The following is a 256,729-nucleotide window of genomic DNA, read 5'->3' as shown; positions in this document are numbered from 1 at the left end:
TTGGTATTTTACATTTTTGTTTTTACTGCCTGAATATGTCATGAATGTAATTTTAGTGCAGATTTTCAGTATTTCTTTTCTTTATTTTTTTTTTCCCAGTTCACAACTCCTCATATATATTCACAGTGCTCAAATGAGAATAACGGAACATACTGGCGATTTGTTATGCATTCCGTTAAGCTTGTGCCTTGCTAAGAACATCCATCTGTCTTCTGTGCTGCTTTATGCGGTTCGGGGCGGCGGTGAGCTGAAGCCAATCCCGGCCGACACACTCACAACCACAAGTACGTTCAAATAAGAGTCACCATTAATCTCAAGTGCATATTGGAGGAAACTGTAGGGGGGGGAAAAAAAACTCCCAAAGCCAGTGTGTGGCGTAGAACATGATACACTGTATAAACTGTATGTTTGTGTTTAATCAAAGGAGAGAAGAAAGGACATGAATCCCTGGGCTCATCAACACCCATCGAAAGCAATTGTAATGTGAAATCTCTATATTATGTTGAGTTTGCAGGAAAACTCTGATCTTTAGATATCCTGTGTTGCATCTTATTTCACCACTTGTTGTGAGCAACGGGTCTGGGAATATTTTCTGTTGTATTCTTGATTCTCCCCTGGACAATAACAGTGAATGGTTAATGTTGTAGTAATTCCACCCCGGGTTCGTAGCAGAGCAGGCATTGTTCTGCAGGGTGGGTCGTCTGTCGTCACAGGAGAAACGGGCCGTTTCATCTTCATTTCCCCACAGTAAATCTGAACACTTCCACTTACCATCGCCCACCGCTTGAAACCTGATGATATAGATGGAAACATGTCTTTGTCACTGCGGCAGGTGTGTGTGAAGCCTTACGTCCGCCTATTGTTCAGTGTATCGACTCAAAACGTCACCAGAATTGATTTCTGAATGCCCTGAGGTCTGTTTGTCATTCCTTTAGTTGAAACAGAGATGAAGGAAGAGTCTTCCCAGAAACCACTCAGAGCAGACGTCTTTGTAATTATTAAGTAGAGGCCGTTTTCCTCTCAGGTTCTCCTGGAAAACCCAAAAGTTTTTTACCCATAATTACCCTTGTCCAATAAAATGTTATTCATTTGTGGTGAAGTGTATCATCAACCACTTATTATTTCTGCCTATTTAAACCTTGAATTTGACCTTTAAAATAGCTCAGTTTGCAGAAGAGCCTTTTGTATTGTCGAATTTAATCTCCTTTAACGAAATTTAAGTTTATGGTTTATTGTCAGCTACTTTAAAGAAGTAAAACCAGGAAGCAGTAGGGCTAAAACTCACACCGCTTCACTGGATTATTGGAAAAAGTCTACCTTCAGCATGTTCTTTTATCCATCCTATTGCCTTCATTTTAAATGTTCTGTTGAATTGGTTGATATTTATTTGGTTCAAATATACAGTTTCATGTTTCACATCCAGACCATCGTCCTACTTTTCACCCTGGATATAATCAATAACAATCCAGGTCGTATTCAAAGATCTCAGGCATGTTAGAGTGTAAAGGTCCCACTCTTACACTGTCAATATTTCAGACAAAAAAAGAGAAGAGATTGCTCATATTTGTTGTAAACTGAAATGTTTGTTTTATTAGAATAAAAGGACACAAACAGAAAGTGATACATATTCTATTAAAAAACATGACCACAAACATGAACGATTTACATTGTTTAAATTAATATCAGCAAAATAATTAAACTTTTACACTCAATTAATATCCAGCAGGTGCAACATTGAAATCTGAAAGTATTAGAAAAAAAATGCTTCAAACTTTTTACCATTGAATAAGATCACATTCTTCATTTTAAAACATTTTCTTCTTTGAAAAGCTGATAATCACAACATTAAAGTCATTTTTTTTTTTTTTTAATGGCACAATATACATTAAAGAAGTGTGTTTGGCACTGATGGCAGAGAGATTTCTTTTTGTACACCACCTCTCAGCTTTTCATAGTAATAAAGCTGTTTTGTATTTCAGGTGTTTTGAACAGGCAGTACTGATCTAATGTGTGAAATTCGGTATTATATTTCACTTAAAATATGCACAGAAAATCTCAGTTCTTTTCTTATTTGCCAGTGGTTTTGTGCACAGATGTTTATTGCAGCTGTGAGAGAAGAGCTCTGCAGTCTCCGGCTCTGTCCAGCTCCTCCACCACCTCCATCAGCTCTTCAACCCGCTCCGGGGGAAGCACCGCGCCGGCGTTGTGCCGGAATTTCCTCCTCAGGCTCTCGCTGGTCAGCGGGTTTCGCCAGTGGCCGTAGAAAGTGTCGCAGCGCCCCGTCACGACGTCCCCCCCGTTCAGCACCACCCGGACTTCGCCGTACATGAGGCTGAAGTTGGCGGGGTTGTCGTGGGGGTGCTCCACCCGGACGCGGCTCAGCAGAGCCAGCAGGTCGGGCCGGCTCATGGCGGCCGGAGCGAAGGACCCCGCGGTCACCTCGCCGTCCAGGAGAGCGCTGCAGGCGTTGAACTGGAAGGAGTGGCGGGCCTCGTGCTCGGACGCGGGGAGAGGCCTGTCGATGTACTTCGATCTGGGCACTCTGAGCAGGATGTCCTTGACTTCGCCCGGGGAAACACTTCCAGGACCGACTCCCACCAGGACCTTGTGCACCGAGGCTGCGGCATCTGCCACCCAGTGCATCCCCAGATGGGCCGGGAAGCGCTTAAAGGCCACGTCTTGCTCTTCTAGCAGAAACATATGGCCGCCGTCGCCGGGGGGGTGTAACGGCTGCGGCAAGTAGTCCTCATAAAAAGCACTGAGGCCTGCCACCCCAGTGACGGCGTCCAGGACCACATGACTGGCTTTCAGGCCCCGGGAGGCCAGCAGGGCGGCTTCCAGCCCCAGGCGTGACGCGTTGCCGACGTGGAGGGGTTTTGACTGAGTGGCGGCATTCGCCATCGGGGCGCCAGCGAGGGAGGCGGCAATCGCCAAGGCGTGACTGCACTGGGAGGGGTCCAGAGACAGGAGGCGAGCACAGGCTGCTGCACTTCCCAGAGTCCCCACCACACTGGGAGGATGGAATCTGAGGAGAAAGTCACCAAGGAGAAAACACACCGGCACATTAATTCATCTATGGTTTAACTATTTACTACACTACTAATGTGAAACTGTAAACATGGAAAAGGATTTACATCCATGGCGTAATCAACCTAATTCAAAACATGATGAAAGAATCATATGATGATGAAACTGGCCCACAAATTGTACACTATATATAAGTAGTCGTCCTACTTGACTCCTGCTCTGAGTCAGTCACCTCTTGGGAATGTCGTGGGCCTTATTAGAGAACCTCATTAGCTGGCCCTGAATCTCGATGCCGATGTTGAAGGCCAACAAGAGGTCCAGGCCGCTGAGTTTCCTGTGAGCGGGCATCATGTCTGCGAGCGCCAGCACGGCGGGGAGCACGGCTCCAGAGGGATGAGTGGCAGGATGCCACGTATCATCAAAGTCCATCGAGTGAGTCTGCAACAGCAACAAATAAAAAAAAAGAAGAAGAAAGCTTTTCACGGTCATGTCACTGTTCATCCCGGCACAGCAGGTGTTTGGAATGGAAAGAAGCCGCACGGCGAGTACTAAGTTAACATCGCTTTGCTTCTGGAAGCGACGCAGTGGCAGGTTGTCGCTCCTGTGTCTGTGTTTGTGTGGTGTCGTTTCACTCTGCTCCCGCCCGCTTCCTGCAACCTGTGGCCGGTGGGATTTAACTGAAACGAATTCCTTTAATTATCATAATGAGATTCAACCTCAGGAGGCAGATCCAGGCCGCAGCAGCAATGAGCCCCATTGCTGTTTGTTTTTTGGAGAGGGGGGGGGGTGGTTTGGTGGGAAATGACAACAGGCCAAGCAATTTATGCACATGTAATGATGGAGATTTCTGGGGTTAATTCATTTTGTGCTATTTATTTTTTCACTCAGGACTCCGGCAGCAGATAGCTTTGTGGGTAGGCCTGGCGGTGTAATGAGTTTATGGGTTGGTGCTGGTGAAATTGCCTGGTGAGCAGCAGACAATGGCGACACGGCGGCTCCACTTATTAATACTCACAGCCACGCCGTTGACAAAGGCTGCCAGCGTGGGGGAGAGCCTTGTGCCCTTGCGACCGTAGACAGAGCTGATATCATCGGGAGCGTACACGTGCTGAGGGGAAACAATGGAGGCTGGTCAGCGCAGGTCACTGGATGAACAGCGTCAGCCTGAAATAGCTTTTGGAAATCACTCTGCAGATGATGACGTCTGAATGGATTTCTTTGAAAGTCAAGCGCAAAAATAAAAGGTCATCAAACAAATGATTTTCCTTTCTAGAGGCTGTTCCAGGGATTCCCCCTGTCTTTGTCTCATCTGTCCGCGCACAGAATTTGCTTTCAGGACTTCAGTTTAGACAGTAAAAGGTCAGAAATTGTCTGTCAGGTGTCCAGTTCTGTCAGATAAGATGTTAATAAAAAGTTATTTTCATCCCTTTCCCACCCTCACCTGGCAGTGCTGCAAAGCCAGCTCAAACACATCTGTTGTACTTCCAACCAGACCAACGCCGATGCTGTCCAGCACCATCCGTTTACTGCGGTGGAGAGTGACGGGAGACAAATGCTGAGGCTTCATTTCACTGATGAACCTCCCAAAGCTGGCCGTGACCGTCTCCTCAGGGGGGGGACACTTCAGGACTACAGGGGACACTGAGGGAAGAGTCAGGAGAAAGAAAATTCGGGGTAATTAAGGATGAAAAGATCATTTCTTTGAATAAATAAAATTCCTCCCAGCAACAACTCAACCTGAGAGGAAAGCTGGGTTTTAAAAAAAGCTTTCAGTTTACCTTCCAATGCAGACTGATGCAGTCCCCGGGCAGCCCAGGCTGGTCTGACCGCTTTCTGAAGGACAAACAATTCATAATATCTTTAAAACAACGACATTCAATTGCATTTTTTAAAAGCCTGATCTATTTTTACAATATATTATTACCCTATCACAGCCTGTTGTAGCACAGTGATTTTCCACTTTGTCTTCATCACATTCAGAGTGAACGTTTGGCTTTCATCTATTGAAAATTACTCAGCCTGTTTGCCTTTTTTTAAGAGCTGTTGTGCTGTGAGATGATACTGTAACAGGTGTATAGCACGAATAATACCTGATACCTCATTAAATCACCATTTAACATTCTCACAGAATATTCACATGCTCATGTTATCTGATGGCTTCAGAGTTTATAGCTTCTCACTTTACTTCAGCGAGACAGTTTTCTGTCCTTTAATCCAGTCTTGGATACACAGATCAGAGAAAGTTTGTTTTAATTACCTGTAGTGTGGAGATCATGGCTTCAGTCCGCTGGCTCTCTTGACTTTTCTCCTTCTTTCTCTTTCACACAATAGGTTTACTCTCAGCTATTAGTAAAGTTAGAAGTGCACTCCCTTATATAGTCCATGGCTTACAATGCCAACAAGTGGAACAAAAAAAAAAAGAAAAAAGGAGGAATTTCCTTAGTGGTCGTCACCATCCTTGTCATTGCCTGTATCCTGGTGGGATGAGGAGGAAGGAGCAGTACTTTATTGTTCAAGGTGCAAAGTCATGATCTCACCTCTCAGGTTGCAAAGTGTAGAATGGGGAATTTTTTTTCCAACTCCTCCTACACATCAGGAAACCTTACTTATAAGAAAGGTTTTTCTTTCTTCAGCACAACTTCATCGGTTCATCGGTCTAGACTCTTCCTCAGGTATGGCTTTGTTTAACTTACTTTATTTCTGACTAACACTGAATGTTTTTTTTGTTTTTTTTAGTTTGTGGCACATAGGTGGGGATTGATTTGTGTACTAATGCCTGCAGCGAGTTGAAGGAAGAAAATGTTTCAAATGGAAGTGTTCAGAAAAATTTCACTGACATGAATTAAATCAAACAATATATACAACAAAATCTGCATTACATCAGTGCTTGTTTGGAAGTGTGAATGGATCCGTAAATCAGTCTGTGGATGAGATGTTATTTATCTGGACTCTTGTCTCTTGTCAGTCATCAGACCGTGAAGCTGAATGTGTCTTGTTCTCTGTATTTTTTCCTTCTGACACGCTGCAGCAGGGTGAACCTGCTCACGACTGAGCCTGGTTGTGAACTCTCAGGTTTCTGTGACTAGTGAGACCAGAAACACCTGAAAGCAAAGGGTTTTATTTATGTTTAGTCTCCATCCATATGGAACTTTTCTTTATGTTTTAGTTTTTCTGCACAAACTTTGCATCCTCCATTAAACACAATCTTAGCAGCTAAAAACTTCAGTTTTAAAGATTCTCTATAAATAAATGAAGATTTTGACAGTATGTTAAAATACTCTCAGTGTGTGGAGTGGTTAGTTGAGCTCTATCATCACACAGCAAGTGTGTGAAGGAGCTGATTCCTCTCGGGAACCAGACAAAAATGTGTGCGTGCGTGTGTGTGTGTGTGTGTTTCTCTAAACTCTCCCACTCCAATGTCATGCTTGTTGGATTATCGAGCTGACAATGTGTCCAATAGATTAAATGAGACTCTGGCCTCTGCAGTGTGTCCTTTAATACTTAGCACAGACTCCAACCCCAAACCACCCAAGTCTGGTTATCATCCAAATCTGGATAGATACATGACTTGTGCATTTACTTTACATTTTACAGTTTATCCTTGACAATTCAGATGTAATATTTAGAATATTTCAGTAAAAAGAAGCTCTGTCTTTTGTTTTGTTGTTACACATTTTTAGCTTTTCAACAAATTGCATCCGATGGCATCAGAAGGGTTTCCTGCCAGTTTCTACGGGGAACCTGGAGTACTCGGCATGCTGTCCAACGGGATCAGTGCATTCCTTGTACTTCTGCAGAACTTCAGTACAGCTCACACTGGAGCGAAGCCTGCAGGAGTGGAGAACATACTTGCAGGTAACGCTGTTTGAAACACTGCTACAATAGTATGATGACTGAAAGATTTGAACTGGTTGAGTAATTTCAGATTTGTTTTGCAGGTGTTCACCTCATCCTGATTGGTGGTTTATGCCAATTATTGGCTGGACTGCTGTCCTTCAGGAAGTATGATCACCTGAGTGGCACTGCCTTCATTGGCTATGCTGCCCTTTGGGCGAGTTATGGTGCTACCAGAATCTACTTCGGTGCCTCACTTGAAAATCAAAACTCAACCAGCAATTTCTCTTCTAACACGACGGTCAATATGTCTCTGGAGGCCTCCACAGAGATCACAGAGTCCAATTTAGTCACGTCAGCAATCGCCGGTCTGGTCCCTTATATCATCCTGTCCTTCCTCTTAGCGTTTTGCTCGGCCACAGTCAACTACATCATGCCTTTCGTTTTCGGGGCCATCACAGCCACCTTGGTGTTCGAGGCAGCGGGACTCACAGCAGGTCCCTGGGCTCTCGTGGTGTCTGGCATTCTAGAGTCTCTGATTTTAATCTGTGCTATCTATGGCTCCGCTGCATTGCTCACCAAAGGTCTGACTCAGCGCCTCCTCCTCAAAGGGTTTGGGACTCCTCTCTTTAATGTCCTCCTATTAGGCACCGCCAACTCCTCAAGGGCCCAAAGCATCGGCCAAGAGAAGAAAAAAAACACCAAATACGCCGAGCCCATGGCTTTAGGTTTCTTCTGTGACTCGGTCGCTCCCTTCATATTTGCTTTCTACAGCTTCGGTTTCATCGACTCTTTTGGTCTGGGAGCTGTGTGGGTCTCGATCGTCTCCGTGGCCCAACTGTTCTCCAGCTACTACGCCCATCTCCGTCAGGATTGCTACCACACCACAAAGTTTGGATTCCATGCAACGTACTGGCTGGTGAAGGCTTGGGATGAGTTTGTGGTGTCTGCTCTGCTTGTGAATGACAGAACAGTTATCTCTGGAAGGGAAGCGATGGTTGGAAACTGGTTCTTTGTGGTGGCAGCTGTGGTGATCAGCATGGGAAGCCTCAACATGGATGTGCTGGAGCTCATCCACAACCTCCTCTTTGTTCTGCTCACCGTCTCAACAATCCCACAGATACAAACTCCCTACATCTTCTTTGGCGTGGCTTGTTCCCTGTTCGCTGTAGCTTCGATTTATGGCACCTTCTCACGTCTCATCAATACAATCGCAGAAAAATCCCTCATCCCCGTTGGACCACAGCCCGTTTCCTCAGGACAGCTGAAGAAGGTTTTGGAGAGCAGACGGTCTAAACAGGCGGGCCAAGAGGAGGAACGCCAAACTGACCAACCCTCAGACGCTCTGTTTTACCTGGCAAATGGGATTGCATCTTTATCAGCGCTTCATTCACACACGTCCAGCGAGAACCTGACCCTCCTCCACATGACAGTGCCTTGGGTCCTCGTCTCTGGGACTATCCTACAGGCCTACGTCAGCAGGCTGCAGTTCACCGGAGATCGCCGGTTTGGATCAGTCATCTCATCGGTCTATGCGGTCGTATGGGCAGTTTGGACCTGGTTCAGGTTTGCAGGTATGTCAGTGTAGACAAGCGACTAATCAAACACTTTGTTTGTGGATTTACCTCAAAATTTCACTGATTATTAATTGTTTTTTTTTCCAGGTAACCTGCTTCACCTCTCCAAGGAGACGACTTCTGGTTTTGCAGCAGGAGCGATTGCTCTCCTCATCATCAATGCTTTCCTCACGCTGATTGGTAAGATTTAGCTCATTTCTCTTTAAATCTTAATCTGTAACAATCTTTTTTAATTTTTTTTTATATATATTACTCCAGCTGCTCACAGGAACCTGGTTCTTCTGTTACTGACGGCTGTCATGGAGGTTGCTCTGGCCTGCTTCTTGCTCTCCACCCTGCAGCGGCTGCCATACGAACTAGAAAGTAATAATAATAAAGCCATGCCAACTAGAAATGGAACTAAGCAACATATTTGGGTAATCTTACCAAAACAAGACTTTATTCTGCTTCATTTGCAGTGGCCATGCTTGCACTGGTTTCAATCATTTGTGTCTATGGAGTATTAGCATCACTTGCCAACTGCATCTTCTCACAAAGATTGCTTCCTGTGGGCCCCGCCTTGATAAAGGTAACCAGTTCTTTGCCAAGCCAGTTGCAGTGTATCTTGTTCATTTTACAATAATGTTCCTCTGTGTTTTTAGGAGGGTGTGAAGCAGGAGACTCCTCCAGAACTTCCCTGTCCTGTTGCAAACTCCAGACTCACCAGTGGTCTCCTGAAGATCGCCGGTCTTCTGGAGGAAGGAGGAGTTTGTGGCATTCCCACAGACACAGTATATGCCCTGGCTGCCTCCTGCAAGAATCCTCAAGCAATAGAGAAAATCTACAACATTAAAGTGAGAATGTGAATACTCTCATTTAAATATAACAAATCAGTTACTGTCTTATCTACATCTGGTCTGTGCCTTGTGATCTGTGGCAGGACAGGCCAGCAGAGAAACCCATCTGCATTTGCATCTCTCGTGTGGAGCAGCTGGAAGCAGCCGATCCTCCCTTCAGCCCTCTGCTCTGGGAGTTCATGAGAAACGTGTATCCTGGAGGAATCAGCTGCATTGTGAGCAAAGGAGACTGGCTGTTCAAACTAGGTACACAAATTTATTAGAAAAAGATTTATTTTTTTTTTTTTTAAAGATAAACATAAATGTGTAGCCTTCATCTAAACGCTCTCTTGTTTCCTCTGGGGCAGGAGTTGGACCTGCATACGATCGTGTTGGAACCAAGGATAGCATCATGATCCGAGTGCCTGACCACACCGTGACAGGTCACCTCTGCGATATGACGGGACCCCTTGCCATAACTTCAGCCAATCCCAGTGGAGAGCCAGACAGCACCCATCACAGCATGGTTATCGAGTGAGAATACAAACTGCAGAGTGTTGATGCTCTGTTGTTTAGAAAATATGTGATTCACTGTGCATCTATACGTAGCATCGCTAACGGCACAGAAAATGACTTTCTCTTTCTATTCTTTTGTTCCGCCACAGTCGACTGGGGCACAAAATCCAAGGAGTTCTCTGTGACGGGAGCTCCAATGAAGTTGTTGCTTCCACTGTGGTCAACTGCCTGAAGATTGAGGAAGGTAAAAAGCTGAAATCCCCCCGACTTCTGTCTGTTAACAGTCATATTGTAACCGAGGTCTGTTTAACTTCCATTTCAGGAGCCATCACCATTCTGCGAGAGGGATGCATCCCTGCAGCTAAAGTCCAGCAGATCTTCAACAGAGTGAAAAACACGATGGCCTGACCGTTTCATGCCTCATTTCTTTCCTTTCACAGACACTCTTCATGCTCGGTTGAGTCCTGCTTCCACAGCTCACTTTCAATTCTTCCAAATTTCAGGGATACTTTAATGAAAGGGACTGAGAAGGAAGTAGAGTCTTGCTGTTGATACAGTTGTAACTGTGGTCGTCTGAACAAATTCTACTAAAACATCACTATCAGATTTATTTGTGGGACTTAAGACAAGCAGTTTGTTGAAGATATTTTTTGTCTGCTACCTCTTAAAACTGCCAGAATGTAGGTTTTAATCACAAAGAATGTTAATTTAGATATTGAACAATTGTATGCAATGGAAATTATGTTAATTTTTGTTCATGCATTTATACATGAAATTATACAGTGAAATGTAATTACAGTTTTTGTCATTTGTCATTACTGATGCTGATATTCTTCTGTTCATTCACAGAATGTTCTGTTGAAATAAAGAAAGATCTGAACCACAAGGAATGTCTGTGCATTAAAAGGATGTTACTAATATTAACAAATAAATCACCATAAGAGAACTGTCAGGGATTCTGAGAGAGATGCAGCGATTGTAATTCACAGAGTTGTCTTTTTAGAATAAAGGTTAAAGGTTATTGTTGTACCTTGAAAGATTTATCACCTCGTTTTCTGCTCTGTTTGGATTTGTACAAGTTTTCATCTTGGAAGTGAAAAGTTAAATTTTTCTTCAACTGAAGTGTATTTTAGCTTTCAGTTATATAAACATTTGTGTGACTCTCACGATTCCTGTGTAAAACATCTCCCAACTCCATAAGTATTTATTTTCTTGCTGAATCTTGGCCTTTGTTTTGAAATCTGACTTCTGTGAATAAGAAACAATAAATCTATCATTATTTAAAAAAAAAAAAGACTGAGTGCCACATTATTTTTTGTGCTTTTTCCCCAAATCAAGATGCTTCACCAACAGATCGGATTAAAGTATTCAGATAAATATCTTTAAAAAAAAAAAGCAGAGTCGACACCTCTCATGCATTCAGAGTGAAGCTGTTTATATGTGAATATACTGACGGTGCACATGTTTTCCTCATTTTCCAAGTAAAAAGTAGAAGCTGACCTGAAAACATGAAAACATAAAGCTTTGAAATTCAACGAAATTAAAATGAGTTTACTTATTGCTCTTTAATCCAGGTTGTCATTTTCCCACCAATCGCACACTGTATGTGTCCCCGTCTAGAGTCTGTCTAGAGCTCAGAAGCATACAAACTAGTATGATATAATTCAAATCTGTCAAATCTGTACCTTTACTTCGCTAAAAACAAACAAACAAACAAACAAACAAACAAACAAACAAACAAAATTCCATGCAGTTGCCAAAGCACACAAAGCAAAAGGCTTCCCCAGAGATGTTTTTCTTATAAGGTCAAGTTTAAAAAAACACAACCTGAATGTATCAGTTAAAATACCCTGACATACGTCACAACAGCACGATTCACACTGTAAAGACAACTTATTTAAAAATGTCTGACAGCTCCTTCAAGCTGAATTTTACCGTGAATGAAACTTTTTGCAGTGTTGACTCAAAAAGCAAACTGACAATGGCTGAATGCATGTAGCTTCTCTAAAATTCTCTTTGTTCGCACACTTACAGGTACCTCATGACAAAAGCTGCTGCTCAATAAAGTGTGATGCTCTTCCACACAATTAAGCCTTACGTGTCAAGGTTCAGCCCAGGTGCTGCAGTTGATTGTACTTTGAGATGTATTATTTTTAGGTGTATCGCTTTTATGTGTTCCATGGTGGAAACAGTGCTTTTGTACAAGCTCAAGTTTCAGAGTGGATTGAATTACATTCATCACTTTTCCTCTTTTTGTCCCCTGAACTGGTGAAACCCAGCGGGCCGTCTGCAACTTGATCTGCTGGAGTTTCCACACAGGCTTTTTTTAGAATAAACACTGAATGAAAAATGTCATTGAACAGACGAGAAGTACGTCTGCTCTAAAGAAATCTCTCTCCACAAGTTAGAATAAACATGTTTCTCTGGAATTACTTTCTTGAAAGTGGTGACAGACAGGAAGTGGTGGTTCTGGGTTGTACAGTCCGATTTCTAGTGAATAAATTCTTGTTGGGTAAATCGTCTCTCCTCAAAAAATATACGCAGCAGATTCCCCCAACACACTCTTTCTGTTTTGTCATTTTAAGCACTCAGATGAAAACAAATGTAAACAGATGGAATGAAAAGACTGGTGAAAATAGTTCATTGGTACTTACATTGCGTGTATGTGTTAAAAACATGAATATTTTCAGACATTTGCACAATACATAAAACCATATTCAGAATAAAACATAATACATACCACAATTCTAATGATCTTTTTAAATTTTTTTGTCTAGAAGTAGGCTATAAACATACACTCTCATTCAAACAAAAGTAGTCCTTTTGTCAAGTTTTTTCTTTCTTTAATCAAGTAACTCTGTGACGTCTATCAAACAAACGCTTTTAGGCTGAAAGGTTATATTGAAATTTTCCCAGAATCAATATTAACATTTGAATGAGAATGTTTCCGTCTGTCTTGAAGGAAGTTGACTCTGAAACACAAAAGACAGAGCAGAGGAACTTGTGTGACCAATAAAATACACACAAATGTTGAAATAGCCTAAGCAAACACACACACACACACACACACACACACACACACGAAGCAGAGCTTGACAGCACCATTTACCATCAGAAAATAAAAAAGTTATTAAACTGGTTATATGCAGGGTGTTGTGGTTCACAGACGTTTGGGGTTTGCGTTTGTGTGTGGAGTTTCAGTGCTATCGTTGTGAGGATGTGGATTTTGGCTGGGTCGTCTGGCTTGTTGCCACCATTCCCAAAATGAATCTGATTTTAGTTTGATCCCAAATTGCCGTCATTCATTCATTGTTAGCAGGGCTCACCTCCAGTCACCACAGATAAAGCGGTATAAAACGTGGAGTGACGCACTTCAAGCTGGACTGAGGTTATCTGATGAACAATGAAAGGCTATTCATATAAATTCTATCAATATTAGATTGGTTAGAAAAAACTGACATCAGTCTAACAGTTTGCAGACCTGAAAATAAAAAGTAATAATTAAACATCGACATTTGAACTTCATCGAATGCAACTGAGTTATTCTTTTTACAATAGGTCACTGATTCCAGCCAAGGCGTGTTACTTTCTGATGCATCATTTACAGCCTTTTGTTAGAAACTACAATTTTAATGATGTTTCGTTAAATGGCAGTTCTGGGTTTCGTTAAATGGCAGTTCTGGGTTGTACAGTCCGATATCTCTGAGATAAATCATTGGGTAAATTGTCTCTCCTCAAAAAAATACGCAGCATGCTGTTGTGAGATTCAGCCCAATCCCAAATGTAGGAAGTATTTACAGTGCATGTATGTGCTGAAAACACTAATATTTTCAAACAATTAAAAAATAGTAAAGACATATTCAGCAAAAAACAGAACACATCGCCCACTTATATTTATCTGTTGAGGTTTCCTGTCTTGAAGAATAAACACACGCACTCATGAAAACAAAAGATCTGCTTTTTTAATTAACTCCTTGACATTTAAACAAGTACTTCAAAACCATGTTATATGTGACAAACTTTCTCTGTTTTATCTTTTTTAATCATTGTGTTATCATAATGATATAAAGCTGGTTTGGTTTCTTTGACAACAAAAATGACTGTTTATGACCAATTGCAGATGAAGAGGACTGTAACTTTAAACGGCACTGACATTTTTTTCAAGTCTCATACAAATATCCAAAGTACTTCCTGATTAATTTGTCAGAAGTTAAACGCTGTATGATTTTTCTCCTCTTAACACCACTAAAAGGAAACAGCTGAGATTAGTCACACTTAATGATCAAATCTAATCTATTTTGGAGAATTATTCACCAGAGGAAATTACCTGCTGAAATGCAAAAGCCCCCTCCTGATGAGAATCTGGGTAGTTTCCTCACTGCCAGTAACTTTATTGAAACTTCCTGGATCTCATTCTCAGTGTTGATCATTCACCTTGTTGTGTTTCCAGGAATGTTCCTGGACAAACTTCCTCTTGTAGGAACCGTCAGGAGTCAGCAGGCTGTTCGATGACTCCAAAACAAAGCATCCAAACTAATAGCAACATCCGGACAGATATCAGTTTGACTGTGACTGATCGACATGTAGAAACATATATCATTCTGATAGAGACTCCAGAGAACATGGGTGAAATGTCCCACTCAAGCAGCAGTGAGGAGGGTGGGAGGAAGAAGACCGGTCAGCCTTGGCCGAACCTGGAAGAATTTAATGAAATGGTTTGATCCAATAACAACTCATTTCCAATGTGCTGCAAGCCCTGCGTACCCAATCCCAGCGAGCCAGTGGCTTTCCAAATATAGCATTATAACATTATATTCATGATGGTGTTCAGAAGAATGTTGGCTTTGTTGGAAGGTGGGCTGGTGAACTCTGGGCCCCTCTGGCCTCAGCTGGTTTTGTCCTTAATGGCATTTTCTCCCTTTTATATTACTTTGTCATTTTGAAGCCAGTACTCTTACAGTACTTCTACTTTTTGCTTTTCCCTTATCGACCCTGAAGTCCTCTGGCAGCAGCCTACTGTGGGTCCCAAAAGCCAGAACCAAGACCCACAGTGAGGCGGAGCAGCCTGCCAGAGAACCTCAGGACCGCAGAGACTGTCGATATTTTTAAAGGAAGATTAAAAACACTCCTTTTTGATGAGGATTTTAACTGACCTCTTCCATTTTCTTACATACTTATTCATTTTATTATGTAAGTGTTTTTTTTAACTTATAAAATTCATTTTATTGATCCAACTTCAAGCATTTTATTCTATCTTACATTTCTATCTTATATTTTAAAGTTTTAGTTTTTTTAACTCCAGTTTTTGCTTCACACTGAGGACTGCTTCTGGCTTGCTGCAGGCGGTGCTGTTCACGGGTCCCTTTGGCCCCGGCCAGTTGCGGGACGCCCCACGTTGACGTGGGCTGACCCCTGTCTGTCAGGGTGGGGGGCCGGGTACCGGTGCAGCATGAAATATGGACCCCCTGGAATATGGACCCGGGGTCCACATTCCTGGTCTGGCGTGTTTCCAGATCCATACTGCCATGCTATCTTTTCAAATGCTGTAAAGCACTTTGTGTTGCTTTTATTGTATGAAAGGTGCTTTTTAAATAACGATTGATTTGACTTCAATGAAAAGCTTTAGCTGGCTTTAACTTCCACAAAAGTATTTTTAATATTTTTAAGCACATTTATGTTTCTAAACTCCAACTCCAAATCATCTCCAACTATGAACATGAAATGTTCACTGACCTTTTCCAGCTGAATGTGAGAGGGCCAAGGGGCATGGAGACACAGCTGTTAGAGGATCGAATTATAGAGGTATAAAGGGTAAATGTTGCTTAACTGTTAGTAACTGAGCTGTGCAAAAATAAATAAGCATGGATCCATATTCAGGTGCAACAAAGATAATATCTATGTTTCTGATGAACGTGCAATAAATGAATATTACTTTTAGTTTTGTATGTTCAGGGTTAGGGTGAGTTACTTCACATGTTCATATTGATAAGATTTCTTTTTACTTTGTCAAATATGGTTATGACGTCCTCCATTGTTCATAACAATAATGCAGGAGACCAAGTCCTTGCTTTGCTATACTGTTATCCCTGCGTTTGAGAAAAACATCATCAATGAATTTACAAAATAATAATAATAATAATTTTCCATTTTCCGGGATCCTTCACATCTTGGAAAAATCCAGTCAACACGATGAGACGTTCCTCTCATGACAGACAATTAATTAAGCAGTGAACATTCTTAAAAATAATTTATTGTCAACACATTGTCTCAGGAAGTATTTATGTATTTACAATGCATTTATATGTTGAAAACACAATATTTTCAGACAGTTGAAAAAACACATTCAGCCTAAAACAAATTAGGTTACTTATACAACAAGTGAGTGAAATAAAGTCTGTTCACACATAATATACAGCTGAAGAACTTGCAAATGAGGTTTTGTTTTCAGTTTGAAGTGACAGATAATAAATACTGTTTCTTGTGAGCTGACGTGAAAGTGATCAGATTTCATGTTTCAACAGGATTTTTACGCAGTACTACACAAAAACTATGAACCTTCTTCGAGAACCAGACTTGCTCAGGTGAAACAGTGATGGTGTTCAGTCTCCACTTCCTCCTTACAGTCTTGCTGTATTGTCCTCTCCTGAGGTTCTGTCATTCCCCATGTCTGGTAGAAATAAATCATATTCAAACCCATGGTTGATACGCCCTTGACTGTGCCGCTTCTGAACCTCCTCAAAGATCTCAAGAACCTTGAAAGAGAACAAACGAGATTAGCAAACGTGAGTGTTCACAGGGAATCAGGAGTGATTCTACTCTTCTCCCATTCTACTTATAGAAAATACAGCAGGAGGCAGTCATTACAGCCATCAGACGGTAATCATCCAAGACATTACTTGCAGAAATAGCTTTATTTCATCTTGGAAATATGATCTTTATTGTTAAAAACTATTTGATGAAGCCCATCATTTGGGAAGACTCGGGTCACCCTGGACTTGTTCTAGTTAAGCAGCTACAGGTTTAGACTTGACAGATCACCTGTGAGAGTCTCTCCTTTCCTCACTCTGGATACATTAACATGTCAAAATGGCATGTCACTGACGTTTGTATTTCTACTGTCATCTGTAGATCCTGTATTTTCCTGTAGAATCTCTGTCCATGGTGCTGGAAATTCATGATCTCGTCCTCCTCTCACTATTAAGTCTACAATAACTGGATTTGTTTGTTGTATAAGAACAAACTGTTTGTTGCACCTTGTCTCTGTCCTAAACTTTTATTCCAATTGAGTTTTTCTAAAACTTTCACTTCTGCTAGCTTATGAGGGAGTGAGTTTGTTTATTGTTTTTTTTTAAATGCCATGAAATGGTTGCAGGATCCACATGAATAAACTGTACTGAATTGAATGTATGGTGACAATCACACCTTAGATTTAGGAATGAGGCCCACTCTGAAGAAACCAATATGTCCGCTTTCTATCTTGGTACAGTCAACCACAGTTGACGCAATGTTCTCTGGAGAGGGTCCATCACATAACACTCCATCCACCTAAGGAGCAAAATACACAGGAATCAGTAAACACTAAATAATTGCCATTAACATAATTACTGTGATCGTGTGCCATTGTTATTACCTTTTCTCCCAGTTTGGCATAAACCTGGTTATGGTGAGTTGTGTCTGCTTCGCCTGTAGGGTTGGCTGATGTTACTGCGATGGGCCCAACCTGAAAGGAATTTTTTTTTAGGATTTGTATTTGCTGAAGGGTCTGCTAGCTGATTAGCACTAACTAATCTAAGACATGGCGTGATCAGTATTCAGGGCCCTTACTAGATTAATGAGATGCGTGGCCACAGAACAGTCTGGGTTTCTGATTGCAATGCTTTGTGGGGTCCCTATGTATTTGGCAGCGTCTCCCAAACCAAAGGTTTCCATCCATGGTCCTGAGTGAGACAAGAAATCAATAAGATCCTCATAAAAACCCATGATGTAAAAGACACCAGACACTACTCAAACACAATCTAATACGTGCATATAGGCTACAGAAGCACCGACCTCTGGGTACAACCATGCTGATAGAAGACGGCCATGCAGCCTCCATGAAGTCCAGGAGCAGAGGGCTCAGCAGGTGTCTCACTGGCTCTAACTGCTTGATCGAGGAGATCCACAGGGACATGGGTCGGTCCTCCGCCTGCTTTTTCACCCTGAAACCGAACACAGCAGTTAGAAAGTAATAGGGATTTAAAAATAGAAAATAAGTACAGACAAAGAAAAAAAAAAAAATGATTCAAGAGAAACTCACTTGTATGCTTTGATAACTGCATCTGGCCTGTTGCAGGCTGCCACCAGCACATAGACCGTATCAGTAGGCATTCCACATATGCCTCCATTTTTCATAATTTCTGCATGACAAAAAGCGAGAAAAACAATATTTCCACACAGGTTAGCGTTACAAAAAAAAAAAAAAAAAAAAAAAAGCTATTCATTTCAGAAGTATAAATGTCTCTGATAAATCTTACCGGAAATTTGTTGGACCGATCTTGAGCTACGAGCTGGCACATGCGGACAGATACCCGCCCCTCCCCCAACCCCACTCAGCCTGGCGAGAGGTTTCCCCAGGGGGATGTGTGGCGTCTGGAACGTGCTGTTGAATATATTTGCCAGGAAGCAATAAAAACTGACAAGGCCAAAGATGACGGTGGCCCCGATGTCGTAGCCATACGGCAGCGCACCGACGGCATCCAGCATGAAGCTAATGAGGATGAGCTGGAAGGAGAGCGAGTAGGCAAACCACGCCACGTTGACAAACAGTGCTGCAGCTGTCACCAAACAGTTAAACAGCATGAAGCTAATGATCCCGACGGCTATATTGAAGCCTCTGGTTTCACCGTACAGGCCGCCGTATCGCGTCAGCCCCCACACCGTCCACATGTTCCCGTAGAGAATAAAAACTGTACTCTCGAAGGTTTTACCCCTCGCGAAGGCTACCGAACCACACAGCAGCTGCAGCGCCCCGCCAGCCATCACCACCCACGGCAGAACCAGCACAGTCAAAGGATTTCTGTCCCCGACTGTGGCCGTGGTAGCAAAAGCTGCCAGCACACTGCAAGCGTGGCCCAACACCTCGGCATCTGCATATTTAGAGTAGCCCAAATGCGGTGCATGCAGCACTGTATCGTTTGCTCTTAGCGAAAGGCACTGCATCCTCGCTACAAAAGCTTGAAAATAATTCCTCCCTGTGGGAATCATCTTATTGGAGACCATGTTAAATGTGGTAATTAAAAGCATGCCAGCTGAAGCTACAAATATCGCTGCCTGAACACCCTGAGTGCCTCCTTGGACGAAACCTTGAGGCTGAGCTGCAATTGAAATACAATAGGCTGCAAAGAAGAATTGGTAGAGCCCATCCAGCAAGCTTTTCTGACAGCTGAACAGAGCCAGGATGAAGAAAAGCACAGAGAAGACGGCGGGGAAGGGCACAGGCGAGACGGGCTGAATGGAGTAAACCGACAATAAAGCACAGTAACCTTCTGCAAATTTCAACACGGCCGTGAAACCACAGAAAGTAGCCGCCAGGGTGTCCATCGCACGATAAATGAGGATACATACGCCCAACTGGAAGAATCCAGCTGTCCACAGCCAGGGGACATGTCCAACAGACAGCCGAGGGACCACACTTAAAAGGGGACAAGCTAATACAGACGCAGACAATAAGTTCATCACCAAACCTACTGAAAAGGCATCGTCACATCCCCGGCTCTGCTCGGGTTTCATCTCAGCTTTTGTCTTCAAATTTGTTCCTGGAGGCTCCACTTTACCAGCAGTGATCACGGAAATCAGGTGTCCTACGCCAAAGTAAACACACACCAGAGAGACAAGAAGGTAGCTGGCAGCAGCTGCAGACTGGCCAAAGCTCAGAGCCGACAGACCAGCGATTTGATGGGCACAGGCCAAGGATATGCCCACAGCTATAAGACACAGCACAGCCGTCTTTGCTACGAGTGCCACAATGCCGAGGATGAACAGCGCTAAGGTGAAAGCTGCGAGGCCAGGAACCAGAGAAGATCTCATCTCTGTCAGCTGCAGGACCTCCTGTCCAACCAGGACATACACCAGACCTGAGCCGCACCACAGTGCAGAAATAGTCAGACAAAGAGTGGAAAACAGCCGGGCATGGGGCTGACCATGGCTGGTACCTACGAGAGAGAAACACAAATTAATACCAAGACTAGAAAACTGGAAAAATAAGATGCACAGCTGCAGTGATAGGATTAAAGCGAATCAGACCTGCATAAGCTAAGATCGCTGCAACGAAAAGGAGCAAAATCCCCAGTGCAGTGTGGGGGATGAAGTCGCTTTCAGGGGAGCCGGCATAGTTATTCACCAAAAGCAGAAGAGAACCTGTGGAGTAAAACAAAGCCAGGATACTGAGCTGCTGCTGGTTCTGAACCAAAACGGTAAAAACTGTTTTAATTCATTCACGCCTGTTGTATTTGTCCACATAGTCACTTTTTATGTATTTTTTTCATTCCAGACACACCACATCATAGTACAACAAGCAAAAGGAAAATAAAGAAATCTATTAATTAATGCTGATATGAATCTATCTATACACACATGCACACACAGACAAAATCCTTGTAAATAATCAATACAAATAAATAAATAACATTTTTTTATGATTAGAAATATCAAATAAATAAATAAATAGCCAATGTACACACAAATATCTACACATATACTTATATTTGCATTCTTTCAGCAGTGCACTTTAAAAGCCTTATTAAGCCTTTCCTATTAAAACAAATGTAAACTAGAAGTCTAAAATTTTAAAAAGTCTAAAAAAGTTTCTATCACTTTGAAAAAATGATCAAAAACAGTACCTGTATTACAAAAATCACTATTGTGACATGATAATTGAACTGTTTCAAATCAATAATGGGCAGTCAGTCAGCCGCTAGTGGTTAGGAAAAAAAGATAAGAATTAAATAAAAAGTGGAAAAAACAAAACAAAACAAAACCAAAACAAATTACACCTACCTCCGAAGATGCCCAGGATGCCCAGAGACATGTTGAGGGAGCCTGACTCTGACAGGACAGGCGCGTGAGTCCTGACTGAAGACCAGACGACGGCTTTTATGCCGCCGCGTGTGACGTCACCACGCAGGTGACACCTGAGCCAACCTGACGTAACTCACCGGGAAAGAACAGCAGGCAATATCAAGAGCGATAGATAGATAGATAGATAGATAGATAGATAGATAGATAGATAGATTTAATTTAATGGTCTCAATGACTTTCTGCTGTAGAAATCTATTTTTTTAAAGACTCCATTGTCTCCACGCTGCAGAGTGATCACAGTAACTCTACACTAATATACTTTTTCTCTAATTAATTTATTTGTTTTACTACTCTGAGTGAATTATAATTTTGTAAGCTTTTTAATTAGACCTCAGAACTGCTGCTGAGAGGAATGACTCAGCATTTCATGCCATGAAAGACATTCCTGGTTGCTTTCAGTGTGCATGATGGCAACAGTGTGTGGGAGGAGACTGTAAAGACTATAAAGAGTCAGCTTCACGTTTCAGTCATCACACTTCTCCTGCAGAGCTCACACCTGTACACCCAGGCAAGCCTCAACTATACCTGCTCAAGGTGAGAAACCTGGTTTATACTGTATTCACGCCTTTCTATATATTTCATGAAAAGTTCATTGCTTGTTTGAGGTTGTTGTTATAAGTTAAAGTTATTTTGTTCTTGCTGTCAAATTATTACAGCACGTAGTGTTAAAAAGCAGGTGGAGCGTTTTAGTGTTCATTGGTGTCAACATTGCTGCCTGGCAGCAGCAGCTCCTCTGAGACTCACCTGGCTTTATAATTTTTTAATGTTACCATGCAACAGGTGGCAGCAGTGCTCAGATATTCAGTTGTTTTTCAAAATAAAAGAACAAAAACAAACATACACTCTCAAATCAATGGTGTGAAGTAAAGGTTTATCGTTCGTGGTGTTTTTAAATAATCGTGTATTTGTTTCATAGGCAGCATGGCAAAGCGAGTTGCAGTCATTCTGTCAGGCTGTGGAGTCTATGACGGGACCGAGGTCAACGAGGCCTCGGCCATCCTCGTCCATCTGAGCCGCGCTGGAGCAAAAGTAAGGACTGGTGTTTATCAGAGTATGCTACTGTGCATTCAAGCCCATCACAGGCCGAACACACTGACACAGAGACAAACCAATACATAGTCACAGGAAAAAAAAACCCAAAACATGATGACACAGGGACAACATGCAAACCCAACAATGAAAGGGTCTAAATACTAACCAGTCGACCACACATTCTTCAGAAGAGAATACCAGTGTTTGCATCACATTATATATTCTAGGTTTATGTTGTGTCTGAGATGATATATACTGTATGAAACGTGGCAATGTCTGATTTCAGGTGCAGATGTTTGCTCCAAACGCAGATCAGATGCATGTAGTCAATCACTGTGACGGCAAGCCTGCAGAGGGGAAGAGAAACATCCTACAGGAAAGTGCTCGTATCGGCAGGGGAGAGGTCACCGATCTGGCCAAGTTAGACGACACCCAGTTCGACGCCGTCATCCTTCCAGGTGAGGCTATAAAATGTCTGTTTGTCTCGACACCTCGACTTTTTGTGACATTAGAAATAAATCCAGCTGTGTTCCTTCAGGAGGATTCGGTGTGGGTAAAAATCTGAGTGACTGGGCTGTGAAGAGCAAAGGCTTCAGCGTCCAGCCACAAGTAGAGAAGCTCATCAAGGCCTTCCACCGAGCTGGGAAGCCGCTGGGGATGTGCTGCATCGCCCCCATCCTGGCTGCCAAACTGCTGCCTGGCTGCGAGGTCACCATGGGGCACGACCAGCAGTGTGACAAGTGTGTGACGTTTTTTTTATCAGCTTCAGTTGTTTAAAAGTGAAGTATTTGGATCGGTGGCTCAAAAGTTTTTTTGGTTTTTTTTGTCGCCTTTCTGTCTCCAGGTGGCCGTACGCTCAGTCCACAGGTATTGTGAAGGAGATGGGAGGAAAGCACGTCAACAAAGAGGTGGAGGAGGTTCACGTTGATGCCAAAAATAAAATCGTGACCACCTGTGCTTTCATGTGCAACGCTCCCATTCATAAAGTCTTTGATGGGATCGGCCTCATGGTTCAAGAAACACTGAAACTGGCTTGAGTTGGAATTGTTCACTTACATAAAACATCTTCATTCCTTTCTGAATTAAATCTGATGCTACATTGCGAATGATTCATATTCTCAATAAAAGCTACTGCGTAATTTACAATTGTCTCTCTTTTTTCAGTAATATCTCATTAAAAACCTAAATAAATGATCTATATGTTTAATATGAAGGAGACAGTTTCAGAGATGAACTGAAGATCCACTGATAATAAATCTTTAAGAAAAAAGTGGAGCTGAAAATAAATACATTTTATATATCAGTGTACCTCATGAAACAATTAGAGTCAAACTAATAATTCAAATTTTGACAGTTTCATCTGTATTTTTAATTTTTAATTTTCAATTTTTAACTACATCAGCTAAGTTCAACGACAGGACGCCTGCAGAGACTCTGCTGCTCGAGGGACTATTTAAACTTTTACTCTCTGTTTTAAGACAAATAGAACAAACAGTTCCTATTCAAAAAAAGAAGGGAAAAAAAAAGGATTTTATGACTGAAAACAGTGTCTGTAAAGCCCTGAGGAAAATAGCTTTTAAATACGAGGGGAAGCTGGAAGTGGAGCGGAGCTCTGGGTGAAAAGTGACACATTTATAAAGTCGGGCTTCGAAGGGATTTATGACAGTTTGGTGTGTTTTGTGTGTCTCCTGCTCGTCATATTATCGGCATGACGGGTTTGGTTTATGCAACCGCAGCAGTTGGGGGTTAAATCTTTTATTTATTTAAAAAAAAAAAATCACATTAAACTTAATCTCCATTGCAGGACTTCTTATTTGTATTATTTGTATGTTCAAACATTGAACATAACACCAAGAACAAAGCACCAAAAAGGCATTTAGTAACACAGAAAGATTGACACTTTATGAGAAAAAGCAGGAAATGATGCAAACCATAAATATTAATAATAGCTATATTTATTTAAAGCTCAGTGATTCAGTTCATCTTTACATGCTACAGTTTGCTGCAACGTTTTAATTATTCACAATCTTGTCACAGCTGAGATATTTTTCAAATCATTTTAATCACATTTAACAAGCAGTTATGCTTATTTCAGATACATGTTATTTAAATGTAATTACAAAATGAACAGTCCAAAAATATTCCCATAACAGTAACCATTGCTGTAGGATGGGCGTTGCCATTACAGGTTGGAGAAGTGACTGAAGTGGTCTGTTCCACATGCCAGCAGGGTCGCAGTGAATTTCCGGGGCCGATCAGGATCCTAGCAGCAAAAAACAAACCAAATACGTTTCCTCCAGGTGCAAGTCGGCGCTCAGACATGAGTATTATTCACATATGGAAGAGCTCTGCCTTACCTGCGTGGGGTAAGCTGTGGTCGGGACGTAACGGATCACGAAGCCGCAGCGCCTCCTCTGTGAGGTGTTGGCATCACTTGCATGGACAAGGAGTCCATCATGAATCTATGAAGGAATTCAGAGTTATTTCTCATGACTCATATGCTCACAGCGACACGTTAAAACAAGAGAGCAGACTCACAGACATCTGTCCGGCTAGCAGAGGGCAGAACACAGACGGCTCCGCTGGCAGCAGCTCCTCGGGGATCTCCTGGTTGACGGAGAGCATGTTTCCAGAGCGGGCGGCTTGTCGATGGGGCAGCATGCCAGAGCCGTGGCTCCCTGCCGTGTTAATTTCATAAAGTGCACATAAAATGCATTACATTCAGCGAATCATGATAGGAGTCAAGAGAAAGTCACTTAGAGAACGCTGAGGCATGGAGAGTGGATAAAAACAGCGTGGCTACCTGGGATGACCTGAAGAGCTCCGTTCTCTTTCAGGGAGTCGTCCAGAGCCAGCCACACCGACAGAACTGGCCCCCCAGCAATCCCCCAATACCTAGGAGCAACAATTCAAGTCAGACAAAATGAAACAAACCACAACAATCCCGTATCTGTCAGAAACTAGGATTTACCTCATGTCCTGGTGCCAGGCCACATATGGAAGATCGCTTCCTCCAGCTGCTCTCTGCTTGTCGTCGTTCTCCTGGACGCTCCCTGGTTTCAGTGTCGGGTATTTACAGATGAAGCGGGAGTCCAGCAGGATGACATCGGGCCCCAGCAGAGCTTTGACCACCTGCAGGATGTGCGGGTGCTTGGTCAGGTCCAGCACCCAGGGGTACTGAAGGTGAACATTATGAAGGCTGTACTGACAATACGCTTCACCTGGAAATGCAAAAAAAAAAAAAAACCAAAAAGGAAGTACAAGATTATTGTATCTTTTCGTACCTTTTCAGAAATGAAAAGAGGAATCGGCAGAAAATCATTCTTTGTAAAACATAATGCACATTCTGAAATTTGAACAGTTCTCCACCGTCCCTCCCTCCTCTGACAGGTTTTACTTCATTTTCCTCTTCGTGTCCAGACCCCCGCCGGCTCCTCACCGAATTCCTCCTCCAGCGCAGAAAAGGCTCGCCTGACCTCCCTCAGCTCCGTCTCATCGAGCACGGGCAGGCCTGAGAGGAAGCCCTGCTGCTGGTAGCTCTCCCGCAGCGCCGCCACGGATGCAGCCATCGTCTGTTAGATTGTTTCACTTGTGGCGCCTCAGGCTTTCTGAATCCAGAACACATGCAGCAGAGATGGTTCGTTGGGGTGATGGATGTAGTGCGACGTCTTCGTAACAGACAGACACGGCTGGGTTTTCATGTGGTGAGAAATTCAACACGGGGATGAGACTTCTGTCATGTTTTCTACTGAGCTTTCAGGACAATTTGAGGCTGTTCCAAGAGGCATAAAAATAAACAATGCACTCCTAATCTGAAGAGAAAAAGGCTTGAAATGACTAATAGTATTGACTAAAAATGACATTTTCCATACCTGCAGTCTGTAGTTTGGTCTTCTGGTGGTCTCTCTGTGAGTCCAAACCTATTTCCGAACCCCTCTGAGTGAGAGGTTATATACCGACCAGAGAACCTGTCAGCGTCTTGTAATTTGCGTTGTAATTTCACGTCAGAGCCGATGTGGAAAAACCCACACATGATGCATTCATTGTTCTCTGTTCCAGGTGTGACGCCTTTCAGAGGTCCTCATGTAACACGAGAACTGTCTTTCTTATGGAAAGCAAATGCTACTTTCATTCTCGAGAACAACATCTTCACATTTTACCATCAGGAAGCAGAAACTGGGATTGATACTCAGGGAATTCCTGGAGCTTTTCTTTACTCTGAAATCAGCCCGATGGGCCGACGCGTCTTGAGTTCACAGCTAGTCATTACTTTATCGGGAAGACTTTCCCAGTCATCAGCCTTGAATTGAATTTTCCTGTTCCGTGTCAGGAATTAAGAAAGCAAAGAACCGATGATTGACTACAGGACAAAGACTTTTCTTTAAAGACTGGTCTAATGGGAGTGAGAGGAGAGCTGGGTGACGGATGAGCGAGGGCGATGAAGAGCGGCCCAGTTTCACACTAATGAAGGAAGCTTTCTTCATATCACAGTATTTTAATATCTGTTACTTGTTCTCGCTTCATATTTCAGTTCTTCTGATTAAATCAAATGTTTTGACACTTAAATAATAATAAGTGAAAATAATAAGTTGGAGGATGTTTAAGAGAATACGTCTGTCACACAATTCAATACAAACGCAGAAAAATGAATGTTTCAACTTGTTACTTGAAGTGTTTAATGATTTTTAACAAATGATTAACAGGGGAAAATCCCTGATGGACCACAGCCATGCATGTCTGTAAGTAAAGTCTATCTGAAGGTAAGATAGGAGGAAATGGAAACTCTTAATCTGGTAAAAGTGGGACGTTTAAAGCAGAAAAAAAACCCTCATCAATAATCTGCAACTTGATTTTGGGAAGACATCCTGGTTCAGGGACCTCATCTGACTTTCTATGGATCCAAGCTCAACCACACAGGTCAAAGGGCAAACTATTAACCGCTGAGAGACCCGGAAGAGCTGCAGCCTCACTGCCAGAGAGGGAAGGGTGACTGAAGAGCTTTCCCAGAAGGAAACATGACTTCAAATCTAATGAATGTCTTAGATTAAGTTTTAAAATCAATACACATATGTAAGCAGATTTCAGCTTCCACCTACTGCCGGTGCAATCAGCTGACGTGCACGAGGCAAAACGTGTCTTCAACAAAATAGAAATCCAGCATTTGATTCCAGCTGCAGCCGTTTTTGAAGTGAAGCTTGAGTTAAGTTGAGCAGAAATACAGAAAATACAAAGTGAGATCGCTGATGTTCAGAGCTGATGTTCAGATGTGATCAAACTGACCGTCCTTATCTCATCACCTTCGCAGTCAATTATTTAGGGTATTTCTTTTCTCTGCTGGTTGTCTGGGATAAAATATTCTCTGCAAAATCCTTCAAAGACTTCAAAATGAAAAAAAAAAAAAAATCTCAAAAAATAAATGCACATGTATTAACTAAACTGACATCAACTGAGGGCGCTACTTTCTGACACAGAGCTGTTTGATGGTTTATTCATGAAATCTGGATTTCGAAAAAAAATAAGAGTAAAAAAGGATGCCTGGGACGCTACATGGAGGCTGTCTCTTACTCCAAGACCAAGACAGACACTGAACATATTTATATAGTGCTACATAATATACAGATATAGGAAAAAATCAGATTCACAATAACAATTTAGGAACACATGCACTGAAGCAATCCAATAAAGTGAGCAAGTCTTAAGAAAATAGCAAAACTTGTGAGAAAATATGCAACATAAAGTAGAAGTCGACCACTTTTTTATTTTTATTGTTTGCAAAATAAAGAGTTTCTGCAGTTTTAACAAGTATACACCTGCAACACATCCGGGAACCGATCATCCAGCAGGTGAACTAATCACATTGTGGTAACTATCAAATGTGTATTTCATCAGTGTTACATCCTTCTGGATGCCAATGTCAACTTTGTTGATATAGCACATTTAAAAAGAGGCCTATGGCCTGACAAAGTGCTTCACAGTACATTATAAAACCATCAAAACAGAGCAGCAGCATCTGGTCAGCTGATCTAAGGGCTCTGGAGGCTCGATTCACCTTCACAAGGTCAGATCACTATTCTGGGGCCAGTCCAATCAGACACCGAAAGAATCTTAAAATCAATCCTGCATTTAACCGTAAGCCAGTGAAATGAGGAAAACAGTATTAAAAAATCTCCAAATGCAAAAGCTGTCATACCATAGATATGATATAGATATATGATATTTAAATTTAAATGTCTCTTTGAACAACTTTGGCTCTTCTCGATTTTGATTTTTTTTAAAAAGTCAATATGTAGAGATTTGGAAAACTGTAATGCTGTTTCAGCATAGGTCTTTCAACCAATATTGTTAATATTAACAAAGGTGTAAAATTTCAACTGGATTTAAAAAAAACAAACTACAAGTTCACCATCAGCAAGAATTTCTGTTGCAGTGCTAAAGTTGCATTGCTTTGATTCTTCTCCTTTGTAATGATTCTGCTGAGATTTGCATGGAAATATGAGGATAATACCATCCACCTGTTTTCAGCTGAGTTAATTTTGCAGTGAGGGAATGAATTCATGAATTCCCCGCAGCGATAAAAGAATGGATCATTCATATGGAAAAAATACATTTTCTGAGTAAAGCAGATTTGGTAACTCTCTTCTGGTCAAAGTGCAACTCACATAATTCATTTTGAACTTCTGAAAAATCTGTGATAATTTTTGGTGAAATTACAGGCTTCTTGTACTTTTCCAGTAATGTATATTGATGTGATTAAAAAAAAAAAAAAAAATCTAATTTGTTAATGCTGAAGTGTGTTATTAATGTACATCTAGAAGTACAATTTTATTTGAAATTTATTGTGTATTCAGTTTTGAAGACCCGAAGAACGACATCTGTGCGTGTGTGTGTGTGTGTGCCTGTGTGTGTGTGTGTGTGTCTAGCTTCCTCTCGGCCTGAGCTCAGCGGGACTCCTTGTCCCTGTTGGGGTGTTTGGAGCAGAGCGGATGGTGCTGCTTCCTCTTCTCGGCGCCCGCTGTCCTCCTGTCTCCCTCTAGCAGCTGCTGCTGGTTATTGCAGCGGTGGATCAGCACCGGGTCCTTGTTCGGAGGCGTTTTCTGCAGCAGCAGTCTCTGCAGCACCTGTTTGTCAGACCGCTCCCTCCTGAAGTCGTCTTCATAAATCTTTAGCTGCAGCGACAGCACAACGGCACACAGTGGAATCAGAATAATGCATGAAAAGCAACACTTTCCTAAATATTCAGGGAACAACAAATGAGAAGCTGTATCTGCTAAAGAGTTTTCTTTAATTCAGGATTCAGGGCATATTTTAGTTAAGTATACTGCTGATGAAAACATGCAGGAATTCATTTGCATTAGTAAAGATGTTTGAAGCTCCGGGTGTGATTCAAGCCGGGTTTAGGAATTGTCATTTCTTTTTGTTAGAAAAGGTTAATGGATTTCACTTATTTCATTCATTCATTCCCACTCCAGTAGAGGCAGCCGCCGTGCAAGACACTCAGTCCAATCCAGGGTTTAGTGTCTTGCTGGAAATCAAACCGGCAACCTTCCGACTGTGGGACAACTTGCTCTATCAATTGATCCACAGCTACAGAGTCAAATTCAGAGTCACCAATTCACCAAATGTATGATTTTGGACTGTGAGAGTAAACTGGAGAACCCAGGGGGGTCCCATCTCCACAGAGGGAGAACATGCAAACTCCACACTGAAGGCTCAGCGGGTGCCTGAACCCGACTCTTGAGCAGTACCTGTTCCTGCAGCAGTGCCACCTGCTGGCGCATCTCCTCCCTCTTCTTCCTCAGCCGCCGGTTCTCCTGCTGCGTGTGCTTGTGGTCGTTGTGCTCCGTCTGATATTCAGCCTCGTAAATCTCGGTCTGCTCACAAAAGACACCGACATGGCAGTGAGCCAGCAGTGAACCCCGCGCACACGCTGCTTTCTGAGCGGCACAGCCGCCACTTGGTGGCACCGTTCGCCATGCGATTGAAGTCTGGGAGCTAAAGCAAACCTTTCCCCGGCAACAGCGGCTCCACATCGGTCCTGTACTCATCAGATTACAGACAGGAACATGCTTCCCTCCCTTTCATTCCTGACGCTGCTCTGAAAGCCCACCTGACACCTCAGCGCCTCCAGCTGCTCCTTTAAAGCCTGCACTTCTTGCTGGGAGTCTCCCGGTGCTCCCAGTGGGGGGCCGCCGCTCTGGCCTTTTCCCTGCCACCCTGCCTCTGGGCAGGGAGACGCTGAGAGGAACGGGGACGAGGGGATGTAGCCAGACACGTCGCCGTGTGACAGGTTGGGGCTTCCAGCAGTCGTGCGGCCGGGACAGGGTGTAGGGCTGCGTGCCACAGCGCTGTACTTGTCCTGTGCAGGAAGTAATGACAGATAATTCAATCATACAGCAGACAGCCTCGCAATAGGTGAGACATTTTCACAGAGGCTTACAGCCGTACCTGTTTGGCAGGTGGGCAGTCTCTCTCCGGTTGATTCATCCTGTTCTCGAGCAACCTGATGTACTCTTGCAGCTCCTGGTTCTTCTTCAACTCCTGCATCAACGCCTGTTCATAATAATCCTTTGCACTCTGCAACCACAAAAACACTAAACTTGATATTTATGCAAACCACACAGATACAAAACAAAACCTCCACATTGTACCTGCAGCTTTCCATACATGTGCAACAAAGTCAGTGTTGTGTGTGTGTGTGTGTGTGTGTGTGTGTGTGCTCAAAAGCTGAGTGTTTACTTGTTGGTGTTTGGCTTTGAGGAGCAGTCGGCTGTTCAGCAGTTTGATGGCGTTGTTCTCCAGCTCCACGGCCTCCAGCCGCTGCTGCAGACCCAGCGTGGCACTGCGGTACACCTGGTCCCAGTCCTCATTCAGCTTCATCAGCTATGACAACATCGTCACCATCACCATCACCATCACCATCATCATCATCATCATCATCATCGTCGTCGTCACTGATAAGGCCTCCTCTGCAGTAATCGATAGTGTCACTTGTTTCGTCATTAGTGGCATCATTCTCAGTCCTGGCACCCAGAAGTGAGGTAAGACGTTTCGCTCTTCTTCTGCGTTATCTAATCTCCATCAGCTCAGGAAGCCATCCTCACTCTCCTTCTTTTTCATTTAAGCAGAATCTAATTGAAATAAGACCGCAAAGGTGGTGAAAATGTGTGTTAAATAATCATTCCTCACAGCTTTGCAGCAGTTTTCACACGACGCCCACAGTCCGCCTCTGGTTTTCAGAGAACTAGTTGTAATTGCCAACATCAGCAATAAAGCGGTGGACCTGTGGAGAGTCTGCACCGGATTCAATGTGATGTCTCACCTCTTTGTTGACTCGACGGAGCTCGGTGTTTTTATTGAGCAGCAGCAGCTTCTCCTGGTCGTTGGAGGTGACTGTCAAACTCTCGGTGATCAGGGTGACCTGCTCCTCCGTGGACATCAGTCTGTCTCCCACGGGGCCCACATTCTCTGTCCTGCAACACAGGAAAACGGACACGACATGCCGAGAGGACATGCGCCATAAATAAAATCGTAATGAAGGAAGATTTCCATCAATAAGCAAACACGTGGACGGGCAAAATACTGTCAGAGCACTTTTGAACACCCACTCACGCAGAGTGCACTTACAGAGAATCGAATAGGCGCTATTATGCACACCCACGCTCACACACACATACACACATGCACAGTCACATTATGCACTCAAGATAGGCAGACACATGCACACTCATTGTAATGCATTTCTCTGCACAGGCCTGTTAAAGTCTCTGTTTACTACCTGATGTATCTGAGTATTGAGAGCCGCTGGAAACAGTGTGGGAGATCGTCTCAAAAAAGAAAACAAAAAAAAAATGGAGCGACTTGAAGGAAGGGAAATGTTTGCAGGTTTAATTAGTCAAACTAGTTTCCTTTCCGCTGGCTGTGTTGCGTTGTTAGGCCTGGTCTGACAGGGAGAGACCCAGGGGGATTCTGCTCAGGGAGGTACGCACAGCTCTGCCTGTAGCCCCCAGGGCTTCTTCACACACACACACACACACACACACGCACACACACACACACACACACACACACACACTGCTGGACTGCAATAACCTCGCCAGGCTGAGAACAACAAAGAATCACAAACCGCGATCACCTCTCATCCCCCTGAAGGCTGAACTCCTCCGCAAACACACGCTTTCAACCACTTATGAACAGTGTCCTGCTGCTGTTACACAATGTTAGTGAGCAGTATTGACAGGTCAAAGCAATGCAAAAAGAAATATGTAAATCTAGTTAATACCACCAATAGAACTCAAGTTTTTTTTTCCCTTTTTGTAAAAAATTCATCCCTGACAAAACTTCATGCCCAGTACCAAACATATTCCCCCCTTCCCAAAAAAACATGCATGATATTAATAATAACATTGTGCTGTTTAGTTCAGTAGCCTTTGAAACATGGAGTCTAAACAGGCGATAAAACATTGTGTCCTCAAGGTTGTAAAATGGTTTGACATTGTAAGAAGAGCTCAGTCACCTTCTTGTGAAAATGACAGGAGTGACGTCGCCCTGAAACAAGAGTGGCATCAATCTTCTGAGCTGACTTCCGCTAATGGCCACTCTAATCATATAATAGTTTCCCAGAATGTCTAACTACTGTATATTTTCAGGACAACCTTTTCAGACTCATGTGAAGGAAGCATTGTTAATACAGCTCCAACAAGGTCTGTTTCCCTTTTTCTGAAAAGGTGACATTTTCATGAAATACACCCAAGAGCAACCCTCCACAGTAAAAATGTTTTTTTATTTTTCAAAAACACGCTCAGTAACTTGTGTGAAATCCGCATGGCCAAATCAGATCATCAGGAATTGTTGCTACATAAAAGCAGAGCTTACCTCCATTCCAAATATTTGTCTAAATCTCGACTAAGGGCCATCTGTCATCCCTCTGGGTTCAACAAGGCATGAAAAAGCTTTGGTGAAGGCTGTTTATGGCCACTAATAGGTGAATCATCCATAAATAACCATCGGCTCTGCAGCTTGGGCATGAGGGGAAAAAGCAGAAATGAAGCAAAATGAACTGAAACAGAGCCTGATGTCAGTGGCCAGCCTGGACCCAGGTCCAACGCCCCGTCCTGGCAGCGCAGCACTGTGTAATCAGCCATCATGTTGGGAACAAGCTCCATGTCTCCCTCCACAGTTCCTCCCCTTTCAGTTTGACAGCTACTATGAATTCTGTGACCCAGTTTCACTAAGTTTTCATTTGAACGCCGGATTGAAAGGACACCGAAATGCCACAGTGTTTTTTTTTCCCAGCAGTATGGTAATTCACTGTCAGGGCGTGTGATGAAGAGGCAGATTATATCTCTTCTTCTTCTTCTTCTTCTTGCTGCTGGAAACCCTGACGAATATCACTCTAGAAAAGTCCGTCTGAGTAGGCGATCGATGGCCAGAGCTGAGTCCCCTGACGGAGGAAAGGCTGTGGGATTTCACTATTGCAATCTGAGTATTTTGGGAATGTCCCCACATTAGGAACTGTTCTTTTAACAACGCCGCAACTGTTGTGAAACAGCGAACTGAAGCCCACAGATTTATGACCTCAGTGGAAACTCCACAGTCACTTTTCATTCCTCCTCTTACCGGCACTGACCTCTCCCACAAGAGCTGAATAAAGGCTTAACCCAGATTAACGCAGAATATCATCAATAACCATTAATGACCAAATTACATCCATTTTTGATATCAATGTTTTCAAACTGAGGGGCAAAGAAAGTATTCAACCTGGACACACACACACACATATACACACACTCATCGTCAGGGTACAATTAAGAGTTAACAATCAACCTCAAATGTTTGTTTTTGGACTGTAGGAGGAAAAAAAAATGCTTAAAACCAGAGAATTTCTAGCTATGAGACAAGAAACATTGAAGCAGATCGTCTTCCGCCTGGATACGGTGTGTATCAATAGATTTACTGTGTTAATGTAAGAATGTAGCACACACACATACCATAATCCTCCAGATGGTTTGGGTTCCTCATGGTTCGTGGGGAGGCTGCTTTCACTTTGTGGTGTTGAATTTTCTGGTGTTCCTGCTGACAGCTCTGCTGCTGATGAGGATGACAGAGAAGACGACAGAGAAACCAGATCTCCATCCATCCTTAAATCTTCATAAAGCCTATTAGAAAACTACAAAAAGAGCGTCTACTTCACGAAGTCCACCCTGGGCATGTGAGAGAAAATAAATAGAGGTGTCAGTATTGATACGTAACAAAAGAGGAAGTTGCTGAGACCAAGAGACACATGACGCGAGGAATAGGAAGTGACACCGACGAGCCGCTGCAGCTTTATGTTAAAGAGGGCCCGTCCCTCTGCGGTTCGTCGGTTCTAGTTGTTTCTCAGACGCTGTGACCACAAGATGCTCAGCAAAATGCTGCGTTGGTTCGACATCGTGGAGACATCACAAAGCTGATGTGATGTTGAGGAAAATTCTTCCCTGTTCGCCGAGCTGCGGTCTTGTACTTTTAAATGAGCAATTCCAAAATAGGCCAATCCGCGGAGGGTGAATAGATATGCATAATTTCTGCATGATTATACAGTATATTGCGGGACATGTAATTGATAATAATGGTAATGCATACATTTATTCATGACTCATAATAATAGGGTCAGGCTGATTGCGTTCACCAGTCTGCTCATTACTGGGACTGAATGAAGTGGGTCGCAACAGGTTAATTAGTAAATCACATGTTCATCCAAGGGACAATCAAGTAAATTAAAGGATTTTTGTTAATTATGTTCCTCTTAGTCTGGCTAAGCTGGCTTTTATTAACACTAAGGAAATTAATTTGCCACTCTGATTCAGGCCGCGCTTTCCTCCAACAGTTCTGTCCAAGAGATTCGAGTCCACTTGTGCTGGAGAGCGTCTGAGAGCCAGGCACCGAGCTGCAAAGACACAGCGGCGGTGCGGCGGCGGCTCGCATGAGATCAACACAGGAGAAGCATCGCAGTACGTCTGCACTGCCCGGCGGCTCCGGCTTGCTCCAGTGATTCCATTCACATGTCCGTGCCATCTATCATGGACGCCAGTCAGAGTATTGCTGTGCCAAGCAGAGGCTTTGCTGGGAGGCCCAGCCGAGGAAAAGTGATGCAGTGCCTTTATTGACCCGAACCTCTGACAAAGCCAAGGACAAATGGGCTGATACTCCACGACGGGATTGATTTTTAGTCTAACAAGAGATCGTGGAGGGGAATAGAGAGTGTTTCCAAAGAGCGGGGATGACTAAGAAGTGGACGGTTCTCCTGGTTTACACCGCCTGCATGTGTCTGAAGTGAGTTCTTCATCGCCCAAGAGGAAAATGTCTGGGTTTTAAAAATGGATTGGGACAAATTAGACTATTTACCACTGTGTGTCCCAACAGATCAACTCTGTAGCTGCGGCTTTAACCCGTTTAGTGCAGCGGCCTGATCGAGTCAAGCAGGGTCAATGAGTGAATCCGACCAAGACTTCCAGGTTCAATGACGTGTGTACAGCCACATCTCGGCAGATAAATGAGCCCTGGCATGTGTGTGTGTGTGTGTGTGTGTGTGTGTGTGTGTGTGTGTGTGTGTGTGTGTGTGTGTGTGTGTGTGTGTGTGTGTGTGTGCGTGCGTGTGAGTTGCATGCCAGGGCAAGTGGTGTTAGTCCTGAAGAATTTGTTCCACCCTTTCATCGTGCATTAGCCCCTCTGAATTACAAGTTGGTGACACACAGGGCACTCAACATGCGGGCTAGCATCAGCTCAGACACACACACACACACACACACACACACACACACACTGTACAGCGGCACCACCGGTGCAATGGGACCGGCACAAATCCTCTGAGAAATGAATGAAACATTGGGAGCAAATCTTTAAAGAGCAATTCTATACGACAAAACGGCATCGTAGGCACGACATAACGTCAAATAAAATATATTCTAAACATTAACCATCAAGTTCCTTCTTCATCGCATTAGAAACGGAGAGCTGAGGCATTAATCATTTGTATCCTCCAAAGAATGAAGTTGTGTTAGCATGCAGAGTGACGCAGTTTAAGAGCAGGAGCTGTCAGTAATACAAAAGGCCCTTTAATTAAATATGAGGCGGCGTGCTTAGCCTTCTGCAGTTGATGAAATGAATATGGAAAGGAAGGTTTACGCATGCAAAAGAAGCTGCTACTTCTTAATGCCTGTTCCTCCTTTGAGCTGCTCCTGTGTACGGTCAGGACATCTCAGCTCTTCATCACAGATACTCTGCATCACCACAAAGAAAACAAACAGGGGGGGTTTACGAAGGGGGCAGGGCCATCGGTATGGATCACACAAAATGACTCACCTTCTTCTGTAACAGGGAAAGACACAATCACACATGAGAAAAAGATGCAGCAACGTTTGAAGAGTTAGAAACCAAATTTTGTTCCCTGTTTGATCTCAGTAGAAGAAGGATCATCTGATTTATGAATCAATAGTATTGACAGAAGAAAGTAGAATCAATTGGGAAAATTCAAAGATTCTTTTTTAACACAGAAAAATCATAATGATCCTGTTGGTATGGATGTGTGGGATTTAGTTTTTTTCCCCTTTGAACTTGAAAGGAATTCTGCTCTTTAGTTTGTCAGTCATCAGCATGACTGTAGCTCAGATTCTCAGTTAGTTTTGAATTTACAGTTATAATTTGAATCACTCTCTAACCAAATGGGCTTCTGTTTATTAAAACAAAGCTTTCATTAGGCTGATTCGAGAGTCTGTGAATCCACTAATTCAGATTTCTTTCATTTGAGTGGGCTTTATTTTCTGTTCTGTAAAGGGCATTTTCATTATTCCTGCAACCAGAAACGGTGAATTACAAAGCATCCTGTGCTTTAGTCAAAATATTCTGAGTAACTGAGTTATGATTTCATGTTGTCAGCATTAAGTAATACGTTGGTTGATCATATCAGTATCAGCAGCATTTTGTTTTCAAATATCTCAACTGTCGATGACACATGAGCAGGGGAAGACTGGGTATTGAACCCGCAACCTTGCGATTTAAAGACAACCTGGTTCCCCTAAATGAGTCACGGTGCTATATTATCTCACCGGTTCATCCCAACTGAGGTGGAACTAAAATGAGTTGACAATTACAGTAAAGTTTCTTCTTTTATCGGAATCTAGACATGATGTTTTAACAAGAAACTGGAATAAACTTTAAAAAAAAAAAAAAGGTAAAACAAAACATTCATGTATGGAGGATTCAGTATTTCCAAAAATGAAATGATTAATAAGTTAGAAGCTGTGAAGGAACATCAAGTCGTGGCTCTTTTACTGGATTAGACTTGTGATATTTTGTGTTTTTCGAGTCGACACACCCAGAGAAAAGTACAGAACTGAATTGGATCCCGCTAACAAGATTCAGCCAGTGTCGCCTGAGCCTGTCAATTCCTCCGAGGTTCATACGACCATTGATGTTGGAAACATCACTGAGCTTTGTGTTCGGTGGGGTTTCAGTATTTTCTGTGTGAAATGCAGTCACGCATCGTCATGCGGCTGTAAACATCCACTCATGTGCAATAATCCCCAGCTAAAAATGGATCCCAACAAATGCAGTTTCTTGTCATGAAAAGTGAAGAACAGATATGAGCTCCTTTTATTTACAGAACAATCGGCTCGGAGCTGAGCCACAAACAACACAGAGGAACTGGAAGGTATGGAGAAGCAGACGTTGAAGAGTTGCAGCCTTTATTGTGTCTGAGTTTTCATTTTCTCTCTACGGATTCAGAATCCGTCTCACCGCGTCAGAACGGCGCTGCCAAGCAGAGAGGCAGACATCCCGAGTTCAGCAAGTTTTAATGTGACACTCGCTATTAATTTGGACAGTTAATCACAAATGCTCACTATTCTCCATTAACTAAGCTTTTAATGTTCCTATTAAGAATTAATGTCATCCTACTTTACTCTTCAACATGGGCGAGCTCATTAGAGACGAGGCTCCACTCTGCCCGGCCGCCACACAATACATCAAATCCCCGCTTCACTGTCGAGATTATATTGTTGGGGAGTGAATCTAATCTGGCCCATTTAAGTCTGCAGTCCAGTCAGATCCATCTTTATCATCCAGTGTAATCTCGGTCTTCTTGTCCTTTTCTCGTGCACTCTCTTCACATTAGTTTGTCCTTTCTCCGTCCTCTTTGTTTACTCTGGTAACAGAACAGAAGGACAACGGCCGAACAATCTGCATGTTTGGCCTCCGCCGGGCAGTTACGACCCCTATTTATCAGCCGCAGGAATTATGACAGGTGACAAAAAGATAGCGCAGCCGAGCGTTCTCTGGCTGCGTACCCTGTGAATCACAATCACAAAGTGTGATGCGGCGAGTAATAGTGAAATGCTGCCTGGATCTCTTTTCTTTTAATTAAAAACGGTGCCGAGCTGAGCTGAAGGGGTTCTGCCTATCACTGTGATTCACAGGAGAGGAGCTAAAGGGCCCACAATCACAAAATAAATCCAGGGTGTGTGTGTGTGTGTGTGTGTGTGTGTGTGTGTGTGTGTGTGTGTGTGTGTGCATGTAATGAATAGTGTGTATGTGCGCGTGCTGCAGGAGTTTGAAATACCACAGCCGGCTGCTCCCAAACGGTTTCTGTTCCTACATCTTCCTGCAGCCTAATCTGAGCGCTGGCTTAGATCTGCAGAGGAGCTGAGGGGAGAGGAGAGGCTTGTGTGGAGCACACTGGAAGGATGTCAGCTGAAAAAAATCAGCCAAAACTGATTTTTGTTAACGTGGAATTAATGCACCGGAGGCCGAATTTCACCCCATTACCCCTTCGGGTGCTAAACTCATCTCCCACAGTTTACATAAATGTATTAAAGTCGCCCCTTCAGTTTAATTTGTGAAGTTTGAGACGTGTTGATCATGGGAGGGTTTTATCCTGACCTTATTAGCCAAGTATTGATTTTCAGCTGCACTCATCATCCTGGGCCTGACGATAAGCCAGCTCATAACTCCGTGGCTGCACTGCAGCTGCTTCTGCAGCACGCTGGGTTCATGTGAAGCGCCGTATTTCCCGGCCAGCCTCTTATTGCCTTGCATTTGCTCCGTCACATGAATGAGCACACAGCATGCAATAGTTGCTGAAGCAGCAGAACTACCTGTTTTTCTTTATTTCATACAGTATGGGGTCATTATGAGGCAGAAGTAAAGCAAACAGGAGTTCCATCACCTGTGAAATAAGTATTTGTATGCTGCCTTTCTCTTATGAGTTTGTTTGTGAGAGGCAGTGCAAGCATTATGACCTGAGATGGAAATGTGCGCTGAAGGGGGCGGAGTGGCACCGAGCCCATCGGCTCTGGATCAGCCTGACAGAATCAATGGGGTCAGTTAACACTGGACCCAAATGAAAGCAAACACCATATCAAATCCATTTGTAATCTACTGTGTGTTTGTGGGTGCTTTATCAGCGACGTGAAAGCTGAGCGAATCAGCCTTGGATTAAAACAAAAAAACAAAAAAGATCATGGCGACAAGACTGCTTTAGTTTTAGCAGCAATCACACCTGAAAACATGGCTGTAATAAATATGTAAAACAATCAGTGCATTTCAGGGACCATTGGACATGCTTATTAAACTCAATCAGCCCTTCACTTAATCACGAAATGAAGTCTGCGTTCCTCTCCCAGTGATTAAAAATACTTCACCGCCAGACAAACAAAACAAATCAAATGAAGAGATTTAAGAATCCACAGAAAGCAGAGCTGCCAAGCATCGAGAGTGAAAATCACGCCATCAGCTCTGAGATTACATGCAGCATGTATTTAGTCTCACACTGAGAGGAAACATTTGCTTGATGCTCGGCTTCTTAATGAAGGCCTCAGTAAAAGCTTTAGTAGTTGGGATAAAAAAAAAAAAAAACATTGATAAAGGTGTGTTATGAGGAGCCTTTTACAAGAATATACAGATGGAATCATGAGTTATGCCTTTGTGGAATATGTGGAAAAAATTATATTCTCACTTGAATGAAAAAAAAAAATGTTGGTTTTAATTCCACTTTTTCCTTCCTTAGAATGTGATTTATTACAAAACTTTAATAAACACTTCCACTCAGGATTGGACTGCTAGAAAGGGAGGACTAAACAGGAAGTATCTGAATAGATGAAAATAGGCATCGAGGCAAATCCTGTCAAATGTGAAATTAAAGAAGGAGGGAATTTACATTATAGATTACTACCTCCTTGGCAGTTCTACTTGTGACAACTGATATAAGAAGTACAATATATAAAGCTCACATTTTTTTCATTTTTGCCTCATAAACAGGCAGTTGGAAAAGTAACCTGAAACAAATCCTCACCAAGGTGAACGGCTGCTGTGTTGAAGTAATTTCTGTGAAAAATTGAAAAAGAAGAGGGTTAAATATATGAACAATGGCTGCAAATTACTGATTATTTCTTTAAGAGATACTGTAAAAATGTTCTTACAGTGTATGAATACACTATCCTCAAATAATATTTAATTTCACTGAGTTTACAGACAAATCATGGGCTTGATGGACAACCGATCAGACTGATCTCTAGACTCTGCACACGGATCAATCTGCTCATTGAAGATAGAATACTTAACTAAAGGAAGAAAAAAAAATACTCAGAATACATTTTTCGGCACAGAGGGTTTGTTGTTGCTGGTGATCAACTTTGTGGAAACTTGACGGAGAAAACAAACCATTAAAAACGGAGTCTTCACATCTGTACAGAGCAGCACTCCTGTGTTCAGGCTCTATAATGGTTCACGTCTGTTGTGTTGAGCTCCAAAAACACTGACTCCACCACTTTGCTCGTCTTGGCCCATTTTAACCTGAGGCGCTTGAGACTGTTTGAAACATTTATGTGTTTCTCTGCTCAGAGCTTGACTTTATCTTTCTTTCTGCAGATCACAATGCACATTTCTTTGAAAAACTGGTGTCACAAATAAAATCTGACGATGCGGCTTGAACAGTGTTTGCGTTGCAATGGGTTGTAATTGTTTAATTTCTTTTCCGTCTTTCAGAATTTACAAGCTTCGGCTCATTTGTTCTGTTCTGTAAATCTAAAGCAGCACCATTTTCTTCTTCTTCTTCAAGGACATGACATAAGTCCTCCTGAGGGTATAATACAACTGGTTTCACACCTGAAAAAGGGTCCTCTGTGATGATTAAATTCACTATAAAATTGCCAGATTGCCTCCTGAAAAAGAAAAGAAAAGAAAAAAAAAAAAATCAGCCCTGGGTCTACCTGCAGTTAGCTTATCCAATGGGCCCAGATGAGCTGAATCAATAACACCCTCCAGCGAGTCATGTGCGAGAAAAGACGAAAATAGCCACTTAGCGTAGATCCACTTTCACCGCAACAACAGTTTTGAAGAAAATCTACTTTTCCCTCCCAGAAGGCTCGCAGCCGTACAGTATGTGGAGGGGGTATCAACCCTCTTGGGTTCCCGTTAATTCTGCCTTCGCCTTTTTCTCATTTACTCAAAGCCAATATGACTATTTATGTGGGCGGCGGGAAATGATGAATTATAGTATGCCGGCTAATAAATATGAAATCCCCGGATCATTAGCTGGATTAGACTTGAGGGGAAAAGTGCACAATCAGCCAATAGATACGGTGGAGTCGGCCGGACTTCAATATCGTCGTTTGAGCTCAACCGAGAAGGCCGAGCAAGTCGGAGACAGAGTGGGAAATTAAGAGAGAGAGAGAGAGAGAGAGAGAGAGTGGTCTAAAAGGATTTATTCAATAATAGACAAAGAGAAGGGTAAAGCAATTATAGAATACGACCGTCTATTCAGCATTCAGATTCGGACTGCAGTAACCATGGATTCACTGAGGCCTTGAAGAGAAGAAGGATTGAAAACCCAAAGACAAACGTCTCCTGTCAGTGATATCGCGCCACACCGAGATGAGCGACAACAGTGGAGATGAAGACCTGCTCCTTCATGTTAGTGAAATCACAGCGCTGCCGTTGCCTTCCATCCGGCGTGGTGTTTACGCCCTGGTCTGAGGCGGAGCGCCGAGGCTGGAGGGAGGAGAAGCCGCGGCAGACGCTGCTGCAGTGGGCCATCCCTCTAGCCCGCTGACAGGCCAGTCGATGTGTTTAATCAACCAAAGACGCGCCGCGAGGAAACAGGCTCTGCATCAAAGAAGTGCTGACACATTGATTCGCCTCATCTCCAGCCATAACAGCCCGCCTGCCGAGCCCGGGTGGCCGCGTGCCCTCTGACCCCCGCAGTCATGATAGAGACGGAGACAACGTGATGAGAGAGATATTCGGGATTACAAGGAGGAAGAGTGGTGCAAGAAAATCAATATGGTTCCAAAGCAGTGCTGTGTTCTAATCCGACCTTTTGTTCTCTGACTTTTAAAAATAATTTCTCTTCAGATGTAAGAGTCACCATCAAACATGCATTCGTTTTGAATGCGTAAAACTTTTCAGCCAGGCAGCAATGCTGACTCTGCTGACTGCTCAGGCCCGTCCAGGATTGAAATCATAAAGATGAGGTAATATCTCTCCGATGGGTGAACTCCGTCTCACTTCCTCTGTATCCCCGTGGCTCATAAAAAATGAGCGATAGAAAATGTCTGTGTCTTTCATGGAACAGTAACTTTTCCCAAGCAGCTTTCTTTGAGCACGGAAAGTATTGAAAAGTTTGAAGTATGAGGCTGCACTACACTCTGTGTGAGACACACACACACACACACACACACACACACACACACACACACACACACACACACATACACAGACGGTGCAATTTGCTCGGAGAGCTGGGAGGGATCCACCACCCCCCCTCCGGTTAACACATCCTATATTCTGCTGAAGTATTTTTATTGCAGGAGATAAAATCTCCTTTTTACAGTTATTACACACCGGACAAAAACTTCAAGCTGTATTTTAAAATTCAAGTGAAACAGTAATGCTGTTAACTCCAGTGATCACGTACTTTGTCTCCCGCTAAGTAGAAAGTTTTGGTTGAAGCCAGAGAGGACTTTCACAATAAGAGAAGTTGTTAAAGCGCATTGTGATCCATAGGCAATCAGAGTATAATCTCTAAGGGAAGTCAGGTGGATCGGTGCTTATCGCCGTGCAAATGTTCAGAATTGTTGCTTGTAAGATTGATTACTTTAAATTAAATGACAATTTTTTTTTTTTTTTTAAATCCAGGGCTGGTGGAAGCAGCACTGCTGCAGCCGTCCAGATTTCTTTATTCCTCCCTCTGCCCCTCACCCCGGCCCGGCATCGTTAGCTCGCCGCAGGCCTAATTGGGCTGTGTCTAATAACAGCAGTCCCCAGGGTGTGCTCTAATGAATAGAGAATATAATTAATGCCATGGTGACGGATATTGGCCCACGGCCCTCAGGCTCAGCGTTCCACTCCTTCACCGACTCATCTCCCTCCATCTCCCCCTCCACTGGCGGTCGGAGCTTCATCACCGACCCGCCAGTGTGTCGCCCGGTGGGCTCCGCTCCAGACTGACGCCTGCCCCGGAGACGCCACAGATCCAAGATGTGCGACTGAGCGAAGGCCCCGTTGATGTTAAACATATCGTAAACATCGCCGTGGCTCTTTGCCCCGTTGATTAGTAACCTCTCTCCCTTTATTTCGCTTTACTTACTGTGAATTTCTAATAGAGCTGTGTCATTAGCTGAGGATGGCGGCGTGCTTGAGCGTGTGTGTGTGTGTGTATGTGTGTGTGTGTGTGGTGGTACTGAAGAGCCAGCTGCTCCGCCACTCCGTCGGCTCACCTACAGGCATCCATCTAGCTGTCCGGGCGCTCTGTCACGCCTCACAGGAAGACGCTGATGGATTCACCCTCGCTCCTGCCCTTTCTCCCCTCTCGCAGAGTCTCTCCTCTCTGCACTCCCACCTCCATCTGTCCACCATCTGCTCCGTCCCTGCAGCCCCCCCCCCCTGCTCCCATGTTGCCTCCCGTACAGTTTGATTCCGCTCCTCTCACTTGGCCTCTTCACTCTCCCTGTCACTCCTGTTTGTGCTGTCTGGTTTCACTTGGCGGGCATTTTGAGAAAGAAGGTTCACAGTGTTGGGATAGAAAGACACGCTTTGTGACACACTACCTCCCCTCAGTGGCAGCTCCCCGTTACTGCACCTCGTCTGGACGAGGACACTGGCAAACCTCTCTGGCATCCAGGGGAAGCTCCTAATGAGAGCCAAACAAGAATGAGATGATAAAGTGTCGAGCACAGGAATGAGCTGGAAGGAGGGAGGGAAAGCAATAAAAAAGGAGAGAAGCTGGCAGGATGGTAAGCTGCTGTGACTGAGGGTCAGAAAAGAAAGTTATAACAAAGTGTCGCTGTGTCGCTTCAGTGGGCTACAACTTAAGCTACGCTTGTTTTTAGGATTAATGAAAGAAAATCTGCAGACTGAGGAACGCAATGCTAATGCAGGTTTTCACTTCCAGAAAAAAAGAAAATGCTGAATTGATACCCAGAGTTAACTTAAAGGTGCCTTATAATTAGAATATACTGTACATACCTACTCTATAAGGGAGGGGAAGAATAACATCTCTCTACAACCAACGACACAAAAACAGATCACCTCACTTCAACAATCAATGATAGAAAAATTACTTAAAAAGCCTTTTTTTTTTTTAAAGAAAATCACAATACAACAGTATAAATAATAGCCCAGTTTTAATGGCGAACAGTAAAATGAAACTATTTTGCAGTTTTTTTTTAGTCTAATGATGTAAAAAAAGACTTCTTAAAAAAACGAGCTTAAACTCTTGTGAGCAGATTAGAGGCAGTGCGGCTCCCTCTGTGTGTAGCAGGTCGAAATGTGTGTGTGGGTGTGCGTAAATTGCATTACTTCCAATAAGGTCCTACGGTATTGTGCAAAGCATCATCCATTATATATCATGTTTAATAGTTAATTGGAAAAACAATGAAAATCATATATTTTCTGACAGGTAGAAGGCTGTGCTGATGGCCACGCTCAAATATCCTCGTTTGCTTCTATATGTGTGTACGAGTGTGTTTGACCGCATATCTTTGTTTGTGGTCGCTGTGATGCGGCTTCCCTTTGACTGACAGGTCATTAATGCACTGCAAATCTCACACATTTATCAGTTCTGACAGTGTAAAACCAAACAATTATGTTAAAACTATTAGGGGGAGGCAGCATCCATGATATTTATGGCTTTCATGGCTGTTGACTGAAATTGCCATGAGTGGATTAATTGAAATACATGCGCACATGCTGACTGACAGAGCGAAAGCTGGCACTGCATCTATGGTTTCAGGGAAAGGTTGAGGCCTCAGCCACATATTGCTGTGGGTATTATATTGCACTGTCAGAACGAGAGAGGCTGCCTCGCCGCTGTGTGCATGTGCGTGCATGCGCAAACAAAAATAATGACACCATAAAAGCATCCATTCAACATCTTAACATTACGGCACACTAAGCTCCGCTGCGCTGACCTTGGCTGTAATTGCAGGAGGACCTTTTCTTTTATGCATTGGTCACCAGGATAGAGAAATTAAATGTCAACCAAGCCTGAGGGGGAGAGAAGCAAGGCACTGCACTGTATCGGACTGGAGGACTTCCAAAAAGGTTCACTTTCACTCCACTCTCTGCTCCACTCACAAACATGAAACAGTCAAATACTCAGCTGAGAAGAATGCTGTTGGAGTTCTGCGTGAGTTTTTCCCCAAATATTTCCATACAAGATTACATATGAAAATACACAATCGCATACACAAAACACGCAGCCACTTGCTAAGTGATAGAGAAGACAGGGGGATTGAGAGTATTCACATTTGGAGGGGAAATAGAGCATGTGGTGACAGCAGAGTGGTGGGAGCGTCCAGAGGGAGTCTGAGATGTGCAGCGGAGAGAAACAGCTTTGAGTCAAGGTTTCGAAGAGTCACAGGGGGTTGAGCACGACACTCGGCTTTCTAAAATGCTTTTTTTTTTTCCTGTTAAAAAAAAGTATATATATTTATACAATCCCTTTTTGGTTGGTGCAGGTACTTGAAACCGATTCCAGACTGAAACCTACTCATCCATAGTAAATGTTGTTGTCTGTCTTTATCTGTGCTATCCACGCCGTCCCTGCAGGCCTCAACTACTGCATCAGAATCATTTGTTTGATATGACTGTTGGGTTTGAAATACACCTGAAAAAAACATTTTTTTTAATCAGATGGAAAGCAAAAACTGATGAGCATCTTGCTTAAAGGTGCTGTAGGCAGGATTTTGCTAGTCAGTGCTAATTTTTCTGTGTTTTCTTTGGATTAAATGTCAGAGTATTCATTGATAATCCTTTAGGAGTGTAGCATAATTGCTCTACCGCGAGGGCGCAGCGTTTTCATCTCTCTCTGTTCTAAGCTGAAAAGGAATCTCGACAGCTCCAGGTATCTTTGACCAATCAGAAGAGCCCATGAGGCTCTAACCGTGATTGGTTGAGGGGCGTTCGTCACATGTTCTTGTGGGAGGGGCTTAACTTGCGTAAGGGCGTGATGTCAGAGAAAACAGGACAGGATTGGCTGTGCTGGGTTTCAAATCACCATCTTAGATGGGTCAAATCGCCATCTTGCTTAGGTAACCCTAACCCTAAGCAAGGTAACCCTAAGCAAGATGGCGGAGATGCGGAATCCTGCCTACAGCACCTTTAAAGGATTATACTGAAATTTTGAAGTGAGGCAGATGAATAAAGCTTCTAGTTTAATAAACATTCATAAATATTTTTAACATGCAAACTCAAATCTTCGCCTCTTTCCACACAATACGCGTTACCAACTGCTCTGTTCAGTCCTGCTGCAGTATAAATGTGTGTATTTACAACTTTTAAAGTGAAGTACCTAATTTAGATAGGAACTGTTCAAATTTTTAAGAATCCAATTCCATTTTTGATTCTTTTTGATGAATCTGTGTTTCGTTAGGTTAGGTGAAATGCATGAAGAGGCATTAATTGTTGTTATTCTGCAATCCGCCATGTTGTTTGTACATGTGCATTTGTGTTTGATAAAGTTGATAGAGAAAATTGTAAAAGAAGAATTTGGGTTGTGGCAAGATGGCCGCCAACATCTGTACCATCTGAAAAAACTACATAAACCTTTATGAAGACTGATTAACAGACAATTTAATCTCACTCAGCGATATAGTCAGTAGGGAATAGTTTGCACAATTTTGGTTTTCGATACCCGTCTCTACCGAAATGGGTCCTGAGTTACACAGACCAAATAACACATGAGATATCGATCAGCAGAAATGTTTCCTATTACTCAGAAGTCCTTATGAGGCGCCAAACAGAGCTCCGCCGCAGGCAGCTGAATATCTGGGCCTATATTAGTTTTTTTCCACTTACTTCAGGAGTCAGAGGTTTGAGCCATTTCTCATCACAACAGTGATGGAAGCTGGTGTGGATCGCTGCATATTCAGGTTCTTCCTCTTTTCTTCTGTCTACCTTTGGGGTACATGGGCAAACTGGAGAACCAGTATCTTAGATAAAGGACTGAACCCTTGCTTCTGACAAGCCCAGATCGTAATTACTCCAACACCACAGATAAGCACTACAAGCAGGTTTACATCAGGGCCTATCGAGGTTCTCCCACATTTCTTTAAATGACTTACCCATATAGTACCGTACCTGCTGCAAAATAGATAAGACGCTGATGGAAAAGGATTTCAACTCGTCTTCCAACGCCATCCTTGAAATCAGAGCGAGTTGTCTTCTCCACTCTACACAGCGGTTTTTACAGCGGAAATGAATAAAATGCTATTCTTGTTCTGATATTTCATTTGTTTAGAGTTCTTTACGGCGGACATTTCCCAGTTAACTACAGGGAACATGAAGCCCCTGTTCCCATTAACTGCCTTTCCAGCAGCATATTTTAACCACTTGAAAATATTGTCATGTTCTCAGTGAGGTTGGGATTGTATGGTGTCTCAATTATGTTTCTCTTTTTGTGTGTGTGTGTGTGTGTGTGTGTGTGTGAACAACTGCAGCATTTTGAGACATTTTTTTTTTTCGAAACTGCCCAGGACATAACATCACAGTGAATATAATAGATGTCATAAATCATTTGACTACTCACAGAAAAGATTGGTGTTCAACAGAGTAGCTACAGTTTCAGCAAAATAAGGAAACACTTGTTATTGTATTGTAAAAATAAAACCAAACCAAACCAAGAAGCTTCAGATTTTTAGATTTATGTGGAGCTCTCTACACAATCTTTGATTTAGAACAAAATACACATTGCTGCAAATGTGGAAAGTCACAGGCAGAGTCGCTGACTTACTGTGCTTTCAAACTTTGTGTTGAACTAGTTGAGTTTTACGACCAGGAACAGTGTGAACCAGTCACTCACATTCTGATCCACACCGAGCCCAGCTTTAAGTAGGGTTTACCACAGTGTGCAATGCACTTGGAAAAAAAGCAGCTGTGAAACTGAACTATATATAAGTAACCATGGGAAAACAATACTCATGTCAAATGCTTTATCTGGTGTGAAAAAAAATTATAATATATGAAATATAGGTCTTGGTACACACCATATATGCCTCTTGTTTCACACACACACACACACACACACACACACACACGGAAATAAAACAATTTTAGAAAGAAAGATGAAACCACAACTCTAGTGTAGACTGAGATTTAAAAACACACAACAGGACTTATCTCTACCACATACAGGCGGAAACAAGGCAAACATTCAGGTGTGGTACATGAGGGATGGAGCAAGCAGACACTTTTAGATTAGGGGACCGATATCGCACGTAAATGCAGAAATCACTCTCAACATGAAAAACATATGCTTCACTAAACCACGACTCGACCCAACACAATATAATTCTCCACCAGTATCTCAAAGGATGAGGCAACAGGATCACAGGACATGAAATATGAGAAAAACACACGTCTCACTCTCTTTTCTCATTTATACTTCTCACAGCTTTATCTGTCTATTGTTATATTGTAGATGTGATTTATGTTTAGGGTAGATATTATGCTGATGTTTAGAGAAACATGTTATTCTTTCCACTGTAGATAAAAAAAGGCCTAAATCCAGTTGGCTGAATTGGTTTCGATAGCAGCTATACATAAGCAGTGATTTGTCATATAAAAACGATATAATGCACTGTATGTACAGGAGATTTATGAAGGTGAGAGAAAATCAGTGTGGGATTGGAGGATTAGGAAGCAGTGGTCTGCTGCGAAATGAGTCACGAGCTCTTATTGAGTACCTGACAGTCCTGACTCAGTTATAAACTGCACTGATAAACACTGAATACTTGAAAACAAGACTGGATTACTGATGAGGGGAAGGGACTATGTGTGGCCATGTGCATCCAGGCATTTACAGGAGCTGTACTTTACCTAAGTAGCACTGAAGGCCACTGAACAACTTTGAAAAGGAGGGACAAAGCAATAGGTTTTTTTGTTTTCTATTTTTTATTTTAAACTAAAGGTTAGGTTGTGCTATGACGACATTTATTTAATGTCAGTTAACCTGGTCAACCATGTCCTCCACACAAACATCTTAGTTCAACCTGAAACCTTGAACAGATGTTTTCAATATTCAAGGAGGATGTGTCTAAAAATCTTTATCGTATCCATTTTTGACAGATCGCATGTTTTCAGAGAAAGGCAGTGAGGTGAATGATCATTGGGACTCGTGCGTCACAGTGGAAGCATCCCTGGTTGGAGGCCAGGCGCTGGTTCTCACAGTGCGAGAGCTGAGTTTTCTCTATACTAGTTTCCTCCCTCAGTCACAAAACTTTCCTTTGAGTTTACAAGATGTTCTCAGAGGCATTGGGCAAAGTGAAAGATGCAATATATTTCTTTAAAGAACTTTAAGAAAAAGGAAAAAAAAAAAATCCATAGTACAGACATTTCTTGAATGCTTGAAATCTCCAGATCGCAGGATGGAAGGCTTGTAACACGACCAGGGACGGCTGGTATAAATGGACTAGCAGGGCTGAGCCCTCCAAGCACAAAAAGACAGCTAACACAAAAAAGATGAGAAAATTATTTTTTAAATAACTTGCAACAGATTGTTTAAAGTTTAGATAAAACCATAGGTAGCAACAGCACCAATCAGTCGAAAGGAAAACAGAATATCTCTAAATGGGCTGATTTTTTTACAGCCCCAGTAGATACATTCATTTCGTTCTTGTAAGTGATTGACAGGCGTCATGTCCCGCCCCCCGTGGTTTACTGAGCATTTTGGGCTAACTTCAGTTAGCCCACAGCACTGACTTTTAACCAATAGCAGCGATTTAAGGCAGCGGTGCTGCTATTGGTGCCAAAGTTGGGAAGGAGGGAGAAAAAGTTCAGCTATGGCCGCATTAGCATGAACGAGGTGAACTATTTGCTTTGGATAATCCAATTATTTGGACCGATTGAATACACTTCGAGATGGACTTCATCCAAAAATTACCAGACTGCTCGGCTCCATGCCGATGTTTCGAATTAACTGGTGCCCGTGTTAACTTGTGACCAATAGATGACTGAAACATGTAGTCGATCTGGCGAACGTCGGTTATCGACAGTTACGGTGTGTTTCCACCTGACGCGATTAACGCGACTGCATTCGCGCGACAAATGACACAGCGCCGCGCTAGACGCACGAGTTTTATCGCTGGTGTGTGAATTCATTCGCGCGACGCGTCACGCTGGTACAAATATGCAACACAGAACATCCTGCAGAAGCATCACAGCCCTCCTCATCACCGTCTCCTGCACAGCAGCAGTGGACAGGATTCTTCTGTTTGTCCCACAGTCCTGTGTGCACCCGGCTGTCCTCTGTGTGGTGTGTGTGTGTGTGTGTTCCATTGCTTAAACCTCTGATAAAGCGGTCAATACGGTGTTTCAAATTAACTGGTGTCCTTGTTAACTGGTGACTGACTTCCTTTAGCATTTCCTGCTGCTGCTGCTGCTACTGACAGCAGATGTTGAAATTAGACTCATAAAAGGTTGGACACGGCTTTTTGTCTGGTTTTTAACATCTATCAGCAACAAGGGACGTGAAAGAACCCCAGTCGCCAATAGGGAAACCAGTTTTTCCAAAACACCGGCTCCTCTCCGGGTTCTACGCGCCTCTCCTCCGCTAGTTAGCTGCTGCGTTCAGGTGACTGGAGCTGCTGCAGAAAACTGAAACTCGGTCGTTTACATGAAAGCAGCGGTGACAGCTGGACTCGGAGACACTCAGGAGACACGTGAAGGAAGCGTGGACAATTTGCACAAAGGAACGGCTCTCAGACAGCTGTGAACCGGCTCTCGTCGTTCACTTAAAAGAACGCGTTCATTGAACGTCACAGCACGTCACAGCACTACTGCAGGAGCTGCGCCTGGACGACACCGGCTCCAGCGCTACTTCAGGCTGACGCTGTGTTTCCACCAGAAGCGGTGGACAAATGAGATCGTGCATGCCGCTCTCCCCAAGCCGCTCGCCGTTCGCCTTGGCATCATGCCAACTGTTCTGCGTGGTCGGAGCCCTGCATGCCCTACGTCAGCACATCTGTGAAGACCTCCACGCTGATAGGCTGTCCTGGCGCGACTTCGCTTGAAAAGTTCAATTATTTCAACTCGTTCGACAGGCGTGGAGCGGTGAAGCGGCGGGCTTTGGGCGGCGAGCGGTGGGCGGGGCCGACTGGCAGTGCAAGTCAACGGGCGCGCAGATTTTTCGCTGGAAACGCTCGCCGCTGGCCGCCCGCCACGTCATCGCCATCCGCCGCTCAAGATTGAGCGACAATTGCGTCAATTTAAAACGTAAATTGCGGCAGGGCCGTATTCGTGCAGGCTCCGGTAGGTGGCGCTCCCTTTAGAAAGTGGTATAAACTTGCCGGAAGTGTAGGGTCATATTCGTGCGACAACATCCGGCTGCAGCCATACCTTCTCAGAGAGAGAGAGAGAGAGAGAGAGAGAGAGCTGAGAGCACTGAAGAAGTATAGTGTACCTGTAATTGATATAACTGTGTATCATAGGTGATGTTGCTTTTGCAACTCTGTTAACTATTTAATCTGTATTATGCAAGCATTTGTCAGCCTCCCCAACAAATTTCACCGCCAGCCACCACTGAACACGACTGTGTGTCCTCAGTGCGAAAAGAGCACCTGAAGTTGAGCTCATTGCTATTTCAGATCAGCAGAACAGAGTCTGATGATTACAGAGATGCACTACATGCACACACACACACGCAGTAGCTTTTCTTTTTCTGCTTTTATTGGTGTTTTTTATTGCTGGAGAAGGAAGGTACATGATTAGGAAGACCATATGCTTTTTGGTAAAAGTGAAGTTCCGCTGCCAGCAGCTCTCTTATACGCTGCCCCCATCGCTTTAGCGCGTAATCAAACATTTTTACAAAGTGCTCCCTCAAGGTTGGAACATTACTTTGTCGCAAAACATTACTCTGAGCTGGTTTGAGTTTTTAGTTTACACAGAGCAGCAAGGTATTTCAGTTTCTACATCAGGAGAAGGAAAGAGGAAGTTGACTCCTGACCATGTTTGTGAGGGAGTGGGGGTGGGGCAGAAGGGAGACGGGAACCGGCGAGTGCAAAGGAGCAGCAAATATACATTATCAGCTGCAGTAATGGGCGAATGCATGCTCTGATAACACAAATCCCAAGACAAGTTCCATGCCTGAGTGAGAATGCTAATGGGGTTAGCTTTAAAGATTGAATTTTCAGTTGGAATCAGGAGGCCTTTAATCAGTCATATATTTCAGGGGTGTGGGCACAGCTATGAGTTTTAGGAGGTTGACATGGTCCAAAAGCACTTCATCACAAGCTCCAGGCTTCGCCCTGTTTGCCGAGTCAGCTAAACACAGCTAGCCTGAACGTAAGATCACCTTCGGAAATGTAATGGAAGATAAAATCTTGGTTGGTAGTCATAAAAAGAAAAAGAAAGCTCATATATCTGATACTACCAACAGTACGACGCATATAAATACGCATGGCAAATCCAATATTGCACCTAATTTCTGTCTGGAAAAACGTTTGAAGTCTATTACAGTCTTTGCATATCCGTTGTCTGTGTTCAGGGTGACAGGATGCTGGAGCCAATCCCAGCTGGCTATGAGCAAGGCGGGATATAACCCGGAGAGGCGGCCAGTCCATCACAGGAAACACAGGTACAGATAACCACTCTGTTATCTATTGATCAACTTCAAATACATGTTTTTGAATTGTGGAACTCAGAGTACCAGGAGAAAACACACACATGCATATTTCTCTCTTAAAAAAAAATCAATATATGAATGTTATTGTTCTAATGTTACTTGTTTATTAATGTGAATGTGACGCTCCAAACCTTATATTAATGAAGTTCACCAGACTTATATATTCCTAATGCTGGGTCATATTGAAACCCTCTCCGTTTCCCTCTCTCCACCCTGGGTCAATACCCTCCTCTGGAGTGTGGCCTGGGATTGAAGTGCTCATTAAAGGCAGATTTGCTGAAGGTGTTTGCCTCAACAGGAAAAGTCACAGACATACCGACATGTTCGGAGGTCCTGCGCTCCACTGACACAGAGAACCTCCACTGGAGGCCAGCGCCGTGTGCGGGGGGAGGACGGAGGAGGATGGGGGAGGCGGCAACGTCATGCGCCTGCTGCCTGGCAACGCCTCTTCACTGGAGGACGAAAAGTGCCTCATTGTTTTTCTGCCATTCACAGCAGCTGTCTCAAGGTCTTTGCCTCTGAGGGAGAAGAGGACACCTTTCTCCCTTTTTTTTTTCCCTGTGTTTGTGTGAGTGCGAGACAAGACGACAAGTGCTGAATAAAACAAAAAAAAGAGAGCCTCTTAGGCAAAGGAGTGTCCAAGGTCTCCATTAAAACATGCAGTGGTGCCTGTGCTCTCTGCTGTCTGCTGTCTGCTGCCTCTGCGGGACGGTCTTTAAAGGCACACACTCCATCCCAGCAGAAAACAAACGCAGACAGAGCCAGGAGGATATGAAGACACAGAGGAAAATAAAACCAGAGCATCACGGTCACAATTTAGGCGCCCGCTCACGTAATGCGACGTCACTTATGTGCTGCTGCTGCTGCTGCTGCTGCTGCTTAGCTCCAACTTGGCTGCGGATCAATAAAATGTCACCTATCAGCAAAAGCGTGGTCCCCCATACTAACTCCACATATGTGAAGACAATGTGCCATATTTATCACGCCCGCTCGCTCTCTCTCTCTCTCACTCATTTTCGACAACATTTCCCCCCAAAGATATTAGAGGCTTCAAAGCAGTGTTTCTCCTCCTCTGCTTAAGAGGGAAGTCTCCCGGTAGAGCCGAGAGGCTCGCTGTAATGACCGTCCTATTGAATCAGGAAGGAATATCCTCCCTGATAACAAGCAGCTCTGTGCTTTAATTATGAAAACAGAGTAAAGACACAGAGGGACACACACACACACACACACCACACACACACACACAAACATTTTCCCGGCGAAAGTGAAGTCGTGAAGTGAGGGCAGAGACACTTTTGTACTTGAAACCAATTGCACCATCAGGATCACAGGAGATAAAATGAGGTCCAGGGAGAAGAAATAAAAACGCCACTCCATTTTTAAACCTTTAATATAAAAGCCCAGAGCCTGCCTTTGATTTCCAGGGCCTGTAAATTGGAGAGATGGTGAGAATGCACCTTATCTTCTCTCACCACCCTGTCACTCTTTTGTGCTCATTTCAGTTGGCCTCAGAAAGAAACGGGTGTCTCTGATAATAGTGCTCAGTGTCAGACTCTTTCACCTCCATTTAAAGGAACAATATTACTCATTCACAGCAGCGGGAGGACCAGAGGACAATACAGCCAGCGCGGTTTGGGGCTGTGCACGTTCAGCTGGCAGCAGACATCATGCATAATCAAAACATTTTGAGACAGTGGAATGCGATCGTCACATTTTGGAAACACTTTGGCTCAATAACGTAATCGTACGAGGAATATAATAATCTTTATGAGGCCGCTTGTAAAATATTTACCTCAGGCACACTTTGTGCACGCTGGATGATTTATGAGAGGGTGTGTTATCAGGGCACACCAGAACAACCAAAGAGAATTGCAGCCATGTGTAAAAATCATGAGGGAGATTGTTGCGATGGCTTGTGTTATGCTCAAAGTGCAATGAACTGGATTATTGCTCACACAGCTGCGATATTACACTCGCCGGTCGGTCTGCAAATGCATCTTTGTGTTTCCCTTCATGAATAAAGATCCTCTGCTAAAAAAAAGGAAATATCTTTCCTTCGAATTGACAATCAGGAATGTTTTACCCCAAAAGGAGAGTTGTTGTTTGCATTTCAGACACAGCAGGACCTGTAGACGGTTTCGGCACATTGGGCAATGAATAAAGGTCATTGTTCTCACTTTCGCAGCTCGAGTTAATTGACTGAAGCCTTCCACCAAAATAGTTTATTTGCGCTTGGAGAGCTAATTAGAAAGTTGGACAAAAAAAAAAAAAAAAAAAAAAAAAAAAACAACAAACAAAAGAAAAGAAAGAAAAACAAATGCCTTAAAAGCGATTAGCAGAATTTCTAATAGCCTTTCCGCTCTTAAAATCTGATACAGCCTGGTGTGAAAACAGACCTTGCCGTGATTGTTTGGTTCATGTGATTAAACTCCACCACATAATTAAACCCTGCTGTAAAGGCTTGTTGGATCTACAGTATCGTGACGATGAGGAGTAATTTTACCCTTAATCAGCTTGTGGGGTTGAACGATTAGGAGTTTAAACATATGATTGATAGCATGTTCGCTGGCTTTGAGTCGTGTGAAAAAAACCTCTTCAGCTGGAACGTCGTCATGGCGGAGCATCACCACGTATAGTTTATCTGCTGCAATTAACGAAGCGTTTAATTCAGAGTGTTTTATAGTTTCAGCTCTATATCTGGCTGAAGGAAGCTGTGATCGAGTGAAGCGAAACTATAAAGACCCGATTAGGTTTGAAACCAGAAAGACTCCGGTTTATTCGGCTGCGGCGACTCGGTCGCTGATAGTCGATGCAAGGGCACGAACTTGAGAGTGACATTGCATTTATGCAACAGTTACAGTGTCACATTTTTATCCGCGAATATCAGTGTAAATACAAAGTGTCACATCGTTTCCATAAAGGTCGATCATTACTCCACAGGGTTGAAGGACTCTCTGACAGGGCAGACAGAAAAAAGCCAGACCTTTATCTTTTGCCGCAGATCTGACTTTGGAATATTTGTTGATATCTTCCGGACAGTACAGCATTCTGTTGTGATGGTTTAGAAACTGTCGGAGGATGTAGTTAATAATTTTTTCCCATCTACTTACAGTAATGCACTTGAGTTTCTCCTGCAGTATGAAATTTACTGACAACAATTAGGTCTGATTTGATTTTTTCACCTAAAGAAAGTGCAGTCTATCCACTTTAATCAACAGCGCCGCCACTGAAGCACAAAGTCACCGTTGTTTACCCACATCGCACATTTCTTCATCACTGAATTTCTACATAAGTTCCACACCAGTGAATCATCTACATCAATTATAAGGTTTCCAATCTATGCACGCAATTAGAAAACAAAACAAAACACACAGTCACGTCATTACTGCATTACGCTGGCAGCAAACCGGTTAGTTGTTATTGAGATTGTGAACGGCGTCCGGAACATCTGTGAGGTGTAGATACAGCTGTGCCGTCTCACTGCGCTGTCACTTTAAATAGCGGCACTTACACAACGCCTCTCATCCAATCAGAACCGTTGTGTCAACTATGCAGTAACCTGTTGTACTGTACACAAGAAGCACTGGAGGTGAGATTTTTTCAAGGTGCAGCTGGCAGTGTGAATACCAACGAGCCTCGTACAAAGAAAAGAATAAATATTTAAAATGGAGAAAACATATTGATCGAGCCTGAAGGTATTATTTAAAAGCTCAATATTTTTTCCATTATTCCTACTTAACAGTGGAGACAGAGAGCACTTGAAGCATTACTAGTTTTGACAAAATACTCACCCTCTGCATATTCAGTTTTCAGAGTGCGGACCAGACAACAAACCCGAACCCAGACATGATGGATAATACCTCCATCCCATAATGAAACATAAAAGCTTTCCACTGATTTATGGCAGCAGTTAAAGGCAAAAGCAACTTTTTTTTAGGCTGCCATCAGAAAGTAATGTTCTGAATAATGATATATGCTGCCGGCTTTAAGCGCACGTTCTCTGAATCCGACACATTGGGAATTAAATTACTCAAGACCATCATCGCTTTGGTGCATGCTTGTGCCTCGGGCCTTTCGGTTTATCGTTACCCCTGCTTTTTAAAACAGCGCGTTGCGTGGGTCAGTGGTGAAGCCAACAGTCCCGGATTGGTGGAGGTTTGCAGGGAACGAACCTGAATAGAATTACAAAAAAGTCAATCAACCGTGGAATTAGTCAAACAGCAGAAATCAGGCATCAACTAATTGTAAAATAAATGACTTGTTTTGAGAGGGAGGGGACCTGCAGCAAAACAGCAGTGGCAGCGGCACTAAATCATAAGTCTCGACACACAGTCATATTGTGCAATCGCACACACACCTGGCAGATCCAGTGCTGAAACATCTATTCTCTCAAAATCATTTCATTTTATTCTTTCAGGATTACAGAAGCAGCACTTGCATGCATTTAGTCTACACTAACAACCTGATTCCAGCTCAGACCCACCTGACAGCCGAGGAGTCTTCCCAAGGAGCAGCTCATCACAGGCGGGGTGACGAGGGCCTGAGGTGACCATTCATCTTAGTAACTATCTGGCTGGGGCAGGAGCTGCATGCTTCAACAACTGATGGAAAGTCTCTTTTCTCTGTGACCTTTCCCTTAAAGTGGTGCACAAGCGATGTCCTCCACTGTGATTGAGAAGTGGTCCCTGCTGTTTGTATCGCGGCTGAATTAGCAGCCGAGGGGAAAAACGGCGGAGCAGCAGGTATTTTTGAGAATTCTGATTAAAGACGGGCTCTTCTTATCCCCATCCTCGGGTTGTTTAACTTCCCTCGGACATAATCCACACTCTTGTTACAAGCGGGCGTCCCCTCCTGTGTGTAATGTTCAACAGAAAGAGGAAGGTCACGGGCAAAAACGTTTAAACCAGTAGTGTGAAAGACATGAGCAGCAGGCCAGAAACAGCCTGCCGGACGGTCCAGTCCGGGCGGCAGGATGAACCTGCACAGCATAGAAAATTTCTTTTGTCCAAAACGTAAAGAAGTCACTCGTTGGCATTGCTTTACGCTGCAGCAACAGCCTTGTGATAGAGCCTTGAGAGCTCACGACACTAATGCTGCCATGAAAGCCGGACTTTACAGGGTGTTTTTTATTGACTGAAGAAAATTGTTCCGATGATCTCCTACAGAAAAATCACATGGAGGAGGAACTCATTCACTGTCTATGGGTCTGCAAATCCACAAGATGATAAAGAGTCCAGAAACACAACAGACTCCACATAGTGCTCGGTGTTAGTTCCTGGTGTCACTCTACTCAAACTCTATTCAAACTCAGTGACATCTCCAAGCACAACCCAGAAATCTCATATTTAACACATAAAATCCATGAAGCTGCTAATAATGTCCTTTATACTTAAGCCGGACATCGCTCGGCATGAGTTGTCTTTGCCAGTGTTTGACTGCGGCTCACCACAACATAAAGATCAATCAACCATTCTAATCAGAAAACAGTCAGAATTGGATCTGTTTTTAGGATTTTCTTCTCAACTTAGAACATATAAGCCAGTATCACATGCTCGAAACACAACTCCAACATCAACCAAATGAATTAGGAAAGACCAAATTTTGTAAACTGCATTCTAATGAAGGATGGCTTCAGGGAGGGGGGGGGGGGGGGGGGGGGGGGGGGCTGTCTCAAGATGGCGTGGGCCTCTCTAACCTGGCGACCTTGCTCAAGCACCCAGCTCTCGGAACAGATGCTTTTGTTTGCTTGATCTTGATTTTCAGAATTCACGCCTCGCCTTTCTGACTCCTTGGTTTTTTTGCAGATGTCAACAAAAGTTGGCACAATAACAGGATAACTGGCTTGTGGCGGCCACGTCTCTCGTCTTATCATTGTGAAGCAGAATCCACCAAGCGTCGGATTGTTCAGCCAGTAATAGGAAACGTGAATTGGTTTTCATATGGCTGTGAGACAGGAACCCGACCGATAATGTGTTGTTGCAATAGTTATCCTCAGTACCAAAGCAACTGCACGTTCAGACATTTGGTATCTGTGCTTGACTGAGGAGACGATGGTGCGAGGCTACCAGATTTTTAAGTCCCTCGGCAAAATTAGTCACAGTCTGGTTTGCAAAAACAGTTAAAAGTGAAATATTTAAGATCTGCTCATAGTCTTCACTCTATTAGCAACAATTGGGAGAAACATTTGTCGCTGTCTTAAATTCTAGGTTATTATCCAGTCATTTTACTGCTCAATTTAGCTCTAACTGAGCTCGATGTCACCCAGAACTAAATAAGTTTGACACTCTTGATTTAAACACGAATGATCAGTCAGAAGAAAGTCATCAAATATTTTCTTTCTGTTGGTACAAAGGAACTCAAGTACGTATTTACCGAGTGGCTGAGCTGTGATAGTGGACCTGTGTGGATCAATAAAAGCAAAACATTTCACAACTCATTCAGCATGCACAAATATAGATCTGCAGTTGACGTCTATTTATGATTGTTTCAATAAAACTGGTCGATGATCCGCCTGCTGAGAAACACTTTAATGACCAATTTAAGCTCAGTCCAAGCTGTGAGTCATTTAAAGCTCTGGAAACCTGTGTGACTATCGCGCGCATCACTGTCCTGCCCATCCAATGCTCATCACAGACTGTGTTAGATTTTTTTTTTTTTTTAATAAAGGCTGCGTATAAAGTATTTTGGGCATAATGTCTTAGAAAAATCAATTAGTCAAAGTAGCACTCCATTAACACTGTGAAAAGCACTTCATAAAGCAAGTAGTGTCTGTATTTCTTGTAACGGTTTAAGAGCTGTGTAATAATGGGAATGTAATAATTTGAAGCTGTTGTTTTATTGGTCAGTTTTGGGCTGAAATTATGTACTTGTTATTACTTTTTATTTAAAGTTGTGACATTTCATTTTCTTATAAATAAGAAGTCCGGACATCCAGGAGACATACTTTTGGTTGATATTGGAGTACTTTTCCCCTCCGGCGAGCTGGAGGAAGCAGCACTGATGTCTGGACTCCTCTGTTCTCCACGCCGCCGCCAAACGCCATGTGGACCAAGTGGGAAAGAAAATGGATGAACAGATCAAGACATAAAAGTAATTTTAACAGAAGTCTGGAAAATTCCTCAATGAAGTCTGCTTTTCACAATGTTAATGGTTTTGCTGATTTCAGTAACATCAGTTAAATAACACATTATTCCACCAAAAAAAAAAGAAAAACAAGTGGAAAAAAACCTCTGGAAAGTCATGCAATAAAGTCATGTGCTCCCTCTTAAGAAAGGATTAGCTTGCCCAATAACAGCAACATCGAGAAATACATGCACTAATTGAACAATACAAAATGTAATTATGCTTTTAATGTCAAGGACAGACAAAAGCTGACTCTCAGTTTTGAGTGATAAAAATAAAGACAACTGCAACACAAAATAAGTCTTTAAATCCTCTTTTCCTGTTAATCTCAAACAGTGAGTGAGCACAAAATTCAGAATGTGAGGACTCCTTGTTATGCCGGCAGTGTTTCTGCCACAATCGCAAAATTATTTGAAGCTCATTACTGAAGGTGGCTTTAAAATATAAAATCCGAGAGGTGATGTTTTCATGAAGTCGCCCACGGATTGTCAGAATTTTAATATAAACAGCGCCTAAGTCGCTGTGACACTGGGGAAACGCCAACCTGGCTGTGGGCATTGTTATCCACATTATGTGCATTTGAAAAGGACATTGTTAATTTTTAATGTGTATCAGTATAATGCGGCGTGTTTTTCCCCACATACACTGAGCAGCCTTTGTAAGTGGATTTGTGGCTGGATGTTGTTGTGCTGTGAGAAATATATGCAAAAGGTGACTGTGAGTGTAAGTATATTTGTCGGAGTGCTGTTCTCTGTTTCTACATTGTACCTTCTGTTCCAGAAAGTGGCCGGCGCTCTGGGCAAAGAGATGACAAATGCTGAGAGTGCAGCTGTGAAGGTAGACTCTCTCCAGGTGTCTCCATTGTGGAGGTGAGACGGGGATTTGAGGGTCCTTCTTTTCTTTATAGCTGTCAATGAGTCACTCTCGATGTGGGATACTCGGTATCCTGTACCTGTGATGGCGCTATCTGGAGCAAAAGAAACTCTCTAAGACACCAGACAGAAGTGCAAACAGAAGCGAGGGTGTCTCGTGTGGACTTGAAGATGGTACTCCTGTTACATGGTAATCCATTTCTACTCCTGCGCCGCCGCTTCACGACACACGTCTTAAACTCGAGCACAGTGTCCTCTTCCATTTCAATAAGGCCACTGCACCGGCACAAAGGAAGAACGATTGTTTCTGGCTCAGCCTCTGCTACCATGTAAAACGACGTTAGGTGACAGCATACTAAAGTTTTGCGAATCAAAGCCTTTCTAGGATGCAGACGAGTGCTGGTCTTGTAAATCACCACCTACTAAAAGCTGAAACAGTGTCTGCAGATCGTGGCTCGACCTGGAAGAACAAAGTGACGAACGACAAAAAAGCACATTCATCACAAGATCGCCTGGTTCAGCTTTTACATCCGCATTACTCATTTCTGCACACAGATTTTCAGGAAGTGAGGGCAGGCCAAGTTTCAGGAAGCAGCGCCTAAGGCTGGTCTGTGGTCGTCAAAATCAGATTTGAACACGGCAAATAAAATTATAAGGCATTTCTGGAATCAGGGCTGAGAAAGATCCCAGGCCTTTTGCTTTGTTTGTGAAAATGAGTGTTCTTCAACATTGGGCTTCACTGTGTACATTCCCACTTGTGCGCTGATGATATGCACTTTTATTTTTCAATTGAACGCCACCAATTACATTCAATTACCGCCGCTCACTCCTGTGACGCTCTGAACATCATTTATTGGAATAGTAACGTATAATTATGTCTCTACACGCATTAATCCACACAGCAAAGTGGAGAAGTATCAGTTTCATATGATGACCTCTTTTAAAAAGCACGTCCAAATAATTCAATCCCGATCTATAAATCCCCAAAATTCTCTACCCAGCATTCCATGTCTCCTGAGAACCTGAAAAATCATATTCACCATATCCTGTGTGAATTTTTTAAAATAAAACTCAGAATATTTATGCTCCACACTCCGATAATCCAAAATGCTGCTGGCAGACCGCTCACAGTTCTCAGCAAGAAATAACCCGTCCCCTTGATTTTAGTGTCTCTACACCGACTTCCCCACATCTTAAAAGCCGGTTTTAGGGTTTTTAATTATCGATACAACTAGATCTTGCATATATCAGTGATTGCTTAAACCTCTGAATGTATTGAGGTTAATAGTTATTAAATTAAGTTTAAAAACCAGGAAGCGGGACTTTTTCAATTTGACCCTGAAAAGACATAAAGGAAGAATCAGCCAGCCTCATCAACTCTGGAAGTGTGTTTTTATCGATGACTTTAGTTTGTGTTGTCAGATAATTCTGTTGTACCTGAAATGTCCCCCTGTTTTCACTGAATTTTACCCTAAACATTTCTCTGGGGATATTTTGAATTGAAGGGTAAATTGACTTTTCTTATATAGTACATTTCACCGCTTCAGCAATCTGAACGCATTTCGAATAATCGGTGACATTCACTCGTTCACACTCTCGCGTGCCATTGGCAAGCGAGCACACCACTGGGAGCAGCTCTGAGTTCAGCTGGTTCGTCCCAGGACGCTGATATGGTGAATCAAACAATGTGATTTGACAGTAATCCTCTCTGTTGGCTGTTACTGTTATTATTATTACCGTTTAATATATATTTCAAAACTGAAACAATACGAACAATACGAAGCCTTCATGCACATTCATAAGCTAGCAAAGAATAAATCTTTTTTTCCCAAACATGAGGGGATGTATGAATATATACAGCCACTAAGGAAGCATGAAAATAGGGAGGATAAAAGAGTAGCTGCATTGCAGAGTTATAAAGTCACATCTCACAAAATAAACTGCTGTGTAATGTTTTAGGAACTGATAAACCCCCAAAATCTTGAATGAATTATTCACACTGAGCCTCCAGGAGAGCACAGTTTTTCAGCTTCTTACTGTTACCTGCAGTAAAGCTCTAACACCTCGTGTACTTGTTGTTTTTTTCTTCTTTTTTTTTTTTCACACGCTGTTATTTTTGTTCTGGACACAGTACAAAAGGAACATAAGCCAAAACCCAGTTAAACCTCGAGAGTACCAGCCTTATAATAAGAGGAATGGATTTCTTCATGTTTTCAAGCTCCTGTGCGTCTTGAAGATCTGACATGCCTGCTTAAAATACCCCCTATAAATTATTAAACTGTTCATTAAAAACATGACACAATCCCAGGATTCCAAGGTGAATCGGTGGTGGAGCTCTGAGAGTAAAACTCCTGCTGCCATCTTCTCTCTGTCAGTCAGATCTGTCAGCCAGTTACTAATCCTTTGTTCTCCATATGAAGGCGAACACCTGTGGGCCTGCAGTCACCTGTGCAGATTGCATTTTGAGTGTGCTTGATTTAATACAGAGTCCAGTGACGCAACAGTTACAGATGCCAAACACGGTGAGTATTGCATCAGCAAAAAGAAGAATATTAATATTCAGATTGAGGGTGACACATACTGTACAAGTTCCCCTGCTCCATCCTGCCATTAAAAAAATATCCATACTCTGGATTTTTTAACCGTGACATGACAGAACTAACCACTACTGGTTTTATGCATACAGTATATTTGAATCAAGCAGAACAGCTGTTCACGATCCCATCTCCTTTTCCTCAACAACTGCGGCTTTTGTTCCTCAAAAAACTAAATTTATACACTCTTTCGTTCATCCACCCACAAAGGCTCTTTCATGGCAGCCTGACATGCAGCAAGTGGTATGTGGCATTTTCTTCCTGCCTGTGAAAGACAGGGGGGCAGGTTGAAGTGCACAATTATACTGATCTTTTAGAAGGAACGCACGGTGTCGAGAATGAAAATGAATGCATTAAAATGTCAGAGAGAGGAAGAGAGGGAGCGAAAGAGACAGAGATTAGCCTCTCGCTGACTGCGAAAGAAGACCATCAATTACCTCCGTCCAATTAGGCTGGATTTTAAATCCATCAGCACACTTTAGCCAAGGTGTCTCTCAACGCCTAACCGTCCCGTTCGGCCGCCGAGGGAGAACCGGCGGTGAGAACGGCGCATCGAGGTACAGAACAGTTCCTGCTGAACTTGGTGCACGGTGATGTGAGCTGCTCCGTGCTGCACTGCAACAATGAGGAGCGGAGCTTCCTCTGTGACTTTCACCAGAGATTCACTCTGGGGGCGTTTACCCAGGCATGTCAAACACAGAGAGTCAGCATGTTTGCATAATGAATTACTCTGCATGTGTAATTCCACTTGGTATCTAAACATTTCACTTAGACAAGACGCCCCGTGGCTATTGATCATAAAATATTACTGGAGCATCACAGCGCATATCCCAGTATTTGTGACGCCCGATTTCAAGGTCTTTTAAACTTTAAAGCATGCACGCACATACACACACACACACAATTTCCACCAGTATCCAGTAGTGTTTTAGCAATCTTCTGCACATCTTGAAGTTTGGCGCCGTCTCTGTGACCCCTGACAGTTCAGAAGGCACGTACAGGCACGTGCCGCCGCTCCTCCGCGAGCGCTATCAGAGGAATAAGGTGTAAATTACACTCCTGCATAGTAATGTAATGCAATTAGTCTGCTGCAGCCTGACCTCTCTCGGGACAGATAAACCAGGACAAGCTCTTTTTGTAAGCCAGCCTGCTCACTTAAATATTGATGCCCTCCGAATGATCTCAGACCTTTGTTTTTTTTCCTCACTGCATTGTTTCCACAGGCAGGTTACACCGCTGCAACTGCGGCTTCGCAAACACTCGTACCCCTGGCGTGCCAGCCGGGCTGTCAGTAGTGTCAATCAATGTGATCACATGCTGCAGCTCTTTTGTTCCCCATAATACTGAGCCAACAGCTGATGGAGCCCGTTGTTTGATTGCCGGGGGTTTAATGCACTTGTCAGTCACAAAACCTGTAGGTGTGCACAAGTGAAAGCTAAGCTGTCTACTTTACTCTGCTCAATTTCATCAGCCTCTTTACTCGTGTGTACAAAGATATTTTTCATATTTTCGAGCGCTGCACCGCTCCCTGGGTGCCGAACGGAGGTCAGAATCCACCGTTTTCTGAGACTGATTGAACTGTCGGTTCAAGGAAACCAATTGCTCCCGAAGTGATACCCATCTGGCGAACTATCGAAGGAGCTGTCTGCATTCGGTCCGCATGTCATTCGTGGGATTAGCAGGAATGGTGGCGTGCACAACGGTTGCCATTTTTAAGTCTTAATTTTCCAGTTTGATGTTTCCCATCAAGACATTTTATCTTGAGAGGAGCTTTTCCCACAGTGGCTGTTTTCTTAGCTTTCAATTGATGAAACTTCGCTCCTACTCTGTCATTCCAGCTGAGGCGGTTTGAAAAGACACAGATTGTGTGACTGAGTGGAGAAGTTCGTCACTCCAGAAGTAGCATCGAGTGGTCGATGGCTTCCTGTGGGCCTTCCCCACCCTAGTCTGGCCTTTTTATGCTCTCGATCATGAGTGGAGTGAATGAAGCTTGTTCACTTTGAATGATGGGGTCATTAGCAGAGATAACACGACTCGGCTGTAACAGACTTAAAATTAAGATAACGCATAGTGCTTAAAAAAAAACTGATCTGTGAAACCATAAAGCAGAAGTCTCTTTGTCCTGATCAGATCTCCAACATCGTCACTGCAAATTTCACAGACAGCCGCTGATTTTAACGGGACCACTCGAGTCGCCACCTGATTATCAACGTTAGTGACGAAGTGACTAATCACCCACGCCTCACAAAACATTACGTTCAAACTATTTCTGCAGTCTGATCATGGTGGGGCGGATCATGCACTCCGATACCCTTTTTGTGTATGCTTGTGTGTGTGTGTGTGTTTGTGAAAATATCTATCAACTACTGTTGTGGGAACTTAAAACCAGAATTGAATGAAAAGTTCAGTTGTCCTCGAAAGAGATCAATACATTTTAATGATAGGGTAGGATTAAAGTTAAGGGCAAAATAAGTAAGAAATGCTGTAAAAATAATCAAAATCACTCCCATTTGTTGCCCAGTATGGAAGGAAATTTCCTTTGAACAATCTGTCTTCTCCATCAACAATGTTTTTCTCCTTTCAAACGGAGGGGTATGGAGCAGAACAACTTGGGTGGACTGTGTGTATTTCCTGGTTCAAACAAGGAGCGCAACATTTTGTATTATGTTTTATTATGGTCCTTTTAAAATGGATCTCCATATTTCTCTACGAAGTTTAGACTATTCTTCCTCAGTGTCAGTGTTTCACCTGTAAGTTAGGGTACAGCCCATTTTACGCTGGATTACCACGGATCTGGGGCTCCATCCCCACCAGATGTGTATTTGGTGCAGAGTGCAAAGGGGGATTTTGATTTTGGAGGACCGGCACCCGGTCATCCGTGGCGTCACAAGCCCGTTATCTTTCGTCTAATCCCTTGTTGGCTGCTGCATGCGGAGAAAATAGACTCGCTGTAAGATGTGTCACAGTTGCAGGGTGCGCCAAGTCGCAAGTAAAACACATCCAGTGGAAATACAGCCGTTTACTACGACGGAGGCTAACGCTTGTGGCTGCTGTTGCGTGATGGTTCCGCTCTGGATCAGTCATTATGGCAGAGTTCAGAGAAAGTTGGCAGGAAATGAAGTGGAGATGAAGTGCTTTAATTTTAAAGTGCTCGTTTTGATTGATTATGAATAGAAAAAACAATGCATCAAAATATATATTGCGTTCAATCCTGCTTTATTTTCACACTCAATCACAATTTGTATTAAATTTCCAGTGTACTGATCCAGCAGACATGCCAGACAAAAAATGTGTACGCGTGTGTGTGTGTGTGTGTGTGTGTGTGTGTGTGGTGTGTGTGTGTGTCAAGGTGGACAGTTTCGTTCCTCTGAGCATAGAGAAGGTGTGATGGTGGAGATCATCATGGAACGAGACAGATATGAAAGCGACAAGGTCACTTTCTGAGAGAGGCACAACCGGAGTGAATAAGTGAGCAGGCAGGAGAGCCGAGCTGCTTGGTAATATGAAGAGGTGTGTGAAGGCAGGCTACATGTCTTCATAATACACGCAGAAGATGTGCTACATACTGCACCAACAAAAGAACAGAAGCTCAGGATGCAGAATTATGGAGAGACCATTTACTCAGAAATCCAGACGACGAATTTTGCTACATAGAAACTAAACGTCCAAATCAAATAAATTCAATTTTATGTTGTCAAAAAGCTGATTTACTGGGAAGAAAGCCTGCAGAAACACAAAGGTGAAGCCTTTCTACTGGTTTAGTTGGACTTAGGATGGAAGAAGAGAAAGGGAGAGGACAGAGCTGGAAACAAATTCACTCATGTGGTTTCATGGGAATGTAGGTTAGTTTCAGTTTTTGATTTGCACCTGTATTAAAATACTTATTTCAGTCCCACAGGAGCTGCTTAGCAACTTTGCTGGTTGCTGAGCAACTTCCCAGTGATAACAAGACTTCAGGAATCCAGACGGCCGTTCACAGAGCAGAGAACACCGAGTTCAAACATGTATGGCAGTTTGAAATCAGCTCGTCTTTCAAAGGTCCAGACTCAGAATGTGTGGGCATCCCATTCTCAGGATTAATTATAGCGTGTTGACATGTATAGATTATCAAAATCAGCACTCATCTTATCTGTAAAAAAAAAAAATCAGTCTGATTATGTGAACTCATTATCTCCGCCCAAAAAAGACACCGAATACAACTTAATTTCTTTTCTCTCGTTCCGTCTTTTCTCCCCTCACTGAGCTCATTGACACCGAGCGACGGAGCTCTGAAGTGTAAATGGAGACGATGTTATTTTTATGCCGAGCACAGCCTCGCCCCTTTGTAGATGAGAAGTGAGATTTCCGACTGCCAATTACTCCAGACTGCCCGGAGGTCAAGCGTGGCGGCCGGGATCCTCCAGCTCAGCCGTCGCTGCGTGCGCGACCCTGGGGAACATCAATAGAGTCACCGAAGGACAAGTGATCTGAATAGCTGGACGATGGTCTCTGTCTCACAACAGAACTACCTGGGGTCTGGATCAATCCAAAATTGGGATTAATTATTCATTCTGATATATTAAGAAGTAGTGAGAGAAAACTTTTCTTGGATATTTTTTTTTTTTTACAAAGTTAAGAAAACAGCAAATAAGAGTATTAACAGGAGACTCGGGATAGTCCAACATGGTTTGGCATTTCAGTGAGTCAGTGCCGCTCTGGCCTGTGAATTAGCCCATCCATTATATCATAAACAGGCTGTTTCGATGTAGATCACCACTCAGTGACTTATGAGAGATGCAGGTAAGGTTTATGGCATTTATGGTACGCTGCTCCTAAATCTTATCTTTTCTCTATCCGTGCCTGAGAGAATGACCTTCTCAGCGATATTGTTATTCACAGCACCTTGCTGTATGTTTAACAGCTGAATGTATTTGCAAGCAAACAGTATCAATGAATGTCAGGGAAAGATATCTTTATTGCAGTCGCAGGGAGGATCACCGAGTCTCAGAACGCACTTGTACTTAAAAAGGCCACCGGTGAGCCGGCGGAGGTGAACATTAAGATGCATTAGCTCTGACTTTTTGGTCCACAGCAAAGGAAAGGATGTAACTCTGCTCTTTCATTGAGTGGGAAGGTCAGCCCCCCCACCAGGGGAGACCACCAGGGACCAGAGTCCAGCTGATGACCAGGCTGGATCTCTGAAGGTGAAGGCCAAGTGCCTCTTTGTGGGCAGAACGGGGCAGGGTATCGCCCTGGAGGTATGTGGAATGAGCTCCAGATGTAATATGCTGCCTCTGTGAATACACCGCGCCGCCTTGTCGTAGCCTGCAGGCTTTTCCTCACCTGTTGTGTCCGCAGCAGTTTAGTCACACCGCGGAGCATTTATATCTCACATTTACTCTGTTTTGACAGGTGGGAATGATACAGTTCGTACTTCAGTACGAGACAAATCACCGCCTGCCAGAAAATAAAACACAAGTTCTTCATTCAAGCATAGAAAGCCAAATGTGAACGGATCCTAATGAGTTGTTCAAACAGGGGCAGGTGAGTAATCCTCCGAGGGATCCACTTTACAAAACTAGAACTGTTGTGGGAGACCAAGTTCATTCTGTTTAATTCTAATATATTTACAAATGAAAAGCAGGCTGTAACATGAGTTTCATAATACACTCTGCGTAACTTTATTCTCGTAATTTCAATTCAAATTATAATCCACTCTAACTAAACACAGCATTTTAATATGAATCTTAGTACATACTGTATGTGCATGTGCAATGTCACAATGCCACACCCAGTCCTTTTTTTTTAATGGATAGTTTGGCATCATGTGATCTTCCCGACAGGCAGGGATTCAAACCACAACCCCGAGGTCTAACTCCTGGCAGCCACAGCTGAGAATCACACTCAGAAATGAATAGAAATCACTTTTTGAAGACCTTTCTCCCCTAAAACAAAGACTGCAATTCACAGAGCAGCTAAAGTGACCAGTGCTAACAAACGGAGCCGGTCCTGTTGGTCGGGGCAGTCCATCCTGTCGTCAGTATCGGTCATCGTGGACTGTGTGATAGATGAGGTGACAGAGACACAACAGGACTTACATCCGGCCATCAATCAGCAGGCTGGTATTTACACACCAGGGGAGCAACTAACGCAGGCAGGGAGGGGCAGGGAGGGGCAGGGCGGGCGACGTGACAGACACTCTTCAGTCTGTTGTTCTGCTTCGAAAAGTGTCCATTATAGTATATGCTGATAAATGTTAATTTCTAATTATTGAATCGTGCCGAGCACGGAGTGCTGCACCTGTTCGTCTCTGATCTAAACATGCAACCACACACACACACACACACACACACACACACACACACACACACACACACACACACACACACACACATGCACACAGGAGAAGGCACGGGCCATCTGGCTGACACTCATGAAATCCCAATAACAGGCCACAGGGAAATAAAGATCTGAACGGACTAGACCACTGTCTGCTACAAAAAGAGCGACACACACCAACTCACAGCTCTCAATGAGCTGTCACTTCACCGTGAGCACATTTCAGCTTCCATACCACACAGATGGCTTAATAGTAACAGGTCATATCTAACTGTTTATTGTATTATGTAGAGTGGCCATATCGGTGCAGAGATTCTACTTTTCCCGTCTGATCCATTTGGCAATTTTACTTTTGTAAGTAAATGGATAATGTCATTTGAAGTTTTCTTTGTAGATCCAAACATTCTCTGTGACCCAAAACACAAATTCATTTAAATGTCACAGAATAAATGTCAATATTTATGTGTGTGTGTGTGTGTATGTGTGTGTGTGTGTGTGTTTGGAGGTCCAGCCGGCCTGGAGAGCTCCAGGCAAAATATGCACATCTATCGTATATTCAGAATTGTCTTTGGACGTTTTAAAATATAAAGGGATTTCCTCCTACCTGAAGTTGTTCAGCAGCATGCAGCATCCCCAGACACCACAGACATGCACGGAAAAATACCTTCGGCAGAAGGTTTGATGGCAGATGGCGTCGCCGCCACAGCACTCGGATTTCAGCCTCATGGCATCAGCTGGGGCCGAGGTGGAAGAAAAGTTTCATCCAGAGAAGAACTGTGACAACTTCTGCCAGCTCAAGGCTTTGTTATCCAACCCTGTCTGCTCCTGCTCATATATCACAGCCTGCTTCGGTAATGTGAGCATCACTCGCTACGAGGCAGGCCACAATTGTTTTGTTTTGAAAAGGGCCAGATATTTCTTCTGTTTTTTTGAAGTTTTTCAATCCATCCATCCGTGGTCTGCTTGAGGAAACCCTGCTGTAAGGAAAACCACAGCACAACCGTGCTACACCAAACGGTATATTTACTTTAATGTCGAGTATTCTCATAAATTTCAAACAACTCACTGCTACTCATTGCAAAGAATGAACATGTTTTGCATCATTTCTGCGCTATATTTCTGGCTTTTCAAAGAAAAATGGCAGCTATTAAAAATGTTTCCAGGCATCTTGCCTCAATGAACTTGGTGCCGTAACGAGTCGACGCTCACTGCTGTCTGGCTTTTAAACGTGTTCTGTGCTTGTCAGAGGTAAATATGAAGAAGCACATTTAAAATATCTTTTGTTTTTCAATATATTCTGGAATGCATAAAGACTCTTGTTGCTGCAGGCCGTTTCCATCCACTGGTCTTGCTCACACTTTTCATCAAATGGTACAAAGAATCACAGTGGAGAAAGAAATCTAAAATAATAGGATTTTTAAGGAGTATTGGTTTTTGTTTGCTTATTATTTGCTTCAGAGATTATATTCAAGATTGCTTTTCTCAGATCTACAATTATATTCAAAATGATGATATGAGGCGAGTGTCTTTCTCTATTACCCGGGGATAACACTTCTTCTGACAGCCTGGGCTTGAAAAACTATACTCCCTTTAATGACAACAAAGTTTTTATTTTCAGTTTTCGAAGCAACAATCACAGTGTGAAGTGTGAAGCGAAAAGCTCCTGATTTTTATCAGCCTTCAACAATTTCTTTCAAATTGAGAAACATTGCAGGTGGGAGCTCCGTTAATGGTAATCCCACGTTGATGGCAGGGTGAAATTAAACTTGACAGTTGCTTAGCTGCACGGCACTCCACAGCAGGCGTCTCAATGGCGGAAGACAATTTGGATAATTTTTATTCACAGTCCGTACAGAAAAAAAAAAAAACAAAAAAGAAAAAAAAAAAGGAAGTATGGAGGAGTTAGGTAAGGCGTGACAAGCAATAAAAATCCTCAAACAGTAAAAGTTATCAGATCAACAAAGCCCCTTGATGAAAGTAGCAGAGAAGCTGAAGCTAGAATCCGTCCATAATCGCTGACGCTGCATTTGCAGTCCAGATGAGCGGCGCCCTGAAGCGGGTTATCAACCTGGATACTTAACTCATCCTTTTCCAGTCTACCAATCACAGACATTAACGCTTTCTGCAACATGGATGATCAGAACATTATATTAATAAAATATGAGGATTACATGGCTATCATTCGGGTGAAAAGGAACATTGCTGCAGCTGCAAACGCAAGGAATCCTGGGAAAAACGCCGACTGTGTCCATGTCAGCTGGATTACAGTGTTAATTCATAACAGGGAAGGATCTCTGTGTTTCTGAAATTCGTTGCTGCTGCTTGATTTTTTGAGAAGAAAGACCAATTCGGAAAAAACAAGTAAACTAAACTTCACAGTGATCCGTATTAGAGGTAGCTGCTAACACAAGCAGCACATCTACCTCTGTTTTTTCTTGTTTTTTGTGTTCAGATAATAAAGGTTCTAAATTCATAGAAACACTCTCAAGTTTTTAGTATTTAGAATAAATTTAGTCATTTTTGAATTTTTAACAAGATGGAAGCTCAAGCATTATTTTCAAAGAGAACTGAGTGTTGAGTCTTTCATAACCGAGCTCTAATCCTGTTTCGGAGCAACTTAGGCATTCAGAAAACGAAAAAGCAGGGTTTACCTTGAAATCCCACATAAGGACTCTGGTCTCTGGTCTTAACTCCTCTATTCTGCCAGTCACTTATATCACTGATGCATTTTTGCAGACTTCACAAGTCCCGCTGTTTCACTTCCCTCTGAGGAAACCAGCACCCCGTCCTCACCGCCTCCGAGTTTTATTTTTCTCTCCTTTGCCAATAAACTTCTTTGTTTTGCTAAGAGCTTTGGGAATACATCAACAGCCAAACACAGGTCGGCAGATTTTGCTTTTCTTCCGTGTATTCAATCATTTGCTGAGTCTAAATCTTGTTTTTCTGTTGGTTTGACATCCTTTAAAAAGTTCAGGGGTCGGAGGTGCTTTAGTTTTTCCTGCCGGGAGCCACTGATGTACTGAAACGATCCGATCCAAGTGTGTGGGGGTGAAATAGCTGTCACACATGAGATAACATCTGGATTTGAATAGTCAAACGTGCAGCTTTGAACTCTTCACTAACAAGTCTATTAGTCGTCTGGGAGCGCCTCAAAGTGAGTGACCTTCAGTGAGCGCAGATTATAAAGAGATGATGAAATATGCGACTTTGTAGTGAAAATCAGAGATCCCAGGCTACTTTTGTACAAAAAAAAAACTCCCACAATGTTAAAAGCAGATTAACCCATAATTATTCTGTTCAACCATGGGGTTTCAGTTTCAGTTTGAACTTCAGGGAAAAGCATTTGTATGAAGGATCACATGCAGTCAGTCTGTCTGTAGTTTAAGAAATGATCTTCTCATTGCTTATTTTCTTTCAAGGGGGGACGTTAAACGATTAAAACAAATCCATAGTTGCAATTTTGCTAAATCCTTTGGCAAAAGAATGATGACCTCCGAATGACTGATAGATCAATTGATGAAGTATTGACTTGTCGTCGCTCTCCTTGTTCATTTCTACACTGCGTTAGAAGTTTGCAGAGACTTTCCACCTTCTCCTGTTCAGTCACAGTGAATCACTGGAAAAAAAATCTTTACCCCAGCATCTTGGTGGAAAAAAAAAAAAAAAAAAAAAAAAAAAAAAGCCTGTGTTTTTTAAGAACCGATCCCATCTCATGAGCTAATCATACTGTGAGAAACATCTGGTCTCCCTCCCGGACAGCAGGTTCAGAGGAAAGTCTGGGCACAAAATAGATAGCTGATTCCCAACCTGGGGGCTAATTAAAGGAGGTGACATTCAGCCAACAACGCAGAGGATGGAGCACGGCAGCTGTGCCGATAACAATCTTCTCTTAATCAAAGTTCGGGTGTTAATGTCGTCGGTTAGAAACTCATAACGGGCGCACTGAGGGCAGAATGAATCCAACTGAAAAAGGAAAAAAAAATAAAAATCCACTGCACTCCATTATTTCTCCATTAGTTTTGCTCATAGACAAAAAGCCGAGAGTTAATAATGGCCTGCCATCTATGCATAACTGTTTTGACAGATTTTTGTGTTTTTCTGTTGCTCATTTTCATTCTTTCATTACTATTCAGGAGAAGCTTGCACAAACATGTTTGGATCTAACTCGGGATAAACAGCAAAATACTCTCTAAAAATCTAAACGATATCTGACTGACGCCGGCCAGAAGCCGCAGAAGCATTAATTAATTTACTGATGTAAAATTTAATCACGGTATCGGTCTAATTAACTGTAGTTTAATTTGCAGGCAGAGGATTGTAACGGGCATAAAGCGGAAACTCAATCTTCTACAGGACCATAGAGAGAGGCTGCGGAAACCTCCATGAAGGCGGTGATTGAATAAGCCACCAGCAGGTCAGCCGGGTAACTCAGAGGTTAATCAGACAGTTTACTCTCAAGCTTGAGCTTCTCAGTCTTGTTTAATCTACTACATCTTTGTTACCGTGTCTGCTCCTGCTTGCTGTTGTTACCAATAAACAGTTTATTGCATGATTTTTGAGTCCTGTGTGTTTCTGAACCATGACATTTCATTGCACGCGTCGTGATTTCTATTTCCAACAGTCACATTTATACATATAACGATTTCATGTTGATTGCTCAACTGGTGAAGATCAGTTCGAAGATGTACTCTAAAAGCTTTGAATTTACAACACCCAGGTGAAAAATGTGACGTTTTTGTTATTTGAGGGTCACCATCACTAATGAATGTGCAGATAAGAGACGAGAAAGGGGCAATTTGCGACAGAAGGAGAGAGGGAGGCACGTCAGAGCAACGCTGTCACTGAATAACTACATCAGTCAGACAGCAACAGCCTGCCGTGAAATGCCATTCTTGTCTGTAGGAATTAAAGTCAAACATTGACCCATAGACACACACACACACACACACACACACACGCACACTGCAGCAAATACTAATCAGACAAAAAAAAAAAACAACTGACAAGTGAAGTGAAAAACATTGATTATCTTGTTACAGTAGCACCTGTCAGGAGGCAGGAGATATCAAGTGAACCGTCACTTCCTGAAGTTGATGAACTGGAGGTACAACAAAAGAATTATGAATCAGTCACTGATCAAATTCATTCTGGGTCAGAGCATCTAAAAAACAAACGCTTTGGGAGTGTGGTCGTCAGCACAGAGTCAGCATCAACGCCACATTGCACTGCTGCTGCACAAGGGAATGGACGGCCTTACCGTGTGGTTTGATCCAGCTGATAAACTACCACAACACAATCTGCTGAAAGCCTGGAGGGCTCGATGGCAGCTATTAGAGACAGGTGTCAAACTGTTCTGGTTGAGGGCTGTATTGATACAGATGGGTCAGTGGGAGGATGCTGACCTGTATTCTGCTATAAGAGGACCAAGAGCAGGAAAACCAGGACCTGATCTATAGAGAGATAAATAGAAGGGGGTGGGGTGATCGGAAAATTCAGGTTTTCGCACACATTGTGATTTTTACCCAGCGGGAATTGGAGACTGTGTGATTATCTGGTCAATTTTCAGAAAAATCTTGGACTTTAATCCATCCTTCCATTCATTCATTCATTCATCCATCCTTCCCCAATTTATCCAATTCCAGGTCATTATGAATAGTGATGACCCCTCCTGACTGTGGATACACTCCTTCATGTCTCTGACAGCAGTGTACTGCTTCAACCAGATAATAATCAGCGCACTAAAAAACATTGACAAAAAGTTCAGAAGTCGTTTAATTAACATCTGTCCAATTATCAGACTACATCATTCCCCGCTCTCCCGCGTATGTCGACTGCAGAAAGCGAGCAGGAAGAGCAGCGATCATGTCTCGTACCGTTAGTTGCACAAACTATTTTGATAAAAAAAACAACAAAACATGAAAGTTTTACAGAAAACCATCAACTCGCACCCCTTACAAGGCAAACTAGAGACTCCTTTGGTTGCAAGACATCAGAGGAAGAGGTTGGAACGAGCGGATGATTAATAAAAATGCAACTTATCTGCAGCGATAACGCCAATACACGTTATTTGTACAGGAGAGGCATCTGATGGCTTCACCAGTCCTGACTTTCTCCCGTCTATCTTCCTCTACTCAGCCCAGTCTGACAAAGATGGCCATGCAAAAGTGGAACGGTAAAAATGATCACTTCCGTGTGATTTGGACTGGAAGTGCAAAGAAGAAATGCTGATTGATTTAATGCAGCTATATATCTTATCACAGTTATCTGTCAGGCCAAACAGCTTGTTTTATACTTACGCTATCTCATGATGCCCATTTAGATACATATATTTTTTTCTTTGGACATTCTGCCATGACACTCAATTGTCTGTCTGGGGTCGGTCTAGATACCAGGAACTCCCCGAACAACACTGCTAGCTAACAACGCAAGCTAACCACGGGTAACTATGACAACCGGTCAAACAGTATAAAATGGCGGTTCTTTCTGGAGCCAAGTTGCGTGCATCTGCTGTGTCGATAAACAAATAATCCCTCTATATTGATGACTGGATTTCACACATTTAGTGAGAACCGCTTAAAAAAATATGCCATAGCGGCGTCCAAACCTCGGCGGCGGAGCCGTTTCGATGGTATGAGTGAACCCACACAGCATCAAAGAGATGATTTAAACGGTCTGGCGGAACGACTATTATATTCAGGAAGTCCTCTGACTTTGATTTCAACAAATCAAAAGAATAACTGTCAGACTCCGACCACTCTGAATTCTTTTCAATTCTGGTGTTGTCTGGCTGAGTGAGAGGCTTTGCCTGGGAGTGGAGTTTCGCCACTCCGCTCATGTCTGCCCACATCCGTCACTGCCACAGCGGCCGACGCCCAAGATGAAGGGTCACGTCAGAGACTCCCTCCAGACACACTGCGCCAGCGACGTCACACTCCTCAAACTTCTGCCCAACTTGTCAGCGCACTTAACAGTCGTAATGAAAAAGTTAGGAGTGTTGGTTGGCATGACATTTTCCAATTACTGATGAGAAACGACAATTTTATTGGTGCACTCTGTTGTCTTCTGCCTCTTTGTCTTCATCTGCTTCTCATTCGTCTCCATATCTCTCTACTTTTCACTTTCTTCCGCAGTCTTTCTATCCTTCTCCGTCTCTCTCTCTCTCCGTCTGTCCCGGAAAATCAATAATTTCTAATAGATTCAAGACATGATTGAGTAGAGGCGTCAGTTTTCCACAGGCTGGAGGAGAAGCGTATTAATCACTGAAAATGTCTTTTTATTATTTTGTGCCATGGAGCCGTGTTATGAGCCCCGGGCGCAGGCTGACTGAGCGCTGTGTGTTTAGGACTCTTAATTTATAATGGTGTCATGTCCGAAGCAAGATTAGTCAAAAAATAAACACATTGCCACAGTAGAAACATTTTATTTGTGACATATCAAGATTACGGTATGCAATGAACTGTTTCATATTAGTCTTTGAACGGTGTTGCAGGACCGCTTTGGGCTTTTTATTTTATTTTTTTTGCATGGGCAATAACTTGGGATCATGTAGCAATTTTTTAAACAGCTTAATGAAACATGAACGAGGTTTTTATTTCCCCTTCCCAGTACTAGATTTGCTCGGCATGTTAAATAGGGAGAAAACAGTTCCTTGTTTAAGCCTCTTTATAATGCATACCTGAACAGAATTAATTTACTTTTTTTTAAATTCCAAACACAAGAAAGATTCAGGTGGAATATTCCTGAAAATCCCATATGTAGAAAACAGTCATGTCAGCAGTTTACTGAGGGCCTGCTAAAACCTGAAAATTATTATTTAAATCCCAGCGTGCACAGATAATGTAAATACATGTAAATAATGCAGCACTTCTAAAAACTTTCTTAAAATGAACAAAATCACACATTTTACCATTTCGAGCAAAAACACTCCTGTTCCTCTGATTGTGTATCAGTGAAAGATCATCTTCACACTACTGAGCACCAAATTTGTGTAGCACAATGTGTAACATGTGAAAATAGAAAAATGAACAACAAAAAGAAAATAAATTAGTATGATCCACTACTGGGCTTAAATTAAAAACTGGTCACTCGAGCCAGTATTATATGCACGGCGCAAACCTTTCACATTATCAACCAAACTCCCGACTGAAATTATAAGCATTAATCAAGAACTCGCTGTGGGAGGAAGAGAAGAAGGGAAGAACACAGCAGCCGCTGCTCCGTGCTCAGAATGAACATATCATTGAGTATTTTGTCATTGAATTACTATCTTGAAGAAAGAAAGAAATAAAGAAAAAACGGGCAACAGGCGTGACCAAAACCTTGCATGAAAAAAAGGGTTAATTTCCGTTTCCATTCACATTTCCATTCACTGATTTATTATGAACTTTCCTGAATGACTCACTGTGTGAATACCAAAAATCTTAAACCATCATGATGACAGAAAGATATATTTGCAAGAATAACAATGAAGTTGGAAGCAGAGTGTAACAGAGTTCCATAAATATATGTGGAGCAGAGTGAAAATGGTTTTACATGACTCAAAATCTTAATAAAGGAACTTTGGTTTTCAGATCTGGCCGAGGAACGCAAACTCAAATACATTCAAGATGACGTAAACCTGATTGTACAATCAGAAAGATATCAGATAAGCGTTAAAGAAAACCTTCAACTGGACATCTGAATCTGTACAGCTGTAAAACTAAATGTAAAGAAAAAACAAGCAACAACAACAAAAGAATTCATGACAACTTGCTGACTTTGGCATTAGACTTGTGGTTTATTGTGCTTTTAAATGGCGCACACAAAACTGAAGTATTCACAACTGTTTGGTAAATACAGTTTAAGTAGGACATGTAACAATAGTACCAAACCAATGCCACTGAAATATGTAAAATCCTTATATTACTGGCGAGTCTTATTTCCATGTTCTATGAATCCGCTAACTTCCTGATCCCTGCAGCCCAAGGCCTTTCGCAGTGGACACATTCCTGCCCTTTTAGGAGAACCCACAGCAGACCACAGGAACAGAAATTGTGATTCTGAAGTGAGGGTTTGTCGACAGCGATACCGGGGATCTCATTTTCAAACCAGTCAGCTACACAAACCAAAAAGTCAGCCAGATACTTCCCCCCCCCCAGGGATTAGGGATTCAGTGTCTCACTCAAGGACCCGGCAGCAGCTTGAGCTCAGCCTCTTTGATTAAACAACCGCCTCTCGCTGCTCCTGCTGCTCCCCTGAAAGGTACAATGGGATTTTATAAAAACTGTAGCGGGAGCCGCGCCGCCGAAACCGCCGCAGCGTCAACAAGCGCGCCCCTGTCGACTCGCTGTGTGTTAAAGCAGAGTCGCAGGGGTGTGAATTAAAACAGTCAGAAGGTGAATTGGCCTGTCTTTCCAGAAATTGGCATCACGCTTGGCCCGACCGCATGGCAGATGCGAAGTCAGAGGATACTAACTGGCTCCTGCCAACCGAGCCCATTATCTGCTGGGCAGGCTCGCAGGGCACAAGGTTAAACTAACAGGCCCGCTTGTCCCAGATCAAGCTCTGCTGACTAAACACTCACACGACTGATGTTTCTATACAGCGTACTCCCACTTAATGCATTAAAGACTGATTGAATGGTTTATGTACGTTTAAAGAAGTTAAGTTTTAATGCAAATAGCCTCAGCTGTCATTTGCATGTTTTAGTCGTGTGGATGCATGAACACGGCCTCTCATTTTTCTCTAAAAGCTCAGAGAGCTTTCACGTTGGCGGTTCGCCATCATAACAGCCGAGAGATGTTATGCCGCATGTCAGTGCACTGATGTGCATCCTTGTGAGTGTAACAAGCAGAGTGTGTGTCTGCACTGCGCATGTAGCGACCACAACATTGACTGAGGGCCTTGTTCCAGCTGGACAATAGCAGTAACACCTCGGGTCGCCTCAACAGAGCGGTATGACTGATTGCATGTAGGGAGCTCAGTCAGGTGCTCGTGCAAAGAATTAAGACAAGAAGAGCACTGGACAGAAACATGACGGCAGCAGCTCAAGCAAAACACATGAAATGAGATTTAAGCTTTATGCTGCTCGATTTCAGTCAGTCAGCTTCAGGCTGAATGTCAGAAAGAGATGACGGTTACAAAAGCATACAATAATTAACTGTATGAAAACATGGATCACATTTGGACATAATGGATCCATGTAGTTTTACTATGATGTTTCCATTTTATCTAAACAAAGGATTAGAAGAAATGTCTGGAATGGTGATAAAATGACTGGTGTTTAGACTGTCTCTCAGAGAGCCTATGAAAGAAGCTTTTGAGTTAAAATATACATTTTCTGTGTTGTTTTGCAATGTAGAATCATCAACATATAGAAGCAGGAACATTGTATTTTAGTTTTCTTTGCAGTACAAACCTAATCTAAAGGACTTCAGAGCACATAGACACTTACTATATGAGTCCAGGTTTTAAACTGTTGGTGCTTAACTAGCAACTGTTGTTTAATAACGTTTAAATTCCCTGTATATGACACCTAAGCTTTACAATAGAGCATTTCAGTGTCAAATAAACAAGATGTGTTTATCTGTTTGGAGAAAATAATGTAAAGAAACATATATGAATGCAGTTTGTAAAGATGTTTTTCCGTGTTTTCCCTTTTTAAAAAGAAAGTTACACAACCAATACGCTGAGATGAAGCACATGGCACAAATGCATTCAATGTTTTGGGCCATCATGTTTGAGAGAAAGAGAGGAAGCTGCTGCCTGAATGTAAACACCTCCATTAGCAAGCCGTCCTTGGATGATTGAGAACGCCATGGCCTCCATGGGATATCTTTTTTCCAGTGTTCCTCGTTTCTCTTTTTCATTTCGCCTCTTCATTCGGGCATCACAGGTTGGCTCATAATAGAATATTTAACGGACTCGGAGAGTCTTTATCATTTACCTTGTTATTCCACATGCATCCTGCAGCCATTGAGCAGGGCAGGCATTCCTCCCACCTCCAGAAAAAAAAAACAAAAAAAAAACTGTTGCTGGCCTTCTGTTCAAATGTCCATTTCACATTCCCCCTTATTTATTTTAATGTTCATTCCCCACCTCATAATCCCATTACTGTCAGAAGCCTATTTTGTGTCCCTCTGTGTCTCATGATCTCATTTTTCTCCCTGACAATGAGCTGGCAGTGAAATGAGCTTCCTCCCGGGCTCGGGAGGGAAGGGTGAAGATGGAGGGTGGCAGGGGGGAATGAGCGGCGCCACCGAGACATGGCCGGGACAAAGGGAGGAGGGAGACGGCGTCAGGGCGCGAGGCAGAGGGAGAAGAAAAGAAGCACTGAGAGATGGTGGTTTGGGTTTTGAAAAGAAGGGCGAGGAAAACACGCTGGAGCCGGAAAATATAAAAAAAAAAAAAAACAGGAAATACAGCAACAAGGGAAATGGATGATTACGACAAAAGGGGGGGAAAAGAGGAGGCAGGTTCAGGTGTCTCTAGACAAGCTGGGTGATAAATATACGGCTGTGCTCATTTATTATCAACACTTATCTTTTCATTAATCCATTCATTTCGTCTTAGGTTTATAGACCCACTTTTGTGCGACGTGGTGCTCCGAGCGTATTGTCAGCTGCTGGCTCCACCTCCAGGTACTCCGCAGTCTATTAGCTCACAGAAGACCTCTTCTAATCTCTGGCTCCCCTGCAGCTTGTGCACATGTTCATCACCACTTCATCATCATCCAAAGGGCTGAGCGGAAACGAGAAAAGAAGAAGAAAAAAAAAAGAAGATAGGAGCACAGGAAACCGCTTTTAATCAACATAACTGTGATGGGGCGAGCGCACGGAAATACAAACGTTTAACCTTGGAGCCGCCTTTGGGTTAATGTATTGCGGCGGAACAGCCTCGTGCTACAGCGCGATAAAAGGAGGATAATAACACTTGATGTGGGGCTTTGAGCGTGTGCGTCACCTTAACTTTCAAAGCACTCACACCTCACGGGAGTATCGCGCGTTGCAATTAAGTGCAATGAGGAACAGGTTTACCTTGGGAACACTCACACACACACAATCCCAATCACAATCACAATCACACACACACACACACAGCCTGGGGAGGAAGCAGGGAAACACGGAGACACCTCATGAGAAATGCGTTCTGTTATCTCTGTTATCTTCCTCTCCAGCTGGGCCGGCCAGTCACTGCGATGTTGCAGCAATGATCAATGCCGTTCTGCTATTCACAGAACTGATGGGGCACATGTCGCCCCTGTGACGTACTTTTTACATCCTCCCCCCCCCCCCCCCCCCCCCCCAGTGCATGCTCACACAGACGCCTCCCAGAATCATTTAATCAAAAGTCATCATCAGAGTAATCTGAAGGTCAAAAAGCAGCAAAGGTCGCAGCAGGTAGAGGGATGTGTGGGGAGGAAGCTTTATTATGCCATAATGCTGCCTGGCAGCTTTTATTTGGCAGTGATGAAGTTGTGTTGAGTCACAAAAACATATCTCACCCAGGTGGGAGGAATGATGGATGGAGTTGTGTTTCTTGCATACTGAGCACGATTCAGATTCTCCACTTTTGGGAGGCTCCAAAACAATCTGCATGCACCGCAAGCAAATTGTTGATGGACTACTGAGTTGATTTATAATATAAAACAATTTTCATTATGAACGTAATCAGTTTAAGTCACTTCTTCAACAATAATGTGGAGCTCCTGACAGTTTGGTCTCACAGATTCTGTAAATTTGTAGATTTTCTTTACTGAATACATTGCAGTTCAGTTTTTTTAAGCATTTATTCTCTATTTATCTTTACAGAAGGAAGAAAAAGTTTACACAAGATGGTTTTACAGCCGGTCACATCTCGTGTTGACTCCTTCTACATGTAGACGCTCCATACATAACATGACAGATCAGACGGCTCATCTGGAGCAGGGAGTAAACACTGAGAACGGATTACATTAAATCCGTCATTATCGTGAGGCCCCGCCAATTACTGCTCCAAATTGGTTTCCAGCTCAGAGAAACGTGCACATCCCTATATAATTCCAGGCCACGAATAGATGTCAGATATGTACAAACACCTCCTATACATCCACAAGGACTCCAATCTGCCTGTTTAATGGCCTGGACACGTTACTGTTTCTTCATCTGCTCTCAGCAAAGAGAGGAGATCCCCTCCGAGCGCGAAATAACTTCCAGGCTTCGCCTCTGCAGTTCACTCCTTCAACTGTCTCTTTTGCAACTTGGCTCTGCTCAATACGGTGTAAAAAGACAGTTTCCTGCCCGGGAGCTCAACGTCCCTGCATGGACAGATGTATGGAGAAACCGCCTTATTCCTCCTTAACGTCGTCGTCGACTGAAGCCCTGAAGTTCTGTTAAAATGCTACAATTGCACACTGACCGTGTCTAATTTGCTGGTATTTTTGGTATCATACAAAGTGAGCTGCTTGTAACAATTCAGCCTATTTGTCCACGTGCTGGTTTTCATTATCCTTTACTTGTCTTTGTTGTTATGAGATTATTTGCTAGGTGAGCACCGGTCCGGTTCAGTAATGAACGTGCTAATGGATGACAACATTCCCCTGGGGAATAATGAACCGTCTGTGTGTGTGTGTGTGTTTATTTATTATCAGATAATCATTTTTAGAGAGATTGGTCCTTGTGGGGGGGGAAATAAAACAAGCCGCCACTTACGTTGGATTTTTCTTTGAACTTTAAACGACAGTGTGTTTTCAGGTGGTTGGAGTTTTAGGGTCGGATGTATCGAGATGAAAGTAGTCGGCGCGGTTGAGTAAGACATCTTTTGGGAATAAATGTAATCAAATGCAATTTCTCTGAAAAGCGACAACACTCCTGTTTGTGTTGCACGTAGCAACAACGTCTCCCGCTCTGATTCATTTAGTTAGTTTTAATAAAAACTTCAGGCTCGTCAATTTTAATGTGTAACAATCAAACACAATTCATTGCAATTAACATCAGTTTCATTTTATGAAAGTGATTACATAATTTATTTCTTTTGGTAGCCTCGGCCCATTGACAGAGCCGAGTCCACACGGCGAGATGAGAGTGTTTTTCTTTCTCTTCAGATTTGTCTTCTGTGTGATTTTGCATCTCACAGCCTCAGCAAAGACAAGCGGGGCTTTGTAATGAAAAAGAGGAAAACCTCAGGGATTTTCAGTGACAGGTGGTGTCAGGTTTGGTTTGCAGCTCTCCTAGTGCACGTGCACATGTTTGTGTGTGTGTGCAGGTGTGTGTGTGTGTGTGTGTAGGCGCACACATGCAGTGTTTGGTGCCATGTTTAAGCGTAGCTGTGTGCCTGTTGGGGAGTGTGCTGGGTGACGGGAGGGATGAAAAGAGGATCCGAGTGGAATATTCGAGCCACAGGGCTGCGTTGTTTCCTGCTCTTTATGAGTTTCTCGATTAAAGGCCCTTGGCAGTGAAGATTCTTTTAATCTCTGTCTGTTTGGATTCTGATGTTTTCCCTCTTGAGCTTCCTCCCCCCCCCCTCCTCCTCCAACATGATCCTGGACAAAAGTCTCTTTCAGCGAGCCAAATTTGGGATCATTCTCCATCCCAAAAGGCGGCATCTTTTTTTAGCCATGTTCACAATTCAAACACCACAAGAAATCTAATATTATGAATTAGTAAAGAGCTTTAGAAATCTGAGTGGAAAGTGGGTGAAGACGCCACACCACAGTCCTGAGTCTAAACAGCTGAAGTGGATGAATAGATACGGCGAAGTCAATCAGGGCCAGTCGTTCAACAAAGATACCATCCACTTAGAAAATTGAATTTCCCAGAAACCCACTTTATCCCCGGCGGAGAATAAAAAAAGAAACCTGTGATTAAGTTGAAGGTGAATGTGGAGGAATGGAAAATAAATTCTGCAATTAGCTGGCACATTAGATTTAATTTGAGTGGTGTTGTGCAGTATTCCCATGTTTCCTGAAGCGGAGCTGAGGGTTAACTGAGACAAACACCTCTAATCACTGCCACGGAGGCGGCTGCCTGCCAAAATGAAGGACTCGCTTTTTAATGAGAAAAATTCTGCATCCTTCTTTGGATTTCTTGGGATCTAGACTGTGTAATTGGTAAATACAGATAAAGAACAAAGTATCGAAAACAGAACACACGAGCCAAACGAGCTCAAACAAGATAAAGAGGAACAATTATCCATTACTTGATGCTTGATTAGTTTTACACTTTTAAAGAAAAAAAACATTGAGAGTGAACCGACTAGATGTGCCAAATAAAGAAGAAAGGAGTGCTGGCTTGGTACTTTAATCATGAGTGGAAGAAGAGGAGAGTTATTAGCCAAACGGACGGTGATCTGCTGTGTGGAGATCGTGTATTGTGTTCAATATTGTGTATTCAATGTGGAGTTTTATTGGCTGGCTGTGTATGTCGAGCCGTTAATCACCAAAAAGGGGGCTTAATAAACGTCTGGAGTGATAACGAGAGAAGAAAATTCATGAATGAACAGCACCGTCACGAGCCTGAGGTCCATTAAAGCCCGTGACTGTGTGTCACCGCACCCTGCTCAGCTCTGGAATGTAACAGAAGCTCCATTCAGCGTCAGATCAATGTTAGGATCGGCTGGATTGTGGGCTGGGAAGAGAAAAACAAATCGATAATGCTTTTATTGTTAGTATTGTGATGTCTGAGTAAATACAGAAATAGATGTTTTTCTTTGAGTCGTGAATTTTCTGTCCTCTCGTTTCTTCCTGACTGAGACAACAGGTAAAGGAGAAAGAACCGTCTGTTCCCGCCTGCACATTTTCCAAACCCACAGCTGACTTCTGTCTTTGATTAAGCTGCCAAGACGCTGAGAGCAAAGCTATTGGGTATTGCCTGCAGTGAGAGCAGAAGAAAGATAATGTGATAGATCTTTGTCTCGGAGGTGTTCAGGGTTTATCAATGTTTCAGTGTTTTTGGAAAGTTTAGTCTCAGATATAAAAGTGGGATTTCTCTCTTCGCCTCATTAGAATGTCACCGTGTTTTTGGACCTCAGCTGCTTCCCGTGGTGCACGAAAACACAAGCACGCATTTATAGTATATTCATTTTTCAAGAAATACGTCACTTGCTTGAAATGATTCACAAACAGGCATTAAGTGTGATCCAATTAACAGCTGAGCAACGGAAACAACGACGCTGGCATGAAGAAGGAAGCAGCTACTGCGCCTCTGTCGGCCGCGAAACACATGCAACAAACACACACCTAAATACTCTCTAACAACAGGGTTTTATCTGCCGTTTTATGAAATCTAAGAGACTTTTGACAACAGCTGCAGCAGTTGGTGCTGCTTCATGGTTCACTGCGTTTATATGCTGTAAGTATGTCTCTGAAAAACAAATGCCATATACAATTAGGGCCCCAGATTCTCCGCCAAAAAAGCAGGGACGATCTGGCAAACAAGGAAACGACGGCATGAAACGCAGCAAAGCAAACCAAATGAAGCATGGCATCAGCTTGAAGTCTGCGTCATCCTGTGATTTATAAACCAGTGGCTCGTAGCGGAACAAGAACGGATCTGAGTCAAAGCTGAAAATATATAGATCAATGCTTTACCATGTTTTACCTAAAGATGAAAACAGTTTTTTTTTTTTAATGACGGCTTGCAGCAGTAGAGTTACCCATTAATTACTAAAGACATCCCATTAAATATACTGTGATTTCACAACATAATCAAGGAACACTTCAGATCTCAAATGTCCAGTTTGATAAATGACAATGACAACAAATACATCACTACAAAAAGATGCTGAAACTAAAAGACCAGATTTAACTTCTTATAGATTCAATATTCTATGAGTGGATTTTCAAATTGTGCTGCACAATACATTTTTATGGACGCTGTAACATTTTTCAGGTTATAGCTGATAGTGGTCAAATGCCAAAGCTGCCAGTTTCAATCCTTTGGAAATCATAGTTTCAAATGAGTCGACTTTAATAACTGCTGCTGTCAACCACTGTAACTGAATCACTGGTGGAGGTGAAAACTGTGTGGAGTAAAAAAAATGCTGATTTTGTTCAAATTTTAAGCAGCGAAAATAAAAAGTAATGACAAAAAAATATAAAACTGCACTTGATTATAGACACAAAATACAAATACTTGACTACATGCCACTTCTGCAGACAAAAAACTTTTGATAAAGCTAAAGAAAAAAAAGCATAAACTGAAGTGACTGATGTTGTGGTTGGTACTTCCATAACTCTGTTGACTCTAAATTGCCTGGTGTGTGTGATCCGATCGGCAACCAGTCTCGGCCCTTTATTATTATTAGCTGGGATCAGATCTGGCGCCCTGCGACCCAGAATATTTGACTGTATCCATGAATCGAACTAAAATTAGTCAAAATCAAAATTTAAAATTATCAAAATTTTTATCCATTTGCATTAACAAGTGCACTCACACACATGAAACCTGTTAAAATGGCTCCGTTTGGAACATCTCTCCTGCAGCTCAATGGTGGAATCAAACTTTCCCAAACATAGCAGGGAAGATTTCTCCTCTTTTCACCCCGGCAACATGTCTGTAATGTGTCAGGCACACCCAAGATAGCATCAAATGTCTCTATTCCCACTAAGGAGCCTGAAAGTACTGAGAAATAGACAACAGACACCAAAATCATCTCTGAGAGATGAAGAAAAGTGACACCAGAAGGTAGAGCAGACATACATTTGAGCCAGTGAGCAGAGCGGCGTTAAAGATCTTCTATAGCAGTGGCATAAAAACAGCCGCCCTCCTCACTCGCCAACTTTTGACAGTGTTTGAAACTAGATCTGCCTGACATGAGGACAATCGGCAATATAATCTTCAAGTGTTACTCTGTTGAATTGTACAGTTGTGCTCATTAGCATTTAGCCTGATACTTTCAAAACAGTGTCTTCAACAGTCACATTTTCCCGGCTCTCACTCGGCCGTCCTGCCAGCTGATGCTGCAGTCATAACCAAACTGACGCCAATTAACCTGAGAGCGGCTGACAGCTCGCTGCGGCTTCGTGCGAGCGGCCAAACGGTGTCAGTAAACAGCCCCGGTTTGCTCTGCTCCACCTTATGCGTCAGGAGGAAATCAGTTCTCCTTCTCACTGTGCCTCAGCCTGTCGTCTGCTATGTTTGTGAAGAAGAGTGCTGGTGAAAAAACAGTGGTTCTCCAGTGTGAGGGGTGCTGGGAGCGAGAGGGGGGCAGTGGTGGGACTCTGAGGGTCAGGGGAAAGCTTTTTCCCATGGATCCCAATTTTTCTTTCCATTCAGAGACAAATACCCAAAAAAAGATTGAAATGTTGGGTAAAACTAAGAAAAGGCATCAAAAGAAATAGTTGTATGCGACCAATTACTCATAAACCATTACAGCTGGAACTTGTTTTAAAGGTACTGAGACATCAAAGATTAGTGTTTCCAAATAAAATCATTGGTTGCATTTTCAGATGGAACTCAATTGAAATGGAAAACACTGTAGGAGCCACAAATCACAGGCATATTTTTTAATATTTCACATTTTTCATACCATTGTTGACATTTTACTAATTTGTGTTTAAAATTTGTTTTTTCCTTTTAAGATATTTAAGCAAATGTAATTGTAACTCTTTGCACAAACAAAAACATTTGTTTGTTGTTGAAAATCAGAATTCATCTGGTTCAGCTCCTTCAGCATCAACTGTGTCTGGATGTGTCTGAATGAAAACTAGTCTGACACAGTAATGGGTGGAGATGATAAGTCTTATTGTTTTATGTTGTAGCTCCAGTGCTAAACGCAACAGTTTGACAGCATTACGCGTGTTTGTTGTTGTTTCAACAGGAACGGCCCAGCTCACCTGTTGGTCCTCTCCAACCACTCATACATGTCATTTTGATAAACGACTCATCCTGCGAGGACAAGTCGCTTTGGGACAGTGCAGGAAAAACACTTATCTCCTGTCGCTTAAGACCTATTCTATCATTTCGGTAAGAGGATGTGCATTTCTGTTTGGCTGGCAGGAAAGGATTATCTTGGCAGAAGTCATATGAACAAAGAGAGACAGCTGACTACATTCAGAGAAGAGCCTCTGAATGAACAGGGCTTCTGTCTGAGCTCCATTCACATATAGGAGCTGTCAGCTGGCTCCTCCACACACCGCCAGGGATCAGGATACAGGAATCATTGGATTGTAAGTATTTGTTAGAAATATGCGCACTACTTTTGGATACATATGCACATTATATTCATTGTAGTGTTACTGACTTAACACACAAGTGCAGCACAACATAATCTAATGGCCTTTAATCCTTATTCAACACAATAAGTTATTCCCCAATGGAGTTCACATTTACTAGTAAAGTGACAATATGACTCTCAGAGAGGATACGAATAACAGCAGCTAATGAAATATTAAAGATTGAACCAACCAATAGCAAGTGATCCAGCCCTGAAATCCTGGTTTGGATTGTTTAAAGGGCTTCAAACTGAGCCATTTCATGCTATACCAGGAAGTTAATTAATTAAAGATGGTGGTGTCAGAGTCACTTCGATAAAAGGCGACTAAGGATGGTGAGATAACTGACGAGAAACAGAAAGTCGGCAAAGCTGCATGATCTGACAGAAAAACAGCAAAAAAAAAAAAAAAAAAAAAAAATTGTAACAAAGCAATCACATTCACGTTCTAATTTGCATGTGCTTTGACAAGAGCATGGAGGGAGGCGCCACTGAGGGCCACAGCAGAGGAGCATCAGCGAGGAGAGATTCATAAATGAATAAATAAACATTTTGACACTGTTGACTTATTCATGTCGAGCTTTCTGCGGCAGAAATATACCCTGGGTTTTGACATGCCAACCGAGAATCCTTGAAAGCCAAATGTGCAAATCAAACAGCTCTATGAAAAATGAATCCACATGAATCCACCTCTCTCCAAACAAGAATAAAACCAAGAGCAGGTCTGTTGTCCAATTAAGGAACATACACATTACATTCAGTGTCAAAAGGGCTGCAGTCATTAATTGCCCTCATATCCAACCAGAGGACAGGCCATTAAAGATAATTTACAGCTTTCCCTTCCAGTATTTCATCATGGTTTGTTCTGCCAAAGTGTACACAAATCATGTCAAATAGTCCCTAATGCATGCCCAAACTCATTTAATGTCCACACAGCCTCAGATTCTCCTACTTTACACAGTGTAAGTCAGCATTGTTTGTCGTGGCGTGCATTTCACTTCAGGGACTAATGAAACTCAACCACATCAGCCTGTGAAAAGCATTTTCATGTTTTTGAGGGGACTGCATGCTTAAAATGTTCTGATATGTTAGCAGGATGCAAAATATTCAAGTGGCCTGCACGCTTTCCTTTCCTCGCAACAACAACATCCCTCATTCGCTTCCATGTTAGAGGTTTGTTATTTAAGGACTGTGCATGTTCTTCTTTTGCCTTCACAGGCACTCACGGTTCTCCCTACTGTTCAACATGTACATGTTAGTTTAATTGATGTTTTAATTTGATATTCATCACCTCTTTTTTTACACTTGAGTGAAGAGAGCAACAACAGCAACAAAAAAATCAACAAATTTGACTTTTAAGATGAGATTTAGGCCAAATGAGACAGACCAACCATGTCGGCGTATTAAAAAATAAACCTTTTCATTCTCTCGGTAATGTGTTCTGGTGGAATGTCAGGATTCCAGATTTATCAATGTCGTCAGGTGTAACATTGTCTGCCATCTATACATTCAAATAAAACTGCTTTCCGATTCATTACACCCAATATCCAAAGTTGACATTAACTTACATGAACCTCTCAGCAGTGATAAAAGAGCAGAGTGAGCTGTGCACAGAAAATTTAGGGAAATTCAGTGTTACAAAGTCAAAGCTGTGGGAAAAAGAAGAGCAACAGATGTAAGAAGGGGGACAATACATGTGAAAAAATCCACAAATAAAAGTCGATGGAAGCCAGCTGAAGAAACGCTTCCTGCCACAATAACAGCTTCTCCGCTGCATCGAGCCGACTGGCAGCAGCTTTTCAAATGCGACCGTAAACAATGCAAACATTTTGAGAGCTAGAAAATGACATTGCAATAGAATCTATTGACAAACTTTTTCCAGTGTTTTGTGTGATCCAGTAGATGTGCCCAATATTCCATATTATCTTTAGAGTGACCTTTCAAGTAAATCGGCTTTCACAAATGTGTATCTGCACAAACTATCAAATCTAAACCCATTTTTACACACAACATACGCAAACCTTTAGTAACTGTTACATCATGTCATGATGACTGACGATGGACTGAAATGCAGGCATGACGTTGTGCTCCTTTATAAAGGAACTCAGGTAACAGAACAGGAACACTGCAGTGTATACACACACGCGTTGACGCATACAGTGAGCCAACAATCACACAAGAGGAAAACAGGGCTTTCATGAGGAGACACACAGGCGCAGCGCATGAGGATAATGAATCGCAAGGACAAAGACAACTGGACAACAGAGACAGGAAGGAAGGACGCATGGAGCAGCAGACACACAAACACTGACCAGAATACAGACGGGAGCAGCAAATACAAAACCCCGGGAAGACGGAGGAGAGCCGAGAGCGTCCAGGGAGATGGAACAGGGAGGGGCAGTCAAACTGGGAACAAGACTAGAAGCCATGGACTACAGCCTAGGAGACTGAGAGGCCTGGGAGACAGGAGGACTACAGCACTAAGAACTGGAAACTCTGGATGGGACCAGAGGTACTAGAAACATAGGGGACCAGACTAAGAACAAGAATGAGGACCTGGGACCAGGACACTGGAGAGCAAGACTGAGGATCGAACACCAGCAGACTGGGACTAGAGAGTAGAGACTGGGACATGAGACTACAGACCAAGACTAGAGACTATAGACTACAGACTACAGACGGACTACAGACTACAGATGGACTAGAGACTACAGATGGACTAGAGACTACTGACTCGGACAGAGAACAACAGGCTCAGGACAAGACTAGAACTAAAGAGAAACAGAGAGAGACCCGACACATTAGTTTTCTTTAAAAATGAATAAATAAATAAATAATAAATAAATAAATAAATAAAATTGTCCCCCAAAAAAATGATCTGTCACTGTATGTATTTAGAGAGTATGAAGCGATGCTTGCATTGTTGTTTACATTGTGATACAATCAGTATTTGATGTGTTTATTGTTCCTTCTCAGTCTGAGTAGAGAAATGAAAGCAAGACTCACATTTAAAAAGTTTTTCAGTTGAAAACAGAATCTGGCTCTGAAAGAATCACGCTTCAACCCGTCCACAGCCATGAAACCCACTGATGGAGCCATATCGTTCATGCAGGGTTTTCCCACTGTTCTTGTAATGATTATTTTACCTGTGAAATAATGAGACATCAGCTTCGTGACAATAAAACCTGATGTATCAATGTTTTTAGATACATAAAATGCTAACTTTCTTTTCCACAGACTCCTGCCTATGCATGCCTACTGCGGCACTGTTTCCCCACAAAAATAGCATAAAATCGGTATTATGTGGATTTCAGTTTGATACTAAGAAAAAAAAAATTGCACTTCATACCAAAATAAATCACAAGTTACAAAACACACACAAACTACGACAATATATTTCTTTTATGGAGGTTGGAATGACTTTAGAGCCAAGTTGGGAGAAGGAGTGAGAGCCACGGAGAATGAAGTCGGAAGGCGGAGAAGCAATCTTACACAAAGCTGCTGATCCCCCTCAAAACAAACAATAATGAAGAAATAAATAAAATGAAAGAAGAAAAACACAAGCTAAATCCCCGTCTACAAAGAAGAAGCTGGCAAACCGTTTTACCCTCAAATCACAACGGGGAGCCTGTTCTGAAGGAAATCTGTGTTAGATGAAAGAGCTTTGCTCCCACCACTTTTTCTTTTAATTGCTGGGTCATGTGTTCAGTCACAAACAGAGGGCACTGATGAATAAGATACAGACTTACATAATATTTCATTAGCAACAACCTATTTCAGGTCAGTTCAGGCCGGAACAGCGATCCACGGTGGAAGGAGAATAATTAGTAGAAGTCTGGAGGAGAAACGTTTAATGTTAACTCAAAATAGTCAAACAGCAGAGGCTTCAATCATGGTTAGTAAAGGTGAGAGAAGTATATCTACAATATACTGCACATAGTACACCTAAAAGTCTTCAATAACACCTGAAAAGACGCAAGATTTGTCTCTGAAAAAATGATTTTGGCCCCATTTACTCATTTTTTCAAAAGAAAACTCATCATTTTTGCATTGCTTGTTTTGTAATGAAACCACACACACACACGTCTGCAGCGAACAACACACTATAAACATTAACGATGACGATACACGGACATTTGTATGGGCAGGCGACAAAGTGGGATTGCCAATACAGATGACTTTCAACTTTAAAATTATAAGTCCCAGGAGAATATGGACTAAAAGACATGATGCTCTGGAGCCCACCATTGTTGTTAGTCATTTATGTGCAGTTGCATTTTTGCTTTTCCACTGAGACAGAGTAGGAGCATTTTCCACAAGTTCCCAAAAAGTTTTAGTGGCTCTGAGCACCGTTGTAGTGCAAATGGACGCCTGTTTTCACTTGAAACTTACGTGTACCTACTGTAAATGGGGCCTTACAGAAAGTCAGTCAGTGTCCAGCAGTGTATTTTTGCTGGTTTGCTGTTTTGTCCTTTCATCACCAACCAATGCAGCACGGACCTGCAGAGGTTTCTTCCTTCCAAAAAAGGTACATTTTCCTCTCCATGTCACCCAAGCTTGCTCATGTGGGATTATTGAGTGTTTCTCTGCAGAAGTGCTACAAGATGGCTGTGTTGTAATTGGCACAATCTAAATAACACTTAACTGAATTGCATTTTGCTGACAGCTGTGGAGCTGTCGTCTGTCTCATTCTCACGGAGCCAGTTGTTAGCATTAGCATAACGAAGATTTGGTCTTAATGCCTGACAGCAACGTGAACGACGCCTGACTGTAAGTAACGTGCACAGTTACTGCGTCTTATTCCGGCGCCTAATTAACAGTAAGCTTACCTTTATAAGCCCCCTCTGCTTTGTCTGCTGTTAATCTGACATGGATCACTATCGTGATCCTTTCAGCATCCACACAGTAACAACACACACACACACACACACACACAGTGCTGACAGCCCAGCGTCACATTAACAGCAAAAATAACAACACTATATGTGAAAATCATCCTGAAACGATCGCAAAAGTTACATTTTCCTAGTAGGTAGATACCGATCATCAACACCTTTTTGCAAACCTGCCACCCATGACTGTCAACAGCCATTCTGTACATACTGAACACAATGTAAACAGAGAGGGAGAAAAAAAAAAAAAAACACAGAGCAATGCCTAAAAAGAGAACATCTCCAAAAAAAAAAGAAGTCCAGCCATCAGTGTATTCTGATAATCACAAGACTGAGTTTCTATTAATGTGAGTGTTCAAGAATGCCTTACAAAGCTTCTGCAAGTATCTGGTGGTGTAGTTTGAGTTGGTTGGGGAAGGATAATTAATAGGAGAGCAAACAGGAGCAGCTCAGAGCCGGCCCTTCGTTCTGCTCCGTTAGAGGGAGAGATCATCATCGGCCTAATGCGCCCAGAACCGGCTGCAGAAGAAGAAAGAGATGTTCGCAGTCCAAGTGGACACACTAATGAGCTACTTTTAAAGACACAGCCCTGCTCCTGGCCAACAGGCTGAGTCGCCTGGGAATAGCACACACGTGTCAACAGCCACACGCAGAAATTCACGCGCGCGCACACACACACACACACACACACAAAGGAGCACATGCACACAGAATGCTGCACTTGTTACACTACACTAAAACTGCCTCCTCAGCTAATGAGCGCAGAAGAGGGAACAGGATGTGAGGAGACAGGAGGATAATTGTGCGAGTGCAAAGAAAACACCGAGAAACAAAAGTAAGAGGAGAGTAATGGCTGCTGGTCTGGAACATGTGACGGTACACATCCTCCCACTGCCTGAAAAAAACGCTCTGGCGCCGCGGCACAGCTTGATGGCATGACTGTAGGACAGTCATGGCCCCTCGGAGACTGACGTACATGATTCTGCTGAGAGCTGCTGCCGCTGAGACACAAACACTCCCCCCAAACAAGCGTTAACACACACCCGTCCACAAATTCAAGGGCAGAGTGATCCTATGCAAATGACTCTGGTTTATAAGCCATGACCTGCACGGTCCTAAAAAATCCCTTTAAGCCGATCTCTCGGAGGAAACTCGAGATGTCTAGAGTCTTGCAGAAGGGGCAGAGAGAAAGAATTTTGTGCATCTGTCCAACAAACGTCAGTGCTCTGTATTAATCTGTGAAGTAGCTTTTCAATATTTCTTTACATCTTGCACTCGCCATGCATTACAGTCAGTTCAGGTATCTTTTGATGAATACTCCACCGTGTCTGGCTGGATTGATTTCCAGTATAGTCAGTCACCCCTTTTCTAATAACCGCTGCCAAAACATTATACAATACAGAGCCACGAGAAGACAAACTTAATTTCACCGTGTGAGTCAATTCAGCATCCAATCAGTACATCAGCTTTCAAGCTGTTTGACAGAAAAGCTACAGGAATCTCAGTCTAGGCAGCTGCGACACACTGCTTATTCAATCAAATTCAGACGACAGGGAGCTATCTCACCCAACACTGGTCTTTATTTTATGCATCTTCCTGTGCAGAAGTATTAACCATCCATTGCAGGGCAGTGCTAACATTAGTCCGTGCAGAGGTGAGTAGCTGTGGAACCATTATTGTCCAGACTGTACTCAAAACAGGAAATGCATTGGAGCATTCTTAATTTTTGTCCCATTTCTTTTTTTTCATTTCTTACTTTTCACTTATTGACAGCAGGAAAGCTACAAATTGCTATCAAAGTGGCTCTAATGGGCATGTGCCTCCAAACTCACTGAAGTCTTATGAACATGAACACATGCTGCAAAGTGCTGAGAAAATGCCCCTGAGTCTAATTTTCTTCAGTCATTAGACAGACATTATCATCTCCCAATGGAAATGATGGGAAAAATGTTACATTAAAAAAAAAAATCACACATGTAGTGAGGATTAAGTATTTGTCTAGCTCATGTTTATAGTTTTGTTTTTTAATGGCATACTCAGTTAAGGGAACGTTCTATGTCTGAAGTCTGTCTCCGCTGTTTGGATCCTGGTTCTTCATGTTGTCTTCTGGTCCGTCAGCACAGCAGGCTGCTAAAACACCAGAATTATTATCAAAGTTAATCTGAGCCTGTTGAGCGATCAGTCTTCTTGTTATAAACTAAATAAAGCACCCATTAATCTCTAATGTCAGGTGTCTGGTCAAGTCAAGTGTTTTGTTTTGTCTTTCTCTTGTCCTCTTGAGAGTTGCGTTGCTCGGCCCACCTTTAACCCTCCTTGACTGTTTTTATCCAGTCTGCTCTGTTTTGTCACTTCATTTTGTATTGTTCATGTTATGAAATTTGTTCTCGCCTTGTGTTATCACAGCTGTCTAGTTTATGCTTACCATGTCATTGTATGTAGATCCGGTTTCCTTTACGACTGTTATTCAGTTTGCTGCTGGAATCTAACCACCACCCGGTGCTTTCCCTGACACTGTGTGTCTGCTAGCATCTGCTTTTTATCATTGCAACAACTTGTTCAATCTTTTCTTGACTATTACTGCTGGTAGCTGACGGCATTTATCCACAGTGAAGAACTCCTATTTAAACAACCCGATGCCATAAAATACCATGATGGAGTGACTGTGAGGAATAGTCACCAATGGTTTGACTTCAGTGAAAGTCCAACAGGTCGTTTCCCCGAAAAAAGGTTTTCTCATCACCAAAGCCCACTAGTCAACAACCGCAAGAACGAAGCATTGGCAGTTTTACACTGACTTATCAATGTTTTTGAATGATTGCAAATCTAAAACAGCACAGTGATTTCATCAATAGTTGAATGAAAACTTTCTCATTAAGATAATTTTTGTTCATTTTCACAAACTATTTGGTTGCTACAGCACCAAAATTGAGAAGAGATCCAGAATGGCTTTTGGTTAGAAATCCTCATTGTGATTTTCCACATGGAAATCAATCCATCCATCCATCCATCCATCCATCCATCCATCCATCCATCCATCTTCTTTCATGCACATGTGGGGCTGCAGTCGCAGTAAGAGGAGAAGATAAAGAAGCCCAGACATCCCTGATCCCCTGCAACCTCCTGCAGTTCTTCTGGGAAAGAGTCCCAGGCCTCTGGAGACAACAGATAGAATCTCCTTCAGGACAATATTAAAGGCCAACTGTGTGAAAAAGACAATGCCATGTGCAAAAAGCACAGACATCTCTCCACACTATGCCCTCTGACCTCAACTGTCTCAGCACCTTGAAGATCATGAACAAGGTTTTGATTGATTACTTTGATCAGAACTTCCAGGAGTTTTTGGATTCAGCTCATGTAGCAAAGGAGAAAGCAATTATTCATTCCCTAAGTCGGTTTCAAAAAAGCTGATCATCGGATTTGTCTGACATATAGGATTGAACGGGCGGCTTCAAACATCGCAGGAGGTAATAGCTGATATTCTCAACACTCACAGTAAATGAAATGCCGATTGAAGTCCCAGGATACAGAACATTTTGTGCTATAAACCAAGCTTTCTACCTTGATCAAACAAATGCCTTCTCATTAGAAAGCAAATTCTGCTCTCACTACAACCGCAACACTTTATTTCAGTAATAGCCTCTTTAGGTTCCGACAAAAAGGGAAATGAGATATGAAATTAAATTTATCTTGAACAATAAGCCCACAAGCAACCTATATTTGAATACGTTGGGGATATTTGTTTATCTGCCAACATCAGGTACACATAGGAGATTAATTCTATGGTCCAAAACTCTCATTAAGTCCACCGCCATTTGGAGGAAAAAAAAAACTAAACACATTATGAAAAACCCTGTGTCAGTAATAGCAGTTCCCCACACTTCTCTGTCATTTCTCATCCTCTTTCTGCTATTTTCACTCATTATAAGTATTGTTGTGACAGGCTGCTCTGTGTCTTGTCACAGCAATTTATTCACAGATGAGCAGAGTCATACTCTGGAACAGTTCGGTGACCTTGCATTCATATTATCACAGAGAGAGTAACATCAGCCTCAGGTTGAATTCCACAAGCGCCCCAACTAAATCACGGATTGAAATGTGGGAATAAAAGTCAGGCGACGCCGCTGTTTTGATGTAAGACAAACAAAGAGCAGAACCCTGAGGGAAACAGAAGATATACCGGTGAAGGCCAAGACGAACAGCTGGAGTCAGAGAGCGCCGGATCGACTCGGGATGTCAGAGGTGAACAGACTGTTACGGGACGGAGAGTTCGACCAGCAGCTGCTTATTAAATTGAATACTCAGCAGTAGAATTCAATTTAAATTGCAGTACTGTATTACCTTGAAGCAGGAACGATGATATTAAAGGAGCGTCATAATAGCTGAATAGAAATCAATTTATTTATTTGGTGTTTGCTCTTGGCTTGTTGAATAACTTCTTATTAAAGAATAAATGGGCCGTTTTAAGACCACTGGCTATGGTCGCATGCACATGGAAATAACATTGATCAGGTTCAAAAAGAACCATCTAACTATCTGTTTTGATATTTTGACCACAGAACATTCATTTTACTCTCCTAACCTTAACTTCCTGACTTAAAGGTCAATTGTAGAGTTTCAATGCAAGAAGCAAAATAAAACTCAACACTGTCGGTCAGGCTAAATACAAACATGTATTTTACTAACACAGCTGTAAAGACACTATTGTGTGGACACTGTTTTCATCTGGTCGAATATACTTTTAAAAGCCTTTCATTTTTATTACAATCATCAAATAATTTGAACTGAAACGGTGAACTTATTAATAAAAAAACAATCTGAAGATAGACATCAAGTCAGAAACAGGCCGTTGCCACTGATTACTGGAGGTTGCATAATATTCTTCTCACTGGCAGAGCAGCCACTGCGCTCACTGTTGACTGGTGGAGACGCAGAAGTGAAGAGCTGTTGTTGCCTCTCTGTCTGTCTGGAATTTGATTTTAATCTAGCACCACTTTGGCTCTACTATCAGGCGTAATGCATTTGGTTTTCAACACGGTAACAGCAATTAGACTGAAGCTGTGACCTTGAGAAACCATTATTTTTTTTTAATCTTGAGATAACAAGATAATTAAGTCAGAATCTTGAGATTAAAAGAGTGAAAAAAGCAGAAGGAACAAAGGACTGCTGAGGTTACAGATATTTGGCCGGAATAAGTATCGACTGAATCATCAGCTTTTCCCAGTGTAGAGACTTGGGCAAAAAAACAACAAAGAACAACATGGGTGGAAAAACAGTGAGTGTGATAACCAATTACTTATGACTTTAAACAGTATTTAAGCAAGGTTCTGGGAACAACATTTTGAAATCTGCTTCAGATGAGAAGATAAAACCCGAATGAATATGAAAAAAAAAATAGATACAATGGAATAACATAGAAGGCAGAGTTATTGTACTGCATTCTACATTTTTTTAAAATTTGTAATATCAATTTCATTGTTCCTATTTGGATGCATGTAATTTCTTACACTTGACATGGGATCCATGAAGTAGGATAGAGTGATATTGAAGAACCAAAACGGTTAAAAATACATTTTTGAGAACCATTAACCATCTTCCTATCTTGTTATCCGTCTGCTAATTCATTCATTGTCGGGGGCCGTCTCTCACACTGCGTTATTTTACAGACTTCTGTGGGCATTTTTCAGACTCCTACTGCTGATTCATCCCTCGACAGGAAGTTGAGCCAGTATTCGTCAGACTACAGTGTGCCGACTCCGAATTCCGCTCCGCGAGAGTGCCAATTGTAATCAGTAATAACCAGACCTCCTGTTGTTCCCACAAAAGGGAAGGAAGACAAGATTGTTTTGTGTAGGTTCAAATAGACTCTCAAATTGATCCGGGACCCGGGATCCCAGGAGCAAAAGGGTTTTGTACTGGCATGCCTGCTTTGTGTTGGTGTGTCTAACGTTGCTGGCTGGAGTCCCCAAAGCTACTTTTAAACTCATTCCCATGACAATAGCAGTCAAGTCCTTGATATGCTTGGGAACAACATTCAAAGAAATGTCCTGCATTGTGTGTTTCTGAAGACAGCATGGACTGACACTTGCCTTTAAAAGGGTTGTGCCCTGACCGACGGGGCTTCACCGCTTTCGCTGCGTTAGTGCAGCACAATTGGTTTGACTTGAAGCAGCGACACACCGACGCACACACACACACACACACACACATACACACAACACAGCACGATTGTTCTCTCTGCCTTGTTGGGATTTTGGGGGATAACTGTGAATGTTTGGGTATAACCCAGTGGGAAGCAACATTCTCTATCTTTTCATTCTTTTGCAGACTGCCTCAGTACCTTCAGCTGAAAGTGTGAGAGGTTGAGCCTCATAAAAAAAATGAAATCAATAAAATACTCTGATTGGAGGCATAGGGCAAGCACAGCTAAAAGCTCGTGGAGTGAGGAAGACCACACGCACTCACAGCTGCCCACCTCCTCTGTTTGGTTAAACTGTGTCTGATATCAGACACACATCAAGTTGTTAACGTCGCTATCCTGCATGAGCAGTGATTTATTATTTTTTCCCCACCACGGTAATTCACAGAGAAAATGACAGCTTACCTGGGCAGAGCTGATTTCCAGCCAAATTAGTTTAAACCGAATTTAAGTGATGTAATTACATCCTGAATTGTTTTCAACGCAGCTGTGGAGGTGAAATAACACAAAATTAGACAATGCTTCTGTCAGAGAACGGATTCCAGAGACATGATGGTTACCAACGCTTGAAAACTGAAATGTTAAAGTCATCACAAACACCTCATTATTAAGTTACGAACACACACACACGCGTATATAAAATTAAGATGGCCTGAGCTATTACAGATGGTAGCTTCTAGTTTCTACTAACGGTCACAAAAAAGTTGAGGAGAATGAGTGCTTCAGCGTGCCATTTAATCCCAAAAGTTTGGAAATGAGAGGGAAATAAAGAAATAGAGGAGCTCTTTGAAGCACAAAATTACTTCATATGAAAAAAAAGTCAAAAGTCATCAAGCCCTTCATGCTTGTGTTTAATATTTCCTTCAGAGATGTTCAGCCTTACATGAAGAGGAGGAAACCTGACGCTGTGTTTTCCCTTTTCTTTGCTTTCTCTTCTCGCCGCACATTATTGCAGCAGTCAGTCAATACGCCATTAGGCGATACAGCTGTGCATCACGTCAGTTCAGCCTAAGGTCAATGTGGATATTAACGGCCTCGTTTCTCATTCTGTTTTCATTGCTCAGCCGCTCATGAAATCCAGTCCGGACTCGCTGAACTGTCGACATCGGGCACCGCGACACGTCGCCACTGAGAACGATGAGGAGCGCGAGGGAGACGGACACCAGCGCCATGGATCGGAAGTGCGAATTTGACCACTGACCAACACGACGGGGCAATCATCTCACAATGCGGCGTGTGTTCCCGTGCATGTGCGCGCATGGCGGAGTGTATGTATTGGTTTCACGGCATTGTAAACCGGAGGGATCAGCGCAGATCAAAGGGTTAATTGAGTGTTAAGCCTACATGCTGGCGAGATCAAAGTCTTCCCAGTCCTGCGATCCCAATCAGCACCTTCCCCATGCAAGCTGCTTTTAGATCCTCTCTGTCAAGGTCAGAGCCGACAGGACTCGGGATTTGTGAGGCTTTCTGTGTACCAGTGCGTCTGTGAAAGTAAACTGTTTCTCTGTGAGTCACGCCATGGTTTCCTATCCATCCTTGGTCGTCATGGCGAAGTCCTGTGTTTAACTTAATTTACTGGAGGAACAACAAGCAAAATATTTGTACCGACTGCAGCGCAATAAAATACCACAGTGGTTTGGAGCGCAGACGGCGAAATACAGTATAAACCACGGCCGCACTCCATTTACGTTCTACAAATGAAATAATTAGGTTATAATCTGACAGACAAAAGAAACAATGGCCCCGCAATTATTAAGTAAATAGATTACATACGTCCTAATTTCCTTTTCATTTGTTAATAATCGGTAATTGATGTTTTTTATCAGTTGCATTTACAGGGTCATTTTTGGCCAGTGTAATTAAATTGAACTGACCTTATTGTCATGAACACTGAATAATAATGATCACATAATTACATGTGTTTACATGTATCAAGAATATCATCCAATTCAAATTTAATCAACGGATGAATCCCATCATGCTTTGCAGTGTGTCATTAATCATGGGCGCTGTCAGTACTGGAGATGGATTTGTGAACTCGACTCATCGGGCTTGCTGTTCTCTTCTGAGAGCCGAACAGCGGAGTCTGATCCGGAAGAGACCAGAGCCTTTCATTTGCATGATGCGTCATCGCCGTCTCCTGTATCGAACAGCTGTGCTTTGTTCTTCTGAAAATACGCTGCATGAGGCCTCAGGTGCTCGACAAACGCTCGGACAAGAGGGAGACGATGACCGCGGAAGAAGGCAAGGTGAGGGACGCTCAAGTGAACATTGTTCTTCATTTAGATACGGTGAAAGGCCGTTTAAATGAGAGAAAACAGACAAAGAAATATATTTTCAGTTACATAAATTACCTGTTGCTTTCTTTAGCTGGGATTACTGTGAAAAGTTCACCTTAAAATAAAACTAATGAAGGAACAGCTTACTCTTCTCAAGATTTCGGTGAACTTGAGCACAATCCTCTATCTCATGTGAACTTTTTATGAAAGCAGCCTCTCATTACTAAAGCTGCCGCAATTTGCCATTTTAGCATCCCCTTTAAAAATAGATTGCTATTTTCTGATTCTTTGTGTGCTAATGGGCATGCCAATTAATTACGGTGAAATCTGAAGTGTTGCAAAACAATCTTGTATTCCTCTCCTAAACGCCTCATCCCCATCCTCTGGTTGTAAGTGCTCCGAGCTCAATTCAGAAAACCTATTTCAGCTTAATGAACGCCATCTGTACATGTGCAGTTAAGTGTTTGTGAACATTTGTCATGAAAGGAGCTGCATTGCAGGCAGCTTCTTCTGTTCTCTGTGAGATCTGTGAGATAGTTTCTTTTACTGTTTTTTTTTTCCTTTAAAAAATACAACAGTAGTTTGTAATTTGGACTTTGTTCTTCGCTGTTGAAATTCATTCAACCAAATCCTGAAATTTCCCGTTGTCAGAAGTGGTAATAGTGGACGTGGAAAAAAATAAAAAAAGAGGAAAACATTACAGCAGCTGTCAGCGCCGTTTCATCACGGTACTGTGAATATAATGAAGAACAGATAAGAAACAAAAGGCAACAAATAAATGTTCCGTGACATAAACTGTGATAAAAAGAAGCTGCGTGGAGAGAATTCTGTATGATCCAGAACTCCACAGTGGAAAAATATTCATCTACTGGCATCCAAACCCTCCCTCCGTATGTCTTCCCATCATATCAAACCTGAACACGTCATCTATCTTGACAGGCTATTCAAAAATGTTTTACTGCACACAATATGGTCGAGTGTACAACATTTATCTCACCGCCAGTGCAACAGCTTTGAACACAATATAGAACTGACACGTTTAATCTCTCTTCAGATGAAAGATTTGTTCTTGATCACAGTTGCAAGTCACTCGGAAAAGTGTTGCTTTCATCTCTCTCAATTATGATGTCCTAATAATGAACTCCTGTTGCAGAGCAGAGCTGTCAGCGCCGTGTAGGACAGCGCGGCTCGCTCGTTACGTTCACACTCCCTTCAGTGACAATACTGCTACACACTGTTCGTTTTGGTCTGTCAGTATATAGAGTGTATCAGTTATTAGTTATTTCAAATTGCAAGCATCTGACAACCTCTTAAGATATAATAATAATAATAATAAAAGAAGCGGCGGACATCACCGAAGAAGAACATGCAAACAGCAGCAGGCAGCTCTTATAAAGTCGAACTTGCGTTTTTGTGTTTTTTTGTTTAGTTTTTTTCAGGCTTCGACTTCATTACAGCTACTCAGGCTGACTAACGTATCCACAGATGAAACTAATGAGCTCAGTAACTCGTTATTAATTTCATTATAGCAATAGGTTCCCAGACCGTTACTGCTAAATGTAGTAGCAATACAGCAATGCTTTGCTTTGTGATGCTTTATTTCCTGCTCTGATAGATACTCTACGTCTGGCCTGTTGTCTGGCAGACTGACAAACTGCAGTACTGATACTCTGTACACCTTGTGCCTCAGTGTCAAACACCAGGAGGCAACATGCTGCCTGAGAAACACAGAAACAATATGTTGTTTAACAGCAACACACCTCATTGCAAATGACAAGAAATGGATTTTAGGAACTTGCTAAACACAAGAAAAGCAAAAGTAAAATTTAATCTAACGATCATCCCTGGCTTTGAAATGATTACAACAGGTACATCCCTTCTCTCTGCAAAGCAGAGCAGAATCTTGGTGTTGGACAAAGTTCCAAACAAATCACTGCACAAATCTTGGCAAATATAACAGCCTGAATTGGAAAATATCTAATGAAAAACACTGACACCTGCCAGATTCTCAGGTTCTTAACTGGCATTTTGCCTCCGATGCTGAGTACTCTCACCAAGCTCGAGCAAACCGACAGATACACACTGGCACTTTTACAGGAATTCACTCAGAAATAAACTAAATTAAATACACATTTAATGCAGTAGCCTACAAGGTGTTTCTGTGAAGGTCGGTGACATTTTCTCAAAGCTACCATGGATCTCATCATTCAGGCAAACGTGCTCACAAACAGTGGAAATGCCAGTCATCCGTCGACGTGTGAAAACATTTCATTAGCATGTGTAGAAGATCCAGCTAATGCTTCTCAGGAAATCTAAGCCTATTTATTTTGTGCTTACTAAGTATGTGTAAGCGATGCACCTGCATGTATGTGAACATTCATTGCTGTAAAGTGGCTTGTTCGTATAAAGTGTTCTTTGGGTTCATCTTGTACCCAGCATGCCACATTCTTTGCAATGTTTGAGAAGTAATCATGATAAGAATTTGCAGATAATGCAGAATTCAGAAGTTTAAATTCACCCCTTTTAAAGACGCATTTTAGGAAAGGAATATAATTTAAATTCACTGACCAATGTGATGCCTGCAGGACCTTTCTTACACATCCACCAGCCTTTCGCAGTGAAAAACAGGAAGTGTGTGCAGAGTGTGAGTTTGGCTTTAATGAGGTGGGTTTTCCTGAGTGACAGCTGGCGGAGCTGCTTTACTTAGATTTTAAGATATTTATTCAACTCCAGTCAGTCCGAGCGGACCTCAATCACCCCACAGCAACGTGCACCTCCTGTGCGTGAATGGTAATTCTGAATAATGCACCTCATACTCCTGCATGGCTTCAAGTAAGATGCAGTTTCCCACTGAAAATGTGATGTGATGTTCTCCATCTTTGAATGGAAGAAATTCATATTCCTCTTCCAGGTGTTGAAGATCTCATTGAACAGATGTTTGGCCTCCTGTGGCAGCTTGAGGTCTTCCTGTGAGACGTGGTGACCCGATCAGCGCCCAGCATCTCCTCTCAGACACGGACTGCTTGATCAAACTTTACTCTAACTTTTTTTTTTTTTTTTTTTTTTTTTTTAACAAGCTCCAGTTTATCCTGAGGGCTTTAAGGGACTACTGGTCAGGATCAGGGTCTGTCATTATCGTGTATTTGTGACAATTTGAAGAGGAATCAAGCCTGATGGTGCAGACGGTTTCTCGTGATGTTCTCGGATTTTTATACTGCAGCAAACCCCGACCCCACCCTCCCAAAAAAGAAAGAAAGAAAAAAAAAAAAAACACTGACACCACTCTTTAAGGTGCTTCTTCCTTCGGAAAGCTGCCTCTCACACGGGGACGCTCCAGAGTTTGTTTCTCCCTCCACTGGTTCTTCAGACCAACTTTCCAGACTGTGGCTACATGACAGAGAGACGGGGCTGTTTTCACAGCAGACAGGACAGCAGAGATTCTTCTCTAACGGAAAAAAAAAGAAAGTATTTTTTTCCCCTCTCTCTTTTTCAGTGAAGCTGAAAAGGACAGTAGACAAAACAGTCAGTCATGCTTCGTCGTAGCTCACTCTTAGTTTTCCATTATTGTTGAAGATGAACACACTCGGAGAAAGCTGTGAGTTTGGGTCTTGTCCTAAAGCACTTTAGAAATCTATCAGTAGTCGAGCAAAAGTTTATTGAATGAAAGCTCAGAGCGTTAATATTTTTTAGAGGTAGGGAGAGTACTTAGAATAACAAAAACAAAACACTCAAGCTCAAGAGTTTCTATTTCAGCAAAATGTTACTCAGGTAAGAGTAAAGAGCAGCCATTCAAAAACATTCTGAAGTAAAAGTAATAAAGTACTTGAATTAAAACCTACTCAAGCTAATATTGTTAAATTAGGATGTATTACAATATAAAGCAATAAACAATGCAAATTCTTTAAAATAAATGCATTAAAAAAAACAAATTGAGGACATTTTGGCCCCCTGAATTCAGTGATAAAATGTTTTTACCCTGTTTTCCTCTCAACATCTTAACTTCAGATAATGTTCAAACCTTGTAAACAGCACTGGCTGCTAGATAAGATCTGAAACATATGAACCCCAGAATAACTGTCTGAAAAAAAAAACTGAATTGAAAAGACTTGGAGCTGTGTTCTGAACCGGAAAATGATGAACACTGTGTCAAAGTAGAACTGCACATTGTTTAGCTTAGTTTTGATCGTTGATGTGAATTGTACATTATCTGTATATCTGTATCTTGTGTTAGGATTACCATATTTTGACAATGTCTGCATTTTTAGGTGGTTTTAAGCCAAAAGCACTGCAGTAACAGTCCTATTCTTTCTTCAGCATTGTACTCCAGTAAAGGTAGAAGTCATCTCACAAGCACAGTTTATTAAAGTGAATGTGACGAGGTAAATGTGATGCCTTACTGCACACCTCTGATTATTTACAACGCATTCAAAGTTCTAAATTGCAGCTTATCAGGAGTAACGTGCAGCAGCAATCTCACATTCACACCTTGACCACAGGTTGTGACAGGATGATGTACCTGGAGGAAGCCTCTGCTGAAAAGCCTCATCACCCAGGAGATGTAAACCAGCAACATTACTGCAGCGTGGTGACAGCTCCATTCACTCCACAGCCATGCTATCATTCACATACCATCCATCCAGCTTTATCCCGCTGAGGCACTGGAGTCACACCCAGCTGGGTCTGTGCAAAGGCAGGATACACAGCGAACGGAGAGACAGTCACCCACACGCCCATTCAAAGCTTCAGGGCAGTTTGAGAGTCACTCATTAAACTAAAAAGGCATGATTTTGGATACTAGTGGGAGCCAGAATAACAGGAGAAAACCCACAGACGCACAAGGAAACTCAGAAAGAGCCCCGAGCTGGAGGAATAAGTCCAATATTTTTGTTTTTATAAGCAGCTCATCGGTTATCAGAGCGTTCTCATTTCTAAATGTGTGCATTTTCTTTAATTTCCTCTCTCATGATTTTAGTGGTAGTTTCTCAATAATTCCCCACATGTTCGTATTTCTGTTTGGTAGCCAGTATTCGTTGTTTAAATGCTAAATGCGTTTTGCGCTCATATAGTTTTCTTTCTCCGTGAGTTATTTTCTGTCCGGTCAGTAAATGTCTAGTTAGTCATTCATCACAGCAAGTCCTATTTGTTTTCGTGACCGATCCGCCGCTGTCTGTCTGTGGCTTCTGCTGCAGGAATAAATAATCCTGGGTCCAAAAACACAAAAAACCCGCCACCGGGGCAACATTTTCAGACCTCGGGGAGGGACAATCAAAAATCATGCACAGGTGATCACAATTATCGCTCCGCACTCCTCCCTCTGCAGCCACTCCAGCCATCTCTCTCATCACGCCCGAGCCAAACCACGCCCCGCCACCACAGTTGTATTATATTGTGATAATGTTTTTCTTTTTTGCAATGTTAAATAAGTCTTGCTTCTATACTGAATGTCACAGGTGTACGTCCTCAGACCAATCTACCTTATCTTTCTCTGTGTATGTCAGTTCTGTCATATCTACTTTGTTAAATGTTCATTGTTCATTGTTCATGTTTATTTATTCCATTTCGTTCATGATAAATGATGAATTTAATTATACACATCTCTTAATCTTCATGTGTTTTCATGTGAAATGAAAAGGAAAAGGAGCAGACAGAAGACAAGTCTTACATACGTCTGCCCCTTCGCTGCAACACATTTTCCCAGGGCAACCAGCACTTAAACCATGTATTTGGATTCTAGCTCAGCTACTACAGAACATACATACATATAATAAACCAACAACAAAACCAAAAAAACAACAAAAAAACCCCAAACAAACGAAACTACTCCCTTCCTCAGTCATCAATTCATAATTTTTTGATTTTTTTCTTCTTTAAACTTTTTCTTAAACTGAAACATTACTGTATAATCCTTTAACTCCGTGTTTTGTGCATTCCATAGCTTTGTACCTACAACAGAAATACACATCCGCCTTAGCGTCGTCCGAGCAAACTGGTGTTTAAAATCATATGGTCTCCTATGATTTCCACTCTCTGATCTAATCTGAAATAGCTGTTGAAGCTGTTTTGGTAAGACTTTAACTTTCGCTCTGAACACCACCAGAAGTGTTCTCAGCTCAATTAAAGGTATAATACAGGATTTTCTCGAAAAGACGAAGCCAAACGTCTCTCACTTTTTGAACAACGCGCATGCGCCAGACCATCCGCCCAGCTCTCCTGCTTCTCCCAGGAAACGCGGAAGCGTGCGAGCGCGATCTCCTCTTCTCCGGGCGTGCACGGCTCCGTTTACAGTTTCTGCGATTGGCCTCGCTCATACATAAAGTTTGTTTTCCGAAACAGTTACAGTTTCATTATGTCAGACTCGCCATCGGTAAGTACTAGCTCAGAAGCTCACCGGCTACATAAACACTCTGAATGCGCATGCGCAAAAGGGAGAAGCTTATTGGGCGCGAGAATGTAGAACCGCCTTACGAAACCAGCTCGTCAGAATGATTGACAAACAGACCCACCAGTTATTTAGGCGATCCACCCGGAAATCAAAATCCTGTATTACACCTTTAAGTCTGCTAATTTTAGTAAACCTGACAGCATAAAAAGTCTATTGGTATGTGCTCTACAATCTTCTTTATACATAATTCTTAATGCTCTTTTTTGTAATTTAACCAAGGAAAAAATATTCGTCTTGTACGTACTGCCCCACACTTCTAAACAATAAATAAAGTACGGTAATACTAACGTACAATACAACATTCCCAAAGTGCTTGTATTCAACTCATATTTTACTTTGTTCAAAATAAAAATACTCTTAGCCACTTTAGCTTTTACATATGATATATGTTTTTTCCATGTCAATTTGTCATCAAATGTTGTTCTGTTACGTATTACTCGGGGGGGTGTTTTGCTCAAAGGCACCTAACATGCCCAAAAGGAAATGGAAATACACTGAGAGGACCATAAACTTGTCTGCTCAGATACATACTGCACCATCAATCAGTATTCGTTCAGTCATAACTCTCTCCAGCACTCGGCCCACAACTGATTTTAGCAACAAAACATGAGGCGTCACTTTTATGAAAGTGGACATCGAACAGAGGAGAACAGCATCCAGGAGTGATGAGTGCTGTTATTAATGCTACACGGCCGAAGAAAACAAACTGAGGACGGAGCTGTAACCAACCAACCTGACGTATTTAGAGGTTTACAGAATTACCCCACTGTAAAGACTCTTTTTCTGATAAATAATTAAAGGTTATATAGAACACAGCAAAGTGGAAATAAAAATACATCTTTCATCTGATCCAGGGAAGAGCTTATTTTTGACTGTTTGTGCTTTTAACTACCTCAAAGGCAAATGTTTTATCCTTTCATCGCAACAAGACTGATCTAAAAAAGGAATTACACTGTAAGATTTTAATGTTATTGCCATAAATTACTGCTGCGAGTAGTCTGCCTGGCAGTTCCCAGACATTTATTACGAGACCTCTTTATGAATGACTTCATTAATATTTGTAATTCAGGAACTGATTCTTTATGCTGAAGTAAGAACGGCTTCCCCATTAATGACTGCACACTGGAATTTAAATGCATACCATTAACCGAGGGAGTACAAAAGAATAACAGATGCAAAGATGGCAGCAGCCGTATTCCCACAGCTCTCAACTTCCAATGAAGAACTTGTTTGTCGCTTGTTTGTGTTGAAGCTGTCTCTAATTCAGCTCACTAAGTTATGATATTCAGTTTGGTCCCTGTTATTGCTCAGGACATGAGGGGGGTGGATTACTTTCACGATCTGTTTTAATCGCCCTCTGGACGAGGTGTATCTTCCCTAATCCTGCACCTCTCGTGCTGAGTGGCTTTTTTGTTTCTCTTCTCTTCGCTGCCCTGACGTTACTGCAAAACTCACTCATAAACAACTGGACTTGAGAAGCTGATGCAGCACATCTGCATGGTGTGGCAGGCGACGCGTGCACGCGCGTGTCAAGTCACCTGCGCACCAGTAATCCAGAGGTCTGCTGGAAGTGCAGGACTGAGAGGGAATTACCATCTGTTCATCCTCTGCCAACATCCAATGGAGGACTAACTGTCTTCCTCATGCATAATTACCTCCACACACACTTCATGAGGCTGAATCTTTTCCGCCAGATTGCCTCAGACACTGCTTCAGCTCACACCTAAAGCCTGATTTAGCAGCAGATTACCGAATTAGATTAACACAGCCAAGCATCAGGAGTTGCTTTCAAAAGGAGACCCCAGGTCACTGCAGCAACACCCCCCACCCCACCCCCGAAGGATCAGGTCTGGGCGTCTTTGAAGCTACGCTGCTGCTGAATGTTGAGTTACAATGGACAGTTTGTTAAGACAAATCAAACTGTTGTTAATCTGTTGCACTACATCCATGACATCTCTTTTGTGTTTGTATTCTTTTCCATACAGTGAATTCAACACAGTAAATATGAACAGCACTCTTATAGGAGTACTGTCACTTGTAGTGAGACCAATCTGTGTTAAACCGTGGTTTAAATAGAGAGCTGATGCAGAAATTCACAGAGCACCGTCGCAACGCCGCAGCCTGATTACTTCGTCCTTTTAGTCAAGTCAAATATTGCCGCAAGTATAGACTGTCTGAGAGCTGAATCGTGGATTTTAATGACATGGAACAACTGCAATCATCTAAAAGTCACAATATATGTGCTATGGGAGACATTTACACAAATTCAATATCTAAAAATCACAATTTAGTGTAAGTTTTCAAGCCTATCGAATTAGAATGAAAACTGTCGGATTGAAAACCACAGACTAAAAGCTGCTTGGGGAGTATCGGGTGGAGATGTTTGAATAGCTGTCTGTTCTGCTGAAGTCCATGGTGTCGTCATGTCCGGAGCTCTCCCGAGCCTTTAGTATAAAAGGACGGAGATGCCTTTGAGTCTGTCAAAGGATTTATTAAGATCCCTAAGATATCTGGAATCAATAATAATCTGCATGTGGTGTAGATTTCAAACAGCTGCCAATTTTTCCAAGACAAGCTGTCCCAAGAATAATAATAATAATAATAATAATAATAAAAAAACCTCCTTAAAATGCCTGAAACAAGTAATCAATAATATCATAATGGCCAGTAGTATGGTAACTCTCAATAATGCAATGATGTCGGCTCTTCTGAATGTAATAAAACTAATAGAGTAATGATTTGCAATAATGCAATAAAATAGGAAAAATTTTAATTTTTTTTTCCAATCATGATTGAAAGAGTGTGTGTGTGTAACCTTAGTGAGTATGAAGACTATCCTATCCACCGAACCCCAAATTGCTCCCAGTGAATGGGTCGAGTGCCTTGTATTGCAGCAGCTGCCTCCTCTGGTGTGTGTGTTTGTGTGTGTGTGTGCATTACTGTTAAATCAGAAGGAAAATTAACCAACAACAAAGAATGAACAAAAAAACTTAGACTATTGGCAAAATGGGTTGTTTGTTTTTTTTGATAATGGAATGAATATCTTATCTTCTGTTGACAGTTACTACATTTGTAGCCATTATTACGCTACTGCTTGTTTGCTATTTATTTCATTGCTGTTTCACAGTGAAAGTACACCAATGGTGTGTCACGGGAAAAGCTCCGCAGTTTGAGAGCATTCATTTAAAAGCCCTGCCTTTGGAAGCAGTTCAACACGGACAGAAATGCAAACAGAGTTGTTTGGTCAGATGTAGATATATTTTTGGGGAAGCCTTTACTGCAACACTTAGTCAGCGTCGCACTGTAAACAACAAAAGGCCATTTTCCCAGAGTCAGCTGAGAGCTCAGCTCCATCTCTTTCTATTATCACCAAACATTACGATACAGGGCTGGAAACATTTCAGGGGCGGCAGTGAATGAAAGAGGGCAGATAGAGTGACAGCTGGCTGCGGTATCACTACACAAGCCCCCAATGTTGACCGGAAATTGGTCCCAGTGTGCAGATATCTGAGGTCAGGGGACAATAATGCAAAGCAGCCATACAAAAGTAATACAGAGAAGGACAAACATCTGAGGCGAAAGGTGCAATTACTTTCCCCATGCAAAGACTAATAGATGTTATGATATTTTCAATTATATTATTATTATATTTCCAAAACGCTGAGTTTTCTTGCACTGGTGTCAAGTATGCTGTTCTGTCATATTAACTAGGATAGCGATAGTTTTTTTTTCTTTCTACGCAAATTCTGGTTTTAAGCTGAAAAGCTGACTGCCATAAAAATAAAAAGTAACTATGAGATTATCTTAAAGACTAACAGAGATGCAGTGAAACACACCGAGGAAAGAAAAAAGGAAGATGAGGAGGTTGTATGGTATGCTTCTTCTGACCTGTGCAAATGTCCCTGCTTTTTATCTGAAGGAAAAATGTTTCACGGCCTGCATTTATTCCCCTCTATCAAATTCGAAAGCCTTTTTTCCTTTATCTCCAGATCTTCCCTCTTCTTCATTTTATCTCTCGCTGCGTCTCTTTAATTCTTGAGGCGGTCAAAGTGAAACGGGACAACAGAGAACAAAACACGGCACGCTATCAGTGAAAGTGAGCCTCGACATTTCACCTCTGTGTTTTCTTTTCTTTCCTGCTTTCCTGCTGCTCTCCTTCATCAAAGAAAACAACCACTTTTTACTTCTCACGCCTTCATATAAATTCCCCTCTTATTCAGGAATTTCCCACTGAGATTAATAAACCATTTCCATTCTTTTCTATTCTATTCTACTGTCTCCTTCTCTGTGAGCTGTGATATATATCGGTCCCCCGGTAATTCAGAAGGGCAGGTAGCCTGTTAAATCTACAGGTTCTTGGGGCTTTTGATAGACTAGTAGCCTGAGGACCTGAGTGCGCGCTTGTGTGTGTGTGTGTGTGTGTGTGTGTGTGTGTGTCCTTCTCAGCTGGTTATTTCAAGCATGCTCATTACCAATGGACCATGTGCAGCAAATATGCAAGGTGCGCGCGGTACGAAGAATATACGCCATGCTCTCTTTGGACACACACGTGTGCGCCTTGTCTTTCTTTCCCATCGTGTGTGTCTCACACACACTGAAACATGCACCGGGGTGTGAATAACTCATTAACCCAGCAGCACATCTGCGACTGATTGATACCGATAGATGATGGAGCAGGTGGGAAAACAGCCTTCCGTACAGTCTCCTGTGCCTTCGTCTCTCCCTCCTCTTCTCCTACACCTCTCTCTCTCTCTCTCTCTCGCTCTCTCTCTCTCTCTCTCTCCTGCTCTCTCACACTGCCTCAGCATCGCAGAGCCACCGGCAGCAACAGTGAGGGAATAGAGTCTGTTTTCACACGAAGCAGAGGAGACTCAGCTCTAACACACACGCACGCACACACACACACACACACACACACACGCGCGCGCGCGCGCACGCACGCACGCACGGGGAGGAGACGGAGGGTGGACAGAGTCTCCAGCTGTAGCAGGTCCACCGGCTGCAGTCAGACATGTAGGAGGAGGAGGAGGTGCTCTGCTCGGCGCTCCATGTCCGTCTCAGTCCTCTAAGCACCTCCCATCCCCCCTGAACGCTCGCTCCCTGGCTCTGCGGCTGCTGAGGGGCTGGCTGGAATGACCCGAGAGAGCGGGAGACACGAGGAGATGCGCTAGATGGGGCTGCCGGCCGGACGGACTCTGTGATCCCTGATCCCTCCTCTTCTCCAGACAGACAACAGAGCGGTGATCTGCTCCACAGATGCATGCCCATGTAGGAGGGCATAGCTGCATGGACCGAGGGTCTTCAGCAAGCACAGCTTGAGAGCAGGACCACCACAGAGAGAGACCAGGTAAGAGGCAACGCAGCTCTGATGGATTTCCCATCTTCATTGATTTGTGCGGATGTGAAGGAGTCGGCCGTGTGTCGTGTGACATGTGAATTACTTAATTTCCGTGATTCTCATCTGTGTTCAACTGTTGGTTGGGTTATCCAGTGGAGGTTTTGCTGTGTGAGCCCTGCTGGTACGTGCCTGCTGCGCTGCTGTGCTGCATGGTCATTGATTAGAAGGGAGATGGGTCTGTGGATGAGTGCTGTAGCAGCATAATAATGGAATATGTCTCCTGGAGGACATGGTTTGATATCCATCAGATGTCTGGGGAATGTCAGTGGGGATGAAGAGGGTACAACAGGGAGGGACCAGAAAAAAGAGAAGAGAAAAAAAAAAAAGAAAAGCAAGACAGCTGAGCGAATGAAAGTCCATGGCTTTTCCTATAATTTATGTGAGTGCCAGATCCTGTGGGTTTGGGCTGTTTTGGGAGAAGTGACCATTTGGCTTTGTTTTTATCCACAACTCCACTTGGAATTCATATCCTCCATACACTCCATATTTTAATCGAATTACAAAGTGAAAATGTTACATAAGTGCTTCAAAAAATCCCAAAGACAAGCAGAAAACGGCGCTTGCTAAAGTTAGAGGGCAGGAAGAGCCCAGAGGTGTCAGGGACTGTCAGACATCCAACCAAACAAGGATGGAGGTTGGAGACAGAGGTGAAACTGCTTTGCTGTGTAATTAGATTGAATGGTTGTACATTGGGAAAATACCAACGGGAACGGCGGAGGATTCATACAGAGGATGAAGAGGAAATGAGCATTACAGTGATATAACCCAGGATGAAATGTTGGTGTTGCTGCCTTGAGAGTTTTTCAGCAGCTGCCCCTGCAGGCAAGAGGAAAGGTCAGTTTCCTCCCTCTGCCCATGAATCTTTCCCCACAATCCTCTAATAATGCTCATTACATGACTTTAAAATGGTTACGGCGCATTTCTTTTTTGCCGGGGATGTCAAAGACCGGGGCAGCGGCAGCCCTGAAGTGCATTTCAGAAATTGGCTGTGGGTGAATGTGCTTATGCAGAGGTGCCTGTGGCTGAGAGAGATGAGCTGTCCAGTGCCGTTGCGTGGAGCATACATCACAGAACGCAGGGCTGTGGACCCAGGAGGAATCAACAAAAAGAAATCCATTACTTAGATGACCAGGCTCCTCTGATCTCATCATGTGGTTGGGCAAGTTATAGAGACGGTGGACAGGGGCAAATGGAGAATGAGAACGCCGAGGCAGGCCGGCAGTCCGACGGGGAGAGGGCACTCTCTCTTCAACGCCATGATTAATTCCAGAGGCCATACGTTCAGCATATGCCAAAAATATCAATATTTTTCCATTATACAGCATGTTTCGGAATGGATGGTGGCTGATTTAAAGGTTGATTTTAAAAGCCATATTGCTCCATCTATCTGGGTGTCACTCAGCTCCACACTGGTTTGATGGAAAACATGTCTGAGGCTCATCACTTGGAGGTCGATTGTGGGACTTTCTTTAGACGAAGCAGGTTGTAGGGAAGAGCAAACCAACTTGTGTTTCAGCTTCAGCTGAAAATGCTGTGATTTTCCCCGAGCTGTCCCAGTGTGGCTCGTTTAAGATGTCCTCCAAAGTGGGACCGCTTCTGAGAAATACCCAGCCTGGACATGCTTCCAAAATCCCATCAGCATCAAAGTAGAGCGGCCTGGTCCACAAGGAAGCAAAACCAGTTGTCAGTGACTGGCAGCTCTGCAGAGCAGCATTTACAGACATTATAAAAACAGACCTGGCAGAGAATAAAACCAAACAGGTAAAACCAATTACAGTGGAGGATATTCAAACGAGGAGGAACTACATGCATTACTTCAGCCTCACAAACACTAGAGGCTGGTAGTTAGGCACAAGTGGGGAGTTCGGTAGCAAGACACGTGAGCAGCAGCATGAACAGGCACACTCACACCAACTGCTTTCCCCTGCTGATTGTAAACATAAGCTGGGAGCTCTATCCTAAGTCTTGTTAGAGAAAATGATTTATGTCCAGTTTTTAAAACCTCCAGGGTTTGAGACACGTGACGTGCAGTCAAGCTGAAGGATAAGAAACTGAATAGTTTTAAATTTGCTGCTGAAATCTGATTAAAAAAAATCAAATCACCCTTGAAAATATCTTTCATCGGTACAGTTTTTGCCACACAGCTCATGCGTTAAAACGACTGCATTTCACTGTTGTCTTTTAGGTGGCTTGATTACGTTTTGAACAGAAGTGAGAGAAACACAGTGATATTTTCTGAAGTGCGTTCCAGAGATGAGCAGTGGCCACGTCAGGGTAAACTCTGCTCTTCATGCTGACTGTAATGAAGAGATTCGTCAATCTGCATCGTTTTGAAAGGTGCTGCTGCATTGATTTCAGCGACATGTAGCCCGAGGCTCTGCCTACACAGACAATGCTTATTAGAATTTGAGCTGGCAGTTATGGATCGAGCGACTTCAGCGAAAACATATCCAGTACTTACATAGAGACCAGACTGTTTACACTGCTCAAGCCATCCATAAACATCCACATCACGCCTACAACTGTATCGTACAGAACGGCGCCAAACACTGCACAGTGAAGTATTTCCACATTGGCTTAATGGATTAATTTTCAGGTACTTTCTTTTTTTTTATTTATTTGAAAAACACATGCGACTGGGGAAACATTCCGCTGTGCAGGCGAACCTAATGAGGTGGACAGTGAGTGTGAAATGCGGTGGTTACAGGGAAGATTGTTTTTAGTCCGATCGAATAGTGAAAGACTCGATTCTAAAACGGATCCAGTAATTATATGTCGTTGCCATGGACACTGATGCACTTATAAAGAATAAATGAAATTAACAGTCAGATAGATAGATAGATAGATAGATAGATAGATAGATAGATAGATAGATAGATAGATAGATAGATAGAAAGATAGATAGATAGATAGATAGATTTTTCCCTCTCTCTCAGTTATTGTCAGGCTCTCTCACTCTTTCTTGTGGTCACCCCTGACAACCAGCTGTTTGTGAAACTGCTTCTGAAGGCCAATCTGCCCGCCTGAAGGTAGAAAGTGAGATGCACAAAAGAGAGGAGAAAAAAAAAAAAAGGAAAAATACAGTAATAAACTGGAAGTGTTACTGTGGTGATAAATATCTGAGTAACAACACGCATATTAATTAACTTTTTGTTGCCGGCACATTTATAAGAACCACACTATCGCAGAAAAGCTCGACGGTGTGAAGCTGTTATTTAACAAATGTGGATCAGGATCCCAAACTATCAAGTGGGGGAAGAACAAAACCAAATAAACCCCAAAACGAAACTATAAACTCTAAAAGGTGGGTGTGTGTACGTGCTTGACTACACCCTCACTCAGGCAGTATATCCAGAAAATTCTCCACGCTCGAGCGAGCACACTTTGACATAAGCGTTTAGCTCGGAGCTCCGGAGCAAGGCTGAGGACTCGTCTGCAAAACAAACAAACGTAGGAAAGGACTGGTGGAGGTTGAAGCACTAATGAGACGTTCAGGAGGCTCTTCTACACACACAGCGCCGTGTGGAGGTTTATAAGATGTCAAAACAGCCCTTTGACCGGCTCCTTAAAGTCACAGTCATCTTCTAATTAGTACAATATTTCTTTTACCAGGCTGGGCAAAGAAAAGCAAAGAAATCCAGTGGTATGGGAAACTTCTGCATTATTTCAGTCTTGATAAAGAAAAAATTAAAGATTCTAAAAATGTTTCATGGCATGAAATACAAAGAGATTTCATGAATTTTAACTTTTAGTTGACCAATATTCAAGCAGTGAACTTGTGGCAGGGCAGTGATATTTCCTCGCCACTGATGCTTTCAACCTGATACCAAATAAAACCAGAACAAATATCATTAATACTGACATGATACTGACACTTTGTTTGTTCATATAACTCAAAGAGCACGTGTTAATAGAAGGCATAAATGGTATGTTTTCTTTCAGATTACAGCAACAAAAGCTATTCTTTCTGATTCTTTATCCCAGCAAACCGGAGTGTGTCAGTGGCCAGTTATCATCTGGACGCGATACATTTATACATCATTTATATATAGGCATTTATACAGCTCCAGCATCAGTAATCACACACTGGAAAGTGAATCGGTGATGCCAATCACAACAGCTTTCTAACTTATTCTAAACAAAAAAAGAAACTGTGATGTGTAAAATTCTAAAATAAAACGTAAAGTTTGACCGATCCAAAACTAAAAATACACAGATCAATCTGCATGTCACTGCTGTTTTCAAGATGACTGTGAGATAATATTATAATATGCGGTTATATTAATGTCTCCTATAAAGCTTTGCTACAAGTTGTAAAATGGAGAGGACTCTCAAAAAAACTCTTTTAACATCTTAACACTCTTTTAACAACGAGACTGGTGAGTGTGTGGTGAATTAGGATTTGCTTCATGTTTTGCTGAGTCTGTCCAGCCTCCTCCTGTCATGGTATTACAGCATCACCTTGTTTCCTCCTCCTCCTGACATAATTAGCTCAACAGGCTGCTTCAGGGCCTTTATCACTTCAACATAATCACACGTCATTTTGTGAATCGCTCGTGCCGCTCATCCTCCGCCACTCCGGGGTCGTTCTGAAGCCTTGCTGCTCGCCATATGCTTTTCCCTGGTGATGAGTTTCCTCCTACTTTCACTTGTATGGAGAGGGAAATGGCTGAACGAGTTAGCGGGAAATTCCGGAGAAACAAAATCTCAGCTGAACTGTGAAAGCTCTAAAGCCAAACTCTGGAAGTCACAGCCGTCTGCAGAAAGAGGCTCAGAGTCAGGAGGAGTGTGGAGACAATGTCTGCATGCTCACATGCAATTATGGCTTTGCGTGCTTTACTCACAAACTCGCACACGCACACAATAAAAAGACGAGCGTTATCACAACATCGCGGTGCTGTTGACTTCTTTTTCACAGGGTACAAACACAGCCAGAGGCTAGGAAGCTAATTACTTTATTAAGTGTGTTTTCATGTTCCCTGTTCTTTCACAATGCTGTTCCACAAGCTGCATCCACAGCATTTCATGTTGGGGAATTACAATGACAACCTGTCCGCCGCGTGTGTGTGTGTGTCTGCACTAAACAAAGAAAACAAATGGCTGCAGTGTTTTCAGTCACAACCCTACTTCCTTTTTCTCCAAACTTTATCACATTGGGTTGCGCTCCAACAACTTTCATTTGTTGACAACAAGAAACAAGAATATTAAAGGCGGCGTTGTATTGTTTGCTGTAAAACAGGAGTAAAAAAAAAACAAAAAAAAAACTCTCCGCTCGGCAGGTGAGGACAGCTTTAGACAAATAGCAAGGCGGGGAAGCTGCACACGGGGGTAAAACGCGGCGGGCAGAGGAGAAGCCACTGAGAAAGGACGGTCGACTACACTGCAGCCCCACCAGGAGGTTCTGTCACAGTGCACACTCCATGTGCACATGTGTGGGAACATAAAATGAACTAAATCTTTCAGTGCGGCTCGTCGTTCACCAAAGATACGGCAGACGTATTTGAAAACCGATACATTTACTTAATATTTCAAAGGAATTTAATGGACTTCTCTTACTCACTCTGTCCTCTGCTCTCCATTACTGTGATCGCCGTCCTCTCCTCCGTTTCTCTTCTCTGTTGTGTCGTGTCTTCCTCTACATGCAATCTCCCACATGCACTGTTGGACTGGTAGAGAGATGTAGCACAAGTTAAAACCCCAACATCTTTAGTTTTCTGTCATTGAAATTTTGCATACATTTCTCTTAATTTGCATTTAGTGGAAAGGCAGGGAGACGTACCACCGACTCCTCCCCACTTCTACTGAATCATGATCTTTGTTTTGGTTTGTTTTTGCCATAGCGGGGAGATCAAATGATTTCTCCTCGGAGTAATCAAATCAATTTCACCATCAGGACAGATGAAGCACATCTAATATCAGGAAATCTAAGAAATGCAGAGCTGTTGCTGCTCGTGTATTGAGTCAGAGTCACACAATTCACTGGAAAACAGAGGCACTGAGGAAAAAATCCTCGGGCTAAAAGTTCCCAGAGTTTCCAGTCAGGGTAATGTTATGGTATCGAACAGGGTGACAGTGATGAAGGAGATATTTATTGCAATTTTTCGATAAGAGCAGCTTCTTGTCTTTATTTTTCCAGAGGGAATCACACTGCTTTATGAAGAACGATAAAAAAAAACGTTTACCTAATTGATCTTGAAAGCATTTTGACTGAGATGAATAGAAAACACAACGCAACACTGATTCCTGGAATAACGGTAGCAAGAAGATGGAGTGAAAATTTACTATCTTAACTATCATACTTACAGAAGCAGGAAGATTTAATGCAAACATGAACACTGATGACTGCAGAAATCTCCCGGGGAAGGAAGCAACAGGCATTTGCCCACAATAGTCAACAAGGAAGCTCTTTTATATCTAAAAAGCGAGAGAAAAAGAAGAAGCATTTCCAGTTTGTTTATAAAGTTTTTTTAATATGTTGTGAACTTTTCATGACTTTTCCACTAAGCCAAAGGGAAAAAAATGCGGATTAGTGTTTATTAATAGATACGACTTTCTGCTGGTTCGGCCCACTTGAGACAAAACACATCAAGCAGTATATTTTCATTGAACCTGAGACTTCCTGTATTGATCCCACATGACAGCTGGAGGCGTGTACTTTGGAAGTAAAGTTACAATAAGTGTCTAACTACATAATCCTATCATCTGCTAGAGTCAGGGAAGACACAATTCTGTTTGAAATTAAAGTTCATATTAGTTTCACTGTGTTCTCACTAGTCATAAAATTTGAATTAGTCTTTATCTGAATCGATCCACCCAGCCTCCTGCTCTCACTCTCATCTCCAGCCACATGGTTTAGTGGCCATCATTGCATAAGCATAGAGCACCTAGTACAAGCAAGATATTACTCAATTCTAAACATTTAAATTGTTTTCCTTTTACAAGCTAATTACCTGTCTTTGGTTTTACACAGAAAATGAATAAGGGTCCGATCGAGATAAGAAAAAAAGTAATATACTCAGGAGGTCTGAGAAACAGACAGACGAAAAACAAGATGTACACACGGATGTGTCGCTGAAGATGATTGATGAGCTTTGTTTTCCTTCCAGCAGTGGAGGGAAAAACATCCCCGAGAAGTCGTAGAAGCTCGACGTTGACAGGCCATTTCAAGTATTTTTAAGATGAAAATATAGGAATTATATGAAGAGCGTCTCGGTGTCAACACACACACAGACAGCCTCACGTTGGGAAGCTTCTCTTGATGTTTTAATTGGTGAAGATTTGAGGATGCAGTATCTATTAGCGATAACCACTGGATGTGGATCGTTAGGATAACAAGCTGTCAGAACCTGAACCATATCACTCCTAAACCGGACCAGGTTTAGTGAAGCAGAGCCCCTCGGTGGTCCTGCTGCTTCAGTCACAAGTTTTGAGGAAACCAGAAAGAAATGAGTCAAAAACAAGACTAGTTCAGGCTAGTTACGTTGTTGAGGATTTTCACGCCTTTGGCTGCTTATAAAGATATAAACCAGCACTGAGAAGATCAGATACTCTGTTATATAAACAGCCACAAGCACGAGCGGAGCGCAGCAGATAGTTACTTTATTTTTGATAATTCAACCCATTGTGTGTAGAAAATACGGAAGGAATTATTTGCTGAAAAAATGAAAACATATTTCATAAACATTATAATGGCGTTTCTGTCGCAGAGGAAATCAGCAACAGAGGACAATTCCCTCAGCCAGACAGAGATGAGATGCTGCGATGCACATTTCTCATCATGATAACAAACAAATTAGTGGCAATCAGCCAAGTCAGCACACACAACGAGAAGAAAGAGAAAATGTTTCAACCAGCAAACACATGAAAAAAATCAACAAGCCTGAAAATCAATTTCCCAAATGGCTCAAAGGAAGTTAACACATGACTTTACATTTGGTTGCAAAACTACTCCTGATTAATGAGAGCTGAGAGCTCACTCAGTTACCGCAGACACAGCCAGACTTAGTCGTTCCTTCATAAAGATTCATTTTCTTAATTGTATTCATTTTTTTGTTGTAGGTGATTTATACTGTTTTGCAAAGGAACCCACATTTGAACCCAACAGGATGTTTGAGCTCTGACTGTACTTCAACACCAAACAGAGTCTGTTTGTCTGTTCTTTGCTTTAAAATGAACCAACAAAAGCCAACAAAATATTTAAACAAGTAAGAAAAGCCAGAAGGTCCCTGGGTGTAAAAAGGTGTGCAATCTTTTGTCTCAGGCTTAGAGGTAACTACAGAAAGTTACATCTTCACACTAAAACTTTCACCAAAAAGTCCCTCAGTTAATACACAATTGCTGTAATTACTTCAGAATCTAATAATTAAAAGTGAACTCATTCCGTACCTGACTCACTATGTAATTTTCCTCATTTCCTAAACTGATGAAACAATGTGATCATTTTATATAATTACCCCATATTTAAAGATTGCCTCACGTTAAGACCAAAGACAGAATCATTAAAATGGTGCCAACAGTGCAGAACTGTGCAGAAGCACTGCGGTCTCAAAGGACGGCAGCTAATGAGAAGGAAAACTCAGGAAATCTCCTGGTGCAAATGATTTGTTGGAGTACACAAGTCTGTGGATTCATCTCTATCTTCGGTTATTGTCTTTCAGTGGAGATTTGGGAGCTTCTTTGATGTGCTTTCTGCTACCTCCCTCAATCCGCGCTAGCAAAGATGAAAACCTTTCCTCATAATATAGAGATTCCCAGGAGGGGTGCACAGGTGGGTGTGTGAATGTCATGGCGAATCTGATGTGGAATTTAGCACAAAAATTCACATTTCTTTATGTTGCTCGACCTGGTGGGCCTCTGTGGTACTGTTCTTAACTGGTTCAGTTCTTTTCTCGATCTTTTTATTTCAGTATAGATACATGTTCCTCAGGAACCCATGGAATTAGGTGTGGAGTTCCCCAAGGTTCAATTTTAGGTCCCATTCTTTTTAACCTTTGCATGCTTCCTCTTGGGGACGTCATCAGGAGACACGACATCAGTTTCCATAGTTACGCCGATGATACTCAGCTGTACATCAGTTTCCATGGGTACGCCGATGATACTCAGCTGTACATCGGTTTCCATGGTTACGCCGATGATACTCAGCTGTACATTGGTTTCCATGGTTACGCCGATGATACTCAGCTGTACATTGGTTTCCATGGTTACGCCGATGATACTCAGCTGTACATTGGTTTCCATGGTTACGCCGATGATACTCAGCTGTACATCGGTTTCCATGGTTACACCGATGATACTCAGCTGAACATGGCCGTGTCTCCTGGTGACTCAGGGCCAATTGAAACCCTTTTCTGCTGTATTTCAGACATTGCGTCATGGATGGTAGTGAATTTCCTAAAGCTCAACCAGAATCCCTGTCCGCTCCAGGATGGATTTTAAGGTTCTTTCATTAGTTTTTAAACGTCTTAACAGCCCTGCCTCTTCTTATTAATCTGATCTGCTTTTACCATATCGGCCCTTGTGTATCCTGAGGTCCTCCGGTAGCGGCCTACTATCCATACCAAAAGGTAGAACTGAGACTGATGGTGAGGGGCAGGTGTCGGCGCACTCGGTAGTACAGTACTGACCCGCGACTCCTCCCAGTGTGGACAGCCCATTGGCGGCATTTTCCATGATCTTCAGTGCCATGCCACGACTGATTTGATTTGATTTATAGGTGGTAGGTAAAGACCAAACAGCAAAACCATAAAACTGCTTTAGTCTGTGTTGCTGTTACTGAAGTATAATAAACAGATGAAACCAACAAACAAAGGTGTGATCTACCTCACCTGTGATCTACTTTTCGCGCTTGCACTTTACTGAAATAATCACTGAAGGGGGTGAACTCTCATCCACAGAGAGAGTATTTTATTTCACACTAAAGAGCAAACTGTTGTTGGTTTTTGATTTGTTAATGAGTTTCTTATTACAAGAATTAAAGTTTCGAAATTTGTTGGGATTCAGAGGCATGCAGCCTACACAAGCCAACAACCACCGCATGTTGATGGTTTTGCACTACATTACATAGATATTAAATTTGAGGTTTATTTTAATAATTGATCATGTTTTAAATGACCCTTCTTTTGTTGGAGGTTTTTTCACCAATTCCAAGAACATGAAAAGCCGGTCACAGGCTAGATATCAATTACAGTTCTGAAATATTTAACTGTATTATTAAATACATGAAGGTGCTTTCCTCAGGATGTTTTGAAAACCTAAAATTACTGTAAAAATATTTTCTCCTCCAATTTTTGTGTGTTTTATTAAATCTTTTACAGATGACAGATTACAGTAATTCAAAAGTATTTTGGGGGATTTTTTCCTCTCAGTCTTGTTTTTGGTTTAAACTGTACATGGCTCAGCTGGAAAAGATTTATGTCTCACATTTCATCTGAACCAACACCAGCTGACAGGTGGATGCTTGAGTTGGCAGCTCCAGAAAAGCTCCAAACTTCCATCCGGCTATTCCTTTCTCCAACGTTATGCGTTGTGATTAAACTCACTTCACTGGGATTCAGTTGTTGGAAATGTTTAGTTTTTCCAGTAGCTTATGGTGACGTGTGTGTGTGTGTGTGTGTGTGTGTGTGTGTGTGTCTGTACTGGTCTTCCTGGGTGGTTGTCTGGGTTAAATAGTGTGAAATTCATGACTACAACTGATAAAAATCATATATTTGTTCTTTAAATCACACCATATTTTCGACTGACTTTGCCAAGTTTTATAACAATATCGGACAAAACAATACTGTAAGACGTTTGTATATTTTGAACCGACGCCTACATCATTGTCTTCTTTATTACATTAACAAAACTGCGATCCAGCTGTGAGGGTGTCACCTTTAAAGGCAGATTTATTGTGCGTTTAAAAACACAAATGCTCCCAGTCCTCCCCTTACATTCACGCGCATTTGTAGAATACACACGAGGCTGCAGAGGAGACGAGAGAGCGGGTTCAGCTCGGAGCCAACTGTGAGCAGGCAGACGGCGATATTTCCCTGCAGATTACGATGCGTCCTCGCATAAAGCCCGGCTAGATTCCGCAGTAAACAAAATGTATCTATGTACAAACATGAGCCTCGACTTGAACAAAAGCAGCAGATTTGTTGTATGTTGATGTTACTTTGTCAGGTCTGCTGGAAACACATTGAATGCTTGTGAAAACCAAAGAGTTTCGAAAGCCACACAGACAGGGTGTATTTTCATCCACCGACTGTTTCAGGGGTTGTAGATTTCAGCCCACAGGTCTGTTCGCGCTCTCACTCCATTGTGTGTGTGTGTGTGTATACTCATGCATGAGTACGCACAGCAAGGGCAACCCACGAGGAGTTATTACTGTAAGAGAGACTCTGCACACATACCCACACGCACACACAAAAAACTTCAGCGACACCGCGGTTGTGTGGGGCTGCATTCATTCTCCTCAGAGGAGGCTAATTTAAATTTTTAATGGCTTCAGACTCTTTGAGGAAAATAGAGAAGTGCCTTTGCCCGATGCTCATGAGCCTGCAGGCTTCACCACATCCCACTTCTTATAACCCCCAGGGAAGGACGCAGCCCAATATTAACATTTAATGTAATTGGACATGCTAAATGTGGTATTATGCAGAACATGTTCTCACGTAAATAGCACTCCGCCATGCATGAATGAGTGATTTAGGCTGAAACTCTGGAGCTCGCTCCCCTCTCCTTCACCAAATGTAACTCTGAACACTGCCATAAAGCATGTTTGTACTCAGATGGCAAATGCAACGCCATCCATTCATCCAGCTGACTGAGGTCTGTTAATTCAGTCTATTCTTTAAAACTGGCAACATTTCCATGGTAACTAAATTTAATTATTGGATCAGTGCTGGGATTGAGCTTCTCTGACTGTCAGGTTTGTGAGGAAAACCGCCAACATTCTTCACATTCTGCATTCTCTTTATTAGATACTGTACATCTACCAAATTGCTCCTATCGTGGTTTTTCAACACATGATAAATGTGAGCAGTCAAGACGTCTGTCACATGATTTCACATGATCGAACATTTTAAATTAAACTTGATTCTTCAGTAGAAATAGTAATTTGACCTACTGCATTACACTTTTCTCTCACACAGAATTAGCAAATCAAATGCTGTGCATTACTGTGATTATTATGCTTTAACACAAAGGAAGATGCTAAAGAAGAAGTAAAATATGAAACCGAACCAAACTAGCAGATAGTAGTAAAACAGGCACACATTCATTTATGCAACGTCATTGCAGAGCGGCAGCCTGGTCAGAGGAGCCCAACTGTAATCACCAAAATATTCAGAAATATTCTCATTTCTATCAGTGATACTGTCTGTACTAAAATCAAAAACTAAGAATAAAGCATAGGGTGCTGAAGGTCTGATCAGTAAAGATATACTGAACATTTGATCATAAAAAAAAAAGACTGAATCTCTGAGGTTTTTTTTTTTTTTACATCGAGACTCTTAAAGGACTGGATCTTTCATGTCTTTCAGGAAGAGAAGACAGGTAGCAACTTAATGCTCAGGCAGTTTTTGATGCTTGCTTCAGGGATTCCTTGCTCCTGTGCTTTCAGTAACAGTGAGTTTGCACAAAGTTTACCTTCATGAGATAAAAAAAAAAATAATACACCTCCTGTATTGAGCTTAATCAATGTGAATTATTCAGATGAAGAGGGTATCTGTCAAAGATTCCCCGGTATAAAAACTCCCCTTTCTGTGTCTGACTTTGCTTGCAGCAAAGGCAAAGAAACACAAAGACGTATTGTATTGAAAAGACAGTTTTGAAGATAAATTCTTCATCTGACAAACTGTCAAACTTCATACTAACTTTAAATAAAGTGTGTGGAGTATTTCTTCGCAAGAAGGGGACTGTGGAAGTCGTCTCCAGTGAATGCCTTCATAAACAAGAGGAATTCTTCATGTGGCCACTTGACTTGTTTGGAGAAAAACTCTGAAAACCCACATTTAGATCCGCCAGCAGTTTTAAGGCATTCTTCCACGGAGACGGCGACAGCCTCCCTCATCTTTAACCCAACGCCTAATGCTAATGCTGGACTTAACTTATGCTAATGTGTGATTTGAATTTAAAGTGAACGGTTCAAATCTCAAATGGAACCCAAATCCCAAAATGATTCTCTGGGAACTTGTCAAAGTGAAGAGTTCAAGAAAAGTGCCAAGACTTTGTAGTTTTGTTTTGTTCTTTATCTTGCCACAGTCAGGGGAAACTTTAGCATCGTATGGTTCACAGTATATAGACACACACACACACACACAGACACACACACACACAGGAGGACCGTGAGCGAGTCATGCAGGAATTAGGGCCATCCTCCTCTGATATCTTCTCCCTCCTGACATTAGCTAATGGTTACCGCCTGGCTGGAAGTCTTTTTAGTCTGATTTATAAAAAGCAGAATCACAGTTTATCTTGAGCGGGAATTTTATCGTCTTCAGCTGATCGCGGTTTTGCGTCTGCCGGGCCCCCCTGCTGAGACGAGGCTTTCGCCTGGTTAATTAATGGTCTGCAGGTAATGGGGGCGGACCGGACTTCAGAGGGCACTGGAGCGCATTCTCCGGAGAGGGATCGGCCGGTAATGAAGGGCGCTTACCCCTCCTGCCAGGAGAGCGGAGCCGTGATTAAAAGTCACTTGGACTTTCCTCTGATCAAAACAGATTCATCAAGATTCCTCTCAGGCGTTTTACCGACGCGCTCTGCAGCCGTAAATTCACAGGTTGTTTTAAACCCTTCCATCACCGCTCGCCTCTGTGTGTCTTAATTCACAGTGAAAAGAGAAGAAACCGGATAAATCCTTAAGATGACAAACTTTCACTCTGGTATCAGTGAAGGCGTGATAAAGCACCACTCTGTGAGCAGTGATGGTGGAAGTGGTTTTCATTTAGCGATTCCCCGGTGGAAAGCCTGGATTCACACCGATCCGGAGCTAATGGCGTGCCATTCGTCTCGGGAATCCACTCAGGGCAACACCTTGTCCCGACAAATACGCTGACAACAGCATATCACAGCAAATACGGAGGAGAAATAATGAAGTTACTAATGAGACGAAGCAGTCGGAGTGAGACAATCTGCAAAAAGCCTGTTGGGATATCTGTGTATGAAATGTGGATTTGCTGCAGGAATATCTAGTTTGGGATAAACCGGTTTCATCCAGCTGTCTTGCGTAGCGCCCGCTTTTTCAATATGCAGCTAAATAATTTCCATGAACATTCTTCCAAATCAATCAAGCAGCGATGCGGTGGCGAACGGCGAACACTGTTCGTCTCTCCGTCGCCGTGAACAGTAAAAGGTTGCAGACATGCAGCGTGTCGTGTCAGCTTTAATTTGTCATGAAAAATGTCACAGCCATCACTTCAGTCAGCGCGCCGTCGTCCGCTTTTCATGATTCTGTCTCTGCGAACCAGCATCGCTGCTGAATATGTTAATTTCGTTCCAGTGTGTTTTTGGGGGTTTTTTCTCTCCGGTGACCGAGTTTGAAGAAATTTTCATAAAAATGTTCTTCTCATTCATAAAACATCTTTTCGTCACATATTGAATAATTTTCACACATCCGTTTTCAAAATCACTCTTTTTCCCCACAATTTTTTTTTTTTTTTTAATAAAAACCATGACATTTAATCAGCATCCACCATTTGAGAAAACTGACAGTTTCTTTTCCTAAATTATATTAGATTTTTATACTCTTTAATTATTTATTTCACCTAGAAAATCAAAACACTTCAAAAACACATATTTGATTGAACAGCTGCAGTATTCCGTCAGTTGTTCAGCCGGTGGTTCAACGTTTCTACCGTGAGCTTCATTTCATTATTCTGGAGCTTTTCATCAAAACACTTGATCTTCAACAAATGATGGGCGCTGAGTGGTTTTCACAAAAGAAAAATAAGTTTTCTTTGTTTTGAGGTCGATGAAAGTTTAAAGGTGATGTTTGAGGTGTTTTCATTTAGTTTAAAGCGTTTCATTCACTGCAGTTCTATTCTGAATATTCAACAACTTCTTCTCACAGAACCCGTTTGCATTTTGATTTTTCCTTTTAGCACACACACACACTCACACACACACACACGTCCAAGCTTTACAAGATTTTAAAGATTGCATTGCATATTTTTTCTGACTTTAAGACAAATTCTTGGACTTTAACTGTTTTAGTATTTCAGAGGATTCCTTCTGATTAGTTTCGTTCAACTGTTTTACAACTCCAAAAACACTTGAAACTGTAATTATGAATCAGAGAAAAACACAATTTGCTCATTTAGAGGAAAACGCTGTGTTGTCGTGGAGGGAGTGAAGCCTCTCAACCTCTGAGAATCTAAATGGCGCTCTGGCCAGCCATCTGGCGCTGCCGCACTTGTGAGAGTTGGTGAGAATCACAGGAGTTTTACTGCACATCTCAGTTTACGTAACAAGTGAATATGTGAAACAAGCTGAAGATGGTGGAAGATTGAAATGACTGATTCATGAACCCGTTTAGCCGGAGTCGCGTCTTGTTGCAGTTTTTCTCTTCAGTTTGCTGGATTTCATCAGTTAAACTGTGTTTCCATGTTCCACTGCATTTTGCATTCAGATCACATTTTTAGATCACGGTGACAGCACACCTTCCTCTCCAGGTGTGTGTGTGTGTGTTTGTGTGTGGGCTGCTGACAACTTTTATCTCTTCTTGCAATTTAAGACGTGAACACAACATGTGGCCGATCTGACGGAGCAAAGGTGCTGCTTCCAGCTAAAAGCTTTAATCTCTCAAACGCCTGGTTCGGTCGGACGAGGCCGGGAGCCGCGTTCCTCTCAGGCTCATCAGTCTGGCAGACAGGAAGTCGGTACGGGCCCCTGCAGGAGCCCTGGAGCGGCGCTGCACGTCGCGCACCGCCTTTCATACCTGCTGCACTTGTGCAGGCTCTGCAGGAGCGCTCGCTCCTCTGAACGTGAGCATGTGGATGAAAGCCAGCGGGTATAGTCTCTCTCTTTTTTTTTTTCCCCCCTTCTCCACTGCACCAAAGCGTCATTTTGATCATTTATGATGCAGGCGCAGATAACAAGCACACCTTCCATCCAGAGGGAGCGCTTTCAGCTCTTCTGAAAAAGCTGCATGATTGCTTTGAATGCAGCTCCTATGGCAGTCTTTTGTCAGAGCACCGGGGAGAAACTGACACACAATCCCTGTGTTTCCACCCGAGCCGGATCCTGATGTGTGTTTGTTATCGGTTTGTGCCGATCGTCGTGTGTGTGTGTGTGTGTGTGTGTTGAGTGGATTTCTTACCGAGCTGGCTGCTGGAGCCTGCTATGACAAAAAAAAAGCTTGTGGCTTCAGACAGACAGATGTTCCTCTTCAGATAAGGATCTCAGCATAGAACATGGCTGTGAGAACAAAGCTGTCTCCTGCGATCACGCTCCCTCCGCAGACCCAACCTGGGGAACACTTTGAGCAAGGCACCGTCAAGACCCATCTGATTGGAGTCACGCGGAGTTAAATGATTCATGCATTTATGACACTTTCTATTTTTAGATCCACCACACTAGCTGTTTGAAGCTCGTGGAAAAAAAAAAAAAAAAAAAAAAAAAACACGGTTTGCAGACGCACCAACTTATTTGTCTTGTTTTTGCGGATTTCAAAGCCCTCGGAGATGAGAGAGCGGGGAATCTGGCAGCTGGCGGAGTGGAGGCTGAAACTTCAGAGCCACGCTTAATCTCCACCTTCGTAGCTAAATCGTCCCCAGCAGCTGGGAGAGGAGGACCCGAGCAGGTGATTACCGCCAGCAGGGGCCAGGACGAGGCCCCATCATACCGAGGAGGAGGCCAGGCCCGGCCGCCCTGAATTACAGGCCAAATGACACCAGTTGGAAAGTCGTAAACACGTTGGCTCGCACGTACGCCGACAGAAAGGCACGCGCGGCGTTTAGCATTCATCTCTCTTGGACTGACAGCTCCAGGGCCACTTCGAAGGAGAGCTCCCTTTCCGATAAGTGAAGGGGAAATAGGTGAGGGTTTTCAGAAATCTTCCCGGGCCCCAGCTGACAGGCTGGCCACCCCGCTGTGATGCATGGAGAAGGCGGCCTTAATGCGTCTCACCGCCTCAGGTTTTCACTCTCAGAGGAGGCCGCAAGGCTAAAGCGTGATGGAAATGCAGCGGGAGCGGGGAGGAAATCTATTCATCTGAAAGGGTGCAGATACACACCTGAACAGCGCCATCCCTTCCCAAAAACACACAAACTACAACCTTTAAAGCTCACAGAAACACTGAAAGCAAAGATTATTTACCAGCAAATGTTTCCACTCATTAATCTCTAATGTAAAGACTTGCGTTTTTCCCATGCACTTCTCCTTCCCTGCATAGTGATTAAAACAACTCCAGCAGCACACTGACTGAAAAAGTGAAAGTAAAAGTCTTGATCTAAGTGAAGAGGAGCTCTTACCTATCATTCAGAGTGAAACTCACTCCATTTCCTCTAAAGTCACACCCACACTGCTCACTGTTTGAGTCCCTGCATCGTACATGTTGGATGAATGCAGAATATCCAGTGTTTGGAAAACCAAACATCTGATTTTTTTAAGGAGATTTTTTAAAAACTCAAGCAAGAAAAGCCAGTTGTTGGCCAGTAACAACTACAGGTTTTCACTATGAAATACAGAAGCTCAAACACATTTCTGCAATCAGCACGTCTGCAACCTTGTTGCATCATTTCACTTTGTACAGTGATTGATTTTTAGCAGCACGTGGAGTTTTAATCTCTTTTAATAACAGCAATATCATTCACTCATTAATATTTATCTGGTTTAAATCGTTGCTGTCAACTCCTGAAGTTCAGCTTGTTGAACTTGTTCAGACCAGGTAACCAGTAAGTAATGTTTAATTTTACATGTGTGGAATAACTGTAGTAGGCTACTTTATTCACAAAAAAATAGCTTTATATTAGTGAAATATTTCAGTGCTTGCAATTAAAAGATTTCATTTTCTTTTTCTTTTAATTCTTATCTAGTTGCATTAATGGTTTTATGCAAAAATAGGTGTGTACCGTGACCTTTGTGTTGTCCATTTTACGAGGCTCCCTAATTGCCTTTCAAAGACAAAATGTGCAAAATGTTTCAGAAACGAACAAAATAAATGTCTAAAAAACCATAATTGGTTTTCTTATATTAATTTATCGCCTCAGGACTCAAATTCAACTGGGTTCTTTTGTTGGAAACAACTGAAGAGCAGAGAATTAAATGTCTTGCAGTTTCATCTGTTTACTGACTTATGAGTACTAAAAGTGGGATATTTTATAAAAGAACAAACTTTTTTTTATCATCTACATGTTTTTTTCTCTGCATGTAACTATTACAGTAATATATTACATCAAATATTGACAAAAAACTGATAAAGAGCCTAAATGTGTTGTATTTATTAAACTCAGGGGAAAAGACTTTCCATATTTGAGCATTATATTATCATGTTGTATGACCACACCACCGTTTATTTTTAGTGTCAAACGGCTCCATAAATCTCTATAAACGTCGGTGTTCCAGTGTTTCAAAGCCAAGCATCTCAGACCAGGGAACATACACAGACCTGACAGCCGGAGATTTGCAGTCAAAACTGGGACCGAACAGATGAAAAGGGCAACTTTGACATATTGACGCAGAGTTGGGGCCCCGGTCCGCTCCGCTGCCACTGATCAATGTTCACCTCAACCTCCAGCATTTCAAGCCGAGCGCTGTCCCGCGTGCGCCGGTTCGATCCGCCTGCTTTTCCCACCGTGCTCACAGATAAGCCAGGTTAGCTGGGATTTGTGTCCGTACTCGTGCCTGTTCGGTGGCGGGGCAAAGCCTCGGCGGGCCGGCGCAGGTGCTTTTAATGATCTCGGTTTTTACGGCGCTTCGTAAAGCATGACGTTAAAGACGCATGACAAGGCTGCTGAGGAGGCAGAACTACGCGGCCCGGCACCACCTCACTTTCTAATCAAGGCCCGCGTGAGCTCCTCCCAGTCGCTCGCCGCAAATTTATGGTTTTCTACTGGATGCAAGGAGAGCTGCTTTGCATGCATTGCCCATGAGCCCCTCGGACAGCATCATAGATCATAGGTTTGTTCACTGGTTTGTAACTGCATGAACTACGCAGGTAAAAAAAAAAGAAAAAGGAAAAAAACAGCTGATTCAGCCTTTTTGTTAAAGGTTGTTGTATCAGCAGCTTTTTTTTTTTTTTAGGTTTTAACCTAAATAACCATTATTGGTTAGTATTTGTCATATAGATATTCAAAAGAAATCTTAGGAATGGAGGCTGGACTCAACTGGTGAGAATCTTACAGGACTTCGATGTGCAAACATCATTAAGTCACTTATTTTTAGGAAAAGATAAAGGTTTGAAATAAAATATGAACTGTTATTAACTGAAGCTTATATTTACACGCATGCTGTTTGACTCAAGACACGTTTATTTAGAAATGAGATAACGTATTTTTTTCCTCTGAGAGCTTACTGAGAAAAAAAAGACCATGAAAATAAAGCTAAACTCTTCATTTATCTTTGGTTTAACAGAGGGCTCAAATGGCTTTCAAGGGTAATAATCCTGCTATTAATCTCAATGGCCAGCCCACTGCTGGCCGATACGAGGCAGTTACACCAAACGTTTCAGCCTGGTTGCCCCCGACAGACGAAAAGGTCAGAGAGATTTCAGGAACCAAAAGAAAATGTGCATGCAATTTAACTGTTCTGCATTCAATTTTTTTTATTTTCTTTCAAAGCAGCAGCTTCACAGCTTTAATAATTTTTCAGTGGACGTTGGTCACGGTTATAGATCAACCTTTCACTGTGTTGGAAGGGTACAACTGACAACTGCATCTGCATTCATCCAAAAGTTCACTTTGCTAATGTTTACGTGGCAAGTTTGAGCCGTCGGTTTAAAAAAAAATGCATTTGCTGTCATGAACATCAGCCTAAAAAAGGATCATACTGCAGCTGTGTTGGTCTTGTACAACAATATGTGGAAATATACGTAGATTCCGTAGATCTGATCAAAATATAACACTGAATATGTTTTACCAACATTATCTGTGAGCATGTTCTGTCTCCTAATGATTTATACTGTGATGAACACGGGGACGCCGTGTACCAGCAGTTAATAAACAGAAACTTAAATAAACACAAACACTCGCTCATCATTAAGCTCCTGCTATTGTTGTCTGACTCTGTGGCCTCACACTTTAGTTACAGCTCAGCAAGAATTAGAAGTGATGCTGAAACTTTAAATGCAGCCTTCATTCTTCACTCACCCTAATGCTGAGCTCTCTCGGCACAAACCGTTTCGTTTAAGATGGAGAGCGGCGCTCTTTGAGTCATTAAGTCCTCTCGGTGCGTCAGCATATGAAGATCTCTTCAGAGTTATCAGAGGGGATACATCATCTCGTTGAATCGAGAACAATTTCCTGACATGGAAAGCAGAAGCCTCTCATTAACTGCGGTGCCAGTTTGTGTCTCATGCACCTCATTTCCACATCCCGCTATGGATCCAGCCATTGTGCCGCATGTGCACATTTCTGAAGAATCGATCAGTGTTACAATAAAGCAGAGTTCAGTTATAGTTCGATGTAGACAAGTCGAACAAAGAGCGAACTCAAACCAGAGGCCCTCTCACTGTGAGGAAAGAGTGCTAACCACTACACCACTCTCCTCTGTTGGAGCAGCGTGTTTTTTAGAGCAGTGGGCTCCGTCGCCTGCAGCTCTCCACCGAGCCAAACCTGCTATGATGCAACGCTTTCACCGCTCCCCCTCCACACTCCACTTTTAAAGAGTTCAAGGCGGCGAGTGGCCTTTGAAGCGGCGCGTCTCAGGTTCCAGTTTATGTTACAGACTGATCATTGACAACTCAAAGTTCCAGCGTACAGTGTGTCAGTGGGCCGGCGTTCCCCGAGGAAGTGGGCCAATCTGAAGGCTTCTGGATTCCAGATGAATAATTCAGTTTATTTTGCGGTGCATTCAGGTGACGACGACCAGATTCACATCAACCATCAAGCGGCGTTAATGGAGACAACGCAGAGGTTTCCGCTCATCCAGACAGACGCTGTGTAAATAATCCTGCCCTCCCACCAACACTGCTATTGTTGCTATTTGACAAAAGACTTGTTGGGTTTAGCTCATCCTCCTCCGTCTCTGTCGCCTTGTGCTCCGCCATACTGCTATGTGAATAAGTGTCTAGTTTGTCACTATTCTGTCAAACACTTTTTAGCGCTTCTGAGCATGAAAGTGTCAAGTTTTTTTTTTTTTTTTTTCTGATTTATTCTGCATGCTTGGCTTATTTGGAATTGTTTGATTAAAACTGACATTTTGTCATCAGTCAGCAAATTGTGGACAAACAAATCATCCAGCTCTGAATATGTAAATATGTTATTTATCACAGTGTTTTGTGTGTATTTCTTATGTGATGCAGCAGAGCATATTGACATTGAACTAAATGGTTTCTAACTTAATTTTGCCGTCTAACGTGATGCTCCAGCCTTCTAATATTTATAATATTAGATATTTTGTTCTCTCAACAAAGCAAACCTTTTCCCTTTAAAATACAAGAAAATACTTCAAATCTGTCTATCTATCATGCTATATTCTGCAGTGGAACAGCGTATAACAGATTCAAAATATATTTTCACAAGACAGATGTATAAACTGTGAAAAAAATCCATGCTGCTTAAAATCAGTAAAACCAAACTAAACTTCACCGTCAGTAACACTCACAGTAATTAAATGCATGATAACTATTTGAAAAAACAGGCCGTTTGTAATCAAAAACACTCTTTTTTTTTTCTCCTTCCTCCCATCAGATTATAATTGCAAATCACTAACAGAGGACTGTTGCAGCGTTCTATACAGCGCTGCCTTTTTGAACAGCGCCGTAAAGTACAGCGTGAATAATAGCCATTTTCTCAGCGCAGAGTATCTAAGTGGCGGCGGCGCGTGGGTGTATTTTGGGCACTGGTTGACATTATAAGAGAAAAGGGGGAGAGTGCAGTGAAAGACGTGATTAGTCACAGGTGTGCTGGCTGCTGACGTAAACTCCTCATGAACGCTCATGTAATGAAGGACGGATTCCAGAGCCGGGATGAGTGGGCCGCAAAGACACACTGAGGCAATCGTGGACTGGAAAAAGAAAAAGAAAAATCATCCGGAGCGCGGGCAGTTATGTTTAGTGCTTTTTTTTACATTTCGCTTAAAATCATGCTGGATGTACAAATAATGAATGACAACCTCGTTTTTTTCTTCAATATGCTGCCATTAAAGTGATTGCCCTGCACAGAACATCAGAGATGGAGAAGGAAAAACTGTGCCAGCTGGACGGGAACTACTTTTAAGAGCACAGCGGAACACACTCCCTGATCTGACAGATAAAAGGGACACTCCCAAAATTACTTTTATTAGACAATGATTGATGTCACCCTTGTTCAGATATCTGATGATATGAGTACAATGATAGTTATCAAAGATCATTCTTCATAATGAAACTGTTTGACTGGAGTGAATGTCAGTGGTGGTAATTACAGTACAGCAGCACTGACTCACTCTGATGCCTATCAAAGCAAATCTTTGAGAATCCTAATTGAATAATATGTTTTCCAAGACTTCCAATTTCTAAGATTTCCAAGAATTGTGCATTAAAAATAAATAAATCAAGATAAGTACTGTTTCACTATTGGATCGTTGAACCGCTTCCCTCTGAAAGAAAAATGACTCTGACAATCTATTTAAAGCTATAAGAACGACTAAAAAATGTTTGCTCTGATAAAAGCCATTTTGGGTAAAGATTTTATGTTAGCGTCAAGACATATTTAAGAAGAACTCAAGAGGATCAATACTCCTCTTCAGTTCGAATTAGAAAGTGACCAAAGAAGCGACGCACGGTCACAATCATTAGAGCTGCTTCCCCACAGCAAAAAGACTCCAAAGAACAAATCAGTATAATCTTCAGTCATCTCCATTAAACTTCCAATAAGAGTAAGAAAAACACCGGAAAGCTCTCAGAGTTTGGGTTCGGTCGAGCGGAGCATCAGACGAGCCTGTGTGGTTTTCCTCTGCAGACATCCTGCCTTCTGATCACATGTATGTTGAATGAATCGGCGAGTCTGAATTTCAGCGTGTGTGTCGTTGATCGTGTGTATTTTTGTTGGTTGTTGGGGAAACAGCCGGGCGGCCTGTCCAGGAGGCGCCCAACCATTTGCCAAGTGTCAGACGGGTCAAGTCACCCTCAACCTTCAGCTGGGTGAAGCGGCTGTGGAATATGAATGAAGGAAGGGATAGAAGTGGATCGTGTCCTTCACTCGATTCCCTCTCATTATCCAAATGTGTGTTTTTTTATATATATATATATACGAGCCTTTATTTCAAAAATAGCACTTCATATCTTTTCTGCACTCCTTTGATCCCAAAGTTCTTATGTACACTTTCACTTTTCAGTAAAATAAACAACACAAGCTGGGAAATAAATGTGGTCAATGAGGTGTAACAGATGCATGAGAGGAAACAGAAATGCTCCTGATTTAGGACAAACTCAACACAAAAACACTAAAGGTGAAGGTGATGTTTTGTTTTGTTTTGGTTTTTTACAGACCTGTTTCTAAATAAGTCTCACTTCAGTGTTCGTACACTTAAAGAAACAAGCATCATTCTGAACTGAGGAGGCCAATAAGAGCTGTGTATTCAAAGTTTCTTTGAACTTTCACTCCGTGGAAAGTCATTCCTGTTTTATATGTTCATAAAAACAATCTGCTGATCAGCCAGCGAAGCTGCTTCCCAATACGCGTTTTGGAGGTGTTAATTTGGTGCTTTGTTGTTGGCTGCATGACAGCTTAACCTCCAGTGCGTTTTGTGCGATTGTCAGAGCAAAACGGAGCCCGACTGTTTCAGAGAATAAAACGGCCACGAGGCGAGGACTAATCAAATCATGTTATCATGAACTGAGGTTGCTGGCTCAACCCAAGTTAAAAATTATCTCGGTAATTCTGGATAATTCCAATGACAAGCAAGTATCAGGTGTCCCAAGACTGCAGCCAATTTCACCTTATCTCTCAGATGTGCAGGGAATTAGAAATCGGCAATCATCCAACCGCCTCTCTCTCTCTCTCTATCCCTCTCCCTCTCTCTCTCACATGCATGCACCGTAAGGACCACATTAATTAGTTGCCCACCTTTTCTATTCTCTGATCTCCTTTCGGCCTTAATTTTCCCTCTGTATGCTTTAGGTAATCACGTATGATAGTCCTGGGGTGTAAACACCGAGTTGTAAAGTAAATCATCGTAATGAGCCGAGTAAGACGTTGTGAAAGATGCCCCGCAGTGAGAACAGTTCCAGTTCAGCCGCTGTCGCCCGCTGCGGAGCGGTGTTTAAGTTATCCTTCCGAGCGAGGGTACTTAAAGGACTAATGAAGTACATGGTAAGAGGAGATACGACAGTGGTTGTAGTTTATCAGATTGGCTGCTGCTTCATCATCTTTTGTCTGCGACTGTTAAACAAAGGGCAGCGTACAAAAGCACTGTCATCCCAGCGACACCAGTCGAGGCGGTCCAGGATCTGATAATTCCGTTCCACTAGGTAATCCTATTTAATTCAAAAGCGAGGGGGGGGGGGGGTTTGAAGGAGTTTCACATGGCGGGAAGCTTCTGGAGAGTGCTTGTAGTCCCCAAATGTATATTTTTACAGTACTTCTGCAGCCGCATGAAGGGGATAACAAGGACATCGGATTATTAAAGCTATAATGTTCGTATATTAATTGGCAGGATCACTAAATGCTACCTCCTTAGAAGATTTCACTGACAGTGGCAAAAAAAATTGGCCACCTGCCAATAAACATAAAAACTAAAGTGTGGAGTCAAAGTAATGGCAGCATTAAGTGTCTCTCTGCAGACTTGCAACGTTTTGCCAATCTCTCTCTCTCTGGTTTCTTTCAGCTGTTGGTAATGCTTATAGCTGTAATATAGCTGATGTGAGTCGCCATATATCTCAGACAGAGTGGCAGCGACCAAACTTTGATGATTTAAAGTCGTCAACCATGGCAGTTGCGGGTTTAGTTACGGCATTTTATCTGGAAGTGTGTTTAGCATCAGTGGGATCTCTTCCAAGCAGACAGGACATGAGTCAGGGCTAAAGCTGTGCTTTAATTCTGAAACATACGGAAGGAAGGGCTGAAGGGCGGGAGGACGGCGTGAGCAACAGAACCGCAGGTGATGGAAATCAAAGGGCAGAGGTCAAATCACACGAACATGCAGGGTGGAAGAAGATGTGCCGATAACAAGGCAGGGAAAAAAAAAAACAACAACTCAGATCCACATTAAGGCTCAGTATTCCATCAACCACAGCTAATCTACATTTTATTGATCCTGCTAACTTTATTTATGTATTTGTTTAAAGAGAAGGAATGTATTCCACCTCCGAGTGAGTGGAAAGCCGTTCGCTCCCCGCCTGCAGTTTGTAATCTGTCATGGAGGCAAATGCAAGCTCACCTAAAATTCCAAATGAAGGCATGTGTATGAAACGAGTCAGTGGGAGAGGAGATGAAGATGCTGCTGTTATCTTAGCGCAGCTGGGAACGGGATCGATCGGGGGCGGTAAACATAATAGACCCTGGAGAAGAAGCAAAACGGTTTCACAGGTGAGCCTCATCCAAATATAGAAAATGAGCAGGTAGTGCTGCAGCCAGTCTAATTGCAGATATATTTCTTTTTAAGGGGCTTCTTGAGGACAAAACGAAACACATTTTACAGAATTTGTCAAAACAGTGAGCAGTTTTCATATTCAGGAGATATAAAAACGGTAAAAAAAAAAAAAAAAACCTTCATCTTGATCCAGCGGGCTGCGTCTTGGTCTTCGGCAGCTGGCTGCTAATGGTCTGTGGTTGGGTGTGTGTCAGGGAGTGTGTGGCGAGTCTGTCGGACCTCGTACGCTCTGAAAAGATGCCTGCTGCTGGAAAAGGGGTCAGTGACACCGGTGACAGTGACAAGTCTCGCTAAATGAGCTTTCAGATGTAAAATGCTCTGTAACAGTGAAAGGAACACTTCCAGTTTCCAGATTTCCACTGAAAACACTGCAAGAGAAATGGAATATTACCTCCAGAATGTTGCTTTTGCTTTTGCTCATCTATTTCTGATCTCACCCCCGTTGTCCCTTCAGTGATGTGATGTGTGGATTTCACCTTGTCTGAAATCAAGAAGCTACTTTTTAAATACAGAGAACTAATTCAAGTTTGCTGGAATAGTCCAATAAAAATGTCCGGGATGCATCTGGTTCATTTTGTAAGACATGTGGGGCAAGAAAAAATATTTGAATTTGTAGAATAATGTGAGCAGCTTTAATTATATTGTGTCTTCTTTGTACATCACCCTTTAACGATGGAATTGTTCTCCGTCTGCCAGCAGAATGAGTATTGTTTGTTAATGTCTTTTTTCAGATAGTGGGAAGGCTTCAGGTTTTATGTTTATTATCAATAAAAACTATTTCAGCAATAGAAATATGCTCTTTTCTTTATAGATTTGGTGGAACTGCAACTTGTGTTTTGTTCACGAGAGTTTGACACAGAAAATGATTCCTCTAACATCACGGCCTCACGATGAAGATCTACATCCAGATGTAAATGTAACAAGCACATGGCTGGAATTGAATTTCTTTACAAACAGGTTTTTAAGTCCATCCCATGCTTGTCTACATAGTTGGGATTTTCCTTATTTGACCTTCTCTGTGAAAAATCCCTCATGGTTATGGTTCCTTCATTGTAACTATTTAAAAAAATATATTAAATACGGGTACAATATCATTACTTTGATCATATGCTACAAATAAACATTGAAGATTGATATTTTTATGCCTTGGAGTAAAATCAGAGTGATATAATCGAGGCTGAACATTCCCCAGCGCCCCATTGCATTACTCAGCAACACACAGACACACACACACACACACACACACACACACACACACACACACGCACACACACACACAAAACAAAACAACTAAACACCTCAAAGGTATAACACCACGAACCAACAAGAAAAAAAATAATAAAGACCCACAGTACCCATAATCCTCATGCTGTGTTCACTGATCCCTCTGATCAAGAGGATCTCATCTTTTATAAAAGCAACTTTACAGACATCTTGTGTCTGCTTTACATGAACTTATTTTTCTCCCTTCTGTCTGATCTCGTTTATTTATATCTCTTGTATCTTCCTTTTGTTTTTTAACTGGGGTCAGGGAATTTAGTGTTTAATTTCCTTCATCTAACTTAATCGAAGCTGAGGTCTTATCCTCTCCTGGCTGGTGAGAGTAAAGGTACATGTAGGGATGATTCTGCTGCATTATGTATTCCAAGAATAAAGAGAAATTAAAAGGCTAAGATTCTGCTTCATCCACAGGCCATAAAGTATATTACGATGAGAGAAGTTGGTTTATTTCCTTACATCATGGTGGCTTTATTCACGGCCCGTAGCCGTAGGCTCAGATAAAGTCCACTCTTTGGCCCCCTAATTTCTTCGGACACTCGTGGCGTGTGCAGATTGCAGACCTGTCCACCTCTGACTCCCACAGCGACTGGGAGCAGGCAGCACAGGAACTCTCTGGGGAGTAACTATCTTAATTAGCAAGTATTCCTGTTTCCAAAGCAAGGCGCGCCACAGCAGAGGGCAAACCGAGAAAAGGCCATCCCGCAGGTTCCATTAAGAGCTTAACTGGGTTAGGGGCTCGCAAGAACATCTAACAGCAGGGTGATCAAAGACAGAACACAATCAATGAGTACTGTACATGTACACACACACACACACACACACACACACACACACACACACACACACACACACACACAGGCAGGTCTGCACAGGAAGAAACGCACACACACAGAACTGGAGTGCTCTCGTTGAATTCAAACCATTTATGCTTAAAGAACAGCTGAGCCTCTGAGATACCGCTGAGTGTGGACACTTTAACAGGTTTACCTTGGCTATCCAAGTTCAAAAAGTTTTCAGTTTTATCTATTTTTGCATGCATCCTACAGTTTTATCTCCCACAGCTATGTTTTCTAGCAAGAGAAGAAGGAAAAAAAAAAAAAGCCCAAGCCCCTGCTCTTATGCAGGGCCTTGGAAGGCATTAGGATGCATATTGACAACACAGGACCTTGAGCAATTACAGGCCTTATCTCCCAGCCTGACAAACAGTCCTCTTCATTATGGGCTTTTAGCTGACACCTTGCCTCAGCCTTTCCCATTGAATCATCTCTGCTAATGCAGAAAATGAAATGGCTGAGAGGTTTGTTGAATATATCTGGATTGTTTAACCATAATTTCCATCCTTAATAGTCCTTTTAAAGCCATCATTAGCGGATGCAGAGAGTGACAATTGAAAAAAAAAAAGCACACTGAGAGAGGAGGAATAAGTAATGTGTTAACTTCTGATTAAAGGCAGGATGCATAATGGCTCGAATATCTTCAGGAATGTGACAATGATTGGAAATGAACTGGGTTCCTTTACAAAATGTATTCTATTAAAAAAAAAATCAATAAAAGACTCCAGATTATATTATTGGTTGATTTTTTTTGCTTTGGATAAGTTCATACATTGCTCGGTATTATTGTAAAATGAGTCTGAGCTTCTTTCATATCAGAAAAAGCTGTCATGAACTGTGTGTCTTGGCTTTGGAAAACGCTTGATTGGATTTTTGGCTGCAGATGGCTTGTTGCTACCATCCATGGTGCTGCTGACACATCTCCAGTTGGCAGGCACTGTAAACCTAACATGATTCATTTATTACAAAGAAAAGACTCTGATGTAAGACTACGAGCGTCCCACTATCAATTGTATAAAGGATGTATCTTTTTTGTTTTTTCCTCTCCTTACTATGATGTCTACACACACACACACACACACACACACACACACAAAAAGACCTTGAATTTGGTTCGGATTCCCCACTTCTTCATTATTTTTCTTCTCTGCTGTCCCGTTTTTTTGGGTTAATATCAAGGCTTAGACCCACAGGCTAATGACTTCTAATTACTGATGATGACTAATTGTACCTGCTATGAGACATTTCATGACGTTGCCATAGTAACACAGCAGGTGCCATCTTAGTGGGCGTAGTGTTGATATATGAATGCTGTGTACAATATGCTAACCATTAATTAATTACGGCAAACTCAGAGATAACTGCACGGACCTGAAGAGATGCTTCAGATTATTTCCCACCTTCGGGCTGAAAACTGTCGGCGCCGGCGTGCGGCTTTTTGCAGTTACAGTATCAGGCGTGTCTGATACGATCAGCCTTGTAAGAGAGCACGGAATCCGGGATGTGTTTGCTGCGGTCACAGAAATAATCCCAGCGGAGAGGTGAGAATCAGGAGGCAGGGAGGAGAAGGTGCAGACAGACAGTGTTTGCGCTGGGTAAATAATTGGGCGTCGGGGCGAGTCTGCGGGTTTATGGGAGGAGCCGAGAGCGTGGAGGACGTACGGGAGGCGATGGCCGGTCCGGAGTGGACAGAGGTTTTGGTGCTGTTTGTCGAACAAAGAAATCAGATGAGACGGAAGACAAAAGGAGGTGAGGTTAAAACTGAGCGAAGACAAAGAGATCTGGACCAAAATGAGGGTGCAGGGAGAGCAGCAGCCATCTAAACATTATTATATCAACCAATTCTCACTGTCTGATATGTTCACATGCCAGTGCAGCAGGGAACCAACGAACACAGAAGCACTTTGAACGATCAGTCGACTAAACCTGGAACGAATTATAACTCCGTTGATTTAAGCAAATGTCTTCTCAGAAGGTGGAAATGTTGCAGCAACAAAGAAATCTGTCAGGGCTCTTGAAGAAAAGGAACAAATAATGACGCTCAGGCATCTGTGACTGTTGAGATACAGCAGAATAACAGGAAATTACAGAGAACGGCACGAAGTCGACTTTGTTGGAGAGGTCGTTCACTTCAAGGCAAATCACTTCACCTGAGTTTAGTTCGTCTCTCCGCTCTGCTTGTAGTTTAGTTTGAGGTTCTGTTGTCTGACGGCGTCTTTGGCGGTCCCCCCAAAAAACAATGACTGATGATAAAATGCTGCAACCAACAAGTCATTTCTGTCCTGGTAATCTTGACTCGTCATCTTTCATCGCAGAAAGTCATTTGATCCCAAAACAATCAAATCTATAAGATGAAAGCTGACTTTGAATTTGCAGGAAATCCAGCCTCTAATCGCTTCTGAGCCCTCTCAGAAGAGCTTTTTACTAAATGCTTCATTGGATTCATCAAATCTCTGTACTGATCTGACTGAATTTGCTGGGAGATATGCTTCTATGAGTTACAGTGACACAGAATTGCCTGAACCTAATCCCAAAGTTAAACATATGTGTTATCCTAACAGATTAAGACTGCTTCTGTGGTTATACCTGAATGTGACCTTCAGGATCGGTGTGTGATAAAACATTTCCGCTATCAAATAGAGATTTAATGTAATCCTTTAATAAATGTCAGAGGCAGCAGACGTAGAGCTAAAAAAACGCAGCATCAACATGAGTCCAAACATACAAGATTCTTTGTAATTATAAAATAAAGTCAGTTACAGGGACGGAAGCTTATTCTACGACAGTAGTTCCTTCATGAAATACAATTACTGAGATTTGTTTTACCCGAGACAGCACAAGCATTGCTATCAATGATACAAATGTGGATACTGAAGTCAGGATTTTATTATAAAAAAAATAAATCTCATAAATGTGCATGAAAGCATAAAATATGTGAGGAAATGTTTCTGTTGCAAAAGGCTTTTAGTGTGCGATTTGGGTGTTTATCTATCAGAATATAGAGGTTTTTTTTGCTTATTTTGTGATATAAATAAGAGTACATAATTGACGACCTTTTATTTTCCTTTTGGGTGTAATCAATAGTTTTATATGACAGAGTGAAAACATTGTGACATTGTGAAATGAGGTTTTATAGCGAGCCCGTTGTTCAGCTGTCAAGTTGCCAGCGTTACGGCTTTGATTCACTCTCGTCAGCCTGGCGGTGTCATTTCGGGCCAAACCGGCGGCTATTTTTAGCAACGAAACCCTAAAAAATTCAGCTATAAACTACTTGCTCTGCAACAGACAGCAGGCAGACACGGTGATGGTAAACACAGCGGAGCATGCAGGAGCTGCAGCGCAGCAGATTTCCCCGAGGAGCTGGCTTAAGAAGTGTGGCCTTTTCACTGAAACGTGTGCTGCGTCCAGAGACGCGGCTCCAGATGAATGTTCATGTTGCTCTGTGTCACTTGCTTGTGTGAACAAGCAACTGTTTGCCAACAAAATGACGACAGTGACCACGAAGGCGACGACTCCCGGGGAGTGAGTGGACAGCGGCGCCAACTCAGGCGTAAAAATCACATTCAGAAAGGCACTTTGGGAGAGAATATTCCAAATATGTGAATGGATTTCTGGAATATTCCACCAAATGTTCACCAGATTTGTAAGTTCCCTGCATTTCTACCAAATCTTTCCCTTTCCATGTCAAGTTTTGTGTTTGTTGTGCTAATGGAGGAGTCACTATTGGATGAAAGTCAGTGGAAGAAGCAGCGTGAGACTTTTAGCGTGAGTTGTTCAGGTTTCAATGAGCCTCCATCTATGCGATCAAAGCCACAGGCATCTCGGGTTTGAAAGATATAATTTATGAAATGAATTATGAAACGGACGTGAATGTTTTTGACTCCACTAAAACTAGAACAGTGAGACTCAACTCCAGCAACGTGTTTCTGTCTGCCTTTTGACAAGCGTGATGAAATATTAAATTGGAGCATGTGTACCTGATTAGTTAGTCAGTTCAATATCATATCGTGACTCCTCGCACACGCTGTGAGTACATACTGAAAAACAGAACAAGTAAATCATCCACATGAGAGGAAATCGGCCTGGATCGGCCGAACGGTGGTGCAGCGGTTAGTGCTCTCGCCTCAGAGTAAGATGGCGCGGGTTCAAATAGTAAAAAAACAAAAAAGGTGTTTCATTTATATTGTTTCACAGAATTATTGGCTGCATTATGGAACTGAAAATCATGCTAATGTTACCTGGCTGAGATAAATACAGGTGCACTGTAATATTGCCACAATCACCAGATTCAATTGGTTACCCTCTGGCAACTCCCATGATGCCCCGAACGATGCCAGCTATGTTTTGCGGTGAGTCCTGATGGGGAGGAGGGGAGCGGGAGTCGCCTGAGCAGCAGAAGCCGATACAGCAGTCATTTTTGCTACGGCGAGACTTCAAGGATGCGGACCAGGTGTTTCATTACTGAGTGGTTTGGCCCAACAGCCCCACCGCCATCGGCGCTAATGTCGCTCTCTCCCGCCCGAACGCTGGCCCCAACAGGCTCCAGCTCGCTGGGAAACTTCTAGAGCAGGTGAATGATGACGGATGGTTGGGCCTGGACTCAGAGCTGAGGCGGGCGGTCCTGATCCCGGAGGGTCTGGATGGTTCCTGACGTGTCCCTGCTTCAGTACGCCTGATGACTGGCTCATTAGCAGGGCTTCAGCAGAGCTTCACGAGGACACACTCATTACGTTCAGGTGTGTTGGAGAAGGAAGACAATGTGGCCCAGAGAGGAGTTTCCACCTCTGATGGAGAGGAGCAGAACATTCAGGAAAACAGATAACAGCAGGCCGTACGTTTCAGTTTGTCAGAACTAACAGTGCATAATTGATGAAAAATAGTTACTAAAAAGATTTTGAAAAGAAAGAGAAGCCAGGGACAAACTCTGCTGCTCTCGCACAGTATATGCATTGACCTTTAGTTTGTGTCCACAATCTGTCATTCAAGGTTTACCGGGCAAGTGACTATAGTTGGTGATTTAGCCATTTTTTTCTTCCCATTTTTATAAACTAACATTGACAAGTTCAGGAAAGTCAGAACTGACTAAGCGTTTTCTGGCATATTAATATTTGGATCAATAATCACAAAATATAACACTTCAAACTTTAAACTTTTCATGTAAACTTTGATGGGTTTCACCACAATACCTCAAAAAAAAAACACTTCTCACTTCCAGTTAGTGCAAATAATTAACAGACAGTCTGATTTAATATGAATAATATGTGATAATAATGATAATAGAGGCCAAAAAACTGTTTTGTAAATGGTAATTTAGATTGTAAGGCAGGGTTTTAACAAGATTTTATCACTTTTTTATTGGAATCCAGTGAGACATTCCATTTAGACTACAAAACACGACACTGCAGGCTTACTCAGCAACGTATTCCTTAACAGTATCATGCATATCCAAAAAATACAATATAAAAATTGACTTCCAAAACCAGGAACTTAAAATGTTGGTTTCATATAATGCTAACCACACAAGTTGAGCTACTGAGGTGAGTAATCAGATATTGTAGGAAGAGAATACCTGCAGGGCTCTACATCAAAACGTGTATCATCACCCTCACTGTGAGCTGCAGTCTGGATGCATGTTTATCCTGAATAAAACAACAGGTAGAAGTAATATTAATGCAAACATGACTCTGTGGGACTGTAATGACAGTCATTAAAAAAAATATCTGGACAACATTAGGTTTTACTCTTATGAAAAGAAGCATCATTTGGCCAAATATTCCTGTTTTGTTTATCATTTCCTCTCATTATGCATCGTGTACAGTAAAATGCATAATGTTTGCCTGAGGTCAACTAAAGCGTGTTGACCCCATGTTTATGCGGGAAATGTGCTGCACGCATTATTGTCAGAGCGATGACATTTAGGCAGACTGTTTAACGACAGGGCTCATGCAATACGCAATTATCGTTTTTAATGCTTCGAAACACACATCTGAGTCCAGACGAAGGCAGGCCAGGAACCAGAAACCTCGTGCGACGGCTGCGTCTCCAAAGGCAATGATCTGCTGCTGTAAAAGCGTTGAGGCCGCCGGCTTATCGGTATCAGAACGCTTGAGAAACAAATAATGTGAAGCGCCGAGCCTCTGACACCAATCTGTGCCTCGAATGAAAAAAGGGTCAAGCCCATATTGACGTTGAAGAGTGTTTGAAAGATATTACTTTGAACCATGAAAGTGTAGAAAATGAGTTATTCAGCAGAGCGCCAGTACTCTAAAGCGTTCGCATGAACTTATTTGTAATTAGATCGAACATGGGTGAAGGAAAACTTCAAAGTATTTGGCAGTAAAAGTTGGAAAAAAAAAAAAAAACTGATAGACTGACTGCAACGGCAGACAGAAAATTCAATATTTTTCATCATAAAAACAATTATGTCATGAGTTTATTATCGTTTAATGGAAGAATCCTCAGTGTCGTCCAACACCACTCACACCCTTGCTTCATTCCCGCTTCAAGACACTAAGAAGTACATTTTTGTGTAATTAGTAATCAAATTAAAAGCCTGTAAAACAATGTGATATTTAAATTGCCCAAATCAAAATACCAAATTATGAAGAGATGCAGCGCAAACGGCAATTTATTCATGTGAAATTTCATCAAACACAGCTGAGCAATTTGATTTTTGATGAGCGTTTTAAACGTGGCGTTTCGGCTTCGATTTACAGACTGATTGAGCCTCAGCGGCGGAATCTGGCGCCGCTGTACAGCCATGACAGTTCAAATCACGTTCAAGCGCGCCGCCTGTGAGTGAAATGAACTGTGCTTCCATGCAGCAAATGTCCCCCTTTTGGTGTTTTCACTTCTAATTTCCTTCACTTTTTCTTGCTTCCGTGTATTCCAGTGTTCAGACTCATAAAGGTAGAGCTCCACACCCGTCACTGCCACCGGCTTTATGACGCAAAGCGACGTGTGTGACACTCCGTTTCTCTCCTCCACGCCACATCGCTACGCAGCTGTCATCAGGAGGCTTCTATAAACTGGATCTTCATGGTCGTTTACCGGCTGCATCGGCATGACATGCATTATTACTGCGGGGAGATGAATGTGGATCTATCTTTGGATGCAGTGCAGACATTATCTGAGCGGGGCATTAAACCAAGCACTTGCTGTTTCACTCACCCCATGCATCAACACACCTCACTACTGTATTTACTGTATAACGCGCTATACGCCGCTTTGTTATTGCGAGAATGCTGCTGCAGACAGCCATTTTATGTGACAAAATGCTAAGCGTTGGCGGGTAATTCAGCATTGAGTGTGACAAGTATTAAGGCTTTCTTTGCTTCCTGCTCCTCCACAGGTACACACACTGTGCTCCTGTCACTCGTGTGTTTGAGGCAGAGTCCTGCTTAGCAAAAGAATCTCCTCTCCACCCGTCAGCATTCAGAGATCGTAAGTAAATCCTTCATTCTGCCTTTTTCTTTGTTTTAATATGCCAGAGCTGAAAAAAAGAAATCTCTGTTTGGTAGCACAGTGTGAGATTGTTGACACTGTAGAAAAGATGAACCAAACTGAAAAGAAAGGCAAACAGAATATTCGAAAGAACGTGAAACATGCAAAAAGAGATTTCAGAGTCTTTCTCTTGGCTGTCTGACCTAACAAAAGCTTGTAAAAACTAATCTTACAAGGATGAAATGCTCGATCCTTTGTCAATAAGCCTCAGGCAACGGCAATATTGCTATATTTTTTCCTAAACACATAACCTCTCTCTCACTGAGTGATCGCACCATAATAAGCCATTTAAAATGAGTCATGAATAATGATGATTCCTCTAACCTTCACCGCTTTTCTGCCTTTCTTTGGAAACAACACACTGTACATCTCCAGTCGCAGGCTTTAAGCTCTGTCTCAGCTTGAACCCTCTGTTGTTCTGATGCAGCAAAAGGGTTTGATCAGATGCAAACAGTCCAAACGCGCAAGTGTGTGTGTGTGTGTGTGTGTGTGTGTGTGTGTGTGTGTGTGTGTGTGTGTGTGTGTGTGTGTGTGTGTGTGTGTGCATGTCCTCTGCAGCTTTTGCTCACAACTGCAATTCTGCATTGATTTCATGCCAGTGAGCAGAGAGTGGATGCAGTGCGAGAGAGGAGGGGTTCTCCGTTATAGCCAGGTACATCAGCCGGTGGCGACGGCCGTGGCAGACCGTGTGTGGCGGAGGAGGATAATGCTGCAGGAAAAGGTCTGCAGTCCATACAGAGATCATGTTTGCTGCAGTCACAAATGATTCTGTGGAAGTTTCCTGTACAATTCCAGCAATAGGATCACCAACGTTTTTTTTTGATTTATGGGATATTGCATTTCTGTTTAAAAAAAAAAAAAAAAAGAAAGGAAAGAAATCCCCTTCACCATTTGGAAGCTTTTACATTAGCATATGAAACACAATGTTCACAAACCTTGGAAATATGCTGTTTACCCCTACAGCGCTTCAGGATTATAATCAACTCATGGGCTCACTCATTGTTTTCGAGAGTCGGCCAATTGTGCTTGTTTGGGCCTCATCTACAATGAAATCCCACATATTTCCTCTCATCCGTTCGTCATATGGACGGAAGCTGGAAGTAGTGGAATGAAAAAAGCTCTCTGAATGTCTGGAGAGTTATCTGATAGCAGGAAACACGGTGAGCTGATATTCACAGACTGCTGATTCGGTTGGATAAATTGAAGTTTTATCCTCCACCTACTTGATTTTAGCATAGTTTCCGATGAAAAATGAGCAGTGGGAAGTCGTGAAGTCTCCCCCTGAGCCACAGATCCTTCCAGCTGTTGAGTCCACCCCGAGGCTCTCTGGCGCCCCCTGTGGGAAGGCCGTAGCTCTCTTGGAATACCTCTGTTCTGCAGTAAATAAACAATGATGCTGTTTTTTGTGGGGGGTTTTTTGTTGTTCTTTTTTTTTTTTGAGTTTCTCATCTTCATATTTAATTTATATATCAAGTTTGTTTGACATGTAATCAAACTCGTACACGTTACGAATGAACATTAAGACTCATGGGTAAAAGACTTGCAGGTGCATCGTCAGAATAATGTCATTACTTTTACAGTGCACACCCCATGGATAATTAAAGGACCCCAAGGTATTGTACTTATGTTCACTCTCTGAAAGAGAAAGTGAAAAACATCTGTCGACTATCTGCATGCAAAATAAGCTACACAGGGGGAAGTGGTTCGTACTTTCACCTGACAGTGAGAATATCAAGTCCTTTCTATAAGGAAGTGTGGTTTAGAGGTTGTAACCAACCGAAACACGAATCACGCCAATTTAAATTTTGAACTGAGGTCTTATTCCCAACATAACTTCATATGCACCAAAAACTGGTGATAGGAAGGGTAGAACGCTGTCAGTGTGATCAGACCAACAGGATGTGAAGCATCATCCTTACCTTTCATAGCGGCGTCAAAAAAAAAAAGTCACTCATAAATATATCAGTGTTGGAGAGGAGAAGCCAGTGCCCTTCACAACTTCACAGACGCTTCAGGAAACTGTGATCAGTGGCCTCAGAAGGCCGGGGCGAGCTGGGGACAGAAAACAAAAACACCCTCTGTGATATACTGGAGAAACACAATCCACTGCTCAAGCATGGAGACGGAGCAGAGATCAAAGGCGGGGAGGAAGGAGCTTTACTTTCTGTCTCTTCATGCACCGTGATGCTTTTCCTGTTTCCCGTTGGATCTATTTATTGGTCTTTAATAAACCATGAGAGCATGTGAGTCCATGCTGTTGGTCTCAGTACAGCTTAAGACACTTCTACACTATAAATATTTCATACTGCATCTCATTATGTGTAAATTCAGCTTAGCAGCAATGTGTTAAGAGTCTCGCCGTATCCTTAAGACGGTTCAATTTTCTTCTAAATGATTCAGAGTCTGATGGGTCGCATATCAGATCCATATCCAAGAAACTCCAGGAAGATATCGCAGCATTAGTAAGTAAGAGACACTAACCAGGGACTCGAAGGAACCATTAGACTCGCCTGCAGGCAGGTTAGAGACCTGCGTCAAGGCTTTAGTCTGAATCAAACCTTTTCCAGAGGTTTCCATCAAAGCTAATTTAACTTTAATACAGTGCAGACGATGCTTTAATGGAGCCTGGTCTCAAAAAGAGTTCCTTTTCAGGTGCAGGTTTTCCTACATTCCTGAAATAGAAGTCGACGTGCTTCAGTAAAATTGATCGAATAAGAGTCCGTCATTTGACTTCATAACTTAGAGATTTCTCTCTCAGACAAGCAGGAGCTCTGCTGCAGGATGGAGACGCTTTCCCTGCTGTGCTGACTCCAGACACCCTGTTCAAAGTCTTTAGAGTCAGCATCAGTCAGTCCAGACGGGAGCGTTTACCAGTTCAGAACCGGCAGACCGTCGGTCTTCTCCGTACACTGGGACCCCGGTCTTCCTTCATCACTGCCCTCTTCTACTGCGCGATCTATTCTTGCTTTTCATCTTCTCGCTCTCTACTTATTCCGCTGTCACATTTGTATATACGGGACATTCTACCTGAGTTTTCTCTGGCTCCTTGTAGCCATCAAACACAGTGATTTTCCTCTTTTGCTGAGAGCTCCGAACCCTTCACAGGTCTTCCGTCCTCCTCTTTTGATTGAGAGGTGCTTCAGGTTTTCCAACACGTATCTCTACCTGTGGTAGATATTCAAACGTGGAACCTTTTATTTTTTTTTTTTTTTTCCTGATCTACTGATTTGCAACAAATCGCAGGCAGTCTGTCTTTTCTTTGAAGAAAAATTGGCTGAATTTAGGCCAGGCTGAGATGCTTATTCATGATGATACTGCTCACTCATGTGTGTGTGTTTTTGTGTGTGTGTGTGTGTGTTAAAAGTGTACTGCAGTGGGTGTGAGCATCTCCAGAATCATCAGCTCGACGCTCGTCTCCTGTCACAACACTGTCTGGCAGTGAGCGGCTCAGTCACACTGGGTGACACAGCGCTCCTATTAATCATAGCGAAGGACCACTAATGAAGCCATTATGTATTCCGAGAGTTTCATCTTGACATCCACTTTTCCTAGTAAAGAAATGGCTGATACAGAAATACACATAAAAGGCACAGTGGGGAATGAATTAGCAAAAATTGAGTCCGACAACTGAAACTTCTTGACTCTTAACAAGATATAGAGATTAGAATTGGTCCGGCTATCCATTTTATATTGATGTAGTTTTGCACAATTTACTGCAGTCCTCACAAACATTTCAGTGGGGGTTTTTGTATTTTACAACGGCAAGGAGATGCGACGCAGTAAAATCTACATTTTACAGCTATATGACGAATAAATGCGAACGGCTCCGAGTGGCTGATGCTCATTTTAGCAGCGTTTGGCCGTAAAGCAGAAACGCGCTCGTAAACACCACAGCACTGATGGCTAAAGTGATGAAGTCTGTGATTTGCATGAAGCTCAGGCTGCATTGCAGCATGCGCGGCATTTGCTTGTGCACAATACTTTAATTACTGAGGCAATATCAACGTCAGATCACTATGCGAGTCGTGTTCTTGAAGGTAGCCAAACCAAAATCTGAATTATGAGGTCACTTTGATTGAAGGGATAATATATGTGAGTGGCAGCCAACAAAAAAAATAATTTCCCTCAGCTCTTGAAAGCTGCCATGCAGGCCAAATTAACTTGCAATTTAATAATGCGCTTTAACACAAAATGCAACTTGAATGGAAGAAAAAAGGGCAGATGTACCACGTGCACTGCCAAAGTACCACCAGTTAATATTTCATGGGAAATACACTCAAGGGAAGCGCTCCCTCAGCTCAATTAGTCCCAAAAAAAAATGATGACACCCCACCCTATTGTGTTTTATTAACTGGGATTTTAGCCTTATGGAATGCTGACTCAGGTGGTCTAACTCATCCGTTTCAGCTGGAGCCACTAAAGGTTTGACACAGCTGCTCACCAGTGAGGAAGAGTTAATCGATCAGATTTACACAGGAAATTACTGGATCTTGTATTTTGCCATTGCTGACGGAGGAACTTCCTATAAATTATGTGAGAAACTGTAAATATTATATAGAGGTACTATATAGAGGTAATGAAGAGAATAAGACCAGTCCAGAAAAGGAATGCTTGTACGTGTCTCTTCATATTTCTAGAGTTAAACACATTTGCAGAAATGTGCAGGTTTCAACGTTTCCAAAATATTCAGATGATATGAAGGCATTTAATTTCCTCAAGAAGCCAACGTGTAAAGACAACCTGATCAGATTTCTTGTTTGTTTTAATCTCGAATATGGTTAAGAACGTTTTATTTGAGGCAGAAACTGCACTGGGTCTTGATTACACATTAACAGATAAAGACCACCTTGGAATGAAATGACTCTGGCATGTTCCTCTATCACTGCCGATCCAGCAATTGAATTTGGCTTCCAGCCTCTTTGGAAGCCGTTGATTGAAACTCACTGAAGGCTTGTTTGCATTTTTAATCCTTTAAGCTGCTACTGACCAAGGAAAAACCTTTAACTTGCTCCATACGTAATGCCAGGGAAAAAAAGAGAGGATGTTTTGTAATCATATGTCAACACGGTAATTTATATTTTCGGAAACAGCAGCAGCATTTAGCCAGCGTGATGCAGTTATGCTTTGTAAAACGCTGGCTCACAATAAGCCGACACGGCGAGGTCAAGACCCGAATCAAAGAACAGAGGCGAGTGCAACATTTCCCACATGAGCAAAGGAAAAAGAAAACTCCGTTTAAACAGGAGGAAACCTCTGACACGACCGGACTCAGAGGTGAGCGGCCATCTGCCTCAGATCGCTGAGGTGACGGCAGAGTCCAGACAGAATGGAGCAGCGCCGAGAAAAAGAGCAAACAGAAAGAGAGGACAGGCTACCGGGGCCGGCAAGCCACGATTCACAGAAACCTCAGACCTGTCAGAGACGCTGCTGGTGGCTTCCTTATTTATTTTGGTCTGGAAGCAGCTGAAGTGAGCTTCAGAAAGGAAAACAAAACTGAATCTTGGACAGGTCTGGAGTAAAATGTATGCACACTCACACACACACACACACAGACTGCCCTGATATGACTGATTTTAATATAAAACACTACAAATAAACTGAAGAGAAAAGACTGAGGTGAGTCTTTATCTATTTTCAATTTGCATTAACTTTAAACCCGAGCAGTAAATATATGTATTCGATGCATTTATTGATTGATCGGTGGCTCTGGGCATGCTTGGTTAGACATCTGCATAAACAGAGTGAGTCTCTGAAAGCGAAACAGACGAAGCTGGAGAACGGGAGCGAGCGTCTCTGTTCCAGTAGGGGTAAGAGGACGTTGTTGGAGTCTCTGGAGTTGGTACAGCGGATCATGTTAGTCATCACCTCTCTTCATTCCTCGTCCCCGAGGCTCCCAGCTGCAGCACGGAGAAAACAACCACGCCAACCTTGAAACACTGGTTGCTATAGTGATCGCAGACCTAAGGATTACATAAATCACAGCGCACCAACGCTACAGGTGTTTCAAGAAAAAAAAAAAAAAAACTATATGGAAGCAGGTGTCTTTGCATGATGGTGGCAGCTTCTAACAAAAGTTTATGGTGAATTAAAAGCAATGTCTAAATTTAAATCCACAACTCTACGAGTCGAGAGTGCTAATCACTGAGTGTGACCCTGTATTAAAGATTAAACGATTAATTAGCGTTATAAACGGGCCGATGCGTGTCCTCTCGGAGACACAAAAGTAAAAACATTTATAGGCATGTATCTACAAGAGCCTCGCTTGTTGGTAAAAGTAATGAAGCAATTTACCATTTCAGTGCAATATCCTGAGAGTGGCCCCTTACATAATGAAGCCTAATGTGTCTGTGCAGGGCGCTGTTTGCATAGAGCACAGAAATTAAATCAATACTGGCGTATATCTCCGCGCTCAAAGACTTTCTGTCTGGGATTCATTATTCTGTTTTTCTGTGTTCTTCTCTCTCTCACAGACACACTCCCACACATATTTGTGCATGTGTGTGATGTAAAAGCTTTCTGGAGCATGAAATAAGCTTTCCCTGAGAACGGTGGAAAACAGACTGACTGCTGTCCTTGGCTTTTTCTTAATTAAGTATACACAGCTCTCGTCTTGAAATCATAAATGTCACCTCAGAGCTTCTGGCTACCTTTCGAGTCCTTCCTCTTGGTTATGGCTCTTCAGTGAAACGCTGGGATGTAATCAGAGTAATACAGCACTTGGCCATATTCTTAATAAGGTATTTCGAGTCAAGGACTCTGCAGCTCCTGTAAAGGGTCATTCATTATTATGGAAGACCAAAAAGGGAAGTAAAAGCTAAAAAAAAAAAAAAAAAAAAAAAAAAATCTAATGCGTTGCATCAACGGCCAAGACATAGATGAATTTTTTTCCTCTTTGAAAACAGAGAGAAAAAAAGACTCCTCTCTCCTCCCTTTCCCCTCCCTTTTGCTCTTCTCTGCCTTCAAATCACACTCAAGGATGTGCGATGTGTGTGTGTGTGTGCACAGGTGTGTGCACGTGCGTGATGTGCTCCAGACTGTAATGAGCCAAGAGGAGGAAGCTCTCCGATAAGAAACATATCAGCTCTCTGCACCTGTTTGCCTGCCTCCTGCCTCCTGCCTCCTGACTGACTGACTGACTGACTGACTGCACGAGCCGGCCACATGCGGATTCCCTCCCGTCGACGCAAAAAAAAAACAGATAAATGAAATCCATGGCACAAATATCTGAAACCACACTTCACGTGGAATTTTGATGATTTGTTGTTTTTACTCCGACATGTAACCGGGAAAAAGTTAAACCTTTGAAGATGAAGTGGCTCCGAGGCTGAAAACAAACAATTTTGTCTGAACCCCACAAGCCTCGGTGAATCTGTCAGCGCCGAGCAAGAAGCCTGCTGACAGGCTCGCTTCTGTCGGGGCGGTCGCACACCTTTACGCTCGTTTCACCTACACTTTAATTCAGGGGTTGGTGTGTGGAGGATGAGACTCATGTCGCCTCACAAAGTCTCTCTGCACACATCATCTGTCTCAAACTGTGAAAAAAGTGGTGAGTAAACTACCTGGCATTCCAATACACAGCGTTATTTCCATGTTTGGATATATTGTATATTTATATATAACTATGTATATGGTAAGTATTTTTGCATTAATATATTATTTCAATTTCAAATACCAGGCAAGTCTTTATATATAGTTTGCAACTGTTTTCACTGTTTCTGCAGTAAAGATGATTTAAAATGTAGAAGTAACAATGTTTGGTGTTACCATTGGAGTATTAGTGTAACCGAGCAGTAAAGAAAGTGTGGTTCAAACTATATCACCCATTTGTTTGTCCTCAGTTTATGGAGAAAGAGTTGAACACACACTGAACATGGATTCAAATATGGCCGCCCCCGATGCCGCCACTAAAACTAAGCGCGGCGTGTAATTAACTTTTAGCGGTGATCTATGCTTCCTGTGCGTCTCCTCGCCAGCGGCGCCCCGCCCCCGACTCCCCCCCTCGCACTCGCATGTAAACAATCCCCGCCATGCACAAACCTCTCGGCGTCCCTGTCATAACACCGCCGCTTTGCAATCAACATTGCTTTCTCAGACTTCACACACATGGCTGAGCACCGGCGACGGAGGAGGCGGAGAGGAGAGCAGAGAGGAGGCGAGAGGAGACGGGGCCGGAGGCCTCGGGGAAGGAGGGAGGCAATGAGCACAGAGTAAATACCTTCTTTGGGCCATTCGCCTCTACGTTTCCTCCAAACACACACACACACACAGGAGTGTGTGAATTACACTGGAAGCTTCCCTCATTTCATATGACTACATTGCAAGAAATGATACATTTCCAGTGCCTGTAAAGAGTAGGAAAAATAATATTCTGAAATTACGAGAAAGTGATGGACTCACACAAAAGAGCTTGTTATCCGCGGCACAAATAGACTCATCTTTTTCCTATTCTTGGCTTTTTCTACCATGACACAAATGTACTGTAGGTGCAGGGCGCCGGTCGTTACACAGTTCAGATTGATCCTTTCAAATGGTCTTGCGAAAAGCTCAATATGACAGACCACCCGGAGTATTACCTGCAATCATGTTGATTATCTCCACATTCTCATTGATTGTCATGTGGTTCTTTCCCCCCCTCATCCTCATATCGCTCTGCGGCGGCTGATATGGAGCTACCTTATCGATCGCACCCCATTAACAAGAATACGAGTGCTCCGAAGAAGCCCGATTCATCACAAACCCCCCGGGAGACTTCACTCAGGGGGCCACATTCACTCACACCTGGAGCAAACATCCGCTCACAGGTAAACTTCACGCCAGGCATCCACTGGAAAAATTGAAGTTTAAGGAATAAACACTGTGAGTTCATGAAAGTCAAAAGGATGGGAGACATTATATTATCTGCTCTGACTGAATACTGAAAGGGCCACATGCTGGTGTAGTGAGCAGTGCTCTGGACTTTCTGCACTTTTTTTATTTTTATTTTTGCTTGGATTATTCTCGTGTCTTCCCACAATCTAAAACCTCGCACCGGAGGTGTGGAGGGCTGGTGTGTTTGTCCACAGTCAGCTCCGTTCAGCTCACCATGACCCCGAAGTGGATGGAGCAGTAAAGAAGACGGATGGTCGGAATATCATTAGATTTAAGATCAAGTATATAAATACTGGTCCTCTGGCACTTTGGAAGCAACGAACTAAACAAACGTTCCTAAAATGCTCGATATATCACAGCACCCACTGGACAACGTCATGCTGATTTAAAGAAGCAGACTATTCACTTCTCTGCTCTCTGTAAGTTATCATGGAACTGGTTTTTTTTAAAATTGAACGCCCTGACTGATGCTTGCACGCAAATTACACATGACAATGACAACAGTAACAAGAAAAGCAGGCAGTCAGAGGTTCTGCTTCACTGCAGCAGTCAGCCTCCTTCAGAAGTGTGCGCCGCAGAAGGCTACATGCAGTATTCTTCGCTCTTCTCGTTTGCCCAGGGTGCAGTAAATGGATTAAAGCGCCGAGCGCAGCCAACCATATATTCATTTCCTCCACACCCAGGACGGGCGCCCAAGACGGAATATTATAGAGTGTCACAAACTCCCTGAACCATCATTCCAAATCAGAGATGGGAGATTAAAATCTTCTTGAGGAGATAACATCGCTCCACATCAGTCCGCGTGCTCACGTGCCAAACTTTATCAGTGCGAGGAAAAAAACAAACAGAATCACCAAGAAACTGTGCCGAGGGAGAAAAGATTACATTTCTCCAGACATGCTCTGCTGCTGGTTTCACGGGAACAAATGAGGCTAATCCTAAACAACACACAAGGAAAAAGTTTATATTTTTGAGGGTATTTTCTTGCACTCCCGATTACACTGGTGGAAGTATAAAGAAACAGTCACATTTCTGTAATCAAACAGTATTTCTACCTCCATTGACGACACTGTTTAGAAAAAAAAAGCTCCTCATATACATCATCTGTTGTTCCGGTGGACCTGAAGCTACCTCACATTAACAGCATTAAAAAAAAAAACATTTACTGTGAAAGAAATGCCTGACGTCGCATTCACTTTCCCAAATCTGACAAAGTGTTCATGAATGCTAAAGAAGAAAAACACAGATGGATTCATTCATCTTCCAGGTCACTATAGTCAATTCAGGGGTCACTCAGTACTGGAGCCACATGTTTATAAAGCAAACCCACAGGGAAAACATGCAATCTCAACACACAAAGGCTTTGAAGTCTTCACCTCATCCATAGATATTGATATCCAGCTCAATGAACAGATTTTAATAAAAATGTTTCTCATTTTATTGGTGCAAAAACTGAAGGAGAGATAAAGCTAATTCCAGCACCCCTGCATGCATGTTGATGGACAGTGGGAGGAAATGCACGCACACACACACACACACACACACACACACACACACACACACACACACACACATCCATCACCTATGTAAATTCCTCTGTTTTGTTTTGTTTAAGATATTCTGGAAAGCACTTTGCGGCACTCGTCTGTAAAAAAGCACTCACTAAAATATTCTCTCACAAGTTGGAAAAGAAACTGATGAGAGGTAATCAGAGAAACCTCAGTAGAGTGTGTGACGGGGTGAAGTAGTGCTGAACATCAACCTGTTGTTAGAATCCTGTAATCGAAACATTTTCTTTTTGTCAGTAACGTGTCTGCAGACAAAACCCTGGAACATAGCTTCCAGGATTCACTCCTTCTTTTTCTATTTAATCTGTTAAAACTTCATCAAGATCTGGATGTAATCAGATTGGATTACAATGCTTCTGATGTGCTGCATTAGAGATTAAAAAACCCCTGCAGACAATTCGCTCCTCTGGAGGGTTTTTGACTAATAATGCTGGACGTCTGTCATGATCACTCAAACTGCATTAAGAAAGCTGTGGTTAGAGATATAATAAGGCACGGCATTAGGAACAATTAATGAAAGTATCCACAAATCAAGGAGGGCAAATGCTTCGTATTTCCACTCCAGGCTGGGGCAGGAGGAGACGGGGGTCGATCCGGACTTCAGTCTACAGGCAGCAGCGGCACAGCAGCTCAGCAGGCTGGATAATTACACACCCTGACGGTGTGGCCACTTGGTATTCTCCGCACACACACTAAAACACACCAGCAGTAGATAAGTCAGTGGAGGAAGAGGGAAGGAGCGACGTATAGAGGATCCTCCAGATCAGCCAGAGCCAGACGGCAGGGTTTCAAATCAGCCCCTTGCTGTGGTCTGAACTTGTCGTGTACGCCGGTCTACCAACAGATAAAACCAACGCCGGATGCCAAAGGAGCAAATGCTACAGTTTACCATGAGATGAATAATCATCCTAATCTCCTCATTATGGCAATAAACACAAACCCTCCCGCAGCAACATAGCTGCACCTCAGTGACTGACGTGGCTGTGGAGCCGATCAGGAATGTCAAACCACATCTTTACTGTGCTGCTCTATAAGAACTGTCATTATTACAAGCCAGTGGATAACAGAACCGTTGCACCAGCTGCTTGTTAATATTCTGCATTGGCATTTTTTGCAGCCGTGCTGTGAACAAAGAGCTAGAAAGATCGGTTTTGTGCAGTACACAACGCTCAAATTAATATCAGACAAAGACTGTTGCTGAGTGTATCAGAGTCACACAATTTACTCACATTGTGTGAGATGAATATTAGCAAAGGCAGAAACTCAGAAGAAATGCAGAGTGCATGGGAAACCGGCTTCATGACGCAGATGCAGAGAAAGGGACAATTTACTGGTCGTCTCAGAAAGGCGGAGTCAAAGGGGGCGTGCGGGTGATATCTCATGGGTGGCAGCCACTGGGAGAGGAGGGGGAAGCAGCCATGCTGTATTTTGTAGAGAATGAGTGTCACTCTGTGTCGTTCCGCTGTCAGACGAGCTGCTGAGAACTGTGTGCTTCACTGAAGGGTGACAGGGAAAAGACAGAGTCGCTCTGCTGCTGTCACAGCCACACTGCCTCTCTGTTTTCAGCCGGGGGCAGCTGGATGTTTGGGACTGGCCGCCGGCTGCTGGACTGCTCTCGGCTCTTTCAAATCCAGGCTGAAAACCTTTCTGGTTGCTGCTGCCTTCTGTTGAAGCAATCATTCATGACATGCCGCACTAAATGTTCTATGACGCAACATCATTCGCTTTGCTTTTAATCGCATGTATTGATATTTTCTCTCATTTTGCTTTCGTGAGAATGTTTGTTCTTCTAAAGCACCTTACACTGCCTTCTTGCTGAAAGGTGCTCGACTGCTAAAAGTTCTTCTCATTTACTGCTCTTTTGGTCAGAAAGTGTGGAGGAGTCCAGAATTGATTTAGTAAAGGTCAGGGGTATTAGCCTTTGGTTGCAGTTGGCCTCATTGGCAACATTCACTGTAAAACTTCTGTCTTATTTACAGTATTGACACATCTGGAAAACTGAGGCTGAGTAAATGGATTGGAAAGTACACTTAAAGCTGGCACGCAGCAAGTACAGCAGAATGGAAGAGTTCAGGCTGGCTGGTCATTTTTAAAGAGAATAATACTCAGTAGATTCGTTTTGTTTGTTTTTACCTTTAAAGTTTCTTGATTGATGAATCAAATGTAGTCTAGTGGAACCTCTGCAGCCCGAAAACATCTCCTCCTACCTGAGGAGGCCCATTGGAATATGACAGCTAATTTCTTTCCTGGATTGCTTTTCACTCAGAAACTATTCCTCCTCTCTTACTGCTGTGCAGCCCTATTCCGTCTGACATGCCGCTCTCTGTTTTACCGCCCTGTAGCTTCACTGGGTTTTCAAACCAATTCTCCATAGCTGCTCTCTGCACCGCCACGCTGCATATTAAAAGAAGGGAAGCACATTCAATTAGGTGACACACACACACACACACACTTTTTCCTCAATAATTCTGCATATTTTGCATCGTTTGCATTCCATTTCATTTAAATTCTGATTCATTGCACTAAGAAGCAAATATCTGACTCAGCACATCGCGCAGCGCAATTTTGGTCTCTCTCTCTCTCTCTCAGGCTCTGTGTGTGTGTGTGTGTGTGCGTGTGTGTAGATATAAAATTATGGAATGACCTTCAGCAAACCGGTGGGTGTTGTACTGTTTTATAGACCGGTAAAGAGATTGCTTCTACATTCACCAAAGAGCAATGTTACAGAGAAGCAGCTCCGCGTTCAGCTGGTCCCTCGCCCCGCAGCTTCAAAGCCGTTCCCTTCTGCCTGAAATTAGAGGCAGCTCATGCTGCACGGGGATCAACACGCAGACCAAAAAAAAAAAAAAAAAAAAAAAAAAAATATGATGAGGACACGTAAAACTATCTGTGTTATGTTTCATTTGGGATAAAAATTCAAACACCTTTTTTAAAAGCAATTAGAAGACTACAAATGCTGCCGTTCACTGTGTCGGGTCCTTTTTGATTGCTGCAATCAGGAAGTGGAAAGGTGACCGAACGAACGCGCTACAGTGATGAGTGCAAATCAGCGAAACAAATGCACAAAAATCACCTTGATTGTTTTTGTTTCACAGCGAACAGAAACATCAGGCTTGCCTCAATATCTGTTACTTCTGCAAGGGTGCTGCAGTCTGGGCATTAAAAGTCTGCCCCCTGTCCTCTATAAACACTTCTTTTATGGCCGTGGAGGTGAAAGGAAGTCGTAACAAGCTATTACATGGATGAGGTGCATTCCTTATCCTGGTCCACCTTTTATCAAGGCAGATCTTGCTCAGTGACCTGAAGAGACTGTTGGAGCCGAACATCTGTTTGGCTAACCTCTAACACCCACGTCTCCGCCGTGACGGACCGGCTCCTTCCACCCTGCGGGCCCATCAGCGCTCACACTCCCTCCTCTCCATGTCCGTTCACCTGTGTGCCCGGAGAAGCTCAAGTAAAAGAAAGTTTTTAACAGAAAAGATGTGCTTCGATTAACTGTGACGTGGGGGAAAAGTCTGCTTTATCCTCAGGGAAACACAATGAGTGATGAACTGTTTGACTTTGATTTGTCAATAACCCTCAGGGACTCGACTGTTGGCCATGTGCCAGAATGGGAACTAAGGCAATTCAAGACCGCAAATACGAATTATGTTCCCTACGGTTTAATCTGGGAGGGCTCTGGACCAAATGACCGTCTATTTGTTCCCCTCGTCTTCTATACCGCTGCAGGACGCTGGAACCGATCCCAGCAAAGTCTGGGCAACGGCAGGAACACGGTGGACGGGCTGCCGGTCCATCAAACACAGAAACAGAAATTTAGGCTCACATGTACAGTTTTGGACAGTGGGAGGAAACCAGAGTACCCGGGGGAAACCCCCACACACATGGGGAGAACATGCAAACTCCACATAGAACAACGCCAGAACTTCACAACTGGAAAAGCGGTTAAAGGTAGAAGGAAATCACATTTGATATCAAATTAACCAATCAATAATGACCAATCAAATACAGTATATAGGAATAATTCACGTCGCCAGCCCCTCACCGCAAATTGTCTCTATGAATTGTGACTAAAAACATCTCTTGCGCCAGTTTATCTCTCAGTGAATGGTGAAGTGTTAATCGTCCCCTGGAAATGTCACTTCCAAATAACAAATATTGTTTTCTTCAATTATGTTGGTGGGAACGCCAGCTGTATTAAAAGCATCGGTGAGTTTGTTTTTCCTTCATTCAGCAAATCAAATTCTACTGACGTTTTAATTAAGAAAGATAAGGTGAATGGTTAGAGTGAAAGCCACTCAACTCTTCAGTCTCAGACAGGTTTCGCACGTAATTCACACTTGTCTGTTTGATCAGAGTAAAGAAAGGTGTTTTAGAAGTAAGAGGAAGATAGAGGTCCTAAGTGCCCATAACAGTGTTAATCACAGCAAGAAGAAAGTTTTAAATGTAGCTTCTCAAAAAAAAAGCAGTCAGGAAACAGAGCTATAAAGACAGACCGGTCTGCAGCAAGTCAAAAGACCAAAGCAAGCTGGAACAGACATACTTCAATAAATCAATTTTCCCTCAAGACGAATGAATATCTATCTGCACACAGAGCAGACTGGTGCAGCTTTTAAGTCCGATCCCGTCAGACAAACACTCTCGCCTGGCGCCGCCGTATCGCCGCTCTTTAACAGCGAGGTTGAGGGGTTAAGCTGGGCTGAAGACGACACAGTGTGTGAGGTGGGAAATTAATTTCCATGTTGTGTTGAAGGTCATCCGGTGAGATGACGACATTAATAATGTAAGAGTGACTCAGAGCTCGGAGCAACAGCTCAGCCCGAGACCAACAGGTCATCCAGGTCTATTCAGCTGGAACAGCAACCCTTCGATCACGCGACCCTGCAGACGTTTGCTTTTTTTCATTACACTCCTCCTGCATGGGGATGTTTCAGGTGGAGAATCAGTGAAAACATCAAAATGTTCTCAAATACCTTTAGCTCCTTGTTTTTACACCTCCGTAATACCTGTGGATGAAAAGTTGAAGGTTGTGACGCAAGAGTATGATATTTCTGCTTAAGCTGTTCAGATAACACTATAGGACATAGTATGATCAAACCTGTCCACTATCGTTTATCTTCATTTATCTTGATCTGACCGCTAATGAAAAGAGAGTGACTCAGAGTGGGGGGGGTGAGGAGAGATCAGTGGAGCTAACAAGGACTTGTTAGCTTGATCGATCCCTTCCCCCTATATTAACATAAAAAAAAAAAAAACTGTACACATGAGCTGAACATAAAGGTTTTTAACTCTTTTTCAGATTTTTACTGTCATCTCCAAAACAGTAACACCTGGAGGAGCATATGTGGGTAGAGAATATACCAGTTGTTTTTATGAGAGAGTCCACAGAAAGTGATTACTTTTAGCTTTCTAGCTTTCAACAGATTTAGTTTTCGGTCCAGATGGGTGAGGAGTTTGCACTTGATTCATTTTTCCCTTTGTAATCAGAATTTTGGAGAGGAAAGACAGGGTTAGATAAGCGTTTCAGCAAGCATTTCCATCCAACTCGAGGTAAAGTAATGCAAGACGATGCAAGGCAAAGTGAAGTTAAACAAAGCCTTGCAAGGCGAGACGGGGGCAACACAAGGCGAAGCACAGCAAGGCGAAGTGAAGCAAGGCAAGAAAAACTGTAGCAAGGTGAGTGGAAGGAAGGCAAGATCAGGCAAAATATAGTGAGAAGAAGCAGACGGAGGTGAAGCGAACCGACGATGCAACACGAGGTGAGACAAGAACAAAATAAGCACGGAAAGATGAGGCGAAGCAAACCAAAGCGTGGCCGGGCAATTTCAAGAAAAGCAGCACACGAAGAAGCAAAGACAGACATAGCAAGGGCAAGACAAGGCAAGGCACATGCCTGTGAACTTCTGGCTTATTCAAGCATAAAATTAGCTGTCTTTCTTCACTTAAAAAAAAAACCTCTTAAAGTCCTAATAGCCTCTGTTCAGAACTTACTCAGCGACACACAACTGAGCGAACTTCACAGCGTGGTTCGAATGAGTTTTTAAAAATGTGGATAAAGTAACAAATCTGTGCAGCTAAACCACAGCCGAGCAAATGAGAGGCATGTGGACATTTTACATGTAAATAATTCATCCCTGAATGACTGATGACTGAGCAACAACTTCAGGGAGTGGAAGTGATGAGGTGACAGCATGACTTGATAAATTGATCCCATCTGCGCCGACTTCAAACGCCATTTGTGGAAAATGAGGTGCAATTAAGTTAGTCAGGTAAAGACAGCCACAGATGGAAAGAGACAATTTTCTCCAAACAAACTTTTTGTCTGTATTTTCATTGCGACGGACAGAAATCCCAACTGTGTGAACAGCGTCTCAAGCGAGACTTACAAAGAGTAAAGCTGCTATTGTTTACCTCGCAGAGCTGGATGGAAAATCTACTTGCAGGAGCGAGGACGCAGGTTGGGTGTGGGACATATTGAGGGGAAAGACGTGTGAATGAGAGCAGTGTGCTTTATGGGTGTCAAAAAAAAATACAGTCCAATAGCTGCTTTCTTTTTTCTTTTTTTCTTTTTTTTGACAGAGTGACTCAAATTGCATAGCAACAGTGAAGATCTGCAGTGAAGGGACTGGAAAAGCAATGAGAGCCGCTTTCAGCTTGCAGTCAGTGGACTGCCTAGGGTTTTAAATTATCCAATCCTGCAGATAAAATACACAATGAGAAGTTTATCAGAAAGGATGTCCAGGACGGACTTTCACATATCAGCATCCGCTCTCCCCACAGACTGAATTGGCCGTGTTGCATTGACAGAGAGGATTAGGCCCGGTGCCGATGGCTCCATTTGATTGGCTCTCTCAGTGCAAAGGCCCGTCTATCATCACAAGTCACACAACTCAAATCCTTTTAGCATAAATATTTAGTAGGAGTTTTTTTGCTTTTTTTGTCCTATCACAGCCAGCGACAGTAAACAGATTGGAGTGACAGTGGCTAAAACACTGCCACAGTGATTTTCATGTTGTAACTTCCTGTAGAGGCCAAACATATGACATGCAGGATATCTTTGTCTGGGAAGGCTCATTTCACAGTGCGCTCCGGAGATTATTGTGTCGCCTTTCTCATAATCCTAACAGGATTTCTCCAGAACCAAGGATTTGTTACGTTTGATACAAAATGTTGGCAGCCGTCGCTTTAAGCTGACAGAGGATTCCAGTGTGACTGAATGGGAAGCATCAACACGCAACTTATATGTGTACATATATAAAATCAGATAAAACAATCACTGAAATAAAACAGACCATGCATGTCTTAAAAACAGCACATTAGTGTCTTTCCAGTTACTTTCCACAGGGAAAAAAAGATTCACTTCTATAGTCAATGTTTTTTTATTTAGTATTCAATTTGTACTTGAGTTTGGTTAAAAAAAATAGATTTATATGAAAAAAAAATGAAACATGATGTTACACAGTAATTAAAATTCTACATTTCTCTGATTTATATTCAGCCGGTTCTGTCTCGAAGTAGGCTTTCCATTGATTGATGTTTCAGCCTCTGACATTAAGCTGCAGCTTGCATTGAGTGTGAAGCAGGTTTCAGCACATTGGAACGTAGACGGTGAAGCTAAAGGAGGGTTTCTAATCATATATTCACTGAAGAGAGGGAGAAACACGCAGCTTTCACTGATTTAGTTATGCTTTCTCTGGGTGGGGTGGATATTGTGAAATTACAGGCCCGCGAATGGCGAACTGTCACTGTTTGCACATAATTTCTTGCATGTGTTGCTTAAGTGTTGCATAAATGTGGAGGATATATTGTGGATGTTTATGAACTTCTGCTTTCTGCTTTGCTGGGTGGGTTTTTATGATTTTTACAGCAGGTGGAACTTTGCTTTCCTTGACTGTGAGAAAGGCTGCAACGGAGGAATGATCACATTAGGCGTTGTTAATAAAATGCTCATGAGGCATGTGAAGCATGAGAGAAAGAATGGGTTGACCGCAGTTTCACTCCTCCACAATGAATTGTTAATGCGTGGGAAAGCAGCGAGGGTGGATGAGTGAGGGAGAGTGCGATTCACATGTACAAGTTCCTACATGATTCCGCATTTCCCGCTGCTGCACGGAGATGGTTAGAGCTGATGCAGTCTGGGTAATCCATTTCTAAGCCCTTGACTTTGTTCAAGTACCAAACTAATATTGGCCTAAATTTACAAAACACCAGAGCTGAGACTCAGCATTCTTCCGTTCATAAATTATGCAGCCAGCCCGAGGATATAAGCTTGGCCAGTCCGTCAGTCATAAATAATTACGCTGAAAACGCTCACCTATTGTCTGGCTTCCAAGACACCGATCCAGTAACATGCGGCCCCTTTTGACTCTCCTCACTTTCCAATTAGAGCTGCTGCTCAAGTCACAAGTTCCCCAAGTTCATCCCGGATTCAAATTAGAAGTTCTGATTCAGCCACTTACTGGGCCTAGTTAATCAGAAAGATTAACAATTAGTGTAACAGTAAACTTCCTCAAGCATCAACAGTAAGTATCCAAAATAATTCGCGACTCCATGTATAAAGCTGTGCTCATAGTGACAAAAATTGTCTCTTTAATTCCATAATAAATATAATAATTAAAATATAATTAAGAATCAACACTTGGGATGCAGCATTCAGAGGACTAAGCCTCAGTAGCTGCACATGGGAATAGCCTAAACTAATTAAGTCTAAATAATATTGCATAAGCATGAATAATGCTGCATTAATTTATTGTAAATACATTAATCAGTGTTATCAAGCGCCATGGCATTTACTAAGGAGTTGGCTATCTCTCCAAACAGCCAGCAGAAACACCATTTTTTCCCAATCATACAACATATTAAACCACTTAATTAAGTATTCAAGTGATCATTTAAACAGTGTAAACATCCAGCAGAAAAGGTCACAGATTACATGTGCTGTGTTTGTAAAATATGGCGCGAAATTAGCTGTAAAGCAACTCAACGTTCTTTGAGTTTTCATCTTTGCAATCAAAACAAGTTGGAGGAGGATTTTTACTTTAAATGTTTTGGGTTTTTTTTATATCCACGTAGAATTTAGTTTTTTTGTGAAGCTGATTGGATCTGAGGCACAGCGAATTAAGAAGCTACTGAGTACTTGCATCTCTTCCTATTTGCTCAGGGTCATTCAGATTGTTTTAATAAGAGGAGACCACTTGCTCTCAATGATCTGAGTGCAGTTCAGAAAATAATTTGAAGGGAAAACAGAAAGCACAGTAAAGCAAACACCGGCCAGCAGCAGGAGAAGTACACCGATCAGCCAATAGCTGATAGTGCTAGCATTAACCTGTGAGCTACAGGAGCTTGTTTTGGAGATATGTCTGATCTCACCGTCAGGAAACTTTATCCCGTCCTCCTTCCATAACACCCGTTTGGAGCTCATTCATTCAACTTCTGCACTGCTTTATAAAACTCAGGGTTGTGGGCACTGGAGCCAATCCCAGCTGACTCTGGGTGAAAGCAGGTCGATGGTCCACCGCAGTGCAACCACAGCAAGGCAGACGGTCACCCGCATTCAGAGCTGAGTGCAATTTAGAGTCGCCACATTCATGTTTTCGAGCTGTGGGAAGAAAATCAGACCATCTGGGGGAAAAAAAAAATATGTACGCACAGTGAGAAGATGTAAACAGCACACAGAAAAGCCCTCAAGCCCCGACTTGAACTGGATATATTTGAGGTGAGAGTGCTGCAGTAACACAGCAAGGTGCCGCCCAGCTTATATCCCGCCCAGTGACGAGTGTCGTCACACATGGCTCATCCCTTCACCTGTCGCTGGTCCCAATATTGACCAATGTAAGACAAGCGTGTTCACATTTTATTCACCGAGGGACACACAAAGACCAGTATCCTAAAGGCCACTCACTGGAAGTGAGGTGTATCACTTTATCTCTGGTGCATTAAAGTAAGCTGTATCTGCCTGTAGGAAAATTATGCTTGATAATGCCCACAGGCCAATTAAAAATGGCCTGCAGGCCATGATTTAGACACCTCTGGAGTAAGTTCATACAGTTTAGACAGAAGTGTATGAACTAACTACCAGAGAGGCAACATATTACCTTCTCAGGGACTCTTGTGTCTCATTATACCAAACAGGACTGCTGCTCGCTGCCTTTTACTTCCTACAGTGGCTATGAATAGACTTTCGTCTTGAACTGATAATTTGCCTTGTAACTTCTAAAGTAGTTAAACCAGCAGCATCACCCTGATCTTTCTCTCAGTAGATTCAATACCAAAACTTACAACACGTAAGACTGTAATTCCCTCACAAAGTGAATTTATATTGTATTTGTTTGTTTTAGACTTTGCTCTTTCCTGATTCTTTGAAAAGCCTCCAACTTATTAGCCGTGATCGAAGGTGGAAGAGGAGGGTGGCAGGAATAATCCATCATTCCAAACAATAAATTCTCTCGCCTTCATGGATAAAATGTAAAAGGTCATTCTTTCCCCACCCTGAGGCCTTGCGAGTGGCTGCAGACTGGAGGACCGAAGCGGAGCAGGTATACGATGCCCTGACCTGCGGCGCCTGAGGAAATGCTGGCATGTGGACGTCCTGGCTGCAGGGCATTCACAGAGCGTCTGACCAGCCCGCTCTCCCTCGCAGCGGCCACATCACTATTCTTTTCCACCCACCATCCCTCAATTCGCCCGAGCTTCAACAAGCTACGGAGTGCGGTCGTCATAGTAACGGGCAGGCTTGCCGATGCCCTCGGGGATCATTTCTTGACAGAATTCCTCCATGTCCTCTCCCAGTAAAGGTTGGCCCCTTTGCTGGATAGCTGTTTGTCTTTGCAGGCACGTAAGCTTCTGCTCAGGTTTTCCCCAACGCTAATTTTAGAATGAAAAAAAAAAAAAAAAAAAAAATCTGTCAATCCACCAAGGAGACAAAAACAGACAGAGGATAGCTCAGGTCCTTCACGATCAGGATGTCCGAACTTTCTACCGACTGAGGTCAGAAATCTTCCCTTGGAGAAGTGCTGAGGTGCCTCGGCGTTTCTGATAATAACAATAACACACAGCAATCACAGATACATGGCAGGTCTTCTATAAGAAGCAACTGAAAGGGTGGTTTTTTTTTTCCAGAATCTGGAAAAAGAAGACATATGGTGGGCAAAATAAGACATTAGAGGGTCATAGAAAATCAAGACGAAATGGAAACAGAATTGCACTGTCAGGATCTGTTGGCTAAATCACAGAAGAAAATAATCATTCTCAATCAAAAACATGTAATCCTCTTTAGGGGCAGAACCAGCTGCTGCAGCACCATTTGTCTCTGCTGTGCACCTTTGATACAAACAGATGATCCTTTGTAAGTTGACCGAATACTGAATACAGAACAAAAAAAAAAAAAAAAAAAATCATATCTAATCTTTTTAATTTATTAGTGTAATTGAAATTCAAAGCTTGTGTCACAGAATGGATTTCGACTCATGAGCCGAGCTCAATGTGAAGACTATCTACGATACATCAATCGTTATCTGATACCGCGACACAAGGTAGAGATCAGCAATGCATCAGTGGAAATGTAAATGAGCCGTGCTCCTCTATAAGCCAGTGTTATCAGACACAAGTGAGGAGAATATGAATCTGAACTGTTGACTGATGTGACTCAGCTTGGTGTTGCTGACAGTTTGCTCTCTGCCTCTGGCGCTCAGAAAGGTATTTATTCTCAACAGAGTATCACTGCATAATAATCCTGAGCACTCCTGCTGTTGTCTCTCAATGTCTCTCTCTCTCTCTCTCTCTCTCTCTCTCTGTTTTAAGCCCATCTGCAACATTACCATCACAATCAGTGTCTTCTCTTTAGTCAGTCCTCATCAGTGTCCTCGATCACAGATATGAGCATAAATATCTGTCTTGCTTTTCCTCACACATTAATTTCCATTTCCATTTCTTTTTTTCCTGCCACAAACACAGAAACCCCACATACACACTCACACTCTTGTCTTTCAGTAATCTTGCTTTCACTGCCTCCCACACAGGCATCTGTAAAAGAGCATGTGTGGTTCAAAGCAGTAGTTTTAGTCCACACCAGCAGAAGCTAGCATATATGGGGACCTTAATGCGTCACGTGCTTTGTGTGCATTGTGTTACAGGTCCTTTATAATTGCAGCTTCTCTAAAGGCATGCCATTTACTGTTAGCCTACACATTTTACCTTTCTTCTTTCCTTTTTTTTTCCGGTGCATTTCTTTATACACAAAAGAAGTTTCTACTTCACAGAAAGCCAAATGTCATACAAAAAGATGTGTGGCGCTGTAATCTGAAATGTTTTCTGCTTCATCCCCGTGGCTTTATTTTTCACCGGAGCACTGCTGCAAGGTGTCCTCAGATAAACTCCAAAGAACCCTCCACAACAGGATTGTGAAAAAGCTAAGCATCTCATTTCTCTTCCTGCTTCCCCCCCCCCCACCTCTCCCACCTTCCCTTCTCCTGTGCAGGTGAATGATTGCTAAAAAGAGACCAGCCTTTGCAGTGCAACCCCGTCCCATGCTGCTCCCTCCTCTCAGGGGATGGCCAAGGTCCAGGATGGACACACGAACGCATGTGACAGGTACAGAGTGCTTCTGAAACGCAGGCTTTTTCTCTTTGCAACAGCACATTCTTCACGCTCTGCCTTTGAAACAAAGGTTGTGTTTGTCCTTCTGTTGTGTGCACGCATACAGCACTGCAATGTTAGAGGAGAGCCAGGATGGTATGGACAGTGGTACCCTAAGTCCTGCCTCAGCTCGACAGGTCACCATCCAGCGCCACCCGACTCAAGGCTTTGGCTTCATTGCAGGCAGCCAGAGGCCCGTTATCGTACGCTCCGTCTCCACTGGTTAGTGAGCATGTATGTGCGATAGGGAGTTAATGAACACAGGGACAGTGATGGCACTTTAAATAGCGTCTTTGAAGTGCCAAATTAAAATTTCCCTTTCATTGCATGCGTGTGATTCCTTATTTCATCTGCAGACGGCCCATCCTTTGGCAAGCTTCTCCCTGGAGACCAGATCTTGGCCATTAACGAGGAGACGGTGAGCGACGCGCCCCGAGAGAGAGTCATAGACCTTGTAAGGTAACATCCTTTACTGTCCCAGGAGGGAGGGTGGGGGCAGGAGGGGTTCCCACACCAAGTGGCCGTCAGCACAGGGCAAGGGAAGCAAAGAACACACGGGCAATGGGGGTGGATCAAAAAGAACACTGTGGTTCTGCGGATGCCTCAAGGCAGACCTGTGGACGAACTCGTTCTTTTTGCAGCTGGAGAATGACAAGGACATGGCAAATTAAAAATGGAGATGATCTCCAAATACCTTCCAGTGCACTGTATAATCTAACCTGCTCCACTCTCTGTTATCTCTACACAGACGCTGCAAAGACACTATAGTTCTCACTGTGCTGCAGCCCCATCAGGTAGTATAATGGAGCGCTCACTTTCATTTTCACATCAGCTCCGACATCTTTATTTTCACCCTGAATCGTATAGAAACTGATTTTCAGTTCAGCAGTTGCACGCTCGCACAGTGCAAGCACACATTAGTATTCCCGACAATTCCTCACCCATTGGAGTAATTTCTTTTTTCAGTAACAAATCCCAAGCAGACACATAAATTCCATGGAACAGGTATTGTTATAGAATCTGTATGCATGTATCGAGCCAAAAAAAGAAATGTTCTACTCATTCAGCTGACTCACTTACTGACAAGACAAAAAAAAAAAAGTCTTCCATTCTTCAACAGTCATGTGTATCAACAACTGTCAGGCATTTACATGTTTAACAATTTTCCAGTTCATAACATTCCAGTCGAAAGATTGCAGTTTTTGCTGCAGTCGCATTGCAGCAGCTCTCCAACACATGTCTGTTTAGCACTGCCAGTCACAGGGGCTTTTCTTTCATTTCTGTCTCGTCTTTGAAGCCGAGTTCCTTCTCAACGTCCCCTATCTCTCTTCTTACTCTCAGTCACCTAAATCTGCCTTCATAAGTGCAGCCAAAAAGGCCCGCCTGCGAACTAACCCGCCTAAAGTGCGCTTTTCAGAGCAAGTGTCCATCAGCGACCCAGACTCAGTAAGTTCGCCCTGCGACACCTGCATGCATGTGACATGCGTTATCCTTCCATATGCTTTCATCCTTTCAGTATGTTTCTCCTTTCCAAGCGGCGTATGTGTGCGTGCGAGTGAGTGTGCGTGCTTTTAGGAGTAAGAGAGGACACCATTTTTGGTCAAATGGTTTGACCTTGAATAAATTGCTTTTCCGACTAATTTGGAGTCTCACAGGAGCACCCTGTGCCTTTTTCTCCGAACCGTTTAAACATTTTCAAAGTACTCTCGGCGTTCTGGGTTTTAAACCATTGTGTGGCAGATCTCTCATTTCCATTACACTCTAATCAGCAGCTACACGCTGTAAATAAAACATGTGTGAAAAATTTACCTCGACTTTTAAACTGTGGAAAGAGGCATCCAAGGCAGATGTCAACAGTCATATTTGCCTGCACTCTCGCCTCGGCTGAGCCAAGCTGAATCTCAGATGCACACGATGTCGTAACACCAGCAACGCAGCTGCCAGCGGAGCAGAGCTTCAGCGCTGTGACATCAACTGCTGCAGCAGATCTGGATGATTTCTATAATGTTTTAACACCCACCATCAAACTATCTTAAAGATTGATTCTTGAATTATTTTTCAAACATCAGTATTTAAACCTTTCCCGTTTATCTGAATGTAGTGAAAAATGCAGAGGAGCACTGCTTGTCACTTCAACTATCAAGTCACACAAATCTTTAGATAAAGGTGAGAAGACTTTATAACACGAGCCTGCCCGCTACAGAAAAACAAATGCACTGGCTTCCTTTAATCAACTTCAAGGTCAGATCAAGGTCACAACTATGTTTCAACTCCAACTGCACAAATTAGAAAAGCCCTTTTGTTACTTTTTGTTGACGCTGCAGTTAAAGCAGGTAAAGGCTGGTAGAGAATCCTGATGAGCATCCTCAACAAAAGACAGAGGCAGTAGCAGCTTTTAACAGAGGGCGATAGACCCGTTTGTCCACCAGTGCAGCCTCACTTTTGTGCTGCGGCACAGGAAAAAAAAAAAAAAAAAAAGATCTGTTAACTCGTAACTCAGACTTTTGTTGTTTCCAATCCGCACAGAGGGACAGCTTGTTGAGCCTTCTGCATACTTAAGTTCTCCAAAAACAGACTGCCAAGCATCTGCTGTGGACGTGGCTCAACATTTCAACTACATGCCATTTTTGAGATACAGTATATTGTTGCACTGAATTTTAAATCCCTTTGCCGTGACGCGCAAAGTGTGCCAGCATGTCTTGTAAATCTCTCAAGAGAAAAGATAATAACTTATTTTGTTGTGGTGTGTAGTTGACGACGTGAAGTTTCGTTTTGGCTGTTAGAGGTGTTTTCTCCTGCTTCATTGGTGCTTGTGACATTGAAACTACAGACGCTATCGCGTTCCATTAAGACACCTTTTTTTTTCCCCCCTGTGATCACAAGCGTGGCTCTTTGAAACTGCATAATGAGAACTAAGTCATTTTCTCAAAAAGCCCTCAGCAAGATGAGAAAAAAAAGGAGCGCATGAGAGGAGATCGCCCGTCAAATCGTATCCGGGCACGAAAGGACTGCACGGCATATCATAACTTTTCTTCTAACGACTGCTTTGACTAAAAGCGGTAACCTTGAATCAGCCAGCCCCCCGCCCCCCCCCCCACCTTTTTCCTCTCCTCACGCAACTCTGCGGTGAATGCTTTCAATCCCACCATCCAATTTCCTTGGCATGGCATGCATATTGAATGGCTGTACCAGAAAAATTGAATAAGCTCCTCTTTGATCATGATTCAATACATGGGGCGGGCATCTCGAGGCAGACTCTTGCATCTTTTCAAGCTGTTCAGAGTTCACTTTAAATATCCATTGTTTGCATGAATCAGCGTTGTTCATCGCCCCTCTTCCCCAGTTTGTTTCTCCTTTTAATTTGGAAATGGAAAGCTAAACTACCATCAATCTGTAATTCCTCTTGACCTGAAGAGATTCACTCTTGTTTTGTCTTTCCATCTCTTTCAGACAATGCTCAAGGACGACTCCTTGCTACTCATACCAAATGTGTTGAAGGTGTTCTTGGAGAATGGACAGATTAAGTCCTTCACGTTTGACAGCCGTACCACTGTTAGGGTAAGTACACGCAAAAGAACACGTACATTTGGACGGCCTCCAAATTTCATCAGCTTTGTGACGTTCATTTGAGAGTTGATATTTTATTTTGCGTTCTATTACTGAAATGACTTCTTCTATGTGGAACCATCACTGGTAATGATTCATTTAGCCGAAGGAATATTCTGGCGAGTGGCCCAACTTCTGGGGAGCCAAGAAACGTGAACTAATTTAAACTAGTTTCTCTACTGACTTCATTGCAAATGCCACGAAAGTCGCCACAATAAAAAAGCCTCCTGCCATAAACGGCCATTCTTGTGAGAGGAGTTAGGTCGCCGCTGTGTTTTCATCAGTTTGCCACAATTTTCACCCATTAACCGTGGATTTGCCTTATTCACTTCATGTTAAGCCTGAGGGGTGTAATTTACCCGAATTCTATAAAACACTCAGCAAATGTTCTTCAACAAAAAAAAAAAAAACAAGATCCTTGTTAAATATAAACCAATAGATTTTTTTTAAGATTACTATAAAAATAAATTCCGAGGTGAACCCACTCTGTGTAAAGCTTGTTTAAAAGACGGATGGGTGGGTGTGTGGAGCGGCGGTGTATACAGAAGGCAGAATATGAACACAAAGGAAACGTCTGAGTTCAGTCGCACATGCAGCACACTGACGGTAACTTATTGATTGAATATCAGATGTATCCATGTTGCATTTTGGTCAAACATGATTAAGAAATAACAATCTCAGTATCAGTATCTATTCAATTGAGTATAAACTGTAGGAAATGATTACTTAATGTTCATTGTAACAACACTTACACTTTTGTTTGATCCACTGTCGCAGTTAATTAAAATGAGCGAATTGAAAAGATTGATTTTTAGAGTGTATCCGATGACATAATTCCTCTTAACTGTTCTTCACGCCGTTAAAATGCATTATTTCACTCCCAGCCTCACTGCCGACAGTCACAATGCCATCTCTCTGTGGGCCTCAAATAGAAAGCACCACTAGTGGACCATATAACTCCTTTAGAGTCAGTCTTGAAGCCACCTGCAGCTGTCCTCAGACAGTATTACTGATATATGGTCTGTTGTACTTTCTATTTCATTTTACCTTGACTTGCCCTCTCTCCTGGCTGCCTGTTTTGTGAGATATCACAGCAGCATGTCAACATGTAGTGTTGTAGCCTCTTTGGATGGCAAAACTTGAATTCATTAAAAACCCTCCACTCTAGTTCATCTTTATTTCACACTTTTTTTTTTTTTTTCTGAACCCAGTGGATTGCACAGAGGAACTCTGCAGCTGTGCAGTAAATAAATGACTACAATAAATTGAATTACCAGCAATCTTCAGAAAACTTTATACAGGCAAGAAATCTCATTTGAAGTTGCTGGAAGCTTTCCAGCAGTGCAGAAGCTATGTTGTTTTTGTTTTTCAAAAGAAATGCTTACAATTCATGCATAAAAGAAATTCACCTCTGCAGTTTGCAAACAATACATCTGACACACACCTAAATCCAAACATCCACTGTTTTTTTCTTAATTTCACTTGTTTAGAGGGTATATTCTTGACTTGAAGGTGACATAACTAATGTTTCTCAGAAAAGACTGTATGATTGATTTGACACTGGTGGCAATCAAATCTATTCATTAACATATCTGACATGAGGCCCACACAAGAAATGAGCTTGAGGGTTTCTTATAGTATCTTAAAAGTTAACATCCAGCTGTTAACAAACAGTTAATCATGAAATGAGTTAAACACAAAGGCAGAAACCATATTATTCCACTGGGCCTCAGAAATCAACACTGCAGGTTTGACGTTGGGCAGATGAGGCATGAACACTGAGGTTTTTTTTATTTGTTTGTTTTAAATGAAACTTCCATTATTCCATTTTGGCTGTCTGAAGGTTATGTTTTGACCGGATGTTTTCCTGGTTATAATGACTGAATGGACTGAGCTCCAGCCTGGGCTCAACTCTCAGACGAACAGATCGATCTAAACCTAATCTAAGAGTAGATTTTATCGCAATATATTTTAGAGCTGCGTGAGGAGCGATTATGAGTACAGTGTATGGTCTCTTCCTCAAATACAATCCCTTGAACGCTATCAACCTCTGACCAAGAATCCATCTTTCCATTAACCAATCTATCAACCAATCGATCAGTCCATTGGTCTTCGTTTTAAATCTGCTTTATGGGCCTGTGGATGTGTGCACCCTGCACATATTACCTGTCCTTCACACACAGATAGGAATTTGCACACATTCACACTGTGGTAGTACCTGGCTCTCCAGGTAGCAAACGTTCTGTCCCGCAGTTGGCCCTGGCCCTTCTTGCTGTCAAGCGAAAGTGCTTTCCACACCACTTGGCCAAGAGTCCTTTTTTTTTTTTAACTTTATATCTAACGCATAATTGGTTTGAGACAATGCCACCAAAAAAAAATCCTTACTTCTTGTGATACTTCATCCTGTGAGTTTCCAAAATATGAAATCACATTAGTGAGATTAAGGTCAGAAGGCAACAAATGAATTAAGTCAGACTGGGGTCAGCTCTGTCTCAGTGTCAGCTTCTGCGATGAGCCTGACATCTCTGAACAGACTCATTAAATAAACTCTATTGGATTTCACAAATCTCTCCTCGGCTCATGGAGAGTGAGACGGAAAAGGGGGGAAACACGCGAGCACTTAAAAGGAGAGATGGAGGAAGCACTCTCCTGCCAGCCTAATTAAATGGAATTTCAGCATAATAAGAATACTCAGATCAATAATACAATGCCTCAGATTAAATCAATGGCACAATGGGATGCCCAGTTGCATGCCCATTAGACTGTCTGTCAAATAAAGAAGCTTCCCTGCAGTGTTTCAGGCTGCAATCTACGGCATTGTGTCGGTCCTTCACTCGGCTGCGTGGCTTCCCAGGGTGTCACTTACAGTAAACCACAGAGGTCGATACAGTTAAAACTGCTTATCCTGTTTTTTTCAGGGACTACAGCCCAGAATATATCAAGCCGGAGGCCACTGGTATCTTTATGTTGTTTTTCATTAAAAGCTTCCTTTTACAACTTTTAATGAGCAAAAAAAAAAAAAAAGACAGAATACTGTTTGACAGTATAACATATAAACACAAGATAATAGTTTGAACAACCACTGCGTTGACATTCTAAGCAGGCAAAGAAATTATGAAACTTCCTCCTGAGGCATAGCCCATGGTAAAATTTGATGAGCCATAAGTTTTCCCTGAGACAGCATTCCCTGTTCACCTCAGAAAAAAGGATGAGAAAAGCGCTACATGATTCATAGATACTCATCTGCACAGGAGCCAGTTGCCCTGCTTACCCCAACACGCAGATGTTGTCTTACTTAAATTGGATGCAATCACTGTGTGGGTTGAAGAATGACTATAAAAGCCCCGTATTGCACAAAAACTGATAGGATATCAAAGTAAAAATGCCAAACACAATACACCGATCGTCAAAACAGTGAAACAAATAATTGTGCTGTAAAAATACAGAGTGAAATCAGACGGAAAATGGGCTCCATACAGGACTTATAATGTATTCTTAATGTAGAATCATACTCTAGCCTGTGGCTTTCATCTCTCTCCGTGCAGGATGTGATCTCCTCCCTGCAGGACCGCCTCTCACTGCGCTACATTGAACACTTTGCCCTGGTGCTGGAGGCAGGCGGCCTGGACCAGAATCAGAAGTTGCATTTTTTACAGGACAACCAGCCACTGACACATGTAAGAAACCCCCCCCCCCCCCCCCACCCCCCCACCCGGCAAATTAGCTTCAGATGTGTCTGCTTAAAGTTATGAGACGCCCTGCTGTCATTCCTACATAAAACAGGCTGAGATATTACAGTTTTATCAATGCCGTTTTTGATTGTATTTCAGGATTTCGTCTGTGTATTACTAGATTTGATCCGTCGTCTCCAGATGTTACACAGCAGGGCTTCAGAGTGGTAATCATTCTCTGTCAGACAAAGAAAGAGCAGTTTTGTTGGTGACCCGATTGTGCCTTACCTCCAGATCGAACTCAAACTAATCTACACAGGAAGAAAGATAACTCAAACTCATTCTGTTATATGATATATTTCCAATAGTGTGAGATTGTTTTTTTACAGTTTTTCAATTTGGAGAGTGGGTGTTTCATAAACAGTCACTGTGGCATTGTGAAGATTCATGATGCTTTGGAGAATTCCGTCTTTTTTGTTCACTCTTTGAAAATGACACTACGATATGTGATGAAATCTGAAGACTTGGTTGTTATCGTGCTGATACAGTGGTATTCTCTCAGGTGGTGCACAGAACCTATTTCCAAGGGATGAAGTGTCTGTTCCGCATCTGCTTCTTCCCCAAGGACCCTGCAGACCTGCTAAGAAGGGACCCTGCTGCATTTGAGTACCTCTATATACAGGTGAAGCACTGGACTGAAGGGCGAGATTTAAACAGATGTCATTCAGCTCCGTGGTACTGATGGGGAGCTGTCTCCTTGAAGAGAGAGGGGAAGGGTGCCAAAGTGTTCTTATGGACAGTTTTATGGCTTCTATCATATTATATTCAACTTTTGCCTCCTGTGATTGATTTTAAGGGTCAAAAATAATGCTTACAACGAGAGTCAGGCTTCAGATGTAATGGATTTAGGGCCTCATAAATTCAAATGTTGTCACAGGCATTAATAATCACATTTATTCTCCAGGGAATCGCATGTGTTTAAAACAACATTTCGCATGTCCCCGCAGAGTCGCAATGATGTTATTAAGGAGCGTTTTAGCATGGACTGGAAATCGGACATCACGTTGCGACTGGCCGCGCTCCATATCTATATCACTGTGTCCTCTGCAAGGCCAAATCAGAAGATCTCTCTGAAGCATGTTGAGTAAGTTGAGTAACAAAATGAATTACAAATGACCGTTAAAATAATCGAAAGATGAAAATGGATGTGTTGATTATCAGCAAGTCCCTTAGTGAAGTTTATTCATTCCATACAGACGAAATCATTTCCAAATGTTATAAAGATCTGTTTCTCAAAGACCATCTTTCCTTTGTCATTTTCTATATCTAAAAAATAATTAGCTTCTGCTATCACAGCCACAGAGCCAGAACAGAGTCACTGTGTTTCTAATAGACTTGAGACGGACATGTCAAGTTGAGGAGGATGGAAACAGCCTTACTTTAGAGCTGGCCTTTGGATGATTGCCTTGAAATCAATAAATCGCTCCACTGTTTATCGCTCTTATATTGTTTTCCCCTCTGCTAAATTCCTCTTTGCTCTCCGTCGTAGGAAAGAGTGGGGACTGGAGCCTTTCCTTCCACTCACTCTACTACCAACAGTGAAGGAGAAGAATGTGTGCAAAACGCTATCTCAGCTGCTGAAGACTTACCAGCATCCACCACCATCAGGCAACAAGGTCTGTGCAAACAAAACTATAATCCTTTCAATCGATGCATTATGACTTTTGATTTCACAGCTTTCCATCAGAAGAATGGCAAATATCCACAGCTCCGAACTGTCTTGCAGTCCTGATTGCAATTTACATTAATATATGGAAGAGTTGTTGCTACCTTCGATCAGATTTTTACTTTACTGTAATGTATGGTTACATCAGCTGCAGAGTCAGTCCCCTAGACAAGCCTTTCATCCCTGTGCATTTAGCTGTTGCATAAGACTTCAGTAGGCAGATCTGTGACTCAACAGTGCCCCCAAGAGGAGGTATGAGGAGAGGGCGGACTTTTCTGTCGTTACAGAGAGGAGCATTCACTTCCTCTTTATCATTCTGATGGCAGGTCCCTCCACTCCAAGGAAAGCTGCAGTACATGCGTGTTCTCAATGACCTCCCGCCTTTTGGTGGAATTTTGTTCCACACTGTTGGACTGGTAATGGAATTTTGAATCTTTGAACACCCTTGCATGATATCATTAATGTATTGTTCATGTACTCTGTCACTTTTAGGCTGTGCATGAACATATTTGCCTAGTTTCATACACTGGCTGTTTAAAGAGGGATACAGTCAGGTCGGCACCACTCCAAGTCGGCCCCGACTGTAAACCGTTTAAAGAGACTGTTACATTAAAAATGCAAAATGTATTTGTCTTAAAATTCCTTTAATTCTTTCAACAGGAGGAGAAACAGTCCGCTACAGCACTACTAGTGGGCCCTCGTCATGGCATTAGCCATGTGATTGACCTGAAAAACAACCTCACAACAGTCCTGGCTGAGTTCAGCAGAGTTTCCAAGATCCAGCTCTACCGAGAGAGCCAGGGAGTGGCACGTGTGGAGATGTCCATTCATGAGGCCAAGGTACAGTACTACCAAATGTTGACTATAAAACATCTTCTTATGGCAAAAACAGCTTCAAATGCATGTTCTGAAAAATCCTTATTTTACAATTTTAGCGTCACAAGTTTTATTTCATCAGATCATGACAAAATGAGCAGGCAATGCTCATTGCCTGTCCCCTAAATAGTCTCCTAATTCCCCTCCCTGCCACCCACTGCAGCCTCTGGTCCTGCTCATGGAATGGCCTGATGCCAGTAACTTTGCGTGCCTCATCTCTGGCTACTACAAGCTGTTTGTTGACCCCAAACGGACCATTTACTTTCGAACTCCTGGTCAGTCTCAGTTGACCAAGGCAGGTAGGTCGTGGATTACTGAGTTTTAAACTTTGACGTATTGTTGAAAGGAATTCTCTTGGCAATATGCATGATACGTAGGAAATATCTGAATGAATGAATGAATGAATGCACGAATTAATGAATAATAATACTATAAATAAAATTGAAGTAGCGTTAAAAAAAATACAATACACATTTCAAGTTTTACAAGAGTGGCATTCTGTCAGCATTGCTTTGAACGCATCATGTCTGTGAAAAATTGCCAATCTTGATTGTCCTCAGTCTACACACATTAATGGACACTTCATAGACAGCAGTCATTACCAACCAGGTTATCCTGGATCCTCCATCCCATGGCGCCCTCTGCTGTCTCATCTCTCATCTTGGGTCATTGGAATGCAATACTTCATCATCCTTTTCTTCAAGAGAAAACAACTCTGTGGATTTGTACTTTTTGCTGTGGTCATCAACATTCACTGTCTAAACATGACCAGCTCTTTTGCCATCTGCTGTACCAACTTTTCTTCTGCATTGAAGAAGAATGGTATCATCACATCTTCACATTTCACCAGAATCAAACCATCTGATGCAGAACAAATCTCAACTTTGAACATCCATTTCTGAAATCAATAACTCGCACGTGACCACCAGCTGCTGCCTCTGCATTTCCATCCGGACCGTCTCTATTCCAACTAGTTCTGAAACACCTCAAAATCTTCACTACTCTGACAATTCTGTCCTCAGATTACAGAAGCTCCCATCATGCCCATCCACGTTCTGGGGCTACCAGCCTGCCAAGTGGAGGGCGGCGAGGGGAGGAGAGAGAAAGCTCGCACAGGGAGTCGGGGTCTTCAAGAGCTGTGGTTCCCGCAGAACCTCAGCATCTAGGCCTATGTCATGTCCACCTACGAGAACAACAGCATTTTCAAGATTTCCAAACACATGCTGAAGCTGAACTTGACATCAACGAGAACTTTATTTCTCAGGACCCGCCTGGACGGCCCCGCACCAAGTCAGACCCAACACAGCAGAGCACAGAGGAAATAGCTGGAGTCCTAGAGAGTCCACCAGTAGAGAATACGGGATTTAGAATCCGAGCTCAAACAATTGGTCAGTCCCAAAAAGCTACACGATTCTTTTGTGACTCCTGCAAAGCTAGGCTTAGGGCAGAGGGTCTGTCATCGGTGGCAAACTCTAGCGGGAGCTCGGGGAAACATTGTTCCAGTGCTTGTGCCTCCCGAGACGGGGGTGCTGTGGACCTCATGGCCCTACCACCTCCTGGGAACGAAGAAGAAGACGAGGAAATAGAAGGTGGGGGAGAGAAGCTGCAGCCACCACCACCTGCTATTGCCGCCCCGCCGCCTGGGTTTAGGGACAACAGCTCTGATGAAGATGACTCAAAAAGAGGAAGAAAGGCTCGAACGAGTGCCAACGCTGGGCTCCCTACTGGAAAACTGGCTCAAGCCAAGGAAGACGTGCCTGTGACACTGATTGACAATGTATCCACACGGACAGTCCGGGATCACGCCCAGGAGCTTGATGACGCTTTGGTGTCCACCTTACAGGCACTTGAGGCTTTGGCTGCCTCTGAGGACTACCCCCATCACCCCCAACAGCCAACGCAGACTGCAGGTCAACAACCTTAGTCATGCTACAGCTCACATCTCACTCACAGAAACAGACCTTTTTTGTAAAAATGGTTATAACTCTAATGAAATATCTCTGCCAGTGTGCTGACAGAGTCTCGTAAAAAAAGGCTAGATTCTTTAAATACATTACACTTGGCATTTCTTTTCTTTTCAAACTACATAGAAAATGCCTTTTCAAATGACAAGAGTTTATTGATTCTGCATTTGGAACTGAATTAAGTTCAATTTCTGATTAACGTAAAAATAATTCAAGTCTTACAATATTACTCAAGCCAAAAATGTGTCTCAGATTGGCTGCTAAATATTTTTACATAAATAAGTGAGCATCGACAATGATGTTGCAGTGTCATAAAAAAGCAACAGCAAAAAATGGTTGATGTAAGTATACAGGTTAATTTTACACAATCATGGTTGGAAATTTGGCTAATTTGGCTTTTTATCAAACATCCTCTGAGACATGTATGCAAAAGCTGTTCAATACTCAAATCTCAAATGGTGTGGCATAAATCAGCCTAAGGAATTGCAAGGAATTTGATGCAAATGGACTGATTTTGAAGAATATTTACAAATTTTGAAATATTTATTTTGCTGTTGAATCACACCTGTCAAGTTTTAAGTCAGTGTCTTTGCTAATGTTTGTTGTCTGTCGTTTTTCCTTCTCAGGCCTGATCGTCTTGGCTGCCATTACACCTGAGTCATCGCTTGACTCGGGGCACGAGACCAATTCTTCTGAATTGACAGATGTTTCTGAGATGGTATCCGCCATGAAGCAGAACCAGAACCAGGCCTACCTGCTGGCTCACCACATCAACAAAGAACGAATCCTCTGTCGCCGAGACTTTCCCCTGGCCATCCCGGGTTGCACTGCTAAGACCATAGGGACTGGAGCCTTTTCCGTGGGTCAAATTCGAGCTGGCTGTCCGCCCAAGCAAGTAATTCTCAGCAAGACTGTTCCCTTTAAAGTCAACCCCAGCCAAGATTCAGCAATACTCAGTGTTGTGACAGAGCAAGGGGGAAGTCAAGGCGCAGCTCAGGCTGATCAGAAAACCGAAATAAAAGGAAACACTGAGTCCACCAAAGCAAAGACTCCTGACACACCCTCCAAGACGCTTGAAGGATTTCAAGTGTCTGATCCTTTAGTGACAGCTCAAGCTAGTAAAGATCAGAAGTTATCAAATTCCTCTGGGGAGGCAGTGAACCAGATTCTATTTGATGGTTTAAAGGGAAAAACAACAGCACCTCTTAAACCAGACACAACAAGCAAAGCCTTACCTGTTCTCTCACCCGTGGACAGAACTGCCTCTACCAAGACATCCCCCTCTAATATGTGCCATGATGCCGAGACTGCCTCTAGAGAGACCATGAAGCCTTCAAGCTCTACAGAACTATTACCGGTTGATGATCTTTTCTGCACGTGTCCAGTGCAACAGGAGCCTGCACCTCAACTCCGACTAAAAGACCCACAGGTTCAAAAGATAGTGGTGTTTCAATCCTCCTCTCCCACAGATGATGAGCGGCTGAGGGCAAAAGGCCTTCAGCTGGCTAACAGCAAAGAAAACGCCGTCAGAATAGGAACGGATTCTAATTTAGTGAAACCCAGTCCACAATTACAAACCAAGTACTCTCCTCATTTACCTGTGAAAGCTGAGAGAAAAGAAGCAGCTGAAGCCAAGACTGACAGCGTTCAAGGCAAATCTCTCTCTGAGCCACAGAAATGTGTGAAAGCATTGCCCATTTTAGATGATCCAACAACCCCTAGCCACCCTATAGATAAGGTTTCTACTCTCCCAGCCAGAGAGTCAAAGAAGCAAGGCAGTGTCAAGGGCAAGTCCCAGCGCAGTGCTCCTTTCTTGAGTTTTAGAAACCTTCTTTCAGCTACATTTCCAGCAAGGATGAGAAGAGAAACAGATGAGCGAAGAGCTCAATTGCAGAAAGTCCGCCAGTATGAGTTAGAATTTCTAGAAGAACTGCTGAAACCCAAGTCATCACAGGGAGAATTTTTGCCCCAAGGATCCTCGCCTGTGCCCTCAGGCACTCCTTGTGCCTGTCAGCTCCGTACCAGTCCTGTACTAAAAGCCCCAGGGATCTCCAGAGAGCAGCGACGCAGCTGTGACTGTAAAAGAATGTGCAGGGGAATGCGACTACCTGACACTCCAGTCGGTTCAGCAACGGAGACACAAAACAGAGGCAGAGAGAGAACTATCTCAAAGACTCCTCCAGCAGTCACCAAAACCCCTCACACCCAAGGCGCCACGCGGAGACCCCAGACATTAGAGATCAAGACCACACGAATACGATCTACCAGCCTTGAGTCGAGAGAGCCCAGGGGAGAGCATGGCTCCTGCCTGCCCACTTGCACATCTTCTCAAACAGATTGCATGGGAGCTCCACAATATAAAAAGCTCCAGCGGCGATACAGTATCGGTGAACTGGATAACAGCACTAGCACACCTGTGTATGCTGAGGTAAAGCCCAAGGCCAAAAGCCTAGAGAAGGAGATGGAGAGAGTGAGGGCCACCGGATTGAGGCTCCCCACCCCAGTAGAGCCAGTTCATACTCAGTCTCACCAGGCTGAAGGAAAGGGGAAGAAGGGAGTCTTTTTCATTCAGGGAGAGGAACTACTGCGAGAAAGCAAAGAAGGGACAGGGGAGGTGTTGTTAACCCTGCCGAGTGAAGACAGTGATGACAAGGATAAATGCTGCTCGTTCTGTTTCTGCTACAGGAAATGCGAGGCTGCAGATGAAAGCAGTGAGAAAGATGAACTTTCATACTCCATACCACTTCAGGTCCTTCCAGGCATGGAGCTGGACTCTCGTACCTTTCCAGTAGTGAGCAAAACCCTCCAGGTTCTCAATGCAGAGGATTGCAGTGGGGAGGAAGAGGAGGAGGAAGAGGAAGAGCCACAAACCCAGGAGATTGACCTAAGAGCCTGTGGCACACTGGAAGGAAGTCTAGCACGGGTGCAGGCTCTACAAGGGAAAACTTTCAGCTTGCCTGATGGTTTCCTCAACGCACAGCTGGATGCTAATGAGTTGCTAGCTATCCTACGTCAGTGTGCTAACAGCCCACAAGCTGAGGGCGAGGCCCGTCTTCAGCCTTCACGGATTGCAGAGTACAAGCAGGAGCTGGCAGTGCGCTTTAAAGAGTTCAGAGCATCGTGTCGGAGAGTGGCAAGTGTTGAAAAAAGCCCTACACGCATGCTCGCGGTTGTGTCGGCGAGCTTTCAAGTATTGTGTGAACTGACCCAGACCTTCATCAAACTGGTCCGAGGGGTGCGGTCAGAAACCCAAAGGTTGCAACTGCTGAGAAAAGTGGAGGAAGTGGCGATTAACTACACTTTGCTTTTGCGCGCAGCAGAAGAGTCAATGGGGCACTCAAGCAGCTTGCCGACAAAGACAGTGAGTCCTCAAGTTCCCTCCAACACCAACAACATGAGTTCACTCACTCGACCCATCAAAACTTTGCCTGCCCAGTGAAAATACATCGGGCAGGAATGTAATCACAACTGTTTGAAAGGTGGATGACCACTCTATCTAAATTCATTATTTATTTATTGTTTACAATTTTTACAAAATGTGCAATGACTCATCCTCAGTAAAAATTGCAATGCAACTGTTCCATCCCATGTTTACAGGCCCTGAGGTAGCCTTGTGGATCTTGTATGGAAATATAAAGATACACCAAACTATTGCACAATGGAATAAGAACCCTATAACAGACTGGGTGACACAGGGCTAATCACCTCATATCAATACTCACAAAATACATAAATCATGAGAGTATAATATTTTATATGTAATGTATATTTGAGTTGTGTCTACTTAGCAAATAATATAAAGTTTTGTGGAGAAAAAAAAGGTGAAGAATATATTTGAAATGTATTGATAAATTATAATACATCGGAAAAATATATGTATGCTTTGGACAAAAAGATTTTGGAGATCTCGTTGAGTAGCGACTTCTGTAAATTGCGTAGTTCAGAGGGTTGGTTGATTGGTTAGATGGTGATGTGTTTGTTTGTTGAATTTTCTAACTGTTGTGATGCAAAACTGATCTCTTCGGCTATGTTGGCAATGTTGACTGTGTCGGCCGTACGGATACAAGAGTCAAAATGCGAGTAACGGTGTTGGAAAAACGAAAAGCACTGAAAGCCAAGTATTACATACTTTACGCTAATCAACAGAGGCCCATTCTCTCTCGTATAACACCCGCACAGGGCAGACAATGTAGCAGAGAACCAAGTCACAGTCTTATTATATACTGTACAGTTATGAGTGTTGGTACTTCACTCAGCTGTAGAGAAGTCATACCCACAATGTACTCGATAACGCAAAGACCACCACCACTAATTTATGACTCACTTGCACCTCACCATTGTGAATTCTAGTTTTATTATCTTTAGACATCCAGCCACAAGTGAGAAAACTTACCATTAGGATTTTGCACAACATCTGAAGTTAATTCTGAAGTTGAAATGTAACTTTCAGTGTTTGATTCAGTGTTTGTTTTTTATTCACTCTGCTGCCGAATAACTAACTTGACAACACTAGTTTTTCATAGTTCATCTCCTCAAAGCTAATGCTGACTCATTTCAATAGTTTTACTTGTTTCTATTGAGGTTTTCAGATTCTATATAGACAAATTTGCTTTCTGTGTGCTGTTACACATTGTGCAATCTAGCAAATATATAAGAAACACAAAAAGTAGTTTTCTATGTATTTTAATAAAACTAACACACCATTTCCTGTCTGAAATCTTCTTTGTGTCTCACACTCTTGTTATTCCCGGAACTTGAACGGATAGTCCTCATACTCATGCTGACCTAATATGTATACCAGACACATACACTATTAAAAGAAAGTGCTGTAAAACCAAAAATGGCATTGACTGCTATTGTTCTAGAGACAGAAAAATACAATACAGGCTAATGTTTGTTATTTGAGGAAAATGCATCGGCCATGCCTGCGGTACACTATTCAGATGAGAAAGACTCATTTCCATGCTGTGTAAATGTAATTTAAATGTTATTTAACTGACAAATTCTAAAAACCAGTCATTGTGATGGCACTCTACTGAGTTTTGCTTCAATGCTGCCGTGCATTTTAGTTACAAATATACATTCAATTTGCTATATTTCACCCTCCCAGTGTAATCATTTGTTAAGGTGAATATAGCTCACTTAATATCTCGTGTTTTTTTCAATCAAACATCAGGTTATTTGCATTCTTTCCACAGTTTTTCTTGGATTCAGAACACAGCGCTGATATGTAGGAGTGCTTTCTTTTAATAGTTTGCCCTCTGCTGTATTTTCTCCAACGTTGTACAGTGTATTTCCCCTCACACATTGGACTTTCAGGGGCAGATAGATACTTTGAGTACTGAAGGGAATTGATACTATCTGTACAGATTATTTTCCAATTTTATGTTGGGGGGGAGAAAAAAAAACACAAGGGTGCGATGATACAGTGTTAAAATTTTGCCAAGGGTAATGTGTGTGGAAATGTATTCTTTTACACTGCAAATGTAAATATAAAACATTTTAGGGGAATAAAATTCTCTTTTAAATTAAAGCTTGTAATGTTAAGATTTATCCCATCCTTCCGATATTTTGTAAATACAAGATAAAACATGTCTGTAAGTTGATTATTTATAGTAGTAATGTAACATAGAGACTAATAGCAAAACATATATTTTAAAGAATATATTATGAGTATAAAGCATGGGACATGTTTATTTTTCTAAACAAAATATATCACACAATATTCGTTCATCAGCACTTGAACATTTCAGCATTATATTGAACATTTTCTGTGGTTGTCATTGTTCAGTTGCTTCGCTAAACTGTGTGGATTAGTCTGTGTTTCATTCACACGATGAGCCTACCATGACTTGATCCATTGTTTCTTTATGTGCATCTTTTCATCCCTGTCTTTATTTACTGTCAATGATCTTGTCGTCACTGTGGTCCTCTGTCTGTGTACAAAGTTAACTCATGTTTTAAAAGCAATAAAGTATATTATATAAACTCCTCCAGCGAATTTGGAAATGACGTTGCATGCACTAAGCCTGTGATGATGCCAGGGTGTCAATCAGAGTGGCCAACGACAACATGTGAAAGATATATCACAAGGACACGTCTTCTCTTGCTCCAACAAGCAGGTTTTTATTGCTATGGCAGAGTCACTTCTGGCAACAACCGGTGTTGACTCAACACTGCAAACTGCTTCAATCTGACACTAATTGCCCGCACAGAAAATGTTTTGTTTTGATGACATTCTATACAAATTTCCTTTTTTCCTTGTCTTACTTGAATCCACCAGGGTGGCTTCTTAGCTGAGAACAATGCAGCAAAATGATGCATTTAATTAAAGAAAAAATATTGGTAAAAAAACAAGAGTATGAGATCACCAGAACATATCATTCTGTCTTTATATAGGAAGTTATTGTAGGAGCAGATTCGCTTTACAATACAAATCTTTAGCACTGACATTAATGTTGAAGATGACACCTCAATACAGTTTGTCTGCCTGATTTTGCGCATGTTGGTCTCAATGTCAAGACTTACTTTGATATAGTGCCAATTTTATTAACACACGTGTTTTCTCTAGTGAGACAAACTGTCTCCTGCAAAAATGTTTGTTCTTTACAAAAAGGCTGCACTTCTCCATCCATGTATTTTTCAGTGTTACCTCCTGTAGGAACAGCAGTTTAATCAGCTTCTAAAGGTCACCGTGTTCTCTCTGTGGTCCTGAGGGAAGGTCTCAACCAAAATGAAAGTGTCAGACTTACTTAGCATTTATTAGAAAGGGTGTTGCTTCTCCTTAACAGTATTGACAGACAATATTTGGCATGAATGATACTGAACACCAACCAACTCCAACACAAGTGATATAAGGTACAGTCATCTGAGTGTGTCAAGATAGCGCAGCTATGTAACGATACCCACTGGTGTGACAAGCCCAGATAATATTTAACAAGTCACTGCTTTCAGTGTTAACAGTTACATTAGAAGTTTTATTCCTTGCTTTAATGAACTCATAGTCAAGACTAACTGCTTACTCCTTTTCAGGTCCTAAAGCTTTAACTTTTGAGAAGAAAAACTGAGGAACTACAAGGGTGACCTGTGACAGAAGGGCAAGCATTTCTGCTTTTAAGCTGACATGTCAGATTTTTCATACGGTTTTTAAAATGAGACTCTTGTCAACTTTATTTTGGCACTTTCTGTTCACCATTTACAATGGAAACTTTAGCATTAATGTATAACATTCATAAGTAGGATCATTTTGGAGATAGTAAGTGTAGGAAATGTTCAGAACCAGAAAAGATATTGCACCAACTAACCCATTCATCCATCTACCATACAGCTGGGGTGGATCCCAGTTCACTATGGGTCAAGGTAGGAAACATGTTGGAGCAGTCGCAGGGCAAACACAGACAGACAAATCGTAAATACTCACATTCATGCCTTGGGCTGGTTTTAAAGTCACTGATGGGCCTCAAACAGACTTCTGGACAGCTGGAGGAAACTGACGGCGTGCACTGAAAGAGAAAAAACAACCAATGTTATTCTGATTGTAAGACACGAGTGCTAAAAATATGGCAATTTGAGAGCTACTGTACTTTGTGTATGACAGGAAAAAAAGAACGTATTACAACTGCACTGCATGACAAAGGAACACATAATAGAGTGGATAGCATTACATTTAAAAGTAACAGCACTCTGGCGGCAACACTTGTAACTTTCAGTCATTTTAATGCAAGATTTTTTTATAATACATTTTCTGATATTAATCAACAATTGATCATTTTAAAAAAATCTCACCACCTGTCCTTCGTTAGAAAAAGTGGTGAAACCAGCAATTTTGAAAAAAAAAAAACGAGTGGGGGAAGCTCATTGCGAGGGATTGATTCACTGAAATTCTCTAAGTACCAAACAGGTGAAGGTGAGCCCTCATCCCCGAGCCTAAGGTTGGATAAGTAATAATAAACAAAAGTCCTAAACAGCATTCATTTACGGTGGCCGACTGGGCGAGGACACTCAAAATGTTAGAATTTATCGAGGTATTTACTTTTACAAATATGTCAAAGCAGAGAACAAACTGAACGAGCCTTGTATCGTTTCACTGAATCTTTATAATGAACTGCCTCTAGTGATTCCGAAGCACTGCTTTTCCCATCACTACAAATAACAGAAAAATAAAAATAAGTTATCCCTGTTTCGGTTGTCTGGTCACGTGGTCGCTCGAGGCACGCAGAGCGGGAATGCGTCATCACGGCAGGACGTAAGTGAAAGCGTGCGCGCCGCCCCGGGAGGAAGAGCTTCACGCGTGATGTGTGGGACATAATGGTGGATAGGTAGGGAACACATTTAAGCTCGCTAAGAGTAGCTCGTCAACTGTTGACCTGTTCGCCGCGGCTGTCTCGGCCTCTCTTCGCCCCCTCGACTCGCCTCACGCTCCCCGGCGCAGCCCGCTCGACGGAACGAAGCCCTGGACCGCAGCAAAATGCCTAATATCAAAATATTTAGCGGGAGCTCGCATCCGGACCTCTCACAGAAAATAGCAGACCGCCTGGGTCTGGAGCTGGGGAAGGTTGTGACGAAGAAATTCAGCAACCAAGAGACATGGTGAGCTGTTTTTGTTGCTTCGAAGCGTAGTTTAATCTGGGCCGTACCTTGTACGCAAATGTTGTAACCTAGCGACATGTAATAATGAGAAACGTGGTGTCACAGTGAATTTGCCGCGCAGTGTTGCCGGGAACTTGTAGTCCACACATGGCCTGTTAACTCATGCTAACTATTAGAAACCCTTTCTCCGCAGAAACAACCCCGTTAAAAACTTACACAACAGAGCGTGTTCAGACCTTAGTTTTACTGAGCCTGCCTCCTATCTCTCCTCACTTTGACCCGTGATGAAATCACACGCCATTGTTTACTCTTCCCATCAGCCTCCCCTCTCTGGCCAGGCCGTGTCTGCTAAGTGCTGTTTGCCTTGTCACCTTTTCCCCCTGACAGCGTGGAGATAGGAGAGAGCGTCCGCGGAGAAGATGTTTACATCGTGCAGAGTGGCTGTGGGGAGATCAATGACAATCTGATGGAGCTGCTGATCATGATCAATGCTTGCAAGATTGCCTCGGCCTCCAGGGTCTCCGCTGTCATCCCCTGCTTTCCCTATGCCCGGCAAGACAAGAAGGACAAGGTGGGGGTGAGGGAGATCTGTCTACTTACTTCTGTCATGCCATTTGCCATCCAGCATCATGACAAGAAGCTTGCAGCCATGTCCACCAGCAACCACCCAGCAAGGCATATTTGCTTCCATTTTTGTTTGCTTTCCATTTATTTTTCTGTCATCAAATCCCTTTTTGTTTTTTGTTTGCAAGTTTACCGTTATTTTATCATTTTTATAAATATTGCATGATTGGAATGATTCATACTTGGTGCAACCTGATTATTAAACATATAATTATTATGTATTATGACTATGCATATAAATGTAGCTTTACAGGCCATTCTTGTAACTGTTTTCAATGTTAAAGACAAAAAGAGAGAACATTAGATTGGTACAATTTTACTCAGTTGCTGAGCTTTCAGTTGAGGGTTATTTTTAGCTGTGAGCTATCTATGTCTGCCAGTTCACTTATTCCATGTGACTGAAGAGATCTATTTTCATTTCAGAGCCGTGCTCCCATCTCTGCCAAATTGGTGGCCAACATGCTGTCTGTGTCCGGCGCCGACCATATCATCACTATGGACTTGCACGCATCACAGATACAGGTGAGAATCTCATTCAAGGTTCAAATATTGTTTTCCTTTTTCGTTATTGTTTCGATGTATATTCAGGACTAATTTTGTGGAAATGACATCAAGAATCTGATTTGCATTGTGTTGCATTTACATGGATGTTTATGGGGTTGTTTAGTTTTGCATAGTTAAATCACACAAAAGGGGAAAACATGAAGCAACTATCCTTAGGAATTGTTTTTCAAAGCTATTTGGAACTCGAACGTATAGAATAAAAATACCGAGAGCTATATAAAGGTAATACAGCAACAGTCACAAACTACTGGTACTTGTGATTATGTCTACATTTCAGTCCTTATGTTCTTTCGGTCATATTGTCATTTTTCTTCCCAGGGGTTCTTTGATATCCCGGTCGATAACCTGTATGCAGAGCCAGCTGTGCTGAAATGGATCAAAGAAAACATCCCTGAATGGAAAAACTGCATCATCGTCTCCCCAGATGCCGGAGGAGCCAAGAGGTATGTATGCTGGTCCCATTTGTCATGGGTGCTCCACCGCTGAGCGTAGTTTATCCCCCCTCCCTCTGCATATCCGCTGGGATTTACTGTGTTACTCCTGAACAGTGTTTCTCACCTCCTCCATGATGTCTTGGTCAACAGCAGGAGCACCGACAGCAACACACTGTCACAGGAGATCCTTCATTCCTGTGGCAGTTGTTTTTCTGTTAATTTCATTATTCTTTGCTTTTGTCAGTCACTGTTTAACTAGTTATTTCTCCTGTAAGTTTGCATTTGTATTTTATATTTTCCTCCTCACAGGGTCACCTCGATAGCGGACAGACTGAATGTGGACTTCGCCCTGATCCACAAGGAGAGAAAAAAGGCGAACGAGGTGGACCGCATGGTTCTCGTTGGAGATGTGACGGACCGGGTCGCCATTCTCGTGGATGACATGGCCGACACGTGTGGCACAATCTGCCACGCCGCTGACAAGTACACATCTTTATTTTAAATAATTTGGTGATTTTTCTTGGTGCGTATATTGCAGTCGTGAAAACTTCTGGTTTGTTTTCCTCCTTTTAGATTAATATCTGCTGGCGCCACCAAGGTGTACGCCATCCTGACCCATGGCATCTTCTCCGGCCCGGCCATTCAGCGCATCAACAATGCCTGTTTTGAGGCCGTGGTGGTCACCAATACAATTCCTCAGGAGGATAAAATGAAGCATTGCCCCAAAATTCAAGTAAGGAGACATTCTTGGTGGAAAAAGCTACAATTCTGTCATTTTAGTTCTGAAAGGAAAGCAGATCTTGGACTAAGTGAGTTGACATTAAAAAAACAAGCTTAAAATATCACGGCACTGCCGTAATATTTTAAGGCTATGTGAATTAAAAAATGAAGTTGGAAGTCCTCAGGTCAAATAATGCTGATATTTAGATTTCATCATATCCTCTCTCGTCTCCCTCCAGGTGATCGACATCTCCATGATCCTTGCGGAGGCTATTCGTAGAACTCACAACGGCGAGTCTGTGTCATACCTGTTCAGCCATGTTCCCTTGTAACAAATGGTATCAACCATCAGCTGTATGCTATTAACACCAAAAAAAGAAAAAGAAAAGAAATCAAGAGGGAATCCTACCCAAACACAACCATTAACAAAGATGTTCTTCTAATTAACCGTGAAAAAAAAATGAAAGAACTGTGATGTCTGTTACTAATGTTGACCCCCTCCCCACCACCTCACTCGAGTTCCTTCTCTTTAGAGCGGAGTCTCATCATTTCTCAGCGCCTGCACAGTCGCAGGTTACCTTATAGGCTGGCGTATTTATTGTTTATGGATAAACAGTTATTTATCCGCCGTGAACGTTGTCCTCATAACATTTAGATGCAGAGTTTCTGCTGATCCTCCCGGAGCTCTTTCAGGCAGATATCGCAGAGGTCATATATGAATATTCCTGAAAGGCTCCTGCGGTCAGGAGAGGCTTCTGCCCTTTAAAGCTGTTACAGTGCTTTCTGTTACAACGAATGAGTGTAGTTTTTTCATGTTGCTCTTGTATCCTCTATTTGAAAGATTATAAATAATGAAGTGAATGTGTATTGAAATAGTTTACAGTGCCACTGAAACTCCACTCAACCAAGAGTGCCTCAACAGTCTGAAATGAAATGGCATTTTCCTTCACTCCAGTCCTCTCGCCCTCCCTCCTGTTTTAATGTTTTCTTAAAGATAAAAAAAAAAAAAGTATGTTTCTTAGAAGGCTGTTGCCAGTTTTACGTTTCTTTCAACTATTGAGGTGCCCTCATTGAGTGGGGTTTGCCCAGTGTGAGATTTACAGGATGAAGATCTTAAAAGCTGTCGGGTTTTTAGCTTTGGGGTCTCTGCAGGCTGGAGCTTCCTTCAGAAATTTTCACCTGCTTTATTTTTTTATTTTGTTTTTTTTTCTTTCTCTCTTTTTGTAAGTCCGGAGTAAGGATTTGTCATCAGCGTGCGTTCCAAATCTATTGTGTTTATTTTTTTTTTTCCAGTAGAAAGAATGTGCCAGGTATTTGAGGGTGCATTCTCAATAAAGCTTAAATATGAGTCAAATCTTAAACATGACTTTGTGGCCTCAAGTATCTGGAACTATAGTTATTTTGTTTATGGTGCAGTGTTTGATCCTCTACTGCATTGTGTGGTATCATCTGTAACATGAAACCTTTTGGAGGCAACCTCGATTTATTTCAACTTAAATTATGAGAAAAATGTTCAAAATCTGCTGTCGGTTAACAGAACTTGTGTCGCACTCCCATGGAAGGCAGGAAGAAACATGTTTATTTCGACCACCGATCTGCTGCAGCTGTGTCGCACACAGGCACGGTAATGGGTGTTAGGAGCTGACTGTTGTGATCATGCTGTAATACACATTTTTCACATGTATGTGAGTGATCTTGCTTTTTCGCCCTATATGTTTTTTAACCAGCAGCGGTAAGATGGAGCCAGGATAGATTATGGCATCATCACGGCAATTACAGATGCGTGTTAAAACTAATAACTAAAAAGCAAATCTCAGGCCCAGGGACAACATGCAAACCCATCTCAAACTTGATTTGTGTCTTATTGCTAAATGACAGAGCTGTACTGAGAGCTGCAAATTCTTATAGAATTATACACAATTATCAGCATACTTTCACCATCAGTGTTTTGGTTGTATTTTTTAGTGATAGCTGTTTATAATTACAATTGTGTGAAAAAAGTGTTTTGAAAAGGAGTTTATCCTTGGGAACATGCACTGCTAGAAGAATTGGGGATATATGGCGTTTGAGTAGAAATTCAAGGTAAACTGAAATGCACTCTAACCTTTACAGGTGAGTTTAGTGTGACCTCAGAATGTTTGAATGCGCAAACAAGATGTTCTCAGATGAAAGTGGCCGCTGATAGTGTCCTCAGCAGGTTGAACAGGGAGACTGGAAGAGTCAGAGTTGCAGAAGTGGACACTCTTTGGTCACATCTGACATCGATGACTGATTTACTGTGAACAGTGGCCTGCAGAACCAGATGATGAATAGTGTGACCATGAACATCTTTGTCAGAGAAAGCAGTAATGATGAGAGGCATGATCTCTGCAACTATGTAAAGTATAGGCACATAAGCCAGAGTTTTTATTCAGTCACAAATGAAAACCATTTACACCTTGACAATTAGGCCATAATCCAAACCTATGTCCCTAAACAGCTGCTTATTTTATTCCACAATATATATTGATATGCATATTACTAATGAAACTCGAAAAGATTTTTTTTTTTTTTTGAGTAAGTGTGTTTTTAATTTGCAGTGGAGAAACTTTCATCCATTGTAGTTCGTTCAGCAGGTCCTGTAGCATCTGACAGGGGGCGTTGCGGTCCTAAAGACTTGTCTCAGATGTTTATTTCTTTTTTCTTTTGTTAAAGTTGTTGTTTTGAATGCATATGGGAGTTTAAAAAAAAGGGGGGGGGGTTACTCTTGGTTCATCCCGATTTACTATATGATATGATATTTAAAAGAAGTTATTGACACTGGAAATAAGGTACCAAGACTGAGCATCAAAAACGTTCTGATGTGCTAATTTTAGGTATGTAGGCGGAAATCACTAGGTGCGTTCACGATGGCAAAGCCGGAGGTAGACGGAGCTAGACGAAGCAGACGGCGCAGCCGTGGGGCGGAGTTATAAGTCTGCCTCCAAGTCGGACAACCCTATGTTCTCCATGTTGGTGTTTCTCATGACTCCACTGTGGGGGGTGTTTACAGGCCCGTCGTCTGGGGTGGCAATGCCCCCCCCCCCCCCCCCCCCCCCCCCCCCCCCCCCCCCCCCCCCCCCCCCGCCTGTGCCTCCTTGCCCCCCCTGGCTGTCAGAGGGGTAATTTTGTTTTTCTTATTAAAAACAAAAGAATTCATAATTTCTTTTGTGTGTCACATTGTGTTAATTCATATTCAGTTAACTGAAATGAATACAATTTTAAAAAAACAAAATAATTTTAAGTTACGTTTTGGCTTCTGTCATGTGAAGCGTGCTGCTGCTGCAAGTGCAACCAGGCATCAAGGGGGGCAGACTGCCTCGCCCCCTCAGTCCAAAAAATTAATAAATAAAGTTTTCAGTCTATTTTGTGCTTAAAAAACAACAGCAAACTCCACTGGCTTGATCAAATCAATATGAAGTGTTGCGCTATTCAAAATTAAAAAAAAAAAAAAAAAAAAAAAAAAAGTGGAGACTCCAGCTCTACTAAAGGTGAGGGCTGGTTATTTTATCATTTGTTTTATTACTATTTGTGCTTTTTACCAATTTGTAGCCGCCGCCGCCGCTGCCCCCCCTCCCCCCTCTACACTGGGCTGGAGCTGGGACTGGGTGTTTATTTATGCAAATAAAGCGTGTTGTCATCAAACTGATGACGAGTGGGGTCGGGTCCAATCCCCTGCCTGTATGAAACAGAGAGGTGGGCCAGGTAGCCGCGGTGAGTTGCTCTGGAGCAGCTCACGCGGCTACCTCTGTGACCGATCTCGTTTGGGTCTCGCGAGTTTTCGATGCCCTACGTAGGTCCTACGTATCAGTGACGCCGGGCCACATCTGGGCGGGGCGGCTCAAAAGTCTTAAAGGTCTGCCTCTGGCTTTCTCATGTCGAACGCACCTACTCTTTGGGTTAGACCTTAGGGTTATGGGCGTTAGGCAGAAAACACAGATGGACCCAATGATAATGCGTTGAACTAGCACGTGACTTCAAGAGCCCCTGTGTCAAAGCCGTTTCAAAAAGTTTTCCTATTTCACCACCAAATGATACCGAAAACTTCCTTTTTTGTCGTCCTTCTGTCAGGAAACAATACACCAATTCTTAGGTGAGTAAACAATCTCTTTTCCTTGTAGTATTGTCATGCAATTTATTTTGGAATTTGAATTTGAATTTTTTATTTGAAGCATGCTAAAAATGCAAGACCACATTCTGGGCGTAGAATCTTCACAAACTAATGAACCATTTACCGTAATTATTCGTACTAATTTTATTTTGATATTTGTGATTAAACAGCAATTCAGAAAGTTTTACAAGAAGCAGGGGGGTCAAACACTTTTCAGCTCCAATTTGGTTCAACGAGCATAAAGGACACGGGGTCACGCGCGTGCCCTCTGCCCCGCGCACTTTTTTTTTCAGCTGTTATAATCGTATAATCCGTTATGATATACATGCGGTAACGGGGTTTTCCGCCTGCTCTTTATGTGTTGATACGGGTCGATTATCGACGGGATACGTGCCGCTGATCGACAGACCGGTCAAACCAGCCACACTCCGTGTGTAAACGTCACAGCTGAGGGGGTTTTGATTGACAGACGGCGCAACCAATCCACGGCGACGTGACGTCATCGCGTTGACCAATGGTCATTCCCACTGAGGCGGGCCAATCCCAGACGCCGGTCCTGCAGATTATCCTCGCTGCCGTTATATACAGTACATCGCTCATGGTGGTATCGCCCATCTTTTTTTTTTCTGCAGGAAACACTGGAAATCAGCTCTCTCCACGTGCAACACTTGAAAAGAAAACGCTTCCAGCGATGAACGGAGGGAAATAAAGTAGAGTCCTTATTATTTTCTGCTGCTGTTGCCTTAAAACGGTTTCTTGGGTGAGTATGCTATACATTAGCTAGGGATAAGTTCTGTGCATGTGATTTTCTGTCTTGTGATCTTTGTTGTGCATCTTCGTTTTCTGTGTCTGCTTTGAATCTGTGTAAGTCTGACATGATTTGTGACAGATTTTTGTTGAATGTTTTTCAAGGATGGCGAGAACTGCTGACCTTAGAGGTGATGGAGATGGCCATGGGGAGCCGGTGGCTCGTTTCCAGAGTTACCTGCACGGAGGAACCTCCAGCTTGGTGTCGACACTCCCCACTGTTATCGTCTTCCCAGTCTATAAGACTGTTTTCCGTCAACAAATCCACAACACCCCAGTTCACCAGGCAGTGGGACAGCTGTACAAGGAGGGACCTGTGAAGCTGTACAGGGGCGTGGTTCCACCACTTCTCATGAGGACACTGAATGGGACCCTTCTCTTTGGCCTCCAAGACTCCATTCATCATCAACTGTCCTTGTCTTCCCAAAATGTTGTCTCTGCCTCGGCCCTGCCCGCTCTGGCTGGGTTTGGCGCCGGTATAGTAGAAGCTGTGGTGTTCACTCCCTTCGAACGTGTTCAAAATGTGCTACAAAATGGTCAGAATGACCGCCAGTTGCCCTCCTTGAAGAGTGTCCTTGTTAAGCTGAAAGCACAGAGGATGTCTTCTGGTTTCTACAGAGCCTTCCTGCCCATCACGGTCCGCAACGCACTCGGCAGCTCCCTGTACTTCGGCCTGAAGGGCCCCGTGTGTGCAGTCGTGGCGGGGCAGGGACTCTCTCCGGTGGCCTCCTCCTTCGTCTCCGGGACGCTGACCTCAATGGCGATCAGCCTGGCTCTGTACCCGCTCTCCGTGCTGGTGGCGAACATGCAGGCACAGGTGGGGGCGGAGAAGAAAGGGGTCTGGCTTTGCTGGAAGGATCTGTGGAGGTCCCGAGGCCGGAGCGTAGCTCTCCTGTACCGAGGAGGCTCCCTGGTTATTCTGAGATCTTGTATCACATGGGGAATCACCACCGCGATTTATGACTTACAGAAGAAATCATCAGACTAAGCAGACACTGAATGGTTACAGTGTTATCTCCTAATGGTTACATGCTGCTGCATGTTTATGCTGTTTTGATGGCTATCAGGATGGTAAAGCAAGAGGAGCACATAGTTTACCCGTAGCATTAGAAATGGCTCTTGTTGAATCAAGTGTCCTCGTAAATTATCGCTGTGTGACAGTGAGCCAGTGTGAACAATTATATCACCCTAAAGTCAAAGGGCGTCAGACACTTTTCAGTTTGTTAGTCACACCTGAACCCGTGCACGTAACGTTCAAAGTGGAAAACAACCATTATGATGATTAGATGTAACTACGGGACATGATCCTGATTCAAACCTACAACCTGAAAAATTATATGGTGCTGGTGATTCACAAGGGCCTTTTTTTGTTTGTTTTTTAAGAAGCCAGTTTTAACCTTCTGAAAATATTTTGAGTTTTTTTAAAGAGAGGTGTGTGAAGGTGTCTAACGAAGGTTGAATCTTGGACGCAGTAATTGCACTCTCTGAAATCTTCATAGTTTTAAAAGCTTGAGAAGGGATCAGTTGACTTACTTTCTGTTTGAAGATGACTCCTTCATGACAGGAAGTCAGCACAGAAGTCGTTAATTTGCTGCGGAAACATTGTGGTAGTAAGTTCTCAGAACAAAAAGTGGTTCAAATGAGGTGCATTGTGAGAGAGAATAGACAACAGACAGGCCTACACAAGGGGCCACAATTGAAACACTGCCTTGATTTTTGACTGTCTACCTCTCGGGGGTCTCCCCCACCTCTTCCAGGTACTCGTAATATTATACATATTACTATTATAATGGTTAAGCTATGTAGCATGTAATCTGCTCAGCTCTGAAACAGTCAACCATGTCTGGGTGACTATATATGAGGTATGCTAAATTACAACAATAAAGGATATAGTATGATAACCTTTCTGTTTGTAAGCAGATACACTGATCAAGTGGGCTGACATGTGACAAACAACATGAATTGGGATTTTTTTTGTGTGTGTGTTTTGATCTTATTTAATGCAAATTTTTGTTTATGCCAACTCTTAGGGAATCTAAGGATTTGTCAGTCTCAGGTATATATTTAAAAATGTTTTATTTTCTCAGGATTGTCACTGTGAAGTAACTGTCTAAGTAAAAAGTCATTCTTCATGCAGGTTATACGGTGTTATTTACTCCAGTGTCATTTGTCAGACCATTTGAATGTATTCTGTTGGAGTAACTGTTTTTTTTTCTTAACTGTTTTCTTTACTTGCCTTCTGAAAATGTAACTGTATTTTTTTTTTCAACGTGTCATTGAAGCTATATATGTAAACTTTGGAAGATGGATATGCTAAGCTGTATAATCTCATCATTTGAAGGCACACATCTAGCTCAACCGTTCTCTTGTTTCTACTCATTAAGGTTGTGCAACTGTCACATGAATGAGGCAAATTTAATGTTTTTTTTTAGACATATGCCAGGGTTCAGATAAACTGTATTGGCTCTTCAAGGTATTTTCTGTTCTTGGTATGTTAGAGCAGGATGTGCAGCACAAGCACATGCAGGCTGGATGAATGAAGAACTGGACAGTGGTGCACTGTCAAACCAGTTCATGGTTCATTACAGTTTTCATTTATTCACTGGGAAAATCTGTAACTCGAGGACAAAACAATAAATTCCCACACAGGATAGCGTGTACGTTTTCATAAAAACCACATTTCCCCAATCAAAAGTGCTCAAATCAATAAATAAAGAGATCCAATCAGACATTTATCCCCCAGGTGTTTATAACCTGGCATGTCATGAATCGTCCACTAGATGGCGGTAGAAATAAACCTATAAAAGCGCCAATAAAAGGAGATAAGAAGCTTATTGGCACTTGATCCGGTCAGACGTGCAAGTACATGACAAGAGGGATGATTCAAATGATTGCAACACAGCATCACAAGAACTTTGCCCAAGTGTGGAGTATGTGAGGGGAAGGGAAGGGGCGGCGAGAAATCAGATTTATCCAATTAAAATTCCTCCCGGGAGCTCTGGGAGCCAATGAGAGGCAGAGCGTCAGTGTCCGTGTCTGTGTGCAGAAGGGCGTGTTGTCTCTATTTAAACCACTGGCTTTGCACGGATTACACACACGCTCACGCATCTTACCTGAAGAACAGTCTCGTCGTGCACTTCGGCACCAGGTAAGAGACACTGATTCCTTTTTATTGTTGAACAGATGATGCCAAATTTGCCTGTTATTAGGATGTCAAATGACGGAAGTTGTTTTTTTTTAAGCCAATGTATGTAGGTGTTATGCAACATTTAAAAAAAAAAAGTCATAAATCCATATCACTACAGAAGTAAAGAAAATAAATAATGTGAATCAATGTGCGGCTGCATTCCTTTCCACTCAAACTGTAATGTTTGTCTCACCTGCACATGATCTGCAGACGGAAATGATCTGACTACTTAAAGTTTTGCAGGCAATTTGTTCTTTCCTCCTTAAAATAACATAGTTTCCTGAATTTCTCGCTTGCCATAACAACATACAGGGTGTTAACTGTTGTTGAAAATACACCCACCGTGCTGTGCAGTCGTCTGAAATGCAGACTGTGAGATGTGGAGGTGTGGGAGGTGTCGCTGAGAAAATGGCCTGACTGGAAGATTCACACGTTTTCCCAATCACTGCAGAAAACACGATCGCCCTGAAAGTCCCTATCACTCCATCGCCTGCTTTCAGCTGCGTTTAACTTTCATTTTTGAGGCTGAGAGTCCAGCATGCACGCAGAGCGAAAGCAGATGAAAGTGCAAGTAAATTAAGTCTCTCATGTATAATTTCGCCATTGTGGCTTGAACAGTATCAGTGAAGCATTAAACCAATGTTTTATGCATTGTGGCCAGGTGAGTACAAGTCACGTCTTGTGACTGGATTACATAACTTTAATAGTTCAGTCCAGGTCCTAGGGGGAAAAAAAACAGGTGTGGCTTGAATACCTGTTTGTACATGTAGTGCAGACAACATCTTATCATGCCACTGAGATCATATTTCTTTGCCTTCTTCTGCATTCTTCAACCATTCAGACACAGGATTAGAAAGGTAATGTTTCTCTCGATTTTTTTTTTTTTTTTTCCAGTAAAACTTATCCAGAATGGGAGACGCTAATCCAGTCAACGATGAGGTGCAGAATTTTGACAAGGGGAAGCTGAAAAAGACCGACACAAAGGAGAGTAACACTCTTCCAACCAAGGAGGGTAAGAAAAGACTCCAAACTGAGTCGTCTCATCAACCCCGGCTCAAAATGTGGCTCATTTATAGGTCAACACTTTCCCACGTATCGCAGGGATGGTGAATAAATGCACCACTGATTAACTAATGGAACACACCCAGTGTTCTCACAGCCAGATCTTGTTGTGCGCACACACACCACACCCTTATAGCTTTTGACCTCCTGCCTCTTTTCATAGATTACATGACCTCATATGGACATGTTGGACATCCAAAGAAATCTAAAATGCTGCGAGAGCCATAAAGTATATGGAGGTGAATCATAAACTGTGTTGGAAGATAAGCCATAGGACAGTCTTAAGTGTGTCAAAATGCTCCTCCTGCCGTCTGGCTCCTGTGCCATCTTCATCAGAGTGGAGGCGCAGAAGCTGTTGACACTGCTGCTGCATGTTTTTATGAGTCATAACGCACTGTGTTCTTCAATCCCGCTCCTATTTACACCCAAATCATGTTAAATATATAATTTTATTTTAGATGACATGACTTTTACTTTATGCATCCTCTTCTTATTTTTAATTTTAACTCATAATCTGTGTTTATTGTCATCATTCATGTTGCATAAGACGGCTCAACTCAGAATCGGACATGAAAGAGGCGTCGTCACCACCTACACTGCTTTAAGAGCAGGTGTATTTGTGTCTCTCCCCCGTGGATTTAGAGGCAGCCGTTTGACTAAACCCAGTTGGGTTATTAGTCATGTCATCTGGATTGAACATGAAATCCAAAATTTCAAGTCTTTAAGCTTCTTTTTTTTTCTCCCTTTCCTCTAATCACTACACTGTTTGAGGATATCGTGTTATTTCCTGAAGTTTCATATTAACATAAAGTGAGGCTGATCACTCAGTTTTTAAAAAATATGTAAATTAGATCTATACAACTGTTTAAAAAAAACCCACAAGATTAGGTGAGGGTGGTGTAACTTCACCTTCAGGATGACAAACATGCCCACACACACTTTATGTAACGGTTTCAGTACAGCGTTGTTTCAATGACAATTCTGAGTCATAAACCTAGTTTACGCAGCAGTCGGATGGTGTTTTGCTTCTTCCGAGGCCCCATTTCCACAAAGACTCTACTATATATTATGAATGTTTTTATTATTATCATGAATATTCTTTTCCTAATAACAGGCAGGTTTCGATGAATCAAACGAAACCTTGTTTGCTTTCCAAGTCATTGTCGGCAAAACTGGTGAAATAATCGGTTTATATTCAGCACTGAAGGTGTATGTACAACTTGTGGCATAAAATAAATGTATGCCAGTCTTTATCTGTGTATGTGTGTGAACAACCATCTAATTTCTGTGCCTCTTGTTTCATGCAGTAATTGAACAGGAGAAGAAAGAACAGACGACACCGTCGACAACATCGTGAAAGATGCCTGATGTGATCCTCCTGCTTCAAGTCCCGCCCTGTTAACAATCAACGAGGAGTCCTGTCCATCATCACTGCCTCTGTTTTTCTATGTCGCCATGTTTGATTATAAATGGTATTTGGGTTGGTGCGATGAGGGGGAAAAAAAAAAATCTGTCGGGTTAAATCATTGCAATGGATGCTTCGTACTGTGCTTGTTTCATGCAGGTTAGAACAGAGCAACAACTATTAACGGTGTTGGTTTTACCTAATGGGGGAAAAACATTGTTGGTATAAAATGGGAATCACATTCAGATATTACATTTACTAACAATATGTATGCCTGTAAATGGTGCCATTGAAAAATGTCATGAAAAATTGTGCAAAAGATTATATTTTTGTTTGAATAAACCAATGTATCAAAAAGGTTTTGACTCAGTACTTTGTTTATTTCCAATATGGCTATCAATGGGAAAGATTTGCACTAAGATACTAAAATACTGTGAAGCAAATGGCAGATGATTTGAATCAACATGTGACAAACTAATAAAGCTGTCTGCTTAGAGACGGTTTTTATGTTTTACTGGGCAATCACATCTAGTAACTTATTTCAATTTTGCTTTAAAGAAATACTACAAAGCTATGATTATATATTCCGCACAATGGCAACAGATTAGATATTTTCAGTCTTCTTTAACTGGAGGACTGTGTTAGTGTTCAAAGTAAAGACCTTAAACTCAAATTTTAAGGGGACTGAAATCTGTGAAATCACTTCATTTTGGTCAGTTTTCTTTTTTCATTTAAATAGATTTTCATGTACAACTGACATGCATTTGAGTATAGTTATTCTAAGTCTTAAAAATAAATATTAACATATTGGAAAACAGTTATTTATTTGATACATTCATTTAACATCTGAACTACTCTTCAGTATGAAGTATAAAACAAATCAGCCGAGAATACAGCTGCATTATTGCAGCCCTTCTGTTTTGAGATCACGTGTCTGTACTGGTTCAAACATTTATAAAACCTCTCCTCTCATAATGTTTCATTTTTTTTTCTAACTGCAGTGACTTGAGGTTGTAAATTTTCATTCTGTTATGTGCCTATGGGCAACAAATATTTTGGTCCAAGCATGTTTTATTTTAGTCGTTGTGATCGTTATCAGGTTTAAACTCCCTACAGATCTTTAACAGGTCCAAGCTTGTGCGTAAATGTGAGTGAACAAGCTGCTTCTTTTGTACATTCCTGACCGCCAACAATGCTAAACAGTGTAGGTTTTCTGTTTGACTGTAACATATCTACCAGGTGCTCTTCTTCACTCCATTTTGAAGTAAATCATGCACAGAATTTAGTTTTTTATGATAATTCCCTTTTTTTTTTGTTGCATTAAAGAGTTAATCCTGGTGGAGAAATGAAATTGCTTGAATCAATGGCTTTATTTGTGTTGGGATTGCTGAAGACAGTGAACACTGTGTTTTTCCACAGCTCACCTGTTGGGACTTGTTCATCCTGCAGCATGCAGATACTTGAGAGCAACGACATACTTCACACCATCTATATGACTTCTGGTTAAAGTGCTGCAACTGTCACCAAAATATTCTAGATTAGGATGCATATTTACACTTTGAGCTCTACTGAAGTGAAGTCTTGTCAAAACAAATTACCTTAAAGAGTAACATTGCGTTCTTTTGCTGTGAGGTGTGATTGTAGAAGTGTTTTCTCTTTGACTTGTTTTTCAGGATCAGACATGTCTGAATGCTTTGACGGAGGTATTAGGCACACAAGGGCAGAGCTAAAGTACGGTGGAATTTTCAGCCTGATTATCACCTGCTGTTATGTTGTACTTACATCTCAACTGCTCCTCTTCAACCACACGTTACCTCGTAAGTCTCCTGCCAAGCGAGTTATACGGGTCCTCTTAACAAGCATCATTAATTCCTTAAAGGAATATTTCGAAGATTTTGGACCCACGCCCTTTCTCTATCATTTACAAAGTGAGATAAGCTCATAAAAACCTTTTTTGTGTCTGTGCGTCCAGAGGCTGGATCCTAGCTGTTAGTATCGTAGTTAGCTTAGCTCAATTGCTGGAAGTCAATAGAAGTCAGAGCCGGACTGACGAAAGTGGACAAAATACTCCTTCCAGTGGTCCAGGGGCTGGTGTATTAGCACGTGAAGTAAATCTGAATGGTTATAAAATGTTTAAAAGACGTGTTTTCTTTTCAATCTGTTAAAATAACGTTTTGATACACAGAGACCTGCGCATGCGCAGTGCTCCGCGGAAGGGGGGGGGGGCGCCACAGTAGTTCAGTTGGTAGAGCAGGTCGTCTTATAACCGGAAAGTTGGCGGTTCGATCCCCGCTCCCGCAGGCGCAAAACTGTCGTTGTGTCCTTGGGCAAGACACTTCACCCACCTTGCCTAAGTATGAAAGTAGTGTGAGAGTGAATGGTTGGTGGTGGTCGGAGGGTCGGAGGGGGCAATGGCGCAGGATGGCAGCCTCGCTTCTGTCAGTCTGCCCCAGGGCAGCTGTGGCTACAATAGTAGCTTACCACCACCCAGTGTGGTGTGAATGGGTGAATGTGATATTGCAGTGTGAAGTGCTTTGGGCTCTGTCAGTGCAGGGTAAAAAGTGCTATACAAGTGTAGTCCATTTACCATATACCGGAGCACAGCAGTAGAAGCCATAGACTCAGCCGCTGTGCGCCGGTATATCCTTCCGCGGAGCACTATGCTTGTGCAGATCCATGTGTATCAAAACGTTATTTTAACAGATTGAAAAGAAAACACGTCTTTTAAAATGTTTTATAACCATTCGGATTTACTTCACGTGCTGGAAGACGTGATACCACTAGAAGGAGTATTTTGTCCACTTTCGTCAGTCCGGCTCTGACTCCTATTGACTTCCAGCAATTGAGCTAAGCTAACTACAATGCTAACAGCTGGGAGCCAGCGGCTGGACGCACAGACACAAAAAAGGTATTTATGAGTTTATCTCACTTTGTAATAGGGTGTGGGTCCAAAATCTCCACAGTATTCCTTTAAAGTGACTTTGCTGTACAGATAAAAATAGGCAGCAGTAAATTAGATAAAGAAGCAGCTGTTACTGCTTTGTTCAGTTCTTTCTGTTTTTTCTCAGGGATTATGCAATTTGGAAATAATCAAGCAAAAAAATTTAAGTGATGTAAATGATGTGGATGGATTCATGGATCAAACACCTGTGGTGAATTTTGCTTGTTAAAGAACAGAAAGTTGCGAAAAAGGACTCAAAAGCTAAAAAATTGGAGATGCACATTAAAAACTTCACAGAAGGTCACATTAGTTTCACCTGTAAAGATTATGGTGTATTTTATTATTTCATCCTAAAATGTCACCCAAAAGTCAAATATCCATAGAAGTGTATGTAAATTTTCATCCTTCTTCTTTTTCCCTTCTTTCAGCTCAGGGTTCTGTGGGGCCGGCTGCAGCCGATCCCAGCTGACTGTGTTCAAACCCCGGGTACACCCTGAACAGATCGGCAGTACATCAGAGGACAACCACACACCTACATTCATATCCACAGGCAATTCAGTCATCAATCAGCCTGAAACACGCTTGAGTTGCTGCAGAAATCAGTGCAGGCCAGGGCTGAACAGGCAAACTCCTGAGTGTCTTCATCGCTTCACTGTGTTGACATGGGCCTCCTTGTTCCTCCTCACTTTGCTTTTCAAATTTCACTAACCTCCTAATTTTAATATCCATATCGACAATGAACATAACCAATAACTTGGGCTTCAGAAAAATGTTTATCATTTTTAATTAGACCTGCAAGATTCCAATCTTTCTAACCAAATCACTCAAATTCAGGTGATTGTGATAATAAAATATAGCAGATGTTCTCAATTTACTGCACCTAACATGCATTGTTCCCTCTGAGGAAGTCTGGACCTCACTTTTTATCTTTGATTCATGCAGATGACCAACTCCTGCTCTTTTTGTTTTGTTTTCTGTATGGCGGGTCTGTAGTTTCACGGCTATTTGGCTTCCCCCAGCAACTTGCCGGTGCTGGGTGGATAGACTGTGGTGGAGCAATCAGCACTAATCAGCAGATCATTATGTAGAACAGAAGACAGTTCAGATGTGCACCTTACATAAAACAGCTTCAGTCAAAGTTCATCCATTCACACACAAACGCATGCACACACACGCACGCACGCACACTCGAAAGAAGGCAGATGCCATACAAGGTTCTTCAACGTGTGGACAGGGGGGTGGGGAATTGAGCCTGCAACCTTCCTTATTTTGGTGGCGCTCTCTCATGGGTCAGGGGTCATCGAGTAGTCATGTCTGACTACTCGATGACCCCATGAGAGAGCGCCACCAAAATAACATATAAAGGGAGTGATGAGGCTTCAAATGGTGCCCCCTGGTGGATTCCGTTCAATCAAATTGACAGAGCTCCATCTGGCAGTAACCTTCATTTCTCTGTCCTTGCATGACTTTCTTTTCCTATTCCGCCCTATTTTGTCATTCTTACAGTCAGACCTTTCCTTATAAATTAATGTTTCAGTTGACATTAATCCATCGCTTATCCCAAACTTCTTGCAGCAGTTTTTTTTTCTTAAGCTGTTATTTTTTTTCTGTTTTGGTGAAAGTCCCATGATACGTAGAAATCACCAGGTTTACTGAGGTAAACTGAGTTTTCAGACAGATGACTAAGGAGGGAAGAGATTTAGTCTGCAGTCGGTCATGCTGGCTCATTGTCATCAAGTAATGATTATTTAATCATTTTCAGGGATGTTCCTTGTGAGAAATATCTTGTATTATTTCAAAAAGTTTAAAATGAAGATTATCACACTTTTGATGGAGGTGTTAATTATTTGTTAATTATTTGTTAATGTATTTGTTAATGTATTTGAATTTTCTTGAAAAAATGATTTAGCTTGATTGTTTGACATGATTTTCAATATGTTAGATTATTTTATGCAAAACAATGATTGAATTGGACTGTGTTGACTTCAGCTGTCCGTGGTAAATGATTGCAGTGACTTTTAATATTTCAAATAATGTTTGCAGTTGAAATTATCTGGCACAGCAAGTTCACATGTCAAAGGAATTTCAGCAGAGAAACTCATAATGCTTAATCACTTGAAAATTTACAAAATTTAAATAGAATACAAAGTACAAATAAAAAATTACTTGAAAACAAAGAAAATAAAACAATAACAAGAATTTGACACAACTTTCACTTTTCGGTGGTGAAAACATGTTTTGTTTTCATCAGTTTTACACTTGGAACTAATCTGACTGAATGAAAATGACATGCATAGCCATATTACCACATAGTCCACATTACCTTTCATCTGTTTGCATTGTCTTCTAGCATTTGAGTATTCAGATGAGTTCAAACAATTTACAAATTCTGTGTAACCAAAAAAATGGCTATTTTGAATTCATTGTGGACTAAAAAATGTTGTCAAATATTATTTTCATTTCACTGATAGCTGCAACCATTGAATTCAATTATTTTCTTTTGAAGTTCAAATTGTAGCTTAATTCCACAATGATAGAATAGCTGTAAAATACAGCTCTATTAAAGCTTTGTTTTTCCCAAAACCTCAGGTTATAACAGTGGCGTGAGCAGGAGTTTTTGTGTTCAGGGTTTTTGAGTATCCAGTGTTGATGGATCTCAGCAACTGTTAAATTATCATGGTAAAGAAAATCAGGAAATCCTGCATTCAACTATGCTGTGATGGGCTGGTGATCTGTCCAGGGTGTATCTTGCCCTCGTTCTTTGTTGTCTTTAGTCTAATGTAGACAAAAAAAAAACCTTGTTTTAATTCATAAATATTTCATGAGGAATGCCTCAACACTCTTTAGCATGGTGAACTGTTATTGTAGAGCGACGCCCAGTGGCCGGAGTGTTGTACTGCATCACAGTAATGTTGTTGCAGTACCAGGGATTCCCGCAGGGGGCCGCTGCGGCGCAGGGAAGCCCGCGGGGGGAGGGGCGCGCGCTGCAGCAGGTCCGTTCACTACAGCTAACTAAAGTCCATCATCGAGCTAGTTAGCGGAGCGGTGGAGTAACCGCGGTCGAGTGACCCAGCAGCAGCAGCAGCCGGGGACCATGGAGTAGCGGAGAGGCGGCTCTGCTATCCCCGGGTCGAGGCGGTCTCTGAGCCGTTGGAGACGGAGCCGTTCAGGTGCCGCTGATTAGCTTGTCCATTCATGCGGCGCTGGTGCGCGGCGGAGTTTGAGCGCTTGAGCGGCTGCTAGGCTCAGCCTTCACCTCGCTGGGATCACCGGGACGACACGGCTCAACAACCGGTATGATTGTTGTTGTTGTTGTTGCTTGATAGCACGCTAGCCTTCTAACATCAACCGCCTTGCTGACGCTCGCACACATACGATGGGCTAGATGCAGATTTAACAAGCTTGAGGACGGATTACACGGTTTACCGGAATCACCGGGAGGCTAACCATGCGGTTGTAATTCCATCTGCTGAGTTTACAAACGAAGAAAGAAAAGTGATCGGCAGAAACAGTTCGGGTGACAGACGTGTGTGTGTGGGGTCAACCGCACAGAGCTGCACTTTGTCTCCTTTTCAACATCTTGTTGGTGCTTTGTGAGAAAGCAAGCATGTGCTGAGTGCATGTGACACCACCTCCATCCAGAGAAAGCAGCAGCAACAAAATATTATGGTGCTCAGATCTTGTTGAACTCAGACAAACCAGAGCCATGCAGCACGATTTAGTCCTGGCAAATTGAGTCAACACATAAATAAATGTCTCTTTAAAGGCAGGCGATTTTCACAATGCAGCGTGTTAACTTAAATCTAACACACTAAGCACAGCTACTCAATAACAACCCCATTGTCTCAGTTTAACAAAGTTTGAAAAGGCATATTCAGTTGCCTTCTAATGCCAAAGTTACTGGATCACCGACCCATCTCGACTTGTTCAAGGCTCAGAGTGTCCTTGGACAAGACATTGAACTCCCAGAGAGGATGCACCTTGCATGGCAGCCGTCATCATGGGTGTGTGAATGTGAACAGTGTACAGCACTCTGAGACAGCTGGAGCTGTTTGTTTAGTCTATTTGCTTTTTTTCCTGACTGCATGAAAACTTCCTTTTCTGAAATTGTACATATGCAAATATGATCAAGATGGCAGGGAACTTAATGACTGCATATTGCTGAGAGGGACAGGCCGATGTCTTTTATTTATTCCTAACATGTAGAAAGTGAGGGCGAAAACAAGTGACAGCGCAATGAACCAAACAAATAAGCATGTGTTTTTTTACATGCCCTGAAGGAGTAGGAGGGACTTTTAAATGTTTTAGTCCCACATCTTAAAATGTCAGAACTGGTTCCAGTTTTCACAACACTCTAAAGACTGCCTCTTCTTCAAAGATGACAAATTATCAAAGCCTTAGTGCAATTGTCAGTAGATATGACCATTTAAATGTGTTTTATAACAAAATCCTGACAGTTGTATTGACATTTATAGTTTTTCTTTTTTATTATCATTACCTTATTGCTGCTTTCTAAATGGTGGAGACTTAATTTAAATGACATTGATCGTTGTTCACGAAACAAATGTTTTACTTCCTTAAAATCTTGAGTGTGATGTATTATTTGAAACATGTAAAATTATATTTGTTGTGAGATCATCATGTTTAAACATTGCCTCATGTAAGCCTGTTCCATCTATGCTTTTTTTTTTTTATCCTAATATCCTCCATTGTCTTTATTAAGATTTTCTGCTTTGTCCCATCAGCGCAGCAGCATGGTGGTCCCGGACAGCGCCGGCATGGTCCCTCCACCTGACAACGGCAGCCCGACTGGCCTCACGGAGAGCTCGGTGCCAGGGTGCGAGGAGGCGGGGGACGAAGGGCAAGACTCGGCGGGGGTGGAGCTGGAGGAGGTCCGGAAGCTGCAGGAGCTCGTCCGCAGGTTGGAGGTGCAGAATGAAACCATACGCAACCGAGGGAGCAAGGCCATCATCCACAGAGGGGCGAACAGCAACATCACGGCGGCCGACATCAACATCAACGAGCGCCTGGCATGTGACGAGGTCGCCAACTCCCGCCTCAGGTTGGAGCCCAGCGACGGTTTGGGGGTCACGGACTTGAAGCTGTCGCCCCCGCAGGAGGGCAGCAGCAGCGAGGACATGTCCCCTCTACCTGTGGACAGGCTGAAGGAAGAGGACGAAGAGGAGGAGGTGGAAGAGGAGGATCGGGGTCCGTGTGGGGGGTTTTTAACGTTGACCCGCAGCAACGGAGCGGGACAGTCTCAGGGGGAAAGCCAGACTCCGGAGAGTCCGTCTCAGGAGAGCTATGAGTCAGAGACACTTGCAGAGAGCGACTCGGGGGTGGACCAGACTGCGCTGGATGAAGTGGACGTCCTAGATTTGGAGGATGAGTGTGCGGATGTGGAGGACAGTTGGTATGTGTCTTATTATCTGCAGTGCTCATGTAATTGTACGGCATCTATTTCTGTCACATAATCTGCTGCACATGAGAAGAAGTCAGCAAAATAATACACCCGTGAGCTCCCTTCAGCGGAAGCCCTGTTCTGGGAAAGCAGGTTTGTGGGGAAGTCACATTTCAGGCTTTCTGCAATGTTTCCCAGTCTGTGCGTAGAGGAGACCCTCCAGCCACGTGCGTCACTGTTGGCTTCTCTGCTTCATCCCCGATTTCAGAGTGCTTTAGTTCCCTGCAGGGCAGTGACTGTTGCATGAGGTTATTTGGATGTAAAATTAGAATATCTGACGCACAAAGTGCATTTGCTCTTATTTAATGCAAGAAAACCTTTAAAACTGAAAGGTAAGATTAATTTTAAACAGTGTCTCTGATGAGGAATGCAAAAGTAAGGAAGTGACGGAAAATATAGAAGCAAACGGAGTGAAGACGAAAAATCAATGAACTTTATTATATGTGTATGTGCTTATGTATATGTGAGTGTGTATGTTTATAGAAAGAGAGAATTTTTGTTTTCCAGAAACATGAGTGCAGAATAAGGCTCCTGAAGCTTGGAACCAGACAGCAGGCGTTTAACATATCATTTACCTGTTTGACAGGGCGAGGCGCACACAGAGGAGCAGCTGTCAAAGAGAGGCAGTGATAAATACTCCGAGGCCACCAGAAGAGTTTTGTCAACTTGGAGAAAAACTGATTCAGGAGATTTTTTTTTTTTTTTTTTTTTATCGACTTGATCTGACACTCTTCATCTCAGCTCAGTGATTTTATTTGTTCCTCGCGTCCTGAAAGAAGCTGATTTTTAACGTTTTGTTGAGTTTACACAGCGAATGCAATATAGGATATTTCCCAATAACTTAAAGCCAAAGATCGGTCTAGACATCTTCATATGTGCTGTATTTCAGAGAACAGGTGCCATATTGTGTTCCTAATAGCTACTTAAACGCTGAAGCACGGAGTTCAACAGCCTGAGCATTCAGCCCTCCATCATTAGCCGTACCATATGTGCTTTGTGAGGTTATCATAGCCAAAACATGCCGTAATCCCAACGGTCGCATAATCTGATCTGCTCTGCGCTGGATTCAGCCGCACGGTTAAACTGCTTTGGGTGGGATTGCGCAGCATGTGATCTGAGGTCCCCCCCCTCAAAAAAAAAAAAAAAAAAAAAAAAAATGCAGCCAGGACTGCACAAACACTGGCAGGAATCTCAGGATTAAAGCCTGTGTGTGTGTGTGGTTGTGTAAGAGAATGATTAGCTGCCTAATAGAGCAGGTTTTAAGATTAGGGGGAAAAATATTTTTGTTTTTTTGTTTTTTCCACCGTCATATCAACTTTATCAGATCAGGCAATCAGTGTATTACCCCTTCTGTATGTATGTGTGTGTATGTGTGTGTGTGAGATGGTCTCAAGTTCTTGTCAGTTAACTGAGGATGTTTGTTCACACATGAAAAGCTGGTTCACAATTTTCTAAGCTTAGTAAACGGTCTTCTGGGGACAGCGAGCTCTACGAAATTGCCGTCCATCGTCCTAATTTGGGCCGTTTACACAGCGGAGCAGAACAAATGTGTCTTTGAGGTTCATTTGGTTTGGGCTGTAAGGTCGCATGAAACTGCTCCGGGCTGCGAGTGCAAAACAAATATGACTTCTCTCAGATGTAGAACTTAAAATTAAAGCATTACAATAGCGGGCAGTTTAGAGTCATTACAGAAGATTAGCGTCCTGAAAAGTCGGCCACAAGCAATGGTTCCAAACTGGTTTCGTGTGTGAACATCAATAACAAAGTGACCAAGACTGTCATTTGAATGGATCAAATGGAAACGTCATTGTCCGACATGAAAACACACTCTTTTTTTTGTTTGTTTTTTGCATGAAGCGAGCAGCTCGCTCCTCCCTCTCCTCCTCTCTTGATGCTGAAAAGCTGCTGCTCTGTGGCAGGATGTGTGACCTGAATATTGCTTCCTGTATTGTCGCTCATTCCAGTGGGAAATGGGCGCTTTTGTGTTTGCTCAATGGGAAGATGATTTGTAGCTGATTGGTTCAGAACCAGTCGGTCCGGGCCTCTCTCTCTTTCTTTCTTTCCTTCCTTCTGTGTGTCTGTCTCACAGAGGGATCAGCCCGTGTGAGCGCCAGCTTTAAAGCTGGCGTCGACTTAATGGCTGTTTGCTCTCACTCTGGCAACGCTGGACTCGGCGCAGAGGAAGCGCTGCACACTGTGGCAGCCTAAAGCCCGGCTTGGCTGACACACGTGTCCTTTTCACAGAGGGCACTGTTGATTTTTTTAAAAATTTATTTTGCTGAGAAATACCCGTAGGAGAGGAGAACAACCAGGACATTAAATGCGACTGTCTCTACTTCTTGCAGTCTGAGTGTAGTCAGCTGTTGGACAGAAGGATGACACTAGATAAGTCATATGATTTATGATGTGACCAGGTGTACACTCCGATAAGGATGTACAGAAACACACTCCTGTTTTAAGGTGACGGATCAGTCCATGTTTATTCTGCAAATCTCTTTCAAACAAAACCGCCTTGTAGCGTGTTTGATGTGGGATCTTTTCAGCACCACAGTGACCTTTTGCTAAAAAAGCATTCAGTAGCTGGGCGTTTATTCTGTCTGTGCTTATATAATGCACATTGTGGGAAAAAAAAAAAACCTTGAATACTTTTCAGCCCATGCCTCACACGTGAGCTGGTAGCACTAATCTCTTCATATTTGCATTTACTGCTTATTCTTGGTGGCGAAATGAAACATATAAGCTTTAGTTTGTCAGTCTTTGCTGAGTTTTCCATCCGTTCCTTTTTTCTCTAATAAAGCTTTCCTCCTGTGTCTCGTCTCTGCAGGTTGTACGTGTCTCCTAAAAAGCAAGTGGCTGAAGCGGGCCCACATTCCCCGCTGAAGTGGTGTCGGCAGGCTCTCGACCACCGCAGCCCGGAGACAGAAATGGCGTGCCGGACTTTCATCAACCGCTTGGACCAGTGTATGCAGCACATGCATTTATGATCTAAACCTTTCGGTGTATTTGAAGTGGATCTTTACAAACTTAGAAATAGGTTTTTAATTTTTAGCCGTATTTGAAAAGTTGACTCAATGATTAGAGGATTTGTTGGAGTTATATCTCCTCCTGACTCACCGGGTCACGTCCCCCGCTGCAGGGTTTCCTGTCCATCAGCCGAATTTCAGTCCCATTCACCTGTCTGCCCTCTTTGTGTGGATATCCTGCCCTCTTATTTAATGTTCACCTTCACTGTGCTTGTGCTCGTATCCGATTCGTACGACAAAGCCCGAGCAGTCGCAGTCGCCGTATTTACACGACGACGTGCGGACAGAAGTTTTGCACCTGATCCGGGCCGACCCCATCCATTATTCACCCCGCCTGCTGCCGGCACTTCCTGGCCGCCGCCGAATGTGAACAGCAGCTCTTCACACCGGGGCTGAGTGATCACATGAAGTCACGGCCTGGATTGGATTACCTTCTCCCCTTTTGTGAGACTTTAAAAAAAAAGAAAAACGGCAATCCCGGGCTGTGAAACTACCTGGTAGCAAAGTGCGGGTTTCAGTCTGTGATCAGTGGAAAGGTGTGTGACGGGGGTTTAAACGAAATGTGCTCCGATTTACGCCTAACATTGTGCCAGCTTGCTCTCAGAACTCTCAAGTGTACAACTAACCCGCTGTTGAACTCCGCTGGGTGCCATTCATGCTCTTCTCTCAGAGTATCTGATCTCTGCTGTCCTGTCCCCTGCAGCGTCTCGGTGGAGGAACATGTACAGCAGCCCGTCTGAGGCGGGCTCGGCAGGCTCGGCAGGCTCCGGCCTGATCTCTCCTGGGTACCACAAATCGACTAACAAATCCCTACTAACCTGTGGCAGCTCAGGTACGGCATGACATTAACACACTGTGCTCCTCACTGTCTGCTCCACACAGCAGGGGGAGGAGCGTCACTCACTGTAATGCTGCAGGTCAATCGATACGTGTGTCTTCACAGGGATTTGAAATGATCACCTGTGATCTGCTGTTGTTGCACGTTTTACCTACTTTACTCAGTGCATATGTTATAAATTACTGCAATTTAGCAAAAAGATTGCTTTAGTGCTGTATGACAAAGATAGCCTTTCATAAGATGGTATTTATCAACACTTCAAACACATCTTTTGCACGTGTCCCTGATTTCAGCTCCATCATATTGAGTGTTTACATGGGCTTCAGTATCCATTTTCCTTTAACGTTGAGTCATGAGGAGTTTTCTCCATTGGATCGCGGGACGGAGCAACAAGCTCGACCATCCAGGAAAGATTCCAAGTAGAGCTGCGACTCCTTCACGTTGACAAAAGCCAGTTGAGACAATGATGGGTTGGATTTTGGTACAATTGTGCTTTAAGACATACGTGTCGAAATGGCTATTTAGAGATCATTTTTGAGTTTGTTGTTGAAAATTAAACCTTTTATAATAGACTCAACGTTACCAGGAAGCAACATGACGTTGCAGATTTGGAATTTCCTCCTATTGTCAGAAATAGAAGATGGTAATTAAAAAAAAAAAAAGTGTGCTTTTCCTCTCCGCTTTGTGTGATTGTGGGTTAGTTTGTGGAGTAGGTCGTCTCCCTCTGGGTTTGAGCTCCTCACCACACCCATGTGCTGGAAGTTTACTTGGAAAGACACTTGGTCTCAGTTTGCTCCTACTGGATGTCGAGCACCTTGCATAGTGTGTGTGTAAATGTGACTGTGTGAATTGTTTAAAGACTGCTGAAGCAGTGAAAATTATCTGGATTATTTGATTGGCTGTTTTTGCTGCTTCAAAAAAATTCATCCTTCATCAGGCAACATTTTCATTCAAGGAATAAACCTTGAAAACAGAACATCAGTACAGTACTGATTTTGCTTACAGTGATCCTCGTGTTGTGCAAACTTTACAGCCGAATCGTCTCCAACATTTATTTCTCAGGCCACGCCCACAGAGGTGCGCTGCACCCGTCAGAATCCGGGATTGATTGTGGACATTAAACAGTGTCCTGGCTTCTCTTCAGGCTCTCCTCCCTGTGTGACTGAATGCGTTAAACACCTGTTTGTCGCATCATTTTCAGATGCAGAAAACTGAAGTCCCTGTAAACATAAACATACGCTGTGATGGAACGTCCTCTCTCTTAATTGAGCCTCATTTATTATTGAAATAAATTGATCACAGCATCCATGGCAGATGAGACGATTGTTCTATGAAAGATGGTCAGTAATTATGTAAGGATTTTTTTTTTTCCCCCACTTTATTTCCAGGAGCTGCGGACACTGGTGTGTGGAGTTTATTATGCAGTACTAGCCCACACAAAAATGTCCTGCACTTTGTTGTAGCCTGAATATGTTGTTGTTTCTCACTTTGTTGCACAAGATCTGGCACGTCACCGCGCATTGCCCAGCAGTGCTGTGTTGTGAAAAAACCCCCCAGAAATAACAAATCTTTGCATGATGTTGTGAATGCTTGGCTTGTTGGGTGGTGATCCTGTCTAATCCCAGTTGTTTTACATAACCAAATGCTGCTGGGTGATGGTGTCATTTCCCCTTTGGTGCAGTGTGTGTGTGTGTGTGTGTGTGTGAGGCATAGGTCAGACAGTTGCGCCTCACAGGGGAAGTTTGGCTTCAGCTTTTCAGGGCTGCATCAGCAGACAGGCTTTAACAGATGAGTCCTGCTGAATGAAGCGTGAAGCCAGCAGGGCAGAGAGAGGAGTTAACATAAATATGTGGAAGTCAAAGCTTCATATATATATATACATATATATATATATATAAAAAACTATGTGCAATAAAAAGCTGTGGTCATTAATGCTCTCATTTGTAGCGTCGTAACAGGTTTTCTCGCTCTGCGTTTGCAGGTGCCACCAGTATGCAGTCGGCCCTGAGCTCCCAGTCGTCCATCGACAGTGAGCTCAGCACGTCGGACGACTCCATCTCTATGGGCTACAAGCTGCAGGATCTCACTGACGTCCAGATCATGGCCCGCCTTCAGGAAGAAAGTGAGCAGAACAAATACAGTCCGAATGATAGATGAACGTGTGGCCATATTTCACGTGGTTGATGAACGGAGTGGTTAGGGCAGTAAAGTGGGATTGTTTTAGCTTTATGCACTTTATGATTTTATTACTGGTATTAATGGAAATGACACTCATCGTAGGTACTTTTTTGTTTTCTTTCTGTAACTGGTGACAGGTTTGAGGCAGGATTACGCCTCCAGCTCGGCGTCGGCATCGCGCCGCAGCTCCACCGCCTCCCTGCAGTCGCTGCGCCGCGGCGGCACCTACAGCGACCAGGAGTTCGACACGTACAGCCTGGAGGACGAGGAGGACGAGTGCTGCTCCATGCCGCAGCGCCGGCACCGCTTCACGCCCTCCCCGCTGGGCTCGCCGCGGTGCCTCTCTCCCTCCACGTCCAACCACGGCCAGGAATACGGCAGTCGGCTGGGGGCCCCACGCACACGGGCGCCCAGGCGGTCCCTCCAGGGTCCCAGTGCAGAGCTGCTCAAATTCGCCAAGAGTGAAGGTGAGGTGCAGCGAGGGATATGCAAGAGGATTGCAGCCTTGATCAGGAAGAGAGATTCTCGCACACGCACGTTGTAACAAGTGTGTTGTTGTTAAATCCACTGTGTGTGTGGTTCCAGAGGAGTTGAGGCACAGCATGCCTAATCTGGCCCCCCGCACCAGCCTGCGTTCCCTGGAAGCAGTCAGAAACAGCCGCAGCATGGAGGCTAACCTCCAGAGCTCTGGCAACCGCATGTCTCACCTGACTCACACCCCCTCCACAGGTAACCCTCCCTCCCTGACCCCGCACACACCTTTCCTCCAGTCTCAGTGCACCAGCATAAATGCAGCTGGATGGATGGAGTCTAATCCCACCGCTGCATGGTCACCTGTCAGGTTTCCCCCATTTCTCTTGAAAATCAGCTAGAGAAATGTTTGACCAATAAGCGCTGACATCCACTCCACTGGATTCCACTGCGGATCCGGCCCGAGCACGCAGCCTTCAAAGTTAATCAAGGCCACTGTGGTCGATGCTTGTGATTCTGCCAGACGTGCACTGATGCGTTACAGCAGCAGCTTGGGGCTCCGCTCTGATTTTGAATACTTATCTAGTCTATTTTGATGGACGCCGTGTCAAACTGCACGGAGCACTTTTTTTTTGAAAAATAAACTGCAAAGTCACATTAAAAAAATACAGCCGACTATTGACTGGAAGAGGTTTTCTGCTTTTGCAGCTCAGTTAGCTGTTGTAGACTCGTAAACCCACCATGCATACACATTACATTTAACACAATCGCACCAAAACAACAAGGAACTAATGCCTTCACACACACACACACACACACGTGCGCGTCAACGTCCGTAACCAGCTCATACTGCATAGGATCACAATTAATTGCAGTGATGGAACCCTCCACCTCTCCTCCCCTGGCTGTCCATCCTAACATTCCTCACATGTTGCTCCCATACTCAGCTTCTACATCCTCCGAAGCTTGTCCACAACTCCCAGATACCACAAGAGGATTTTACCTTGAATGTGTTTCTGTGCTTTACATGTTTCATTTGGTCTGGATTGGGATTCTGCTGTATGACTGTGTCTGCGTCCCGCTCAAGGCATGACGTGCAGCCGGATGCGCACCGGCGGCCAGTCGCCTCTGTCCATGCGGACCCCGGTGAAGGCCGTCACTCCCGTGGGCTCCATGGCGCCCGGCCGTCAGCCCTCCAGAGGTCTGCCCGTCATACAAGCGCCGTGTTCGGGAGCGGGACGCAGGGTCCAGTCGCCGGGGTCTGCGAACGGAGGCGGATATGCACCCGGGAGGGGGTCCGCAGGGACAGGACGGGCCGGCGTGGGGCGAGGCCAGGCTGGGTCTTCGGCCTCAACTCGGAGTAAACTCTCACATCCCACCCGGAGGTGAGTCCTCAGGAAAAACAGTGTAAATGGACATTGTTGATGATGACTGTGTTTAAGTTGATTGCGTTCCTCTTTTTTATGATCAGGTCTATGGGCATGACCAGACTCTCAGATGAATCCTGGAAAGACGGCTGTTACTGAGACGACGGACGTTCCCCTCTTCATCCCTCACCGCTCTCGTCTCCTTACGAAGGACACAGTCGCCACAAACACAGACGTGTCGTACAACCTCTCAGTCCCCCGTTTCAAGCTGGAGCACTGGGTTGCACTGGATTTGTAGTTAATCTCTTTCCCTCGCATGAAACGTTGTCAACCCACACACACAGAAGATGTGTAGGCAGACATGACGACACACACACACGCACACTCCACCACTTGTTACATGGACCAACTTGGAGCTTCCAGAGGATTTATTTGTGTCAATTTCACCTATTTTTCTATGGTAATTGAGAGAAACTGCTGGAATCTTAAGGGTTGTGTTGCTGTTTTGTTGGTATAATTGATCTGAAGACAATTCAAATGAAGAAAATTGCTGGTTTCCTCCTTTTGTGTGAATACTACTTAAATGAAGGTGCTGAGTATTGCATGCTTGGTTTTGCTGTTTCCCCCTTGGCCTGATTGCCTTTTTCACCATTGTGTAACTGCAATATGACAAATCTTCCGTATGTTCCTCAAAGATTTGTGCAAATTTATGAATGTTTGAGTGCTTTATAGTGAAATTATCTTTAGATTTGTGTTGTATTTGTGTTTTGCTCTTTGCTTACACAGCAATGCAACTCCTGCAAACCACACTGCCCTTATAAATTACAAAAAAAAAGTTAAAATAAGGTTTGTGCCAAGGTGCAATGCAGCTGCAACTCTTTTAATTCCAGATGTACTCTTGAATTGTTGAAGGTACTCTTCCAGTACTGTATTTTCCAGGCATTTTTACTGTTTATCTCATGAAGGTTTGGAGCGTTTGCCTCTGGAAAGGACTGTAATGAAGACAATGTTTATGCACAAAAGGCCTTTTGCCTCAGTCAGCTATGCACCCTCGTGAAGAGTGCCTCTAAAAATTATGAGCTGTATGAAATAAAATAAAGTTGACCCTGAAACTCTAATTGCATTTCTGTTTTTTTTTTTTTTTTCTCATTCCATGCATTTTGAAACATCTTGGTATCACAACATAACACTGCATCATTCTGCTGCACAAAGCAGGAACGCCTTTTCACAGTGATTCTCCAATGGGCCTTGCTCCTTTTGCTCATTTGATTCAGGTGACCTGTTGGGGTCAACACCATTGACAAGACGTTAAGGTTCTCATAGCTTCCTGACTTCTTTGTCTATTCAATAAAATAAAATGTTCACTTTTAACAAAATGCATTCTGGATACTAAGTGATCTTAACCTCTTCATTGATAGATTGGCGGTAATTGTCTTGATTTTGTCTCCAAGTATTGTCAAAATAATGTGAAATGAGTGGCAGCCCTATTTCCAAGATAACTTTTATCTAGTTTGTGAGTATTGTAGATATTACAATGGTCTGGTGGTTATGGCTGTGAGAGAGACAAAATCCTGTTGGAGGTGACAGAAAAGTAATGAAAGGGTTAAAGGAGAACATCTTCTCTGCATTCAATTATTTAGGCCTATTGTAACTACTGAAATGGATGTCTGTTTTTCCAAATCGCACTATGATGGTAAAGCTAAAAGTAAATACAATTTGCTTTTCAAAATTTATTTCTCCTCACCAAACTTGATAGCAATGTTGAACTTGGCTCAGTATATTTAGAGGACAAGTGGAGGTTGAGACTTCCATTCATCCATAAATTAATCAGATCAGTGAAATATATCACTTAATCGTGTGCAGGGCCGCAGAGCGCTGGAGCCAATCCCATTTTATTATGGGCGTATGCAGAATACACCGGGGACAGGTCACCAGTCCATCAAACACACTCATATTCATATCTAGGGTCAATTTGGGGTCATCAAATAACCTGATTTGCATGTTTTTGGACTGTGGGAAGAACCCCTGCCCCTAAGTTATACATTATAGTGCCATTAGGGTTTCTTTTTTGCCGTTTTCTTTGGGATTTCAGATTGAGTTAATTATTGATCTTGTGAGAATATTTTAATTCCACTCAATACTTACATTGCTCTTTATTTATCTATATTGTTTTGCTTGTTTGGTGCCATTTCCAGCCTAGATACTTCTTTTTTTTTGTTGTTGTTTTTTTGTTTTTTGTAAATATGAATTCCAATAAGCTAAGTATTACATAGTGATTTTTTTTTAAATGTTATGATTTTGTTTGTATCTATTGATATTTATGTTGACGGTGTCGGCTCTACCGCTGCATTTTCCTTTATTTGTATGCCTTGTAAATTTGTAGTCTGCAAAAAAAGGCGTTTCAAAGAGCGCTCGCTGCTCCCCACCCCTTGTGATAAAATGGCCTACAGGCCTCATGTGCGCATACAAACTCCGAATGCATACAATGCCAGCTCAAACTTAATATTATTATTCCCCGTTGTGGTGATATATGAATTCTGCGCGCCCGCTCCGGCCGTGCATGTGTCCCTAATAAAAGAATGGCCGTGTTAATGTAACTCTGCTCTCTTATGCATGACGCAAATAGTAAGGGATCAGCGGTAAACGAGGCCACGCATTGTGTGCCCCCCGCCCTCCCTCTGCTCGTCAGGAAGCAAGCTGATTGGCCGAGGCCTAGCAAAGAGTGCCCGGGGATCCAAAACTGCAGGCCGCACTTAGCTTACCGTCAAAAATAAACCAAAACAATAACTGACAAAACTGAGAACGGGGAGAAACACCGGTACACTCAGAGGACGGCGTTATCAGGTAAAATTATTTCGAATCGATCAGAAAGGTACACGAAATAAGACGCGGGGGCCCACTCGGACGTAGCGGGCCTCTTTCAGCCTCCTGGAAAAACAACATGGAAGATAATGCGGCACAAGCCGTTCCACCTAGCTTAGCACGCTAGCTAGCCGAACGGACGCGCAGATTAGAGCCGCGTTCTCTTATTTGACACCACGTGGTATCTTGGGGCGTTGATTGTGTTTGTGACTCGTTTTATCAATGTGTCCGTGTTTGTAAACCGTGTTCTGAAAGCCAAATTAGTTCGTTTTTCGCACATCTTGTATTAGCCGTTATGCTAAAACAAAATGGCGCTGGGAGAATCAGCGCTAGCCTACTTGCTAAGCTAGCTCCGGTGGGTGGAGGGCGGTAGCCGGTTTAGTTTCGATTGCATAACCGGCGTACTTTCATTGGCGACCACAAAACTATAGGCATGTTTTTGGGTGCAGTCACAATACTATCAGAGTGTCGAGATTCAGTGTGTCGTTTTTATGATCATTTTTGTCCCGAGTGGAAAATACCCCGACATGAAACGTCACCACGAACCGCTGCAGTCGTGACATATCGAGGCTTATTTTGAACCGTCATGTGACGACACTGCATTTCCTCCCACCAAAACGAGCAGGACTCGTCCTCCCAACGGCCGGCCGAGCTGCACGCCTGCCAGCCCGGCCTCGGTTCGCTGAGCGGAGCCGCTCTTTGTCTCAGCTGGGCTCCGGCCATCAGGCTCATCCAGCACCAGGTGTAGCTGTACGTGTCCAGGTTGGAGCTGCATGTAGTGCTCCTGTTATGCGTAGGATGGAGCCAGTGCGCAACAACACGGCCACGCTCCTCCTCCTCATCCTCTTCCTCCTCCGTGACAGCAGGATGCGGTTTCTGTTGAATTTGCAACTGAATGAAAATTTTATAGCACATCCATCATGGCCAAGATGCACACTATTTGCATTTTTGTGTAGATGTACTGTTATGAGGATTTAAAATTGATTATATAATTGTAAGACATTATACTGATAACAACAAATAAAGTCTGTGAATGGATTTTGTTTTTATTCAGTGTGTTTGACCTCTTATTAAAGCATATCTTTTTAAAGCTATGTTTCTGCATGTTCTGCATTCACAACATTTTCAATGATGATAACATCCAAGTATCAGTTCCAGATTGTCTATTGCAATGCAGTGAGGCTATCTTACTCATTGGCATTTGGACCTGTTTACCTCTAAGACCTTGACAGAATTGCTACAAAACTACTAAATACTAAACTAAAAATACTTTATTAATCCCCTTGGGAAAATTCCTTTTTCTGCAATTACCCATCCTATTCCTAGAATGCTGAGGGCAGCCACATTGCGGTGGTCCTGGATGCTAATTTCGAACAAGAGTCTTGCTCTGGGACCCACAGTGATAACCCACCCTCTCCACTGCGGGATTCAAATCAGTTAACTAACTTTTCCAAACCGCTCCTGTAGCCTGTAGGTCACCACTGCCTCCAACAGCTAGGAATTAACACATCATTTGTTCTATGCCTGTATTCCTGTCAGGTTTCTACTTTTGAATGAGTATAGATGCTATTAAGTTTAAATTAACTGCACAATAGTTAAAGACAGGTTCTAAGTTTGGTTTCCTCTCTGTGGTTTGTGGCTTAAAATCTCTGTGGCAGCACCAGCATGGATAATAATCTGTTGAGGGTGTTTTTAGATTTCCTGAACATTACGTAAAACTGTAATGATAAGAATAGATTGTTTTCAGTGAACATGTTTAGCATGTGTTCTAATAGTTTGTTTCCCTTGTTTTTCAGAGTGGTTAATTACCTTGATGAAAGAAAACACCTCAAGTATCCTGTTGGTTTTATGGTAAAAGATTTTGTCAGCAAATGTGAAGGTATGTGTGTAAAAGTGGCCACAGTGATATTGCAGTTCTTTCCACATTATTTTGTCAGAATGTGTGTCTCATGTTGTTGATACATATGCCTTTCTTCCTCTCAGTCCTCCTTTACAAAACAGAGACATGGATCAAGGAGGAGGGGTGTTGGAGCTTCACACTCAAGAGTTGAAGATGCCCCACGCTATGATCATGCAAGACTTCGGTAGGTGACTGAGTAGTGCAGAACAGAAGGCCATCGTACAGCAGGTTGATTTCTCCAGCTGAAAATAGCTAAAGTTTTAGTTTTCTTCAGTCATTTTGTGCAGTGGATAGTGGAAATTACATAAACTGTCTTCAAATGAAAAGCACATTACTATGTAGTCCTGATATTTAAATATTGTACAAATTTTAAAAAAAGTTTGAAGTTATATACACTTTAATAACTCTTCAAAATGTTCTTTTTGCAGTTGCAGGCATGGGGGGGCTGGCTCACATTGACGGGGAGCACATTGTGGTGTCAGTTCCTGAAGGTATGCTTCTCTCTGATGTGATGACGGACGAGGGCATCCTGCTCGAGCACGGACTGGAGGTGGAAGGCTTGGAGACTCAAGTGGTTCAAGGTCTTGAGACAGAAGTGGTGGAAGGATTGGAGACTGAAGTTGTGGAGAGCTTACACGCAGACGTGGAGGGGCTGGACACGGATGTTGACGGACTTCAGACGCAAGTGGTCGAACTGGAGGCCCAGGTCGTCGAGGGCCTTGAGGGCGAAGTCGAAGTGGAGGGTCTCGAGGCACAAGTAGTGGAGGGCCTGGAAACGGAGGTGGATGTGGAGGGCCTCGAGGCTCATGTTGTCGAAGGCCTGGAGGAGGAGGTGGAGGTGGAGGGCTTAGAAGCCGAGGTTGTTGAAGGTCTGGAGGTAGATGTGGAAAGTCTGCAGTCTCAAGGGGTGGAGGCACATGAAATCAGCAGCGAGGACATGGTGGCTTCAGAGCACAGTGTCATCATGCCCGAAAATATCCTGGGAACAGAGGTCGCAATAGAGGAAGCCCTGGACGCCCATCACCACCACGTCCTAACGTCTGACCTAATTCGGGACTCAAATCACCACCACGACGACATGCCAGACCAGGTGTTCGTGGCCCAGCTGCTGTCGGAGCATCAGGACAACACACTGGACCACCAACTTGTGTCAGAAGGGCTGATGGTGGCAGAAGCCAACTCTGAGACCATAATCCATGAACAGCTGCCAAATGAGGCTGTTCCCCTGCAGACAGACGAGGATGATGATGCAAGAAGCAGCTCTGAGGATTACCTGATGATCTCCTGTAAGACAGCCTTTCATATGCCAGCACCACTGAAATTAATAAACATGTTCTTATTAGGGGCTTTTTTGCATAACCACTGGTATTTGTGTTAAAGTGGATGAGGTTGGAGAGAAGCTGGACATAGGAGACACTCCGCTTGAGATCAGCACGGAGGTGATGGAGGACAAGGACTCGAAGGAAGAGGATGGCACAGAGGTCATCAAAGTCTACATCTTTAAAGCCGAAGCAGACGACGATCTGGGCGAGTGTCTTTAACTCACTTATCTGTCTCTTTCAGCAGACATGTATCTTGTCTTTGTGAAAAAGACCGAAAAGTTGAAACGTGGATCGTCACAGTAACACAACTGTTTCTTGAATTTCCAGGTGGAACTGAGGTGATAACGGAGGATGATTACCACAACGGCCACCCTGACCTGGAGGCGGCGTCATCAGGCAGACTGGGAGTCGGCCGTGACAAGATGGTCTACATGGCGGTCAAGCACCAGCCGAAAGAAGAGGAGGATGATGAAGATGACAGCGATGATGATGACGACGACGACGTTGGTATGTTCTGTACCGTCTGTCTGCTTTGTCAACCAGTACATAGAGTGTGCTGCACGACTGCATTCCTTTCACACGACTTCCTCATCAACAAGAAGCTTGTACAGCAAAGGCCACAGTATTGGGCTCACAACTCATTGTGATATTTAATTATGAAGGAGCTCCTTTAGGACCCGCTGTTATGTGAATGATTTTAGATTAGGCAGTCATTATAAAGACCTGAGAAAGATCATGCAACAGAATAAACAGAAATACCCGTGGAAGAAAGTCAAGTCATTCTTTGTCTGAAGACGGCGGCGCACAGCGACCACAAAAGAATGTTCCTGTAGGTCTTAAAACACCAGTGTCACACAAACATTGAAGTTGAAATACATTAGTGATGATGTCCTGAGACGAGATGAGTGAAATGAAAATGTCCGTCATGTTGGCAGTACAGTTTTAACTGTTGCATTGTCCGCACAGGTAATACTATTGACCAGGTGAAGAATGGAGCCGCCGCAACTTTTCTGCAAATCCGTGACGGGCTTGGCGCAAACCGTGTAGTCAAACCCAAAACCAAGAAAAGGAAGAAAGGGGATACACGGCAGTGTCAAACTGGTAAATTGAGCTTATTAGCAATGATACTAACTTCTGTTTTGCTAAGGTTTTTTTTTTTTTTTTTTCCTTAATGAATTTTGATCTTCCAGCTTTCATGCAGTCTTCCTGTTCTTATCATCCTCCAGCTGTTATCATTGGACCAGATGGAATGCCGCTGACGGTTTACCCTTGCCACATCTGTGGAAAGAAGTTTCGGTCTCGGGGATTCCTCAAATGCCACATGAAAAACCACCCGGATCATCTGCTCAAGAAGAAGTACCAGTGTACAGACTGCGACTTCACCACCAACAAGAAAGTCAGTTTCCACAACCACTTGGAGAGCCACAAGCTGCTGAGTCACAACAGCGAGCGCTCTCCAGAATACACTGAATACACGCGGCGCTACCACGAGTCCAGCCCCCTGGGCTCCGACAAGCTCATTGTCAAGGACCGGGAGCCCAAACTCCACCACTGCAAGTACTGCGACTACGAGACGGCCGAGCAGGGGCTGCTCAACCGCCACCTGCTCGCCGTGCACAGCAAGAACTTTGCGCACGTGTGCGTGGAGTGCGCCAAAGGCTTCCGTCACCCGTCGGAGCTGAAGAAACACATGCGGACCCACACGGGAGAGAAACCCTATCACTGCCCGCACTGCGAGTTCCGCTGTGCGGATCAGTCCAACCTAAAGACTCACATCAAGAGCAAGCACGGCGCCGACCTGCCTTTCAAGTGCAGCCACTGTCCCCAGGCGTACGCCGACGCGCGGGAGCTCCAGCGGCACATAGAGATGGTCCAAGGCCACAAGACCCACCAGTGCCCGCACTGCGAGCACAAGAGCACCAACTCCAGTGACCTGAAGCGGCACATTATCTCGGTTCACACCAAGGACTTCCCCCATCAGTGCGACGTCTGCGAGAAAGGCTTTCACAGGCCTTCGGAGCTGAAGAAGCACGCCGAGACACACAAGGGCAACAAGGTGCACCAGTGCCGGCACTGTAACTTCAACGCCCCCGACACGTTCACCTTAAGTCGCCATATCTTGTCCTTGCACACGAAGGATCTCCCCTTCAAGTGCAAGCGCTGCCGGCGAGGTTTCCGGCAGCCGGCCGAGCTGAAGAAGCACATGAAGACACACAGCGGTAGAAAGGTTTATCAGTGCCAGTACTGCGAGTACAACAGTACGGACGCTTCCGGCTTCAAGCGGCACGTCATCTCGATTCACACCAAGGACTACCCCCACCGCTGCGACTACTGCACCAAGGGCTTTAGGAGGCCTTCAGAGAAGAGCCAGCACATAGCCAGGCATCACAAAGACATGTTGATGTAACGCCGCCGTGCACACGAACACACTCCTCTCTCCCGAGTAATTCTGTGTCACACACCCAGACGTAATTTTAGTGTATTTAATAACCCACGGATGCCGGCAGTTGATTACAACAATATATATGCTGTTCTGTGTTGTATTGGGTCTCAACCTCCTTCCCCCAGGGATAATCCAAGAACACCTTTTAGATTTTGGGGTGAAGTCTAAAGAAAACGAAAAGATAAAAAAAAAAAAAAGAAAGAAAAAAAGACTGTACTGTGGAACAGCTGTAAATTGTCTTTTGTTTTTGTTGCAGAAAATCACATATGAACATATATTCAGGGTTTCAAATGTCTATATTTTTATACCCACTCAGCTGAAATGCTGCAAGATGACGACTGTCACGTAAAACAGAAAGCGGTGCTTTGTAAACGTCGTGCTCGTTCCTTCAGATGACACGGACTGAGTACAGGAGAAATTCGCCTCCATAGTATCAGCTTGTATCCTTTCCTCATTAACCAGCTTCTACTCTTGACAATTGTTTTCGCCATCATCCGGTCTGCAGTCGACCGGGCCATTCATGAGTTTCAAATTGGTTCTCAGCGATGTTGACACACCAACGCATCTCGGAAAAGATATCTCATTAAACCCAACCGTTGATCTTGAATAGTTTCGCCGTTCGCTCCCAAGTCTGAACACCCGAGTTCCGTTATAATGAATCATGTACAAATAATATAGGCTGTATTCTGTTAAATATGTCTTAAAAATGGAATCAGAAATTCTCTGGTTTGCTCTACAGTGTCGAGCATGGAGCAGAGGAGCGCAGTTGGTTTCTTAGAATTTCCCTAGTGTACACGTTTCTGACACACAGACCTGCTATATCGATGCAGATAATCGACCAGTGTATTGATATTATTAATATTATCGTATGAGCTTGACAGGATGGTTGGCCTCACGTTAATAACCCCTGAATGAAGTGGTTTTTATCCTACTGCCACTGCAAGTTGCGTATGTGTGACAGTATCTATGGACTCTTTCAGCTCACCATTAGGTCGCGATCATGCCTTACATCTGTTGGTCCGCATCCCTTAAAGCACTGATGAACACAGCTGAACAGAAAACAAGTGATTTTTAACTCTCAAACATGCTGTATCAATGCCATTCTCTCAGAGATTGTGTTTGAGTCAGTAGAAAGCACTTTAATCATTTATTTGTATTTTAAAAGGCGCGTATGGGGAGGGTGTTTTAGATATATCCCAAGAATCTATCTACAAATGCCATTGTCGTGAACACGCAGAGCTTTGTGAGTGGGTACAGGTTGTTCTTGAGTGTTATCTCTAGCAAAGTGGGCACCATCCACGACCACACCGAAAAACAGAGTTGTCATTGCAAGCGGTGGGTGAAACCATTTATTGTTTTGTTCTATGGATAAGTGATTGGGTTTCGTGTTTTGTTTGTGCTCACTAAAAAGTTTCCCAGACACTAGTCCTCCGGTCCTGAATAACCCCGCCCGATCCCAGGCCAAGCGTGGGACTATTTCCTCCGAGTCAGTGGTCATCATATTTGGCATTAGTCCTTGAAGTATGCACATATGCTGTCTCCATGAAATTAATTGTGGTATATATTAAAAAAAAATCCCTGCATTTCGTGTACCTTAGTCTATATTTTATTTCAGTCTGATTGTGGATAAACTACTGGTGGGGAAGAACCAAAATAAACAGCTATCTTTTTACTCCTCTTCTGTACTTTTTATCCACAACTGTTGCGCGGTTCCTTCAGATATGTGTGAATGTATTTGCCGTGCTGGCGATGGCAGCAGTTGGAAAGCAGCGTCAGATGGTGCACTGATATCACAGCGAGCTGAACTTTAAGCTACCGACTCCACCCAGGTAGGCCGCGGCGTTAAAAACGACTTTGCAGTTTTGCGAGGGGACATCTGGCGGCGTCCTCCGCTGCTGTTACCCACTAATTTATGCGGTCAGACACGGCGTCCCGCATACCCGAGTCTTAACAGGTTCCTCGTCGTGACATTGAGGCTTTTCAGTTTGTCTCACCTCTGGCTGCGCTACAACATCTTCATTGGTTTGTTTTTATCAGACTATTCTCTCAACAGAGCTGCGTGTGTTGGAATACACCCAGAACAACCTTTTTTTTTTTGTCAATAACATTTCTCTGATGTACAATTTCAACATTCACTGATTGTACAACTGAATTCAGGCTTTCATAAATGATGAAATCCGTCCATAAACCCAGAACCTGCAGGGGAATACAGAGTTCCTGCTGCTCATCCTCTCCATCATCACTTATCTTGAGAGAGATTTGAGGTTTGTGCCGCCCTGCATGCTCTATCCACACAGCCATTCAGAGTTCTGCTCTGCTGCCGTCTTCTCATTTTGTGCATACTGATTTTTTTTCTTTCTTTTCTTTCCCCCTCCATCTGCTATGATGCAATACTGCAGTATTAACAGCGTTTCCAACTCAGCAATAAGATTTAATACATACTGTACGGGCTGAGGTGCTTCAAGCACATCAAAGGGAGATCAGAGCCTCCGCGGGTTTCCAGAAAGCTCAGACACTGGGTGGAAAATCAGCCGATACCGACGCTTCCGAAGCCAGCGGAGGATACGACTCCCCGTTTTCCCATCAAGTCAGAACCACAGAACCGACTTTACGGCAAGAAGTCATGATGATTTATAGGCCAGATTTTTAATGTAAACTTTATTCGTGTGTTATCTTTTTTAAGTTTTGCATTTTGAGATTAAAGTCACTTTAAGCTCTTGTACATAGTACATAGTAGTAATCAACCTTTATCTTTAGAAACAACATTTCACCGGAATGACTGAAGAGATTCCAAGGTGGGGTTTTTTTTTCCTGCTTTTGACACAATATCCTCGCAAACACTCACCACCACAACACATACACAAACAGGCTCATCCTGGTTGAATATCTAATGATAATATTTGTTAAAGGTTACATTTTTCACATGGTGACTCTCCTCAGTAGAACTGCTCTTTGTCTTTGCGGCTGCTTGGCATGTAGGCGGTGTGATGCATTGTGGGGAGCTCAGCGTCTTTCTCCTCCCGGTTTATTCCTGCCCCCGACTGACTCTGCACGGCCGAGCCCAGAGCTCTGCAGGGTTTACTCGGTGGTTATTCTCACCGCTGATGATCTGACTTTATTATTCCAGCTTGGTGTTTGGCGTCTAACATGCAGAATGCATTTCCTGAGCTGGAGGGATGGATTGCAATCAAAACATCGAAAACTTGTACATAATTGTAAATACGAGACACTTTATAGTCGTCTTTAAGCCTGAAACCGTTCCCTTCATATGTATATATAGTGTTCTTTTTTTAATCTAATTTTCAGAGTCTCAGCCACACGTTTAAACCGTGAATTTCATCCACGCTTCAAAATCACATCACAAACTTCTGTACTGGGAAGAGAGAAGATGGGGGGGAAAAAAAATCAATGAGAGACAGAGATGAATGCTGAATCACATTTGTCAAACTCGTATACGTTGCATATTTTATGGAAGAAGATCTGATTTGTTTGCAAGAGGCGGCGGAGAGATGTGAGCAGATTGATTAAAAGATCTGGGTGTAACTGAAAGACGAAGGGGACGAACAGACTGAGTCAGGGAAAAAAAAGTGGAAGGAACTGATTCAATTAAAAAGTTTGTCGTAGTAAGTTCTTAATGTTTTTTTTTTTTATTTCCCGGCTTTCTTGTGCTCGTGCTAAGTTATTCTTCTGGATTCTCGCTGATGGATAAAAGACTGCATCGGATCTTCCACCTTTAATACAGTGGGATCCAGCAGTAAAACCTCCCTGAGGTGTGTTGCAGTTGTGTTGTTTTCCCCCCCCACGTCACCTGTCATGAGAGATATATGATGCCTCGTCGTGAGGGAAATGAGGCTGTGCGGTGGGGTCCACCTGCGTACCACCAGCACCTGAGAAAACAGATGCAACAGCTTGTTCTTTTCTGTTGATCCCGCAGAACGACTCATAAATCACCGACTGCTGCTGCTGTCAGCAGAAAAGCTTGCGAGGACGCCGCCACGGATCAATATGCAAACGTATCCATAAAAATCCGCCTCCGAGTAACCGTTCTGTTGTCACTGCGTCGTCTGACTGTTCACCGCGAGGAGCTCCACGCTTTGTTTTGAGTCTGAATCCATGCATTTTTAGCACACGTTCCCATTTCCTGCTTGAGCTCCTATCTCACCCCTCCTGGGCTTCAGGCCTCCGCTCTGCCCACTTTGGATCACCGGAGCATCAAAACCCGCAGTGGCACGGCACCTCTAACAGCCTCGGAAGGCCATCACCGTGATGAGAATTGACAGACATACACAGATAATCCAGCAGTTGCAGAAGGTCAAACTAATTTATCTGATGTAGTCATTTTGTCCATATTTGTGTGGATCAGTGAGCTGCGGGGTGGATGTGATTAGAATGATGCAGCCAGCGGGGGTCACGTGCTCGTGTGCGGCCTGTGAAAAAGGTGACGCTCAAGACATTTAAATGCAGGTTTCACCACGTTATTGTTCTTGCATATTTGAGAAAATGAGTTACTGGATCTGTGTGTCACAGTCAGCACGGTCATGCCAGCCCCGGATCCTGCCGTGGCCCACATAGCCGGAGCGGTCTGATCCAGACTGCCAGCGATGAAGCTGCGAGCCAGCTGGAGACTGCGGGGTCCTCGGGGGAAATCAGCAACAGATTGCTTTGAGACTGGCGAAATTGGCCCGCTGATTAGTCAGAGGAAGATGGTGGACGACACGCCGGCGCGGCCGGGAGGCGGGGAGGGGGAAATTGCTTTAACACCTGGCAGCCTGTTGACAGTGCGGGTCCCTGACTTTCCCCTGTGTGGCCCACAGGTGTGTGTGTGTGTGTGTGTGTGTGTTTGGACCGGGGTGTGTTGATGTTCATTAATCTGATAAACTGCAGTTAAAAGCCGCAGTGTGGCTCCGTGAGTGTTAGATTATTGACATGACAACCCAGAGCACTCTGGAGGTAAACGGATGGAGGCTCCCGCTGGTCTCTTCTGCAGGTTTTATCACGTAGATGAGGCAGAGAAATACAGCTCAGCTGGTATCTTTAAGGGAAAATTGAAAAATATACCAAAGACTGTTCAACTGTGCAACCACTGAATTTCCGTTTTGTGCATTTTACCGTACAGCACTTTTTTTTTCTTAGCTCCAACCATCTTCTTTTAAAATGACATTAACATATAACATCTTTCCAGCTGCTCATACTGCCAACTATTTGTCTGTATATGTACCCTACTGCTGTTTGTGATTTGTTTTATGCATCCTGCCTTGTTTTGCTTGTGTTTAATGGAGCTCTGCCTCTGAATGGATGCTTTTATTCGCTATCTTTAAATATTATGCACTTCATTTGTAATTGCTCGAAAGACTGAGTCTGGCACAAAAACGAAGGGCAGAAAAACATTCAGTTCTATAGAGAGAAACTCAAAAATTGTATGCTGCGTTCTCATTGTTGCCATTTTATGAAATTTTCAAAACCTAGATGGGATAGCAATGATTCATCCATCCAGGTGAATGTGAATTGGTTCTTTATCCTGCTGTAATGTGAAGCTGGATGTTTGAAGCTTTTGCAGAGAAGTTGTACAAGCTGCTGCACACGACCAGATCAGATCAGATAAGGCCAGATTTCCGGAGAGTGGAGAGGAACGTTTCCCTCCTCAGCAGATAAACTTGCAGGATTGCAGCATTCTGCTCATGAACCACTCTGCAACGCTTGAAGGTCAAATATCCAAGAGATGCAGCAACAATCCAAACACACCTCCAGTCTGGATGAGTGTGTGTGTCCAGTGATAATTCTGCATAATTCTCCAGACCTCCCGTTGACCACGGAGGGAAATAATCTCCTGTGTATTCACTAGATGTCACTGTTCAATCGTCGTGGAAGCCTCTTGGCGCTCTCCCTGCAGACGCTCATGAAATAAGGCATCAAATTAAAATCACGCCAGCTTGTAAACCGGTTTGAATGAGACTTCAAACAAGAATTTGGCAGCAGCAGAATTTTTGCTCTCGGGTCAGTTTCCTGTCCTGTTGATTGAGCTCACTGCCAAGAAAAGAAGGAAAAGAGAAGAAGAAGATGAGGCAGTTCGGGGATCGGTGTGCAAAGTACCAGACTGAGCCAAAAGGAAAAGGTGAAGGCTGTTTTTTTTTTTTTTTTTACCTGTGCTGTATCTAGGAGGGCATGTTGACCTCGATCACGGCAGAGGCGGCGTCACCGCGGGTGGGCGTGGCTTACCGGGAGGAGGAATAACGCCGCGTCCTCCGTTACGCTGCAGTTTGAGTTACAGTCTGGCACGAGACGGGAGCAGAGCGGGACCGAGCGACGGACCGGGGACGCTTAACCCCCCCACCCTGAAAAAAAACCCCGAGTGATGGAGAAGACGCACGTCTTCCTGTACGCCTTCCTGGTCTCTCACTACATCTTTAAAATCATCTTCGTCTCGTGGGTTTTCGGGAGCGCGACGCCGGCGGACCTCCGCAACTATGAATTGCCTAATTGAAGTTGGGCCACCTGATCCGGTTTGCGCCAGGACGACCGACCGCAGTTAGGGCAAGAGGAGCCGTTATGAGCGCTTGTGCAAACGGTGCATTTCCTGCGCAGAGGTCTGGTGCGAGAAGCGGAATTCTCATCCCCCGGATGCCTCATCTCTCCGCGCGTAAAGGACGTGGAAACGACGCTCCCGCTCGCGGCTGCTCGATGCGCTCCGCGCGATGCTTTAGCCACTGAGAACGGGGAAGCCGTAGCCTAGTTAGGGTAGGAGCCGCTTGGTTATTTCCGCCGTCTTGGATGCAACTTGTGAGCTTTTTTTTTTTCTCCTCCCTCTCTCTCTTTTTTTCCCCCTTTTTTACGCTCATATCCATTGTGCGCCGCAGCTGAGCCGCTCCGCCGCCACAGGCGATCCGCAGCAGGACCTGGACCATCGCCGTGAGGGGGCATCCACTGAAAAGTCCTGCAGCTTGAACTTTTGCACCAGCAAAGAGAGCGTTTGAAGTTTGAAGCCAGAGAACCATGGCTTTACCTGACAGCGGCATATCCGGGGAGGAGGTGCCCTTCCCAGAGATCATAGAGCTCAACGTTGGCGGCCAGGTGTACATAACCCGCTACTCCACCCTCACGAGTGTGCCGGACTCTCTGCTGTGGGAGATGTTCAGTCAGAAGTCCACCAAAGGACTGGCCAGGGACACCAAGGGGCGCTTCTTTGTGGACCGCGATGGCTTCTTGTTCCGTTACATCCTGGACTACATGCGGGACCAGCAGCTGGTTCTGCCGGACCACTTCCCGGAGCGCGGCCGTCTGCAGAGGGAAGCCGAGTTTTTCAACCTGCCGGAGCTCGTCAAGCTCCTGGCGCCCAAAATCAGCAAGCAGAACTCCCTGGGCGACGAGGGCTGCCAGAGCGACCCGGAGGACTCCTCGCCCGGGATTGACTCTGCCCGTAACCTTGGCTCGCTGGGCGCCGCCGCCGCCGCCTGTGCCAGCCTGGTGCCCGGCGCCATGGACGGCAAACGCTCCGGGTTCATCACGATCGGCTACCGGGGCTCGTACACCCTGGGCCGGGACAGCCACACCGACGCCAAGTTCCGCCGCGTGGCGCGGATCATGGTGTGCGGGAAGACCTCCCTGGCCAAAGAGGTGTTCGGGGAAACGCTGAACGAGAGCCGCGACCCCGACCGCCCCCCCGAGCGCTACACGTCCCGCTACTACCTGAAGTTCACCTTTCTGGAGCAGGCGTTTGACAAGCTGGCAGACGCAGGCTTCCACATGGTGGCCTGTAATTCCACAGGAACCTGCGCCTTTGCCCATGAGCAGACGGATGACAAGATCTGGACCAGCTACACTGAATATGTGTTCTACCGTGAGTGAGACTACCGGCTTTGTTCCCCCCGGTCCCCCCACCCTATCTCCAAGAGCCCCCCCCCTCCTCCAGCCTACAGCCATCCTGTCTTTCTCTCTCTGATGGCTTCTGCACCAGTAGATGTTCCGTAGATGTTGTGCCCCTTCCACCTCTCTTTTGCAGCTTTCATCCTGTGAACAGTACCCAGCCGCTGCTCTGACTCTTCATACCTTCGAATCTGCAGCTCTCCACCCCCCCCCCCCCTACAAACCCCCCCCAAAAAAAACCTCATCCCCCTCACCTCCCCGGGTTCAACTTCTACCCCCCGCTTACGCCGTTGCTCCATCTTAGTTGTAGTCCCCAAGTCCTCAACCACAGCGGCCCCCCCATCCTCCCCTGCAGACACTGATACTGTCCCGTTTTGTACTGTCTGTATATGACGTCTGCCTTGGTGAAGCACAATACTGTATCCAAGAGCTCACTTGTTAACAAGCGCCCCGGTGTGTCTGTATGGCTGCTGAATCAGTCATAAGGGGCGTCGGGGAAAGGGCTTCAAAGAGCGACCGTGACGTACAGTGCTATATAATTTCCCAGCTTGCTTGAGCAGATCGGACCCTCTTCTGCTCCTCTGAACTAAATTACCAAATAATTGGACATCTTATCAGCCTTGAGGGACACGAGCAGCCCCAGCACAAGAAAGGAGTGTAATCTAATTTCCCTCAGTTGTTATTAAATGTGTCCAGTACCATGTGGTTTGGAAGCGTGCCATAGTTAATCCGTTCAGTTGTTGTTTTGACTGAAGGAGGGCCGAAACGGCCGCACAGATTGCAGTGAGATTTTCTTTTCTAAACTTTGAAAGGGTGAAGCAGGATGCAGTTGTGTGGAGTGCCCTGTTCAAAGAAAACACTGTTTGTTTTGTTGTTTTTCTTTTCTTTAACGGCAAATGTACAAGCAACAGGCTTTGATGCGCAACGATGAAAGCTCGAATACCAGGAGATCTCATAGACAGGGAGGGGAAAAAAAAGAAAAGGTTGTCAGATGAAGTGTGCTCATTGATTGTGCAAAAGAGCTTTCAGTATTTTAATCAGCCGCTCTGGGAGGGCAGAGGAGATGGAAGGTGTTTCATCACTCGCAGCCCACCGCTCCATCATTTGGCTCCGCTTCTTTGGCATTTCTCCGTTCAACACCGCGCCGAAGAGCGATTTTACAGTGACTCACGTTTTCCAGATAGACTTAACACCATGTCTTCATGTTTTTTCGCTAAAAGAAAGAAAGAAAAAAAAAAAAAAGAAGTAGTCACCCTCGCGGATCATGTTTTGAGTGTTCTGTAAGCAATGTTATTCTTGATACTCAGTTCAGTATTAGTTGAAGCTGCTGCATATTTGATGATAGCTCTCACTTACTGTAAGTCAATACCCATGAGAACGGGTAGGATTACACCGTAGCCAGCCAAAGCCCAATGTTTTCTAAACCACTGTAGCAGGGGCATCGTGGGGGCAGTTTATAGTGAGCCGATATAACCGAAGTTACACAGGGCTGAGTAAAGACAGAGGTTTATTTCTAGATTCAGCCTCAGGACAGGCCTGTGCACCAAATACCTCAGACTAAAACATGAGCTATTGACACTCGGATTCGACGGGATGCGGTACGCTGCGTTTTAAATGAGGGGGAAATGATCCGAAATGCAGAATCTGTGGAAAAGGATTAGCATGAAGTGAATCTGAGCAGCAGCCAGTGAGACATCGGCGTGCAGGATTTCACGGGGTCAGGTTGCAGTTCCATGTCTGACGGTGACAATAAATGTATTCCGAAATGTCTAAAAAGCTCACAATGTGTTACAGTGTGATGAAGTGCTGTCGACATCTGAGTCAATATGTTAGAGCCGCTGCAGGCGTAGACGACACGGAAATTAAAAAGTGTTCAGCAGAAAGTAAATGGACTTGTCAAATAAAAGATGTTTTCTTTCTATTCTGGTTGTATTTTCCATTCACACACACACACACACACAGACACAAAGAAAACAAAACAAAACAAAATGATTTCTCACTTTTGAATGGCAGTGAGCACAAAACAGAATAATACTTGCCCTCTTGTTACGGCACGCTCAGTTCTTAATTTTCAGTCACAATACAAGTCAATCAAAAATGAACCCATTCAAACTTTCATCGTGGCATTTCCTGTTACAGGAGCTGTCCTTGGACACAGACTATGCTTCATATTAAGTGTGCAGCACTCCACCCTCAGGGACTGTTTCCCTCGCCCTTCCATCTGCTTTCCCACTTTTTTCTCCACATTTTTTCTCTCGGCCTGCTCTTGTATCGAGCACTTGACCAGAAAACCGAGCCAAGATGGAAACGAGGACATGCATAGATAACAGGCTCTCCTAAAGCAGATTACAAAACCCTGATTTTGTTGTCAGTAAATGACCTAATTACTTCCTACGGTTAAAATGGAGATGGAGCTCAGATCTAAGTTTTTAGGATTGAGAAATCACACTCCTGTGGAGCTTCTGCATTTCTTCTAAATGAATAGCTGTAAATTAGTCACACACAGTCAGGCTAAATAAGGAGATGATGTGTTGAATTGTCTTGAATATCAGGAAAAAAAACATGATTAAAAACATTTTCTTGGCTGTGCACATGAGAGGAGTGCAAGTGACAGTCTATTGTCAAATATACAGAACTTTCTGTTTAAGTGCTGCCAGTTTATCATCTGTACAACAATTTTGCGAAAGTAAGACAATGAACAGTAGGGCAGAGTTGAACTAATCTCCTGGAGAAATCCAATTTCTATTGTAGAGAATTTCTAATGTAGTTTTTTTTTTTTTTTGTTGGTTTAATTGAACATTGAAGTACAAATGTGTCACAGCAAGAGTGGAAATTTTGAAGGATTTCAATGAGTACCCCAGAAACGGTTCCCTGCCCTTTGTTATTATTTTTTTGGGAATTGAATTTGTGTTTCCAATAAAAACAATGTTTTACTCTAAAGCGGCTGTAGTTTCCACAGGTGAGAGAGGAGAGATTGAGACGCGCTGCTAAGACCTCTGAATCCCGCTCTGACTCAGATAAAAGCATAGGAAGTTGTGAAAAATTCATGGGGCTCTCTTCCTGGAAAACCGACCACACTTGTGCTGCGGTCTGGAATGTCTGATAAACCCTCAGGGAGCAGGACAATACATCTCCTGCACTCTTCCCCCCCCCCCCTCCAAGCCCAAACAACGCCGGACCCAGGCAGTATTCCTCTGGAACACGGGACTGCGGGGGCTGGTCATTAGCACCGACCTGGAGAGACATGCCTCCTGTGTGAAATTTCAGGCATCAGTGTTTCCAAACCGCCCTCCGTCTTTACCTCCACGAATCGCCCCCAGACTCGACATTCAACAGAGGCTGTGTGAGAAGTGTTGACGCTCAGACGCTGAACAGCAGCGGTCGAGGAGTACCGTCCGGACTGTGAGGAAACACTGCTTCACATCATCTCAAAAGAAGAAGCCTGGCCTGCTGGGATACAAATCAACAATCAGATGCCTGTTCTATCCAGAGTGATCCAATAAAGATATTTTACCTTTACATTTTGCTTCTTTGGGCTTTGGAAAAAGTCCAAACTGCTCATTGCTTTTGATGGTCTTCGACACAGAGCACACCTTCTGATTTGATTTATATATTTATTTTTATTCTGAAGCTTTCATTTGCACCAAGCAAAGCGGCGGACGGCGCTTCATCTTCACGTCTGTTCCCTGGAGGGCCGGATCGGAGCGGCGGTGTGTGTTCCTGTGCAGCTCCACATGGCAGCTCGCTTTGGCCAGGCTGCTTTCCTTTCTTAGACTCGTCCCTGTCTCCCAGCCAGCTGGGTCAGAGCTTCCCCTATTTGGAAGAAGAAAGGAAAGAGAGCAGAGGAAGCTCGTCAACGTGGAACGGAAACTAGGGCAAGGAGAGACTGAAAATTTGATCGGAGCGAAAAGACACTGGGAGGGAATTTAACCAGCGAGGATTTCTGGCGCTCCCGTCAGAGCTCTCCTCCCCGAGCAACTCCAGCATCAAGTGTCCCGTTATTTGGAGAGTTGGAAGATCGTATTGACACTGACCTCTCGGGGCGGCGCTCTAATGTGTTTCTCTGTGGTCTGTCATCTCTGCGAACACTCATAGAGAGATTCTGTTACACCACACTCGACAGATATAGATCCACGAGCGCACACTGCGAGGCTGAGATTAAAATCGATCTATAGCATGACTGCGTCAACAGAAAGAGGAAAACTGATATTTAGCAAAAGAAAAAAAAAGACAGCATGCTGTTTTTGGTTGAGCTGCATCTCTAAGCTGACAACAATCTGCCGTTTCCACGTGACTTCTGCTTTTATGAATAGACATCCAGCATGCGGTGGAGTGATAACACCAAGTGAGTCATTTTCTCCACATCTTCAGCCGAGTGTACTATCAGATGTGTCGGCATGCGAGCGTCGAGCTGCAACCATCTGTGGCTCTGTCTTGTTTATGTTTTGTCAAACCTTTCTACTGTTGGGTATGTGTGTCACTATGTATCGCCTGTTTTTGTTTTTTTTTTTGTTTTTTTTTTCATGGATTGAATTTTTGTTTTCGGGCAGCGGTTGGCATTTCCACCTCCGCGCTCGGTGAATCACTGCTGAGTCTGGTGCCGACACAATGAGCCGGGTCCGCTCCCCGCCTCACAAACATGCTGAACGGGCAGTTGGCATCTCCGAGCGACACAAACACAGAGACACGCGAGCGCGCTGAGGGACGAGAGTTGCTAGGAGAAGCTGTGCAACAGGCCTCCCGTGCGAGGCTAATGACCCGGAGCCGAGAGCTCTTACGTCTAATTGGCTGCTTTCTTTTCACCCCCACTATGCGAACAGTTAAGAGTGCATTAAGTGGAAAACAAGCCGTGTTCCCAAGTCATCCTTTGCTTGACAGCAATAAGAAGCATATACTTATATAGAAAGGCATTATTACTAATAATTACCTGGTTATAGAGTCGTCCGATGGGAGGATGAGGAGCACTCAGAGCTGCAGCAGCCTGGAGCTTTCTGCTCTCCCCTCCATCAGTGTGTGGGACGTGTGTGTTCGCTCATCTGCCTTTGCCGCTAATGGCGGCGCGGTCCGTCCACGCCGCGGTGGAGAGGCTCACAAACAGAGGGTACAGTAAGCACTGGCTCAGGGCGTCTTGGTCTCATTGTGCGTCGGGTTATTTATAGTGAGTCAGGCATTGAGCCAGATGTGTACCTTTATTCACTGCGCTGCTCTGTCCTCCAGCGCCGCCACGCATGCTCAGCTGGCCCGGCTGCTTTCTCTCTCCCAGAGAAAGCAGCTGTCACTAAACATATCGGGGCCCTGAACACCAGGCAGCGGTTTGCAAAGAGCAGTTTGGGTCAATGTTAACGCACAGTGGAGAATCATCCCCTCGCTCACTCTTTCAACCTCAATATTCTCTTTGACTTCACAGTTTTTTTTTTTTTTCTGCCTTTCAAGCTCCAAGACACAGAGATAATGACTGACAGAGGAGCGCATGAGGGATGTGTTAAAACACCAGGCAGGAGTGGGATGGGAACGGGCGAGCATGAAATTAGCCGAGTCAAAGTGTCAGGAGCCAATTGTGGGATAAGAGGGAGCGAGAAGAAAAGGACAGCTCGAGAGGCAAAGTTCTGCGTGCGCAGCGGAGCAGAGACTATAAATATGCGACGAGGCCAGAGCGCTTCGGAAGGAGAAGTAGTGAGACGAAAAAACGAGGGATAATACAGTAGATTAGGCAACGAGAGGTGGAGGCTGAGGTAATAACGGAGAGAGGAAGCAGTTGGAAGTTTGTTGAACTTCCTCTACTATTTTCAGCTGCTCGGTTTATTTTAACTCAGACACAGATAGGACTGTTGATTTTCCATCGTTGATTATTCTGAGTTGATTGGTGCTTAATGGACTGAATGCTTGATAAGGGGGAAAAACAGTCTCTCCCAGAAGCCTAAGATGCAGAATTATAAAATATACAGTTTATGGATTTCAGGAGAATGCCTGAACAAAACATAGACAGCCTGGGACCCTGTCAGAGTGCTAACCTCCACACTCCTGCTCCATCCTGTATTTTATTATCTAACTAATTATTGCAGTGATGGATGAAACATATTTAGCAGAACCATCTGCTCACATTGGAATCTGCACGTGTTACTGATATGTTTATGACCATATGCCCCCCCCGGGGATCAGGGGTCCTAAAGCCACTGCCTCATGCAGGAAGTGGCTGAAGCAGCAGGAAAGCTACATCCTCTCACTATACTTTTTTATTTGATCTTTTATTTGCTGCTGTCAACATTTTAGTGCAATTTTAATGCATCAGACAGCTTTAAAACACTTCACCAGACGCTAACGAGAGTTTGACAATCGCAGTATTTAAGAGAGAGCTCGGAGATTAAAAAAAATCACACCCGGTAGTATTTTTCTTAAACGTCTACACACTAATAGGAGCAGCTTTTCATTTTAATGTTGCCTTTTATGTTAATATAAAGTGGTATGAAAAGGTTTGGGCACCCCTGATCATTTTCAAAATTTCCTTTTATAAATCATTGGTTGCATAAATTTGGACACCCTTGTGGTTTTATTCATTTAGCACTAACTATTGGAACACAAAGTTTGTTTGGTAAGCTCATTGACCCTTGACCTACATGCACAGGTGAAGCCAATCACGAGAAAGGGTATTTTAGGCGGCCAGTTGGAAGTTGTTCTCCTTTTGGCATCTCCTCGGAAGAGCAGCAACACGGGAGCCTCAAAACAACTCTCAAATGACCCGAAAACAACAACTGTTCAACATCACGGTTTAGAGGAAGGATACAGAAAGCTAGCTCAGAGATTTAAGCTGTCAGTTTCCACTGTGAGGAACATCGTGAGGGAGTGGAAGACCACAGGCACAGTTGTAGTTAAGGCCCGGAGTGGCAGGCCAGGAAAAATCTCCGATAAGCAGAGGCGAAAGATGTTGAGAACGGTCAAACTCAACCCACAGACCGGCTCCAGAGACCTACAGCATGATCTCAATCAATAAAACCACAAGGATGCCCAAATTTATGCACCTGCCTGCTTTTGTTTAAGTAATTATTGCACTTTCTGTTAATCCTATAAACTTCTTTTCCCTTCTCAAACATCACTGTGTTCGTCTGCTAAATGATGTATTTAACTGAAACTGCTGATCCGAACAACCAATGATTTATAAAGGAAAATCTTGAAAGTGATCGGGGGTGCCCGAACTTTTTCATACCACTGTAAGTCTTTTTAGATCCACTACATCTGATGTGTGGTAGTATTTCTGTCCTTCTGGGTTGTGTAGGCGCTCTGTTCATTCAGAATCCTTTTTGTTGCCTTCTTTCCTGGCAGATACAGAACGCCCACAGAAATCCCCTTATCAAAAATAATCACAAATTTAGATTTTTTTTTTTAGGACTGTCATAAATTTAAGCCCGTGGATTAGCTCTTCCTCTTTTACAGTCTTGGCCAACAGTTATCTTCAAAGGTGGAGATCAAGTGAAGACTGGAATAGCATTTATTGAAGTTTTTAGCTGAATGATCAGACTTTGGCAGCGTTTCGGTGATGACCCATGTGAAATGCTGCTGAAGCGCCGCTGGGGGAGACACGGCTTGCACATCAGAAGCCCTAAACAGCCAAACGAAAAACTAAATTGGATTTAAAAGGACAGAGTTGGCAGAATATCATTAGATGGTGAGCGGTGATGACGAAACTGACAGCCAGGTGATTTTGACGGCGTGGGAATGAAGCGGGAACAACTTTCCAAGGTGGATCTAAAATCTTCAAGATGCTTAGATTCTGAGCATGCAGTCTATAAAGCTGCCCGTCAAACGAAAGCTTCAAAAATGCTGAATTCTTCTTTCAGCGTAACAGTAATAATTACATGCTATCAGTCACTGTCAGCGGGGGTAACGCCTGTGAGCGAGCGTCTGCGCCTCTGCTGACCCGACGTGTCTCTGTCTAAGCAGTTGAGTTGTCAGTGTGTCTGCAGCGCTGTCGTCAGGCCGGGATTCACCTTGGCCATCTGGATACCTGGGCCCTAATCTGTCGCTCTAATTATCAGTAATCTGAACAGTCAGCCTTGTCCTTGGTGCTGCGGGGCACGGCTGGAGCTTGGCAGAGAGGAGGCAGGAGAGGAGAGGCAGGTGGTGGGGTGGGGGTTTAGGGGCCGTGGGGGGGTCGCCAGGATGGGATTTAGGGTGCTGAGGGAGCCAGGCTGCAGCTCAGGGCTGTTTAAACCAGGAGGAGATAAAGACAGGAGGCGAGCGGAGAAGGCAAATCAGACTCTTGGACCTGGTGCTGCTGTGTGCAAACCTGCAAAAAAAGGAAAAAAGGAAAGGAAAATAATCCAACACTGTGGTTTATTTTCAGACGCTTTGAGTTACTTTTTGGAAAACAAACTCCCCTCCTCTTTTTCTTTCTGCCATTTTTTTTTTTTTGCGTTTCTTTACTTGGCAGCGGCTCTCCGGGCCCCTGCTGTTTATGTCAGGCTTTTCCTTCACATTATGTAGATTGACAGATTTGTAATTGCTCAGAGACTCGTGACTGCACTCCAGTGACTCTGGCACAGGCATCTGTGCTCGTGCCCCAGCCCCGTAAAGTTGAGTGTGAAGAATATAGCGCCGCTGCCTCTGATTGCGCTCGCTGTCAGAGAGAAAAGACAATGAATGACAAGACGGCGGGAGGCCAGGCTCACGCTCTCATTAGGCGTTGCACGGATCATTTCACAAAGCGGAGTCAGAAATCTAAGCTGAATATGAGGTAATTAGATATAAAACATGCTGCAAATTGCCCTGACGATGTCGTGTGAGCTCCCTTTAGAACAGCAGGATGCAGCCATATGTGCAACTTCACGCCGGATGAAATGCCTCCCCTCGTCTGGGAGACATTACTATGCATTTGCGGAGCTCTCGCATCCTGCACATCATTGAGGCGTTGCCATGGCGACGGCGGTGTCCTCTTGTTTGCCAGTCTCCTCATCCTCAGGCCACAACACCTGTCAGCGGCCACGGCGAATTTTAAAAAGTTCCCACAGGCTGACTGACCGGGTCCTATTCAAGGTGGCGAAGGGCCCGCGGACGCCGTCGTTCTCACACATTCAGAGTCGATTCAGCCTCGTCCCTGGGCCCCGTCTGCTTTAAGATCATTTTGCCGACACGTTTGATCTTTGGAAAGTCAAAGAATTTTTACTGTCGTGTGACTCACAGTTGTCCCACTCGTAATGTCTTTAGAAAGACAACACTTGACAGTCTTGTTTGAATTTGTGAGTTCTGACACTCATTAGAGTCAAGAGAGATAAACAGATGTTTATATTACACAACAGAGAGGATCTGATCGGCTTGACTTGTCACTGTTTCGTCTGTTAAAACTTAATTTCATCCAGTAAAACTATGAAATGCTTCCAAACGCACAGCGTATTTGGCCGGAGTAACTTTAAATAGTATATTTGATTGAAGTGGAAGAAAACAATCAGTTCAAGCATCTGTTTGATCAAAAATAATCCTGATTTCAATTATTTGCATGTTTTTTTCACGACGACTAAAATAACAATTTCAACACTATTTTCCGTGATCTTTTTAATGCGTCACGCTTGGTTTACATGGAGATTCAGGTAGTATTAGCAATATCACAAACTCAGAGGGATGCGTTTAATACCAGAGAGGTGCTAAACCCTGGAAACAGTGACACATTAGAGTTGCAAATAGCCGTAATGATAGCAACGAAGAGATGTGTCACACTGAACAGATGGGAGAGGCAGCGAGAGAGAGAGGGAGCGGGAACGAGGGGAGTGGATGTGTGTGAAAACGCTTCGGCTTTTGCATACATCCCTGGAGAAGTGGCCTGGGGAAAAGGGTTGAGTGCACTCTTTCGCTGCTCTCCTCCATAAGGCTTAGCGGCGGAGGAAAGCATGGAGCCCATCCCCCCGGTGGATTATTCTTCCGACACTGCTAAGCCCCCGTACTCCCACGTTGAGGCAGCCCTCAAACACATGTATTCATTATGAGAGACACTGAACGCACCAAACACACGAGAAGACACAGTGGAGTACATGCTTGTGTCAACAACGCCCCCGAAACATCTCTTTCTCTTTCTGTCTTTATCTATCCTTTCAAATGTCACTATATGCAAAGAAAACACACATATATACATGCACGCCTACATTCAAACGTGCACAATGAGAAGACACTCACTTGCTCTCGAACAGTGACTCAAGCGCCGTCTGTCACACGCTCGCATTCAGGTGCTCAGGAAGCCAAGGCAGTGGGAGAAGATTCTCCGCCGCCTCCATTTGACACAAGCAGCTTTTCCTCTTATATAAGATGAGTTACTGTAATGATGAGCCCTGCTGAAGGAGCCAGCGTGGGCTCTTTCTGCACGTGTGTGTGTGTGTGTGTATTTGGGTTGCGTCCTGTGTGTGAATCTCCACACCTCTGCGGGAGCATGAAGAAGAGCCCCGTGGCAGAGACGATCCGCTCGCATGTCGCAGCGACTGCCACTGCATCGGATGATGCAGCGCCTGATAAATATGGATGGGAAACTGTCATGACTATTTTAGGTTGGTCCCAGAAAATATCCAAAGTCCCGTGGATAGCTGGAGAAATGATTATGCATCAAGTTTAAGCACTGAAACGGAAAAAATGCCCCAGCCACGACAGAAATTCAGACGTCTTCTTCCGAACATCCGCAGCTCAGCACATTTCCTCCGGAGGATTTTGGAAATGCTGCTTATTGTTCACAGAGCAGACATAAAGAGCACAGCCAGATCCTCAAAAATGGATCACAGAGGATGCAAAATATTCATACATCACAATTTCTTATTGCTTCTGATTTTCCCAGTCCGCCCACGTGGGAAAGATTGCCCTGTCTACTGTAGTCATGTTTGCATAAGAGAAGGCCAGAAAAGAACAAAAGCTGCATTCAGGAGCATGTTCGCTGCAGGGCGGACGTGAGCGATGCTTGCCGCTACAATCGGACGCTCTGCCCCATCATGTCGACGGCGGATATGAAAGCAGAAGGAGAGGTTGATTGCTCGATGGTTCCTTCAAAAAGCAGGCCACTTGTAAAAGGCAGAGGCGGCCATTGGAAATGTCATACGGGCTTTCAAATACCAGGAGGTACAGAACGTACGCGTGCCACTCCTGCCGTTCTCAGAAGTCGCAGACGGCGCCATGCAGCCTCCGCCGTCCTCGCACAGAGATGAGATGAAAAATCAAGATACCGTGAAAAGCGGCTTGTCGAGCCTCGGTCAGGAGGTTTCAATCTATCTGTTCAGTCACACCGCTCCGTCTAAAGATAATGCGCGTGCAAGCCAAGGTGAAGACAAATTGGAAAATTAAATGAAACTGCCCGCTCGTTTCTTTTCCGCTCACGCGCGGCTCTTTCCTCCATTAATTCCTGCCTTCATAATGCTCCTTCACGCTTTTGTGCCAGCGCGTGTTTACTTTTGTGCTCTGACAGACAAAAAAAACCCTGAAAACCGAGAGCTGGAGCGCTTGTTTCTTTGCCAGCCACACAATACTGACACCCCAGTCGGATAAAAAAAAAAAAGAAATGTAATCAAATGTCTGTGCTAAGCACTGTTTTTATGGCTGTATGAATTGATTCTGAAACATGGATTGTATTCTTGAAATCAGTGAATATTGCTATAATAATATTAGTAGCTTCTATTGCATGATATATTCGTGCAGGATGCTAAAAGGCCGTTGAGATTCTTTCACTGCTTTCTGGATTGTTGCTACTAAAATAAAGGTTTGTTATCCAAACTTTGACAGCATACGACATGAAATCAATTGACTTCTTGTGAATGTTTTTTCAGCTTTCAAGTCAAAACCTCAGTTGAAAACATTGTCTGATTTCCTTTTGGAGATGGACAGAGGTGCAAAACTGCTCGCCAATCATTTTAAGGGGTGAATAGAGGTTGGGTTTTTTTTTTTTTTCAGCTTATTTATCTTAAAGAATAAATCCAGGAGGGTGCTGTCTTAAAGTTTGAAAATCCCAAGTATAACCAATAAAGTAGATAAATATGTCCTCCTCCTCCTTCCTCCAAGCCTCACAGTAAATCCAGTGAACTGCTGCTGTCTCTGTTTTCACTTCATCACAGACATTCAATATTTTCCTCAAACTCTCAGTGGGAAAGGAAATAATCTAAAATAAGTGACTTGAATTGGGCTCAGAATGTTCAATCTTTTACTTTTTACTTCATTTCCAGGTACCTCATCTACGATCTCGGAGATCACGACCTCTGACCCCCCAGCTCTCGGTGAAGAAGGAGCCTCTAAGCCGGCGGCGGCTCGCACTGAATCGGCCATGGTGGAGTCTGGCAGAACTCAAAGCCTTCCTGAAACCAACAGCATCCCACCTCTGGACATCAAAAAGCCCCTGCCTTTAGATTCTCCTCCTCCCCCGACGCCTCCTCCTCCTCCTCCTCCTCCTCCTCCTCCAGCATTAGACGCCCCTGACCTTCCTCTTCCCTCCCCTCCCGTCCTTCCTTCACCTCTGATGTCCTCCAAACCTTCCTCCACCTCCAGCCCGCCTCCTCCTCCGACGCCGCCCCTCGCCGAAAGCCCCCAGCGGCCCACGACTCTAAAGCTAAAGACGCTGCCGCGGCCCACGGTCAGGGAGAACGGCGGGCCGCTGCCAGGAGGGGATGAGGACGAGGAGGAGAGGAAAATGCTGGAGGAGGATCTGAAAAAATGCATCGAGGACTTTAAAAAGATCCGCTTGCCCAGAGTGTTTCCAGACCGCAAGCGGCACTGGCAGAGTGACTTGCTCAAGAAGTACAACGCCTAGAAAGATTCTGAGGGTCAAAAAATGGTGAGACTCGATGGCGAGTGGCGAGGAAGCCATTGTGTTCACATCGCTGGGATCAGAACGATGTGAGTGACTGACAGCACGTCCTGGGGCGTTGTAGCTTTTGCATGTTGACCGAGCTTAACTGCTCAAGTAGTGCAGGGGTTTTCAGAGTGTGTAAACCCCCCCCCCCCCCCCCGTCTCATATGGAGAAGTGTTTGTTGGCTGGATGCTGATGCTAGAATTCCTGATGTTTTATTTATTTTTTCACATTTTAATATATCATTGTTGACAGCTGCTAGGATCCATATAATGAGCGTGACTCCTCTTTTGAGAATTAGTCATACCCGCTGAGTCTTCTGAAATAGCCTCAACCTCCCCAAACACGTGGTTCTGCACCTCGGCTGCGATCACTCTAGTCCAACAATAACTTTAATTCGTAACGGGTGTGTTTTGACACACTAATAGATAATTTCACCCTTAATCTACAGCGTGATTTCTCCACCATCTGAATCTTTTTCCTTCTGCTGTACCTCCACTCACGCTTTGAAAGGCCCTGTTGTAGCGGATAGGCTTAGCTGACACACACACACACACTCATACACACACACACACACACACACACACACCCTTTCTCTCAGTCATAGGCCGATATGCATGTGGTGCCACTAATTAGACATCTGCAGTGCTTCCTGTTTCCCATTCACTGATCAAACAACTGGAAAATGTAAGCAAAGTGTGAAATTTATGGCATTTGACCTTAATGATGCAAAATAAAAGAAAGAAGTGAAATCTCGGGTGCTAATCATGTAAAATATCTCGTCTCATCAATATTAACTGTGCGGCTTCAAAGCCTTCATTCTCCCCTCTGCCTCGGACTCGGACGCTCCGCAGTTCGGTACATTTTGTGATTACATTATCTTCAGGCTCTCAATGGGAAGAATTCAGAAGGAGAATGCAGCGTACCGGGAAGTGAAGTGGGTAATTACAGGCGGCCAGAGTGCGGAATAATAATGACAATAATGACTACATGAGCCAGTGCACAGCGCCATTTGTTCTTCTCTCCGCTCTGCATAAAATGTTCATCCGGCCTCACTAATGAATCACCAGGTGTGTGTGTGTGTGTGTGTGTGTGTGTGTATGCATGTGTGCAGCGTATTTTATTTGTCATTACGGCGAATAAAGGGATGAGTCACAGCACAAATATAAAATACTTCCCATTTGTCTTTTCTGTCACCTCGTGAACTCATTCCCAGAGTAATAGCCTTCAATCGTTTTCATTTTACAATTATGCTCACTTGTGGTCGTGGTCAGCGGATGAGAATATTCTGATGTCCAAAACAGAGTGTAGCTCTCATCGACTGGTTTTCCACTTCCTTGTTTATTTTGTTGAAATCTCACCTTAAGACAGACTGAGAAACACATAAACAGAAAGGTTTCATAAGTTCCAACATCTATTAATTTGTCTTATATACAGATTTACACTTTATCCAACTCAGGGCTGCGGGATGCTGGTGTCAAATTACACCTCAGACAGGTCTCCAGTGCATCAGGTTTATGATTATGTGAAAATATGGATGCTTCACAGTTTGAAAAAAATATGGAAAAATCCCATTCTCTCCATGTGTTCTGTTTGTTTTTGGATGCACCTCACAGTGAACCCGAAGACTTGCACAACTTTATACTTCACTGTCTTCTGCTTTCCAGAGTTTTCTCCCGATTTATGCTGAATTAACTCTTCTTTCTCGAGGCATCTGGTCACTAAACAAACACGACAGTAGAATCAATCCTTTCTGCCAACCAGTACTGAATTATTCCTTTGAAATATGTACCAAAGAAATAAACCTGAAATTCTAATTTAGATCTGTACTTCTGGCAGTATTGTTTGCACGCCATGTGTGAATGTAACCGTCGTGTGTCCTCTGTAAGAGTGATAGTATGAGCTCCCAGCAGCTCGGCCACGATCAGTTCCTTCCTCTCCGTCGCTGTGCATCCCATAACCCACCAGAACACAAATTGTGAATACCTGTGGCAAAAAAAAAAAAAAAAGAAAAAAAGAGTTATATTCCAGCAGCATTTGGGAAATAAGTAGAAAGAGGCGGCATGTTTACGATAAACATCTATCTTGGCGTGAGCCGGGCTGTCTGAACCAGACGTCATGTCTCCACTGGGGATCAACACAGACCCCCAAAGCGCTGAGCGAACTCACACGAGTCATAAATACAGCGTCGGCTGTGAAGGACCAGGCCCACTCAGTGAAAACATGCGAGACATAGTTTTGGTTTTCTGGAAGTCGTATTTCTGTTTCTGGCAGGTTTGTCGCCTCCTCACCTCGGTGAGCTCAGAGCAAACGGCAGCAGTGTGACTGCTGAAGAACTGGAATTCATAACAGCAGTATAGTTACTAAAACTGAAGTGTTTCAGACTGTAGACCGGATTCCTGATCTCTGATCTGCCAAAACAAATCAAAGCAAACCCTCAGGTCCCATCGTGATCTCCGGGACCGCGGGTTGGGAACCGCTGCCTCTCTCTGGCAGCTGTGTCTTTTCTGTGTTCATCTGATGAAGATTTTTCTCCCATTTGAACTTGGGCACAAAACGCACTTTTGAATTTGGAGACTGTTGTTGATTCCTCTGCTCTCTCGTCTTGTTTCTCCTCCACGTAATCACCGACGCCAGAGACCATTAAACTGCTGTTTTGTTGAGTCTTTCAAAAACATCCTTGTGTAATTTTGATTTTAGATGGCGAGCAACAGAATACAACACTGAGCCTCTGCTGCTTTCACCGCGGACCTCGAGCCTAATGGATGCGCAGCTTTGAAGATGTTCTGTAATTTTTTTTTTTTTTTGTGTGTGATTATTTCTTTTTTCTCTGTCGGCCTCATTTAACCTAAGCAGAGTAAACGTCCGACCTTTCGGCCTTTACCTTGGGCCACGATGAGCCGATTGGCTGCCTGCGGGATCTCCTTAACGACGCTGCCTCATCCCAGATCATCTATCAGCGCTGCGCCTGCGGCCCGCCGCGGCCGCAGCCGCGGCCGAGGTTGGGGCATTAATCTGCCGGCGTTGGCTCGGAGTGGGGAAGTAAAACATTGTTAAGCATCAGACAAATAGTTTATCTGGCACACGGCTAACCGCCACGGAGCAACACAGATATCCTCTTGCTCTGACTGGAGGATTAGCAACAGATTAGGGTTTGTCACAGTCCTGAAAAGTCTCTGCACAGCAGGCCCTTCCTCCTCGCGGCTACACAGTGGCGACTATTTATGCCATCCAGTCGGTCCTCGCTGCAACATTTCACACCAACAGTCAGGCCTTCTCCAGCTGGCTACAGACTGCTGAGAAATCCATGGAAAAGATTTTTTGCTTTGAAACTAATTAGGGAGTATTGCCTCATCAGCTGCTTTTCTGGTATTTCTCATCTTTCAAAGTTGGCGTGGACGGCGACAGCGAGCTGGCCGGGCTCCCGGGCTTGGAGCGGTGTCATCAGAGCGGGCGTGAGTCAGGAATGGATCGAAACAACCGGGGCTCTCAGATTTAAAATTCCTATTTACTGTTGCGAAAGCCGCTCCGTCTGCTCGGCGTTTGAGTCCTGTTAGACAAAACATCCATACGAATATCCATAAACAGAGCCCGTCATTTGCATTTTGGCCTCCGCATCAGAAAGTGGTTATCTTGTCAGTTCCCTTTTGTTTGGGAACTTTTTATTAAATAGTTTGGATGTACTGTAACCCCCCGAAGCTGCAGCAGGCCCTTTGACTTATTATGAATGCTCTATGAGGATTTTGATGTGTGAAGTCGATCGGCTCAGCCCCTCAACAAAGGGAATACTCCTCCTTTGAAACGAAGAGGTAAAGTACTCTAGTGGGGCCAGAACTGACGGGAAAACAGTCTTTGACAGAATATTCCAGCATGTGAGATCAAACTCGGGGATTGTAGCTATATGGTAATTTTCACTGGACACAGCAGAACAAAGTCGATTCCTGAAGTTTTCAGCAGGTTAAAACTGTTCCAGGCCTGGCCGGCACTCAAAGTGTCACCCATTAAAATCTAATTACAATATATTGTGGTTTAATACGACATGCAGTGACAGTAAAATGGGATGTAGCAAGCTGAGAAACAGAGGGATGGACGTCCCAAACACAAACACAAACCTGCAAACATCCCGGTCACGGTTTTTGCATCTTCTCCCATAAAATGCGTCCACGTCTTGACTCTCCCGCTGACGCGCGGCGCGCCTTGCATCTGCATGAAAGAGCACCTTGGAGATTTATTTCAAATGGCCGGCAATACATTAGCATCTCATTTCCACGGGGCGTGAGTTATCTGCGGTACAGTCAGCTCTCCTGACAATTAGAGCCCGGCTGAAAGTGATCCCTGTAAATCACAGAGCCGCCGAGGAGGAGAGTGGGATTTTTTTTGGTATTTTGGGCAGTCACAGTTTCACACTTGGAGATAAACTTCTTCTTTTTTTTTTTTTTTTTGCGAGCAGTACATGTGTGATGATAAAATGTGGCTCCAGGGGAGATAAGAGAAGCAGAGGAACCATCATTATTCCCAAAATTGGAGCAGGCGGTCGAGGTGTCTAACACCATCAAAGGGTTCATGTTAGTGTAGGAACTTTTAATCCCAGTCTTCTCATTATTGGCGCTTTAATTCCACTCTAATCAGCTACTTTGTTACAATTATTATATAAGGTATAAAGAACCCACGGATATGCCGTCTAATAGGTTCACTATAAGCATTAACTGTCATTAAACACTCCTTCCTACCCCTCCACTATATTGTGTCTTTTTCTCTGGCTTCTCTGTCTCTTAACACACTGAGTTATTTATTCTGACAGCTGCTCCTTCACTCTTCTGCTCTGACCTTTCATGCTTTAGTACCGTATCACCCTGTGGACACTTTAACCTTGTTCTGCTTTGTCTTTTTTGAGAAGAGAAAGAGACAAATAGAGATGGACGTGTGATGAGCATCCAACAAGAAGGATATGCTTTTAGTAACAACCTTATTTTCAGGGGGTCGCGATAAAGAATTAGACATTCAATAAGGTTATGATGAAACTCACTGTAACCAGAGTTTATTTTGTGTTCTGTTCCAAAAAACAAGCTGCACTATTGCTTCTAAACCCGATGATCTAAATGTTATAATATAGACACCATGAGTGTGTTTACATTGAATGAACCTATTTTAAGGGGGTTGCTC

At 43.2% G+C, this 256,729-nt stretch overlaps 13 protein-coding genes across 18 annotated transcripts; 9 read left to right on the top strand and 4 right to left on the bottom strand.

Moving 5' to 3' along the window:
* Positions 1–2,097: 2,097 nt before the first annotated feature.
* On the bottom strand, positions 2,098–5,302 carry irg1l (immunoresponsive gene 1, like). Its single transcript, XM_030111606.1, has 6 exons — positions 5,285–5,302; positions 4,806–4,860; positions 4,469–4,656; positions 4,043–4,135; positions 3,260–3,465; positions 2,098–3,025 (listed from the first exon to the last, which is right to left on the bottom strand). The coding sequence occupies exons 1-6, from the start codon at positions 5,300–5,302 to the stop codon at positions 2,098–2,100; spliced, it is 1,488 nt and encodes a 495-aa protein (XP_029967466.1).
* Positions 5,303–16,386: 11,084 nt separating this feature from the next.
* On the bottom strand, positions 16,387–21,290 carry LOC115404727 (uncharacterized). The gene is made up of 10 exons (XM_030114120.1): positions 21,266–21,290; positions 20,804–20,878; positions 20,051–20,164; positions 18,283–19,959; positions 18,066–18,165; positions 17,819–17,967; positions 17,594–17,706; positions 17,400–17,489; positions 17,192–17,314; positions 16,387–16,521 (listed from the first exon to the last, which is right to left on the bottom strand). The coding sequence occupies exons 1-10, from the start codon at positions 21,288–21,290 to the stop codon at positions 16,387–16,389; spliced, it is 2,601 nt and encodes an 866-aa protein (XP_029969980.1).
* A 74-nt stretch (positions 21,291–21,364) lies between these two features.
* On the top strand, positions 21,365–22,956 carry LOC115401687 (glutamine amidotransferase-like class 1 domain-containing protein 3A, mitochondrial). Its single transcript, XM_030109983.1, has 5 exons — positions 21,365–21,418; positions 21,801–21,913; positions 22,203–22,374; positions 22,455–22,656; positions 22,761–22,956. Exons 2-5 carry the CDS (start codon positions 21,806–21,808, stop codon positions 22,951–22,953), a joined length of 675 nt encoding a protein of 224 aa, XP_029965843.1. The 5' UTR covers positions 21,365–21,418; positions 21,801–21,805; the 3' UTR covers positions 22,954–22,956.
* A 1,090-nt stretch (positions 22,957–24,046) lies between these two features.
* LOC115405073 (probable alpha-ketoglutarate-dependent hypophosphite dioxygenase) lies at positions 24,047–25,485 on the bottom strand. Its single transcript, XM_030114518.1, has 6 exons — positions 25,356–25,485; positions 24,888–25,137; positions 24,720–24,811; positions 24,455–24,594; positions 24,274–24,378; positions 24,047–24,179 (listed from the first exon to the last, which is right to left on the bottom strand). The coding sequence occupies exons 1-6, from the start codon at positions 25,483–25,485 to the stop codon at positions 24,099–24,101; spliced, it is 798 nt and encodes a 265-aa protein (XP_029970378.1). The 3' UTR covers positions 24,047–24,098.
* Positions 25,486–27,385: 1,900 nt separating this feature from the next.
* Positions 27,386–34,168, bottom strand: LOC115400798 (uncharacterized). The gene is made up of 7 exons (XM_030108831.1): positions 33,904–34,168; positions 31,236–31,386; positions 30,653–30,796; positions 30,362–30,490; positions 30,024–30,272; positions 29,662–29,787; positions 27,386–29,082 (listed from the first exon to the last, which is right to left on the bottom strand). The coding sequence occupies exons 1-7, from the start codon at positions 34,050–34,052 to the stop codon at positions 28,855–28,857; spliced, it is 1,176 nt and encodes a 391-aa protein (XP_029964691.1). The 5' UTR covers positions 34,053–34,168; the 3' UTR covers positions 27,386–28,854.
* Positions 34,169–113,888: 79,720 nt separating this feature from the next.
* On the top strand, positions 113,889–188,470 carry frmpd3 (FERM and PDZ domain containing 3). 3 transcript variants are annotated; one of them, XM_030102471.1, is made up of 16 exons: positions 113,889–114,292; positions 172,582–172,694; positions 172,807–172,961; positions 173,096–173,198; positions 173,488–173,533; positions 174,081–174,185; positions 176,190–176,297; positions 179,891–180,022; positions 180,579–180,698; positions 181,024–181,160; positions 181,566–181,692; positions 182,069–182,158; positions 182,403–182,582; positions 182,782–182,917; positions 183,641–184,528; positions 185,209–188,470. In XM_030102471.1, exons 2-16 carry the CDS (start codon positions 172,654–172,656, stop codon positions 188,019–188,021), a joined length of 5,181 nt encoding a protein of 1,726 aa, XP_029958331.1. In that variant the 5' UTR covers positions 113,889–114,292; positions 172,582–172,653; the 3' UTR covers positions 188,022–188,470. The 3 variants fall into 3 exon arrangements, with proteins under 3 accessions (XP_029958331.1, XP_029958322.1, XP_029958338.1); XM_030102462.1 differs by lacking the exon at positions 113,889–114,292 and adding an exon at positions 149,337–149,610; XM_030102478.1 differs by lacking the exons at positions 113,889–114,292; positions 172,582–172,694; positions 172,807–172,961 and having other exon boundaries at positions 173,105–173,193.
* A 4,367-nt stretch (positions 188,471–192,837) lies between these two features.
* On the top strand, positions 192,838–196,870 carry prps1b (phosphoribosyl pyrophosphate synthetase 1B). 2 transcript variants are annotated; one of them, XM_030110002.1, is made up of 7 exons: positions 192,838–193,171; positions 193,559–193,742; positions 194,219–194,317; positions 194,678–194,802; positions 195,103–195,276; positions 195,367–195,526; positions 195,753–196,870. In XM_030110002.1, the coding sequence occupies exons 1-7, from the start codon at positions 193,050–193,052 to the stop codon at positions 195,843–195,845; spliced, it is 957 nt and encodes a 318-aa protein (XP_029965862.1). In that variant the 5' UTR covers positions 192,838–193,049; the 3' UTR covers positions 195,846–196,870. The 2 variants fall into 2 exon arrangements, with proteins under 2 accessions (XP_029965862.1, XP_029965858.1); XM_030109998.1 differs by having other exon boundaries at positions 193,559–193,748.
* A 2,626-nt stretch (positions 196,871–199,496) lies between these two features.
* Positions 199,497–201,559, top strand: LOC115403520 (solute carrier family 25 member 53-like). The gene is made up of 3 exons (XM_030112444.1): positions 199,497–199,624; positions 200,275–200,402; positions 200,555–201,559. Exon 3 carries the CDS (start codon positions 200,556–200,558, stop codon positions 201,435–201,437), a length of 882 nt encoding a protein of 293 aa, XP_029968304.1. The 5' UTR covers positions 199,497–199,624; positions 200,275–200,402; position 200,555; the 3' UTR covers positions 201,438–201,559.
* A 1,889-nt stretch (positions 201,560–203,448) lies between these two features.
* On the top strand, positions 203,449–206,462 carry tmsb1 (thymosin beta 1). The gene is made up of 3 exons (XM_030112430.1): positions 203,449–203,597; positions 204,531–204,648; positions 206,006–206,462. Exons 2-3 carry the CDS (start codon positions 204,546–204,548, stop codon positions 206,053–206,055), a joined length of 153 nt encoding a protein of 50 aa, XP_029968290.1. The 5' UTR covers positions 203,449–203,597; positions 204,531–204,545; the 3' UTR covers positions 206,056–206,462.
* Positions 206,463–212,024: 5,562 nt separating this feature from the next.
* On the top strand, positions 212,025–223,466 carry LOC115397932 (SLAIN motif-containing protein-like). Of its 2 annotated transcripts, XM_030104480.1 has the most exons (9): positions 212,025–212,338; positions 213,790–214,457; positions 217,330–217,466; positions 218,232–218,360; positions 220,348–220,488; positions 220,682–221,011; positions 221,130–221,273; positions 222,103–222,400; positions 222,487–223,466. In XM_030104480.1, exons 2-9 carry the CDS (start codon positions 213,799–213,801, stop codon positions 222,539–222,541), a joined length of 1,893 nt encoding a protein of 630 aa, XP_029960340.1. In that variant the 5' UTR covers positions 212,025–212,338; positions 213,790–213,798; the 3' UTR covers positions 222,542–223,466. The 2 variants fall into 2 exon arrangements, with proteins under 2 accessions (XP_029960340.1, XP_029960348.1); XM_030104488.1 differs by lacking the exon at positions 218,232–218,360.
* A 1,589-nt stretch (positions 223,467–225,055) lies between these two features.
* Positions 225,056–232,581, top strand: znf711 (zinc finger protein 711). 2 transcript variants are annotated; one of them, XM_030104468.1, is made up of 8 exons: positions 225,056–225,226; positions 227,041–227,123; positions 227,228–227,328; positions 227,579–228,430; positions 228,525–228,671; positions 228,794–228,973; positions 229,433–229,567; positions 229,693–232,581. In XM_030104468.1, exons 3-8 carry the CDS (start codon positions 227,250–227,252, stop codon positions 230,871–230,873), a joined length of 2,574 nt encoding a protein of 857 aa, XP_029960328.1. In that variant the 5' UTR covers positions 225,056–225,226; positions 227,041–227,123; positions 227,228–227,249; the 3' UTR covers positions 230,874–232,581. The 2 variants fall into 2 exon arrangements, with proteins under 2 accessions (XP_029960328.1, XP_029960320.1); XM_030104460.1 differs by having other exon boundaries at positions 225,057–225,226; positions 227,573–228,430.
* A 4,573-nt stretch (positions 232,582–237,154) lies between these two features.
* On the top strand, positions 237,155–239,736 carry LOC115400001 (BTB/POZ domain-containing protein KCTD12-like). The gene has a single exon (XM_030107656.1). It carries the CDS (start codon positions 237,900–237,902, stop codon positions 238,749–238,751), a length of 852 nt encoding a protein of 283 aa, XP_029963516.1. The 5' UTR covers positions 237,155–237,899; the 3' UTR covers positions 238,752–239,736.
* Positions 239,737–249,905: 10,169 nt separating this feature from the next.
* On the top strand, positions 249,906–251,826 carry LOC115404715 (leucine-rich repeat extensin-like protein 3). The gene is made up of 2 exons (XM_030114109.1): positions 249,906–249,981; positions 250,946–251,826. The coding sequence occupies exons 1-2, from the start codon at positions 249,906–249,908 to the stop codon at positions 251,524–251,526; spliced, it is 657 nt and encodes a 218-aa protein (XP_029969969.1). The 3' UTR covers positions 251,527–251,826.
* The last annotated feature ends 4,903 nt before the right edge of the window (positions 251,827–256,729 follow it).

Source organism: Salarias fasciatus, chromosome 2 (genome assembly GCF_902148845.1).
Source record: "Salarias fasciatus chromosome 2, fSalaFa1.1, whole genome shotgun sequence".
NCBI classification, from domain to species: domain Eukaryota; kingdom Metazoa; phylum Chordata; class Actinopteri; order Blenniiformes; family Blenniidae; genus Salarias; species Salarias fasciatus.
The sequence above is the reverse complement of the archived record's forward strand: the minus strand, read 5'-3'. Positions and strand labels throughout refer to the sequence as shown.

What these genes read in the sequence shown, in the direction of transcription:
- irg1l (XM_030111606.1), bottom strand. An exon ending in CCTTTGTCAACGGCGTGGCT is followed by an intron (nt 3,466 to 4,042) that starts GTGAGTATTAAT and finishes TTGCTGTTGCAG; the next exon opens with ACTCACTCGATGGACTTTGA. An exon ending in GCCCACGACATTCCCAAGAG is followed by an intron (nt 3,026 to 3,259) that starts GTGACTGACTCA and finishes CTTTCTCCTCAG; the next exon opens with ATTCCATCCTCCCAGTGTGG.
- LOC115404727 (XM_030114120.1), bottom strand. Translation starts at nt 21,290, where the DNA reads ATGCACACTGAAAGCAACCAGGAAT. An exon ending in ATCGGTCCAACAAATTTCCG is followed by an intron (nt 18,166 to 18,282) that starts GTAAGATTTATC and finishes TTTGTCATGCAG; the next exon opens with AAATTATGAAAAATGGAGGC. An exon ending in GCAGTTATCAAAGCATACAA is followed by an intron (nt 17,968 to 18,065) that starts GTGAGTTTCTCT and finishes GTTCGGTTTCAG; the next exon opens with GGTGAAAAAGCAGGCGGAGG.
- LOC115401687 (XM_030109983.1), top strand. Translation starts at nt 21,806, where the DNA reads ATGGCAAAGCGAGTTGCAGTCATTCTGTCAGGCTGTGGAGTCTATGAC. An exon ending in TGAGCCGCGCTGGAGCAAAA is followed by an intron (nt 21,914 to 22,202) that starts GTAAGGACTGGT and finishes GTCTGATTTCAG; the next exon opens with GTGCAGATGTTTGCTCCAAA. An exon ending in CACGACCAGCAGTGTGACAA is followed by an intron (nt 22,657 to 22,760) that starts GTGTGTGACGTT and finishes TTCTGTCTCCAG; the next exon opens with GTGGCCGTACGCTCAGTCCA.
- LOC115405073 (XM_030114518.1), bottom strand. Translation starts at nt 25,485, where the DNA reads ATGGCTGCATCCGTGGCGGCGCTGCGGGAGAGCTACCAGCAGCAGGGC. An exon ending in AGCTCTTCAGGTCATCCCAG is followed by an intron (nt 24,595 to 24,719) that starts GTAGCCACGCTG and finishes TTAACACGGCAG; the next exon opens with GGAGCCACGGCTCTGGCATG. An exon ending in TGCTAGCCGGACAGATGTCT is followed by an intron (nt 24,379 to 24,454) that starts GTGAGTCTGCTC and finishes ATTCCTTCATAG; the next exon opens with ATTCATGATGGACTCCTTGT.
- LOC115400798 (XM_030108831.1), bottom strand. Translation starts at nt 34,052, where the DNA reads ATGGATGGAGATCTGGTTTCTCTGTCGTCTTCTCTGTCATCCTCATCA. An exon ending in TCCGTCGAGTCAACAAAGAG is followed by an intron (nt 30,797 to 31,235) that starts GTGAGACATCAC and finishes ATGTTGTCATAG; the next exon opens with CTGATGAAGCTGAATGAGGA. An exon ending in TGGAGGCGCTGAGGTGTCAG is followed by an intron (nt 29,788 to 30,023) that starts GTGGGCTTTCAG and finishes TTTTGTGAGCAG; the next exon opens with ACCGAGATTTACGAGGCTGA.
- frmpd3 (XM_030102471.1), top strand. Translation starts at nt 172,654, where the DNA reads ATGGCCAAGGTCCAGGATGGACACACGAACGCATGTGACAG. An exon ending in CACCACCATCAGGCAACAAG is followed by an intron (nt 181,693 to 182,068) that starts GTCTGTGCAAAC and finishes TTCTGATGGCAG; the next exon opens with GTCCCTCCACTCCAAGGAAA. An exon ending in ACAGCCAACGCAGACTGCAG is followed by an intron (nt 184,529 to 185,208) that starts GTCAACAACCTT and finishes TTTCCTTCTCAG; the next exon opens with GCCTGATCGTCTTGGCTGCC.
- prps1b (XM_030109998.1), top strand. Translation starts at nt 193,050, where the DNA reads ATGCCTAATATCAAAATATTTAGCGGGAGCTCGCATCCGGACCTCTCA. An exon ending in ACAAGAAGGACAAGGTGGGG is followed by an intron (nt 193,749 to 194,218) that starts GTGAGGGAGATC and finishes TTTTCATTTCAG; the next exon opens with AGCCGTGCTCCCATCTCTGC. An exon ending in ATCTGCCACGCCGCTGACAA is followed by an intron (nt 195,277 to 195,366) that starts GTACACATCTTT and finishes TCCTCCTTTTAG; the next exon opens with ATTAATATCTGCTGGCGCCA.
- LOC115403520 (XM_030112444.1), top strand. Translation starts at nt 200,556, where the DNA reads ATGGCGAGAACTGCTGACCTTAGAGGTGATGGAGATGGCCATGGGGAG.
- tmsb1 (XM_030112430.1), top strand. Translation starts at nt 204,546, where the DNA reads ATGGGAGACGCTAATCCAGTCAACGATGAGGTGCAGAATTTTGACAAG. An exon ending in CACTCTTCCAACCAAGGAGG is followed by an intron (nt 204,649 to 206,005) that starts GTAAGAAAAGAC and finishes TGTTTCATGCAG; the next exon opens with TAATTGAACAGGAGAAGAAA.
- LOC115397932 (XM_030104480.1), top strand. Translation starts at nt 213,799, where the DNA reads ATGGTGGTCCCGGACAGCGCCGGCATGGTCCCTCCACCTGACAACGGC. An exon ending in ACTAACCTGTGGCAGCTCAG is followed by an intron (nt 218,361 to 220,347) that starts GTACGGCATGAC and finishes CTGCGTTTGCAG; the next exon opens with GTGCCACCAGTATGCAGTCG. An exon ending in CTCTCACATCCCACCCGGAG is followed by an intron (nt 222,401 to 222,486) that starts GTGAGTCCTCAG and finishes TTTTATGATCAG; the next exon opens with GTCTATGGGCATGACCAGAC.
- znf711 (XM_030104460.1), top strand. Translation starts at nt 227,250, where the DNA reads ATGGATCAAGGAGGAGGGGTGTTGGAGCTTCACACTCAAGAGTTGAAG. An exon ending in TATGATCATGCAAGACTTCG is followed by an intron (nt 227,329 to 227,572) that starts GTAGGTGACTGA and finishes TTCTTTTTGCAG; the next exon opens with TTGCAGGCATGGGGGGGCTG. An exon ending in CGAAGCAGACGACGATCTGG is followed by an intron (nt 228,672 to 228,793) that starts GCGAGTGTCTTT and finishes TTGAATTTCCAG; the next exon opens with GTGGAACTGAGGTGATAACG.
- LOC115400001 (XM_030107656.1), top strand. Translation starts at nt 237,900, where the DNA reads ATGGCTTTACCTGACAGCGGCATATCCGGGGAGGAGGTGCCCTTCCCA.
- LOC115404715 (XM_030114109.1), top strand. Translation starts at nt 249,906, where the DNA reads ATGCAGCCTCCGCCGTCCTCGCACAGAGATGAGATGAAAAATCAAGAT. An exon ending in AAGCGGCTTGTCGAGCCTCG is followed by an intron (nt 249,982 to 250,945) that starts GTCAGGAGGTTT and finishes CTTCATTTCCAG; the next exon opens with GTACCTCATCTACGATCTCG.